At 40.5% G+C, this 248,676-nt stretch overlaps 9 protein-coding genes across 34 annotated transcripts; 5 read left to right on the forward strand and 4 right to left on the reverse strand.

Moving 5' to 3' along the window:
* Positions 1–1,557: 1,557 nt before the first annotated feature.
* prlh2r (prolactin releasing hormone 2 receptor) lies at positions 1,558–2,682 on the reverse strand. The gene has a single exon (XM_066695045.1). It carries the CDS (start codon positions 2,680–2,682, stop codon positions 1,558–1,560), a length of 1,125 nt encoding a protein of 374 aa, XP_066551142.1.
* Positions 2,683–15,155: 12,473 nt separating this feature from the next.
* ccdc32 (coiled-coil domain containing 32) lies at positions 15,156–18,175 on the reverse strand. Its single transcript, XM_066694459.1, has 4 exons — positions 18,062–18,175; positions 17,404–17,651; positions 17,120–17,276; positions 15,156–16,889 (listed from the first exon to the last, which is right to left on the reverse strand). The coding sequence occupies exons 2-4, from the start codon at positions 17,639–17,641 to the stop codon at positions 16,700–16,702; spliced, it is 585 nt and encodes a 194-aa protein (XP_066550556.1). The 5' UTR covers positions 17,642–17,651; positions 18,062–18,175; the 3' UTR covers positions 15,156–16,699.
* A 181-nt stretch (positions 18,176–18,356) lies between these two features.
* On the forward strand, positions 18,357–22,600 carry pcmtl (l-isoaspartyl protein carboxyl methyltransferase, like). 4 transcript variants are annotated; one of them, XM_066694199.1, is made up of 9 exons: positions 18,357–18,424; positions 19,176–19,311; positions 19,475–19,579; positions 19,984–20,015; positions 20,741–20,845; positions 20,952–21,072; positions 21,300–21,385; positions 21,472–21,641; positions 22,099–22,600. In XM_066694199.1, exons 2-9 carry the CDS (start codon positions 19,194–19,196, stop codon positions 22,124–22,126), a joined length of 765 nt encoding a protein of 254 aa, XP_066550296.1. In that variant the 5' UTR covers positions 18,357–18,424; positions 19,176–19,193; the 3' UTR covers positions 22,127–22,600. The 4 variants fall into 4 exon arrangements, with proteins under 4 accessions (XP_066550296.1, XP_066550295.1, XP_066550294.1 ...); XM_066694198.1 differs by lacking the exon at positions 18,357–18,424 and adding an exon at positions 18,431–18,690 and having other exon boundaries at positions 22,063–22,600; XM_066694197.1 differs by lacking the exon at positions 18,357–18,424 and adding an exon at positions 18,431–18,690.
* Positions 22,601–22,923: 323 nt separating this feature from the next.
* Positions 22,924–25,894, forward strand: rpusd2 (RNA pseudouridine synthase domain containing 2). The gene is made up of 3 exons (XM_066694196.1): positions 22,924–23,773; positions 24,026–24,322; positions 24,426–25,894. Exons 1-3 carry the CDS (start codon positions 22,994–22,996, stop codon positions 25,422–25,424), a joined length of 2,076 nt encoding a protein of 691 aa, XP_066550293.1. The 5' UTR covers positions 22,924–22,993; the 3' UTR covers positions 25,425–25,894.
* A 1,850-nt stretch (positions 25,895–27,744) lies between these two features.
* disp2 (dispatched RND transporter family member 2) lies at positions 27,745–49,074 on the reverse strand. Its single transcript, XM_066695046.1, has 8 exons — positions 49,028–49,074; positions 37,224–37,625; positions 36,994–37,023; positions 36,643–36,766; positions 35,579–35,739; positions 35,017–35,099; positions 34,456–34,553; positions 27,745–33,616 (listed from the first exon to the last, which is right to left on the reverse strand). The coding sequence occupies exons 1-8, from the start codon at positions 49,072–49,074 to the stop codon at positions 30,083–30,085; spliced, it is 4,479 nt and encodes a 1,492-aa protein (XP_066551143.1). The 3' UTR covers positions 27,745–30,082.
* A 7,671-nt stretch (positions 49,075–56,745) lies between these two features.
* Positions 56,746–62,690, forward strand: pkdccb (protein kinase domain containing, cytoplasmic b). Its single transcript, XM_066694576.1, has 7 exons — positions 56,746–57,327; positions 58,006–58,122; positions 58,865–59,136; positions 59,275–59,354; positions 59,568–59,675; positions 60,998–61,174; positions 61,845–62,690. The coding sequence occupies exons 1-7, from the start codon at positions 56,788–56,790 to the stop codon at positions 62,006–62,008; spliced, it is 1,458 nt and encodes a 485-aa protein (XP_066550673.1). The 5' UTR covers positions 56,746–56,787; the 3' UTR covers positions 62,009–62,690.
* A 7,591-nt stretch (positions 62,691–70,281) lies between these two features.
* eml1 (EMAP like 1) lies at positions 70,282–141,760 on the forward strand. 12 transcript variants are annotated; one of them, XM_066694923.1, is made up of 25 exons: positions 70,282–70,571; positions 108,947–109,129; positions 109,819–109,884; positions 111,693–111,822; positions 117,442–117,471; positions 119,977–120,111; positions 123,022–123,050; positions 124,444–124,470; positions 127,062–127,191; positions 128,506–128,655; positions 130,639–130,708; positions 131,462–131,572; positions 131,802–131,897; positions 132,091–132,225; positions 132,595–132,694; positions 133,105–133,259; positions 136,280–136,405; positions 136,585–136,716; positions 137,475–137,542; positions 138,036–138,124; positions 138,360–138,457; positions 138,806–138,893; positions 139,118–139,213; positions 139,378–139,508; positions 139,658–141,760. In XM_066694923.1, exons 1-25 carry the CDS (start codon positions 70,559–70,561, stop codon positions 139,781–139,783), a joined length of 2,514 nt encoding a protein of 837 aa, XP_066551020.1. In that variant the 5' UTR covers positions 70,282–70,558; the 3' UTR covers positions 139,784–141,760. The 12 variants fall into 12 exon arrangements, with proteins under 12 accessions (XP_066551020.1, XP_066551018.1, XP_066551011.1 ...); XM_066694921.1 differs by lacking the exon at positions 70,282–70,571 and adding an exon at positions 72,174–72,347; XM_066694914.1 differs by lacking the exon at positions 70,282–70,571 and adding an exon at positions 82,939–83,165.
* Positions 141,761–143,643: 1,883 nt separating this feature from the next.
* On the forward strand, positions 143,644–221,009 carry evla (Enah/Vasp-like a). Of its 12 annotated transcripts, none has more exons than XM_066694407.1 (16): positions 143,644–144,227; positions 189,702–189,800; positions 201,841–202,009; positions 202,468–202,645; positions 213,139–213,202; positions 213,826–213,890; positions 214,339–215,211; positions 216,857–217,119; positions 217,338–217,456; positions 217,862–217,922; positions 218,026–218,086; positions 218,204–218,264; positions 218,388–218,450; positions 219,187–219,253; positions 219,458–219,515; positions 220,153–221,009. In XM_066694407.1, exons 1-16 carry the CDS (start codon positions 144,223–144,225, stop codon positions 220,188–220,190), a joined length of 2,244 nt encoding a protein of 747 aa, XP_066550504.1. In that variant the 5' UTR covers positions 143,644–144,222; the 3' UTR covers positions 220,191–221,009. The 12 variants fall into 12 exon arrangements, with proteins under 12 accessions (XP_066550504.1, XP_066550509.1, XP_066550501.1 ...); XM_066694404.1 differs by lacking the exon at positions 143,644–144,227 and adding an exon at positions 160,155–160,418; XM_066694406.1 differs by lacking the exon at positions 143,644–144,227 and adding an exon at positions 160,155–160,418 and having other exon boundaries at positions 217,338–217,450; positions 217,865–217,922.
* An 8,429-nt stretch (positions 221,010–229,438) lies between these two features.
* degs2 (delta(4)-desaturase, sphingolipid 2) lies at positions 229,439–242,759 on the reverse strand. Its single transcript, XM_066694433.1, has 3 exons — positions 241,110–242,759; positions 234,635–235,377; positions 229,439–230,816 (listed from the first exon to the last, which is right to left on the reverse strand). Exons 1-3 carry the CDS (start codon positions 241,189–241,191, stop codon positions 230,673–230,675), a joined length of 969 nt encoding a protein of 322 aa, XP_066550530.1. The 5' UTR covers positions 241,192–242,759; the 3' UTR covers positions 229,439–230,672.
* Positions 242,760–248,676: the final 5,917 nt, after the last annotated feature.

A 248,676-nucleotide genomic window follows, 5' to 3' on the forward strand; every position in this document is an offset into this window, starting at 1 on the left:
TATGTTTGTATATATTTCTTCAATGCAGAAGATGTATATTTAAAGTTTACTGTGGCAGTGGAGTGTGTATGAATATAAACTATGTATTAGATGTGTGGATAGTTTTTCAGTTTCTTATAATTTAGTTGCAAAATTATTTTTTGTTCTTCTGAATGAAAACTCTGTAGTTATCTACAAAATAGCTCTCAAACAGCAGATTCTCACAATCTGTTGATATATAAAATTCATAGTGATGCCTCTCCAAACATTTGAAGCATGGTCTGCAATTCTAGTCAATACTGTCGATCTTTCGCTATGAATCGCTATGGATAAAGACATTTAATTTTTAAAACTTTTTTAAATATATATACATATTTTTTACTGCATTTGTTTTTATGTTCTCATTGGAGATCCTCTGTACAAACATCTTCATGGCCATCTAGCTGCACAATCACAGAGCCTTCTTGTACAAATGCCTTGTACCCAACAGAGCCTTGTACCCAACACGTGTGCACGTATTCACCACAAAACAAACTCTTTCCAGAATAACAGACCACTGCACCCAGGTTTAATCATGCATTTCAAGTGTCAGAAGACTAGTATCCCTCATAACTGTTTGCAAGAGGACTATTACCTGCTGTTTCTTCTCCATTTGTAATAAAGAATATATGTATATTTGTATGTGTATATGGGCGTCATCCATCATAGTTGATTGTGATTTGATCAGGTTTCTTAAACTACTGTTGTTGCTGTTCTGGGATAGAGTGTGGAGAGGCATGGGTTTAATTATTCATTTGACTGTTCGTCCTGTATTCCCATCTCTCCATCCAATTCTTTCTTCGCAACACAGCAATCTTTTTTTAAGTGGTATTGTGAAATGCACACATTATTACTAAGGCACAAATTACTTTTCACTTCTAAGCAACAATACACATCTTTGTCTTTTTTTTTTTATAACACAATTAAAATAAGCACAGCACAATTGTTAGAACACAGCATTGAGAATGGCTTTGTCAAATACTGAAATTACTCCTTATGAATTCCCTTTCAAAGTTTAACAATTAATTCGAAGGTTTTTTACACAGGCTTTATAAAATGCTGTTGAGACTTGTGTTTCCTTTCAGAAATGTCTGCTCCCCCTGTTTCCTGCAGTCTGTACCAACTGTTCTTCTTGCTGCCGAGTTAACTCAAGGTAAAGGTATTCCTTTGTACAATTTGAAGGAATAAAATTCTTCATGACTGACACTCATAATTTCAAGACTGTTTTCTTTGATTAAATCTGCTTCGGCTAGGAATGAACAATGTATCTAAAAAGGTATTAAACCAGGTGGTTTCCAAAGCTGTGCATCATAGTCCTGTTGAGATTCTCACAAAATATCATGCAAGGTATCCATACCTTTAATCCTTAAAGTGGGTCAGCAAATGTTGGTGCATGTCTTTAAGGATCGGTCAATAATCCCATTTAGACAAGACAGTTATTTAGTCCCATCTATGTAATTTCTTAACACTTCCTTTAAAAGTGCAATAATTCCTTTAAAAGTGTAAACCGCATTATTGATTTAGGCATGGGTGGGGCTGTTAGTGGAATGAGAAGCGTCCCTCCAGTGACAGCTTGTCTGTGATGACCATGGGGATGTCTGCCAATGTGGAGCAGGTGTGGAGCCGCGGGATGCGATGGGACATGTTGATGCTGCTGCCCCCAGTATGCTGCTGCTGAGGGTAGAAATATCTCCACAGGTAGACCCGGAACTTGTCGTGCAGGGAGGCATAGATGAAAGGGTTGAAGCACGCTGAGCTCATGGCCACCAGATGGCAGGAGACCTGGATCACATTGATGTAACTCTTACTCAGGATGGCAAAGTCTACATCCAGGTCTCTGATCAGATTGACCACCTGCAGCGGGAGCCAGGAGAAAGCAAAACAGAGCACTGACACCAACAGGAGACGGAAAGTCTTGTGCTTCTTGCGTGCCCACTTCTCGCGGTTTGAGGAGGCTACGGCCACGGCCCCCGGCATGGTCCGTTTGCGCAGGTGGCAGGAAATGGCACAGTATGAGATTGAGACTGCAGAGAGGGGCGTAAAATAGGACAGCAGGAGTAAGAAACAAGAGTAGATGAACCTCTCCTTTTCCTGGTCTTTCCAGAACTCTTCACAGATGGCCATGTTGTGGCCAGTGGCTCTCAGATCCAGGTAACTGATGTGGAGAGACGTGGGTGTGGAGAGGGCCAGTGAGCCAAGCCAAATCGTGCCTACCAAATAAATGCAGCAACGCCGGCCGATCCTCCTGCGGATGGGGTATGCCACCACCACGTAGCGGTCCACCGCAATGGCAGTGAGGGACAGCACGGCTACAAAGACAGTGGTGGACTGCATTAGGGTGACGAAGTGGCACATGAAGCTGCCGAAGAGCCAGCCGTGCAGCTCGAAGGCATAGGAGGCAGTGAGCGGGACACAAAATAGGCACATCACCAGGTCGGCCAGCGCCAGGTTTCCGATGAGGAAATTGGTGGTGCTGTGCAGTTTCTTGTTGGCGGCAATGAGGAGGATGAGGAGGAGGTTCCCACAGCAGGCCACCAGCACCAGCAGCGCATACAGTGGGATGAAGAGGGGCTTCAGGTTCAACAGGAGGTCTAAGCCAGCAAAGGATGATGGGGAAAGAGACGTGTTGTCCTGAGAGTCGTTCAGAAATGCCACCAGGTCCATCATGGCAGCCCCCGTACGTACAGCTCACAGGGAAAGACTGACAGGTGATAGTTGCCTAAAATAGAGCGGAAAAAAAAACAAGGGGAGAAAAACATTTGATTTTAACAGGAAGCAAACGATCATTATTTCATTTGCTTCACATAGAAAGGCCTTTTTTATTTGTTTTAATATTTGTGGCATTTTCTTGCTTGTGCTTTCTTGATTACACAGGCTTTGGTTGAGATGTCGATCCAGCCACTGAAGAATGTATTCAAATCCTTAAATTCTTCTCTGGGTGCATCTTGGTTTTTAACCTCTTTCTGTGCAGTAAATGTTTATCTCACATAAAAGCATGCTTGTGCGTTAAATTAAATTTAGATAATGCAACAGAATTTCTTTCCTAACATGATATTACTGTAAGGTTTTGAGAATTGGCAAGAATTCCTGCCTATTTTCATAATTTACAATACATTACAATGTCATGCAGACAGAAACATGAAACCAATTATATGATCTGCAATTTGATCTTACAAGTGTTAATTAATGATTAAACATCCACAACAGACTAGGCAGTAATTGCTTCCTGAGTTGTCTAGTCAGAGCTTTGAAAATAAATTAAAGTTGTGGGCAAATTCACTCACAATCACAAAAGAATGAAAAAGAGACCATCTGAACAAATAGGATGATGCTTTACTTATTTAATAAGCAGCATAAACCTTTCAGAGTTAGATAGTCTAATAGGTTTTTGCGGATATTAAGCTATGATTACATTAAGATTTCTTTGAGACTACTGCCATGTGCAGATACAAAGTGAATATATTTATTCATAAAGAGATTTAGCTGCCTTCTCCGGGGATTACATTTCTGGGATTCATATCTTATCAGACATCAGGAAATAGTGAGGAGATATGTATGTACAGAAAATGTTGTATAATAGGGGCCTGTAATGGAACCAAAGTTCCTGTCATCTTAGATCTAACATGCAGAATTACCTTCTTATTACATACAACCCTTCTCAAGTTCGTATTTAGAAGTCTGCTTTCGTAGCCTGGTTGTATGAAGAAATGGCAAGAAAATCTCCAGGGAGACTTCTGAAATGACTTTGGTAGCCCAGTTTATATGCATTGGCCATCCTGAGGATTCATCCTGGTGCCATGTTTGCAAGTAATGACATGTGAAGTCCAGAGTGTTCAGAATTTAAATGTGCTGACATTTTCAGACTGACACAATGCTCTGTGGAGAATAATAAGTATTGTGACTCATAATTAAATTTGTATTGAACATGAAAATCCATTATGTACCTGGAAATACACTCGCCATCAAGTTTTAACTGCTAGACTCCTCACGTGTAGTGTACCACTTTGATGAGTTTGTTTCATTCACATAACTTTAAAATTCAACTTTTTTTCTGTAATTATAGAGCCTGACAAATATGCAGCTCTTTAGTTGCCATCTGATGTTTTTAATGGATTGCTTGTCTTATGCTTTAGGTTACGATGCTGGAGAAACACATGCTATTGGGTAGTGCACCACTACCTAGATGCAATATTTTTTTGTTTGCTGTTGCTACGGATTGAAGCCAATATGTTTCCTTCCTGTAGAGTTTATTTATTTTTCATTAGGAGTATTTCAAGGCTTCCTGCCTGCACTTTGGCATTCACAAAAGAATCAAAATGTTTTTGTCCAATAGCTCACATTATGTGTCCTATTTCTTTCTGTAATATGTACAAGCGCATTCCCCTGTGCGCAAGAGTTTTAAAAAGGTGGATTTTATTTTTCCTTCTAAAATGCAGATTTGTATTGTTTTTAAAGGTTACACAATCATCATTCAAAAAGTAACAGACACTGCACAATCTGTTCACATGTCTTATTTATTTCTTGGCAGACGCCCTTATCTATGTCTTGGAGAATAACACGGCAGACAAAAAAAATATGAATGCGGACACCGAACAAGAACAAGTGTACAATGTGAGTGTATGGACAAAGAAATACATTAACATTTTTGGGGTTATTAAAGGTTTTTGAAAATAATTCTACTACTACACACCTTTAACTATCACTGATCACATGAAAGCATTCTCAGTTAAATTAAAAAGATGATAGACATTACAGCTTCTCTGAGAAATGTTGAAATGTAAATGCAATCACATTTCCAGGAGGGCATTGTTCAATATACTGTTTCAATTCCCACTGTAATTGAAGAATACATACAATCCAGATTGGTCTATGACACCATAGACGCAACATATCATAGGAAAATTGTCCCAATAAAGACAGAGTTCTAGATATAAGTGTTTCCTATTTTGAACATAAATTGGTTGCACTAGCAATAGTCATCTACAACCAAAGCCTCAAAATTACTGGAAGACTTCACAGACAAAGAGCGCAAATCTCCATCCCATGTGTAATATTGACACTAAAGTTTTCACCTGTAGTAACTGGTTACTGCTGAAGAAGAAATTATATATTTTGACAAATGTCTGAGTGTGAAACCACTGACACTGAAATCCACATCTTGTAATAGCCTTTTTAATTGTAATAAGGGGCTGTCACCTGAACTTGGGCTGCATAATGAAAGCTGTTGATGTGCCATTGCTTTATAGAAACAATTACAGTTTTCGTAGATAATATATGATTATGCAAAAGAGTTTGTATCTAGACTTATGTAAATTTGCCAAAATGTCATGCCCACAGAATTTAATTCATTTCGGGAGCCAGGAAACTACTATTCTCTTCCTACAGCCACTGGTCATTATCATGAGAAAACACAAAAGGAACAAGAGCAAATCTTAAACTTAATACTGACCCAGACACCACAAAGCTGGACTTCAATGATTCTACAGTACTGTTGTAATGGTATTGTCCACCAGAAGTAAACTATAAATACCATGTCAAGTGTGCTTATTAATGATACAAAATCACAATTGCCTACTATTTAAATAATTATAATAGTTCTTATAGCATAGATTTATCATTAAATATTCAAACAAATGTATTGTAATATTTGATCATTTCCCCCTTTTTAAAAATATGAGTAGACTTTACTTTTAGAGAGAGCTATTTGCCTACATAATGTATGTACATCAACATATTAATTGAAATAGCAAGGATGTGATAAAGTTAAAACAGATAGAATGATTATTTAATAATTCAGGGTCGAAGATCCAGATTTATGTCCAATAAAAGCTGAGGCCATGACCAGAACGGAGGTATGCTGCTGTCAATGTAGTTTTTGACCCTCTTGAGTTAAAAAAAAAAAACTATGAGCTATGTTCTTGAAAATTAATTTGGGGTAATAATGACTACAGGGCCACGAATGTTGCTTTTATTGAGATTTTACCTTTTTTGTTATAGAGTATGTTTTAAATTAATCGTTCATTAAATTGTATAGTGTTAGATGTTTTTAAAATGGTACTTGCCCATACTAGAAAGAGAAGGCAAAAGAAAAAACAATGAGCCAGAAGCTCCACAGAAAAAGAAAAGAAAATCAGGGTTTTGGTGTTGTTTTGCAGGGCATTGTGGGAATCTCAATATAAATACTATATAAATGTTAGATGTTAATTGTGTACTTGAAGAGCCACCTTTAACGTATGTACAACATTCATTTATATTTCGGTTTCAACTGGACTGGATTTCTAATTTCTCTATAAGGAAATAGCTATTTACCTACCACGAATGGTGCCTAGAGTTGTGGTGATGCTTTCAGTGAGCATCTATGAAATACTGTAACTCCACACCCATCCTTTGAATTGATCGTAAAGCTCAGCAATGAGTGACAACCAATACATTACATTGTTCCTTTGATTTTGTTAATGAAGGACTGAGATCAATAGGGAGAGGTGTGAGTCACATTCAAAATACTGTTCCTGTGAGCTCTGAATGACGACATCCATAACCACACTGTGAACGCACATCACTGAAATACTCCTTATGGCACAGAGTCATGGCTGTTGAGTTGGCTCTTACCGTGTGCAGCTGTGATGGTTCTTTATCGAAAGCACTTTTTTTTCTTTACAGTTAAACTCCTAAAACTATTAATATGCGATGTCCTCACCCACAGTTAGTAAATAACATATTGAATGGAATAGAATAGAATATTCTATTAGGTGGGCAAATATTTTTTTCTACCTGATTTTGCTGTATTCATTGCAGCAGATCAAAACATTGGTGCCAATTAGCAGTTAGGAACTATATTGCCTTGCGCTGCTAATTAACTGGTCTTGAGAAAAATAAATAAAAATGTGCTCTTTATTTAAGATTGAACACACTTTTGATATACAGATGTGCTCAAATTTATTGGTACCCTTACAGCTCATTGAAATAATGCTTAATTCCTCCTGAAAAGTGATTAAATTAAAAGCTATTGCATCACGTATACTTGCATGCCTTTGGTATGTCATAGAATAAAGCAAAGAAGCTGTGAAAAGAGATGAATTATTGCTCATTCTACAAAGATATTCTAAAATGGCCTGGACACATTTTTTGGTACATAATTGGTTTATAGTGCTATTCCAAACTAATGAGTTTCTTTATTATTCTTTATTATTTTTATTTCTTGGCAGATGCCCTTATCCACGGCGATTTACAACATAAGTGCAATTAGTATCACACATGTCTCCAATCTTGTAATCAGTCATTCAGCCTTTTTAAATGGAGGAAGTAGTCACTGTGCCGTTTGGTATCATTGTGTGCACCATACTGAACATGGACCAGAGAAAGCAAAGCAGAGAGTCCTCTGAGGACATCAGAAAGAAAATAATAGACAAGCATGGTAAAGGTAAAGGCTACAAGACCATCTCCAAAGCAGCTTGATGTTCCTGTGACAACTGTTATTAAGCAAATATGTGCAAATATTATTAAGAAGTTCAAGGTCCATGGAACTGTAGCCAACCTCCCTGGGTGCGGCCGCAAGAGGAAAATTGACCCCAGATTGAGCAGAAGGATAGTGCGAATGGCAGAAAGAGAACCAAGGATAACTGCCAAAGAGATACAAGCTGAACTCCAAGGTGAAGGTACGTCAGTTTCTGACCGCACCATCCGTCGCTTTTTGAGCAAAAGTGGCCTCCATGGAAGAAGGAGAAAGAAGGAGGAAGAAGGAGTCCCAGTAGGAAAAACAAAAAAGCCAGACTGGAATTTGCTAAAATGCATATTGACAAGCCACAATCCTTCTGGGAGAATGTCCTTTGGACAGATGAGTCAAAACTGGAGCTTTTTGGCAAGTCAGCTCTATGTTCGCAAATGAAACAATGAAGCTTTCAAAGAAAAGAACACCATACCTACAGTGAAACATGGAGGAGGCTCGGTTATGTTTTGGGTCTGCTGTGCTGCACCTGGCACAGGGTGCCTTGAATCTGTGCAGGGCACAATTAAATCTCAAGACTATCAAGGCACTCTGGAGCGAAATGTACTGCGCAGTGTCTCAGTCTCATGTCATGGGTCCTCCAACAGGATAATGAGCCAAAACACACAGCTAAAAGCACCCAAGAATGGATAAGAACAAAACATTGGACTGTTCTGAAGTGGCCTTCTATGAGTCCTGATCTGAATCCTATCAAACATCTATGGAAAGAGCTGAAACTTGCAGTCTGGAGAAGGCACCCATCAAACCTGAGACCGCTGGAGCAGTTTGCTCAGGAAGAGTGGGCCAAAATACCTGTTAACAGGTGCAGACGTCTCACTGAGAGCTACAGAAAATGTTTGATTGCAGTGATTGCAACAAAACATTAGGTTGAGGGTCCCATCATTTTAGTCCATGCCATTTTCATTTGTTTTATTTACAATATGATGTTGGAAAACAAAATCAAATTAAATATGGAATAAACAATGGTGGATGCCAATTACTTTTGTCAGTATCAAGTTATTTCAGAGGAAATTGTGCATTCTTCGTTTTTTGTAGAGATACCAACACATTTGAGCATGTCTGTATCTTATACTTAGGGGAAATAAAGCTACAGTCCATGCAGGCAGTTGAGACAGAAACACAGACATCTGTTAAAGCTATGTATGTTAGTGTCCATTGAAGCTGTAAGAAATAAATGTCCTTGAACATTACTTTAAAGTTCATTACCACTACATCCACCTGCCCTGCTATGTTTGTTTTATATTTAGATGCTGCTTTTATGTAGGTCAGTTGGCTAACTGGTGAATAATAATTATGCTCTAAACACCATTAAGGAATAATTGGAACATCTTTCCATTTCTTAGGGAAATGTGGGGCAGAGCTTTCAGAGCATCTGCATTGATCAATTATGTTTAGACCTGAGACTGCACTGAATACACATGGCTCCAATGGTACTGATTCTGTATTTGCCAGTCCTGTCACTGTAGTTTTGATAAAACATTATGAAATGTCCCCAGGGCGTCACCTTTACCTCTCTTGTCCTGTAGACAGCAGAAACTGCCAGTCTGACATTTCAAATATATTTGTATCTCTACATACAGCTCTGGAAAAAATAAAGAGACCACTTAACATTGATTTCTGAACTTGGAGTGGTCTCTTCATTTTTTCCAGAGCTGTATATCCATAGATGTGCATATTTCTCTTACTTGAGCATACCAGTTACATTTACTATGGGAGCAATGAAACTAAGTGTAGTTAAAATGTGTCTGTCTTCTGGGATAAAGGGGGGAAAACCATAAAAGATCAGAAAGTGGACGAACAAGAAAAGACATTCTAGATTCCCTTGGGGGATTCCAGAGATATTGGTCATGATTTGTCATTCTAGTTGCTCCTGCTGAAAAGACCAGAGAAGGAGCGGTCGCCCTGCCTTTCATTCATATGTCAAATGATCCCGCTACTGATCCCCTTCCTGGGTTAAAAATATCAAACAGCAGGAGCATAACTTTCCACACACCTACTCTGCTTCCTGCTTGCTTTCACAGCCAATGATCAAACTTAAAAAAGAACAGGCATTGCATAAACGGACTAATTCAGCCATGTGTGTTTGTGTGTGTATGTGTTTCTGTCTGTCTGTCTGGTGCATGCATCTGCATGTCTGCCTTTCCCTCCATTGCTTTGATTAAAGCCTACTCCCTTCAGAAAGATATGGATAATATCTAAAAATGTCCAGAAACTTGCTTTCTAAAGCAGGAAAATGTATTCTTGGGCACTTGAGGGGTAGTAGCTCACTGATCAAAGGAAATAATCAATATGCTTTTTTGAAGGATATCACTGATTGTATCTGTATGAAATAGTATGATGTATGGGTTCAAGGGGAACAATACGGCAATGTGCCCTGTCTTGTTGTCTTTGCTTATTATGGTATTGCCACTGAGGAAGAAAGTCTTTCCTCAACAGTTATTGTCAATTCATAATATTGTCCAGTCAGGTCTCATGTAATGCCTGGCTATATGCATTAGTCAGTATGTGATCAATCTATTCTCCATTGGAGAATTTAATACCTAAGTCATGTTATATCTTCTGAGCTCTTGTGTTTCTGTTTTTATTCATATTTTGGCAAAGAATTTAAGGAAAGAATATTCCAGGTTCACAAAAACACACAAAAAACATCCCTTGCTGGACTTCAGTGTGTCTGAACAATAGGGACTCTGTTTTGTAGAACAACCAGCCTTTATAGGCAACATCTTATAGCTCATTTAGGCTGGTTATGTTTGAAGAACAACATCTGGGAAGTATCCAATATATTTCTGAAGAACGTAATCAACAAAACAGTATCAAAATTATAATTTGTAATATATATATATATATATATATATATATATATATATATTAATTAAAGCATAATGCAAAAGGTGGCACAGATTTGTATACTAACCCATCCCGTTTAAGTCTCCAAAAACATAAATTAGAATACATGTTTTGTGAATAGGCTAAAGATTTGTTTTACACTAAAACATGAAAATTGTTTGCTTATTAACCACTGAACCCCCAACAAACATTACATGTTAACTTACAGCAGGACATGAATTTCGCATGAGTTGATATGTCATGAACACAATAACCTCCTTTCATCATTCTACCTCTGGAGGTTTCCTTTAATCTTCTAGGTATGGTCTGCTTTACTACAGCCATAGTTTTACCATAATTGCATTACTGATGTTTTGCTTGTCACAGTCTTTACCTGTTGCACAGTTGTGAATATTATCTCTTTCTTTTTGTTAAATTTAAGTTATTTGCATCTATCATTTTCCCTAGGCAAGCTATAGGCAACAGGTTTGAGTTAATTTGGGTTTACAGTATTCATCTATAAAACAACTAAACCCAATAAAAATCAAAAATGTATAAATTATTAAGTACTTGACAACGTATGGTCTATTAACGCTCCGGTCAAACTAGAGTCGGTGTCGATGACTGTACAATTGTATATTCTTGAATACATAGATAGACAGTTAATCTCAAATTATTCACATTACATTTGTCATGTTAAGAAAAGAAAAAAACACCGCCAATAATACATTTAATGGTATAAATAACTGGAAAAAGTTTTACCTCAAATATGTGTGTGATTGTCTTCAGTCCGTGGATATAACACAATAGAGCAAAACGTTTGTAGAAGCAGAGAGGAACCTCAACGCAATGCTCTTATTCACTTACTCTCACTAGTCCATAACCTGTTGCTATAACTTCCTTCCAACACATATATAAACTAAAAACATAAACTTTGAAAATATAAAATAAAAAGAAAGGTCAGATTGCTGTCCTGGTAGTCCATGAAAGATGCTGACCCCTCGCTAGCTTCAGCGCTTGATCTGGGCTGGAGGAGCTGTCTGCCAGAGGAGTGCTGAACTGAGATCTGAAGAGAGGGACTCTGGCGACGAGATCATAGATGCAGCCAATTCATCTTCTGCGTGTAGAAGAAATAAGACCCCACAATGGATCAAGTAATAAGACATCTGATAGATAATTACCAGTGCATCAAATTAGTAATTTGCCTGGAAACGGAGTCTTCTTGCTGAGTCGATACTTTCTTCCCTTCGGTTGGTATTACTTGCTGTATTTTTCAATCACCACTGGAGATCAAATATACTAGTGGACTCCACTGAGAGTGCCTGGGCAGATACCCGGGCTGGAGGGAAAGGGGGCTCAGTGTGTGGCATCGATTAGCTTCAGTGTTTTGGTATGTGTTGTCCATGTATTAGTCAATCACAAGCCAAACCCCCAAGAGTCTGCTCAAACCGTTGTGTAGTTGGGGAAACCAGAAAACAGACCAGATGAACCCAATCCCAGTGAATAATTGCCTATATACTGTCATGTAATGTGTTTAATAGGGAAAGAAAGACGAGTCATTTCTATTTCTCATTAAAGCTTCCTTTAATTAACCCGCAGCATTTGGAAACCTTAGACAAATTAGAAATGTGGATGCTATCTCGAAAGGAGCAGTAAACTAGTGCAGTGAGCAAAAAATTGTTTAAATGATGATCACGACATGCTGCTAAAGATGTCCTAGAACAAACGATTGTTCTTTCCACATATTTATTTGACTAATTAAGGCATTAGTCTCATTATTACCGAGGTTACTATCAAAATGGATATCAGAATATAAAATGATACCACTGGTGTATTAATAGCTTGAAAACAACCCTGGTACTTTTCACCCACGGACCTTCTACAAATGAAAGCTATTTTAGTGAAAGGGCCATGTTTTGTGTCGTGTAATTATGTCTTCCAGTTTTTACTTACCTTTTCCCATTATACTCTAAATAAAGACTCGATGATGCTTCGGTTAGCCTAATAAACCCGATCTTTGATATTAAACTGATCACAGCAAGACGTCTCACCGGTGCAGTGTATTCATTTGAATGAATCCCAAATCCGAAACATGGGTGGTTTATTTTTAAAACGTTTTAAACCAAATGCATTCCACAGCAAATCTTTAGAAAATATAATCTTATGTATGGCTTTTCAAGGAGTGCCAGATATTGTTGCACATTTTAAGTGAATGGATATCTCCAAATCCTTTAATGGGGCTAAATTAAAACCGGAGCTGTTCCGAATGGAGCTGTTATGTGGTGTTGAAAATATACAATGCAACTATACTATTATCAATAATTATGAACGTTTAATTTTAATTATTTGAATGGAAAATAACATATTAAGGCTGCTTTTGGAAAGTGGAACACTTCCCCATGTTGACTGAATCATGATTTGATAGTGCTGTGTGGAGGCAGTGTTGTTGCTGGAACAACATAACACAGATACTAGAGGTTAGTGTTAAGTCCAGCTTATTCCAGGATATCAGCCATATAGCAGGTTGTGCAGTGGTCAACACCCACATAGGTCTCTGTACATTGACTGATTTGACATGGGGGCAATTGATCAGCGACCAGAAAGGCTAATGGCATGCTCCTATACACTCTTAAGCCTTGTCGATCAATTGTATTTAAAAAAAAAAAAAGATTAATGAATAGCCTTAATAATGAGGCTGTTATCATTACACCCTGAATTCGTGTCTTTTGGTCTTCTATCCATCAGGGCTCTCAGTTTACTTAATCAGATTCCTTTAATGGTCTAATAATTGCTTCGTTAGAACCTTGTATTTTTCAGCTCTTATACTTCACAAATGGCAGCCTACATATTAATGCTTACAAGTACCTTAAAATCTAAAAACGAAAACTACAAAGGTCTAATCAAGAAAATTATTAGTTCAGTTATGTATTTCAGGGCTAGTCTTGAGAGAGACAGCTAAGATTTATATATATATATATATATATATATATATATATATATATATATATATATATAATATGTATTTCATTATTTCTGAACAATAGACACTTAGGCTACATTAATACAACTGACATTATACGTAGGTAGAAGGTACTTTTTATATTTCTGAAGCTGTTTCATTATTTAACAGAAAATTAAGACATTTTAAGAGAATTTTCTTTTCTCTGACATTCACTTGTTGTCCTGCATGAGCATTAGAACATGTTTTTCTTCATCCATTAACTGACTGATCGATGGAGCAATTATTTTTGCAGGGTTCTATGAGAACTGTCATGCTACTGAAGTTAAATATAAAAAAATAGCCCAATCTTTGATTTCATCTCTTGCCGGAGTGCAAAAAAAAATAATAGGGAATGCAGGTATTTTCACAGTAAACTTTTTCTATGCCAGTGAAGTGACCATAAAAATACCCCAATTTAAAATAATAATCATTGTATTACAAAGAGGCTCTTGAAAAAGTTTTGCGATACAAGTTCTATAGGTAACCAAGCAATTATTTGGTCCAGCTAAGTCATACAGCACTCAGACAAGATTAAAACCTGAAGAAAGTGGCTCACAGTAGCAGGGCCATACTATGCAGCAATTTCACATCATACACATGCTTGCTGTGAACTACTGTGAAAGTGAATCATAGCCACATTATCGTACTGAATGATTAAATACATGCAATAAATCAATGTATTGCAGAGTGGCAGTGCCCTAGCAAAACGAGTTCATAGATGTCTGAGCTTGGGTACACAATGAATTGCTATGATTGATAGGTAGACAATTATTCCATAGTGAACAGACTTTCAGCCTTAAGACATCTTTGTTTTTGTTTATTAGTTCTGGGTTTATTTATGATTGAAATAAAAGGTTATTATTGAATTCTAAGAGATTATGCTATCAGTTTCAAATTAGATTACTCTGATTAGTGCAGTAAATGTCAGTGCTTCAAGTTGCAGTGATCCATGAAATCCATGTTCAACTCAAAATGCAGCAGTTTTCATAAAGTTATTGTTTAACTACCTTTACACGGTATATTCAACTCAAATTAAATAAACATTACTGAACAACTGTCTGGTAGCCAAACATTACAGTTGAGTGCAGCTATTATCTCATACTGTGCAGTTTTTCGAATGATCAGACAATGTCAGAAACTGAAAATAAGAGTGAATATGTAAAGGCAGGCAGTGAATACAGTGATGGATCAGGTTTAAGAATTGGGTAACAAAAGCTAACATGTTGTGTGGGTAAAATGGAGATGAAGAATTTAGGTAGCCTTTGGTGCCATTGTATATTTTTAGGATTTCCTCAAATGTTTTAATTTCTTTACAATATGAACTCTCCCACTGCTCAATCTAACATATTCCTGCAGTCACTTACACATAGAGGTTATTCTGAACATCCACTGAACATCGTATGTATAAATCTGATTAATGCATTTGAAGTTTCAGCGTCATTTCAGAGGGATAACCTTAAATTCAAACTGCAGCTACTACCTGGCAGATGCATTTTACACGGGGGGACGGGGGGGGGGGGACGACAATCACGTGGAAGCACTTATGCTTCTTCTACAGTTTGTAAAGTGCTGGAATTATGTATAATTGTTTTGGACTTCCTATACCATATGGAAGCAAGGCTGCATTTTCATCTTTACTTGTCTGTACTTAAAGATGGTAACTGCAACTTTGAGAGAAACACGTTAAGAGATAGTGATCCCTAATGCTGGTATAATAATAAAATAAATAAAAGATCATCTTGGGAGGCTTCAGTTAAGTATGGCCGCCACCTGGTGGCAACATTAAAAGAGTCAGTTGGGTTGTGCTGTGATGTAACGATTTATTGTTCAATAGGCCCTTCAAAACATTATATGGTAAAACAGCACGCAAACATGAACAGACAATATTGCACAGAGGGAGCAACTGAATGTGCTTACCTATGTCTTAGGAACATGTTGAACATTTCACATCATGTAGAGAATGATATGTGAGAAGCTGGCTAACCCAGCAGTGAAAACCGCCCTCCGTGACTGCACTTTATAACAAGGGACACACTTCACTGAGCCCAAAACACAAAACTTCACATTGAGATGTTTTTCATTTTTTCTAAGTATAGATATAACAACATACAAAAATTTCAAACAATGACGAAGGCCCAGATTCAGACCATACTTTGACCTACCTACAAATCATAAATCACAAATCCAGTAGCAGGTGGGTTTCCATAGGGGAGAAATTCAGAGGTTCAGTCCGACAAAAACATCTTGACAGGTATCAGGTTAGCAATTCACAATTGGTATGTGGGTTATGTTTGTTTTATTATCCAGTCCTTAATTTGCATAACAAATGCATGTTCTTGTTAAGCATAATAAAGCAAAAATAATGTAAAAAACAACTTAATATTTGTGTATATTGACCCTACTTAAGGACTTAGTGTACTTGTATATTCATGTCATTTCAAAATGTTAAAGAAAGTGCTATGGCTTATTCAATATATATATATATATATATATATATATATATATATATATATATATATATATATATATATATATATATATATATATATATTTAAAATGTCTGTGTTCCATCTTCTCTAGGCTAGAGGTATTATACATTATTTTGGTTGGACATAAAACGTGTAAATTAATCATATGTAGCATACACTCACTATTAAGGTCAGATTTAAAAGTTTCATAAAGGGAAAAACTGGCCATTAAAGTCCCAAGAAATATTGTACTGATTTTGGCCACAATCCAGAGCTCTGTGGTTGTCATGAGTCAGCTGTGTCTAAGCCACAGTAAATCATGGACAGACTAGTACACTGTACAGTACACCTGCAGTGACATTCCTGTTTTATGGGGCAGCCTCTCAGTGCCCTACAGCGAGTACACTCTCCGTGAAGCACTGTTCCTATACTCACCGGCTTCATCAGAGACTGTGCTGCTCGCTATTAACTGTGCAGTAGAGAAAGCATTCTCAGTGTACGCAGATGGATGCAGTACTAAAATATAGTTCTTGCAAAGGGTAAAACAAACAACCATTTATAATAAACTGACTCTGAAGGGGTTCTATTCTATGTTATACTGGCACAGAAATTGAATCCACTACAGCAGAAGACCTGCCACTACCAGTGACTTCCTGAAAAGGAGTTCATATATCAGACTTCATAATCATAGATGTGTGATCTAACAGATAACAGATAAACCTGATCCTGAAAAATAATAAAAGGTAACTGAATGGTTATGTCTGAATGTTTTCTGATCACCTCCTGTTTAAAAAGTGTGGAGAGAATGCTGCTTAGGGTGGCCATGCTTGGCCCGTGCATAGTAACACCGATCAGTGGGACGGCAGTCCTGTAGAAACATGTCTATTTCTCAGGCGCCTGGCTCTCCTCATCCTCATCCTGCTCCTCTCCATCCGCTCCACTCTGCCCGCCCTCTGCTCCCTCTGGTCCTGGCGTTTCGCGGTGAGTGTCGGGGTGCAGGAGGTACTGCAGCTCCTCTGCGTTGATGGCCACCTTCTCTGGCTGCAACCAGCGCTTCAGCTGCTCCAGGGCACTGTGAGCACAGGGTAGACCATTGCTTACCAGACTGGGACTCCACAGCCTGCCCAAATCAGTCTTTATATAACACTTCCCCATCAGTATTGCTTTAGCTAAATGTGTAATGCTGTTAATAAATAATGTGTCCTGTAAATTAATATTTTGCACAACATCAGGGAACAGGGACAATGTGAGCAGGTGTCGTCACTGATTAACAGCTCAGGCATGCTTTGACGTTTCGCTCACTTCTGGTCAATGTCGCTCCCCTCCTGGAAGAGATCCGACCCCTGAGCATCATGCAGGAACCTATCCCAGCATTCCTTTTTCGCCTGAGAGAGGGTGCGCAGCATGTCCCGTGACGTCACTTCCTGTGAATGCCCCTTGATTCTGCGCAGGCGATTTTCTGCAAAGACAGAGAGACCTTAACCATAAATATAATAATCAATGAACATTGTTTTTCATATACAGAAGGCCATTTTTACAATTTCTCTAGACAAGGGGATTGCTGGGTACAAGACTGTCACACTTACCCAGGCTAGCAATGTACACCTCAGAGTCTTCCATGGGGGCCCAAGGACTGATGGGCGCAGATGAGGGTATCCCATTAGTGCCGTTTTGATTAGTGCTGTCTTGCAGAGGGGGCTCGAATGAATCCGTGAACTCTGCCCTTTGCTGACCTTCGACCTCGCTGTCGGGAAGCGCGGAGCAGATCTCCGACCACAGCTCGCCGCTAGAGCGCGTCTGGTGGCTTTCGAAATTTTCAATCATCCCTTCAGCTCTGTGGTCCAAATGAATAAATACATACAGGTCAACCTCCGTTTGTCAAATCATGTTTTTGCCTTTGTTATAGCATTTCACGTTTTTGCATTTGGATCGATTAAGAGGCTTCAGTTAGAGTAACCCAGCATTCTCATTTAATTCGGTTCATATATAAAAAAAATACTTAAAGGATAAATATAATCCCTGCCAATGACGTATTCTACAATGTGTAGCTACACGTAAATAACAGTGACGTATTTAACAGCGCACCTATGTCTGGAGTAGCACGCAATCATTCAATAACAAAAAAAGCAGCATGGAAAGATCCCACTGACTGGATTAAAACAGGTCAGAAACATGCAGTCATGCTATGGGAGAAATATAAAACCGACTACAGCCTGCTTTAGATTATATTAAAGTACATCTTACCCCCCAATAGACTTTCCAGATTAAACAATTCAAAAAGCCCGATTTCTAAAACAATGCAAGCATTTTGATTCTCTCGTGATGCGGTATTTAATCCACTTCCTGTTGTGCCCCACACCGTGACGAAAATTGACATCCCTACCAACCAATAGCACGGGAAGGTTCAATGTTTCTGCAATATGATTGGAAGATGTAGCTGTCAGTTAAGTGAAACGTCCTGTGACTGGAGTGCTTGACATGAGAACGGCGTGTTATTGGTCACAGTGGTTTGTTTGATTACGCCCTTCTTCCGCCTCTTCCACCAGACCCAGTGCCGTAAAGTAACGCAAATTGCCGGAAGAGTACAGACCGAGTTGAGCAGTGAAGGTAAGTTGCTCGGACCTCAGCGATGCCGGGCGGGCGTGCGGTCGCAGCAGATCGATATCGGGTGGTCTTCAAAGTCTAAACATGTGTTCATAATGACACTGTAGCATTTTATTGTGAGGTTTTCATTGCAAAACGACCTATGTATTATAATTGCATTACGATGTTCTCATTACATATGTAACTTTTGTGTTGTTTATTTAGGAATCTGTTTTAAAGGGGCCGAAGACATGTGTTCCTCCTGTGTGTGTGTTACTCTTCAACGTGGAGTAATTGAACAATGATTGGTCTTTAACTTTTGTTTTTTAATTGCGTTAATACACGTTAATTTGTGATCTGCTTATTTACAAAACGTCGTGTGATATATGTATTGTCATAAGTAATGTTTTTCATTCTCTCTTTGGGGTCTGTAACAGTATACCCCAATTTCATTATCCATTTAATCTCCCATTCGGCAGACTTGCTATTAATAAGTGTACATCCAAGTGCAACTCATAAGTAGTGTAGGCTACATGTATATGATATGTATTGTACTTTAACGTGAATAAAATATCCTTATAATTAACTTAGAAAAGTGATTATATTTAGATTTGAATATAGGGCATTCATAGATTAAACAACAAAGTAGAGTCCACATTGTCTTTAATGTCCCTGGGGTCATACTCAGGTCACTGCCAAGTGCTGGGAAGTACATGAATGCATCCTTTACATATGCTGACCTTTGTTCAATTGTGTTTTTGGTTGTTACTGGAAGGCTGACTCTTCATGGGAGATGAGACCAGTGATCCGATTGGCTGCAGTGGCTTTGCCTATGGGCGTGCTGCTCTCCAGGACCATGGCGTGGATGTCCAGTGGCAGAACACATGCAGAGCTCGTGACCCGTCTCCGGGGTACAGAGGCTATTAATGACACTGTATTGAGCGGAAGCCAGGGTTAAATAATGTAAAAAGGTTATATAAAGGTTACTTATTTAAGTGTAATGATTGTGAATATTTTTTTTTTGTCCCGTTATTTGTTTTTCTGGTTATACATTTGTCCCTGTTTTTCCTTAAGATCATGGAGTCATTAAGTCTGATCGTGTGTTTGAAGCCATGCTTGCCACCGATCGTGGGCTCTACACCAAGGACTTTCCCTATGTTGATGCTCCACAGTCCATAGGTATCCTCTAAGTAAAGCTTAACCACTGCTGATTTTCACACTGTACACTGTCACACTGTTGGTTTAAACTATCTTGATATTTGACAGTTCCCTACACAAAGCATGCTAAGGTACACTAATCAATCAGAGAGACTGTGCCAACTATTATATTCAAAGACCTAGGGCGTCTGGGCAATGTGAAAGTGCTTTATAGATGGTAGCTGTTGATAATCAAACTATAACTGAATTACCTACTTGTAAGGTTGATTCCTGCTCTGCTCGTCTTTGATATGTAAGAAATAGTAATTTGTTGGGTTAGTAATTAATCATAAACTTTCAGATCTCTTTTGAAATTCACTGCTGTTTGCAAATGTGTTGTTACCCCTTTTGCTAGATCTGATTATATTTTACCTTTGTTCCTTCAGGGTACAAGGCTACCATCAGTGCCCCACACATGGTGAGTCAAGGATCTTGACAATGTATTGGTCTTCAGGTGAAACCTACGAATATACTGTGTGTATACTGTTCATTTGAGGCATGCTAAGAAGGAGAATAACACTGACAGCAAAGAATAAAACCCCAAATTAGGTGGCCACTTTAGACATCCACTCTCCATCCACATATTCTTAAAATGTGTGATTTTCAATGTAAAGCATTATCTTTCAGTTAATAAAGATTGTATGCACCGTAAAAGCACATTTAATAACTTCAGATGTTCCATGTCCCAAGGCTGGTGGTTTACACAGTTTCTCCAAGTAAAGCAGCTAGGTTCCTAGAAAAATGCCCTGAAGGGTTCTTAAATTGTAACTTTGGTGTAAACTTGTAATTCAAAAGATCCTGTAGAAAGATATAGTCTCAAAACAAAACATCTTCTTTTGACCTTTCAAATCTCTTTTAGTTGAATTTACTATTGATAATGAGAACAAATATTGTATTCAGTTGTGTAATGTAGAAAAGAATGCCTTAGTCAGGACATACATGTTTTAGATTATTTCTGTGGGAGGCTATTGAAGTCCGATGTTAAAACGTTTCTTTATGTGGAATGAAAGGCATTTTGTATTTTCAGTTTCTTAAAAAAAAAAATGGAGTCTGTCTTGATGAAAATCTCCCCTAATTCGATGCAATGTAACTGCTGCTGTGTGTGTGTGTGTGTGTGTGTGTGTGTGTGTGTGTGTTGTTCAGCATGCCCACGCCTTGGAGGTGCTGAGCGACAAGCTGACCGAAGGAGCCACTGCCTTGGACGTGGGCTCTGGGAGCGGCTATCTCACCGCTTGCTTCGCCAGGATGGTAGGTCCAAAGAGGCCCTCTGCTCTGGGAAAGAGCTTATCGTTTCTGAACTGTGACCTATGGAAATGGCTGAAGATACTAATGCAGCCCGTTTAATTTCTTGCAGGTGGGTTCCTCGGGGAGAGTGGTGGGTGTGGAACACATTGCCGAGCTGGTGGAGGAGTCCATCCGGAATATCCGTCTGGATGACCCTGAGCTGCTCACCTCGGGACGTGTCAAACTCCTTGGTAAGAGCAGGTCTTTGTGGGAGTACACTTGGAGGGTCTTTATAGCTGTTTGATTTCCAATGATTTTATATAAAAGAGCCTATAATCAGTACTAAAACACTGATGTCTAGGTTTCTACAGTGAGAAAAACACTATCCTGATATTCCAAAATAAACCTAAATCAAATATGTATTCAGATTTTATTAGTCACCCAATATCTATCAGTCCATGTATTTATTTTTCCGCAGAGGGAGATGGCCGGCTTGGTTTCCCAGAGGGAGCCCCCTACGATGCCATCCATGTGGGGGCGGCAGCACCTACACTTCCAAAAGCAGTAAGGATTTGGCTGGGGATCCTGTGACCAATATACTGTACAATCTGGGGCTTTCCTTGAATCGTCCTCTGGATGTCCTTTGGCAGCTGCTGGCCCAGCTGAAGCCAGGCGGGAGGCTGGTCTTGCCTGTGGGCCCCGAGGGAGGCGGCCAGGTGCTGGAGCAGTACGACAGACAGAGCGACGGCACCTTCACCAGGAAGGCACTCATGGGTGTCGTGTATGTGCCCCTCACTGACCAGGACCGCCAGTGGCCCAGGTACGGCAGGGTGTGGAGAAAGCAGAGGCAATGGCTCTGTAAACCTGGTGTTCCTTCTGTGCTGTCTGTTTCACGGATGTATTGTGTGGGTCTATATCCTGAGTCCAGCTATATACCTTGTTCTGCAATAGGTCTCCCTTCAGTAGTCTTTAACCTGATGCTTTTTAAATAGGTCTCCTCCGATGTGTTGCCCACACCACCTTAAGGGAGAGAAGCACTTCTACAAAAATGTAATCATGTAGTGTACAGACACTGCCTTATGCTCAGTGTAGAGAAAAAAATAACATGAGAACTGATCTGTACTTCATAACGGTTAAGAGTGGAGTATAGTGTATGCTGGCCTGTAGTTACTGGTCAGTCTTCCATTTCGTGCTGTGTGCGTTTCTCCGGCAGGTGATTAACGGCGTGTTTCTCTCCCCAGAGGTGAGCTCTGATAGCCGTGTCCTTGCCCCTGCAGGAGGTGGCGTTGGTGCTGCAGCTCTTGAGGCTCGGCGACAGCAGAGGGAGCCACTCAACCCCCAGAGTGCACTGCTTTCCACCTCCTTTACTACAGCAGGTTACACAGAAGAATTTAATACCAGTTGCATTGCGTTTCTGAAATGTACTTGGCATTAACTGTAGTGGCAAGTAGTAATGCTTTATTTTGTAGCTTATTTCTGATAAGATTCTTTCTTATCCCTGCAATGTAGGGATGGGCATAAATAAGTCCACTCTGGTATTTATTGTATTCCTAAAAGATGATGTATATCATGTTAATAATTCATTTACACACACACACAAAAAAAGCTAAGACTAAGAGACCCCATTTAAAAAAAAAAGTGAGAGGTTTTATTTTGTAACAGGCGGTTTAATTAAATTTACTTAGAGCGAGTTTTGGTTTGTAATTTTAAATGTCTACTAACTGTAAATAAAATTGTAATATATTTGACATGAATTGTAATTAAAAATATTATTATTAAGTACTTGTGTTTTTTTTTTTCTGGAATATATGCATGCACTGTGTATCTTGTCCCAATATAAATCTCACCCCAGGATTCTTCCGAATTATATTTTTTAAATGTACTTGATTTCAAAGATTACTCCAGACTGTTAGCTTCCTGTAGCCTAACAGTAATCAAGTAAGTGTACTAAATTAACCATTTTGATAAAGTGGAAAATATATATATTTGCTGTAGAGGTTAATGTTGTTTAGTACGACAGATGACCATAATCTCTCTGAGTGAGATTCTTCCTTCGATCGTCTGTTTCCCATGGTCTATTCGCCTTGGTGCACGATGACGTAATAAAGCTGCGACCGGTTATCAAGTAGGACCTGGAACGTCGCTCGCAGAATAACCATACACGTGAAATTCATGTCGAGGGTTGTCTTAAGATCCGCAAACAAGCAGCGGCTGTTCGTGTTGAACATAAAGTGGTCAGAACTAAACGCGAAGAGCTCGGGGTACAGTAGAGACCCAGATCATGAAATTGACGAAAATCAACATAACAATATAAGTAAGATTCCATTCCAGAAAGCCGGCAGGATTCCACTATTTTATTCTACAAAAGTGACCGAACCAGCCACTACCAGAGCTATCTGGTATCAGGAGAAAATAAAATGTGCTTTTCTTACCCGCTCCCAAGCCACAAATAAACCGAGCCGCTTCTTCCATCACATGAATTCGGGCCGATTCGGGCAAATGGAGACAAATGAATCCGAAGCGAAGCAGGAAAGCGTGAGTGCCGCGGTCGAGCCGAGCGACAGGGAGATCCCTGCAAAACGGAAAAGTGACGAGATCGACGAACCGGGGCTCGGCCGCCGCGGAAAGAAGCGCAGAGGCCGAGGGCTAAAGAAGCTTCCCCCGGGGGAGAGGTACGTCCCTCCACCGCAGAAACGAAACCCCCAGGTCAGCTTCGGCCAAGAGCATTTCGACGAGACGAGTTACTACTTCGAGGGAGGTCTCCGCAAGGTGCACCCGTACTACTTCGACTTCAAGACTTACTGCAAGGGGCGGTGGGTCGGGAAGAGCCTGCTGGAGGTGTTCCGCTCCGAGTTCCGGGCCGAGCCGCTGGAGTACTATGAGAAGGCTGCGCAGAAAGGACGGATCCGACTGAACGAGAAGCCGGTTGACAGCCTCAGTGTGATTCTTAAGGTGAGTGTTGTGGGGGATATAATTGTTGAGTGGTAATTTTAAATATACGTGGTGTATGTATGATAAACATGGTCAGGTTCCAATCTACCTTCATAAAGGATAAAGGAGGGGGTAAGGCTCCTGTGTCTTTAAGTAAATATGTTATGTTTGTATTCCTTTATTAAAATCCATTCAGTTATTAAAATAAATGTTATAATGCATGAATGGAATTATGGTATAGCATGATGTTGCCCAAACTCATCTCTCCTGCAGAACAATGACTTTATGAGGAACAGGATCCACCGCCACGAGCCACCGGTGAGCGCCCGCCCCCTGGAGATCCTGGCGGACGATGGGGAGCTGGTGGTGGTGGACAAGCCGGCCTCCCTGCCCGTTCACCCCTGCGGCCGCTTCCGGCACAACACGGTGATCTTCATCTTGGGCAAGGAGCACGGCCTGAGCGGCCTGCACACCGTGCACCGGCTGGACCGCCTCACCTCCGGGGTGCTGCTCTTCGCCCGCACGCTGGCGGCCTCGCAGAAGCTGGACCAGCTGGTGCGTGACAGGCAGGTGAGATGGGAGAGAGTGCTTTCGCTAGAGTTGTTGTGTGCGATTCCTGCAGCAGTCGACGCAGGGCAAGTGTTGGGCTCATGTTTGTTGCCCTGTCTTTCAGCTGGAGAAGGAGTATGTGTGCCGTGTGCAGGGCGAGTTCCCCGAGGGTGAGATTGTGTGCGAGGAGCCCATTCTGGTGGTGTCCTACAAGGTGGGGGTGTGCAGGGTGGACCAGCGAGGTAAGCCCTGCCGCACGGTGTTCCACAGGCTCAGCTCGGACGGCTGCTCCAGCGTGGTGCGCTGCCTGCCCCTCACCGGCCGCACCCACCAGATCCGCGTCCACTTGCAGTTCCTGGGTCACCCCATCCTCAACGACCCTATCTATTGCGCTGCAGCCTGGGGGCCGGAGAGAGGCAAGGGAGGCGTCACTGGTTTGGATGACGAGCAGCTTCTCAAGGCTCTTGTGGAGGAACACCAGGCCAAGGAGAGCCTGCACCTCCTGGACATCACTGAGGTAGACCTCCCTGACCACAGTCTGCTTCAGAACAAAGATGTAGGTGGGTGTGGGATGGCTGGAGGTAAACCAGATCTTTCGGTGTCTCAAAAGCAGGCTGATACATGTGTTGGAAAGAGTGATGCTGTAGGTGTCTCTGATATCACTGAAGTAAATGTGGCAGCTTCTAATTTAAACAAGGTTGACTGTTGTATGCTGGACCAGCAACACATGTTTTTAAAAAGTAATGACACCGAGAGTGCTTGCAAAACAGATGGCAAGTCTGGACGTGATTCAGGCACTAATGGGGTTCCTCCAGGACACGCTCTGGACCGTACCACTGTGGAAGGGAAGTGTAATGAAATGCAAGGTGATCTCACAAAGAACCTGGACTCCGGCGGGGAACTTCCAGTGCAGACCGAATCGGAAGAGGCTGGCACTAAGTCGGACTGTCCCAGTGTGACTGTGGTGAGAGATCCTTTATGTGGGGAGTGTAAGATTGTTCGGAAGGACCCCACGGAGAAGGATTTGGTAATGTACCTGCATGCACTGAGGTATAAAGGACCTGACTTTGAATACTCCACTCGCCTGCCTGACTGGGCCAAGGAGGACTGGCAGGAAGCCTAAAGAGCCCTCCTTACTTTAAAGAGGTCTGTAAGTGGGTCCCCAAGCTTAGATTTTCTGGTTGAAGAAGTATATATCATCCAACCGTTTTTTGTTTCTTTTTCTTACCCTTTGCTATGACATATGTCTAATATTTCCTTTGGAAATCCCATTAAAATTAGCATTATGGGTGATCATCAGGTACATTGCCAGCTGTATGAAAGTACCTTCAATGTACTTAACAATGTTCAGGTGTTTTATAATTGGTTTTATTTTAAAAGCAGGCCTTTGTGCAGCACAGATTATATCAACAGAATTTAAAAAATACAGTTTTTACATTGATTGCTTTAAATACACCAATTGTTTCCTTAATAAGTTCATTGAAATGTATTACATTTGTCTGGGTTGTCTTGTGCTCATGGGAGTTTACTTTTCCATGTGTGATGCCACTGTTTCTGGGCATCTGTATCAAATAAATAATTGAAAGGAAATAATTTTACTCTCGCTGTATTCATCCATCAAAGTGTTTATATGTAAAGACTTTAAAGCTGAAGCCGTGAAATGTGTACCAAACATTGATTTCAGAGTCATGGAAAGCCACTAAGAAACTCAATTAATTCTGCAAGAAAATACATTTTATTTTGACAGTTCATTAGAAGCATTACCATATCAAAAAATAATAAACATAAAAAAAAAAAAAATCTTTCATAAACTCACAACATATAAGAAGTTCAGGCAATCATTTTGCGTTTACTTCCGTAAAGTATGTAAAACTAAAGATTTACAAAAATAAGAATAACTTATATTCAAATAGTATTATATACGGCAGATAGGGACAACCTGAAGAATACACCAAGAAATACATTATCCAATTTGCAACGGCCTTCAAAAGGCTTCAGATGTAACCTGGACTTTACATTACATATTTCTAAGGCAGCGTTCAGTTTTCAGTTTGTTTTATTTCAGGCAGATCACAATACAGTCATTCGAGGCTTAAAGAAGGAGAATTTGTCATTTTAGTTAGCTGACAAACTCACGTCTAGTGCAATAAATCATGACTTTGAAATAAGTACTTGGTACTGTACAAGGGATTGGCAGAATGAAAATGTCATTGTTTTGAATACAGTTCAAGCCATTGCAGAAACACAGGAACACATAAATACTTATTTGGTATTTTTTCTATTTGATTAAAAATAAATAAACTGATTATATGGTGTCTAGTAGCAGGAATATAGAATATTTCAATATATGTCTCAGTGTCCTGCAAAGCAGTCACATTAAAGTAAAAAAGTTGCAGTGATTGATACAGGCTAATGCAGCAAACGCATACCGTGAAGTTATACATGATGTGTAGCCAGCAAACCCAGTGTGATTAATTGCAAACAACATCACTGAGGCAAACCTCCTGTCCGGTCTGTTAATGTATTAGTGGTGGTGTGTTTAAGTTCTATATATTGAATGGCTTAAACTACCATACACTTATCTTGTGTCAATTTGGAAGATAATAAACAAACCAATCATATATTTGAAGCATACTGTATATGATTGAAGTGCAGTCTGTTCAGTAGACGCTTCACCCCAAAATTATTCTGAAATGATTATATGCTCAGAGTGCACAGAACTTGTTTGGACATTGTATTAGTTTTACATACATGTATGGCAATGGTGGCTCAGGGACAGACTGAGGTAGCATCCTTGTACGTATTCTATTCGAAGGCAGTGGAACATTAGGAATTTTCTGAACTACTTTTTGTAATTGAATATTAACATTTTCTACCTATATTATATTTGCTTTTGGCAATATATTTTAATACCTAATAAATATTTATGAAAGTAATTATTTAAATATATATTTAAATCTCAATGTTCATTTCATTATACATTATATTGTAGCCTCTATCACTTTTGACTGTGATTTGTTTGTTATTTGCACCAAGATAAACGAATGTTTATTCACTGAACTGTCATCCATAGAAATGGGTGAGGGAATTCTGGCAAGCTTAAGTTGAACAGTTAAAAAAGGGGACCAGCTACAAACAAGCTTCTTAATACACGTGCATCCAGTTAGAAACGGAGGATTAAGACTGAGGATGCACTTTGGCACATGCGCATAATTTGGCACCTGTACATAGATATACATATTACAACAACATGGAAACAGATTTATTAAAAACTCTTCTGTATGTATTGTACGGTTAATATTCTTACTGGGCAAATTCCTTCAGCACCAGCATTTTTATTAAAAGAAACCACAAATGATTATTAGGTTATGTATATACGTGTGTGTATGTAAATATATATATATATATATATATATATATATATATATATATAAATACTTTTTGTTAATTCAGTTAAATGTTAAACATCCATGTGCTGTTGTCTTTATTTTCCTATAAAACGAGTATAAAGACATGGCCAGATGGTGGCAGACTTTGAACACTAGAGCTCTTGTTTAAAATTTCCTGGAAGTGTGAGTTGTGGATGTTTGATATTTAATCTAGAGAATATGTGCTCAACATTTTCTCAGTGCTCTCAATGTCCTGTTTGAACAGAAAAAGCCTGTGATAAATATTGCCTTCCAGTTATTTTCAAAAGAACAGCATCTGTCTGAACCCGATCGTAGTTCTAATTTAGACCTTTTACACCGGTGACAGAATTCTTTCAAACATGGAATGTGTCTCTAACAAGTCTAGAAAAGTAACTGAAAATTATATTTCTATTGCCACATTGTTTGTAAGTTATTGCTTTAGAGTATTCTGTTTTTCTAATTAATTTCAGAAAGCCAGGCATTGCAAAATATTGTTTTTGGGTTGGTTTAAGTCCAAGTTCCTCAATCTGGTGTGTGTTTGTTTCCAGTGGCCCACAGAGGGGTTATTAATTTACAGGAAGAGAGCAGCAGCATAATCTGTACAGCCATTCTCATTGCAAACCCCTTAAGCTAACATAAATGTAAGCAGGAATATTATGTTTAAACATAACATTTTGTAGCTCTTTTGGCTATAATGCTTACTTGGGATTTGACAAGCTTTTCTCATGTATTCAACACAGCTGTTTAATTAAAAAAGAAACCCCTTAAATTAGAATGATTGCCCAAGTTGTTGTTATTTTATAGATTTCTTTTGAACTTATTTTTGGTTCAAATTATTTGACTACATTTATTTTGTGGCCTGCAGAGAGATCACCCAACATTTATGATGCATTAACATGTTGAGAACCACTCAGTGAAACTATGTCTGATTTACCAGTGAATATGTTTTGGAAAGTATAAAGCACAAGGAGTTATAAAAGTTGTTGGGGAGTCCCTATGTACATCAAGTACAATGTCTGTCAAACGCATGCTGATCTTGAACATGCATACTATGCATTTGTCATCTGTATTTGCAGTGATCTTCAGTTTTGTCGACACTGATAAAACACATGTATGAACACTGTTTGATTCAAGTGGTCACATGACTGCTTTCCTTAAATCATAGCTGGATTTGCGGTAGGCTAGTGTGGCCTCCTGACTGCCTTACTTTTAAATACATTTTTCTCATTCTTCAGTGAGAGTGTAGGATCTCAGTTCGGGCCCGGTTCTGCCTTTAATGTTCTTTTTTTTTTTTTGTCTAAATCTTAATGTTAATGTTAGAAAAACAACCAAATTAAGTAAGAATTAGGCTTCTCTCAACACATGCTAAAATATCGAACTATAAACTCCAGATTCTACGTTCTCTACATTTTCAAATACAATTGCAGAAACTGACATAGTTTTAAAAAGCCTTTCAATCCCAAAGGGCTGTGCATCTTAAAGATCCATTGAATCCAAATGCTGGTTGTAGGATTGAGAATACTGTTACCGATGTGTTGAATGTTTCTAGTAGTTTCCTCCAGTTTCTGTACAGGGTGATGTCGCTGCTAGAGCAATATCGCCAGTGCAGACACCTGAAGGACACATCTTGGGAGTAGCTATTGAGCAGCCCTTTCCTCTTGGTTTTCAGTAAAGCGCTGTGTGGTTTAATAAGTTACCAAGACCAGGAGGGCTGACACTTTCACAGGCACTGGGGTGTATAGGGTGCGTCTCATCAGAGTACTCTTTGTCCCTTCAAAGTGTCTGTAGCAGCTCTGGAATACACTGTACATTTTGGGGGATGTGCCTGAAAATGTTTAACAGGCCTCAGAAAATGATTTCATTACAGCACGGACCCAACAGGCACCCACATATTTCTATGGCTGCGTATGAGGACCACCAAATTGTTTTCGAGAATCGAAATGTTAAACGTAAGAAGCCTGTATCGGAGCCTTGTGTTGGTAGCCTAGAACAGCTGTTACCAGTAAATAGTAAGCAGTATGTACAATGTGTTTTTTATTTAATGTTGCGACTCCAAATTCTAACAGCTCCCAGTATAATTTTAAAGTGGAATCAGATCAAATATAAAACAAGTAATTTGAATTAAATTGCACAAACTAATGTGACTAGACTGATGTACAGCTAATTGCAATTTTTATACATTTTAGGGAATATAAAGATGGGAAAAGCTCCCTAATCCCTAATCATTTTGATTTAGGAGTCAGTTGCTCTTGCTCAGTTTGGGGCTGTGGGCAATCTGAAGTGTAACAGTGAATAAAAATAACTTGTATATACTGAACACAGCACACTGACTCTGTAAATGCTTTGTATGGGAGCAATGCGTCTGTCCTCATCAGCTGGCATCTCCTGCCCGTCCTTCCCTCTTGATCCACACATCGGGCAGGTCTGGTTTGCTGTTGGGCAAGATCACAGGTAGCTCCCCCTGGCTTGTCCTTCCCCTTCCAGACCCTGGGGAGGCAGTCTCAAACACAGTCTCCTTCAGGGAGAGACGCAATGTGTCCCTCTTGCCGTTGAGGTGTCCCGGTTGGGGTTCCACTTCAGCCTCTGCAGAGGGCTGTGGGGTGGCAGGTCCGGGCTCAACTTCACTTAAGCAAGTCTCATTAGAGTCCTCCAGCCCCTCAAAAGAGCTCTGAGACTGGGACGACAGGAGGCGTCGGTGGGGATGGCGTTCAAAAGGACTGCTGCTAGCCCCTTCCATGGAGAGTGACCTCCTGTGGTCTCCATCTGGAGGTTGGCTGCTGATGATGATGTCTTCCATGCTGGAGGAGGAGGACAGGGAGACGTTCCAGTGCTTCATGCCTCCTGTCTGGCCCCTGCACCGTCTGCACAGGAGCCGCTCCTGGGTTATTTCACTGGGGGGGACCACAACAGGACGTAGGGTGTTCTCCTTGTAGGGGGATGAGGTCTGCAGTGCTGGGGGAGGGACGCAGGTTTTCAGGTGCCTGCTGGTTAATTCCTCATCGTCGTCCTCCGTGTCCATCCGTTCCAAATCCCTCCGGGGGCTCAGGCTGCGGAATTGTATCTCCTCCGATAGTACCGAGGGTCTGTTGGAGAGCTTGCTGGTACAGGTGCTGTTTTCAAAGCTGTCACTCAGTTGGCAGGCAAGTGGTTGCAACTCATACTGTTCAGACTCCCTACCACCACCGCTTTGTCTTTGCCTCTGGCGTTGCTGGCTCGGACAGAGGTGACCTCCTCCTTCCCCTCCTTTTCCAAAACTCCTCCTGACTCTGGACCTTCCCCCACAGCCAAAAGCCCCATTGGCAGCAGAATTGGAAGATCCTGGCCCAGCAGCGGAACAGGGCGAGAGCAAGTTTCCAGCCTCTTGACTTTCCTTATTGTTTTCCCCTGCAGTTGTGCAAGGCCAAGAGATCTGCCCGCAGTTCTTCTGTGGCCCAAAGAAGCAGCAGAGGGACTGGAAGAAGAAAGTTGCGAATCCACAAGCCACACACTTCACCAGCAGCAGGAAGATGCCAAGCTTACGAAATAACAATGCAGTGGCAGGTAGCATGATGACACCTATACAGAAATATACCCCAGCCCCTATGGCTGCAGGACAGCCCATTCTCTTCAGGGAGTGCGCTACTCTTCCAAGCCGGTCAGAGTGTGGCGAGAGGCTGTAGGAAACGCAGTAGTTAGCTGCAAAGTCTACAGAAAGCCCTGCTGCAGCCGAGATAAAAAGTGCCTCCAACCCACTCAACTGCCACTCTAGGAGGACCAGAAAGCCGACTGTAACAAAAACACTGCCCCCAACTGCAGCAGCTGCGTAAATGCTCAGGAGAATGTTCCAGGTTGTTAGAAGAAGCAGGGCAAATACAAGGGCCACTGAAAACCCTATCACTACTAGTGTCTCGGAGCTTAGACACTGCTGCAAGTCGTAGAGTGCCAACTGGCTCACAAACCAGCCTTTGCGCAGGCCTGGGGGCGCGCCAGACATTTCTTTGAGAAACCATTCCTCGATTTCCTGATAGAAATTGGAAGCTTGACTGTAGTTATAACTATAGAAGTGGGTGGTCGTGAACTCAAAAATGAGAGCTGTAGGTCGGCCCTCTGGATCAAACCGTGGCCCTCCAGTTTCAAAGAGAGAGCCTGCTGCTTGTTTCTCGGCTACCATCATTCCCAGACAATGTTCAAAAACATCTGGAAGGTAAGGAAAAGGAATGTCATTGCAGCAAAGACTGTAAGCATCCTCACTTTCAGAGCACCGCCGGATAGACACCCAGCGTAAGAGCTGCTCCACAAAGCACACACTGTCTCCTTGCTCCTCCTCAGAGGCTGTCGCTATGGGGGAATAAAAGCTCTGGTTCTGGATTCTCAAGCAAAGTTCTCTCAACCACGATTGAGCTTCTGGGCTGCTCATGTTAAATTCTGGATCCATCACTAAGGAACCATTGCTTTTGGGATTCAAGTGATCTCCATTGTCTGTTGGGAGCACCCCCCACACCAACATAATTGTCATTGGTTTCTCCTCCCCACTCTTCAAACGCTCAAACATGAATTGGTGGCGGTACTCTGCATCGTATCGTTCGAAGGGATGACTGGAGCGAAACAGCTGGGCCGCCTTACTCTCTGAAGATGGGAGTTTCATGCCAGGATCAATGCATGTTATATACGTTCCTCCAGCTGCCAGCACTGCAAACCAGCAAACCCAAATATAACGGAACTTGACCACTCCACATGGCAGGATCTTTATGAAGAGTAAATCAGAGGTCTCGGTCAGTCCACGCCTTAACCCCCTTAACTTCCGTACCAGTGAGAAAAGACACCGCTTGCGTGAGCTGGTATCCCAGAATCCCCCTGGGCTTAGGGCACAGCACGTTTTTCCAGCTGGAGCCGCAGCAGCAGCAGCCACAGCGTAGCGCTCGCGTAAGATGAGGGAGCAGGGCAACCATATAAGGGAGGAGAGTGAGCTGATCAGGGTGGCAGTTCCCAGGTACACTGCAAAGCATCGTACTGCTGTGATGCTGCTCATGTATCCTGAGAAAAACGCAGCACTTGAGGTCAGGCCTGATACCAATATTAGGTATCCTACTTCCTGAAGTGCCCTGTTCACCCTTCTCTCCAGTGATGCTGGGGGCTTCTGGGACAACTGGAGGCTCCAGAGGTCAGTGAATATAAAAGCCTGGTTGGCACAACTGCCCAAGAGGATCATCACTGCTGTGAGATTGAGGAAAGGGAAAAACGTGAGTCGGAAAGCTACTTTGTAAAAGAAATAGGAGGACATTAAGGAGCCCAGGACTGCTGCTAGAGACATCGCTGACAGGAAAAGTGAGCGAAGATAGAAGGCCATAGTGAGAAATAATGTGACTACTGCTAGGACAGGGTATACAGAGTCCCGGGCCAGGTAGTATTGGAAAAGTTTCTGTTTGATGCCCAAGTCCATGCCAGTGATGGTCGTGATACCATTTGTCAAATCACGGCCTTCTAGATTATCTAGGTATATATTCATCATGGGATCACCCTTCTTCACGGGTAGAAACAGGAGACTGTACTTGAGTGAGGGGACCTTATACCCTATAGTCTGAGGTCCAAGGAAATCTTTATCTACCAGGAAATGCAGTATCTGATAAATGGCTCTGGAGTGTTTGCATTGGAGTGGCACGGACGAACAACGGCCAAGTTTCCCCTTCTCGGCACACGCTGGGGCCAGGCTTCCATCGTGGTAGTAGGGGGCACACTGGCGGAGCAGATGCAGGCTTTCAAGCACCTGACCTTCAGTCAGACCGAGGCAGGAAGTGGCGTTGCTCAGCATGGCCAGGTAGTTGCCCAGGGACCAGCTCGGGCAGCATTCCCGTCGTTCCGATTCCCCCACCCCATCTCCCCTGCCTTGTTGTTTACACAGGTCTTGGAATTGAGCATGAGAGCGAATCTGCAAGGAGAGAGAGAATGCAGTTATGGTTAAACATCAAGGCCTTCTGCTATTTGAAAAATCATTTGCAAGATTTGTCGCCATTTTGACACCTCATTTCCTCTTCTGTGGAAAAATGATGTCCCTTTTCAATCTAAACCACTGGTCCTTATATAAAGGTATGCTGTCTCTGAAGTATAAACTTTTTTCTTAAGCACGTTTCTGCTCAGGGGAGTTGTGCTGAAATTAGATATCAATATTAGTAGAGTATTGGCAGCTTGTCTGCTGCTGAAGTGAGCTTGTCACACTACCGCCTGTGCCACTATCTTATTATGCAGAGTAGTTTTTAATTTGGTACCTATTACAGACAGAACCAAAATTATAGCTCATTTGCATTATAAACAGAATGAGTGACAATAATAACTAAAACAAAATCTGCAAAAAAAGTCTAGGGATAGACATTATAATCTGGCACATGGGTGTGTGCGCCAAGTTTCTGCATAATGGGGGTTACTGCACTGAACTATATTCATATATCAACACACTTCCCAGAATGTGCACAGTAATTAATGCTAATCTGAAGACAGTTTTATCAATGTTTTTCAGTCTTCGGAATGTCTGAATGTGGATCTATCCAGCTGTGATAGATTTACCCAAATGTTGAAGACATATTTCACTTTGAAGATGCTTGCCTTGAACAGTTTACAATATATATCTGTCTATAATAATAAATGATAACTGTAATTTCAGATGTCAACAAAATCACCAGCTCCTAGTGGGCCTGGGACTGTAACCGTAGCAGATGGTACAGTGACTAATAATGTTGTTCTGAAGAGAAAGAGAGAGACTGGTTGTCTTACCCTTGCTTGCTCCATCTCACACATGGAGTGAATGGCCTGCAAACTCCACAGACTGGCTGAGTTTCCAGAGCGAAATACCAGTCGTGCGTAGTTTTCTCCTGCAGTGCACCAGAGAGGAAAAGGTACACCAATCACACAGAAAAGCAGTTTCGGACCTAGTAATAGACAATATTGTTTGGAGCAATGCACACCTTGGTATTAGCCACTAATACCTGAGGACCCTTCTAGCCTCAATATGGGACATATGCAAGAGTTAGACTGTCCCTAATTGCAATCTTAAGGCAACTATGATTACAAATGTATACAAAGCCTCTCTATGCATGGCTTTAAAACCTGATTGAAATTCTGCTGATAATGTAATGCTTTGTTGTGCAGATGGATGATTTAAGGTTATTCCAAATCCCCAACGAGAAAGACTGGGACATATCTAAATTAGAAGTTAAGCTGTTATTTTCATTCAAATGCCCAATGAGGGGTGAGATTCCATACAATGTTACACCGTGTCAGTCTCCTTCAGGGAGTGTGTGTGAGTTGGGTCTGCACGACCCATGTGGCTCTCACCTGGTGAGTCACAGAAGAAGGTATCTTGGACGAAATCCCAGTTCAGCATCCTCCTCTGCCGCGGGCTGGGCTGATCACTACTCCTGCCAGGGCCACCTGCACCCTCCTCGCCGTACCTTCACACAAGGAACATCGCCAGCGTCACTCAAACCTGCCCTCGCTGACAATCTCACATTACTCACTGGACCCACTACCAGCACTGTCAGTACTATTAAGAGTATCTAGGATAGTATCATATCTCATCTTAATTTAACAATGATGGGAAGACGTTTGTGGTTTGTGTCACTTTTTTCACATTCTAAATCATTCCACTTCAAAATTAGGGAAGTGTTCCACACCCTACTATACAGCCAAAAAGGGACAACAGCTGGCTGAGCTCTCTCTTTTGACACGCATAATATTACCATAACAGCAACCAAATCAAACAAAGGTTGTTATAAGTGCCTGACAATGAAAGGGCTTTGCAAGGGATTCACGTTTGAAGATAGTGTCTTTTTATTTTTAATTAAAAGTGACTTAATCCTTTGAGTAAATAGGAGTGTATTAGTGCCCCACAGGTAACAGAATGGGCTGAGTGTGCTGGCCGGCTCGGTACCTGGGAGGAGACTGCTGGGTGAGTTTCTGTGGGAAAAGAGACATGGCTTTCTCCGGGCCTGTGTTCTCCTGTAGTATCTTCCAGGCTGACAGTCGCCTGCCAATATCTGTCCCACGTGGCTCCAACCCCTGTAGTGCACACCAAGGTAATCTGACTCACTCACTGCAGCCACTGCCATCTCCCAGCAATTTACTGCAATAAATCTTGACGTTTGCTTTTTACTGTTTTTGGAAAAGGCCGTATAATGCACTAGATGCTATTTAAGTAAAATGGGACAGTAGGCTTTCCAGAAGACTTCCACTGCTGTTGAAAGATCTCCTCTCTTTCCTGTTGCTTTTAAAACTAATCTTAAAACACCAGGGAGCTTTAAACTTTGGTGGAAATTAAGTTTTTAGTATGCTGAGGGAGAAGGTGGTACTCAACAGTAGATGGACATCTTGGGTCATCACCACTTGGCAAGCACTTATCTTCTCTATGGCCTGATGATATTAGCAAATAGCATACAAATTCCAGACAGACATTTTTCTCGTGGCAATTGGCATGATTACAAAGATATTTACAAGCTTTAACAATTAACCCTGGAAAGCCAGAAGGTTAGCAGTAGCTTGTGGACAGCCACTCCTCGCCTCTGGGAATTGTCATTATCGTCAATAAGAAATCAATATGTCCTGTGACTTTCCCCCTATATTTAGTTTGTTTAGTTTGTTTGTTATTACAATTGTAACAGTTTTGACACTGTATTTAATATTCCATTTCCATATATATATATTTTAAAAGCAGGCCAATATCTGATTTGTGAGTTAATAATTGCATGGAAATGGGGCACTTACACTGAAGAGCTGGCAGGGCTTTGTAAATAAGGCTGTGATTACTGTTAAATTGCTGAAGTTTAAGTCATTTTTAGTAATGATTTTTTAATAAAGTAATGAGAGACAGGAAATGCAGAAGAGCAATAGAAGATCAAGGCTAACAAAGGAGAAGACATGCTTGGCTGAAGGAAAGCAGAAAGGAAAGAAAAGCAAGGTACTCACTGAGAGGGGGTTGGAGAAGTCTGGCAAGGGACCAATCAAAATCCCAGCTAATGAACAACCCAGGAAGACAACTGCACAGGTGACGAGCACTGCCATTGGACAGTCGGCAATCAACTGGGAGTAACTGGCAACCAATCACACAGGGTAAGAGACTTATCTCCATACATTTTCTAATATTAGACACAGATATATTATGTCTATACTAATTATTTATAACTATGGCTTTGATTGCTTATTAGAAACTATAACGCTAATCTCTAAATATGTTTTAAGAGTTTGCTCTAAATTATACATTGCTCTAAACTAAATGCATCATGTTTTTCCCACCATCTCCTTTCTGACATCACTGACCTTTTGGGGATCCTGTAGTCCCTTTCATGTCTAAAACAGCAACAAAAAAAAGATACATTTTCTTTTAGAATTTAAACAATAATAATAGATTTTCTGTCATGAGTAAAATGATCATATCACAAACATAATCCGAGCGTACCCTCCTGAGACAGGTAAGGCACAATGTGTGTAATTAGAAACCAGTAAAGCATTCAAATGGAGTTAAAAAAAAAACAACGACAAGGTTGTACCTGACAGTCACGACGTGGTGTTGCAGTGGTTGGTGGTTCCCGGCGTCATGTGATCCCTGCAGCCAATGGCAGTGCACGGTGTCCCGACAGGAGGGCATATGGGAAGGGCTGCAACTGTGAGCGGTCTTTACAGTGGCTGAGGAGCAGTCTGGGCGGGGGCTGGCTTGGGCTGGGTGGCGCTCAGGACAGGGACTGCTGGGGACTGGCTGCCGATGCCCACAGTATCGGCATCTCTTGAGGAGCGGTGACTGATGGGAGCAGCCTTGAGACACCTGGTGGTACAGCTCAGGAGGGGAAGCCTTCCCGGGGCTGCTGGGGTGATCCCCTTCCGTCTGGATAAGAGTTAGCTGTGGCTCCCTTTCCGGAGTCTCTGGAGGGCACAGTGCCACCTCAGGGATCTCGCTGCAGAGCACAGGCAATGCATAAGTACACTGATACTAGGAATGATGGCTGTATGCAACAGGATCATGTAGGGCTGGTGTCTGGTGCGAAACTTAAAACCACAAAACAGTGCTCTTCATTTCCTACACTTTTAAATGCAGTGTGTATCATTGGAGAAAGTTAAAAATAGGTGCTGCTTTAAGCTTTCTGTCTTAATTAAGAACAGTATAGAAAAGCAGAGTTAAAATGCAGGGCATGGATATAATGCAGTTGAAGGTTTACCCAGGGTAGCTTGAAGGCAGAATCATGATATCACGATAACCAGTAAAGAGATATTGTGCCTGACACAGAAGCAGACAATAATGCAATAAGCTCTAAATAATGAATTAACATGATTTATTTCTGACAGTCATTTGACAGAATTGCATATGAAAACCATTTTGAAGCAGTGATAGAGAATAATACCTGATTACACATTTATTTAGAGAACAAAAATCATGATAAAATATGTAATCTACACAATAAAAACAAAGCCTGCTGAAAAGCCTTCATCTGAAACTAAATGACAGTCAGCCACAAAGGCTCCATGAAACACAGATTTTCCAAGTGACTCATCTATTAATAAACCCTACAGCTGGGGCACAGGATGTCGACTCTAACTTGGAGAGCATGTGTTCGTTTCCAAGCCGTACCTCTACTGACTGGAGCAAAGATTGTCATTGCGAGCTGGGTTGAATTGAAATGTAATTTGCTATTACAAACTGGTGGGTACAAATGGTTAAACTAAATATTGATCATGCAAAAGTGTAAAATAAAAAAAATCATGAAGTGAAATGGCCAGAAAGGAGAAAGGAAATAGTGACATCTTTCCTCCCTGTTGCAATCCAAAAGCATGGGTTAAATCACTATTATAATGCTTGCAATTAATGGTGACAGTTTATATGAGGACATTTCCAGGTGTTCAGCTGATTATCATCTAAAACTAACACAGTTTTTACAAAAGAAGCACATTATTTTAACAAAGTTAAGAATCTGACCCAAACCTCAAAAATGTCCCTTGTTATAGCAGGACTGAAAACTGGGAATGTTAAAACAGTACCGGTATTAAGTAAATTCTCAGCTACATTTCTCCATCTGCAATGAAAATGTTCAGCTTGAATTGTCTTTTCTGAGATTGGATTCTTCCATCTGCTTTGCTAATGGGGTTGCAGTTGGCCCATAGAGGGGATCACTGAGACCAGCAACAGCCTGTGCCATTTGCATACTTGTCTCCTAGGAGATGGTACCAAAATAAAATATTGGACAAAATGTATTCCAAACAACACTAAGCTCAAGGGCTGTATTTGCATTCACCACATTGGGGGGTGAACTGCTAATTAATTAGTGCTCTGCTGTTATATTTCTTCAAAGGCAACTGCTACCCAGTACAGATGTTTTTTCCATCGAAAAACTGAGATGTACCAATCCTCATCACCATAATCGTCTTTTTATTAATAGAGAGATGCACTGAAATGCCTAAAGCTAATCATATCAGCATCTTGTTTAGATAACAGGAGCATTATATCAACATAATCTACCCCATTTTATGGCAGTAGATATTTGATACCCAAATAGCAACCAGATAGAATTCTATAGGTACAATCAATCACAAAATAAACAAGGAAACAGACGCCTTAAGACGTTTGGAAATATGTAAATATCAGACCAGAAAAATGTGTCTGCCAAGCACTTCCTGATGCTAGCATTGGCTTTGATTCTAAGGGGATTACTTTTGCCATTTCAAGTTTGACAAACCTGGGTTGAAGGTGTTCAAACCTGTAAGTGTTAAACACCTTCATTACAGTTTGTGGTGCTGTAGTTTAGAATGGGCTTAAAGGCTCGTTTTCTAGCAGTGTGGCTGTTGGCAGGATCTTTAGTCAGCTTGCACAATGTCCTCAGCCTCTCACTTGTCACTGCCTGTGAAGAGACGCATATTCTGTACTGTCCAATTAACAAATGCCAGGTTTCCATTGCCGCATTGTGGTGTTTTGCAAGCTGTGCAGACAGCATGTACAGTCTCTCTGTGTTAACAGCAGGTGTTGGAATTGCAGCTCTGCAATGTGTTCTTTTGCTGAGGGACATTTCTTATTTATTGACAGAGTGGAATAGCTTAGTAGAGAAATGCACTATGGCAGCAAATTTCAACATGTAGGACAAATTAATTATTGAAGAGACCCCCTTAAAATGTGTCCAATAAAGTCTGATGTATTAACTAAATACTAAACCATCAGGAAACAATTAAGCAGCAATGTAGGAAAATAAGTGCGTATTTATTATTTAACACTACAGTGCTCAAAAGAGACATACAAAAAGGTAAACAAAACCTAATTCTTTGTTGAGCCTAAAGGTGCACAGGTCCCTCTCTACACTAATAAGCATGGGAAGATAGTCCACTAGGGGCGCTGAGGTGCCACCCCACCATAGCAGAACACGAGAAACAAATAAAACGCATAAAAACACCATTTAATGTATTTTATGTATTTTAGGTGTTTTTTATTGTTGTCCTGTGTTGTGTTGCCAGAATGCCGAAGGCAAATTTCCATTTTATGTAAATTTAATGGACAAAAAAGTTTTCTAATCTAATCTAAGTGCTAAATTCTGACATTTGTTCACGTTCTTAGTTGTTGTTATCCACAGCAAATGTGGATTTTATGGAAGGGAAAAAAGTATTTATGCCAAATCACTGGTTATCCTTAAATTATGCCTCTTCTCCTGCTTCCGGGATGTAGTGCTCATGTATAGTTACGATTTAGGGTGGAATTGTAGCCTAGATTTGAGCTGCTCCTATTACTTCCAATTTAGGCGGCGCATTTAACGCCCTAAAGCAGTTACAACCTAGACACACTAGATGGCAGTATACAAAATATTGTTAAATGTATATTGATATAAACCTCCATGTAACCCCAGCAGGGCATTGCAGTATCAGCTAGAGAAGGGACAAGGATGGCGAGAGACAAACAAACAAAAGTAGACAAATACCCCTGACCATGAATCTGACCCTGATTGTGTCTGTGTTCCTCCTAGGCTTGCCTCCTGCCTTCCCAACAACAGGAAGCAGATTGCTTCCCGGTTTTATAGAGGCAGGGAGCCAGTCACGGTGGGAACAGCAAGTCAGCTGTTCCGCCAATAACCATGTCCTCAGCACACCACCCAGCGCGCCATCACACATGTAATTAGTCTACATTCCTTCTAACTGATAGAGAAAGAGATGTATAGGGATAGATTGCTATGATTTGTTGTTATTGTGCAATTTAGATCTGCAGGCTTTTTTATATAATCCCTGAAGTGTTCCAAAATATCGATTTTTAAGTTTGTGCTTGGCACATTTGGCGCTTGTGTTTTTCCACTGTTTCTGGTAAGTGCTTCTATATTCACAGAGTCTCTCAGAAGCTGTGTGGCTAATTCTACTTTCTTGTCAGGTTCCCACATAAAGGGCTTCGACAAGATTTTGCAATAAGTACACAGAAAGGAGAAAGGCTTGGGGGGGGAAATGTATTGAAAGTTATGGTTCCTCCAGTTTAGTCCTTCCAGGATATTAAGCCCATATATTTTCTGGTTTCACAAAATCACACCAGGAAGACCATGTTCCCACGTGACTGTTATTATATACATTGTTAGATCTGTTGTTTTACTGTGATTTCTCCTATCCCCCCCTTTTACACATAACTAGGACTTCACTGCATCATGTCTGCACTTTTGACCTCTTTAACTAGGATGTATGCTTTGTGTTTTGTATTTACTGTACAGCTGCACTTTTGTAATTCTTAAATTGTACTTTGTATTAATGCTTGAATAGATTTTTGCATTGAATTTTATTATTGCACTTTTGTAATGCTTGTGAAACTGTAAATCGCCTGCCAATAAACAAACAAACAAACAAATGTAAATGAATAGCCCATAGGGAAGGTGGGAGCATAGCATACCACCTGTTCCACTAGTTGTGAAATACAAATAAACATTTCTGTAAATATGCAGTTATATTAATTAGACTTCCAGGTGACTAAAAAAACCAAGATGCATTAGATCAACTTAAATATTAAATAAATGCTTTCCTAAAAGGTCCCAAAATGAAGGCACGTAAGTGCCGAAGCATCCACATTCTAATAAGTTCTGTTTTAGGGGGATTGCATTTTGAGTGTGCGGTTTTCCTTTTTGAAGTGAATTGTATCTGCTGACCTACACCTCATCCATACTACTGGTGTGTGTACTTCTTTTTGTATTGTCCAAAATGATCTGCTTGCAATGCTGTAACCCTGTCAATATGCCTCGAATAGAAGATAGTGCAGTAAATCATGGGCTTTGAGAATTTATGAGGTACTTGTCCTTTCTTTTCCTCTTTTCTTAACCACCTCTGAAATTTGCAGTACCTTTAAACCAACAATCATGCTCCTTAAGAGGTTCTTGATACCCATAATCACCTGTTCACTGGAATTAGTGTTAATTGTTGTAGTACGTGTTTCAATAGCTCTGAATGCTCTTCTTCCTCTGATTAGCTATCAAGCTGGCTGCAAATCCTGAGCAGAGAGGTTAAGAGGCAGGCGTTCCTGCGTCAGAGGGAGACCCAGCAGAGACAGAAGGCTGGAGACAGCGTTACGAAAAAAAAAACACCTATTTGCTTCCCTGTGAGTTTATCTAACCAAGTTTGTCAGAGCATTTGTGCTCTGTTGCTTACATCTACGTCAAATGATCTGACCTTGAAGAAACAGTAAGGACAACAAAATGAGTGAATTCTGACTTCTTATGGAATAGCAAAGTACACGTTAAGAACCAGGGTTGAAATGCATTTGTTGCATGAAACAACCATTATTGATGAGACCAGAAACCTAAATAAACCTCCTGTCTAATTGCATTGTACAACTCTTCTCAGTCACCTATCAGTTCTGTCGTTTCGTCCCAAAAATATTGCACATCTTTGAACTCACATGCTTGGGCATATTAAATCTGAGATTCAGAAAAGAAGACACTGTAGCTTGGCATTATGCATAATCCCTACATTTTGTGAAGGTTATTCTCTGTAATTTAAGACAGCTGCTAAACCATTTTAGTCATGCCAGCGCTGTGGTTTCTGGACCATGGCAGAATGTGTACAGTACATTATTCAGCAGTGTCATGAGTAGAACTTGTCATGACAGGGAATTAAACATAGACGGCACAATTCTGGTAGGATTGGACAGGGTTTTATTAAGTTCCCTTTTTCCCCTACACTTTATACATTAGTCCTGTCACTGTGATGCTTTGTGACTGGTTTAAGAAAGAATATATATACAGATATTAGACATAATAAAAAGACAGTTGAATGTCTCTCTTGAAACTGCCTGGGTCTGAACTGAGCTTCCAACTTTTAATAGGCTTTTGTAATTACTGTTACCACAAGAAGGAAGAGAAAAACAAAAACAAATGTTTATTATTATTATTATTATTATTATTATTATTATTATTATTATTATTATAGGTACAAATGGAGAATAATGCTTCCTGTATTTATGTCTTTGTTTGGAGAAACAGAACAGAAGTTTCTCCTCTCTCTGAAGTGAATATAAATATGTATTTATTTTTCAACTTGGGGAAACCAAGCTTGGTCTTGTAAATCTGGATTTAATGAGTTGATGCAATTACAGCACAAGCAGTGGGTTGCGGGTCTGAAATGTACAGGGAGTATATCTTCCAATGCAGTAGTAATGCTCAGTGGGCATTTGCAACACTGTGATTATGTTTAAGGCCATACAAAATGTCAATATTACTTTATTTTATTTGGTTTCTTGCTGGGGTTGGTTCTTGTAATGGAGGGCACATTTCACACTCTCCACGAATGAAATATTGATTGTTACTGGCTTGTGTCAGGTGTAAAATGAATAGACAGCTGTAAAAGAGAGGTAGGGAAGGGAACAGTGTGCAGATTTCTATGGTCAGGCAATTTGTTGGTCTCCTATGCTGCTATTCCTGAGAGACACCAGTAAGGCCATTGAACCAACGGATGGATGTGGTTCAGGACGTATCATCACCTCTCCCCCTAAAGGCACACAGTCAGCCCCTACGCCAGCATGGATAGACAGATGCGTCTCAGCAGTCTGTATTAGCAGGTCTTACAGTGCGCCTTCCGTCTTCCTGCGCACACCGCACACAGATGGGAGGAACATATCCGTCCCAAACTTTTCAAGGCTCCCTGGGTTCTTGCTGTTGCCGAAAGCTGTAGACAGTGTTCTTATGATCACCCACCCCCAGGCCTTTTCTGTATTAATCATGGTAATTTGTTGCCTTTAAGAAAACAGACAATGTGGGGGAGGTTTTAGGAGCTCTTGGCAGCTTAGACCTCAGATCAGAGCCCACATACAGTATGTGTAGAAGACAACTGTGCTTGAGTGCCAGCTCCCCGACTCTCACACGGGTCTCCTACCATCGGAGTGCTGCAATGGCTGTGTAGAGCACATTTAGATGAAAAGGCACTATATAAATTCAAGATTGTTTGATTAACTGGTGGGAAGTCTAATTGAAATCTTGCTGTCTGCCAATGTTAAAGCTCACCCTACAAAACCTACTAAGAGTGTTGCTTAAGCAAAGCCCCAATTGAACAACTTTCTTTGTTGTTGTTTTTTGTTTTTTTCTATAACTAATCAATCAATATTCTTAGGTTGATTCTTAAGTATTAAATATTAAAATAGTTTCTGTTGTGTTCTGGCCCCTTCACAGTCAATACCATTCTGATGCACAGCACTAATATGAAGCCCTCAGACCATGAAACGAATTCCACACTGTGTTGATCTCTGTTAGTGTTTAAGACCCCCAATACAAAATACATGCTTTCCCTGATCTACCCTCTCTTCTGTGTGACTCTTATATTTCGTAACTGTGGTCATAAGTGTTTAAGAGAGGGTGCAAACACCACTGTAGATTACCTTTGTCAACATTTTGTCATAGATAGACGGGTTATAAACCTTTGATCAGAAAGCTTTGATAAATGCTACTTGGAAACGACACCTTTGTGTGGCAGACCTTTGAAAAGATTTTTCCCTCCATGTTGAGAGTTCTCGAGCGGTCAGAAACTTGATTTTAAATCCCTAACCTGTCTTTCCCTCTACCTTACTGAAAATGCAGATGCACGCAGTCCTGGCAAACAAATCCACTTAACTGCTGCTGTTTTTCTGTAAATCCCTAGTACACAGGCAACGAGAGCCTTGGTTTACAGAAGGGATACTACAGCCATACACAGAGATACTCAGTATCCTGATAGTGTTCTGTGTGATAATGTCATAATATGTGTCCTCCACATTATTCCATAGTTTTCACTCGATCTCCCTCATTGTATGGGGGTGTGCTCCAAATCTCAGATAAACACAATGAATAAAGAGGTAGAGGCCAGTCCTTTGCATTATACAGTATTTACAGTATGTGTTGCACTTCAGTGCAGCTGATCACAACTAACAATATAGCCATGTCCATTGTGCTGCAGTATGAAATATTAATAAAGATACTGCATAAGAAGCTAGCTATTTAGAAATGGTTGTTGTGATGGAAACATTTTTGTTTCTGTCCTGGATAATGCATTCATAGTGAAAAAAGTGTTGGGGGGCGGGAGTAACTGTAGTGTTATAAATTACTTGAGGGGAAAAAAATCGAATAAAATGAGTGTAACTAAATGTTTTGAAAAAGCTTTAAATACAAACATTTGATTGCTTAAAACAAGCGATTGAGGTGGTGATTTTGTATTCGGATCCAGTGAGAGGTGTGTTTCAGTTATGTGTTTCTACAGCCATGGTGTATTGATGCGGAGTATAATCTGTTTAGAAAAGCACAGTTCTCATGTTTTTTTTATTTATTCCATTCTATTTAACTGCTTCCCATTGAGCTTTTAATCTATGTAGTCCTTTTTCATTTTCACCACTTTGAAAAGTGTTATATGTATGGCAACACTATAACTGCTTTCTTCTGCATTATTCATGATTTCCTTTTTATCCTAAATATGCTTTCTTTTCAGGAATATAGTGGCAGCATTCTGCTTTTGAACATACATATATATATATATATATATATATATATATATATGGTGCGGGTAATTGGCCAAATAAAACCGATATTATATATATCTGCTCCGTTCACATTGCAAAGTTCTTAATTAACAGCTTGTGAGACAACACTGCATCTCACTAACAAGTCAATGCATTAGGGTTTGGATGCAAAAGCACCGAAACACAAAAGCAAGTCTATAATTTAAGACTATCCTTGAATAGCAATTTCAGAGGTTATGGATTTTATTTTCATTGAAGCAGAGACACTGAAGATCTCAGTATACAGCAGTTCTCAACATCGCCAACTGCTAAGTCGAAGTCGGAGCGTATGCACACATGAAACACTTCCTCTCAGCTGATGGCAAAGTATGGGAAGTTATTATCCACTGTAGCAAACTGAAGCAGGAATTAACAGATTGTGAAGAGCACTAGTGAGATAACAACAATGAAGCATTTGCACACTTCCTGTAAAAATATTATTCAGACCAGGCAACGTATTTATGTATTTAGTCTCCATATAATTACAAACCAGTGTTGGCAGTTCAAGTGATTTCTGCATTTGCTTGAACTAAGGCTACTGTGTGCTTAGCCCTAAGAAGTCCAATTACTAGCAAAACAACTTTGAACAAAATTGACAGTGGAACAATGAATGTTTGGAGGCAGTGTGGTCCACTGGTCAGAGCTGAGGGACTGGGAGACACAGTGGAATAGTGTTACAGCTGAGATGCTGGGAGGCAATTTGATTTTGTACTCTTCAGGGATTTTTAGATATAGGAGCCATTTCATTATACATTTGCGTTATGCATCTACAAGTCCCAGGTTCTCGTGATCCAAAACAAAATCAAAATAATGCAGAGGCTGGTGGGAGGATAATCTGGTTCTACACACAGCTTCACTTAAGCTCGAACTGGGAAGAACACGCCATGTACATTTCATAATAAAGAACTTTTTATCGTAAAATCAGAGCACATTCATTTACAGTGGCATTGTATGAGACTTATCTTGGGCTGTACACACATACAACACTGGGTGACTTAAAGTACTGAGAATTGTGCTTCCCTTGGGGAGAAAAATTACAGGGCTAGTGGTAATGCTTTAACTGAGGTAACTGGGAGGAAGGTATTGCATTAGCTGTGGCAGAGTGAATGGGACAGCAGTCTTAGTCAATGGATAGAGCTGAGGAAATAGTAGGCAATGAGGTGTAGAGCAAAAAACAATATTTGTAGAAGAGCAAAACAATGCTATAAAATATCCACTGATCACACTGCTACATAGATTTAAAGCCCAATGGGAAGCAGTTAAAAAATATGTTTACATATAATAAAGTATCAGCAAAACAGTATATTTTGAGATTGTAGAATGCTAAAAGCAGTTAAGAAGTGAAATCCCCTGTGTTTTGGATGACCTCAGATTTCTGATGATGTGCAGTGCACTGACATTTTCAGAGCTAGTCAAAAAAAAAAAAATGTTTCACTCCTGCTGGCATATTGTTTAAGAAACAAAGGACATTTCATTGCCTCAAGTCTTTATACAACACTGCAATATCATTTCAATTACAAGGAAATTCTAGAAATTTTAGAAAAAAACTAAAAAACTGCTTTGTCTTTGATGTCTTGTATGAGTCCATTAGACTGAACGTGAAAAAACAAATGAGTCATATGCCATCTCCTGTCTATTCCTCTGACTGGGCACACCACTGACCAGTCACCTGGGATGTACATCTGGATTTACAGGAGCATTTGTCGTAATTTATTGGTAAGCAAATAGAATTTTGTTCAAACAAACAATCAATAAGTTCCCCTTTTTAAAAATGTACTGTGATTTGAGTTGTGGGCATGATTTAAGTTTTGGGGTTTCAGCAGCATTTCTAGAACTAAAGCAGTAACACTACAGTCTCACACTTCTATCTCTGACATACTCCAAATTCAGCTGATCACCATCTGTAGTATAAATAGCTGCCTAAAGAAGGACCCTTCCATCTCCCCTCTGCTTGGCACGGTGTACAGTGCCCTGCGTGACAACAAGTTTTTTGAAAGACACCTTGCGATACAGCATTGTAACAGTGCCACAGCAATGTTTCAGGGATTATCCTGTGGTTTCTGTCAACAGCAGGCAGTAGCCCTCATCCTCTCCCACTACAGATTCTGCTGGTTTTAGTTTAACGCATGAATTGCTCCAACCTAACAAATTAAACATGCAACACCAGCTTTGCCAAACTTGAGGAAACACTTGTTAAAAAAAAAAGACATATCCCAGAGGCCTGCAGCCCTCCACAAAGCAGGGCTTCTACCACTGGGTGCATGGGTCCTACAAAAAAGTCCTATCAGGTTTTTAGACAGAAAAACGTAAAGCACATTATGTTACTCAATCTATCATTCATTTCCATTATTATTTGAGACACACACAATAGAGAAAGCTGGTGAATTCATAAAAGGAGCATTTCAATTTCTGATTGCTGGAGCTGAAAGGTTAGAGACATCAGCTGTATTCATTAAACGAATGGATAAACGGCGGTGTAACAAAGAGCAAAACAGACACTCGCACACATTGTTGCAATTTACGTTGTTTTATCTCCTGCCGCTGGTAATGAAATGTCAGTATTATGAATTCTTGTCATTGGTCTCCTATGCACAATGGGCTTTTTGGTCCCGGACATAACACTGACAGGTAGATGGGTGCCTTTCATGCATTTCCTTCAGTCAGAAGTACAGCACTGACACATCGCTGTCCAAACGCAATATCTCTTACTTCCAGGCATACACATCCTTTCATCCTCATTACCCTTGCCTATTAGGAAATATGGATACTTAATAATAATTATCATTGCGTCTTATTAGGGATGGATCATGTGCAGTCTCCTTCTTACTTTTAACTGATCGTTTACGAAATATCGCCAGAGCTGTCCTGATGGCGCTGCAATATGGATTAAGAACAAAGATAATCATTGTACAAACAAATTATGTACAGATAAGGCAGTTCGCATTGAGATGTATTGATCTGATCACGTACAGGCATTGCACTGGACTGGGAAGTGTAAGGCAGTGAGTGTTGTTTCAAACCCTGAAATAGCTGAAACCCGATATTGATAGTATTCAATTTATAATATGCAAAGGCGATAGTGTTGAGATGAATAAATACAATAAAAAAAAAATGATTTGAAAAGCAATTGTAAAACAAACCAGCAGGCAGATCAAATAGAAGACTGAATACAATGCAATACAATGCCAGCAACAACAGCAAGGGCAAGGAAAACAATGCATCCAAATCAGATCAAACACAGCAGGAATGACTTAATAACTCATCATAATAAAGAGCAGTTTTCTGGTTTAGATGTGAACAATCAAGTCCCCTCCAGTGCCTGTGTGAAAGCACAATCCTTACCTCAGCGAGGTTTCCTGCTCAGGTCCCTCAGCAGGACTCGAGTCCATTATTCCAACGTGAGCTTTTTCTCCAGAAAGCGAGCACGCATCCATAGCAGTGTCCCCCCCTGTGAAACAGCCGCCAGTGAAAAGGCAATCGCAGGCGGAATCGAGAGCATAAAGAGTTGGATTTGAAAACTTCGGGCTGATGTTTTCTGGATGGCTTTCTTTAAAGCAGCCCTTGCCAAACGGACTGGTTGCGCCGAGCCGGTGGATGTGCTCAGTCGGCGCCGGCGCGGTGGAGCGGCCCGGGGCTGGAGCGGGCGCTGTCCGCGCAGGGAGGTGCTGCTCCCAGCCACTGAGCACACAGGAGCCTGGGTTAGCATCAGAGCCAATGCTGTTCAGTGATTTGATTATTCTTATTACATTAATTCCACTATACTTATTCACCGGTTATGTATTATAACCGTTTTTGAACACTGATCCAGCTTTGAGCAACCTGTGAAGATGTATTTATGAACAAACTCCTTGGTTACTTGTATCAATGATTGTGGGTTGTGGCACCCTTTGTATCTGTTTGTATTTATATTTGTGATTTATGATGGCCATGCTGATGGTGATGTGATCTGAGTAATGATAACTTGAATTTCTCCCCTAAGGAGATGGCACGAAACCTGGGTGTCATCTGTGATCTAAATCTATCCTTTGAATCGCACGTTCAGAATGTGTCGAGATCTTCCTTCCTCCAGCTTAGAGACATTGCTAGACTGAGACAATTCCTCTCCTTACAGGACACTGAGAAATTGATGCACGCGTTTGTTACATCTAGACTGGATTACTGTAATGCCATTCTGTCAGGTGGCACAAACAGAGCTATTCCTGCACTTCAGTTCGTCCAAAATGCTGCTGCAAGAATCCTAACAAAAACAAACACAAATGAACACATCACTCCAGTATTGGCTTCTCTTCACTGGCTGCCCGTGCGCTGTAATAGATTTTAAAGTTCTTTTACTAACATTTAAAGCTCTTAAGGGACTGGCACCTCCATGCTTAAACGATCTCCTTATATACTCCAAGTCGGCCATTGAGATCACAGGAAGCCGGTTACTTAGTGGTCCCTAAAATACACAAGAAAACCGCAGGTGGTAGAGCATTCAGTTATAGGGCCCTGAAACTGTGGAACGATCTACAAGCCAATGTAAGAGATGCCCCCTCTGTCTTAGCCTTTAAATCATGGCTGAAGACTCATCAGTTTAGTCTTTTAGTTTAGTTTAGTTTAGTTTTTCTAGCCCATAGTGCCGCCGTTGTGCCTTAGACGTGCAATGCATAACTGTCTTTGGAAATGTCCTGCATTGCATGACCAGTATCTGAGCACAACTGTCTTCTTGTCTTCCAGCAACAGCCCCCTCTGAAGGTCCGATGAGGCACCTCGCCCCCCACCATGGAAGTCTGATGAGGCATAACCCTCCTCCCGGGCACCCCACCACGGAGGGCCAACGGGGCATCCACACCCAAAGGCTGTTGATGGTCCCACCCCCGATGGCCGGTGAGAGGCCTCCTCCAGAGGGAAGAGCACAGCCAGCAGCACCGATCAAGAACTTTCTGATCTCCTTGCTGCTGTAACAACTATACTGCCTGGAGGGAAGATAACCATTAGGCCTAGGCCCTAAGTCGTGGACCCCCAGAGATTCATTTTCTCCTATATGCCATCCATAGGAGTGTTTTTGTTTTTCTCTCCTCCATGCCTAAATGGTTTGTTTATTTAAATGTTCACTTACTTTATTTTAGATCATGTAAACTGTTTACAGGTCTATATTTATTTTACTTTGTTTGTTTGGTTGTCTTGTCAGGTGTTTTAATGCTTTTTGTGTTTTTTGTATTGCTTACTGTCTGCAAAACAAATTACCCTTTTGGGACATTAAAGATTTTAGATTGGATTGGAGGTGCACAAACAGTTTATGTAGTTTGATCCTTACTAGCTCCAATAGGGAGTGATAGTTTGAAATAATTTGTGGGAGCCACTGAGTGACAAAAAATTAAAATGTTTGCTAACCCATAATTAACAGACATTACTTTGAGAAAGTTAGATCAATTCTGTATAGAAATTGGGTCTGAGATAGAGGTAGGGTTAGAGTCCCCAGCACACTTAGGCTTTTGTTAATTGAATTGGGTGTAGATTTATATGGGCCTAGCTTGATATTTTGGTGTTGGCTAGGGTTGGGGTACTGGCTGTTGTTTAGCCTCAAAATGGGACAGCTAACCTACTGCTCTAATACAATAGCTTACACTGAAATGTCTCACCTGTCCTCACTACAATGTAGTATCACAGTTCAGAATACAAATTCTGTATATTATTTAGGTGTGCCATATCTAAATACCCTTAAGAAATGTTACATTGAAGAAAAGATTCTCATAAATTAAATTAAATTAAAAGTCAAAGTCTGAAAATGTGTTGATGCAAATGTTTAATTAGGGATGCAGATGAAGATAGGGATGGTCTTACAGATTGGGGATATGTTATAGCATAATTTACAATTGGAAGTTGGCCATGGGGTGTCTTAGGCCGGGGTCAGCATTACAGCTATTATTATGATAAAATGGAGGATTAAAAAGTAGATCTGGACTAAGACCTGGGCTAGGGTGAACTTCAAGCCTTGATCCATATCTCCAAATGACAGTTTCATTCTTCTTCCTGCATGCAGTTCAGAAACCAGTCCAGTTTGCCCCACCTCCAAATAAGCAGGGCACAGGCAATACTGATGACAACTGCAATATTTTTGAAGCCTCAGTCCATTCATTATCTCTGTGCCTTTCCATGTTATGTTGTGTCCCTTTTTCCTTTATGATCCACCCCAGTCCCCTCCCCAATAGAGCTTCATTCTCCCAACACACTTGTAACCTTGGACAATTTAAAGCTCTTCAAATTGATTAAAGCTGCACACCTTACTGTGAAGCTCTGAAGAATTAATTTAGATGAAAGGGAGAGTGATAGGGAGTATTAAAGTTTGATGCTTGATATTTAGCAGGTCTCCATGGAGATGCGATGTTGTGCAGGGTACCCTGAATAAATGCTTATGAGATGTCTAGTGTCCATACAGCACTTGAATTGGAATCAAAGTTCTGATAGTTTACAGACAGGTACTATAGAATTCAGGCCAATGGTATATCCTTGTGTAGTCTTATAGCATTTCTTTTTTGTCTGATATATTAGGATTGTTTTTTACTGTCACGGGTTTATATAAATAGTGTTGCTGGGTGGTTTCTAAAAGGGTTGTCATATCTGCATAATTGTATTGGTCAATGGTCAGTTGCTCTCCACTGTAGTGACCTGCTCAGCTGGGGTCAATGGTGAGTCTAAGCTCATTAGAGGACTACCAAAGATAAAAAGTCCAAACCATTATCCACCATGTTCTAGGTCAAACAAGATATAGCTTTCCAAAACCATGTGTTTAAACTATGTACATGATAACCAGGTTTCTAGATTATGGAATTAAATAATATATTTGTATTAATGACCCCTTATGTTAGGGGAAAAAATAACAAAATATCAAACTTTGCCAGTGATGGGGATGAAACTGAACAATTATTACTTGTTTTGCTCCGGAAACCCAAGGCAGTGTTGTTTCAGTGTAATGTAAATACTTACTCTCAAGCTGGCGAGGGTGAACACACACAGCTTATTCGTTGAAAGAAGATAAGAGATGGGAGAAAATTAAACAAATACAGTAAAATTATACTGGAAAAAATAAATTTACTTTGAATGAATTAACCTTTGTCATTGGCTGCTTTTTGAGCTCTTCCAGTAGACTTACCACTGTTATTTCTGACCTTTAACAAGCCAGTAACCCCAGATGTACAACTTGCATTTACCTCTCTTCTTATTGGAGACTAATTTAGCCTTTGAAACACTTTTCCAGTAAGGGCTTTGCTCCTCCAAAACACAGTTTTACAAGAAACTAAGCAATATTAAGGACCTCTTCTATATATTGTTCTTGTTTGTCTTTAGTGTGGTGAAAAATGTAGTCTCTTGTCATATCTAATTTATTTAATGTGCAGAGGTTTCCTGCTTTTCATATATTCTATATACATTTTTGTGCAGTTTTTCCTTTGAAGTAGAACAGGAAAGCCAGATTGGTTTGTGATGGCTGAGTAAAGCTGAGGGCACCTTAATTTCAAAAAGTCTGCCCATGAGTATGTGTCAGCATGACTTCAGCTGCATCTCCTCTTGACTCATTGGTTTAGATTATGCTCAATCTGGACTGATGCAAGTGAGACACTTGGAAATGTGTCCATCTTTCTGTAGGTCTCAAGATCATTGAAGGGTTTGGTCTCAAGAATGGAGATGTGCAAGTTCTCCAACCCCCAACCTAAAATCTGCCCACCCTTTCCATTTTTTCCTACATGTATTCTCAAAATACAAATTTAATTTCCAAAGAAAATCCCATTCCTCTTCCTCTTGCGATACCTTTCAAGAGATTTGCCTTTGGTTCTCAAAGTCCCTGGCCATCTATCCTGAGATTTCCCTTCGCCCTCTGTATGCCGGCCTCCCTGGCGCTGAGGATTTGCCTTTAATAGTGGCAATAGTAGGCATCTCAGTACCTGATCAATGCAATGCATTCATATACACCATCATGTGTTGACGCATACAAGGATTAGTATTCCAACTAAGGGAGTTTTAATCTTTTTCACCAGCTGGGATGCTTGCCGTAGATTTGTTGGTTCTAGAGTGGTTGTCATTTAACTCTCTGTGATGCACTGATGATGATACTGTCTTTCATTTTAGCCTCTCCCTACTAATCCCTCTGCTGTCTGTGACTTGGACTGCAGGATAATGCTGCCTGCTGGATTAAGAGTTCAGGTTCAGACCAATACGCATTGTCATTCAGTAGATTATTCCAGCTAAAGTGGTGAGGCGTGCTTAACTGGTTTATTTATGGCCCAGTTGTTGCTCAGGGATTGGGTTGAAGACTGTTCGTGGTGGAGATGCACAGAGGAAGTTAACCCAGAGGCAGCATGCCAACTCTCATTCAGCATGAGCGACAGGGAGACATCAGGGTCTGGGGAGACAGCTATGCGATGCGGGAGTGGAGATGATGAAATTGACTTGCAGGCCTCGGAAGCCCCGTTTACATGTTGCGTGATCATTTCCATGGTTAATGATGCTGGCTTCAAGGACATCTATACAAAATGCTGTAATTGTATTGATTGGTGGAGGTAGCTAGAGGAACAGTCGATGATACTCAATGCAAAAATGATGTTGGAGCTTTTGTTCCCCATACAGGTTGCAGGATGGGATTCAGAGAGTTGTTTTCTTTAAAGATAGACAGCAATTGCTGCCATAGAATTTCTACTCTAAATCAAGTAGTTTTTCTCCATTTTAATTTTCCATTTCCAACTACAATGCTAATACCTTCCTCGATCACTTGTTGTCTTGATTTTCTGGCCCACATTTGGATGTTGGCACGAGTTTTCGCATCAGAAATGCCGCCTTTATATGTATTTATTTTGGCATGAACAACGAGGCAGAAAAAACAGCAGACAGTGGATAATATCTTGTGCTTCATAACAGAATGCTGATATTTCACAATGTGAGAATGATTTTCTTCTGCAGGATTGCTTTATTTATTTATATATATAATGCCACATGGTCATTTGAAGCAGAGAATACATAATCAGCTTTATATGAAGAAATGCAGTCTCCTAGTGGTCTGACTGCCTCCTCCTCAGTTGTACAGTCTCCATGGACTTGCTTTCACAGGAGGAGGAGCCTGGGGTTTTACACAGACACTGTTCCTACCCTGCGAGCCACTAGACATCGCATCTTAGAGTCACATTAATTATTGTAATTTATTTAGAGTACAATGGACTAATGCTACACACATGCTCCTTGTAGGTGGACAGCTCCATTATCATTTATCATTTGAGAGCGTGGGAGTCATATCTCTGTGTGTGCATCCACATCCCATATAAAATGTTCAAATCTAATATTGATAAGGGAAATATTTAAATTCTGGTAATTGTCTTTTCATTATTTTATGATTACATTTAGTTTCTTCTTTTGGGGGGGGGGATAATTGTTTCCCAAGGGCTGTATTATTGCAGGCAGTCTGCTTATGCTGTGTTTATAGTGAGACTTCAAGATTACAGTATGTGTGTGTGTCTGGGGGGTGTGCTTATATGAGTCTGGTGTCAGCTCCCTGATATTGAGCAGCTCAGACAGGTGACCCAGGCAGTTGGGTGCCATTGCAGAATTACGCATCAGGCTGCAATTTAAAGGGGAGCAAAGGGCTGGCAGGACATCACGTAGAATGCCGAGATATCTATATGGGTTTTGCTATTATTCATTCTGAACATTGCTGCCACCTGTAGGGATGTTTCTGTATTGCTTTTGTCTTAAATCGAAACGTTTAATCTACACAAAAACATTTTAGTCCTCTGTTTGACCTCCTAGGCAAATGTCTTATATTTGATCCAGATGCTGCAAATGCTAGCATAGTCACAGTGGAGGAGGAGCAGTTATTATACTCTAGTGGAAACAAGACTGTGGCTGAGGCAGACAGACACAGACCATTTCTTCTTTTATACTTTTTTCTCCCCCCTTCTGTGTTTTAGAGTTTGTTTGCTTTGATGGCCGCAGACTAAAGACAGCTTATGCATTACAACTTCATGCCTGCACTGCAGCATTTCTGAAACAAAATGGTCAGAAATGGAAGCTGGGTTTGTCTGGTGGACTAAAATGTATTCCTTGCATCCGAATATTTCAGGGTGGCAGTCACATGCTGCTGTCTCCGACAGTCCCAGGGGAGGACATGGGGAGGACATAATGAGGCCTGAGCAGTGAAAACAACTTAACTAGTCTGGATAATTAGCACAGGGCAGGCTGAACCCCATTTCTCATCAAAACGCATACCATCCCTGATTTCACTAATGTGGGCTTCTGGGTGCACGCCAGGTGCAAAACCTCTACCAGCACACCATAGTAAAAACCGATTATATTAACTGGAATAGCAACAGGAATTGCATGTTTCCTTTTAAACTGCGGTTTGATTTGTATAATGGGTCTTGCATAAAGTGGCCATTAGAGGGGGGTATTTCTCTTTGCTCAGTGCATTTTTATAATTATTGTGCGTTTTATATATATTTACCACTTTGAACTAAAATGTTATACATTCATGAAATACAGATTCAACTATACATTTTACATTCTTGAGACCACCACTACTTAACGATTCGTTTTTCAACAACTGAATAAAAACTATTCCAGAAATAAAGTTATGATTGAAGCACATTATCATTGTTCTTTTATTGTATATATATATATATATATATATATATATGTTTGAATATTTGACGTTAGATTACAAACGGTGGGGCCTGAGTATTTTGATTACCGTCCTAAAAATAGCAGTGAATTAAAAAACAAAAAAAGTCACTTTCAAGTCAACTGCTCACGAGTCGCAGGCAAATTGCCAGCAGTGTGTGCCAAGAAGCTAATTTAAATGTTTATTGCGCAGATGTTTAGCAGCTCGATTGTCGTGTACTTGTAGCGCACATTTGCGCCGTTCTGCACAAATCTGCGCTACAAGAACACGCCCATTACCCCGCCCCCTGCGCTGATGTATGTGGGCGACTGGGAGGAGTCAGAGATAATTAGGCCGAGGCCACGCCTCCAACGGGGCGTGGTTTAGCACTCCAATGCCAAGCACTGAGCCCTGCAGTTACGCACAGCCTACACGGCAGCTGGCGAGCAGGACGGACAGCTTGCTCTTCCCTGCCAGCGAGATGCACAGCCTGAGCATCCCGGTCTGCACTGCAGCGCTCTTCACCTTCTTCTTCATTGCATCCAAGTTCGTCCCCCCCCGCCGGCACTTGCAGGTAGAGGACCGAGCTCTGGTCAGTGGACCGCTAGACCCCCTTGCTGCCTCCAAACGAAATGCCTTAAGAAAGGAGATCAAGGAAAGGCGCAGGGAGCTTTTGCCTTCCTACACTGCGAAACTGTCCCACCAAGACCCGAGTGCCTACCTGGAGAATGACGTCAACCTCGCAGCAGCAGGGACAGACCTGGACCTTATGGGCTGCAAGCATCTCCGTCACGTTCAAAACTTACAGTTCCTCGGGTCGGGCTACACCAAGGCGGTTTTGAAGGGAGCTTTGCCCCGAGGATTGCTTATTGCTCTGAAATCGGTGAACCACCAAGGGACTGACATGAGGAGGTGTGTGGAGGACTTTGGAGACGTGGAAGGGTGCAGTGAGCTGGTGTCCTACAAACTGATCAAGGAAATAATGCTGTTACAAAGACTGCAGCACCCCAACATCATTAAGGTAGGTTTGCATCCCAATCCGAACTAGAACATGATTGCACTAGATTGCAGCATTGGTTGCTTTCCAAGTAGTTTTAAAGCAGCCTGAGCACGAATGCTTGCGTGTGTATATATACAGAGAGAGTTCAGTTTCAAAGTTGCCTTTTTATTTTTCCACATGCGTTTGCGAGCAAAGTCCCCCCTTTGCATGATTTAATCACCGCCATCCTTGCCAGATCTCTTCTGTTCACTGTAACCATTAACAAGCCAAACAACAAGGAGCAGCCGGGGTCTGTCAGACAGACCTTACTCCTGTCTTAATCCGATCAGGAAGACAACAAATCACATTATCCCATTTCAACAATAGCTATCTAAAGACAGCCCCGGTAAAACTATTGAATTAATAAAATAAATAAAGATGATTGAATATAATATTTCACATTCACACCAATCTAAACATACCTTGAAATAATATGAACATCTAGTCTTGGTGTGGAAATGAATAATTGAGCTTTCACACTGGTTTCAGAGCATTTAATGTTTTGTCCTCTAGTTCCTTCTGTCTCTTTGTATGTGCTTGTGTGACTGCCTGTTGCAATGTGAGGAATTCGGCCACTGTGATTTCTTCGTCTACTGACACAATGGACAGCCAGCTGCAGTGCCAGGTGGAAGTAGACCCTTATTGCCTTTCTCCCCGCAGCTCCATGGCCACTGTCAGGGCAATAAGTGGGGCAGCGGCATCACCGCAGCGCTGGAGCTGGGCTCTCCACTCCAGATGATCCAGCTTCTGCAGAGCCCCTGGGAGGAGCGCTTTCGGGTAAGAAAACACCCTCCCCCTCTTGGGGTGTTAATCAGAACCCCACTGTCCTGCTGGGAAGACCTCTGGGAAGCACCGGGCATTCATAGCCTGGAGAGGATTAGCCAACCCCCCCTTAGCCTCCTGATTTCCCATTCCCACAGGCACTGATTACACAGATGTCCTTCAAGAAGCTTAGTGAGCTGGGATGGAGAATCCCCCGAGTCTTGAACGCACACTGCCCATGTGAGTCCACAGGGTAGCCAAGAAATAGGAAAGCCACGTCCAGATACGCGTTGGTGCTTGTATGTGTGTGTGTGTGTTATTGCGAGCTGCACCTCGAGACTCTTAATGGAGAACGTACTAAATATAAGTTCATTTTTGGCCACTTTTCAAATCCCTTCCAGATAAGTAATTGACCCGGGAAAGAATGTGTTTCTTTAACCCTCAATATGTGAATTGAAGCGTTACATCACAAAAAAGGACATGCAAACAGTTTGGCAGGCGATCTCGGTCTTCAAAGTGGAGTAAAACTGTTTGTGGCAGTGTTTAGTGTTTAGTTTTGTTTAGTATCTGCTGCATATTTGTCTGAGTCAGTGTTTGAGAAGATACGGGGGGGGGGGGGGTCGGGTAAAGTGTTATAGAACTGTGTGACAATGGGATTTTTGTGCCTTGACATAAATGCATCGTTTTTCACTCAGCTAAGTGGCGGTCAGTAAATGTCCCTCCTGATGGAGTGCTCTGACGGCTTCTCTGGTTTCAGATGTGCCTGAGCCTGGTGAGGCTTCTCCATTACCTGTCTGTCTCCCCCCTGGGCTCGGTGGCTCTGCTGGATTTCCAGCCGCGGCAGTTCGTCACTGTGGCCGGGGAGCTGAAGCTGACCGACCTGGACGACGCCACGGCGGGGGATCAGGACTGCAGCACAGACACCGACTGCACCCTGACCTTCCCACAGAACAACTTCACGGTCCCCTGCACCAAGGGCGGGACCTGTCAGGGTCTCAACGAGAAGAGGAACCTTTACAATGCATACAGGTATTTTCTGCTTTTTATTAGTTATTATTTATTTGCTATAAAGGAATCATATAAAGGAGACAGCTCTTGTTTTGTCCTAGCTTTATCTATGCCCATTGTCCCTACATTTAAATTAGTGCTTTTCCTTTTCTGATCCAGGTATTTTTTCACTTATCTGCTGCCCCATCGAGCTCCGCCCACCCTTCAGCCTCTTGTGGATAAAATCATGAATTCAACAAGTAAGAAGGAACTTCGTCTCCTTGTCTCACCCCTTTTGTTTCACCTTAAGGATCTCGCAGGGGCAAAAATCAGTCTGAGCTTGGGAGAAAATGGTTTTGCACATTAGATTAGACTAGTCTTAAACTGGAGGGGAGAAATAAGGTTTCAGGAAGTCATCTGCCAATCGTCTGAGATTTTGTACTGATCTACTTCTCTGGCGTTGTGTCCCACAGGAGGGCTGAGCAGTGGGATAAACGAGATTCTGGAAGCATTTGAAGAAATCTTACAGTTATACATGTCTGGACAATACCTGAAGAACCTGTCACCATCTTTACTCAGAGGTAAACCTTGGTGAAATATCTTGGTAAAATGTACATTTCATGTTGTGTTAAACGTAATTAGAGCTGTGTATTTCAGCAGTTGTTTCTTCCTTTTTGGACTGGATCAGTAAAGAGACACTTTATTTGAGCACTACATACATTTTGGACAGCCATAACACCTCCTGAGCTGAATATTTTAAATGACTTGTTTCTTTATCAAATTTAGCCAAGTCAAATTCATTGGCAACCTATTCCTAACCTCTCCAAACGGGTCCATCTGTGCTCCTGCTCTGCAAAGACTAGACTGCTCTTTGAACTCCACCCAGCAGTCATAGAGGGGAAAAAATAAGTCTGGCTTTATCCCTGCGGTTGTCAGATGATATTTTCTTGCATTAGCTGCCGTCAAGACATGTTAGATGTTAAAAGCCGCACACAGCTACACCAGAGCCCCGGCCAGAGCTGCTTTTGAAGAAGAATATGTTTCTTCCTCCTCCAGTCGACCCAGTATACCTCAAAACGGCTTCATTTCAAAGGCGATGACGATCAGATTGAACATGTGCTTGCGTTACTGCACAAGGCATCACCGTTCACATTTTCGAACAAGGAGCTCTTCAGTTCACACCTCTGTGAAGCAGATGTGCCGGGCTTGGGGGGAATTGAAGCCGTCACTTTTTTTTTTTTTACGTCTGTCTTCTAGCAAAACACTTCAGGAGATGGATGTTGAAAAGGCAGTGACGAGGTTTCCGTTGCTTTCCATGCCATGCAGAATTTATGACTGACCGTTTTGAAGCTCTGGGTTGATCGTTTTGGCATTCGCTCGCAGGAATGCAAAGTCGTACCTGTCTGGATTTCAAGTAGCAGCCAGCAAGTAATAATTAGTGGAATATTAATGTCAGGACATGAGCAGGAGCAGTGAGAGTCCTGTGGGTGAAGAAAGATGGTTATGTGAAAGCGTGTGTGTGCGTGTTTTTTTTTTTCTTCCAAGAAATAGTTTAATAAAAGCACTGTGTGAGGGTGAAAGTCAAATAAGAAACAGTCACAGTTTGGTAGACAGCCCTCGTTTCTCACTCTGAAACAGCTCACTGTTTGCAGAAAATTGCTTTGGTTGGAGCGTTTGTTTTCCATTAGTATTCCCCAGCACATTCCCACCAAACACTTAGGCCGAGCGCGTGCCAATGTGTAACGCAACACTCTCCGCAGCTATTTTGACCATTACCAAGAGGATGTCTGTTAGGTCCGATTTCTTTTGACGTTTGGGTTCGGTATTTATCGGGCCATTAATGTTTTGCAGATGAATTTTGCTACAGAGAGCTCTTTGAAACACAGGTTTTGTCATCTTCCAGATTATACTGCCGTGAAAGGGATGAGGGTGGCGGGCAGCGTCGACTACCGATGCTGGCCGTCGTACAACCAGCAGGGCTGCGTCCTGTCTGTGCACAGTGCCAGGGAGGCAGCGCACATCTGCAGCTCCCACGCGCAGTGTACCAGCTTCACGATCAGCAGCCAGAGGACCTGGGCAGGTGAGGACCTGGGTGGGGAAGGATGGAGGGGTCTTTATAACTCTGTGAGTAGAGATCACAGCAGTCTGTAGGCGAAACTGCGCAGAAGCTCGGATCCACGCACATGTTTTAGTTTCGCGGCCTCCTCTATACAGTAAATCTGACTCAAATAAATTAGGTGTTCACTTCTTGTGAAGTATAATTTCACATTTTTCACATTCTTGGTCCACTTATCAGTTTAAAGCACAAGCACTCTCATATACAGTTTTAACTCTCTGATTCTTCTTGCTTTCACATAATTGAACTTAATCTTTTAATTTTGGTCTTGGGCACTAATGATGTAATTTGATAAAGGTCTTTCCTGAGCTGTAAATCTCTTTTGCATTTGAAGCTTACTTTTTTAAGTGTGAAGGAACTCTTTAGTACTGCCAGGCATTTTCATAGTAACAATGACTGCATTTATAATCATAATCAGTCAGCCACCCCCGACAAAAAGAACAATTATTAACTGTTTCAAGTCACTGCAAATCATTTTTAAAAAGTGTCTGATAACTCGAGAATATCTTCAATCTCCAAAGACCTTAATGGGATGTTTAACCTTTGAACAGATTTAAAGTCACAGCATAGAGTTAATTGCATTTGTGCATCTAAGTGTATAACTGTGATTGCATTTTTCCCCCCTTGTCTGCAGGGCGGTTCCTAGCATCATTCAGAAGTGGTTTTCGAGATCTGATACCAGATGTTAATTCTGCTCTGTATGTGAAGAGGGGTGGTAGCTCCAGGGCAGCAGCGCAAAGAAAAGAGAGGGGATCAGAGGTGGGGGGAGCTGGGGCTGGAATGTCTGAAGTAAATTAATATGATATATTTATAAGATTTTGCACTGCAGTTGTTTGATCTTCCTGCCAATCTCTTTGTTGCCAAGAATCGTTAAGGGATTTCCCTTGAGGTATAATTAACAAAAACCTGCCTACTAATTTTTCATTTTATTTTTTTATTTTGTTTTGGTTATATTTATGATAAAGTGTTTGGAACTTCTAGTTGTAGATTTTAAGGATCAAACGGAGAATTGTAGGACAGTAAAAAAAAAATGAACACAAATACACTTTGATGTTGGTAAGATCAGACGTTTTGCAGCTCTGTGCTGGATTTATAAAATATAAAAGGAATCTACTTCAATGACTATTATTTATAAAGCAAATAATTACTGGAACCACACCATTTATCTAAGATAAGTTCAAACACTCATATATGAGTTGTGTGGTTAAATTCTCTTGCTTAATGTAAAAAACAAATGCAACAAAACCCTAAATGATGTTCTCTTCGAAACTAAGGGCTGCTGATGTAATTACATGCCGAGTTAGGTGTGTTATATTGATCTGATTCTGCATCATTTACATAATCACACCTTGTGGGTGTTAATGAACTTTCTTGTTCATTCTTGTACCTTCTTTCAAGGAAAGAAACTCTATTTATTGAACTGGGACAGTAACCAATTGATGAGATGTTTTGTAAAAAAAATAAATATTATTTTATGAAATGTGTTTTTGTGGTGAATTTATATAACATGGGACATTTTTTGTTTGAAGTGTAATTTTAGCAAAACCTGATTTACAGGTTTTCAATGCCGTGAATATTAATTATTTTATTTATTGATTTATTAAATCGCAAAACAATGTGTAATGTAATGTAGGCAGATGTGCTGCTCTACCCAATTGTTTGATCTAGTAGGCACCTAAATCACCCTTTTAACTCTTAGTTTCTCAGTTTAAAGCAGCCGTTCACCTTACGGACAACATGAGGTACAATCTGTACTATTTCAATCTTACTTTATTCCCTGTTTGTTGTTGAAATATCTAGGCATCACTTGTCACACCATAAGAATCGAATCCAATCAGAGTTTATTTCATTCTTTTTTTTCTTTTTTTTCTTACTTTTGTCTACCAAAATTTGTGTGGTTTCAAAAGGGCAAAACCCACCCATACTGTGCCACACAAAGTTTAGACAAAAACAGGAATGCATGCAAATTATCACCTGTAGGGTCATTATAGCTTAATTATTACATATAAATGCTCCTTAAATTGAAAGCTTTTCTTATGGAAAAGGGAATACTTGCATAATGTCAGAAAACAGTCAGAACAATTAAAGTAAATCTCTTTTTAACACACGAATGGCAGGCCATCTGCCTTATAAGGACATGCCATTCAGTGGATGTATTTGGGAGATCCAGTGATAAGCCAGGCTCAGGGGTTGTCATGGCTGGGCTGGGGGGCTATTGTTCCTCAGTGGGCCCCCAGTGTCTGTATCAGGGCTTCTGATAAGACCGTTTTCATGTCAACAAATGGGCTGGTGACACAACTGGGCCACGAGACTACAGATAATGGGGAAGAGGATTCTGAGTGGGATGAACAGGTAATGTGAGTTTTTCTGGTGTGTACCAATGTGGTCAAAGACTGGTGTGTGTGGAGATTAACCGGGTTATTAAGTATTTAATCTCCGCCATCTGAAGTGTATCATTTTAATATTTCTAAAACGTTGTTATAATCAAGAACTGGTGAAGGCCAGTACAACATTTTTCAATGAGAACTTTACTCAGTCTTTCCTACGAAGTGCTGCAGGGGCTACATTACTTCTTATGGTTTCTTTCTGCTTTTTATTTCTGCTTCTCCCTGGGCAGAGGGCGTTGACACTTTTTTTTCCCCCCCAGCCCACTCTCAGCACTTCATTTCTCAAGTCTGATGAAAACTGCTAAGGGCTTGCTTAGAACAGGGAAGAAGGAACAGGGGCTACCATATCATATTCCTGACTTGAATTAAAACATAAATCTTACTAGAAACCGTTAAAACCGTGTTTTGAATCCTTTTAAGTTTTAAGGCATTGAAATTCAATCCCTCCAGAAAGATTGCGCGGGCCCTGGCAGAGGCATGTTAATAAGTCCCCTGATTTTGTTTGCTGTGTGTTTTGCATGCTGGATTATGTCTTCCGCAGCCACAGGCTGCAAAATGTATTATTCATTGTCTTTGGGTTGCTTCAGCGTGGCTTTGTTTAGAAAGTCAAATTTGTTTTCTGATAAATGGGTGATAAAGTGTGAAATGTGATTAGGGTACTGCATCTGCAAGCAGGAGCCACAGTAGAAAACTTCAACTCAGACATGCACTGGGGAGAATGAAATATCTGTAAAGTGGGGAGATGTTTATTGGGGGTTGAAGTAGGAAGATTAAGCTAATTAGTATTTGCTGTAGAACACCGCCATTAATGTTGCTTTTGCACACCAGGTCTGTACCTTCCTGCTCTCGGCTTGTTGGTGTAACATGTAGGACTAACCCAGGACTAAACTTTCAACTTGCTGCACTTGAGGATGATCACTGTCTGGAATTTGGCTGGACGTTAATGCAGAATAATTATTCAATCCACCTCACTTTTACACGCTCTGAATTCTACTAAATCATCAGGCAGGTAGGATTGTGTGAAATTAGCCTTTGACTACAATTTTATTTTTCTGAAAGGCCTAATGTCATGTTGGAATATCACACTAAAAATCTGAATGAAAAATATGCGCAAATTTCAATATGATACTTAATAGAGTGGCACTTTATAGGCAGTGGGTTTTGTGGGAATGGTTAACTGTTGTTGTGGTCATATTTGTGACGTTTCAAAGTCAGATGCTGTATTGTTTTCTCTTTGTCCAGTCAGACACGAGCCACATGCAGTGAGCAGTCTCGGCCAACAGATGAGAAATTCTCTTATTCCACTTTAAAAGCCTAAATGGGTTTGACAGGCTCCTCCAGCAGGAACATGGCTCTCACTGTGTATTTCAAAGAGCTGCCTTCAGCCCAGCTGAGCTTGTGTTTAATAGTCCAGTGGTCACATCATTTAAGGCAATGTGCCGAGGTGGGGGTGGGTGTTGCACAATAATCAAAGGATATTCCTTTTGTTTCAGGCATCTGGTTTGAAGCACCAATGGGTTTTGAAACACGCCAACCCTTTCTCAGCCCCCACAGTCTGAAAGCCAGAAGAAACTGTTGGATTAATGGTGCTAATGACAGTCGAAATCCATTGAACCATGAAAGAGCCATGCGTGCTGGGTCGCTGTGGCCCACAGCTCCACAACCTGGGAGCACACGGATCTGCTTTCCCTTTGAAGAGCCTCCATCCATCAGACAGCACAGAGGCCTGCCTGGGACAGCCCTGAGGCCATCCGCGCACATCGGCTGCAGTCACGGCTGCCGTTTTTTCTTTTTTTTTTCCAGCCCTGGTCAGAGCTCCTGTAAATGAACAGGAGCTGTCTTCCCCCCGGGACCCAGGGGCTGCTGAGGGGGCAGACAGGGCCTGAGGGAGGAGGGCGGGGGGGGCATCTGTGATGTGGGGTCTCGGTGCTCCATGGAGACCCGGGTAGTTCCGGCCAAACTGGGAAGAAAAATAAGCTGTCTTTCGTTACAGCACTGTTATGTCTTCAATTAACCTCACTGATCCTTTTGAGTCATTTCTCAGAAAGCCAACCTTTGCATGGCTGTTCCCATATACATATTTTGTATAAAAGTATACAGTAACTAATAGGTGGGATTACGTTTTTACAATGGTAGGATGTATTTCTTAAATTTGTTCTCCTCCCAATACAAATGTTATGGGACAGTAAGCGATGCCCAGCATGTTTACAATGCAGTTCCTGCGCAGAGAGCATGTTTTATCATAAATGTGTTTTTCTTCCTCACTGAAATCAGCACAGATTGATAGTGACATGTTGACATGAACACTTCTCTCATTAAACTCCATTTGCATGCTTTAACAAGGACCAATTGAATTAGATTTCCTTGCTACAGTCAATTAAAATTTGCTAGCTTGTTTTCTGTGTTCAGAGCAGATTAGCTGATGATGAAAACAGACTGAACGCATCCTATTGTGGGTAGTTTATGTGCCTGTTATTGGCAGTGCTTTCAAAACTCTCAGCAAGGCCAGACTTTTATTTTTTTTCTGGAATCAACAATCTGTGAGATCCAAGACAAGCCTGAAACAACAACAAACAGTCAGAGGGAGAATGAAAGCGTGATAGAACTATAATTGAATGTCTCTCATTTCATAGACACTGGGATTTTAATTTAATTAAATATGTAAACTCCGTGAGCATGGCAAATAAACACTCAGACCTTAGATACTGAATGGATTATGTTTAATACAGGTGTAAGTAAAGAAACAGAAGCAAGACCAAAAACAAACAAACGAGCTGTTAAATTACAAAAAGGTCAAGGCTCACTTAATTCATTTCAATCTTGCCCCCTCAAAAAAACAAAAAAAACTTGCTTTAACTTTCAAGAACTTGTAGAAAACATCAGACCATATTTAAATACCCTTTTAAATGTTTGTAAAGATTGCATACTACCTTGCCAAGCTGGGTGTTTAATGGCTTTATAACAGTCATTAAGTGAAAGAGTTGTGAAGCATTGCGTTGAGCCATAAGTTACTAATTAGTGTAATGCCTCGAAGATCATAAAACAGTTAAGGAATCGTGTCGAGGGCTGTAAATGGTGGCGCCATTAGGAGTTAATTGGAAAATGTGCCCCTAGATCATTAACAGACTACCAACAAATCACTATTAGAATTTTAATTAAATGTGAACATCACTCACAACCCATTAATGAGTTATTAGGTTGCCTCCTAACACCCCTGCCAAACACCCTGGCTAAACTATATATCTTGGACTGTACTTTAGCAAAGTTATTTTAACCTTTTGGAAGACAGCCCATCAAAGAACCATTAGCTTAAAAGTACGTAGACTGCATGCTATACAAGTTAACTTTTAGTTTTTGCCTGGACTACTAATGTTGAATTTTAAATGGAAGACACTTTCAAAGTTTATTTTTCTCACTTATAATAGTTTCACTACAAAAAAGTAGCTGTCAAATAATTGTAGCTGGAGTAAGAATGACTAAGGCAGGGCTTTTGCTTTTTTCATTTCCCAAAGACTCTGTGGTGATCCCATGTTGAGAGAGAGTTTCTATGAAAATGCACCACAGAGCTCTTTAGCAAACAGGGTCTCGACATCAAAGCCGGTGGAGCTGGCGAGAGCTGGGCTCGGCCTGGAGAGTCAGCAGTCTGCCACGGAGAGGCCCTGGGCTGGCCTGTGATGCCTGGGGTCACCATTTACACACACACTGGGGGACGGCCTCTAGCTGGGTCGAATTCATCCTGCACTCCAGAGTTTATCAAGCCTGGTCCTAGAGTGGCCTTGTATTTACATTCAACCGCACTCTCACTTACAGGACCAAACGCTCAATTAAAACGAATAATTGGATTAATTAAAATCATGTAATTGCTGGTGGAGGTTTCAGTGTACCAGTACCTGTCAATTTTATTAAGTAACTTTAAACTTTTTTTCTTTTTAATTGCTTGATGTCAAGACTTGGAACACAGTCAGTATATGTCTCTGCACATTTTCCTAATGGTTTTAAGAAAGCAGACAAACGGTCTCCTAAACATAAAAGGAGGCACGGTTTAAAAAAAGAAAAGAAAAAAAAAGGCTTTCAGAACTGACTTCACAGAAGATTAAAGAAACTGAAGATGAATAAACCTTTTAGAAACAGGCTTGTGATCAAAACTTTATTAACGCGTTCCTGGTCTCTGAACACAGAGTCAGAGACGAGAAACGCTCTCAGGTTTGACTGGTGGCCATTTTCTCTCAGAGCCTCCGCTGAAATGAACGACTTTTTTCAAGCGGCTGCGCGTGATTAAAGATGTGCATGCTTTTGATGAAATTCTGATCAATTTCTTTCATTTTTAAAGTTTCCCCCCGCCCCCCTTTGTTATTACATTTCAAAACAGTTTCTTGCTGCTCGCAGGCAGCTGATGTTAATCACTTCTCTCAGCGCTGACATGAAAGAGACTGTGTGTGTGCTGAGTCAGGCCATCTGAATCCCAGCCTCGAACTCCATCCATCTTAATAAGTTTAACCATAAACTACCCAGAGAGGCTGTGTTGGGCTGTGGGAAGTGTCTGTTCTCAGTACAGCAGTGTATTTAATCCAGAGGTCCTTGAATGTGGCCTTCCTTTTCCTCAAAACCCTTTAATATTACTTAAAATAATAGATCCCAATCCCCTTTTCTGTCAGCAGTGTTCTTGAGGAATAACATTACAGTGAAAGAATGGTTAATTCAGAGTTGTACTGGGAGCTGTGAAATAAATGTTCAAACTTGGAGCAGAGGAGGTAAGGGAGAAATAAACATTGACAGGGTGAAAAGTTCACGATAGGTTGCCGTTGCTTTGTTTGTTCTGTTTTGTTTTGTTTGTCACTCAACTCCGAAGGTAATCGCAATGTGGCCGTTGTGACCGATGTGATGAAATGGGATCAGACAGCGGGTGAGTCCTGAGGTGAACGCATCAGCATGTCTGTGTCTGTCAGCACAGCCCTCACTGTGCCGCGTGGCTTCCCTCCTTGGCAGGGCTCGGGTTTAGCAGCTCCCCCCACATTTTCATGACTGTCATATTTCAGCTGACGTCTGAGGTTCCTCTGCAGCTACAACAACAGCATGGCTTATGTTAGGAAAGGGTCCTCTTTAAATACGTGTTTTTACAAAAACAACACAGGAAGACAAGAAAGAATGAAATATCCCGTTCTTCTGCAGCAGCTGAATCTACCATTTACTTCTTATTTTAAGTTTCTACTGTGCTATTGTGCTTTCCATGATTTAAAATGGTTAGCCCTCATTATATACAGTGCTGAACCATTTTCCTTCTGCTTTTCTGAGCTTTGCTTGGCTTGACAAAAGTTCATTTTGAGGAATATAAGAATTTACGACCGGCTTACAGAGTGTAGGTGTGTAGCGTGGATTCAGCACTGGAGCCATGTTTGAAATCTTGTCAGGAATCTGTAGGGGATTGTGTGGTTTCCCCAGTATATAACAAGACTGTTTCATGAAGACATGGCTATATCATATTGTGGATGTTGCCTTTCAAAGACCCTCTGAAAATAAATGTCTCAATAAGATTTCTGGACTGATAACCGTCTGGCAACCATTATTTTGAGTCCCTGAGCCCAGGTCTCCCCTGAAGGCACGGCTGCTTAGCTGCTTAACCTTTGAGGTTATGACGACTGTGTTAAAGTGCAACGATAATACAGATATGTTCTCATATTGGCAGAGTTGTGTTCGTGGGCTCCTGCAGGATTTCCATGAGCATTGAAGTGTCTCAGCATGCTGTGCCTTCTGTCAGTGGGTCTGCGGGAGGAAATTAAGTCATTGCAATGTAGGAGCATCTTTCACTGCCCCCACCTACCCTGCCCTCACAGCCCTGCAGAGCGCAGTGTGGGAGCCTGCTGGGGGTGTTAGCCTTCTGAATGGAAGAACCTGCTATTTAGCATCATTAATGACAATTAAACCCCATTGCCTTCTATTACACATTTACATTCTGAAACCATTTGCATGAATCTAATAAGAGGTGAAATCTACAATGCCTGATGATTATTGGTGTTAAACAGGTTACACAGCCCCCCAGCACGTACACTGGTTTATAGGTGATAAAAATAGTTGAAAATCAGGTTCTGGTCCACTTTACTATTGTTTCGAGCTGACTGATTCCCAGAAAAGCAGTTTTACAACAGAAAAGGGCAGTTCTTGTGACCACCTGAGGCAAGAGCAATACCATTAACATAAAGAGCAGCAGGGGTACATTGAGACTGTTAGCTCTCAGATCCTGGGCTAATGCTGGCTGAATGGATTCCAGCCATGTCCCTAATTAGATCGACTTTGACAGCCAGAGGTAGTAATGCTAAAGAGAATGTGATGAATTATACTGAAATCTGAAACAGGGACATGTGCTATTTGTTTCCAGTGTCTGAAGAGACTAAGGATGTGCTTTAAGGTATATATCAAAGTATGCTTGCTGATGATAGCAAATGCATTGACATTGCTAATAATGAATCAAATAATATTATATGCATTTGTTTTGCATTATGTAATTAATGCAACTGACGAGTATTTATGTATTTATTAGTTTATTTATTTGCAATGTACGTTATTAAATACGTATCTGTTAAAGCGTCTGGAGTTCAGTCGGTCCTCAGGTTCAGATATTATACGAATAAAAATTGTACTTTGTGTCTAAACGGATGACGTCAGACTGGAGGCCATTTACCCGCGCAGGTCAGAAAGCTGTAGTTGTGTCCAAGTTCCGCAGCAACGCGTTTTGTTTACTAGTTATCTTGTGGTTTTTACAAGGTTTTTTGTATATATTTAAGTGCAGATTGTTGAAGAAAACGGTTCGCAAAAGTTATATTTTGTATTTAGTTGCATCGATAAAAAAGCTATATGTCTTTAAGAAGCGGCGGTTACGCACGGCAAGCTTTCCGTTCATAGACAACAAATCACTCTTTCTGGAGCGAGAGCAGTTGAAATGCAAAAGTCGCAGTTCTCATGAATAATGCAACGAACAGGTAAGAAAAATACATAAAATGCGAGTTGATTTTTCCAGCTCTAGAGGGCGTCATTACGCACGGAGCAATTTCACAGCCGACTCCCCACAGGCCTGTGACGCGGCCTGCTGTGCGCTGCGCTGGCACTCATACACACGCATTGGCTCTGATTCAGCGAGGATTATGTGTCCAAAAATGGGCATTTTTCCCTAAATTATATATTTATGTCTCTCACAACAAATGCAAAATATATTTGTAAAGCCCATGTTTGTAAATCACAAGCTTCTGCAACAAGCCTGATCCATCCATCCATCCATCCATACAAAGAGGCTCAGTGTGCCTGTATTTGAAGTCTACATTTGAAATAGCTTGGGCAATAGTTCAGTTTCAGGTCTCTAAAAGAGAGTATGTTTTCTATTTGTATTATGGGAATATCCCAAACACTGGTCCTGTCATCTTGCTGCAGCTCCGTATTTGGTTAGGATGCAGCAGAAGCGATGGTCTCTCACAGCCACACAGAGAAGACCGATACCATGGACTTTAAATCCTGAAAGCAGCGCAGTGCACACAGACTATATTATTCTTTATATATAAAACAGATGCACTGCTTGGAACACGTGTCTTGTTCGTTTTCACATGACAGCTTGGATGGTTTATATTCCCGTGTAGCTCATGGCATTTCTCTGTTGCTCGTGAACGTTTAATCCCAAGGAGAAGTAATTAGCAGGAATAGCTTTGTCACATGACAATAAAAGAAAAATATTTGGAAGGGATTTAGTTCAGAGAGGCAGAGCTCTCAGTAATGCTGAAAACGACCTTAATTAAATTGGAAACAAATCCTTAGGAGGATTAAACTGAAATTAAAGTCTTGCCAAAAAAGTAGGAAGATAATTTTAGCCGATACTGGAGACAGCCTGGAGGAGTACTGGCATGGTTTAAATGTCCTTGTATCCAGAAACCAAGGAGGTGCCGAGAGTTCCTTCTCAAGGCAATCTACGGATATTCATTTTTGCAGTACTAGCTTCCCAGGAAGGTGTTTTTTGTGAGAAACCCACCCCTGTGCACCATGTTTTTTCCCATCTGCATGATTTCAGGAAGGATGGGAACATATTTTGAAAACATGAGTTTAAAAGTCAGTTTGACATCTGTAGAGGAAAAAGAGAATTCAAATATTCAAAATACAATTTTTCATGTTGTCATATCCCATGTCACGTTTGTAGAGTATTGTAACCAAATGACATCATGGAAGCACTCATAAACAATACGCACATGGCTTTGCCAGGGAGGTCAGTAGGACTGTCACTTAAGTGCTTCAGTGTGATGTGTTCTACTAAAAACAGGCCGGGTTGCAACTGCCCTTTGTTTCAAGGTGGAGACGCATCTGATATCTCCCAGGGTCCTAAAGCTCCTGCTGCAGTATCAGTTTCAGTAGACAGCCCCTGGCAGGAAGGAAAGCCTCTCATTATTAATGGAGCAGCAGTCCGATGAGCCAGAGTGACCCAGCGTGGGGTGGGAGGGAAGCAAACAAATTTATCCGCCAATAGAGGCTTGGCCTGCTGCCGTTGAAATGCATTCTTTGCATCCCATAATCAAAAGTGGACTGGACCGAGGAATCGGTGTAACTCCGTGGGTGGGTTCAGGCATAGCTGCATGTGTTTAGAATTTGAATCGCAACACTTTTTAATTTTAAAGAAGACGACTTTGTGGGCTCAGCTGTTTCTTCAACAAGCTGAAAAGTCTTATTTTTATATATCCCCCTTTCCTAAACGATGTCAGACTGTGAGGGACTGGTGATGGGTAAGTGCCAAATACTTGTACTGATTCATCCTGTATTATTCTGTGCTGTCCTGGACTGCCCATCCTGTCACTCGGTGGGTAGAAAGATAATATCATTTGTTTGCAGTTATATAAGATTTTGTTGTTGTTCAGTTTTGATTACAGTGTTAGTAACATGTTATACAGTCAGAGACATGGATTTAAAATGTTCTAAATATAAAATTCTCCACAAGGGCACACATCTAAAGCCTGGTCTTACTTTCAACTACAGGATATATGTGGAGGAGGTACATTAAAACACTTTATACTCCACAGTGGAAGGCACTGGCTGCTTTCTGTTTTTTTTTTTGTTTGTTTGGATTTGAAGATGTGAAATCTGTCATTTGATTGCAGTAATGCAGGGATAGTGATAGAAAAGGGATTGCGAGGAGCAGGTCTGTGACTGAAGCTTTGGGATCCGTAACTGGCAGTGTCGAGGGCTAGTGGCATTTGCTGACTCTTACTGAAGAAAAGAGACAATCAGCTATAAATAACTTTGCAGCCTGTGGGACTGACCCATCATCACTCACTGAGCCAAATGGTTCTTTCTCTCCTGACTCTTGTGAGGGTATGTGGGCACTGATTTGCAGGAGATGTCAATTTATGTATTGCACTGCAGGGGCTGCCACCTGTAAACGCTGGCAGGCACGATCCTTTGCACATTGCGTTCATTCTGCTCAGTGTCCTTTCCCCCAGCCCTGATCTAACAAGTTTTCCTCCTAGGCATTTCACACAAGCTGAACAGAGGATAGCCCCACAGTGCTTTAGCTAAGTCCTCTCATCCTGGATGCAAGAAGAGTGGTGCAGTAGAGTTACAGACCCTTTCTCCCCTACACTGTGCCCAGCTCTGTCTTTCGTCACTTTTTTAGTTTAATCTGAAAAAAAACAAAAAAAAACATTGCGGTAACTTTCAGGAAAGAGTCAGGAAATGATTGTCACTATCCAGATGTCCTTTTGTGAAAAACAAAAAAATCCCATTTGTATTTGTTTTTTGGTGCCATGCAACAGAAAAAGACGTGCTTCGAAACAATAACTTAAAAAAACACTGATAATCACACTCAACCTTTACATTTGCTGGATTCACCTTCAAAGCCCTTATTCAGTACAGGAGAGGCACTGTGAGTTATACGCAGTGCACCAGGCTGCATCACTGATTGCAGACAGGTTACTATGCTGTTTGGACGGCATCCAAGCAGCCTTGGTATTCTTGCAAGCTCTGGTGTGATGTAATTCTGCTATACTCTAGTGTGTAGGATCTGTATGTAGTTTTACGCATTTCTTTGTGACGCTAATTCCAACTACTTATTTGTTACAATTTTCCTCTCCCACCATACTTCCAAAATGAAGACTCGGAACACTTTATCTGTGAATACTTTGTCAGCACTTTTTACACAATATATTGCTGAATGTGTTTATAGTAGTATGCAGGTATTAGTATCAGTGATAGTTTGTAGGTTAGTCTAAGCAGTAGTAATATTTGGGTTTTGGGACCACAATGCATCAGTGATAGTGTAGCGGTAGCATAATAGTTTAGTGTCCATGATAATGTGTAAGTTAGTAAGAGTATATGCATGTCAGAAGCAGTGATACTACAGTATGAAGTATAAGGATAAAACCCTGAGGCATAATCATACTTTTATTATTTTCATACTTTCTAATGCTCTGAAACTGAAGCTGATGGGTCTTCAGTATAAAATATTTAGTGTCTGAGGATTGGTGAGCTCTGTTCAGTATGCTGTGAAAGCCCAGAGCAGGTCTTGAATACTAGAGATGCTACTGAAACAGCAGGAACTTGGAGACATACATGCTTTGACTTTAATAGTGGTAACGACGAGCGAGAGAAAACTGGTCCAGGGATTAACAATTGGCCATGACTCAGCAGCACAGTCAGCAAGAACAGAAGGTCGATGTGCAACTAATTTATGCTGTAATTCTCGTACCTAATGTATTTTAGATCGATGTATTCAGCATTGTGGTTGGCAGTGCGCTCTGCTCTTGCCCAGAGTGCGTGAGTTCTCTGTCTCCCTTCATCTTTATTAAACTGATTCTGTAAAAGCAACGCAATGAGAAGTCTTAAACTCATAATCCCTGCAAGTAGTCCAGCTACCTCAACCCAGTGCAACAGTGCACACAGTGGCATTTAGCACTGGTGTCTTTGTTCTACTGTGGCAGTTTTCTGAAACATGTGATTCCTGGGAATATATTATTTTCCAATGTTCGAAAACCTGCAAGCAATTTGAAATCTTCATATCCCTGCATTTTACAGTTTCAATTGAGCTGTACAACCATCCTCTTCAAACAATCCCACACCTGCTTGTACTTTGCAATCTTTCAGAAGGGGTAGTAATTCTGTCATCTACAGGAACTCACCATATTTCTGTGTATACTTTATTCACCACTGCGGTCTCCATTTTTGAAACGGCTCATTGGTAAAATACAGGCAGTGTAAAAATAAGTATCCTTTCCAGGAACTGCCCCGATCAGGTAACCCCGGTTGTCATTCATAACTTTGGACGCCCAGTCAGAAAACTGGGAGAAGAACCAAGAGAAGTGAGAATAGATCTTGTTTCTATAAGGCTAGTATCTACTTCCCAGCTGTGCAGGATTTATGAAACGTTCAGTCTTTCAGTGGAGCACACGATGATATATCATTAGCCACACTTCTGGCAGCTCAGCCCTGTCCTCCACACAGCCCTGGCATGAACTATATGGGCTCTGAGTCACTGGCAAAGGATACACAGGTCTGAGAGTTTCTGTTGGCACAGAGATAACAGTTGAACATAAATAGCAGTGGGAGAGACTAATACACTGCAATACAAAATGTTCCAGCTTAACATTACTTACCTACCACTGCAATGGATAGGAGAACTCCAGTCGCTCTTTAATCTACTGCTACTGCCTTGTACACCTAAATTAATTATTGGGTATAATTTGCTGCCTGTATCCATATCAAACTTGCTGGTTGATCCCATTGGCAGCTGTTTCGCCTTTACAATCTACAGAGGTGATTCATTTAATAAATGCTGCTCTGTGACTGCTTCACAGAGATGTGTACAACCATCAGAAACCCACTCATGGTGCTGTAATGGGGTCTCCAATAGTTTTATAGTTACTGTGGATGAAGAGCTGTTTATTTTTTTATTGTCATTTAAAAATACTTAGAACAGCTAAGTTGCAGACAAGAGTCTAATGTAGTCTGAGTAGTTCCTGTAAGTCGAAGGCAGTTTTGTCGTGTTTCTGAAGATGTGTGGGTGCAACTATTACGTCACAACTTGGAAAGTGACCATCAACAAACAATGACAGTGCGAGATAGATGTTTTCAAGAACAGCAATATGTGTCCTACAGATTTTCAGATTTTGTGGTTTGCTTTCACTCAAATATGTTGTCCAATTTTGGAAGGATTATTTTGCCACGAATAAAGCTTTTGTTTTTTTGGAGTTTTTGGTTATGTTTGCTTTTCCTCTTTGTGAGCCACTTAAATGTTTAAGGATGTTAAACTGCCTAAGATTAGTCTGACAGATTCCACACTCTGATAAAATCCCCCAGCTACGTCTGTTGATATAATGCAGGCCATTTGTTAGATGGCTGTACTTCTGTTAGCTTTAAAGCACTGATGAAAGAAGAATCATGTCAGTAATAGATCTTCGCCATATCGAATTGTTTTACTAAAATGCCAGTTGTCCTTTGCTGATGGAGGCCGGTTGTGTGATTTACACCCGAGTCGTGGCAGTGAGCTATGACACGCCTGGAGGGAACTCTGGAGAATGTGAGGAGATAAACCGTGCATGGCTGGCTGGCCCGTCACTGTCTTATTACAATACATTGCTGACTGGAGGAGCTCTCTGCTTTGTGGAGGTGGAGGCTGAGACCTTCACACTGCTTTCTAAACATGTGAGCCTTCAGTTCAGTTCAGTTCAAAAGAATCCACTCTGTGCTCTTTGTAGCTATATATGCATGTATTCATGTAAGAGTCTGTGTGTGTGTGTGTGTGTGTGTGTGCTTGTATGTGTAGCATGAAACTGATAACAGATGGTAAGGCAGTGTAAAATAAAGATGACAACATTGTTCATTTACATCAGCTCTTTGACATTCTGACTTCTGTTTAAAGCAAAGTAATATAACAGGAGGAAGCATGTAGAAGATCTGTGTTATGTGAGAGCTGTCTCCTTTATATTAAAAACACACCTAATTTAAGCTTTTATTAAAGCTTACATCAGCAATGGAACTAAAAGCCATCATGTAAAAACAGTGGCTCTGGACAATATGTAACATTTCTGTCCACTAGGTGTCAGTGTGGCCCCCTGCATTTGCGATTAGCTTTATTCTTCTGCCAATCCTGTTTTGGACCACATTAGAAAGGCATTTGCTGATTATGCAGGAGATATTGGTCTGCAATATATTAAACCTTTAAAGCGACTCCACTGAATCTGAAATTCCTTTTGAATGTATCATGTTTATCAATAAATCCACCTATCGTATTTTAATTAGGCCTGCCTTATCATTGTGAGCACGCTCTCAGATGGCTCGGCAGTGAATCACATTACAACTGTGTGATACAATTTCAAGAAAATAGTTTAAAATTATTGTAATCGAATGGCAAGCTGTTTTTTCAGATTCTGCTGCAATATCTATATCATTGTATGTCTTCTGGTTTATAGAAGAACATTAACATTATGTTTTAATGCACTTCATTTGAATATATCAATAGCAGCACTTAACTGCTTGTACATGAGTGTGGTAAGAAGTGTGCTCCGTGATTGCTCTATCAGAAGATGAAGGAGGAAGGTGCTGTATGTCACATGTGAACTTTCCGCCAAGACACTGCGCTCAGTAACACAGGGAGAGGCTTAGCCAATCAAGCAGGACTGTCTCAGTGTTCAGTGCTTCCACCAGGACAATCTCTCATGTACATTAACTCCATGCATATGTAGGCTTCAAACGACTGGCCCAAGACTTACCAACTCCCCCTTAAAAAACAAACAAACAAACAGACCGTGTACCTATTACAGTATCTTCAGTTGCTTTGTTTCCCTCTCAAATGAACCCGAACCGAGAGCAGAAGGGCAAACTGTGGGTCTTGGTGAAATTAAATGGAAATGGCAGCTGTTTTTAGCTCTTATTAACAGTGCAAATCTCTTTCCAGCAAGTGCCATGCATCAGTGAAGCACGGGTTAATTAACATGCTGATGCCACACAGGCATGCTCATTACTGTTTGGCACAATGCATTCAATCAGCAGCGAGTCAGCTCTCAGCATCCACCAGGCCCTGCTCATTACTGGGATGCACTGGAGCGGCGCCCTCTTACTACAGGGAAGTGTCGCTGTGCCGGAGGTGTCCTCTGCTTCCAGTGCGCTGCCGCCCTGGTGAAGACAAAGGGTTTGAGTTCAGCGCTTCACACCACCACCTGTTGGTACCTCATCTCGGCATGTTATTATTATTATTATTTTTATTTCTTGGCAGACGCCCTTATCCAGGGTGACTTACAACATAAATGCAAAACAAAGTGCAAAAATACAGTTCAATAAAGGCATCAATCATTACAAATTCAATATACATAAAACATAGCAATTCAAAGTATAATACATTGTACAACTTCTAATTTACAATTTACACAGGCAAGTACAGTAAGTGAGGTCCTACATCCTGGACGGTAAAAGCTAAGTGCTGTCAAGATGTAGGGTTGGAGCCATTCCAGATCCATCACCACTTCCCACAACTTCCAATCTATGCAGAGACTTTCGGCTCATAGATGCCTCCGGTGCATTTCCGCATGTTGGAGTGGTTCTGTTGCTCTGGCAGTTTGTCATTTTTGTAGATGTACTGAACACAGTAAATCTATCACCCCACCCTCTGTTAAAGGGACTCCCTTTGTGTCTAAAGACCTGGGTGATATGAGGCCTTCATTCCAGCTGCACCTTATATTCTCTCTCTCTCTCTCTCTCTCTCTCTCTCTATATATATATATATATATATATATATATATATATATATATATATATATATATATATATATATATATATGAACAAAGTGTACTAATAATAAATGCAGATCTTCAGTTCCTTATGTGAAAAAACGCACTGTCCAATGTTCAACAATATATAAAAAAAACAGTTGTGCTGATATGAAGAGCTGCAATAAAGACTGGTGAGCTGAAGGTGTGTTTACACAAGACTCGGGAAGCCGTTGCTGGAGGTCGAGCCTCAGTGTATCTGAGAGAGTGCAGTTCAAAGGTCACGAAGGAGCTGCGGTATTGCATTGCTTTGATCAATAACCTAAACCGTAATATTTTAAGAACAATCGGAAAATCACCAAAGGGACAATCGAAGGATCTAAATTAATGAAAGGGCTGGGGCAATTTTACAGGAAGTAAAGATTTACTTTAGCTTTGCACAGCTTCTGTGAAGTTTGTCAGAGTAAAGAAATTATGTTAAAAAGGCATGGATGTGTACACTGTATGCCAGATGTGTTAATTGTTTCTGTTTGCTTCGGTTAGTAGGCTGCCTCTGTTTTACCCAGCCCATAATAGATTATGTAAAAATGAATTTCTAAAGGCAAATAACTCACAGACTTGTTTTATTATTCTGGTCAGAGGATACAGATGTCAGGGTTCAGTTAAGTAAAAAGGTTTCATTTTCCTAAACATAATGGCCACCATGGATGTTTTTTTATATAACGTAATAAATCAGACTCTGTTAATTTGTAACTCGAGTGATTACCAAGCCACTGAGACCAAACACAGCTGGGCTGCAGGGTCAGCTTGTACTCCTAATTGAAGACAAGAAGAGAGTTTATGAACTTCACATGTCAGCTGAACAGGAGACATAGAGGGTATACTATTGAATCTGTACCTCACAAACATACAAGCAGAACTGTAACATTTCATTATAAGATGGTAAAACTATGAGGGTTTCAAAGACTTACTATTGCTAAGTGATACATAATGGAAACATGCAATTTCAGACCTTGTAGGACACACAGAGGGCAAATTGCAGGCCACTTAAATTATATTCACTGGGCCAATACAAACTGATGTGGCCTTTAGGGGGTCAAAGCATGTTGAGTGAGTCATGTAGTTGCAGTCGTGCTGATCTGACCTTTGCTCTTCTAGGGAAGGAGACTGGTTGGGGGCTGGTTTACCTTTAAACCATACATAGACCCCTTGTGATGAAAAATAATAATGTTAGATTAGGCCTGATATATCTCTATTGTTGGAATAAGGGTGATTTTATCTTTAAACAAAACAACAACAATACTGGATCAACAGTGTACCCAGCAAGATACAGACCAAGCTGGGTTGAACTGAAGGGAGAAGTGTTACACACTAATTTTGGAAAGTATTCTCGGATGTAGCAGCGCTCCCAGGACACACATGTGACACGTGAAAAGGGACAGGGCTTGTGTCTGCTGCTCTGCATAATGGAGACAAATTGGTCCAGTGATGAGAATTGACAAGCCCACAGAGGAGTCCTCCACATCCATTCTGAATCTACAGGAAATAAACTGAGGGTAGCAGATTTTTTATCGTGATCCAGGGCTCGACCAAATGTGTGATTCGCGGGTGCGTCAAAGTTTTGATTTGGTCTAGCCCTGGGTTTTCATGTTTGTGGCAGGGGAATGGGAATGGGCAGCTCACATTCAGAACTGGAGGGGGTTCTGATCCAGGTGAGGTGTCTGTGAGTATTTCTGTGTCGTGGAGTGCAGTGATGAAAGCTTTTCATCTCAAAGTGGCAGGAGCTCGTTTCATAATTAATATGGCAGCTGAGCGGATTATAAAGATGCTTAGACAAGCTCTAGTCTCGGGTTCAATTCTCTGCATGCTGTGTTAATTATAGAGTCAACGTTCTCTCAAGCACTTGGGTTTTGTAGTTGGACTGGCAGGAAGAGAAGCAGATATCATGCTTCAACTTAAAGTTACCTAAATATAGACTATATTCAGTTGAAACTGCCTACTGTATGGGGTGTATTGTGTGTGTGTGGGCTACAGTGAAGTTAGTGTGTATCTGGCCAATGCGAACACACAGAGGTATTTTGTTGATCTGAGTCTGACCGTACAGAGACTCTCTGACAGACTGGAATTATGATCATTTCCAGGATTCACATTGTAGACACAGTACAGTATATAGTCCTGATGTCCCCTCCTCTCTGTGAACATTTTATATTATTATTCTTATTTTATATATATATATATATATATATATATATATATATATAAAATAAGAATAATAATATACATGTATATAATTTGCGGATGTTAAGGGAATTCAGCGATGTCATTTTCATTCTCTTCTCTTGAAGGGTGTCATAAAAAACACCAGCTGGGCTCATTAAAGCTTTAATAAGATTGGTGGTGAATTACAAAGTCACTGTGTAATTATGGGAGTGAATTTGAAGACGTCTGTCTTTGAAACGTGGACTGTAAATCACATTGTTATTTTGGACAGTACTAAATTAACTGAACTGCCCTTTGCTTACATTTTACTCTCCGACTACTAGGACTTGAGTATTTAAATTTGTACAGTCTTTAAATTCATCTAATCATAATCATTTATGTGTCTGAAACACCTGACTCTTGGAATTAGAGAGATTATATTAGTGCCCAGGATCATTAGTTCCATTTTGTCTTTTAAAAGTAATGATCTTGTAATAGACCCCGAGTAATGGGAAGAATGAGTACTCTTCATCATAGAACTGACATTATAATTAACCCTTACCGTTAAGTAGGTCTGATATTAGATGGTGCTTTAAATATGCTTAAGTTTGTAAAGAATGCAAATTTAGGCAGATATTACGCTTTGTTTTACTTTTCTTTTGGTTTTAACGCTTTAACAATGTTTACAATCTACCCCATTCTGAGCATATCAAGCGACACAACATGGCGTTCTGTTCACACATGGACTGTCTCCTCTTGTGTCTGCCTCGCTGGGTTTAAAAGAGATTGGAGACCTTTGATAACAGTATTACTGTAGATCTGTACAGCTTCAGAAATACGTTTCTGTGGTTTACTAGCCACACACTAAAAACAAATCATCATCATACATACATAAATACATTATTTGTAGGAAAGAGAAACTGTGCTGTTTTATAAAATGGGAAGCAGCATGGTATTCAACACAGTGATGAGAACGAGTAGACATCATAACTATAGGAATAGTGGAGGTAAACTCCTCCTTAAAGTCTTATAGTCTTTAACTAATGCACGTTGATCACCCATCCCTGGGTCTGCTGTCTGGGCTGAGGAATGTGCTTAAGAGGGAGGGGGAGGGGATACAGGGCTTTTGCCCCCAGATCAGCACTGTGGGGCATTACTAAAAGCATCAGCTGCTGCTTGGAGAAGACCCTGCTCCAGGTCACAAAGAATCTGCAGAGACATCCAAAAAAGCTTTTTGCAGTGCATTTAGGCTGGGAAATGGGAGGCACTGCTTTGCAAAGAAAAGGGTTATGGTGGTCTGGAAGAAACTACCCAGTCATGTAATTGAAACACTTTACAGTTTCCTGAAAAAACAAACCAGCTGAAATTCTGGGACTGATTAGCCAGTACACCTTAAACAATCAAAATGAACTCATCAGTTCTCATACCTTCTCATCTACAAAATACAAAATCATGATTGATGACATCAGTTTCTTAAGTGGGACCATGTAAAAACATAATGTACTTAGAAACACTCTTTATTACTTTTCAAAGAACATTTTGCTTCGTGGGATTACCTGTAAGGATCTGCAAGGTGGAAATGATCTTCCATTGCAGATAGTTAACACAGACTATGTTTGAGACAGATTGGCCTTCACTGACTTTAACCAGCACAGAGCGGCATTAGGAGACAGTTAGTATATTTGTATTCTTCCCCTGAACGATATGTACCAATATTCTCCTCACATAGCCTAAATCCAATAAACTCTTATTAAACAGAAAAGACAGATTATCTGCAGTGGTTCCTTCATCCCCTGCTGCATTTTCTCTTGGAGTAATTAATATTCTCATGAGCTAATTCCCTTACTGATTATCTGATTTCATTAGGGTTTGGACTGCCCAGGTCCATGATTTCTTCTAAATCATTGTTTTTGATGAAAGAGACAGAAATGAAGAAAGACTGATAATTGAAGACTGAAAAAAAAAAATGTTTTTCTTAGTGTTTGAAGTCCTGCAAAAAAGGGTGTCCACAATTTAAGAATTAATAACACAATTAAAATAGGTGGAAGCAGTAAGATTGAATTATGTGTGATTGATATATTTTGTATATCAGAAATCCAAGATTTTGTAGTTCCTATGTATAAATAGATGGGTTATATATCCAAAGAACATAAAAAAACATTTGTATACCTTTTAAATGCCAGTTACAAGCTGATGCAATGTGTTTTTTATTAAGCTTTTTTTTGGTTGTTTTTTTAGTTTTTTTGTGAGTCTCCCATGTGGACACCTTCACAATAACCTTACTCTCAAAGAAGCCATGAGGTTAAATAAAGTGTTGCATGAAATTTGAAGCTGGTCAAGTAATCAAAGCTTGAGATGGCTTACAGTCCCTAATCTTGTTCTTAATGACATCACAGAGATCTGCACACTTGAGAGCAGGAAGGTTCCTGAGTGTAGTAGAGTCTGTTGACTGGCTGCTAACTGTGGGTGGCACTTTAATCTGGGGGGGAAACGGGAAGTCTGGGCACCACACATGCAAACTTCCATGGACATGGAGAATGGTGTGGAGTTGATGCTGTTCAGCACCCCAGGAATGACCATGACGTCCATCCCAGAGGAGCCAGTGGTCTGTGATCACCTCACCACCTCCGAGGCCTGCTCCGTTGTTGGTCAGTGCTGTAGAAACCGTCCCGCTGTGCTCTGCTCCGGGCAGGAGAGCGGTCTGATTGATGGCTCATGCGGATGTGATGTTATTGCACAGCTAGCTGGTGTAGGCTGCGGGGTCTGAGTTTGCTAGAGGCTTGGGCTGTGAAGTGCGTAGATATTCTCTCACTCGGGGACATTGTGTTGATGCAGATTTGTTATATTCAGAAACAAAGCTATCTAAGCCTTAGTTTTCTGTATGGTAAACTGTCATTTTTTTCTCACTGATTAGTGCTTTAAATAATGCTAAACTGTTACATTTGTTGGTATATTTATTGGTTTATTGCAAAATACAGGAATGCAGGGTTTGTCAGCATTATATGCAATGCTGATATTGAATGAAGGGGAATGGGGGCAATGCTGATGCTGGCATGTGGAAGTTTTGTTATGAATTCCAACATAAACAAAGACAGGTACATATTATATTTTCAGCAGCTGGTCACAATAACAATTCAGGCAGACAACACAGAGAGCACCAGGTCCTGTTCTCATGCGTGCCACTCTAATATCAGCTCTAATTGCCTGGACTAATTAAGGTCTAGGGTTATGCACGTCTGGCATGGAAGATGGAAAGCTTACTTGCCTGAGCTGCTTTAAAGTACAAGAGAGCCAATTTGAATGAATTCCAATATTTATCATTAGTGAACATATATACTGTATATAGATATAAGGTGTTTTTCTTGCCTATATAAAACGAAAATGTTTTAAAGGATATTGGCCAAAGAAATCAATAAAATACAAATCAAAAGTGTGTTTAATAGGGCAGGAAATATATTCTGCTCATGCCTGAAATAACTAATACATTTTCTGTGTAATCTCTTCTCGTGTTCTCATTTAACCTAGGGCCCACCCTTTAGATATCCTCAGGTGTACAGTGTTGAACTGGCTTTGTAACATGAGTGAGTGAAGTTTGTGAGCTAATGTACCATCTCTGGCTGTTCACTGTTCATTGGGATTCAGAGACCCTTGCCTTCATTCTTATGCATAAAGTGTGTTTTTACACCTTGACATTTTTACTATCGCTATGGCAGCTCATTGGGGTCCCCCTCCCCCACCAGATTACTCTTTAGGCATCCTAGCCTGCCTGTGAAGGGGACCCTGGCAACACAGGGGTCGCTGGTTCAGATGATTGATGACATACCCCTGTGTGCTGATTTGCAACGGCTGGTCATGTTCCACGGTTTACCAAACATATTTTCCTCTTGCGTTAATATACGGTTTCAGACAGAAAAATAACCATTTTCCTCTACTCTTCTAAAAATAGACAATCAAGCACAGTGGATGGAAAAATTTGAATCGCCATTTCATAGAAGGTTTTTTAATATCTGGTGTGTTAACAAGCTCTTCATGACTGATACGCCTTCTTCAAATGAATTTTCTCTCTATTGAATTGCTTTCTTTCTGAAATGGAATCACACGTTGCATTCTCCTGCAAAAAACCCAACTGCCTCTGTTTCTCTGGGTGGAATGTGCACTATACATGCATTTATGTGTCTGTGTGTGTATGTGATGATGTAATGGCTGGGTATATCCTTGTTAATACTGGATATATCCTTGTTAATACCCTTTTCAGTCGCAGGATTAGGTGCTATTTTAATCCCAAGGACAGATTCCACTTTCTAGGTGGCATATCATCCCGAAGGTACAAAGAGTGCTGTCAAGAGGAGAACCCTGAGCTGTAGAGATGCAAACTCAGGCAAGTCTCTCACTCTCTGCAGACAGACACGTGAAAGGAAAGACTGCTCTGCTGTTGCCAGCTGAGAGTTGAGCTTTAAGCTTCAGGGCTTTGATTGTAGGGATTTTAATCTTCTGTTCTCAATAAAACATTATCCTGCTTTCTGCATAATTTTTGTTTCACTTTTGAATATCTTATATGAGTTATCAGCAAAAAAAACAATCTGAATTCTGTTGGAGATTTCTGAGAATTTACTGGATTTAAAAAAAATCTGTAAAAAATAAATAAATAAATTATATATATATATATATATATATATATATATATATAGTAGAAAGGACAGAATGTATTCATTTTATTTTTTCTTATTGGTTCCATTGTAGGGATTTAAAATAACAGAACTATGTATGTCATGCCACAACAATAACTCGGACTTGGCATTGAATGACAGCCTCAAACAGACACCGTTCGGTCATGTGACTGAACCCCAGGGTTCATTCTTCGCACTGAAACACAGTGTTATATTCTGTGTTTTGGCTCTGTTTGTGTCATATTGAATGTGTTAATACTATTAAAGCAATTGCATGAGTTTATGACCGCTTTAGTATGAAGCTCCATTCTCTTCACTTTTTGCTGCTGATCTTACAAAAACAAAATAATGTTGTGATTGTGAAAACCATTTGTAATCTCCGAAATCTAGTGGAACCCGAGAGAAATCTGAAATTAAGAAATTCAATGTTTGCAAAGAGCGACGTGCTGATGATATGCCTGTTGCATTTCCCAGACCGAGATCCTACTGTTCTTATTTTTGGTTGTGTTATTTTTGCCTTCCAATATCCATAGTGACAAATATTCTACGGGCTCTGAGATTTTATGGACGACAGTGGTTGCTATGTTACACGCAAAACAAACATTGTTTCTTGAGAGCAAGATTAACCATGCTGCAGAACCAGAGAGCTCAGATCAGGATTTCATTGTCTAAATATAGGAACGTGAATTATTTCACACAGAAACCCATCATGCTTTTTTTTAACAAGTCTTTCATTTTCATTATCTTTTCGGTCCAGCCCAGTTGTCCATTGCGTCATACTAGCATTCCTGTACAATGCGATGTTTCGAAATGCAGATAAATGCCATCATGGTATGTGATTGTGAAAGGTCTAGGAAATGTCCTTGTGCTGGGTGGAGCAATAGGAGGCAGTCTTTCACAGCTCAAACATACATAATAGAACACTGACTTTAAAACTGTTGTAGGAGGTGATTTGAAACAAACCCCTCTCTGATTGAGCATTGTACAATTTCATCTTAAGCCCAGAACAGGGAGTCTTACCTTCATACTGTAGGCACGTTCAAGTCCAGGACACTGATATCGCCGCTGGGTCCCACACTGTTAAATTGCTGTACAGATTATGTGTTTCTGGTCCTGTGTCAGCTGTGTCCTGTTGCTGGCCTTAAAGGTTACCCCTTTAATACAACAATTCTTTTAACAAATATAAAACCAACTTTTCAAAACCTGGCTACTGATTATATTCCATTTAGCATTGAACGTTTTGCCAGATTTCTATGGCTTGGCCTTCATTCATGGAGGGAAAACCCGGTATAGCTGTGTGGATATTAATTGATATATGAAGGTACACTAAGCTCTTTGCTAGGATACAAACTGCAGAGTCTCTACACAGAGCTGTGGGTGATTCAGATCTGAATAGATGTTATGAGTCCTGGTGGCAACCTGTCATTCATGGCTGTGTTATTTTTTTCTCTTCTATAGATCTGATTATTATCAAGTAGGAGGGTGATGACCCTTTGTCGGGAGCATTATTGCTTTCTCAATCCCATTACTGCTGCTTAGATGAGATGAAAATAGATTTTAAAGGAGCGTTGCTGTAGGAAGCACTGAAAAACACAGTGTCTGGCTGGGTGGATGATGAATCAGATGGCGTCATAGACCCTTTCACTGGGACCGTAGAGTTCACCAGCTGCTGATGTTGTGTAGAGACCATTTAGGCTGGTGTATTGATAGAACAGGAAAATAAATCTAGTCTGTATCATTTATAAAACAACTTCACATTTGAATTGTATCTCTCGTTGAGTGGGTTGTTTTTAATTCTGGGAGAGGCTGAAAATCGCACTCCTACACTGTGCCATGGAAAAAAATAATATTATGAGCCCAACATTTTCTTCTGGCTTCTTTGTACATGAAGCACAATTGTATATGATTTTCTTAATATATAGATATTCCCTGTTTCACTGCAAACAGAGCATGAGTGAAAGTAAAATATAAAAAAAATCCAGTTTTCCAGTTTGCTGTCTTGCTCATGAGTCTTGCAGGTGAGTGAAAATCATACAGGACCAAGTGTGTTGTATTGCCTGCCTTTTTTCACCTGAGCACTAAGTCACCATAAGGGCCTGTCAAGGGGTGTTGGCAGGGTGATTAGAAAAGTGGCTGGTATTGAAATACTAATCTGCTTGTTTCGCAACACAGCAGTTATACCTATGTTTAGTATTGGGTCGTATACTTTACCACACTCGGCTCACTGTTTTGTGATGGTTTTCCTTGTGTTTGCTTGGTGGTGGCCTGGGAGAGTGAGTCTTGGGACAGACTCCCAACCACCACTCGAGGGATCCACTGTCTTACTGCTGGGCAAATAGCACTTTACAATTCACCTGAGAGCTGCCGACTCGACACTGAGAAAGGCTGCTTAATATTCCAGAATTTTTAATATAGTGTGACACAATTTCCTACAATCTCTCAAATAATATTAATATTTTTGTCTGCACACCAGTATTAGATGACTGTACTGTATTCTTTTAGCACGGTCTCAGTGACCATACTGATCCATCAAATGGTGGAAAAGAAAACATGATAGTAAAACCTGAAAGCAGATGTAGCATTAACAGCAGCTAATTCATGAGGGACCATTCATGCCCTTTTCATATTGGCAGAAGAAAGACTTCTAGCAATTTATTCCGAACAAGTTCCTCTGCATAAAGCCCTTAAGAAGCCAGGATAAGCCCACAGTGTAAAAAGAGTTACAGTGCTTCTTGGTATTAACCTCTTGACTTTACGGATTATGTGGTCTCTATCCCCTCTATGCTATTAGGTTCTGTTTGTATGGCAGCCCCCTCTGGAGCATAGCACCCACAAAAGATGCTCAATTTTTCAATATATCTATTGTGAAGGCACAATTGTTGTGATTGAGTTACATTTGCTCAAGGAAGTCTATACAACTGAAGTATAAAGACATAAGACACAGTCAATATCTTTAATCCATTCTGTCACTAAAGTATACATTTTGAGTGACATATGTCAATAATAACTTGCCGTAAAGCAGGGTATCCACACAGTGTTTTCTCTTCTATTGGTTGTTTTTAAGGTGAAATATTTGTAGTTGGTCATGTGCATGCAGTTACCAACTGAGTGTTACAACCATTATTTGCAACAGAATGGGGGGATGTATCAGTACAGATACAGAACCAAATTAAATTGTTCCAAAGCGTTTCCCATGCCATAACCCACCCTGACATGGCCCATTCCAGCAAGCTGTGTGGCTGAGATGAGCGACAAGTCCCCACCGGGCCCAGTATGGGGTCCATGATAGTGTCTGGACTGTGTGTACAGACAACTTCATTAATATATTATGAAGTTTACACCACATGTTGTCTCTGACTGTCACTTGCTCTACAAAGAGCCTCCATACTGAGACTCCCCAGGGCTCCCACAGGCCAAGAGGAACAACCTGAATTAGTGAATTAATTAGAGAGGGCCTGGTGGATGCAGGCCTCATGGAGCTATCCAAAGAGCATCAGACTGTACTACGCTGCCAACAGGAAACACGCAGAATGATGTCTCTTTCTCTGGATCTGCTTTACTTTTTTTGTTATCTGCAAAGAAAGAGCTGTGTTTGAAAAGTAAATATAGGGCACGCAGTTATCATTATGCATATTTCCAACCGTGCTGCGACTATGAATAATTGAAAGTGGTTTTTCCCTGGTGGCTTCTTCTGTAGACTCAGTGCCAGAATTAAGAGCCTGATTTTCTTTCTCCTCTCCCCATTCCTTGATGATTCATTGAAAGAGCTGTCTGCTTAAATACAGATAAGGCTACAAAAAATAATTGTTTTCTCAAAGAGTCAGATTGATTTATTTAAATTTAACTTTATAGGGGAACAAAATATGATGTCACTTTTTTTTATTATTTATAAAAACAAAACAACTACAGCCCAATACAGCCCCACTTCCATGTCAGTTCTCTGGGACTGCCTCTAATGACTCACAGGGATTTCTGGCTGGAAAACAGTGTTGGAGACTATTCTGCAATAAAAGTCCCCATCTTTATCTCCTCTCTCCCTGACGGTATCTGTTTCCTTTAATCTCCCACTGTTCTCTTGTCAGACACACTTTCACTCTCAGATTTTCACCATTTCTACTCCTTTGCAGCTGTTCTTCCTTACCTTACCTTGGTCTGTTCATCTGCTCTCTCTTCTGTCTTGATTTTATTTGAAACTTTTTTCTCTCCTTCCTTCTGCTGTCCCACTTCTTCATTTGCATAACACACATACACATTCACAAATACATATAAATAACATACAGGAATAACGAGATGCGTATATATATATAATATGACCTGTTAACGGAGCACTTCCTTTGAGTCCGTTCTGACCTCTAGCTCTAGCATTTCAACCATGGCAACCAGTTTTATTATTATAGATCAGTCTGCTGTGAGAGATAGTGTATTACAATTGAGTATATAACCATCTAATGCAAAGAAGCAGTGGAAAGAAAGAGCAGTTGTTCAAACATTTGCATTTCACATATCAGTATCTATTTGTGGAGGTTATGTCACATGCATCCTGCTAAATTATATGCATCTTTAATAAGGTTTTCATTCCAATGCTATAACTCACTGGCCTCTGACTGGGGGGTTGTATTGTGAAAGGAATTCAGCCCTGAGTTATTACTGGTCCAAATTTACTGTCAGGCCGGAACTGGAGAAGGCTGTTTGGCAGCTCTTCAGAGTGTCTGAGGCTTTACACACACACACACACACACACACACACACACACACACACACACACACACACTCTCTCTCTCTGAGCCAGCCCTCTTTTTTTCAGCTCAAGCCTTCCAAAGCTGTTTCCCTGTTGTACAGCAGAGCAGGACACGGTTTAGCGCCGTACACAGCTGCAGAAAGGGAAACAAGCCAGGATAAAAAGCAGGGGAAGGGGGTGAAAAGCAATACAAGAAAAAAAAAAGAAGAAAAAAACTTCTCCCCCACTCCTCTTCTCCGGCACCAGCGTCACTCCATTCAGAAAGACAGGGCTGTTCACACGGCCGAGCCGAAGTGGAGGGGTTGCCATGGTAACCGACTCCGGCAGGCCGACCCGAGGAAGCTGGATGCTGAACGAGCTGCGGTGGCTCAGCTGAAGTAACGGAGACAGGGCGACAGGAGGGCCAGGATGGAGGACGGGTTTTCCAGCTACAGCAGCCTGTATGACACTTCTTCGCTGCTGCAGTTTTGCAACGGTAAAGGTCCCTTTTTTGTCCTTTTCTTTCGGCGCTTCTTCCCCCGGCGTGGCAGAAGTGTGCGCTCCGGTGCGAACTGAGGAGTTGCAGCCGAGGCGGGCTGGACTCAGCGCCGCTCCCAGATGTGCGGGAGTTTTGGTGGGGGTTTGAGCAAAACGAAACTTTCTTTCTCCGGTTGCTCTTATGGAGTTGCGAGAGAGCTGTTTTGAGGGGGGTTTGTTTAGGCGACACGGATAAAAGGCAAGTTTGTTGGTGTCGGTTTGTGTTTTGAAAAATGTCTTACTTGGCTGTGATTGTGGATGACGAAATACAGTTTAATTGCAACCCTATGGGAGGACGAGGATTTCAATGCAGCCTGTTTAAAGGGGGGACATTTTTCAGGCTTTGAACCTTTTAATTAGGAGCCATCTGTTGTTTTCAGGAGCTTCAATAATAGATGAGATTGATATTAGGTTGCTGCTTTATTTTCCCTCTGTCGACCTGTGTTATCTTGTGTCAGTGCTGTTTGTTTTCTATAGGATACATGTATTACATAAAGAAAATATAAGATTTTAATCACAGAGACCATTTTTTTTACATTTTATAAGGGTGAGTGGGGGTAGTAGCTGGTACTGGAAACATAATACTGCCACTGCCACCTTTGTACTAACAGTTTGACCTGGCATAAAGAATTCAGATATTATTAAAACTATATTTTGAATTAATTAATTTTCTGATATTAGTAATGTTTTGTTTACTATAGGCATTTATTTTAGTGGCTGCACATCCCTACATGTTAATATAAATTAGCTATATAGGATTTAATTCCGACTATTAATTCATGTTAAACTGTCTGGCCCTGTGGACTCTAAATGTATTTTCAGTCAAGCTTCCCGGACTTAAACTGTTAGGCAAGGATCAGTAAATGTGTTAAGACAATGAGAAAATGGGGTTGGTGTGGAGATATTCACTGATGGGTTGTTAACCTGTGTCACAGTGCAATGAATATAAAGGAGATTCAGTAAAAACATTACTGCTATTTCAGCTGTAGTACTGTAAAAGGCTAGCATACTATTACTATTCTGTAGAAATGTGTGGCATCTTACCTGGCATACCTGAAAAACAGGTGTGTGAACAGGTGTGAACTCCTACGTATGTAACTGAGATTTATGCCTCTGTCGTAACCACAGTTTGTTTTAGTCATAAATCGTTTTATATGAAGGATTTAAGTGACTATCTTAAAACCTATTTCAAAAGTGACTTTTTTATACTGCAATTCTGTCTAAAGCATTCTAAGCTGACAGAGGTCTATAATGGAGGATAGAGAACTGATGCTGATGGTGAATCTACTACTTCTACTACAGCCACTACTACATGAGTTTGCTGATGATTTTCTTAGTACTGGTATTAATTAGTAATGGCAATAGCATGAATTGTGTTTTGCATTATTCATTGACCTTGAGCTGCCCGGCTTTCTATTCACAAGTAAACAAAGCTTATTGAAGATCTTTGTTCAGCAATTGGAATTGAACAACAACATGTAGCTGCCTCACAGATCTTAAAAGTGTCTTAAAAACATGAAGTTCACATTATGACTTAGTGCTGTGTTTGCCCAGGTGTTCAGTGCTGTGGTTTATGTGCCCCATTTGAAGGCGTGCTGGACTGTTAAAGCCTGTTCACCTCTCTCTACTTCATCTCTGTGCCTTCACAGAGGTGTGGGGCTTGGCACAGAGGCATGGGCGCAAGTGTGAAAGCTTGGTTTGTTTTTCCTAAAGCGATGCCAGTTTAAGCTCAGCATCCCCTTTGCACAGTCACAGGATGGACTGGGTTATTAAGTGAGTGCAGATTAAAGTTATATGATTTCGTACCCTCGATCAGAGCATTGCTGACCCCAAACCAGGATTTTACTTTGGTGTGAAATTAATGGAACTGGGTCATGTGCACGATGTGAATCGTATGTACAGTTTTGTTTGCTACCTTAAAGATTTTTCCTGTTAATTTTCAGTAGCACACTTCATTTGTTATTTTTATTAAATAGATGGTGATATATGCAAACAAACCTGAATGGAAGTGCTGTTAGGAGGTAGACCACATGGTCATGATATCCATTGCAGGCAGGCTATTGAACGTACAGTGCTTTAATTGTTGTTGTTAAGTGTTTTTGGGTGTGCTTGCAAAACTGGCCAATTGATGACCGTTTATAAGCCTCTGTCCCAAGTCCCTGATTCCCCAGAATGGGAGGGGAGGGTAATCTTTCCCTGGCAGGAACAGAGATCTATACCTGTTAGGCCTATATTAGCCTATATAGTCTACAAATACAGCTCTGGGTGAAAGTGTCAACCCTTTCCTTCAAACACCACAGTCTTTCATGTTCTGTAGGAGCTTTATAAATAGGACATGCTTGGTCATGAAGCTGATAGTTGTTTGTGATCTGGAGAAGCATTGAATTGTTCCAGCCCTATAATTAATGATGATGATTTTTTAAATCATTTGAAAAATGCAGTTCTAAACCCCCTTAAAGTACAGAACAGCATCCATCTTATTCTTGAAATGCTTCTACAATGTTTATTTTCCCTGTGAGTTTTTTTATTTTATTCTAATGCTGGGAGAATGAGTCGGTTAACTGGAAATACACAGTTAATACTCATGTGCTAGGCTCCCATGAGCAAAACATATCAATCTTCAGATCGAGAAGAACAATTGCCCCAGGACAGAAAAGAGAACAACTGCATGAGAAAATACTATGGTAGCTCTGACAGAAACACTACAGTTGGCTGATTAACCCAACTAAATGCTTTTCTTGGTCATTACTTTAATGTGCTATAGAAGTACCAGAGATATTTTACAATTGAGTAAGTGGGTTTTCCCCGCCTTGATTGGCTGTTAAAAACCAATGGTGTAGAATACACTGAGCATTCAGTCAGTTGCAACACAATATAATTAACTCAGTTCATGAGTCATTTCTTGTTAAATCTTGGCATTTCTTAATTACAGAGAGTGAAGAAATGAAATTACTTTTGCAACACAGACAAATATTCAGTTGTAGGATTTATGTACTGCTTATTGCTTTTTTATGTTTCTGTTTTTGTTTGTTGTGAATTTCTGGTATATTTTTTTGAAGTACAAATGAAATACAACGAGTTCTTACCCAGATAGAATAAGTAGGCAACATTTAAATTAAACGCATCAATTCATCTTTCTCTTCTAAAGCCACCCTGAGTAGTGCAGGTTGAGAAAGGTTTTTTTGCAGTTTTCATTACCCCCGAACTCTGTCAATTGGAGAACCATTGACTGCAAGAAGGTAGAGAAGAAATTCCGAATAGCAATTTTTTTAACATTAGAACAGAGATCTTGTTCAAAGGCTGAAATGCATTAGCTCAATTCAGGAGGCTTTAAAACTGGAACCAGCCTGTTTCAGGAGAGCTTTAAAAATGCCATCTGTAGCTCAGTGCTCAATGGCCAGTGTAGGCACCTGAGACTTTCCTCTCCCTTTGCATGGTGATGTAAGCGATTCTTTATGATTATGTTTCTTCTTGCTCTCATAGCAGTGGGATTGGAGCTTCCTCAACTCAACTTTCTTTATTTTCTTTAGAAACTCTACAGCCGCAGGTGCTCTTTTCCTGTGTGTAACTCCTGTGTGTGATTGGACATTCATGCACTGAGTTCCCTCTCAGCCCACCTGACTACACTCATGAGTTGACTGGTAGCAGAGGCCTGCAGGCCAGAAAGCCACTAACATCACATGGTGGGATTGTTTTCTTAGTCTGCTGGAAAGATTAAGATTAACCCTCCGCTCATGTTATGGCTCGAACAAAACATTTGTGGCCGCACATCCATGCCAGTTGGTAGACAAGGCTTCGAGTGCCCACTTCAATACAAGGGAGTGTGTGAAATTGTTCCAAGTCTTTGTTTAAGGGGTCAGTCACCATTGCTTTCACACTGTTAAGTGGTACAAAATTGAGCTGACATGCCACAAAGCTATGTCTTCCATAATTGTGTGGACAGAAAAACAACTAGGTAAATGACACAACACATTGTTTGGGCTACATCCTGTATTTATTTTCTTCATAGAACCTCTGTAATCTCTAATACAAGCATATAAAGACGTACAGTAGAATTATAATCAGAAATGTGAAAAAAACAAGAAAACTAACAAAAGAACTGAGGATAAAAAATAAACATGTTGGAATATCCTTTTGTGCTTTCAGTAGCTCATACCGTCTGTTGAAGTGTTGAATGGTGTTGTGTTTCAGATTCCTGCGCTCTATATTGTTTTTAATCCGGCAGCCTTGAAAGATCTTGCTTGTAAACCGGTTTTATTTGTTGTGTGTTATCACATTGACCCTTAATCTGCTTTTTGTTAAGGACATTTGGGAAAGAGCCTTGCCCTAATTTATGCCTTCTTAGGAAAGGAGATGAAACCTATTTGTCTTATACATAAGTGATGATCAAAAGCAATACACTTGAAATAACATAATTATACTGATGGTATGACAATGCCTCTTGGAAGATTCACCAGTAATGCTGCTTACATAACAGCCAGAACTACATTACTGCTTCTTAGGGGTATGTTTCTGAATTAAAAAGCAATAAATACACAGACATTCTGTCCTGGGCACTAGGTGGAGACTTGTCTCAGAGGCCGGCCAGTCCCGGGCTGACTCTCCCATCCCCAGCCTCAGAATCAGTCTTCTGTCCTGCCTCTTTGCGTCGCAGGCACCAGGTTCCCCTCAGCTGGTGATAAATTGCACCGAGTCTTGCATTGGTTGCGCTCTGTAAGCTGTCTTTGTTTGCTGCCAGGCCTGATTGGTGATAATACAGCGTTACAGGAGGATGTTGCCAGGGGATTTGCCAGGTTCACAGCACTAGCTACCATGTGCTTGTTATTACAATATCTATTTTTAATTGCAGATAGTCTACTGTGATTCAGGATTGCACAGAGCATGGTTTTGCATCACTACAATATAAACATAAAAAACCCTTTAGTGACTATGACTAATTATTATTATTATTATTATCAATAGTATTAGTAGTACAAGTATAATACGGGGAACACTAAAGATTCCCAGTTATCATGCTTTGAAACTGATCTTGATTTGGCACAACAGTGAGAGGGGAATTAAGATCTAGTGAAACACAATGGGAACATCACCTGTAGTGGACTGACACAGCTCAACACTTAGGAAGGCGAAAGTGCTTCTCGCTGAAGGACCCCATAATCCAATAGCCCCGTGCCCAGCCCAGGGTCTCTGTGTGCGTACTTACAGCTCCAGTCACAGCGTGCGATGGATGGGAAGACCTCCTGCCGTTCACTCCACACATCTGTCTTATTGGGGCTGACCCTGAGCACCCTGGCAGCCAGACTAATCACTTGTTACAGGAAGATCTATAGTGTCCTAGACCCTGGCCAAAGACACACGTGCACATGCCGGAGACAGCCATTGAAAAACACAAGACACGGTTGAATGCAGTCGAATGGTGGAGACGTAGAGGAATGACCTTCTCAAAGATAGGATGTGCCATGGAAATAGCTCTTAAAAGAAGCATGATAAAAATAAAGGCTAAAATGTGACAAAGACTTATCAATAATGCATGTAAACGCAGCCTGCTGGGTTCATAGCCAGAGCATTGCCTCACCCCTATACTGCTAGGTGAGGGGTCAAACTGGTCCACAACGGAGATGGACTGATTTATAGGAGGTCATGTCCTTTTTACCTTCACAACTGAGCTCAAATACAGGAAAGGAGAGATGAATGTACAGCACCGGTATCAAGCCACAATGTGCTGTGTCTCTTATTTTTAACCTGAAACAATACTATATTTATTTTAAAAGCGCTCTGTGTTTTTCCTGTATACAAGTAGGCTCCATGTACTCTTGGACAGTTTCCCCCTTTCCCCACAGCACTACAGGGCCCAGGCGTGGCTATAAGGGGTCATCGGTAGGACAGGGTACACAGTGCTTCTCTAACCGATGCGTCCACTTCCCCTGACCCGAGACCTCTGTAGCCGCAGGATGTGTGCTCTTCACACGGCGCCTGTCTGATGCCGTGCTTCAAGATGACAGCTGGAATTTCGCACAGGACAGTTAGCATGAAATTGATGGGATGTTCTCCTTGCAGTAGCTGTGTAAAATATGCCCCCTCGCCTCCAAAACAAAAGTGATGGAGGAAAATGTAATCTGTGTGCTTATAGCATGAATTACAGCTTACATTGTCTGTCTTGGCTATGTTCAGCAAGCGGGTTATGTGTATCACGTGTATTTGAATTACTACTATACAATAAACTGAGAGGCAATCACTCGCCTTTTCTCAAGCAATCAAAATTTTAACTGTCAACCCCAGGCTGGGGAAACCTGTCAGGCAGGTTGTCTCTTACTATAATTGAATGTATTGATTGAGCACGTTGAATAATTCGCTAATGCTTTAGTGCAATGTGTCTATGTAAGACCAGTGTAGTAAGTATGTCACTTAGTGTTAAACATTTCAACAATATTAGGTGGAAAAAAAGCATCTGTGAAGCAAAAAGCCCTACTGAGATGCAGCTGTATGTTGGAGAGCATTAATGATACTGAATAGTTGGAGGCCCATTCCTACGGGAAAGTACAAATTAGCACAGGGCAGCGATACTCTCAGAGAAGGTCAGTGCAAGAAGCATGAAAGGCAGAGATCTAGGATGAGCTGCAAGGGCCCACTGGCTGAGCTGAGTGCTTTGCAAAGAATTATATAAACAGGGTGTAGTTCTTCCATTTGAGCCTAATTATGGGAGAACCAAGTAAAGTGACGCTTCAAATGTGGGCTGTCTAACAGTAACCCGGTTACTATGGAGCCTGCAGAAGTAGTGAACTGCGTGCTGTACTGTCGGCAGAGGAAGACGAGCACTAATTATAGGCATGAAACGTTAACTGGAGCTAATGTGCTCTGCAGTGACTCATGGTGCTGCTTGTTGCTAGCCAGGGCAAAGAAGCCCAGCCGTAAACTGGACATGCTAGTGTTAATTGGGGAAGCTGATGGATCTTTGCACAGCTCCTTGGGCCTTCCAGAGGCATTAAAGAATTTATTTAACAGGGTGGACATATACAGAGTATCCTTACGTAGCCTCCAGTCCTAATTTAAGAACAGCGCCTATTGATGCATGAAAGAGATGCAATATTAAAAATTTAGTGTTCGCTGCTCCATGAAAGCCCTGTTGTGAGAGTGCCGAGGGGGGATAAAGTAGCTGAACAATTTGCTGAATATTAATCTTTTTTTTTTAGAGGTTATCTGAAAATCACAGAACTTTAAAAATCCTTGGTGAATGAGATTTAAATGCAGGGGCCTTGCAAAAGTATTCAGACCCTCTCATGGTTTTCACTTTTTGTTGCTTTAAAGCTTGCAGTCAGTGTATAAAATAACTTATATACACAACCTGCCCCACACATTCAAAGCAAAAACTGAAAGAACAAAGTAAATTTATAATTAATACAAAATAAAAATGTGAAAGTCATGATTAACCCTGAAGGCAAAAGTATTCAAACCCTGTGGTGCGACGAACCTAAATTCATTCAAGTGCACAAAATTACCTTAACAAGCCACACAATTAGTTGAATGGCCTCTGTCTGTGTGCAATAATAGTGGTTCTCATGATTTCAGAATTAAAACACCTGTCTCTGTGAGGTGCCTTGGTCAGGTCAATCATGAAGACCAAGGAGATTAAAAAACAAGTCAGGGATAAAATCATTGAAAAGCACAGGTCAAGAGAAGGGTACAACAAATATGGAAGTCTCTGAACACCCCTGTGAATTGTCTACTCAATCAGTAAGAAGTACTACCACCCAGACACTGCCTACATCAGGCTGACCCTGCAAAGTGCGCAGCCGGGCAAGGAGAAAACTGGTGAGGGATGCCACTATGAGACCAATTACAACTCTGAAAGTGCAACAGAGATCAACACAGCACATCTACCAGTCAACACCATCCCTACAGTCAAGCATGGTGGTGGCAGCATCATGCTATGGTGATGCTTTTTCTCAGCAGGAAATTTAAAGCTTGTTATGATTGAAGGAAAAATTGATGAAAAATCACCTTTCAACAGGACAATAATGCAAAGGACAAGGCCAAAGCTACAGTGGAGTAGCTAAAGAATAAGAAAATGAATGCCCTTGAGTAACCTAGTCAAAATCCTGACTTGAATCCAACTGAGAATCTGTGGAAAGACTTGCAAACTGCTGTCCTTAAGTGATCCCCAAGCAACTTCAATAATTGCATAATTTATCAGGATCAAAAATAAACAAAAAAGCAATGCTATTTGTAGGAGTTATTCAGTAAGAAATGTAGATAGGGAAAATCAGTTTGAAATTGCAAATTGAAGATCCTTGTGAGGGTTTTCATAATTTCCTTGTGCCTTTTCAGTGTGCTCTGTTCAGGTGTTTCTTGGTACTGGTGGACAAGACCTTCGATAATATACATTTAGGTAGTTTCTCCAAGTATTGTGATGTATGTTCCAGGCATGTCAGTACAGTGACATAATGGTAAGCACATGTTTAATAGATAGGCTATATGAACAAATACAATCAAAATGACTTTAGATTGTTGTTGTTTCAGCAGGTTTTATCGTTTGAACAGTACCTCCACTAGGAGGTTTGATAATCTTGACAGCCCTTAATCTACATCAAAGTATCCTGCAAAACTCTGCTTCTTCTCTGGTTTGTACAGCCACCACAATCCCCTGAGAGCAGAATCTCATTTTCAGTTGGCAGAAAGATTGAGTCTTATAATTATATCAGCGTGAAATGCTGTGGAAATATAGTGGCCATCATCAACGTGGCCAGAGTGAAACCTATCATAGGAGATAATGTAAAAATGAAACCAGAGGAAACTATCTGAGAGCAGAATATGATCTGAATAGAGCGGTGAGGTAGAGGGGAAATTAAAACGCAAACAAAACAAGCTAGTTTTGTCTCAGCAGTAAGAATACATGAGTCACTGTGAATATGTGATTCTGAAGTACAAACTTGAAAGAATAATACTAGAAAGGTGAAAGTTTCTGACATTCCTGACTCTTTTCTTGTCTTTTATACTATAACAAGGAATTTGTTTGCTGCTTGTTCAGTTTTCTCACATAAAAGGACAATTGGATGTGAATAGTTTAGAATGTGGCCTCTATTTGCTATGGAAACCTCAGCAGCCCCAGCCCGCCCAACACTGTTTAAGAAGTTGTTGATGTTTGATATCATGACCTGGAACATTCACAGTAAGCTAATTGCTTGTTGCATTCAGTACCATTTGGTTCTTGGAATAGCTGAATGGTTCCTTTTAATATGAAGAATACACAAAAACCAAACCTCCCCACTTCTGTTGCCCATCCTTCTGTTCCAAGCTGTTTGCAGTGGACACACAATGCAGTGCTTGTGGTGCAAGAAGGCAGAGCCTTGTAAAACAAAAACATGCTTTGTGCAAATCCAGCGAGGCAATGCATTAACAAGATATCTGTAGAGAAAAGGCTATGTTCACTCTTCTCCCCCTAAAATACAAAAAAAATAAAAAATAGCTGTAATATAAAATGAGAGAGACCTATGTTTCTTTTGTTTGTGTCACGGTACAAACTGTACGCTAGATCCAAAACAGTGATGCCTCTTCTCCTACCAACCTTGGATGCCATTTTAGAGTCCATTCCAGTTATTTCTTATATAGTCAGTGGTATAAATCTGTCAAATTTATTCTAGGAAACAGTTCTCTTCTTCTTCTTCCACTTGGCTTCATCTTTCATGCTGTATCAGGTCTGTTTTATTATCCTCCTTTAATTTCTAGGAATGTGTATTTTAATTGTGGTTCTGTCCCTGGTTGGTGTTTAAACAGAGATGGCAGAGTTGTTCTGTCTGATTTAGTCATATGTTTCTCATGTGTAGCCTTCACATCTTTGTCTGTGTATCTGCATATCTGCGTATCAGTTGTACTGGTGTGCCTGCTTGCATTCTCTGGAAGAAGGGCTCTCAAAACCACATGGTTCAAGAACGGTAGAGATTAGATTTGATTAGAGCACAGGGATTTTGCAGTGTTCCCTTCTACAGGCTATTATTAATTATAACATTTAAAGATCGGTGTTGAACTGAGTATATCCGAAATCATATTGATTAGGGTTAGCACAAAAAACCCTTTTAATAGCTGGGTGCTTTCCATTTCCCCATATATGGTCACTTGAATCTCTCCTATTATCCCTCTTCCTTGTCCTTGTTCTGTGTCAAAAATGATTTTCATTTAGTTCTTCCTGCTTAAATATTTAGGTTCATTTGATTAATGTTATTCAGGGAGTAAGTGGTAGAGCAATAAACTTGTCTTCCTGATTTTATTTTTTATTTATTATGGTTTTTAAAGATGCATTTTACACACATTGTAAATATATAGCCTATATTAATTTATTTCCTAGGCAAAATTGTTAGAAGGGTAACCACGAGCAGAATTGCAGTTGGTGATTTTTTCTTAGTTTTTCAACCTCTGTAATTTATACACCTGCAATGCAAACATGAAGAAACATATAAAGAATCCTGCCCTATTATTGAGCCCATAGCATCCCTATAATAACAACTTGACTGTCTGTGCCCCCTCCCCACTCATGTTGTTATGTTTTGTCAATAAAGCGAAACACCTGAATTTAAAAGAGTCCTAATCCCTCTGTGAGGCCCCTTGGTTCAAGATAACCGTTGTGCTGAAAGAAATCTTCTCAATATCCCACTAATCCTCGCCGTGCGACGTGCTGATTTCTGTTCTGAATCAGGCTTTGATGATAAATAGCATTGCCTTCTGTATCTCATCCCCTTTACTGCTGTGCCACTTTATATTGCCAGGGCCCGGCAACGGTTCTGTGGGCAGGGTGCTGTGGGCACTGCCTGCCTGTCTCGGCTCTGGTGGGGACTAGGGGATTAACACTCAAACAATAGTCATTACATTTATATAGTGCTTTTCATTCACTTAGGCTTATCACAAGGCTTTACAAAGCCAGTCAATGACAGAAAGAGGCATTGACCATAGACGACTAATGCTGTTTCCATTGTGCACTTGGCGGCATCTCACGTGTCCAGGGAAGGGGCGGCTTACATGCTAATATTATTCCACAGCCTGTCCTGAGTTTGCCAGGCTACAAACGGAGGTCCTGTTCTTGTGGAAGAGGGTCACACTGGCTTGTTAGACGCACAAGCTCTGTTTTTTACCCAATTATCCTACAACGGAAGTGCTGAGACACTCCATTCTGATTCCTGGCATTGGCCGTGTCCTTTGAAGTGTGCTACATGGTGTAGGTTTTTGAGCATACACATGTTTTTTGTTTGAATGCATAGCTGCCGTTTAAAACCAACCTGTAAGGGATTGTCTTTCGCTGAGCTCATTATTTCCCAGTGAACCATGCAACCCACATGTTGTGCTAATCAGGCTTGTTAGCCTCCTGTGAAAGTTGATACTGTAGTGTAAAAAGAGGCATGTGAAACATGTTTTAAGCACCATGGGCTCTTGCGAACATGTACCACTAGTGTATTGAGTGGTTTTAGATAGCAGGCCCTGGATGAACTCTCAGAGGAAATGACATGCATTGAGAGATGCCCTGTCTTTCAGTGAGACAGTGTTAACCTGGTGTGGGTCCCTGTGGAGGCAGTTCTGGTCACTGTGTCATCTTTTCATGTACGTGCTCTTCAGGTCGATGCTGCCTGTCCTCATCTATTTATAGGAACTAAAACCTTCTGAACCAGAAGCCAGCCTTTTTCTAAAAGTCCCTGTAATCTGCTAGTTCATTAGCTAATAAGCTTCTTTCAGGCATCCCACCTCTTTGTGACAGCTGGGATTAAATTGGATTCCCTTCATTTTTTTCAGACGATAACGGGACTGGAGTCCCAGGTTCTTAATCAACTGAGACTTGTGTCAACAAGCTCTTAAGCATTCCCCACAAGACACAGTGCTCCTGTGCCCTTTGACCTTCATTATTCAATCAGGAGACATGTGTATAGGAATGGCAAGGGCGCGTGGGTAATGTTTTTGTGGGAGAGGCTTAGTGAAGTGTTCTGTGCCTGAATTGACTGATAAAGCATGCCTTTTTATTGATTCTTCTGAAAATCTTCATAGACGTGGACCTTGCTCGGCATGGGCCCCATTAGAGAGGTATTTGTCTTAGTATTTCTGTGTTGTTTTTTTTACAGATGTCCTGCACAGTGAGGTTTCATTAGAGGGGCATTCTTTAATGCTGCCTGACAGTTGAAGCACCTTTAGGATACTTCAGCAGTACAATTTAAAGCTGTTCTAACTTTCCTCTACAAACACACAATAATTATGTCAATAGTTATTCAAGCCACAAGGTTATTTACTAATGTACAAACAGGAGGCACAGTACTTCACGAGCTTGCACTGTTTCAGGATCTGTTATTTTAAATCAGACTGTATTGTATTGTATTGTATTGTGTTTTATATCAATTCAGTGTGGTTTGATGCAGTTTACTGTCATGACATTAGTTATTCATCTACTGGAGATCCCGTTCAAAGTGTTGTTAGATTCCCATAAATTCATGCACAGATTGCCTATTTAAATTTTTGGTCCCCTTCCTAACGTTATTGGTCAGAAATGAATGTTTGTATCGACAGCGAGTGATCAGGTGGCTTAGCTGGGGAAATTTCCATCAAAATTACATTCTTAATAAATCTGTCCCAATTCAGATTGTCAGAAGCCCTTCCTTTAGCTTGAGCCCAATCTCATTTTAAAAGCTTACAGCCAAGTCCTCGGATTTCAAGAGGGGTGATGAGATCCTATTTGACAGGCAGCCGAGTCTTGTGTGTATTGGCGTCGGAGTGTTTTCTAGGGTCCTTTTTCCAGTGGGTTTGATGTGCACGTGAGTGATTGACAGAGAAGAGAGCCACTCACACTCAACCCCATTGCATTACCAAAGAGCCCAGGCTTTATGGCTAAAGGTGCATTAACCACGATTCTTAGAATTCAATAAAGCAATCTGCTTCAACCATATATCAGAGAGAGGAGGGGGAGATTGAGAGAGCAAGAGAGACAGAGTAGGCAGAGTTGAAGAAAGTGATGGATTTGCTAGTTCATAAGTAAGGACTGGTCCTAGACAGCAAAGGCACACATGAGGGAATAAGGTAACATTGCATGAGGCACGGAGACAGCAGAGAAACTAAATAAAACCGAAAAAGAGGGAGATGGCGAGACAGAGGGGCTGAAACAGAGAAGTGAGATTTAAAGATTGTATAGACATGGAGGCAGAGGGAGAAAGAGATGGCTGAAGATAAAATAAAAAAATAAAAAACCCACATGCAAACCAAGTTGCGCTTTAGAATGAGATCGAAGATAAGACACTGGGTAATGTTTGTCAGCCATGAATATAGGCCTCCTCTATTTGTGCTTCATAGCTTAAACGAGATGTGTGTTGCTCCTGTTGCATAAAATGAAAAATAAATACAATTCAGTCAAGCCATTCTTATGTGATAAACAAATCTGATTAAAACAAAGAACAGGAGGGTCTGGTAAAACCCATGGCTCTGGTTTCATCAAGTGTCTAACAGTAATTGTGTGTAATCTTAATTTTCATAGATATATAAAGTAGGCTATTCTGTAATTATTCCTTAATGAGTGATTGTTAAGAATAATCTCCTTGTGGTAGCGTTAAGCTAATTTCACATCTCAATTCACAGTAAAGCGCATAGCAAACTGGTCGTTTGTTTCACAAATGTCCCTTTGCAAATGTTTTAATCTCGATATAACAGCAATCCGTATAGGTCATCATGACTGACTCCTGGTTCTTAAGTTTTACACAAACCGTAAGTCGCAAGGAGAATTACAGGTAATCAAATCATGGAAATACCTTCAGCGTCTGACTTAATTCATGATCAATCACTTGTCAGTTTACTCTGCACTCATTAATTATTCAGTCAAAGTTAATATCCTGAGGCAGTGTATAGATAATTCAAACCTGGGATCATTAATGAAACTGAGCATAGGTTTTTATGGGTGAAGAAATATCTGAGCTTGGCCCAGTTCTCTTCTGTCTGAGCATACCAAACAGATACAGTTTGCAGGTTACTTTTCTTAACACAACATACATTTAATTGTATGACAAATATTTGTTTTTAATCAATTTTCAAGAGGGAACATAAGAACATTGATATTCTGTGTTACTTGGACTATTTTTGTTCACCTTTCATTTTAAGAACAAGTTGAATATTGATTGATTTATAGTATTCTTATTATACCACAAATAAGACACTTATCTCATTCCTTCTGTCCTTTTTAAAGTTGCTGTTCTGTTTATTTGCTCAGAAAGAGAGAGAGAAAATGTGATTGACATGATTTGAAGATGAGCTGGTGTGAAGCCATCTGACAAGTGGAGGTAGCCCAGCGAGAGGATGAAGCTGGTTGTTAATATAAACTCCAGAGGCATAAATAGTACTAACTACCTTCCCTGGTAGACCCTTGTGATATATTGCACATTATTTTAGCAAGAACCGGAGAGCATACAGTATTTAATATCAAACAAACCCAATGAATCAGTCCTCTTGTATCTTCCATGACAAACAGTAATTTTGGACTGGGTAATGTAATACACCAGTTAATGATGGAAACCCGACAGCAGAAGGGCATTGGGGCATTTAGTCTTTTCCTTTTGCCATTCCCCTCTCCATAAAGTGCATAGGTGTCTAAATCAGAGTAAGCTCTAAGCTTGCTTATTACAGATGTGATTTCATAGAATGGCACGTTGCTCCTGGGCCTGCGCTACATTATTAATGCACTTCTCTTACTGTTAACAAGCCAGGTCTCACTTGTTAAAAGGATTAGTGTGGCAGATATAAACAATTACATGAAGTTCATTACATTAATGATGAAAGAATGGCTGTATAGTATTGATCTGGACTGTGTCATGCACTCCCAAGTCCTGCTTCTGTTGCTTTTCACCCCTACACCATACCAGTAATGCTGATGGAAAAAAGGCCATGTCTATGGCAATACAGACCTACCAGGCCAGAACTTCACACCAGGGGAGTCAGACCTTTCAACCTATAATTCAACTGCCACATTGGTGTTAATTGGTTAGTGCAATATACTGAAAAACATTGCATCTCATTATGTTACATGCAAACTGTCAGCCTCGCTGTAATCCTGCTCTTGATGGATTTAGTTCCTCAACTGGTAACATTTTGCCTCGAGTGTTTCTCATTTAATAATGGCAATTACTATTTTATTACATAGACATTATTTACTTTGGCTGTTACTCCTAATCTGTAATTGGTCTAGGATTTGTACACTCAGGTGTTTTCAGATTTTGAAGGACAGGCGTGCTGTCCTGGTATGCTATTAGATCAATGTTTCTTATTACAGTAGATTTCTTTATCAATAACTAATTATATCCATATCCCATGCTAGTTTGAGAGGAATGTAATTTGCTTGCACTCCTTTTCTGTCTTTGGACTGCTGTCTGCTAAATGGATGTGAAATAGCCTGTCTTTGGGCTATTGGAATTATAGTGGAAAAAACATGATGCCAGGTTTCCTGTTCAGGAGCTGAAAACTCTTTATTATTCTTAGTTCAATTCCAGTGCACGTGTTTATTATGCTCTGAATTCGTTTTTTGAGTAAACACTGTGAACACCAGTGGCTGTTTTTTGTGCACTGGTTCCTGCAACATAAAAATAGTCAAAACATTGTCTTTTGATAAGTCTTTTGTGTTCTGAAGAAGCCATTTGTTCTCCAGCAAACCATTTTGTGGAAAGAGTCAGAGTGTTTCTCAGTGATATCATATATTTAGCAAGAAAAGGCTTGGTACTGCATATGAATTTTCTGCTTAGATAGCTGTGCAAATTAAAAAGGTTAGCCTAAGTTGTTAATGCAATCCCTGCACACTCGCGCTCTTTATTTTTTTTCCCTTCTGTAAAACTCTGGTATTTTCAAAAGCCGGCAACAAAGCGGCTGCCCTGGAATATAAGTCTAATTTGTGCACAAAACCAGGCAGTGAAATATAGAGTGGTTACTGTGGCTGTTTCTCAAAGGTGAGTTGATGTATCAAGCTGTCCCCTGGGATGGGTTTCTGGAAGGTGGGAATATCCTCTTCTGTTGGAGATAAATCACCAGAGGGACCCCATTGTGGCGCTGAGATCCATTACACCCAAAGGGGAGGAGCTCTGCAGTGCCAGTGGAATAATCCCAGTGGACGCTCAACACACGCCACGTAGCTGACCCGTTCTCAATCGCAGGCCCAACACAGCCCGAGACATGGCCCAGCCTGCGCCGACTAAGCCACCTTCACCTCCAATTGGCTTCATGATTTATCTCCCCAGTCGCCATGGTGCTCCCTGTCTGAAGGTGTGCTGGCTATCATGTTGTATCTACAAGGAGAAAATTCTGTAACATTAAGAAGATTATCTAAAATGGGACATTAATCACATGGGAACTTTAATGGCTCTGATCATTACAGACTACATGCACTACATGCAGGCTGAATGTAAAGTGGGCAGGAGGAGGAACTGTGGCAGTCAGGGGCGAGAATCCCGATGGCAGACTGTGTGTAGCGGTTAATGAGTTTTGTTTTGTTTTTTCATACAGAGGTTTCCATCCCCGGTGAATTTGTGTATTTTATGTTAGCTCCCGGGGAGTTGAGGTTAATGTGCTAGTTCTGCAAAAAAAAAAAAAAAATGTGGAGCTGGGGATGATTCACATACTATGTTTTCCATTGGCTACAATCCGACATACGTTATATAGCCAATAAATCACATCAGCAGCACGGACTCCTGCCCAGATTGCTAGTTTTGTTTTTGCTTGTAGGAGATGTGCACATTTTAATGGAGGCCGTTTTCACATTCACATCTCTGGAAGCTCCAGGTGTTTTTATTGCCACTGCTATGAAACTCATAACTGCCTATAATTTATGATTCAAAAAAATAAATCCAGTACCAGGGGATATTTAATTCTGCTAGTAGAGACACCAGTTTATCAACTTTTTTTCACAGCTGCCATTATCAGCTTCCATAATGGTGAGAAATGAATTTGCACACAGCTTTACAAAGCATGCATGGGGAAGTGATATTGTAGATGTTTTGTAGAGCTAACCTATTTAACAATTTAAATAAGTAGGTGATACCATTGTCTCATTCCCTTTGCTACAGGGGGAACATCTGATGTCATCTGTGAATCCCTCTAATGTAGCTTTACCCTGTTTAATTTTGCGCTTAACCTTTTTCTTTTTCAATAGAGGTTAATGATGTTTGGAGCTTAATACCTGTAATATAGCGAGGTAAACATTTGTGCTGTCCTCAGCCTACATATGGAATCAGCACTTGAGTTGTTTAAATATTTATCACACATTATGGCTTCAGCCTTTGCAGCATACCCTTAATACTGATGTGTATCTCCTTAAGGTGTGTCCCTAAACACGTGAGCTTAATACACCACCTATTTCAAACAGTACACACTTAATCTGTCACAGTAAAAACGGAAAACATTATTCTAATTATCCCATCTATCGCTAGTGTCCTGCTGCTGCATTATTCATTCTGATGTTCCCCGCTGCCTCTTGAGAAATTGAACACTGCCTTCCATTAATTTTTCATTAGAATGACTTAAAAGCAGCTTCAGTCATCTGCAGGTTTTTCTCATTCAGTCACTCAAGGGGGGAGAATAAGGTGATGCATCATCCAGAGCTCCCAGCACTCAATATTTCTTTATGTAGAAGTTAACGGGGCTATACAACTAGCAAGCATAACATACAGATCTCTTATATTGTGATGTAGGTAAATATGGATGGCAAACAATACTTGTTGGGTCTTCCACTGTTGGTGCAGTTGTCTGTGTTGACTGTAGTGGCAGGGGCTGAGTCTCAGGGGCTCAGTAACTGGGTTCCCTGTTTGTTCCTCTAGGAGACCTCCTGAGAGGCTGACGGCTCCTCAACACAACCCCGCCGCTCTCCCCTGACAAACATTACACTCTCCCATTGCTGTCACAATAGACAGGGAGCAGGATACCAGGGCTGTAAAATACATTTTCCTTCACTGTAAACAAGGCAACCATAGTATGTCTTTATTTGCTAGCCTTGCTAATACAATCATGAGCTGACTTCCAGGTAACATATTGTTGTAATATTGTTTTGTGTTATTTTTCCTAAACTCATGTCACTAAAACACGAACTAGGATTTCCACTGAGGGTAGTTGTTTACACCCTGATCTATCACACAGACCCAAATGCAAGAAACTGCACCGCTGTTCTTTGAGTTTCCATTTGGTTGGTACATTAGCTGTTAGAGGAGTGCCTTGTTTTTGAAGGATGCTCTAATGGCAACATTGTACGTTTGCCAAAGCATTTACATTAAGGGTGCAGGTGCTACAGAAGAGTACAGAAAGCAACACACATCATAAATAATGCACAAACACACTCTTGCTTTACAGAAAAAATGAAAACTTCCCTTTTGAACTGGCAACATGGTTATTTACATTTTGTCTCTCATTGAGTGACATGGTTTCATGTATTTAGTTGCAATGCCAGCTGTTGTCTCTATGTTCCCCTTCTGTCTCCATGGTGCTCTGTTTGGAGGACTAACTGGAGTCTCCCTCTGTGTCTGTGTAGATGACAGTGCCTCGGCTGCCAGCAGTATGGAGGTTACTGACCGCATCGCCTCCCTGGAGCAGCGTGTGCAGCTGCAGGAGGATGAGATCCAGCTGCTGAAGTCTGCGCTGGCTGATGTCGTCAGGCGGCTCAACATATCCGAGGAGCAGCAGGCCATGATGAACCGAAAGGGACCCACCAAAGGTAATCCCCGCTGCGGCTGCGCAGACCATTCTCATGGGCTCCTGCCCTGGGGTTATGGCGAGCCACCGTATGCTGGCCAATTTAAATTTAGGATTTCGGGAATCTTCCACCTTTATAACCTCAAACAATTATTCAGATTTATGTTTTCCCTTATCCGTACAAATGTTTTCTTGAAAAAGAAATAATAAAAATGCGTAGGCCTTCGTTTAAGCTCTCTGATAATTTAAATGTGAAATATATACCAAATATAGTATAGTGACGAGTATTATGTCCCCCTTCCAAACAGTTCAGTGTCCAACCATTCCAGCTTCAGTCAGGCAATTTGTATTTCGCCTTGCTCTTGGGTCATCAAAATTGAAATGAAATCGCAGTTTAATAAAGGCTGTGATGGTGTGACAGTCTGATGTGATGCTGATGTGACTCAGGGACCTCGCAGCTGATGCTTCAAGAGAGTTATTCTGCACGGGCTCCTCTCAGCGAATCTCAGACAGGATATCAGCCTAAACCTCTTTCTTTTTCTTCTAAGAATGAGATGTTCTACATTTCCCAATTCCATGCCATTCTATTCTGATTTAGTTGTCTCTCTCTTTTCCCGCCTTTCAGTTTTTCTTTCTCTCTCTATGATATTTCCTTTTTTCCTTCTTCACACTTTCATCCGCTCTCCTCTCTCTAACTCTGGGTCTCTTTAGACCAGACTGCTGTGAAAAAATCCCCTCCTTCAGAGAGTGATAGATCAGGCAGTGCTGGCAAGCCAGGTAAGCAGCATCTCACAGTCCTGCCTGTTGCCCTGTCACTGCACAGCTTGGAGGTCTGTCTTTGCATCGTGCACCTGCTAATAATTAAACTAATAACAGTCAATAACATCCCTGACACTCCTGTTGTGAAGCGCAAAGGAGGCATGCAGAGGACGATGGGGTATAACTTGTTACGGTGATATGCTATTGAGGTTTCATATTTAGGCACAGCACCAGTATTGATCAAACGTTTGACTGGAACATCTTGCTTGCTTGACTCCCCCCCCTACATCCCCAAAGCAGGTGTTCATAAACCTGGTATATCTTTTAATCCATTGACGTGACATGACATTTTGTTATTTGTTGACTAAGGAAACTTGCAGCCAGAAACACAGCTACATGGCAACCTTACAAGGATCTATCAAGAGTTGGGGATTGTACAGTAGCTTAACAACAGTTTATAACACCATGTAATCCAACTGCAGAGAAGCAAAAACTTTAGAATTTTAGTATGTGGAGTCAGGCATCAAAATGGAGAATTTGAAAGACTGGTATTGTCCAGCTCACTGAATTCTTATGAAATCACAAAGAGATGTTCCTGCTGACTTTAATTAACGAATGCATGTTACTGTGACTGATTGTGACTCTAGAAGGGAACGCACGAATGGACAGACGTTCTTGTTCACACCACCTAGTCTATTCTCAGCCACTCTGTCCCACAGCCACGCTGGTAGTCACATGCTGGTAACCAGATAAAAATGACTCTTCCCCTACGCTGCAGTCTGGGGCTGGCATTTCTGCCTCATACATTCTACTTTGCCTCTTGGCAGCTTCTCCTAAGACACACTGTGAGTCAAATATGTGAGTTACTCTGTGCCAGTTCATCAGTACATGGGTACAGCTTGATCTCTCTGTAAAATATAGCAACTGGCAAGTCCCTGTCACTGTTCCGATTAAAGACAGCCCATGTGTTGTGATCTGTTGTCAATAAATAACCAATTTGACACTGCCTGGTACTGCTTTCTTTACTTCCCTTTGCATACTGCCCGTCACAATGGTAACCTTCTGCACACTTATGCTGCATGAGAACTAGAATGTTTTGAGACACCAGGCCAAGGGGAAAAAAACAAAAAAAGCTTCACGGAATTAAATATTTATCGGGCTATGTTCCCTGGGTGCAACGAGAAGACGAGTTTTAGTTTTCCAGCTCTTAGTATGCTGCAGCTGTACGAGTACCGATGAGTTCTGTGTTTTCTTCTGACAGTAAGACCTACCAAAAAGGAACACAGAGGGATCAATTACCGGGGCTGTTGTAATGTGGGATGTGTGTGTAGTTTTTCTCGATGTATTAGAGGTGAGAACTGAGAGTGGGAGACTGAAGGCTTGAGCCTCCTGCTCACCTACCCTGAGGCCCATGGGCTGGAGGTAATGTGACCAGGATCTGTTAGTTTTCTGTTTATATGAATAATCCTACAGCAGGTGCACTGTGGGCTGGTGTTTCTTAGGAAACAAACATACTGAGGGCTGTGCGTGTGGGTAATAAAGGAAAACATCTAGGGGTCATGGTGGGTTAATCCATTTCATCTCTAAACCGTTTACACTTCCCATCACTTAAACAGCGTCACATGCGTTACTCTATCTGGACTCACTTCAATCTCAGTTCATTATGAGAAGTCCTAAATTAATTGCAGAATTTAAAATAAAAAGAGGAATGATTATTGAGGTGATGGCAGTATAACCTATTGATTGCAAAGCACTCGCTCCTGATTACTGTTATTTGGCTGTGATATTTTTTTAATCTTATTTCCTGTCTTCTTTGTGTCTTGCAGCCAGACCCCTAATGCAGGCCTTGCCCTTGAGGCCAACAGTGAACAATGGCACCGTACTACCAAAGAAAACCAGCACACTGCCGTCCCCCTCGGGCACCAGGAAGGACACCTCATCACCAGCAACCAAGAGGTAGGCGCACTCTGGAGAGACGGGCTGCTGGGATGGTGTAGCGAGATGTAAAGAGAAACTGCTATGCTGAAACATCTATAGCAGCAGCAGCAATGTGAAACTACCCAAGGAAAATGCATCAAACCTACTACAGGAAGGTCACTTGTTGGGGGTATAGATTAGATCAGTCTCTGCAACCTTCCCAGCTTCACGTCTCCCTCTTCTGTCATTCAGTTTATATTCAGCTGTATACAGTGGCCAGCAAAGGTCTTTACTGACACGGGTCTGAAAATCGCCGCTCCAGCATCTCATGAAACCTGCATCTCCAGCTGATTAATAGATGATCTAATAGACCACAGTTGTCTCCGCAGGGGTTCATTGTAGAGAAGTGCCTGAGCTTTTGTCATGCTTCTGTCGATCGCTCGCAGCCATCGTGTTGCAACACAGGTTGTGATTTTACCCGAGGGATGTGGGAACATGCTTCAGCCATTTGAGGCCTGCTCTCACATTCTGTAATGTGACCAGGCACTGTTCACTAAAATGCAGTCTTGTTGCATACCACAGAATTCAGTTCACCTGTGCTTTTATCTGCACAATTTGTGAATATGCATCGATCAGCCATAACATTATGACCACTGACAGGTGAAGTAAATTACACTGATAATCTCGTTATTATGGCACCTGTCAGTGTGGGTGGGATATATTAGGCAGCAAGTGAACATTTTGTCCTCAAAGTTGATGTGTTAGAAGCAGGAAAAATGGGCAAGCGTAAGGATCAGAGCGACTTTGACAAGGGCCAAATTGTGATGGCTAGACGACTGGGTCAGAGCATCTCCAAAACTGCAGCTCTTGTGGGGTGTTCCTGGTCTCAGTGGTCAGTACCTATCAAAAGTGGTCCAAGGAAGGAAAAGCGGTGAACCAGTGACAGGGTTTTGGGCGGCCAAGGCTCATTGATGCACGTGGGGAGCAAAGGCTGGCCCGATCCAACAGACGAGCTACTGTAGCTCAAATTGCTGAAAAAGTGAATGCTGGTTCTGATAGAAAGGTTCAAGGTGTTGACTTGGCCTCCAAATTCCCCAGATCTCAATCCAATCAAGCATCTGTGGGATGTGCTGGACAAACAAGTCCGATCCTTGGAGGCCCCACCTCGCAACTTACAGGATCTGCTGCTAACGTCTTGGTGCCAGATACCACAGCACACCTTCAGAGGTCTAGTGGAGTCCATGCCTCGACGGGTCAGGGCTGTTTTGGGACCTACACAATATTAGGGTGGTCATAATGTTATGGCTGATCGGTGTATATAGTTTTGCTTCACAAATAGCCCAGAACAAGTGAAGTTCTGTGCATCAGAGAGCTGGATGAAAAACTGTTGTAGTAAGTTTCTGGTATTATACTATATTCATAGGAAACAATATTGAAATCGTTTAACAGGACAGAGGTTCACACTTCACTGGACTGGATGTGTTACTGGATCAAACACACTGTGATCCTTCAAGAGTCATTAAGGTTGTGTTAGGATCACAATTACACTAGGGAGCTCTGAGGGGCCTGTTGTTATTCTAGAACTCTCATGTTCTGTAGAACGCAAGAGTAGCTTTTCTTTTTGTAACGAAAGTATCAGCTTTTACCATGTCCAAATGTGGACAGATGTCAGAACACGTGTTACCAGACTGTTTTAATGTTTTATACGTTTTCTGGCAACTGATAAAATGACTAGCAGATGATGTATTTCTTAAACTTTTCCCCTTAGTCTCGTAGCAAAATTTTCCATGTTATTTTTTTCCCTGCTTGTATTTTCAAAAAGAAATGGAGTTTCAAAATGTCACCTGCTGGTAGCTGTAGACAAAGTGTGTGTGGAAAGTTTCACTGTGTTTCATCATCCTGCTAGGCAGTTGTTTCGGAGCTTTGATCATCTTAGACACACGGCAGATTTTGTGCAGATACATTCACGTCACTATGGATATATCTCAGTGCAGGGGATATTTTTTGTAAACGCACTTAATTAATTTGGTATGGCAGGATTATGTAATTGTAATTTAAGATGCTCATTATTTTATTTGGCTGAAAATGTGACAATTACAGTGTTTAATGTAAGGCATGACAGCAGCGTCCACCTCTTTGACAGAAAACACTTTGCAATCCATATTCTGAGCGGCTGTGCCTGGCTGTGGCGGGGAGTCTGGCAGGAGCTTGGGCAATGTTGTTTCCAAGGAGTTAATGAAGCTTTCATTTCAATTTCTTGTTACAAGACAAAAGGATTTATGAACATGATATGTGTCATTCCACCAAATGGACAAAATCTGTGGTTCTCAACCAAGATTTGTGGTAATTCTTATGAAATAGTTTCAGGGCAGACTATCAAAAGTCCTTTTCCAGATCTAGCTAGTAAGCTATTTATTGATTGATTGATTGATTTTCCAGTCCTTTCAGTGTGTTTGTATGTTTTGAGAATATGGTGTATGTTTTCATGTAATAAATGTTTTGCATATTAGAATAAGTGTGCAAAGTGTAAACTTAAGGGATAAACATGGTCAGCTAAAGCCCACATACCATCCTTTGTTTTTATCAATCTATTGTCCCTATTCTGCATTAATGGCGTGTCCTAAAGTAAGATGATAAATCGGACAATATCTACAATAAGTTACTGAAACAGTGCTGTAATTAGACCCTCGAAAGAAGCCGTTCATGGTTGCGAGATTCAATGGATCACAAATTACTTTCTAGATAGTTGACTACACAAGCAATTCCAGTTCCCCACAGAACCCTTTCCTACTTGTGGAAATTTTCATTAGAAATGTAATCAGGAATCCTCGTCATACATTATTTTAACGACCCTGCTCCTAGAGGAGGCTGGTAATTTTATGTGTCACATTTTGAACCCCAACACACTTTCACTGGGTCATAGTCAGCAAAAGATTAATGGTGGCCGAAGTACTGTTCTTAGAGCCGTATGCAGCTGCTGATAATACTGACTAATTGGTGCTGGCAGTCCTCCTGGTGAAGGACTTACTTTCACATAATAGCTATACTCCCCGCTGATTCCAAAACATATATGTTGTTTGATCGGATTTCAACACCTATGATGAAAACACAAACATACTATATGTGTGGGTCATTATTTGCATACTACACATCATAAAATATATATTTTTCTATTTGATTAAAGCATTATTTATTAGTGTTAATTGTGTGCTGTCCAAGCATATGGTGTCAATGGCTATGATTAGGTGTGGTGTTGCGTATTAGAGCTTTTTGATCTATCTCTGACTTCACACAGTGCTACCGTATTCATCTCCTCAATTCCTGATTTCCCATGCCTTGTATTTAAATGACTCTACTGTCCGTGAACAAAATAAATAAATGGGAATGGTCAAGGTGCTTTTAAGGGTCCTTTGTTTTGGGATGACTCCATTAATTCCAGTCAGAAAACCTGTCTAATTCTCCAGGTCTGTGTAATCCAGGAACTCCAGATGCTCAGTTTTACTATAATCAGCTCCAGCTGGTGGAATAAAGAAATAGATTACATGCTCTCTTTTTTTTACAACCTGGTTTATTTATTCTCTTTGTTTGAAAGTAAAAATGACATTTTACAAGACTAATAAACAAAGGGAGAGCCCCCAATATTGGGCCGCCATCCTGCTCCTCAGCTGTCAGAGTCACAGTTTTGATGAAGTGACTCTCAGAGAACGTCAGCCACACACAAGAAAACCAGCAAGCTGTGCTCCCAATTGGGATAGCAATCAATTTCCCCTTTCTTCTGTCAGCTGTGAAATAATATGCCATTCGGTTCAATCAGAAGCTGTAGTTTTACGATCAGCATTTTGTATGTGGTTTTTAGTCTTTGTTTGTTTGTATGGGATGGAGCAGTGCTTCTTCTTTTTGTATCGTCTTCCAGATGTCATTAACAATGGCCAGATGTAAACTGGATGTAATGGACTAGTTACTTAGGTCACTGGGGTAATATTGAGACTTAGTTCTGCAATATATATTATGATCATTGATGCATTAATGTAGGGCAAAGATAGGCTGGTTTAGATAGGCTCATGTATTAAACAATTTCATGCTGTAATGCTGGCTGTTTATTCAGGGTGTCCCTTAGAGACCTGGCTGGGTGCATCACGTCATCCTGACATGCTCTTCCACCCCCTGACTACAGTTACTCACGGGGGCGTCCTTTCTATCAGCTGACCAGACTCAGCTCAGTCTTTACTTCCCACATCACCAAGCACGTTCCTGTTGGCATCTTTTCTTTAAAAAGAAAGAAAAACCCATCTGAACTAATACATCATTTGTCTTATCCATCTGCCTATCGTACCTATCATCGCATCTAGTTATAATTTAATTTAATTCTCACTAATTCTGGGGTATACATGATTGTGTGGTGTGTATCCTAACAGGGTGGATTAAAGCCATTTACGTAGTGTTCTGGAATGGGTCTTGTATCTCAGCCGCCCCCTCCTGTTCCCAGTTCAAATCCATGACTAATCCAGAGGAGCCTGAGATAACCACTATAGCTTTTGATTGCTCCAGAACATAATCCACAGCAGCTGGAGAGCATGGCAAAATCTGCTGTGCGTCTGCAAAGAGTCACAATGAGCTCCTCGGAGAGCTGGCCGAACCATACGTTTCAGTCTTCATGTTTTAAATCCCCGAACTTTGCATATGGCTCGGAGACTGGATCAAGTGAGTTCTTAGCCACCATACAGTAATGCCTGTCAGAAGTCCACAGCCACCTGTGTGCCTCTCGGCAGTTCCGTGCAGGTAATTTGCTATAATTTCTCACTTAATTTGGACTTGTTAGTTATCCAATAAAACAAAACAAACAAACAAACAAAGCAGTCCTGCTTCAGCTGGGATTTGCAAATGAAAGAAATTAGAAAAATAAGACCATGCAGATGATTTGTGGTTTAATCCCGAATACTTACATTCCATGAGTCTTATTGATGGTATGTCTTCACAAATTAAGCATTAAGAGCTAATCACTTGCACTGGAAAAAAATAGCTATTGTGGTCAGAAATATATTGTAGTAAAAATACCAAACCTAGATATTTTACAATTTTATTCCATGCTTTATGTGTTTGATTGGCCAAAAACAATTCAGTCAGATGATGTGTTTTATGGAACGCATTCTTCCATTCTTGGAAGAGGGTGGGTTGTTGCTTCCTGAATCAGTAATCCGCATACAGAGTTTCCCAGCCAGGTCTAGATGACACTGGATTTGTATCTTGCTCTGCATCAGCTCCACATTCTGTTTATTCTTCAGCACCTTCATCAGCACATTTCAATTTCATTATAATTACCTGTATGTGCCAGAAAATAAACTAAGAATACAGAATGTTAGCATGAGACTGGGTAACTGGGATGTTTCATGTTTGATACATATGTCTGAATGCTTGTGGGCCCAGTTGAACAGCAAAAATAATTGGAATTAAAGTAACATTCATGATGACGCAAATTTCTAGGATTAACACCAACCATTAATTGTAGCAATGTAATGCACAATGTAGGATTAATTTTACTTGTCTCTCCTGTCCTGTGTGTGTGTTTTGTTTTGTATTATTCACTCATTGGACTCCTTTTCTTGCTCTCCATTATGCATGTCTTGTTTCCTGGATGTATTCATTTGGCAATCTGTCCAGCTCATCCAAGCTCTTCCGAATGGCTCCAAGGTGAGGGTATCGGTCTGCTGCTGGCTCCCCAATGTGACCTTCACATTTGTTTCCCTCGTTTTCACAAGAGACTTGTAAATCAGAGTTCCCATGTTTTCATATGTCATATATCACGTGCCCTGCACCCAGCCCAGGACTTCTTACCTGCTCTCAGCACTGAGGTGCCAACATCTAGAGCGAGGTTCCTTCAGGCATTGTGCTTCTTAATCCAATCTCTCTTGTGCAGCTTCAAACACATATCAACCAAAAACTGCTGTGCCCTCGGTTAAATCATTGTGGTCCATTTAGATGTTTAATCCAGCTTTTTGGATTCAAAACATTCAAATAGGCCTATTTGATTTTAATATTTAAATTCAAAGAGTCTTAGCAAATAATTTGTTTGCTCTGAACCCAAACTAAGGAATTCTTATGGCTCTTAGGCTGCATTGGAAACTGCTACTGTATCCACAGTGTTATGCAATAAAACATGTGAACACTGCAAACAAATGATTGAGAAATGCAGTTATCTTTACTCTACAAAGGTGAACTTGTAAAGATGTCTGTAATCTATAACTTTGAAATAGTAATTTAGTTATATGTGAATGTGACCCTGTGTACTAAAAAGTGTTTTTGTGTTTTGTGATTTAACTTTAGAATGATCTCTCTCTCTCCTGTTACTAGTTAGACATCAGCCCACCAATGTAAAACCCAGTATTTTCCATTCTGTCTGTTAGGCCTGTAACTAATTTTGTGTTTTCTAGGATGTTATTTTCTGTGATGTGTTTGTAGTTTCTGAGGCTGTTTTAAAACAGTGCTAGCAATATCATTAAAGGAGCTCTTCTGTTTTATACTTCTTTGTGTTGTTGTTTGTCATCCTTCGGAGTTCCTAATATAGATCAATTTTTTAATGTCCTACCTGTTTTATAAGTAACATTTATAACTATAACTATAAGTGTATAGAAATACTGTAACATTTTTGTTTTATTCATTGCCCTGAAAAAGACTGAACTATATTTATTTTGCCAACTCTTTCTAGTATGACAGTAACACAAAAGCTACCACGCAGACAAAGCTGAGATCGCTGGAAACACAGCCTTCCTTCTCCGCTTATCTGCTTAACCATCCGTAGAGAAGGGCCTGGCTCTGGGAAGGGCCTGTGTTTCGACTGTGTCGGTTCTGCTGCCAACTCTCAGAAGCACAGGTCACCCAGCAGTCAGGGGCCATAGCCATGCTGCAATAGCATGCCAGTGAGGGCCGTGCAGGCCAGTGAGTTTAATGGCCCACTAATGCTTCATAAATTCAGGCTATGACAGCACTATGGCTCAGATACCTTTATTAACAATCCCCTTCACAAATACAACACATGGGACTCTGTCTCTACTGGGATTACATCAGCAGGCATCCATTGGATTGAATGGACATTAACTTTCATGGCTTGGATTAAATTAGAGCCCGTTCTGCATTCAAATGCTGACAGGGCCGTTTTATTGTCAGAACCCTGGCTCTCATATAGGAGGCCAGCCGGCCCAATTGTCTATACCTTTTTTTTGTTTGTCAGGAGAGCAACAACACCAACAGCAATACAGGAGAAAAAATTATTCAGTTCAATGTCTATTTCCTGTTGATCTTATGAAAGATTTATTTTTCAAAGTTAAAGCAAATCTATTTTTGTTCTGAGCTTTTGTCGCGGGGGGGAAGTGTGCGATAAATGTTATCTCTGCATGTCCATTTCCTGTCAAAGACAAATGTTTATTCTTTGGGAATGTGTCAGTTAGGGTTGTTGCACATAGTTAATTTGAATTTTGAAGGAAGTGGCAAAATGAATGAAGGGAATGAAATGAGATGAAAGGTATGAAACACCATGCAGATAAAGCCTTTTGACAATAAAGACCGTTTTGAAGGGCAGGGGAGCTGCGAGCTGTTGCTGGGGCTACACATAAGCTTGAGGAAGAAAGCCATAGCGATTTCTCTTTTAAGGAAAAAACGATTCGGAAAATGTGTCAGAGCACAGAAAGCCCAATGTACAATGAAATGTTGAAATCTGTATTTTTAACATATGTTCATGAAAAGAGAGGATATATTATTGATGGTTCTCTTTACAGAAGGTTTGAAATTATTTTGATTGATAGTTAATTGGAAGCAGAATTTTTTCCCCCTTTTTCCCAAGGTTTAAAAGAGATAGAGATAAGTTTTCAAGTCACCGCAGATATATAAATGAATATAAATTAAATGATAATACACTAATGCGTGGTGTTCCTCACAGCTCTGGTCTTCCTCCAGTGTTATTTGTCTTCATACAATGAATACCACAGTTCATTGATGACACAGATAAAGCTTAATTAGCCTGGGTAATTTGCCCTCAAAACCGAGACTATGTCCAGGTATCTGTTTTTGGTTCCTCATTCTTATAGACAAAGTGTTCTGAAATGGTAGAATATATTTTCAGAAATGGAAGTATCAAGGAGACAACCCTCCATAAAAATTGCTTCCAATTGGCCTAAATCCGTTTCTCTCTGTTTCTTTCAGTACTGTGAAGAGAACGAGCTCGACGGAGCGTGTGGGAACTCTGAGCCGCAGGGAGAGCACCGGAGAGTCCAAGAACAACCGCACCCGAACAGGCTCCACTGGCAGCAACTCCAGCGGCAAGAAGAACAGCGACAGGTACTGAGGGAGGGAAGGAGGACAGGAAGGAAAAGGAGAGCATTAGGTATGAAGGGAGCTCAGCTACAAGGTTACTAATATATACACTCACCTAAAGGATTATTAGGAACACCTGTTCAATTTTTCATTAATGCAATTATCTAACCAACCAATCACATGGCAGTTGCTTCAATGCATTTAGGGGTGTGGTCCTGGTCAAGACAATCTCCTGAACTCCAAACTGAATGTCTGAATGGGAAAGAAAGGTGATTTAAGCAATTTTGAGCGTGGCATGGTTGTTGGTGCCAGACGGGCTGGTCTGAGTATTTCACAATCTGCTCAGTTACTGGGATTTTCACGCACAACCATTTCTAGGGTTTACAAAGAATAGTGTGAAAAGGGAAAAACATCCAGTATGCGGCAGTCCTGTGGGCGAAAATGCCTTGTTGATGCTAGAGGTCAGAGGAGAATGGGCCGACTGATTCAAGCTGATAGAAGAGCAACTCTGACTGAAATAACCACTCGTTACAACCGAGGTATGCAGCAAAGCATTTGTGAAGCCACAACACGTACAACCTTGAGGCGGATGGGCTACAACAGCAGAAGACCCCACCGGGTACCACTCATCTCCACTACAAATAGGAAAAAGAGGCTACAATTTGCACAAGCTCACCAAAATTGGACAGTTGAAGACTGGAAAAATGTTGCCTGGTCTGATGAGTCTCGATTTCTGTTGAGACATTCAGATGGTAGAGTCAGAATTTGGCGTAAACAGAATGAGAACATGGATCCATCATGCCTTGTTACCACTGTGCAGGCTGGTGGTGGTGGTGTAATGGTGTGGGGGATGTTTTCTTGGCACACTTTAGGCCCCTTAGTGCCAATTGGGCATCGTTTAAATGCCACGGCCTACCTGAGCATTGTTTCAACCATGTCCATCCCTTTATGACCACCATGTACCCATCCTCTGATGGCTACTTCCAGCAGGATAATGCACCATGTCACAAAGGTCGAATCATTTCAAATTGGTTTCTTGAACATGACAATGAGTTCTAAACTGTACTAAACTGGCCCCCACAGTCACCAGATCTCAACCCAATAGAGCATCTTTGGGATGTGGTGGAACGGGAGCTTCGTGCCCTGGATGTGCATCCCACAAATCTCCATGAACTGCAAGATGCTATCCTATCAATATGGGCCAACATTTCTAAAGAATGCTTTCAGCACCTTGTTGAATCAATGCCACGTAGACTTAAGGCAGTTCTGAAGGCGAAAGGGGGTCAAACACAGTATTAGTATGGTGTTCCTAATAATCCTTTAGGTGAGTGTATATTATATATAGTGAGGGGAAAAAGTATTTGATCCCTTGCTGATTTTGTACGTTTGCCCACTGACAAAGAAATGATCAGTCTATAATTTTAATGGTAGGTGTATTTTAACAGTGAGAGACAGAATAACAACAAAAAAATAAGTATTTGACCCCTTCGACTTAGTACGTGGTGGCAAAACCCTTGTTGGCAATCACAGAGGTCAGACGTTTCTTGTAGTTGGCCACCAGGTTTGCACACATCTCAGGAGGGATTTTGTCCCACTCCTCTTTGCAGATCCTCTCCAAGTCATTAAGGTTTCGAGGCTGACGTTTGGCAACTCGAACCTTCAGCTCCCTCCACAGATTTTCTATGGGATTAAGGTCTGGAGACTGGCTAGGCCACTCCAAGACCTTAATGTGCTTCTTCTTGAGCCACTCCTTTGTTGCCTTGGCTGTGTGTTTTGGGTCATTGTCATGCTGGAATACCCGTCCACGACCCATTTTCAATGCCCTGGCTGAGGGAAGGAGGTTCTCACCCAAGATTTGACGGTACATGACCCCGTCCATCGTCCCTTTGATGCAGTGCAGTTGTCCTGTCCCCTTAGCAGAAAAACACCCCCAAACCACAATTGTTTTCTTGGTGAATATGGTCCCAGCTGCCTTGAGATCATTAAAAAGATCCTCCCGTGTAGTTCTGGGCTGATTCCTCACCGTTCTCATGATCATTGAAACTCCACGAGGTGAGATCTTGCATGGAGCCCCAGACCGAGGGAGACTGACAGTTATTTTGTGTTTCTTCCATTTGCGAATAATCGCACCAACTGTTGTCACCTTCTCACCAAGCTGCTTGGCGATGGTCTTGTAGCCCATTCCAGCCTTGTGTAGGTCTACAATCTTGTCCCTGACATCCTTGGACAGCTCTTTGGTCTTGGCCATGGTGGAGAGTTTGGAATCTGATTGATTGATTGCTTCTGTGGACAGGTGTCTTTTATACAGGTAACGAGCTGAGATTAGGCGCACTCCCTTTAAGAGAGTGCTCCTAATCTCAGCTCGTTACCTGTATAAAAGACACCTGGGAGCCAGAAATCTTGTTGATTGATAGGGGATCAAATACTTATTTCCCTCATTAACATGCAAATCAATTTATAACTTTTTTGAAATGCGTTTTTCTGGATTTTTTTGTTGTTATTCTGTCTCTCACTGTTAAAATACACCTATCATTAAAATTATAGACTGATCATTTCTTTGTCAGTGGGCAAACGTACAAAATCAGCAGGGGATCAAATACTTTTTTCCCTCACTGTATATATATATATATATATATATATATATATATATATATATATATATATATATATAATATTTGGGTGAGGTGATGCTGGTAACTAAGGTAAACCTCTGTTTAATTCCCTGCAGATGTTGTCCTGAAGCTGGGTGTCCACACAGAATAATGCAGATGTTTAACTGAATCATTAAACTAGAAATACCAATGAAAAATATGCTTTTTCGGATAAAAGAGAAAGGCAGATTCTGTTAGGACATTGTTTTGATAGTTAAAGGAACTTGAATGGTGTCACACACTTGTCCTCACTCTCTCTCTCTTGGTTCTTCTCTCCTCACAGTAAACTGAAGGATCCCGTATTCAGTGCAGGTAAGGTGGCTGTGTTTTAATGTGTAGTAATGGCTCATTTGTCGTGGTGGCTGGTTTCACTACGGAGAGCAAAACACTCAATTTGCTACACTGCTCATTGGTTCTGGAGCTGTTTTTTTTTTTGTGGGCCATCTGTTTTCACGCTGTTTATCTTCACTGGGAAGAGATATAAAGAGTCTGTTGCCAATAATTTAATGTTTATGCAAGAATTCATCAAAAGCAGCATCCATTAGGAGGCATTTAATGTTATTGATTAGTGATTAAATAAAAATGTGTTTAATTGGAAAGCATGCGGTGGTTAGCTGTGGGCCATATGTGCGGTGTTCCAGAGGAATCTGTTGACTCAACTGTGTTTTTACTGGTTTTTGTCACGTTCTTAGTTTGATGTAGCTGATCGGTTTCTGCGGACCGAGTTTGGCTGCAGCATTTCTACACTTATCAGTGGAAACAGAAATAAACCAGTAAGATCAATTTCCACAATGGTAGGCCTCTCTTCAAGTCGTTTCCTGAAATTATATATCTTATTTCCCCAATTGAGGAATACGATTTTTTTTTTGTTTAAACTCCTTATTTTACTGCAATAAGACAGTTGATTGGAAATACTCTCAGGGTAGTTAAACAGAGAAGATGTTTCAAACAGCTGTATCAATGGTTCAGTCTGTTCAGGGATGAGTCAATATTCACCAGTATGTCAACGTAATGACATTCTAGGTGGTGTGGAATTGTGCCCAAAAACATAAAAGAGAATATAATCATAATTCACGTGAAAGTGGTTCATAAATTCAGAATGCAATGACACTTATTTGCGCTGTTAATATATGCAACAAAAATACACCCTCACATTCTGGAAAGACATTTTTTTTTTTACCATTATCTTTATCCTCCCCCTCCATTCTGTCTTTAATCATGCATTGCTGTCTTGTTGAAAGGAGCGAAAGGAAGGCAGTGAAACAGGAGATCTAAGCTCGCCTTGATATTCTGGCTGCAGATGGCTGGCGTTGCAGAATTTTAGGCAGGGGAACAAAGAGCTGAATAATGTAGGGAGTGGAGAATGGAAGTGTAATGGGCCCATTGTTCGGGATGCTCCGAGATGCCCAGCACAATCCCTGTAAGACAGTACAGTCAAAAGGGGGCTTGGTATGACCACAGCACCACTTATTGCATGTAATTGAAACTTGATGGAACATCACAGCTTATGAATGGAGTCCCAGAGTCGTTCAGGAGGTAAATTCAGGGTATTATCCGAGTCACAGGAGATTTTGAAGAGTAAATGGTCCTCTAATTGCACAGTCCTTCAGTGGGGTGTAGTAGGACCAGCTGGTAGGTGAACCTGTCTGTGTTCCTCCTACACATCTTTACAACGTCCTTCTGTCTCTGTCTCTGTAACCCCAAGGGATGCGACGTGTGACTCACTGCAAAGGTAGGTCTCGTTTCTCCACCCACCTGGCTCCTGTTGCCAAGGCGACTGGCCTTTGCTTTGGTGGCAAAAAGCACTTCCCCTCACACCTGACAGCCCTAACCTCACCACCCAGCATAGGGTGCTGTACGCCACTGAGATCAGTGTCATCTCAAGGACATTCTGTAATCATTCATTTCTAATGTAATAGGCCCCCTTCAAAGTTTGTATATGTATTTTTTATAAGACAGATTGTATTGATTTGGAGAAATCGATAGTTATGTACTTAGACCAAAATAGCTTTCCACAATGGTACAGTCATATTTTCCTTGAGTGAGGTTAGGGTTTGAAGCAGGGGGGAGCACTGACTCATTAGCCCGCCCTGCCTCCCTGACTTGTGTGAGTCACGTGTGTGAAGCACAGAACTCTGATCAGCACATACTCACGTGTGTGAAAGTAACCCCCCACCCCCCCACCCCCGCGATAGACTAATATATGGTTATCGCTAACGCACACTAGCACTGTAGTTTCCCTGTTTTTGGTTGCTGTTGTAGAAATAACTTGTAACCCTAGTTGCATATTGCTTTTACCTAGAATTATGGTCCCCCCAACATGAGCTCCTTTCTGTTTAGTTCTCAGTATGATCCCAACAAAGCTTTCACATTTCCTTGCTGTTGCTCAGCACTCTTCCACAAGCTGCATTGCTTCACCAGATAGAGAAACATCTACAGATCCTGCTGCTCTAGTGCTATTCATGTATGTCTGACTGAATAGATCAAAAGGCCTCTCTTTACAGGAGAAAAATAGACTCCTATTTTTAGCTTTTAAGCATAGTCTTATTCCCCTCTGACTTTGGGAAATGTTGCTCATGTTGTTTCTCTAAGTTGGATAAAAAATCGTTTTGGTCCAGACACTTGTTTTCAATGAGTTTTCACTTTGCATTATGCAGGGCTTCCCTACCCTGACAGGCAGCCACTAGCCTGAATTAGTTATGGTGCCATAAGTGAAGAGGCAAGCAAAAAAATGCAGGATTAAATTGTTCTAATCCACTGTAGACTCTGGGGTCACTGGGCAGGCTGACTGGTCTGTCAGAGACTTTTTACTGAGATTGCCTTGATTGGTCAGCAGGCTTTTCCAGCACCATATAGTTTTCCAAAAGCCTGGACCAGGGACTAGGTTAACACAAGGATAAGTGAACACTGGCCTGTCTCTTCTGCTATTCCCACCATGTTCAGGTCACATCATTTAAGCACTGCCCAGTTCTGCAAACTTGTTTTGATTGAAGTTTGTTTTCAGAACAGAATTGAAGTATGAATTCAGAGCCTTGATAGGTATCTCTCATGCTGTCTAACAGTAATAAGTCTAGCATTCCTTTGAGCATGATGTGCCTCATGTGGATGACTAGATAGCATTGTTGTCAGGTCATTTCAGTGCTGCAGTGTTAACAACATACACAGATAATGTAGAAAAAACGATTTTCTTGTCAAAGATTGATCCCCTTGTGTTTGTGATAGATAGACTGCCCTGTGGTTTTGTCAGCTGTAATCCATTCATAGCCTAGTTTTTAAAATAAAGCAGAAGAGTACATAAGAAGAGAGCATAGATTATTTTGTTTTTAGGGTGGACTTTTATCATATTTGTCCATAACTGCTACATATCACTTCTGCCCTCCCTCCTCCACATCCCTGTCCCTCTCCAACCTTACCACTTTACCTAGTAACCGTGCAGATATTTCTGAACCACCCGTCAAAAAGGATTGGAACTTCTGAGGCCCAGACCCCGATCAAGCGGGAGTTGACAACCCAGACTGGTCCTGTCACCCCTGATTCTGGGAGCCCATGTGAAAAACCCGCTTTCAAATCTGGAGTTCGAAGCAGCCCATCTTTCACACTGCCCTTCCCAAAGAGTCCCAGCCAGAACCTGTTCGAAATGTCACGCTCGCCCAGCTTTAAAAGCCCACTCAAATCTCCCAGCCAGTACTTCCAGATTTGTTATTAGCTTGTAATAGTTTCTAATTTAAAAAAATATCTATCCATCTCTACCTCTCTCTCTCTCTCTATCTATATATATATATAAACATACATTAGTAAACAAAAAATATTGTTTTATTGGATTAATGTGACTCTTAATTACTCTAACAATGTAAATGCTTTTGTAAACATTTTTTTTCCTGTCCTTCTTTTTGTTTGTTTGCTTTTGATTTACCTCCTTGTAAAGCTTCTCTGTCTCCTGCTGTTCCAATTGCTCTACTGTTTGTTTTTTCCTGTGTGTTTTTTTTTGGCTCAAACATCTTAAGCATCTGGCATTTTTATCCTTGCTTGTATCTCCAGTCTGTACTCTTTCAGTAGCATGATTCACTTTTTAACGCTGTCAAGTTAGCTAACAAGACAAACTGCTTCCTAATCACTGTGCTCTGTCAGTAGTTGCATGTTTCAAAACTGTATTTTGAACAGTTAATAAAATGAATTAAAAGTCTCCATTCCTGTGTGTGCTGAACCATCATTTATTTTTTTCTTGTTCATTTTCCATTATTTAAATCTCTTCCTCATCTCCCTTTATTTGCACCCTGAGTAAAAGAGCAGGACTGTGTTTTGAAACTCCTTGTCCTTTTTTAGAGGAGGGATATGTGAAAATGTATTTGAGAGGCCGCCCCGTTACCATGTACATGCCTAAAGATCAAGTGGAGACCTACAGTTTGGATGCGAAATCAGATCTGCCAACCAAGAAGCTCAAACTGGACTGGGTGTATCCTTTTTTCACTGATGTTCTTGCTTTGTTTAAGAATGATTGATCTGAGACAAGACTTTCTATCGTTTGTTATCTATGATTTATTCAGTTATGTCTCACTTTAATGTAAAAAAAAAGATTTGCAACCAAAAGAAAGAAACAAATGCTTATGAAACCTGTGTTTTAGCCAAAACGTAGGAGTGATTGATGCTGTGAGTAGTGAATACCACACAACAGATTAGCCATGCATTCATTTTGTGGTTGGTATTATTTCAAACTTTCCATTGCAGCCCAAAAATATCTACAAGCTCTTCAATTCGCCCAAAGATCTCGAATTATGGGTGCAGACAATCCTTTGATGTCTCTGGACCACTGTGGACACACAGTTGTCTGAAAAATATCTGTTTGAAAATGCCAGTGGGGCATAAGAATTGTGTACTGCGCTCCAGCTGAGATTGGTTAAAGCAAACCTCACAGTATGTCAGGGACGTTTTGTCAAACAGAAACATTACTTATTTTCTTCTTTGAGCAAAAGTGTCACACGCTCATCCAGCTCACAATAAGAAACTGTATTTGAATTTCCAATGCCCAGTTGCAATCTCGCTCTCTGCAAGTGTGTACAAGCTAGTGTCAAGAACAATGTCTGCTGTCCCTTTATGTAGACTTAAATTTGTGTTTTTTCATGCCAATGTTGCACTTAACCACACATACTTTTTTACATTAATCTAATAGTTCTTTATTTCATTCTTCTCTATTTACAAGAACACCATAATTACCTTGTACAAAAGAAACAATGTGAATAAATCTGCTGCCCCACAAAAGCAATACTTTTTCTCATGTTCCCAGCCACTGACCTCAAACACTACACGGAGAGTAGCCCTGAGAAAAATAACACTTATTGGCAAAAGTAGAAAGATTACATTTTCTTCCTCCTCTTCAGCTACGCTTAGCTCTTCACCCCTTTCCAAGATATTGCACTCAAGGACTTTTTTATTATTATTTTATTGATTTAGTTTGTTGCTTTTTTTTACTGCATGTGTAGCTGGGTCCATGAAATGTTTAGGATTATTCTATATTAGCATTTTCGTTCTTAATTATTAATTGTAAAACATCAAAAACCAACTGGAAGGGAAAGCTTTATAGGAAAGCTGTTCATTGTTGTCTTGGTTGTGAGGGGGTCATACTGATTGCTTCTAATCTTAAAATTAGTAGGTTGTATTTGCTTGAAGTAAAACAAATAGAGAACAATGCTGTTCAGCCCATAACACCTACCAGTGTGCAGCAGCACTACCTTAAGACAGTCAGTGGTTCTGCTTCTTGACAAAGATCCAGTTATGGATACAGAGGCCGAGACTGCCGTTCCAACCTGTACCTGCTTCCCACCGGGGAGACGGTTTATTTCATCGCCTCAGTGGTAGTGCTGTACAACGTGGAGGAGCAGCTCCAGAGACACTACACTGGACACACGGATGACGTCAAGTGGTAAGAGCTGGGGGAAGGCATGCATCTTTGTCAGTCTTTATTGTAGGCCCTGTGCTGGGTCCCACTGACTCATTTACTCATTGTTTTGTTTACAATAGCCCTTTAGAGTTTCTGGGAAGCACAATATGTTTTGATGTATTTATTAATTTAGTTTGTTGTTAATGTCGACTAGCGTTTGGGGATTTACAAGTTGTGTAATCCCTGGGTCTTATTGTCACAGAGAGCCAGTCACGGACTAAATAATAGTATTATTTTTTAAGAACACACTCTTATTGCTTAGACAGAATGTGACAAAGGCCTCCTGAAATTTATTGCTTTAGGTATCTATAAGGTTCATAGGCAGAAAAGATTATACAATTTAAAGCCAAAAGTTGGGGATGACCCATCATATAGTTTTCCCAATGTACTGATTAAACACCAGCTCTGGAAAGCTCAAGGCTTTACTGACTATGAATGAAATAAGAGCATATTGCAGCTGGTGAGGAGAAAAGGTAATGTCAGAGTGCCCTCTCTCCCTGCTCTCAGCATGCTCTTACTATTCAATGGTGTGTGTTGCTAAATTGGGCGTTTTATAAATGTCAGTAACAACAATATCAGTTTAGAGTATAGCAAGATTCCAGAGCACACATTCCAGTCACTCTGTGTAGCTATTATTCATTTAAGTGAGTCAGTCATTTGTAAAGCAATTGTCATTATGATGGCATGAGGCTATATCTGGCAGGCTATATTTCACACGGGTTGTCGGTGTCAAGCACAGTCTTGAGCATGTTTGTCCTTCAAGTAATAACACCTGTAGCGTTGCATGCACGCTCTCACGCTGTGCAAAGCTACTGATACAAAGAAACCTCTAGTTACAAGATCTTGTAGGTCTTTAACAAATGCAGAAGCACTTCCGCTCCAAATACATCCCGCCCTTTTCTTTCATAATGCTACAAACGTCTGGCTTGTTGGCAGATAGCCAGCACTGAGTTTGCAGGTTAGCTGTATTATCAATATTAATATAGGCTTGTTTACATGGGAAATAGCACTGTGGACAATGTGCCTTTGTTATCATACATACACGAAACATTTTGCATTTGCAGGCATTCCTGCACTATGTAAATATTTCCTTTTTGACAATGCAAATCCTCCTCTCCATCTGCATTCATCTCTACTCTCCAGAGGAATTTATTATAAATGAAGTTCACATTTCACTTTGTACGGAACTTATGTCTTTTCTAATCCCTGACACTCGATTTGTAATATTAGTCATAGTATTAGCTATGATTTGCTTTCAGTGACTAAATGCTTACATTTTAACTAAATTAAGGTGATTGTATTCTGCCATTATTGTTGTGGTCCTGAGAATTAGTGATTGATCATTATTGGAAACAGAAACACATTCAAAATTGTAACATCAGTCACAGACAGTAAGAATAATACATAAGACTGAAATTATGTAAAGGGAGTAAGGCATAATGTCATTACAGTTACACATTTTTAAATACTGTTAGAAATAATACGTATAGTTTGTCATCGCAGTTAAATCACCACAGAGGAATTTGGATTTGCCGCACATGTCTGTAAATCAAGGCGTAACGGAAAGTTCCTCTGCTTCCTTCAAAAGCCTTTGTTTTTGGCTGTCTCTTATGTTTTCAATAATATGTATAGTGGTGTGGCGCTGTGCTGTGTAGTTATGGCCCGGGGCAGTCTGTGTGTGTCTGGAAGACAGTGTCTCCTGCTGGCCAGTCCTGACTTCATCATCGCCATTCACGACAGGCTTGTAAACTATTGTGTGTTAATTACAGCTCATTACCTCAACATTTCATTTAATCAATACCTATTAATTATAAAATTGCCTTCAAGGGATTTTTGCGCTTTAGACTTGGGGAAGGAAGCATTTCCCTCACATCAACATGTCCAGCTGAACTTCTGTCCCCTTATTGATTTGTAATGTTTATTTATATTTTCCCTCTTGTTTTTTGTACTCCTCTCTGTCTGCAGCCTAGCAGTCCATCCAGACAAAATCACCATAGCAACAGGACAGGTCGCAGGCACATCCACCGATGGCAGAGTAAGTTACCATTTACTCACAGCATGAGAGAAACACACCCAGCCTTTGAGAACTCATCCCAGCGGAGCCCGAGCCCGGCCTCTCCCCCCTGCATGATCAGACACCATGTTTCTCACCCCGGGCTGCGCTGGTTTCTCTCACCTCCGGAGATCAGTGCTGTGGTCTGTCAGGAAGGCAGCCGAAGCAGTTAATGAAACCAAAATGAATGGCCACCTGCTGTGGCTGCTGCAGGGCCTCAGCGTGCTTTCTGAAATAGAAAAAAAGTATGAGAATTTCTTTTTCAGGCTGTTTTTATTATTTGAGTGGATCGCAGCATAGAATTTTAATGAATAGATGGGATTTCAAAACTTCCATGTTCTAGTCCAGGCATCTGTTATCTTTCACTCCCCCTCTATCAGAGGCTCTGTGGGTCCCCCATGGGGCTTCCTGCAGCTGCACTATCGCTCTATAAAACCTTCCAGATGTCAAGCTAGGACCTTAAGCAATATTTTCATTAAGTCCCAGCATTAAATATGCAAATCAAGACTATGCTGCCAAGTGGCGACCAGTTTAGAGGTCAGGACAGGTGCACTGCTGCCTGGACACCTGCACCAGCTTGGAGAAGAAACTCTTACTGTGGAATTGTCTCTCCTCTATCACAAGCTTCAATTTGCATTTTCAGTCAAACCGATGGCCCTGAGGCTTGGTGCCCAGGCCGGTCAGTGTGCAGAGTGTGTCCAGGCAGTGGCAGTAAGAGCCTCTCTCTCTTGGCAGCAGCTGCCACCTCACGTGCGGGTCTGGGACTCGGTGAGCCTGAACACACTGCACATCATTGGGACTGGCTTCTTCGACCGTGCGCTGGCCTGCATTGCCTTCTCCAAATCGGTGAGTGTGCCATCATCAAGCTGACAAGTGACCGTGACTACAGACTATATGTTTTTTTCTTTCCAGATATAAGCATATTGTGGGTCCTGCACTGGGATGGTAGATGGCATTTTTCAACTTACTACACAATTTGTCTTTCGTTCACGTGTTGTTTCTAAGAACTCTTAGAGCAGGCCTTGTAGCAGCAGTGACTTCCTGCCTGTCTAACTTCCTGTCCGTCTGTGTGCAGAACGGAGGCGGTACACTGTGTGTGGTGGATGACTCCAACGATCACGTCCTCTCTGTGTGGGACTGGCAGAGAGAGGAGAGGCTTGCAGATGTCAAGGTACTGGAGAGCAAAACAAGAAACAATGAGCAGCATTGGTGATCAATTAGACCTGTGGGATTATGTTGTTAGGTTTACATAGAAATAATATGAGTGGTTTTGTTTTCTGATGGTATTTTACTCGGGTGCTGGATATGCTGAAAGGTGCTTTCTTAGCTGACATCACATTCTTCATTCATATTTTCTTCTCCAGTGTTCCAATGAAGCCGTATTCACAGCAGATTTCCACCCCACTGACACCAACATCATCGTCACCTGTGGAAAGTCTCACCTTTACTTCTGGACTTTAGAAGGGGGCTCCTTAGTGAAGAAGCAAGGACTGTTTGAGGTAAAATCTCTGGACCCAAATCAAGAATGTGATGTAACTACAGAATTTGCCAAACTGCAACACATTACATTTCCAGTTAAACTTTAGATAGATGCCAAACATCTGGTATTTAAGTGAGGTAATATTCTGGGATATTCAGAAGGTTTATCTTCAGAATTTCGATTTACCATAATACTATATCTTTTCTTTCTGTCAGTTTGTATCATGACAATTACTTTAGTTAAAACCTCAGACATAACCCAGAGAGTGTATCCTCTTAAGTATTAGCCTGCATGTGAAATCTGTGAGTGCTCTTTTATGTGTGTCTCTGTGTTTGAATATGTGCTCATTCTTAAAAAATCAATCTGGAAATATTTATGTTTCTTGCAGAAACAAGAGAAGCCCAAGTTTGTCTTGTGTGTGACTTTTTCAGAAAATGGTGACACAATAACTGGAGACTCCAGTGGCAATATCCTGGTCTGGGGAAAAGGTAAACAAATACAAATGCCACACATCACTCTTTATATTCAGAACATTTAACATGTCTGAAGCCAATAAGGCATTCATATTTAAGAACCATCTATTGCTCTTGCCCATTAAATCTCAGTGCAATGTTCTTATTTGTTGTTTCTGTGCCTGTAAATAACTCCACATAATGGCATTACAGGATGATTGAAATGGTGCAGCTGGGTTGAAAGTGAATCATAAAGATATTTCAAAGTAAACATAAAAGAAGAATATATTGCCAATGCAAGTGCTCATGTGTAGCAGATGATATAAGCATTAACCTGCAGGAAAGTGACACTGTCTGCCTCACAGCAGGCTCACAGTGTCTCTTGTGATGTCTTTTCTAGTGTATGTGTTTCAGCACTTCCTGTTTTAATCTCTGATGTTCTGCAGGCACTAATCGGATTAGCTATGCCATCCAAGGGGCACATGAAGGAGGCATTTTTGCACTTTGTATGTTGCGCAACGGCACTTTAGTGTCGGGCGGAGGAAAGGACCGCAAGCTCATCTCCTGGGATGGGAACTACCAGAAGATACAGGCTGTGGAGGTGAGGGCACAGGCGCCAACACAACGCCAGGAGACACTACCTGACAAACACACTCAGACTTGTTTACTTTACTTTAGTTTTGTTGCCATTTCTCAATCCACTTATCCTGGCGAGGGTCACAGCTGAATCTGAAGACTGAAACATTTTACTTCTCAAAAAGGCTTCTAATGAGCTCAACAAAATGGCTTAACAAGAGACAGGATAAGTATTGAAAACTAGCCACATGTCAATAATGTTCCTGAAACAGTATTTAATCAGATCTTCTGGAGTGGCAATGTCCAGTTCACAGGACTTTATATTTTTTATGTTTTGTATTAATACAAATGTCCAAAAGAGCTATTCACAACTTGTGGACATTAGCTATGAATGTTAAATGAACGTCATTATGTTAACAGGCTTCACATGTTCCTCCAGTTACCTCATTATTAGTTATCTGACAGTGTATTTCATCTTATGAGTCCTTGGCTTGTTCCTCAATAAGTCACAGAAACAGTACTAGCTACGTGATTTTAAATGAGCATTGCTTTTGACCAGAGTTTTATAAATAAGGGGGCATTCCATCTATTTCTATGCTAGATTGTTTCTATCAATGTCCTTAAGTACTCATTAAAGACACAAATATAATACATCAGATACTGTAGATCAGGGGTCCCCAATTATTTTTCACCGTGGGCCAGTTTGAAATGATTACATGACCAACGGACCAGATAAAAATATCACCCCTGGAGTTCGTGCTCCATATTCAGAGGAGATTAAAGTGAAAAACAATACAATTTGTGTGAGCAGCAATCAAGCTGGGTTCATTATTCGTCCGGAATCCAAGGTTACACAGAGCTTTGTCACTAATTGTCTTTCACACACGTTACAACAGACTTACATAATGTATTACATAAATGGAAAGTCATTATGAGAACAGAAGCGAACAAACACTATACCTGCTTCTTAACGACAACACTATCCGCCATGCTACCTCCAACTCCTCTCTCTATAAACTGACTGTGCTAATAGTACTGTACAGAAGAGAGGGCAGACAAGGTAAAGCAGTGTGTCACAGTTATAATGCTTATACTAATATAAGTGCACATAGAAAGACATGTACTTTGCTATACACAGCACACTGTATATGGGTTAATTGCTGATTTTAACAACACTGTGCTGACTTTAATAACACTGCGCTGGCTTGAACAACACTGACACTCTACTGCGCTGACTTAACAACACTGCTGACAAACCTCTTTAATATTAAAGTGTTTCTACTGCCTTTTCCTGATTTTAATATATAATATGTAGGGGTCTACTTTACATAAATTTTAAATAGTGCTATATGATATGCTTCACTAAATTATACATTTTATTACTTCTAATCATAATAAGATCTGCCAGACACTTCTCTCAAAATAGTTATTTATGATGACAGTGTTTCTCCTAGAAAATCACATTGGCCCGGCGCTTATTTTCTGATTTTCTGTGCATGTTTGTGGGAGTGTGTGTGTTTTCTCATAGGGTACGTCCAGTCCATTTGCAGATATGGCCTTTAACGGCCACGGTTACTTTTGATATTATGCATGTATGCCTAAATTCAATGACTGTACCCTTTATGCTGCTTTGACCATGGAATTATTCCTTCTTCATCTGCCCATTTATCTATTTCGACCTGCATAATTTCTGTTAAATGCTTAAGATTTTTATTACCTGATTGCCACGTCTGTCTTGGCAAACTGTCAACCAGAATGTTTGTTTGCTTCCCGAGCCTCGTTTTCAAACTAAGATGGCGCTGGTGTGAATAAAGTCTAATAAAATCTGGTAATACTGTAATTATAATAATACTGAACTTAATGAGAAATTGTGGAATATAAACTGTGACTGACTGCATGTTCAGTGCTTTTTTCGTGAGGGTTTGTCATTATAAAAATGTGGGTCGCCTGAAAAACATAGAAAACCACTGTACTAATGTAATACAATAAAAATAACTTTTAGTTTGTAAGAAATGCACCTATATTGGGAAAGTATTTGAAGAATGTCAGCCTCTCTCAGATGGCTCAGACTAACGGTTAACGACGGGGCTGTGCTGGGTAATTGGGTAGGGCAGGGCAGGGCTGGGCGCATCTGTCGTATTGTCACACAGTGTACTGTAGGAGGTGTGAGGAGAAGCTCTAACGCTGTGCATCTTGACTGCAGCCCAGAGTTTCAGTCCCAGCTGGTGCAAATTACTGAAAGCAAATACTTGTGGCAAGGCCAGCGGGTCACACATGGTATGGTATTAAATATAAACACGTTCCTCCAGGAATCATATATTCCCTCTCACTTTTCTGGGGAGAAATATTGAGGTTTATACATAATGTAAAGTGTATATACAGGGTGTGTATCAAACAGCACAGCTGAAAGTAGAGCTACCACTCCTGTTTGCTGCACTGGTTATTGCTGAGGAACCTGCTATCCAACGCTGCTCAAGATGTTGAATTGGGCATCAGCCTGTCTGAACAAGACCTGAACTAGTACTCTCTGCTATGAGCTATAGCCTTGTGATCTGCATGTGCAATAGGTAACTCCTGCAGCTCTTAAAGGTATCTTTATGTTAGCAGCTGCCCAAGACCTGGATTAAAATGTTAAATGTATAAATTTAAGCAAATACATATGCATTCAGATACATATGGTAACCAAGTTGGGTGGGAAGCCAGAAGATTCTTCAGCTGCCTATTCCTGGACTGGATCCACCTGGGTTGTTCAGCCAAATGCAATGCCAGGTACAAATGGGTCACATGTACGGGAGTGATCACAGTCAGACGTCATGTCATGCTGCAGTGTGACAACGATGGTCCTGCATGTTCCTATGCAGATCCTGAGCAAAACATATAGGAGTATCATACTTCTACTGTCAGGTTAATGCACTACATATTTTTAGCATTCATCTTCAGCGTGCCCCATTTGTTTTGGAAGAAGCTGACTCCGCACTTTTAAATGTGACAATTCTCAGGTGAAATCTATTGTGAGATCTAAGCGGTGTGATTATCTCTCCACAGATTCCCGAGTCATATGGACCTGTGCGCACCGTGGCAGAGAGCAAGGGAGACTGCGTGCTGATTGGCACCACCAGAAACTATGTCCTGCAAGGCACTTTACTCGGGAATTTCATACCAATCACCCAGGTACGAGCACCGGAGAGCAATACCTAACCAGACTGAGAAAGAATAAACTGTACAGTAAAGGTTATTTTCAGTTTCCCGCTTTATAGCAATATGGAAAGAATGAGTGTGTAGGTCAGGATAATGGATGGAATGAGGGGGGTGATTATTTGGTGTCTGTGCTCACAATGCACATGTTTCAGGGTCACACGGATGAGCTGTGGGGCCTGGCAGTGCACCCTCGGAAACCACACTTCCTGACTTGCGGCCACGACAAGCATATCAGCCTCTGGGACTCCTCCACTCACCAGCCCATCTGGAGCAAGACCATGGAGGTACGGTCAGCCTCTCCGTCACACCCTGTCAGCCTCTTTACCAAAAAGACCCCCGTTCCCCCATGTCCTCTCTCACCACTGCACTAACAACACAGTGTTGTTATATCCCCTGCTGCAGTCACAAGAGAAAAACAGTAAAATTTTCCTCGTTTTAAAAAGGCACGCCATCGAGAGGAGAAACACGCAGTCACACACTATATTTTTAAAATACCAAACGCACTTGTAAACGAAAAGCGCCCCTCTGGGAAGTGTATTAAATCTTTATTAGCGCAACATCTAGATGACTAAAGCACATACAGCTGCTGACATTTTTTATTTTTTATTTATTTCTTAGCAGACGCCCTTGTCCAGGGCGAAATAAGAAATTAATAAGGTTTGGCAATGTGGCTTCATTGTGTTATAAAAACTAATTATTGTAAAACGAAACATCTAACCATGTTATGTTCGAGCAGAAGTCAGTACTGCACTGAAATTAGCAGAATAATTAGGTATCGAGGAGGCCTAATTTTCTTTACGGTTTAATAATTATATTAATTGAATGGCACTCCTATAATTAAAGAGGTTTGTCAGCATTCAGTGTAATATCAGTTCAAATTGCAACATAATTGCACTAAATTAACATTTATATCATTACATAAACTCACTGACACCTGGCAAGGGATTGTGTATTGTGTATATCTTAGACTCCTCGGCTCCTCTAGCTGCTCTGTCTGGCACATGAGTGTAAATGTCTCCCTCTTTCCTCCTGATCTGTCCAGGACGCAGCCCAGTCGGCTGGTTTCCATCCATCTGGAACTGTTGTCGCTATCGGAACACAGACTGGCAGGTAAGACTATCAAAGTAAAAGGGCCATAAAGGCGGAAGTAAACGAGGTACAAGACAGCTATGAAGGGTGAATAAATGATAGTAAAGAGGCAGAAATATTACTGGGACCAGGAAATTGTTGTAAACGTTCATCATAACCGAGAGACAGTACACCCAAAGTGGTTTTAATCCTGTTAACTATTCTTAAACATAAATATGAATTGAACAGCTTAAATACAGTTTTGGTCACCTTGTTACGAGAAGGTTAAGGGCGGAAATGACCGGAAGCAAATCAAAAAGCTACAAGCAACCAAACAATCTAATCTTCTGAAGACTCTATTTGCACTGTCTGGCTCTCTGTAGGATTTCTCTTGAGCCTCTCTCTGGTTTGGCCTGCTGGTGTGTTTTGTAGAGCATTGGTGACACCTGCTGGCCACCGAAAAACATAACATTGCAAACATGGCAGGAATGTTTTTGTCTGACACTGCCTTCGATCTCCACCCTCTCTTGCACAGATGGCTGGTTCTGGACACCGAATCCAAGGACCTGGTCACTGTTCACACGGATGGGAATGAGCAGCTGTCAGTTATGCGCTATTCACCGGGTGAGCAGCAGCTCATTTGATTCTGTTGTATCATTTACAAGAGTATCATTTACACCACCATGTCTTAATTATAGTCATTAAAATCTAGCAATCACTGTCATGTATGGACATGTAAAAGGTCTGTTGTCTGTAGTTGCCTTGACTAAAATTAATGTAGGTTCTCACTCAGGATGGAACGCATATTTTTTCCACTGTTGGGCAGTTTTTTACTCTGTTTTACTTTCACTCTTTTCAGATGGCACTCTCTTGGCAATCGGATCACATGACAATTACATTTACATCTATGGAGTTGTTGACAATGGCAGGAAGTACAGCAGAGTGGGAAAGTGCTCAGTAAGTATCTTAAATGTTTTGGATAATCAGAAGTAGAAAGAACCTTATAGTTTCCTCACATCTAGTTTTCTTGTGTACAGATTGCAAAGGTGTTTGAATGGAAAAGCTTTTAGCTATATATTTGCATGCCTTAAGTATCCCAGCAGGCTAATGCAGTTAAATCTACAGCAGTGATTTGAATTTGTCCAGAAATGGGTTCCTCTTCACTTGTACAGGAGGTGAAAGGATCTCTTCAATGCACAGTGAGATGCACTGTGGAAATCCATTGACACACAGGCTTTTTACAGAGGTCTGAAATCAAAACTGCCATGTGTCAAACCTGTCATCCTTTCCACTGTTTCCCCTCAGGGTCACTCAAGCTTCATCACTCATCTGGACTGGTCTGTGGACTCCCAGTACCTAATGTCCAATTCAGGAGACTATGAAATACTGTACTGTAAGTAATATTCAGGTTTGTGGATTAAAGAAAAAATAAATAAATATACATTTCCATCCATTCTAAGCAAAATAAATCTTTGATGGAGTGGAATAGTTCTTTAATTTACTATAATATATTCATATTTTGTAGTGACAATATGCAATAACTTAGCTTTTGTTTAGAAACACAGGTAAGCTGTATTGTGAGTCCTTTACTGACTGAAAACTCTTGTCCGTCCACAGGGATTCCCTCTGCCTGCAAACAGGTGGTCAGTGTGGAGACAACAAGGGACATCGAGTGGGCCACATGCACCTGCACTCTGGGCTTCCATGTCTTCGGTAAGCTGTACAAGAGAGTTTTATTATTAATCATCTTTCTTTTTTCTTCAAAATGCTAATCAGATTGTCAAAGTGGTCCTTTTGTGCATGGGAGGGGAGTGTTAACACCATTTACTTGTGACGGGAGTGGATGTTATTAGAGTCAACCTGTGCTGTTTTCCCAGGGCTGTGGCCAGAGGGCTCAGACGGAACGGATATCAATGCGGTGTGCAGATCGCATGAAAAGAGGCTCCTCGTCACCGGAGATGATTTTGGAAAAGTCCATCTCTTCTCATATCCCTGCTCACAGTTCAGGGTAAGCACTCGCTCAGAGTCAGTCAGCTACCACGGGCAGGGAGGCAGGGGAGGGATGCCCTGAGGTCCAGCCCTTCTACAGTGTTTGTATCTTTGAGAGGGTTTGTACACAAGAAGTGACCTTTGACTGATTTGTCTCTCCCCTTCAAGGCTCCAAGTCACATCTATGGTGGACACAGCAGTCATGTGACCAATGTGAACTTCCTGTTTGATGACAGTTACCTCATTTCCACCGGGGGGAAGGACATGAGCATCATGCAGTGGCGAGTCGTGTAAACGACGCCGGGGGGACGGAGCTCCCACTCCACAGAGGGGGGGCCGCCCATCCCAGAAGGCTGTGCTGCACATGGAGCTACAGAGGCATACGCAAAGGGACAACAACAGCAAAAAAAAGACAGGCTGGCTGACACGTCGGAATCGGTTTTCTTTTCTTCTTTTTCTTCTTTTTTTTTCGTTCACAGCTCAGGAAACAAACAAAGAAAAGATTTTATTTAAAATGTACACGGCAGTGCTCCTCTTGTAACAGTATGCTCTAAACCACAGGCATTGAACCATCTCGGAACGACAGACCGGCACGACCTTCCCTTTCTTTTTTCTGCTAGTTCTCAGAGAAGGTCGAGCTCACAGACTTCTACCGCTTAGGTATTTATGTCAGCAGATCTAAAGATCAGAAACTGTCTGGCTTAAGTCCAGCTACTGTGTTTCTCCTGTCACACTAATGCCTTTTAGAGACTGTAAATATGTGTTTTTTTAACGTCACTGGTTGTGCTGTGTGCAGCTGTGAGGTCAGCGCAGTTCCTTCTTATTGACAAGCTACACCTGCAGCCTTGGTAAAGTGCTGACTAGGCTCCTGCCGCCTGCTAAACTGCACTGCCCCACCTCGACCAAGTCAACTGTGCTCTCTCTGTCACAACTGCCCCACTCAAACCCTAACCCTCACTCACCCCTGCCTTTTTTATTTTTTACTTAAGTCTTACAACTACAGCACAACAGTTTGCTATTCAACCTTTCACTCCAAAACAGAAAAATATCTGGCATCGGTGCATGTGGCTTTCACTGTCTGTAGTAGAACATGTTTAGATTTCATCCGAACAACCAGCGATCATCTCTTCAAAACATCGAGGTCAGACATTCTCACAGTATTTGAACACGGAGGGCTTTTTTAAAATATAGACCTTTGAATAAAAAATAGAAACACACACACACATATACTGTTACAAATTGCAAGCACATAAGTATACAAATATATATTACAGTAAACCAAACAGAGTAGTTATACTGTACATAACTCATCCCATCCCATTATGAATTGTTTCTGAAGATAAAAAATGCATTTAGACTCACGCTTATTAATAAAATTGACAATTTATCCTTAAAAAAACGAAGCTGTTTATTTAAACCAGGGTTAAACGTTATTTATTGGATGCTCTCTTCAGCCCGTGGTTCCTCTTGATCCAAAGGTTTCTGGGCTCCTGTGAGGTAAGCCTGGAGGTTCACATCCCTGCAAACTGTGGATTGTGGACATAGGGCATTGTCAAGTGTCCCAGGACTACCAAGGCGTGGCTGATGAACTTCGGTACAGTCTGGAATGTATTGGCAAAGAAGAGCCGCTCCGAAACAGCCCTTGTGTGACATTCATAAACACTATTCTTCATGAGCGAGCAGATTCAAGCATATTTTCGGCAGGAACATACTAACGACATAGGGTCCATGTTCGACCACGACCAAACACCGTTGTCACTTTACGGTTTGGGTTTTCTCTGACTCATCATTAGCGAGTGTCACCATCAATAATCAACTATCATGAACAGGGATTTAATCAACAACCATGGAACCATATTCAGAGCTACATAAAGGCAGCAGGGGATCTCTTTGAATAAAACCAGATCTGTGGACACGACCAGAAACCATTTACTTTTGGAAAACATTCAAAGAAAACGTCAGCTGCATTGTTGGTCGTTTTACATAAAAGAACATCATTGTTGCACTATTCACCCACAGAGGTACAACGATTTAACCATGACGGCACCACTTAGAAATGTGCACATTTTGTGGAGTGGTATGGCATAGAAAATAAACGACAAAAGGAAAACTAAACTGTTGATTGTTGAGGATAAACTAAAGATTACGATGTATTGTTTACAATGGGGAATGTATGTAGAAATATGGTAAACATGGTAGCTTCCATTATAACACTAATCTAACTTTCATTTGTGATTGACAGTAAATATCTATTAAATTCATTCAATCATGTATGGCTGTCGTGCTCATGGTGTGAAACCCAATATGTGAACACCCTTCTGTCTCTGTCTCGCCAACTCACATGTCAAGGGATTGCCGCAGGTCTGAGCCAAATTCCACATCGAAATCCTGTAGGTTGGGGGTGTGTAACAATCAATTAGTTTCCCTTTTTCAGCAAATGCTATATTTTGCTGCTAGGCTATTGACTCTTTGGTTCATAAATAAAAACACAAGAAACAGGATGAGTCTAGGGGCTTTTTATCAGCAACGCACACATATTGCACAGTTCAGCCCAGGTCAAGAGCAGGAAGTGGGTCACCAGCCCCTCTCAGCCGAAGCAGCAGAAATACAGCCCTGGTGCCGTCGTCACATTTGACAGGTAGTAAGTTTGACACCTTTGAATGTGCGGGAAAGTGGAAAAGGATCAAGATAGGATATGAAGAAAGTGTCAGTATTCTGTTTGCAAGGTGTATTGCACTCACAAGACAACTTTCCCAAAGAGATGACAACTGCTGCTTTTAGTGCAGTTGTGTGCAGATGTGCAATGCCAATTCCAGCTTTATCTGTCAAAGACTTGCATGTTTGCAAGCATTGAAAAACAGTGTTATTTATATATATTTCCAGAGTCAGTCCATGTCTTGATTGTTCTCTGAAGGACTGAATAGCTGTAGAAACCAGTTCACTATCATCTTAGCAATGCTATTTACTTATAAATATCCAGGGTGTTTATACATCTGGAAGCACTTCACTGTGTTTTTCAGGAACAGCCTGGGAAATCGGTAAACGCTTATTGTAAACAAACCTAACACTCTGCGTTTCTCACATCGCACCACTACAAAATGTACCTTCAGCTGTAAAAGGCTTCAAAACAAAGTAATCTGATTATATTTTATTTACAAGGCCAAAGAGTGAACTGTAATGAAGTTTGTTGAATTAATAAACACAAGTTGCCAGTTGCTAAATTGTGTACTTCAAACAAACAACACTGCTATTGTGATTACATGCAGCTGTCATATGATCTAAAAATAAGACACAGGGAAATCAAGGGCTGAATACTTTTTTTTCCTCTTCAGATGGATGTAGTTAGCACACTTGTGTGCACAGCAAATGCACACCTGGTCACCCCTCACACTGGAGATTCGTCCCAAATGAAGGTTCAAGGCTCTGTTTCAATACCAACACAAACACATGCCTTTGAAATGTAGTAATTCTTTCTATTTTATTAGCCAGCACTCTGGATCCATAAAGACTTCGCCTGTTATTAAATGCAGGGGATCAAGAGACTAGACTTATCCTCTACAGATCCACCTCTCCGAGATGAGCGGCACTCTCCCCGACTCTTCCGAGTGCTTTTCCAGAGATGGCTTTGCACAACACCGTCACATGAGCAGAGCGCGCTGTGGGCCGTGCTGACAAGTGTGCTGTTTATGGCCCTTCTGCTCTACGTGGGGCGGAGAGCAGGAAGCAACAGGAAAGGAGAAACCCCAAGGTTATGCCACTATTTCTCCTTGGGGTGTGTGTGTTTTTGTAGGCTTCTTTTTGTCAGGTGGATAGTGGCAAGGTCTGAGGGTCAAATGGAGAAACGGTGTCCTGAAGACTAATTGTTTGCTGAAAACACATATGGCCCATTAGTGCTAGTCTTAGACGGCCATACCTTAAATAGTCTAAGATTAGTGCTAATCAGCCAGAATCACACATATACAGTATAGAATGACATCAAATCTAGAATACAGTATTTTGCAAATACTATTTTGATAATGTATTTTATATGATGCATTGAACCAGACAATATTAAAATAAAGTATATACATTTTATACAGGATTCTGTCAGTGCCTAGACTGATAGTACTAAGGAAATCCCATGCAAAACTCCAGGATGGTCAATCCTGCAGGATTCAAAGGTACACTGGAGGATACATGCACATTTCTGGAGCGCCACTGTGTTGTTATTGTGGTGTGTGTACAGTTTCAAGGGACGAGCAGAGAGGAAACAGGGGAGCTCCCCTCTGCGTGGTTTTATTTCGCTGGAGTGGGAAGCGTCCGTCAGCAGTGGGCAGCAGAGCCCCGGCTGCTCTGCGCCGCGTCTCCATTCATCTCTCCTTCCCAGACACCACGGGGGGAAGAAGGAAAGATGGCAACTCTGGAGCAGCTGTCAACCACGATGACCCGTCTCTCCAGAAAGGCAACAGCCAGCAGCGGGCAAACATGGGACTAAGTAAACCGGCAAGCAGCGACACAGAGAGAGGAATGCAAACGGGCTCAAGAGCCGAGAGGAAATCTGGGGGATCCCGCAGCCTTTGACTGGCGCTGCGCAGCATCAGCAGCAGACCGAGCCACTGCATTCCCCGACAGACAGACGATATCGGTGTATCAGCATTGAAAGAATAATAATTGTTTCCCCTACCCTTGCCGAGCCTGAGAGACACAAAGACTGCATATCGATTATTGCTGCTTTTCCCCAAACAAAGAGGAAAATGAGGTAAGCAGAGGGGCTGTGGGGGCTGCATTAAATCCAGGCCAATTTCATAGGTTATTTTACAGACTGCACGCCAGACTGACTGTGTGCTCCCCATCCCATCTGAGGGGATTAGTATACAGTGTGCCTGGCTCCTAATTGCGGGGGCTGTTTGTGTAGTAGTGCTGGTGTGAGAATATGCTGAAAGTGCAGAATAAATCGGGTTGGGGTCATACCAGTCCATTCTGAGGTGGAGCTGCACAGTTTAACACATGCTGTTTATGTTTTTTCTCCTTCAGACATCAGCTGGTAAGTGGTGAAAGCTGGTTTTGCACTGAAGCAGAAGGGGTTCATGTATTGGTTGGTGGCAGATCTCCCCAGTGCTGGCTCTGGATTGTCCTGCTCCTTCTCTGGCGAGGGGAGGCGTTTCGTGGTGGCACTGAGCAAGTGGTCCTCAGTGTTAGTAAATTCAGATGTGTAACACATGAGTAAAGAGCTGTGTGGGACCTGGCCCATCCCCACTTCAATACTGCTGTGTGGTGACTGTGATTGCGGTCGGGGAAGAAAAAGCAACGCTTGTTTGGCATAGATATAAATTCCTACAAAGAATATAACAGTCTGGGTTTGAATTTGCCTTCGTTGGAAAACCCAGGAAACTTGAGTCAATGTCTGTTTGTAATCGGTTAGCTTTTGCAGAGAATTGCAAGACAGTATAGCAAACCATAATAGTGCAAGTTAAATAAATGTCCCTTCATCACAAATTGGCACAGCCTAATTGTAATTTGACTAGATTCTTTTTTCTTTTTTTGCAAGCAGTAGAAGTTCTATGTTTAGCCTCTAATCAACTCATCAATGTATTATTATTATTTCTGAAACAGTAGCTTTGCATAAAGTGTAATTAGCATGGGCCAATATGAAGATTATTGCACACACTGTCTGTGAAGGTGAAGGTCATCGACTGAACAGACACCAGGAGAGTGAAGGGCCATTGAACATCACCCCTCCAGAGAGCGTCATTTTCCTCTGCTGTCCTCAGCTGCCACCAATGACACACTTTAACAGTGGAGGCTAAAAGCACAGTTATTCCCAGCTAGGAATGACACGCAGGGAAACATCTAATGAAATGTGTGTTAACTTAAATTTGGGAACATAAAACAGAAGGCATTGTTGAAATGAAATAGGTTTTAAATATACATCCTTTGTCACACACAGGCCAAATGTCCTTCCTCCTGTATTTGTGTATCAGTGTGTGTGTGTGTGTGTGTGTGGACCTTATTTCAACCCGTTACCTCCTGAACCAGCTGTTGTTACAGAACCCTTGTTTGGTTTGGGGTTTTTCTGCCTGAACTGATGTCGGAGCCAAACTATTTTATCTCTCCACGCGAAATTAAACATTTCTCAGCAGTGTATACGGCTTGGATACAGGGTAGCTAAATATAACCACATTGTGTTTAAACAGACCAAAAATGAAATGAGGTCTGATAAACATGTCATGGATCTCATCACATACCAGTGAAGCAACGCAGACTGTTTTCTTTAAACACATCTCCACAGAGGCGTTTCACAGCTGTCTTAATTGTGCAAAATGCTGGCATTGTACACACATCCTTAGAGTTTGTACTGTCTTCTCCACAAATTCGTGTTTTTCCCGTAATTTAAAGATAGTATTGATTGACCAATGCGTGCCAAAATATGAGTCATGCTGTGCACCATCATTTACTCTCAAATTAACGGCTGCCAGCGCACCAGTGTGTTTTACCTTTTGAATTTTGACATCCTGCCTAGTACTTCAGAGTCTGGGATTTGTCTTCATGCCCATTTTAGGAATATATCAAAAAATATTCTTAGAAGATTTAACTTCAAGACATCTCAACATGCTTCACAAATCTTCCTCAAGGGATCCTGCCCTAATGCTCTGAAGCTTTCATCTGTGGAAGAGGCAAGCACATCAAAATCCTAGGGTTTCAAAATGATGTTACATTTTTAAAGATGTCCTTTCGGTGGAACGTGACCATAGATTTAGCCCTTTGTTGGTACTCTCTCTGGCTTTGTTACACTGTGTTTTATATGGCAGCAAATGCAGTTCTGTGTTTTCATCCTCTTTGCAAGTCTCTCCGGAGGACAAGCTCTTATTTTGCCAGGTTGAGGCTAACTGACTTTGGCAGTAGGGCAGTCTTTCTGCATAAACTGTATTTCCCAAGGTTAGGAGCACATTGTATAGAGCGCAGACAGAAGAAGGCGTGTGGCCATTCTTGGCGGTTCGGAAGGAAAACTCGCTTCTGCATACCAAATAATTTTATAGTGGCTTGAAAACATATGGTATTGTTTTCCCGAGCCAAAAGGAAGAGAGATCATTGTGAATGTAGATACCTTTAAATGACTAGCCGAAGGTGGTTTTGTGTTATGTTGCACTGGTTTTAGAAGGCCTAAACTGTGGGTAATAGCAATAAAATAGCAATCTAACTGTTATAAATATAAAATTATACTTTAGTGTTATGAGCTGCATGGAAATTGTTGCAACAGTCCTTGGGGGTTCAACAGAGGACTATTAATATTTTTATTTTATTATTAAAACCAAGTGTAGTCCACAGTCAGCAATCTTAAGTTTAATATCCACTCTGTTATGTGGATTGATGGAGTAGATGTTTTGAAGTATCCCTGTATACCACTCCCTCAGACTTGACTCTGTAAAAAGGAATGTGTCATTTTTTGGAGTTGAATGGCACTGGGCTTCACAACCAATTTAAAGACAAGTCATTTTTTTATTAGATGCCCTTTCAGGTAGGCCCAGCAGAGAGAGTTGTATTTATTTCATCCTGGAACACAACCCCCCAGTGTGTTTCCATAGTTACCCATAATGACACTTTTTGCTGGGTTGCCTGGCTGACCTCTGATGGCACTTAATGGGTGAATCCTTTTTTGCTATTTGCACTGATCAAAAGGTCTGTATTGTGTCAGGGTAATCTTGGGCGACTCTCAAACACTGATCAGGGCACCGCTGCAGTATCTTAAATATTCACAGTATTGCTGTACAGAAATAACAGCTTTCCAGAGAGACACAGTAGAATCAGTGAATGAGCAAACATGGAGAACGATGACAGGCATGGTCTTGTTCATCGGCGATTGTATTTCTGGTAGCATCTGAGCAGTCATATCTCCATAGAATCAAGGTTGTGTTTGTCTCAGTGCAGGTATGTCCAGTGGCTTGTCTCTCCATTTCAGGGCTTTCCAAACTTTTACTCACTCTGACCCCATTTAATATTTGGCACATCAAAATGCAGCACGAACCTAAATATTGCATCACAATTTACAATATATATAAGCGATAATGCAGGAATTACTGCTTGATTTCATTTGTATACGTAGCAAGTAGCATATACACTCACCTAAAGGATTATTAGGAACACCATACTAATACTGTATTTGACCCCCTTTCGCCTTCAGAACTGCCTTAATTCTACGTGGCATTGATTCAACAAGGTGCTGAAAGCATTCTTTAGAAATGTTGGCCCATATTGATAGGATAGCATCTTGCAGTTCATGGAGATTTGTGGGATGCACATCCAGGGCACGAAGCTCCTGTTCCATCACATCCCAAAGATGCTCTATTGGGTTGAGATCTGGTGACTGTGGGGGCCAGTTTAGTACAGTGAACTCACTGTCATGTTCAAGAAACCAATTTGAAATGATTCGACCTTTGTGACATGGTGCATTATCCTGCTGGAAGTAGCCATCAGAGGATGGGAACATGGTGGTCATAAAGGGATGGACATGGTCAGAAACAATGCTCAGGTAGGCCGTGGCATTTAAACGATGCCCAATTGGCACTAAGGGGCCTAAAGTGTGCCAAGAAAACATCCCCCACACCATTACACCACCACCAGCAGCCTGCACAGTGGTAACAAGGCATGATGGATCCATGTTCTCATTCTGTTTACGCCAAATTCTGACTCTACCATCTGAATGTCTCAACAGAAATCGAGACTCATCAGACCAGGCAACATTTTTCCAGTCTTCAACTGTCCAATTTTGGTGAGCTTGTGCAAATTGTAGCCTCTTTTTCCTATTTGTAGTGGAGATGAGTGGTACCCGGTGGGGTCTTCTGCTGTTGTAGCCCATCCGCCTCAAGGTTGTACGTGTTGTGGCTTCACAAATGCTTTGCTGCATACCTCGGTTGTAACGAGTGCTTATTTCAGTCAAAGTTGCTCTTCTATCAGCTTGAATCAGTCGGCCCATTCTCCTCTGACCTCTAGCATCAACAAGGCATTTTCGCCCACAGGACTGCCGCATACTGGATGTTTTTCCCTTTTCACACCATTCTTTGTAAACCCTAGAAATGGTTGTGCGTGAAAATCCCAGTAACTGAGCAGATTGTGAAATACTGCCCGGCCCGTCTGGCACCAACAACCATGCCACGCTCAAAATTGCTTAAATCACCTTTCTTTCCCATTCAGACATTCAGTTTGGAGTTCAGGAGATTGTCTTGACCAGGACCACACCCCTAAATGCATTGAAGCAACTGCCATGTGATTGGTTGGTTAGATAATTGCATTAATGAGAAATTGAACAGGTGTTCCTAATAATCCTTTAGGTGAGTGTATATTTGTTTTTTACATTCTGCCGCATGCTGAGGCTTGAAGGCTTACAGTGGGTTTTTTTTCAAATGCTTGAGCATTTTCTGCCGAACAGGAAGAATAGTTGCTGATAGTGCTTTATTATGTGTGTTTTCATAGATATTGTGGTGTGAGCCTTCCTCAGGCCTACTTTCAGAATAAAAGTTAAGAGAAAATTGTCCAGTTACAGAATTGCGGAAAACAGATGACTGAAAGTTTTACAGAATGTTTATTTATTAAGAATATGTTGTTGGTGTTGTTTTGTGTTTTTATCATTTAAAAGTATAACCCTTTCTTTAAAATGGGTCAGATTCACAGAACAACACCACTAAGCAACTAAGTTAATTATTATAGAAGCATATTTGCATCTGATACAGACTTATTTTTCCATGTTTCATAACGGAAACTAAAATTAGTCCCCAGTGTTCAAGTTTCAGGACATTTGCCCAAAAATGGAATGCAAATTCTCAGGTCCCGGGCCCGGTGAGGCCAACAATACGCCCGGCCATCTCTCTGTTGTTGTTCACCAGACTTTGTGTTCATTCCATGTGCTGTACTTTGTCTTTATATTCTTGGTCATATTACAACAGGATAGTGTCATTGCCAGTTTTCGAAAGAACAGTTAAGTTTAAAAAACAGGTTTCTCTGTATGTTTCACTGTCCACAGTGTAGGGAAAGCTCCTCTGTGTAGAAAGAAGCACTATGGATTTTACGTCATCAATTTGTAATCTGTGTGACTGACAACTGAGAGGTCAGACGGGATGCAGGACCTAGTGGGTAGCTGAATATAAATCCTCCCATGAAATCTTGTTTAACATGCAATAAGGACAAAAGGAGGAAATTGAACACAAAAAAAGTTTTTTTACATAGCACTATAAAGTAATTGTAATGGGAGAGCACTGGGAAGTGTAATGGGTTGGCTGTATCAACCTGTACCCTTCTGGGATGGATGGATGGATGTTTCACAGTACTGGGAAATCCCCTTGGATTTGACCAAGCGCCTGTCTGCAGTTATCTTGGGATTATCCTTAATAGATGGGTTTTGGTTGATCTGTGGGGGGATTCCCTGTGGCTATGAAATATATTTTATATCCTGCTGTGGCGCGGTATTGAGTTATCCAACAGAGCAGTCCTCCTAGTATCAAATGGAGTCCCTCTACTCTCTCACTTTACCCCTCATTGCGAGCAAAGGAAATAATTGAAGGCTACAGTCATTGCTCAAGACTAGACCCTTATGTCTTGGTGTCTGTAAAATGGGAGGCATGAGTCATGGGGTATTGGCCTCAGACATCCTCCACTGCAGTCTGTCCACTGCTCCGAGTGGAGATGTGTGCGGCTGGTCTCGGACTGCACGTCTCTGAGCCAGTGGGCATTAGCTGCTTGATTTAACCCACTGAAGCACTTTGCAGGAATGGGAATGGGGTCAATTACATTAACTAAGGGCAACAACAGAATTACCCAATTTATATAATAAAACTAAGGCGCTCATAGGAAGATAGATAGTGTTGCGATTGCGGCGTTTCATGTGGAATATTAAACTGGTCCGGCTTTGTGTTTGTGGAATGGGTTTGTTGCTAAGAGATGTCTTGAATGCAGACTACATACAGCTCCTGTGTGTGAGCTATAGTGCCTTCTGACATGTTAATTAAATTCACTCTGTGGTGCTAAATCAGTCAGGACGGGTATATTTTATTGATCATACGCACTTGGGATTTATAGTAGCCTTTTACTGGTTTGGATTCTACGTGACCTGCATTACAGCTGTGCCAACTATGATTCATATTTAGGAAATGAAGAGTTCTCTGTTATTGCTGTCTGCGATGCGCTGTGATACTGGTGATCCATTAGGGTGAAGTGAGATGAATGCTGTGATGAAGATCAATGCAGTGCATTAGACAGAATTGCTAGATCGTACTGTAGTTGTTAGTGGCTATGTGTCTTGAGTGGAAGGATGCTCCTGTTGAAAGAGTTTTAAGGTCACCTCATACCTGAACTGGAAACACAGAGGTTGCAATTTGCACCTTATACTGTATTTTCTTGTTGGTACTTATGGATGTATTATTCTTAAAGGTTTTCCAACCTGGCATGATTTTCCATTGCTCTTTACCATTGCAAGTCTGTTCAGACACTCTGAAATGATATCATATACTACCAATAGAGTTGGCTGTTATGTACACTAAAATAAATCTCTATTAATCTCCAGAAACTGACATCAGCATTTAATGCAGTGTGTATAAGTCACTTTAAGTTTTCTTCTTGTAAGAAATAAAAATACAGCTGTAAAATAAAACAGCTGTATTGAATGATGGATCTATAAGTTAATGCAGTAAGAAGTTCTGTAGTTCCCTTCATCACATGCTTCATCGCCTCATGGGCTCACAGTCTTTGATCCAATTCATATTTTTATTGTTTAGTAATAGACAGTCAAGTGTCAAGTGTTTTTTTTTTTTTTTTTTTTCCAGTTTGATTGCAATAATCTGAACTCTATAGCCACTTTTTAATGGAAGCAGTAAATAGTCAATCATGACATCACATCCCTAGTTATGATCCTGGCTCAGGGCTATACTGTTCTGCTCCCAGCATGCCTTGCACAGCTGTCTGTACAAGTACAGCACACAGTACAACGAATGCTTTTCAGGGCACGCTCCCTCCTAGTAAAAACACATTTTAAGCCTTCCCAAGACTGGACTGAACCTAAAACACATATTGAGGAGGGTTGGTGAAGCTCAACTGCAAAGCAGAGTGTGAAAACATGAGAAGGTGCAGGATGTAGTTCAAATTCTGTTGAGGTGTGGAATCTTGTGTGTTAACCCCCATATTAAAACCACATCTCTGCCAATGTGTTACAGTGAGGGAAAAAAGTATTTGATCCCCTGCTGATTTTGTACGTTTGCCCACTGACAAAGAAATGATCAGTCTATAATTTTAATGGTAGGTGTATTTTAACAGTGAGGGACAGAATAACAACAAAAAAATCCAGAAAAACACATTTCAAAAAAGTTATAAATTGATTTGCATGTTAATGAGGGAAATAAGTATTTGACCCCTTCGACTTAGTACTTGGTGGCAAAACCCTTGTTGGCAATCACAGAGGTCAGACGTTTCTTGTAGTTGGTGACCAGGTTTGCACACATCTCAGGAGGGATTTTGTCCCACTCCTCTTTGCAGATCCTCTCCAAGTCATTAAGGTTTTGAGGCTGACGTTTGGCAACTCGAACCTTCAGCTCCCTCCACAGATTTTCTATGGGATTAAGGTCTGGAGACTGGCTAGGCCACTCCAGGACCTTAATGTGCTTCTTCTTGAGCCACTCCTTTGTTGCCTTGGCTGTGTGTTTTGGGTCATTGTCATGCTGGAATACCCGTCCACGACCCATTTTCAATGCCCTGGCTGAGGGAAGGAGGTTCTCACCCAAGATTTGACGGTACATGGCTCCGTCCATCGTCCCTTTGATGCGGTGCAGTTGTCCTGTCCCCTTAGCAGAAAAACACCCCCAAAGCATAATGTTTCCACCTCCATGTTTGACGGTGGGGATGGTGTTCTTGGGGTCATTCCTCCTCCTCCAAACACGGCGAGTTGAGTTGATGCCAAAGAGCTCGATTTTGGTCTCATCTGACCACAACACTTTCACCCAGTTCTCCTCTGAATCATTCAGATGTTCATTGACAAACTTCAGACAGGCCTGTACATGTGCTTTCTTGAGCAGGGGGACCTTGCGGGCGCTCCAGGATTTCAGTCCTTCACGGCATAGTGTGTTACCAATTGTTTTCTTGGTGACTATGGTCCCAGCTGCCTTGAGATCATTAACAAGACCCTCCCGTGTAGTTCTGGGCTGATTCCTCACCGTTCTCATGATCATTGAAACTCCACGAGGTGAGATCTTGCATGGAGCCCCAGACCGAGGGACACTGACAGTTACTTTGTGTTTCTTCCATTTGCGAATAATCGCACCAACTGTTGTCACCTTCTCACCAAGCTGCTTGGCGATGGTCTTGTAGCCCATTCCAGCCTTGTGTAGGTCTACAATCTTGTCCCTGACATCCTTGGACAGCTCTTTGGTCTTGGCCATGGTGGAGAGTTTGGAATCTGATTGATTGATTGCTTCTGTGGACAGGTGTCTTTTATACAGGTAATGAGCTGAGATTAGGAGCACTCCCTTTAAGAGAGTGCTCCTAATCTCAGCTCGTTACCTGTATAAAAGACACCTGGGAGCCAGAAATCTTGCTGATTGATAGGGGATCAAATACTTATTTCCCTCATTAACATGCAAATCAATTTAAAACTTTTTTGAAATGCGTTTTTCTGGATTTGTTTGTTGTTATTCTGTCTCTCACTGTTAAAATACACCTACCATTAAAATTATAGACTGATCCTTTCTTTGTCAGTGGGCAAACATACAGAATCAGCAGGGGATCAAATACTTTTTCCCTCACTGTATCTGATTTGTATTTAAGTGTTGTATATCTTTAATATCCTATCATTTATTTATCACCCTTGGCCATTGTAATCTATGCAGCCTACCCAAGGGCTAGTTTACAGCACTCTATGTAAAGTTTTTTCCCTTCGTTATTAACCATATGCTTTTGGGGTATTTCTAAAGACAGAGCAGTGTGATACTGAGGTGCGAATTCTCTGATTCTTGGCAGGAAACAGGACTGAGGTTTTTTCAAGCTGGTAACCCACACTGTGTGTTTCTGGGAGATGTCAGAGGGTGGAGAATATATTTTGTGCTTGCCGGTGTGTCCCTGTTCATACAGGAGTTTCAGCAGTTTACGTGTCTTTACTTTAATAAAACATGCAAAATAACCTCAATATTTTTCCTTTTCTGAACAAAACTCCCTCAAACATCATGTCATTCTGTAAGTATGCATACATATAGGTATTTATTCATTCATAAGATTCCCTCTGGATCCTGCAGTTTTGGCTCCCTGTACTGCAAACATCACTCTCGTCCTGCATGGAGACAGAACAGGCCTGAGTCTCACACTGGCTGCATAAGTGTACTTCTGTAACCATATTAGGACAGCAAGGTTTCTAAACTGTCTTCAAAATGTAATTTTAACAAGGATAACATTATAAGTCCCAAATGTAAACTCTTCTTGTAGAATAAGCACTTTTGGAAAAAATCTGTTGAGTTTATTGAGGCCAAACTGTGAAGCAGCTTAAATCTTTGCCCTTATTGAGCCCATAACCACAGTTCTCAAAGTGTTTTAGTCACCATGGTGATCCTTTCTATGTTTGGGTTTTAACATTTATTTTAGTTGCCTACAGGTGACCACGCTGTGTAATTAATCTTCTCCTGCACAATCTTTATTATTATTATTATTATTATTATTATTATTATTATTATTATTATTATTATTATTATATACACCGATCAGCCATAACATTATGACCACTGACAGGTGAAGTGAATAACACTGATAATCTCGTTATCATGGCACCTGTCAGTGGGTGAACATTTTGTGAACATTTTGTCCTCAAAGTTGATGTGTTAGAAGCAGGAAAAATGGGCAAGCGTAAGGATCAGAGCGACTTTGACAAGGGCCAAATTGTGATGGCTAGACGACTGGGTCAGAACATCTCCAAAACTGCAGCTCTTGTGGGGTGTTCCCGGTCTCAGTGGTCAGTACCTATCAAAAGTGGTCCAAGGAAGGAAAAGCGGTGAACCGGCGACAGGGTCATAGGCGGCCAAGGCTCACTGATGCACGTGGGGAGCGAAGGCGGGCCCTTGTGGTCCGATCCAACAGATGAGCTACTGTAGCTCAAATTGCTGAAAAAGTTAATGCTGGTTCTGATAGAAAAGTGTCAGAACACACAGTGCATCGCAGTTTGTTGCATATGGGGCTGCGTAGCCGCAGACCAGTCAGGGTGCCCATGCTGACCCCTGTCCACTGCCGAAAGCACCTACAATGGGCACGTGAGCATCAGAACTGGACCACGGAGCAATGGAAGAAGGTGGCCTGGTCTGATGAATCACGAGTCCAAGGTGTTGAATTGGCCTCCAAATTCCCCAGATCTCAATCCAATCGAGCATCTGTGGGATGTGCTGGACAAACAAGTCCGATCCATGGAGGCCCCACCTCGCAACTTACAGGACTTAAAGGATCTGCTGCTAACGTCTTGGTGCCAGATACCACAGCACACCTTCAGAGGTCTAGTGGAGTCCATGCCTTGATGAGTCAGGGCTGTTTTGACGGCAAAAGGGGGACCTACACAATATTAGGCAGGTGGTCATAATGTTATGGCAGATCGGTGTATCTTAATTTGTTTTAATATGTATACAGTGGTTTAATATCTGTTTGTCTTGACCAATGCATTTCTGACAATGGAAGTAGATTGTCAAGTGTTTCTCAAGAAACGACACCTGATTGTATTGATGTTATTGTAGTTATGGTGAGAAGTGTGGCTACTTTTAATTTTGTCTTAAAAACAAAGTGCTTACGTTCAACTTTTGCCCATTTCTCTTCTGTATGCTTATCCAAAATGCTTATTGCACTGGGCTGAGCTATTTGCAGGTATTATATGATGAGAACTATGAGAACTATGCCTGTCCTTGTTTTGTATATTTGTAAACACCCCAACAAATACCCGCCGATTTGGTAGCTCATAATTTATCAGTCACAGAATCTCATCCATCAAACTTCGGGTTGCTTTTCTACTGATCTGCTATTGAGTGTAGATTTGTATGGGCCTAGCTGGTTGGAGTTCAGGCTCCTTTGAGGGGCATATAGTCTACTGATCTATTACAATGTGTTATGGCCTCTCATCACAGTTAAATTGAATTTTGAAGACTTGCATATTTAAGTGACTAAAAAAATTATGGAAGATCTGAAAATAGAAATTTGCCCAAAGATAGATTTTCAGAAACTCTGAGGCACACCTGTTCATGCCTGATTATACACAATGTGCCACAGCTCACTGGTTAGAAAATGCTGCTGTAGACATCTGGATTTGTGTCTGTGAATGAGCACTGTGGCCAATGTCACTTTCTCTGCAAATACACCGGTAAGCAGACCTCCTTGGTTTTGCCTTTTAAATGCACAAATATCCATAGATAGAAAAAAAGAACTATAGTTTTACAGTGCTTTATATTTGTTAAGCTGATATCATTTACCACAAACAGCTAAATATGTCATGTTTTCTTTACGTTGCAGAAAGGCTATAATAAGCGTTTTTTGGAAAGGGGACACAACCATTTCAATCATTTTCGAATAATCCAATACAGGAAAAGTGTTGAATCATTTTGTTTGTGTTTTGTTGTATGTTGAGCAGACCTCCAGGCAGTGAAGCCATATGCCAGCACATTTCCACCTACACTGGCGCTGCTATTTTTATGAACTGTACAAAATGTTTCTAATTTTATGTAACTAATAACTAGTTCAGTGCTTCAAGTTGGCATGTCAACAACTGGCAGTTTAGACCATGAGGTTACTGCCTAACAAGGGTCTACACAAGTATGCATTGACTGCGTGGATCCAGATGGAGTATCGGGTTCGTTCTCATCCCCAGCCCAGCACTATAATTAAGCTGTCTTATTGGAAAAGATTCTCAATACAAGGCTGGTTTAAGCGATATATTAACGTGCCACCTTTGGTAACAATAAAACAAACAGTTGCATGTAAGGACTTCTGTAAAACAACACTTATAAATAAATTTTCAAGTAAATAAGACTTACATAAACCTGGAATAATGACAATGCTCAAATACATTTGCTAAATAACTATTGATATTTGTATTTGTGTGTATGTGTATGTAGCCTATACATGTTTATTTTGGTTAGTTTGTGTGACCTCTGTAGCTTCTGCTTTTCCTTGCTCTCTGGAACATTGTGAGTTTCTCTCTCCTGGTAATGAGTGCGTATGTGTGCCCCGCCATGACAGCTGCGTCTGTGAAGTACTATTGTCATCCTACTCTGGATTTGTATCTTACCCCTGGGATATGAAGTGTTCATATTAAATACCAGGAAAGATGACATTTTAATTAAAATCTCTAACTTCTTGAATGAATGCACGTATTAGAAGGTACGGAGGTTTTCTTACACTGTCATTCCGTAATAAAGAATGTGATTAAATATTGTTAAGCTACCATGGTGCACTGCAGTGTATTACCAGCTTCAGAAATTTCTGCCATTCATGGAATTTGGAATAAGGCACGTTTCCATATTTTATTAGTGAATTCTTCTGTAAAGCTGTGACAGATGTGGAGTGTTAAAAAATGCTCTGGTTCTTCAGCAGAGAAGAGACCTAATTTATTCAATGGTTCTTTTAGCTCCTCGTGGGTGTGACCTGTGGTCCCTGAAACTATTCCCTTACACCAAGCCAAAAGGAAGACTTAAATCGTACTCAGTACAAGGTGACTGGCCTCACTGAAGGAAATGGGAGACATCCAAACTGCGAGGGAGTGTGTTCAAGAGATCTTAAGGAAATGTCATTGATTCACAGAGCACATTGGTCCCATGTGGAAGAATTGAAATAGATTTTAAAATAGTATAAAATAGTATAATCTATCTATCTGTCAACCTGGGCTAGTTTTTTTGTGTTTATGTATGAACTGCAAATCAGATCACTTCAATCCATGCCAGTCATATACACTGAATGGGTGTCCTACTTTATAAACTGTTTATATGGTGATTCATATGTTCCAAAGGTAGAACCATGTTCAGGAATGTGCTGAGTGATTCATTTATCTGCGAGCAGTTTAGATAGAAAATGTGGGTTGGCAGAAGATGTCTTTACATAACAGGAGGGGGAGTCATTTCCAAATCAAGTTATTTATCTTTCTTGGTACAAATTGTTTGGTTCTAAGGGACATAAGTGATCATAATGTTTGTGTGTTCTTGTCGGCTGGTAAGTTTCTCCTGAGAAGGATGACTTTATTTTTCAGTGCCTTTGATTAAGCAGAGATACAGGTCCTCCATCAGTACCGAATAAGTGGCAGTTAAGGATATTAGACTTTGGGCTAGACCAGATCAAAATGTCGACCTACCTTCAAATCGCAAAATACAAATCTATTCCCTATCGCAGTTTAATATATTGTTAGAAACCACATTATACTATTGATGCATAAAAGTTCCATAGGGTACAAGTTTGTAATTTGCGATTTGCAGGTAGGTCAACGTTTTGATTTGGTCTAGCCCTTAATGAGATTAAAATAATGTTAGATCTGAAAACGAATATTATTATTCACACGGTAACACTTAATAACCATACCGAGAAAAAATGACAAAAGATCACTGTTGTTTGTAATAAGACTTGGTCGCATGATTGGGGAAGGATTAGAGAAACTTAAACACAAGTATGAGTGTTGTAATTTGCAGTCGATAACGCCTTTACCAAGACTGAGCGAGCAAGAGCAAGAAATTGTATCAAAGTTTCCATCAGATTAAAGGTGTGATGCCTCTTGACACTACGTCCCACACCTACAAGATGCTTTACAAAATAAACATGCTTTAGTGCATTACTTACCAACTATGCTCTTCCCTACAGTTTACATAAAAAGCAAATAAAGAAACAGACCAAAAATAATGCCCTCTCCTCTCACTATTAGATCTCCAATCTGTCACTCTCACCTACTCTGAACTTTACCCGCAACTCCAAAGTTCAAGAGCTTGATAGCTCAGCCAGTCCTGGGACCTGACTAATTATAAACTTGTATAGCTCACTTGGCTAAACCCTTGGAAGCTCCTTTGCTGGGATGAGAATGGTTTTTGGTTCTGTGACCTCGCTGCATGAAAGCAGCTTATTGATCTATGTTTGAAATAGTCCAGATGAAATCCAATTGCAGGAGAAGTCCACTTGCAAAACACCTCAGCTGCTGCAGGTTCTGGGGGCTGTGGATAAATAAATCTAAAATCTCCGATGGTGACAGGTGTAGGAACCATAACCCCGTAACCCCTTAAATCTTCTGTGTGTATGTGTCTCTCGTTGAAACACTGTACAGTTCGGCAGGGTCTTGATATGTTATTTAATCTCCTGGAATGTTGGAGATCCACTGTCATCAAGTAGAGCCCATGGTACGCTGTAGCTGGCAGAGTCCCATTAAACCATTTAGCCACACTTAAATCTGCTTTTAAGAGTAATCAGGACCAGTCTCACTTCACTTTTCGCAGTATTCCTGGAGACAGAATTAATTCAATTCTATTTGGTCCAATACTGCAAGAACTAACAAAGACAAAGGTTAACCAGTGATTAAAATCCCAAAGAAGCTCCTTATATAATTGCTATTAACAGTAGAGAAAAGCTTCAGTACATTCTCCAGTGTGCTGGATTTTGTTTGGAAGTCATTGTTGTCGTGATAATAGTAGTACCTTTCTCTCCATAACAGTTTTCCTGCCACCTTCCAGAGCGAGGTCTATTCTGCTGGGTGCTCCTCTTTCTATTACACACTCTGCGCTTTTCACTAATGCTTTCTCAATTGAATGACTCAAAGTGATTTTTCAACATACAATGAAACCGATAACCAAGCATTATTAAGAAAATGAACATGACTTGGCATGCGTAGAGTGTCAACCGACCCACAGCTGTGATTGGCTCCTGTGCAGCAAACCTTGAAGATGATTGGACGGTGGAGGGAGTGAACATAACATCAGCAAGGCTGCTGTTCAAAAGGCTCTCCTGCAGCCCACAATGCACCTGTCACCACGCTTGTGTGATCAACATAAGATAATACTATTATTATTATTTATTATTATCATTTAGCAGATGCTTGTATTTTTAACTTGCGTACATGTAATATATACACAACAGTATGCAGGATTACATCAGTGCAAAACAGGTAATGAAGAGAAGCTTTATATTACAAAATCGTAGCTGGTTCTCAGTAAAAGGAGTTAAATGCAACAAATTAGGAAACATTGCAGAGTCTGAACAGTAAACCTGAGGCGCAGGATGAGCAACACAACCAATGTCAATATTGGTTGTGAATTTGAAGCTGTAACCCTCACCCACACCTTAAAAAAGAAACATCTAAATCATCCCATGCCATAGGGATTATTTTAGCATCATCTAATCTGCATCTCATCCCGTCCTAGTTAACCACAGTAGAAACGTCACCCGAACCTTAGCAGCAATCAAAGTTGGCTGGAAAAATGAAACCCAAACTCTCACCCTCGCCTGGATGGCAGCCCTTTTTTCCTGACGCTTTTTCTGTGTGCTGTGTATGGTAATGAGGATAATAAGCAGGCCTGTGTTTGTGAATGATATTATAGCAGTGTAGCTGGCTGCCTGCGCCGTGGTGGGCTATGCTGTGCTGTACCGAGGCTCTCCAATCCTTTGAGTGGATGAGCAGTTCAGTGCGTTAATGAGACTGGGCTGCTGTGATCACATGGTCACAGGGCTGCCTCTTCTCTCCGCGCTACTCCGGCTGCCTGCACACAGCCTGCTCCGCCAAGCTGCAGGACTGCAGGCCGGTATTACCTTATTCCACGGTGCTGGAGCTCTGGTAGAAATGTGCAGTATGCATCCTTTTCATTCACTGACAGCCTGAGCTTAAACCTCCTGCAGTTATTTTCATTAACTTCCTAATTTACAAAGGATTGCATTTTTTCTTCTTGCTTTTTTTGATAACAAGCAGCCAGACCATGTATTCATTTGATGAATTTGGGTAAGAATATTGCTTTTTTGCTCTCGTTGTTCAAGAATGATGGCATTATTGATCGATTGATGGATTTCTGTGTTTTGCAGTAGCTTCTCTTGGTGTTGTGCAGTGCAGTAAATAGCTGTGTCTGTAAGAGAGAAACCTGTCTGCAGAGGTAGTTGTGTTTTTAGTGTAGAGATTTGTGGATCCTTTGGTTTTTTCCAGTCTGCATGATTATTATTGTTTCTGTTATTTTGTTTGCCTTTTTTCTGCAGCAGCAGACAGACGGCCCAGTTTGCATGTTTTTGGTGAGCGTTTTCACAGGCTTTTCAACAGGGACTAATAGAATAGATTATTTTAATAGTAAAGCATTCTCCAGAGCACTGTGCTCATTGTAGCCTGGTATTAGCATGATACAATTCTGTGATTAGCTGTCTACACTTGGCTGTGGCACTCGATCAATTAACTGTGTAAGCTTGAATTGCTAATTTAAACAGTGTTACAAATGTGTATATTTGGGGATATAGCATACAATACTGTATATCACACATTGTAGACTTTGCCGTGGATTGTAAAATAACAAAGGCAGAAAGGGATGGAACCATTTTTAAGGTTTCATCGGAAGAAAAAACAAAAAAAGACATGCTGTTTGGCTTTGTGAATTGAAATGAATGATGGAGGGAGGGGGCTGGTACATATTGCCTGTTTTTGAATCCTGGCACTTGGGTTAATGTAATGATGTTTAAATTGAAAAAAGCTCATCCTATATAATCCCTCATCTAACCTGGTATCGAAGATAAAATTGCAAAGACACGTATTATACTGAAGCACATGAACAGGCAGGCTGGCTGCTTCTCTCCCTCGCCGTGCTGGAGCTCAGTGGCTGACATTGTGAATGCAGGGAGTTCGAGGCGGGGGGTGGGGGGCTGGGAGAGAGAACCTGATGGTTGTGAGCATCTCCTGCTCAGACCCGGCGATGTGATGTTTCTGAGCACAACATGCCATCACTCGTTTCATTCAAACCCATATCAGCCTGCGATTTTCATCCCCCAAACTCCCCCCCCTAGCATCGAGGGAGTGCCTGATGGGGGATTTAAAGGCCATTATTGGTCGTCTCGGATGTTTCTTTCTCCACAGTCTCAAGGGCTGCCAGTCCCTGACCTTGGAAAGCATCTCTAAACCTGTAGAGAGATCAGCTTAGAGACAGCTGTCGGCAGCCTTTACTCTCTCTGTCTGTCTCTCTCTCTTCTCTCTTCCCTTTTCCTGTAGACTTGGAGGGTGTGTTTTTAGACTGGTTTCCACCTTGGCCAGCTGGCCAGTGTCCTGCTTTTGTACATTGAACGCCCTGCTAATATGCTTCATTATGAGCATCTTATTCATAAATGGAAGTGTTCCCCTTTAAGGATTAGGATGCGCTCCACAATGAAGCCTGCTGTACAGTGCTGTGGATTGCAGTGGGGGAGGGGCTGTTGCCATGTGTCTCAAACCTTCTCCTCCGCTGGCTGCGCTCAGGCTTTATCTTTTACCTGGACCGGTGTTTTTTTTTTTTTGATGCTTTAGAAGGTTGAAACAAGTACACCACGTAGAAAATAGTTTTAAATATATACATTTGTGGGGTCTTCAGCTGTGTTCTTTGCATTTGTATTCTAAAGGTCTCTTATTTTATTATCAAGTACAACTCCCATCTATACAGGTTACAGTATTTAGGTTTGAATGGTTGGAATGCAGAAAAGGAATTCATTTGAGGTTTACCATTATCCTCGACCGTGATTGTTCAGTCATGTTCTTCTGGCATTGTCTCAGTTTCTTGGTAGCAGTTTCCTGTAGGTGATGAGGGAGAGCCACGCTTTGCAGTCGAAAAGTACTTTCTGATGCTAAAATCCACACAAAATCTACTGCCTGGCTGAGATGTTCCAGAACGCAATGGGTTAAAGGCCTCATGCTTTAATTCATTGTGAATTAGGCCCAATATTTCCTCTCTGAACCCAATGTGCACTTCAGGGCCATAGCACTGTGATGGACCAACGGGTAGACAGCAAGAACACTCTCGATTAATCCAATTTGGAGATTTGCTTCAGAGGGCTGTCTGTGGTGGATTACTTTACTGTAGACAATAATTTCACCGACTCCTATGAGAAGGTACTTCTGTACTGTGTGTCTTCTTATTGTCACCTAAGTGGCTTAGGTGTGATAAGTACTACCAGGGGAAAGCAAATACATAGATGGCACATCCGGTGCCACAGTTAGCCATTCAACACTGCATAAAACCCTCTCGAAAGAGTCAGAAGACCATGCTCGCTCAAACGCAGCCTCCAGCAATAGCACAAATTTAAACACTCCCTCCATGCATGATTAAAGCTGCAGGATGCATTTGCACAAATGATTTTTGTTGCGTTGGGTCATCCTTTAAAGACCTCCCCCTCTGCACCTCCCGATAGTTATACAGTATGAAGATATGGACACAATGCTGGGCTTCTCATTATTAAAACAATAATAATCATTGTTACTAAATAGGAAGGTCAAATTTAGGCACTGTATATGTCAGGCCTTAGCCTCCAGAAGTCCCTGTTGATGGGGCCTGAACAAAGAAACCATCCCTGAAACAGTGGAAGAAGTAAAGGAGCTGAACCAAAGTATGGCTCCACAAACCATATTTACTTTACTATTTGTGCATAGATTACACTGAGCAGATTGAAAAATAAATCGTTAATGAGATGGACATTGCGTTTGATTTAGATCACTATCCCAGCGGGCTTGATTACTGAGGTGATCGGGTCGGGGGGACGCAGTGGAGTTGGGAGTGAGAGCTGCAGTGGCATGGCTGGGGTCCAAGGACCCATCGTGATAGAGGTGCTAACATCCCCTTGAACCCATCACCTCTTCTGCTGTTGAGGTTCTGGGTAGACAAAACATAATCTGGCCTGAGCACCGCCAGGAATAAGCAGGCCATCTGTGGGCACTGTGCAGCTTTGATTTTCATATACAGGCATGCCACATGCCCCATCTGTGATGCATATTAAAACCCTTTCTCATCAGGCCATAAAATAGGCTTTCAATAATTTCATTTTTTGAGCTTCAGTATCTCCTTCTAGGGAGAGGAGTTCAGACATCAACTGCACCACACGCTAATGAAAAACGGCAGAGATTAGTGCCTCTTTCCACCCTTTTAGAGTTGTCATTTAGTTTTCTTTTTTTTTTTTCGTCTCAGTGCGTAATTCTCATAGGAATTCTGGAAATAGGTTTCTGTGTCTTCAGTGATGCCGTTGTGAGGACTCCGAGGAGGGGTTGCGTGGACGGTTGAGGTCTGGTTTGTGCTGTCATGGTGAAAGAACAAAGGCGAATACTTTGGTTTGAGTCCCAGTAAGAGGGAGGGGAAAAAAGCCTATTTCAAAGGACACATTCCTCTGGTATCTCACGCCAGAATGGATATTAAACTCCAGTCACACGGCAGGTATTACCTATCCCAGGTATACTGTGAATCCGGACTGGCTCACTTCACCGACTACAAAATCAAGTAAGTGAACAGAGGCAGTACTGCCTTGTGTGCTTCCCATTCTTTCTGGAGTTGAATATAATTCTGTCAGTAGATTTATTAAAATAGAAAACTACATTGCAATTAATTAATACCTGCATATCTCCAACTCGTTTTTGTGTTCTACTTGTATTCACAATGGGACTCATTTACAGACTGTGGTGGAAAAGAAGGTGGAAAAGTGCCTATTGATGGTACCCTCTCTTTCTGTGTCTGTCACCTGCACTAATTACTTGTGCTTTTTTATTATACTATCATGACTATAATTATCTCTGCTGTTGATATACCAAAACAAAGCTGTGTAACAACCCAAACTGAACCACTGGCATTCAGTGTGGGTCATTGTTGCCGATTTTCGCTATCTCTGTAATCTCGTGCAACACAGATTTTGTTAAACAGTACGATTAGAGAAGATTTAAAATCCATGTAACATTTCGGTAATCAGCTTTTTGTGAAGTGGTGGATAAATCACAGCTTCTGATATGCAGTGTGGGAGATCTGTTTATGAGTTTATAGGCCTCCTGTCTTTTTAAATGACATGAAGTATGTATGTATTTATTTTGCAAAAGGAAAACTTCATTGGTAGCAATAGCTTAGTGATAGCAGTTGGAAATTCACATTACTTTTTTCTTGGTGTGAGGGTGCGATTGGAATGAGAAAGGCAGCAATGTGGAGCAGTAAACATGACTGAAACCAAGGTCAGTTATCTGTACATGTTTCAGAATCTGTGATTTCCTACAGCTGTTTATTTATTTGTTTGTTTATTTATATCTGGACTATGTGTGCAAATCAGAAAACTGAAAGTGTTTCTTCAACGTCCTTCTTGTACCAGTAGGTCTCCAGTAAACACCACTGACATGGCAGTGTCATGGCACTGCAAGACTGAAAATGCAGATAGATTATTCGAAAAAAAAAAAAAATCATTTATTTTTCATAATCGAATAAAGCATCCTGCATTTCTCATCTTCAAAGTCAGCTATATCCCCTGACCAGCAGGGAATAATTCATGTAGTCTTCATCATGGAGAAAAGCACCCTTGAATATTAAATTCCATTTGAATTTGTTGATAGTCTTGCACACAACATCAACTTCCAACATCTGGCAAACCAAACCTAAGAAACAAATGAATGTTTTAGGCAACATCTAAGATGATGTCTGACGATGCGAGCTGCCTGCCTCAAGTGGAATTTCTCTTTTGGATTGGTCTGTATCGGTGTGTTCTCCTTTTAAGTGTTTCTTTCTTATGATAAATAACCACAGCTGTCACACCAAGATGAAGGAACTGCCTTGTTTGTCTTTTCTAGTGATCTTATGTCCTGCTAAACTTTGGTTAACATCCCTGCTGTCCCAGGGGTGCAGTTGTCCTTAGTTATACTGGCGGCACTGGAAACAGTATTAGAAGATTACTGCATTTGGCTGCAAGCACTGGACTTAAGTAATTATGAATGTTAAGGCATGTTTTGAATCCCACTGGCACTTGGCACATTAATTTTTCTTATGTGTAAGCCCAGATTTTGATAGCTTGCGATAGTGTGACAATCAGCGTTTCATTTATATCCTTTTTTTTTGCTGTTCCTTTGTTTTTGTTTTTATTTCTCAGTGCATACCACTACAGCAAGCACTCAGAAAACACGGGTGTGATGACACAAATCATTTTTTCCCTTTACAATGGTGATGGTGTCTTTATATGGGTGATGGAAGATGAGCCTTAGTGTTTATATTAAAGTGGATAGCATCATCTGGAAATGACTGAGCTAGAAATAGACGCAGACTCAGGCAGTGCATTCAATAATGAGGTTATCAGTGCAGAGAGGGGGGGGGGGGGGGCTGGGGCGGCTGGAGGTGTGCAGAGAGCTGTTTTGCCTGCATGAGTCATTGCACTAGGGAGGGAGAGTGAGGGGAATAGTGATGCGGAAAGTATTCGGACACGAGACTCTGCCACAGATCCTGGAATTGTGCACAGCTGCACAGAACTCTCCCAGAATGCCCCTGGCTGTGAGATGGCATTATAGAAATACAGTAGCAATGCTAAATGGGAAGACACAGTGTTGTGTGTTTCAGATGGCACTCCAGCCTTCCTGCTACTATGTACCAGCTGACCATAGCGAACAGTTAATTTATTCCCAACAGTAATTACCACGGCTCACAAAAGCAAATCACATTTAGAAAAAAATGTAACATTCCAATTAAGTAGTTAGCAGCACTTTGATATCTCCATTTCCTTATTAAATAAAATTAGATTGAGATTAAGGGTATATTGGTGAACACACATCAAAGAGATTGTTGTCAAATGTTGGGTTTAAGTGGGATTTTACGCAGGGCTTTAAAATAGGTTCCGTGGCTCTTATGTTATTTGTTTAAGGGTAAAGAGCCCAAATCAATCAACATTTTGTAAATAGTTATTTTCCTTATTGACCAAAGTACAGCCTACTAAATAGTTAGATTAGTGTAAAGGAAAACTGACATTCATTTTTCATCATAGTGGGAAGTTTTAGCATCCTGGAATGAGTACATGATTTGGCTTTATGCAGATAATACAATTAAGTCTGTATATAGTAGGCTGTAATACAGAAAGAGGTATGGGTGCTGTCCATTTACTACAAAGACAAATCAGGCAGTGATCCAACACATGACAGCTGATTGAGCAGTAGAAGACAGTAGGGGTCACTTAAGAGACGGAGTAAAACGGCATTGTAAAATAGAGAGACAATGCAATGTGCAATGCAATACTGCTGCTTATTTAGCAAAAATACTTCTTATGATTATTTGTGTACAATGTATATCACCTTCTTGTAAGTGTATTCCTTGAATTAGAGTGTCTGCAAGATGCATGTATACATGATGCAAGAGTTTGTGAATGTCACCATTGTTTGACATGTGCTGGGCTCTGGGATCACAGTGGGGCAGTGAGACCTGCAATATGGTTACAGTTCATTGGGATTACATTGAAGTGTTTTTTGGCCAGTTAAGATGTAAAGCTTGCACTAGAATTATATATTGGGTTAAGACTAGGGTTAGACTTTGGTTCCGGCCAAAGTTACATTTGGATTTCTGTACAGTATGCTGCCACTCATTGGGTTTATGGTTTCTGCTTTTAACTGAGATGGATGGAGATGCGGATTAGGCATAGCTTCACATTGTGGTGCTGGCTATGGTTGAGGATCTGACTGGCATTGGGCTACAAATGAGAGAATATGACACTATAATAACAGTAATCTAACTATAACCTCATCTTAATTGGTATCCTTATCAAATAAATTACACTGAATGTAGTGAGAAGTAAATGCAACCCTAATACAATGCCTCAGTCTAAAAGTTTGTACATATTGATATATAATATAAAAGACCACACAGGCTAGAGGTTAGGCTTTAATGCTGGATTTAAGGATGGTCTTAAATTATGGTTAAGGTTAATTAGGTATCCAGGTAAAGATAACAATGGTCTTTTGATTTGTAATGGATTTACATTTTTAAAAATGGAGTGCCTGGAGTCAGAATAAATGTCAGTTTGATTGTATTGTAGTGAATGTAATCATACTTCTGTTCAAGTCAATGCAAAACCATATTCATTATCATATACATTATATAAATTCTCTGCTGTTTATAGCCCCACAATGTGCTCTAGTAGGTGTGCTTTCACAAATGATTTGGACTGTGGAATAGGGTAGGAGTTCAGATTCAATCAGGCATTGAGCCCACTTACTGAAGAAACTCACAGAGATTGGGTACTTGGTGGAATTCTTCTAGATTTAGAATCATAATTTCTAACATATTTGAAATGTATTCAGTTTTGTGTGCATTTTAAAGACCTTATGACTGATCGTCTGATGTCTGATGTCAATGTTGCTCAGTAAATTATTTGCTAGATTGAACTGATATGCTCATGCTAAAAGCACGGAAATTAGTATGTTTAGCTCTCTCTGTGCAGTGAAATCACACTGTTCTATTCCTGTAATCATTAATGAAAAGAAAGCAAGAGATGGAGGAAACTAAAAACTAAAAAATTATCATACAATGCAAATAAAACTGACTTTACTGCAGGTATGTATGTCTGAATGGGGAAGAGATGGCCTCATAGCTTCTGAATTAATCCATAACCCAAGTTGGACACCCATTCCTCGCGATTCTACCTAGTAGAAGAAAATTGTACACAATCAAGGCGAGGGGGGGGCGTCCCTGTAACTCCCAGAAACAAAGGCATGTGCATTGAGCCTTCACGATATAGCCCCCCATTGAACAACTACCGCAAATCCCCACTAGTGTGATAAAAATGCTGCTTTATCCTATGCTTTCCCGGCCCCCCAGAAGCTGGCATTCACTTACTTCAGCCTTACTTCTCGCAGCTTCCAGGTGTGCAAACAGCATGCTAGCCCACGGGCTCCACGCCCACAGAAGACACTATTCACTTGCTTTAGCCTTATTCTCTCAGTTCTAGTGTAACAGTGCTGCATTTGTCACCTTTCATTTGATCCCATGGAGAGGCAAATGGATAGGCTACTTTTTAGAGATGTGATGTCTTGAAGGAGCCTTTATTTATACATGTATGTATATGTAATGTATTTAAGACAACGTAATAGAATGAGCACAGGTTCATGCAGCCTGCATTGCACTCTGTATGGAAGCTATGCGCCTCCTCCAGAAGCCGCAATACACTTGCTTCAACCTTATTTCTCTCAGCTCCCAGGGGCCGCACACTGCATGTTTTAACCCTCCTGCTCCAGAACCCTCCAGAAGCCCATATTGCTTTAGCCTTACTTATCTCATTTTCGTCTCTTACAACCTCCATTTCCATTTTATGTGATCCTATTGAGGGGAAAATTTAAATAGGCTGCATCTTAAACATGTTGTGTTTTGAAGGTTCCTTTATGTAGCCTATATGTGTATATATTTATTTTAATAACCAAGACCATGCAATGACAGGGTCGTGCAGAGACGGAAACGTGGGGGGTGGGGGGGGTGTTAGACTATAGTGTGGGGCTGTGGATGAATATGTCGGGCGCACACAGTCACTGTGCTATGTCCTCCCACCCCCCCACATCCTCAGCTTGACAACTCGGTTAAACAAACACCGTGGGACAATAATATGTGAACTAATGCAAAGTAGTGTAGTGTAGTAATGTAGTTAATTATCCTTTTTTTTGCAAATTTTACATATCACTGTCCCATGGTGTTTGTTTTTGTAACCGAGTTGTCAAGCTGAGGATGTAGGGGGGTGGGAGGATATATCACAGAGAGTGTGTGTGTGTGTCGGGGGGGGGGGGGAGAGGGATGTGGGTTATGGGGGTAGGTGGACGAATCAGCGGCAGCTTTACAACAGACTCTGGAAGGGACCCAATCGCAATGAGGGCATATATATATATATATATACAGTGAGGGAAAAAAGTATTTGATCCCCTGCTGATTTTGTACGTTTGCCCACTGACAAACAAATGATCAGTCTATAATTTTAATGGTAGGTGTATTTTAACAGTGAGAGACAGAATAACAACAACAAAAAATCCAGAAAATCGCATTTCAAAAAAGTTATAAATTGATTTGCATGTTAATGAGGGAAATAAGTATTTGACCCCTTCGACTTAGTACTTGGTGGCAAAACCCTTGTTGGCAATCACAGAGGTCAGACGTTTCTTGTAGTTGGCCACCAGGTTTGCACACATCTCAGGAGGGATTTTGTCCCACTCCTCTTTGCAGATCCTCTCCAAGTTATTAAGGTTTCAAGGCTGACGTTTGGCAACTCGAACCTTCAGCTCCCTCCACAGATTTTCTATGGGATTAAGGTCTGGAGACTGGCTAGGCCACTCCAGGACCTTAATGTGCTTCTTGAGACACTCCTTTGTTGCCTTGGCTGTGTGTTTTGGGTCATTGTCATGCTGGAATACCCATCCACGACCCATTTTCAGTGCCCTGGCTGAGGGAAGGAGGTTCTCACCCAAGATTTGACGGTACATGGCCCCATCCATCGTCCCTTTGATGCGGTGCAGTTGTCCTGTCCCCTTAGCAGAAAAACACCCCCAAAGCATAATGTTTCCACCTTCATGTTTGACGGTGGGGATGGTGTTCTTGGGGTCATTCCTCCTCCTCCAAACACGGCGAGTTGAGTTGATGCCAAAGAGCTCGATTTTGGTCTCATCTGACCACAACACTTTCACCCAGTTCTCCTCTGAATCATTCAGATGTTCATTGGCAAACTTCAGACGGGCCTGTACATGTGCTTTCTTGAGCAGGGAGACCTTGCGGGCACTGCAGGATTTCAGTCCTTCACGGCATAGTGTGTTACCAATTGTTTTCTTGGTGACTATGGTCCCAGCTGCCTAGAGATCATTAACAAGACCCTCCCGTGTAGTTCTGGGCTGATTCCTCACCGTTCTCATGATCATTGAAACTCCACGAGGTGAGATCTTGCATGGAGCCCCAGACCGAGGGAGACTGACAGTTATTTTGTGTTTCTTCCATTTGCGAATAATCGCACCAACTGTTGTCACCTTCTCACCAAGCTGCTTGGCGATGGTTTTGTAGCCCATTCCAGCCCATGTAGGTCTACAATCTTGTCCCTGACATCCTTGGACAGCTCTTTGGTCTTGGCCGTGTTGGAGAGTTTGGAATCTGATTGATTGATTGCTTCTGTGGACAGGTGTCTTTTTCTACAGGTAACGAGCTGAGATTAGGAGCTCTCCCTTTAAGAGGGTGCTCCTAATCTCAGCTCGTTACCTGTATAAAAGACACCTGGGAGCCAGAAATCTTGCTAATTGATAGGGGATCAAATACTTATTTCCCTCATTAACATGCAAAAGTAGTTTATAACTTTTTTGAAATGCGTTTTTCTGGATTTTTTTGTTGTTATTCTGTCTCTCACTGTTAAAATACACCTATCATTAAAATTATAGACTGATCATTTCTTTGTCATTGGGCAAACGTACGATCAAATACTTTTTTCCCTCACTGTATACACTCACCTAAAGGATTATTAGGAACACCTGTTCAATTTCTCATTAATGCAATTATCTAACCAACCAATCACATGGCAGTTGCTTCAATGCATTTAGGGGGGTGGTCCTGGTCAAGACAATCTCCTGAACTCCAAACTGAATGTCTGAATGGGAAAGAAAGGTGATTTAAGCAATTTTGAGCGTGGCATGGTTGTTGGTGCCAGACGGGCCGGTCTGAGTATTTCACAATCTGCTCAGTTACTGGGATTTACACGCACAACCATTTCTAGGGTTTACAAAGAATGGTGTGAAAAGGGAAAAACATCCAGTATGCGGCAGTCCTGTGGGCGAAAATGCCTTGTTGATGCTAGAGGTCAGAGGAGAATGGGCCGACTGATTCAAGCTGATAGAAGAGCAACTTTGACTGAAATAACCACTCGTTACAACCGAGGTATGCAGCAAAGCATTTGTGAAGCCACAACACGTACAACCTTGAGGCGGATGGGCTACAACAGCAGAAGACCCCACCGGGTACCACTCATCTCCACTACAAATAGGAAAAAGAGGCTACAATTTGCACAAGCTCACCAAAATTGGACAGTTGAAGACTGGAAAAATGTTGCCTGGTCTGATGAGTCTCGATTTCTGTTGAGACATTCAGATGGTAGAGTCAGAATTTGGCGTAAACAGAATGAGAACATGGATCCATCGTGCCTTGTTACCACTGTGCAGGCTGGTGGTGGTGGTGTAATGGTGTGGGGGATGTTTTCTTGGCACACTTTAGGCCCCTTAGTGCCAATTGGGCATCGTTTAAATGCCACGGCCTACCTGAGCATTGTTTCTGACCATATCCATCCCTTTATGACCACCATGTACCCATCCTCTGATGGCTACTTCCAGCAGGATAATGCACCATGTCACAAAGGTCGAATCATTTCAAATTGGTTTCTTGAACATGACAATGAGTTCTAAACTGTACTAAACTGGCCCCCACAGTCACCAGATCTCAACCCAATAGAGCATCTTTGGGATGTGGTGGAACAGGAGCTTCCTGCCCTGGATGTGGATCCCACGAATCTCCATCAACTGCAAGATGCTATCCTATCAATATGGGCCAACATTTCTAAAGAATGCTTTCAGCACCTTGTTGAATCAATGCCACATAGAATTAAGGCAGTTCTGAAGGCGAAAGGGGGTCAAACACAGTATTAGTATGGTGTTCCTAATAATCCTTTAGGTGAGTGTATATGCTTTGTAGTAATTTAAATGGTAGCCCATATTTCTGACCATTTCACAAAGATAGAACACCTCCGAAAGTTATTTTTAAAATACCAATAATTGCACGAATGCACAATTAAAACATTAAAATCAGCCAATAATTAAATTCGTTAGATTAACCCTTTACACCGTAGTAGAGCAAGGATTGGGTGGGTTGGACCCACTTAGAAAATGCCAGTGTGGAAATAGGTTTAAGGTTTAAGGTTGACAGATAGCCATTTGTGTTTTCTAAATCCAGGCCTGTAAACATTCCAAGTAAAATAAAATAAAAATGTCCCATTCTGCAATTAAATCATGAATGGTAACTTCAACTTTAATGGTTCTTCAAATTTCAGTCATTGGGGCTCTGTGGAGAAAAACCCTTGGCTGCAGCTAATGACTCAACACCCCTGACCTAGTTCTGACAGGAGGTAGCTTCCGGGAGCAGCAGTATGGAGCAAATGTTAAAGCTGTGGTCAGTCCAGTCTTGAGCTAGATCGAAAAGGTGGAAAATAACAGTATCTTAACTTTTTTCCCCAAGAGGAAATTTGTCCATCAAATCCATCCAATGAGAATGTAGTGCCTGGAGTTTGAATAGCACGCTTTGTTGTGGCTGAACTAACATGCTCTGTGACAGACACTTATTCAGTCTATTAATGCAGTGCTATAATGAAAGCAAAGCACTACACGAGCTGCTCCTGCCCAGCGGAAGTGTTTTTCTTCAGCTAAGAACATAAGAACATTAATTCAGAAGCAAGAAAAGGCCGTTGGGGCCAACAGGCTTGCTGTCCCTTTGTGGCTAATCTCCAGTTTATCCAACATACAGTATAGTGCATGTCTTCAAAAGATGGGGAAAGGGGGATTGAAAATAAGTATTGTGTGGAAGGTGAGTTGTGACAGGTAAATTAAACAGCTGAAGGTGGAATATGCAATGCCCAGAGAATGACGTATCAAGCATAATTAATGGATTAAGATTTACCATTTAATTTCCCTAAACCTTATTATTATTTCAGGTTAAACCTTCTCGAGGGACTTAACTGTATGCATTAGAAGAGGCTGTATATGCATGCAAATCCATATTTCGATAAGCAAAGGAATTCCAGAAAATCACCATATGTCACTGTAACGTTTTTTTTTTATAGGGATACATGTAAGTGTTAATTTCTTAAGCTACAGTGGGCTGGAATGCTTTTTCAAGCCCATCTCCTGCTGAAGTAGTGATGATTGTGTTTAGCACACATCACTCTAAAACCCTGATACATATTTTCTAATCAGAGAAAATACCACCAGTCGTATTCAAATCCTACCGTACATCATAGAGAAAATTACCCCACCGAGCTGTAATTGTATCTTGCACTTACAGGTGCAGGAGAAATTAAAAATGAGCTGTATTCAAGGACTATGCTAGAACATACTGTCTCACTAGATCATAATTTAAAACTAGTAGAGCAAACATTAGTCCCGCTAGCAACCTCCGCGTCAGTCTGCGGTTCTCTTATGTGTTAACGTTTCCAAATTGGAGACCAATCTTTCCAGTAATTATTGCTTGTAAAATGTACCAATGAAAGCCCAGAAGAACACTTCACTATTTGTGGTAAGACAGCTGGACACTTTTGCAGCTGCAGCCTATTCCTGATGTGCTTCGTGAGGTTTTGCACAGGGGTTCCCTTGATGCCCCCTCCTTGAAATCTCAGCTCCTTTTCTCTCTCTTTCATTTTTTGTGTACCCTGATCCCCCTGTAAAGGGCCCATCTGCCTGTGTGAGCGTAGGTTGAAAACCAATTTAAAGATTCCCACCAGGGTCTTATGGTATGCTTGCTTGGCAATGTTACTTTCTCTCCTCAGAGATTATAGCCTTGCACGGTAGCTAAATCCTGGTTAATTTTGGCCGGAAACTGGACTGAGTTAACGATCTCTCTGCAAGCCTCCTGTAATCCCATATCCAAGGGTGCTGGTGTCAGCTGGAATGTTGTTCTCCAGGAGATGATTTGCTTCACCAAAAATGATTACTGGTCTGGAGGAAACAAAATATCTTGATTGGTATAATCCACTGTCATTCATTGCTGCACTCTCTTTAATAGCAGGGATCCTGGTTTTAAAGCTTGGCTTCTTTGTGGAATGTAGATTTCTGTCTTTCATTATTCTAAAATTAACTTGGTGGTTATCATGAGTCTTCATCAGTCTTCTATTTTCCAAGTTCCTTTTATTATTGCATTTAGAGATTTATTTTGCATAAGATAAATTAACTGAAATGAGAGGTCTATTAATTTTGACATGGCATATCAATGTGCATACAGAAAAAAAATCCTTGAACCAGATAGCTGTAATCGTTTTGGGTAACTCAGACAGTCCAAGAAGTTCAGTATGTCTGGTTAATACAGTCAGGCACTCTCCAAAATGAGATTGTTTGTGCTGTGTTCTGCAGGAATCTGTACAATAGAGAGCTTTATAGGCCCAATTTGCAGATGGTTTTTAATTTTATAATTTCAGCACTGAAAATCTGGCTATTGTATTTGTACAATTAGAGCTTTAATTGACTGCGTGAAGAAAATGTTTAAGAAGTTCTCGTAGAATTCTGCTACAGAAAAATGTCCTGAATGTACTGGAAAATTTGACTCTACAAATGATCTTTCCCTTCCAATTGAACAGTTCGATTAACACACTCATAACTTGATTGCTCTAATTTAAGAGAACAAACATGGAATAAACCAATTGAGTCCCGTTTTCCAATTCCTTGCTTCTGCGGCTCCTATAAGCCATGTTCCTCTTAACAGAAAAAAGCACAGCTAATGGATTCAAAGACCCTCTCGTCCTCTAGCATATTGTACAGCAATATACACTCAGTACATATTGCTCTATGGTTGTCAGGGTGACAAGGAGATTCGTCAAAAGGTACACTGTGGTGTTTGCCCGTCTTATATGAAAATGAGTTTTTCTAATTTAAAAAATAAATGTGTTTGGTTTGATCATTTCTGGCAAGTAATGAAATTGTTATTAATGCTTCAGTATCTTCTGCCTGATGTGCATGACTGAGAAGTAAGTGGAATGTAAGTGCCCATAACACAGATATATTGTATGATCTAATTTAAATCCCTTTACTGAGTTGTACTAGTGTCAATCAATGTCCCAAAGCCGTCATAAGTAAGTGAACCACACTGCGTCTGGGACTTTTAATAGATGCTGATAGCATTGCATTGTAAAGTTTACTACACAACCAAAATGGCCATGATTTGTAGAGGAAAGTAAATTACAAGAATAAACTTAACATGATTAGAAAAATCTCTTTAAGTGGCCAAGATGCACAGAGCCAGTTGTTTATGCACTTGGGACATGACAGAGTAGGAGCTGCTATGAATAGAGTTTTATGTTCAGTTTCAGTTTCAGTACAGCATTAAAAAACTAATTACAGTATCATGAGAGATGAACCACATGCTCTTGCTGCAGTGTTTTTTTTAAAGGGGGCTGGCTTAATTTGGTAGGGGATGCAAAATATTCAGGCTTTTATATAATTTCTCCTGTTGCAGAAAGCATGGGCTGCATATGCAGGCTGTGGGTTAATGCAAATGTCTGCTGTTGTTTTGGCAGAATGCACCTCTTTGGGGGATTTTGTAGACTATACTACAATCCCTATGCACAGTGTTTATTAGTCACAACTTATTCTAGATATCTGCTTGGTTGTTTTTTTCATGTGGCTTCCCTGGTGCAGGAAAGTGTGGAGACAGTGCGTAGGCTGCAAGAAATAAATGATCTGGGGAGCTGTGTTGGAGCCGGCAGCACAAAAAAAGCGATTGTGCAAATGGTGATTTACCATCTCCTCCCTGTAATGAAGACACAGCTTTCCTGTGATATGCTGATCATTTACGAACTCCCCTCTCCACACCCACACACACACACGCACACACACACACACGCACACACACACACACGCACACACACGCATCACACACGCACACACACACCACTCCACACTGTGCTGTCATCTGCTGCATGCCAAACACACAGGCACGAGCGGTTCTCTACCAGGATGTATGCAATGTGCTTGAGGTTTTTTTTCACAAGCCTTCCCCTCTTCATAAATCCGTGCATCAGGGGAGGCCTCTGCAGCAATAGCTCACAGCAGCACAAAACCTTGCAGTATGCACAAACTGTTTGCTTAGCCTGTGTGTGAGGCTGTACTGCGTCTGACTCTGTTTCACATTTCACATTGGACTTGTTGTGATAAGCAAAAGCCATTGTGCTGGAGTCGCTAGACAATCTGCAGATAATTTATTATACTTAAAAAAATATGTAGTTATAAATAACATACTAATTTGCTGTGTATGTTAAGAGTTGCACAGGCTAATCTTCTCTCATTTATCATTCCCAACCAAGGTTTTGTTTATTAAAGGAATGTTTATTATTACATTCCGCAGAACATACTATAGATTTTGTTACATTATGCATAATGTAGAGTTTACTGAAGAAGAAGCGAATGTTGCAGATCCCTACGATTTATTTTAGTAGTTCTCTTTTCCGAACTCTGCTTCTGAAAAAAGACATCTCACCAAGCCGTATGTGTAATATATTTATTAGGGTGATACTCGACTGACTCCCAGTACACAGACTGGCGGCTTCAAGGCTCCAGAGGATTACATTCGCTTTGACTTTGATCAGAAGAAACAGGCACCGTTGTGTTTCTCTTGGCCATGCTGCAAGTCAGTAGAACAATGGGACTGTGTGCCAAGCCATTTCTGGATGTTGTAGTCTTGTGGCAAGGCGTTAACAGATTTACAATAGAAAGTGATTCCCAGGCTGTCTACAGCGAGAGACCCATCTCTGTCAGAGCGATGACTCATATAGCAGTTGATGGTTACCCACTGTCAAAAAACACTGTGTCCTGCTAATCAGACACAATATTTTCCTCTTTGTGTCTTCAGTGTGCAGGACAACTCTTTGAAAGACATCCTGCAACATCATGTGCTGACCAAATAAACGTGATAGTCTACAGTATTTAGTGTACATTGAGAAGCAGTGTATTTTTGAAATGTTTTTTGTATTTTCTCCTCTGTTGGATTGACATTTCTGTGGAGCAACTTCCTGTGAGTCAAGAGCCCAGCCTCCAGACCTCCTTCACAGAGCGATGGCTCTCCAACAGAGCACATGATCGCAGACAGATACTTGGAACGCTTCCACCCCAGTCTCTGTTGTTGTATTTCTGTGTATGCTGATGAGATTCATAGATTTGTATTTGGTGTTTATGCTCAGAAATATCTTCAGCAAATAAGACAAGACCAACTGTTGTTCTGTGGAGCTCCAAGCTTCATTATTTGTGAGAAGTGAGAAGAATAATGTATTCAGCAAAGCTTATATACATTTTTGTTATCACAACATATACAAGAGAAACAATATTAAGCTTCTTATTAACCATAATATGCCTTTATTAAACTTTCTGCATTGAACAAGGTGGTAATTCATACATTAAAGTACTAGCTTTCTCCCCGGCAACAAGAGACAGACAGACACTTCTTATCAGTCTTGGCTTCATTGTGATATTTGTCTTAGGTCTTCGTGACTGTGAGCACAAAGATATTTTGCAGTGTACTCTGGTTTCCTGTGTATGTGGTTATGAAGACAGATAAAACCCTGATATTTTGATTATATTACTATAATTTTGCCTTAACGTTACACTGAGTAGGGAACATAATGTTTTATAGTTTTATAGTGTCACCATGTTGGGATTCTCGGCAGTGCTCCCGACACACCCCCACCCCCCGTTTCAGTCCCTAAGGATTTATCAATGATATCAAGGGCTGGGTGCTAAGCTGTCTGATAACCACGCAGTTCACATAACCGGTTAAAAATAAATCTCGGTTGCAGCTGTCCACTTATAATTCTGCTCTTTTCAGGCACATTTCTTTACATTTATATTGTTTTAATTTAAGGATGCCCTTTTAATGCAAATGTAAAGTGGAAGACCAAATCTTCTTAAAGTCTGTTGCTTATTATATCTGAAAGCTCATTCAATTTTTTTTCAGCATTATTTTCTAGGCCAAGTGGATATTCCACTCCAGTTGTCATGCCAACAGATTAACATTATCTTGTGGGGCTGACTCAGTGGAGTGCGTTCTTACGTCCTTAGCAATGGAACCACTTCCAGGTCTCTGCACAAACACGGGCCTTGTTGAAGACATACAGAGCATGGTGGCACCTTAGGGGACTATTATACAATACTAGATCTATATTAATCACTGCACCACCAAGCCTCATACCAAAAACAAATGCACTGGAAATCACTTGATGCCCATGAAATATTTGCACATTCAGACCAATCCAGGATTGTCTTTTATCAGATACGTGCTAATTAAGTACACTGTATGCCTTATCTTTGCCTAATTGAGTTGAGTAACTGAAATCCAAGGCATCATGGTTAAACATCTGAGCTGCACCAAAGGTGTCACTGTCTAATTGACCTTTCTGGAGTGGAGCACCATCCACCTGGCTAAGGACAAGCCGTGATTTTTCCTCTTGGTTCTTACACACAGAGTCCGCATTAAAACACACTGCTCTTGTGCGCTTTGCCAGCCGCTTCCTCGACAGGAAGTTGGGCCTGGAAGCGCCAAGCTCTTGCACAGTCTAACTCTCACATGATGAACCATTGCAGATAAGTGGACGCCAAAGAGGATTATTGACTCCTTCCCAGCTGAGAACGCTCACTCTGCATTAGATCGAGAAATTATCTTGAACGGTGTTTCAGTTTGCTTTGGCTCAGCTAGGTTCAGAGCTGTCCATATCTCAGGAGAGGGGACACATTACTTACTTAGCCAAGCTCTGTACGCTAGGTGTTTCTAAAAAGAGAATCACGTACTTGTAGAAAAAAATACTTAATTTGTGGCTAAAACATACATGTACCCTATCTATTGGCATGAACATGTTCAGCAAGCATCAACAATTGTAGTGTCAAAATTCCACAAATCAGAAATCCACTAATCAATGGTTAAAAAATGTATGAGATGCACACTTCATTGGATCAGTCAAATCAAAATATTTGTATCCGTATTTGAAAAAGAAGTTGAATGAAGCTTAGAGCACGGATATAGGTAGTGCTTTTTGTCTTTATGTTGTGTTTGTTGTAGTATAAATAAGAAAAAGTTATGGGCAATACAAAGAGATCTCCCACAGGAGAAATCTGCCTTTGGAAACAATGTCTGTTTGTCTGACTGAATAACACTCTGTAATGTTTGTCAAGTATCATTCGCAGGGATATAATCCTCTTTCTGACATTATCCAACATTAATTCGCTGTACATGCTGCATTACGGTGATTTGCTATGATTATGCAGTAGTTCAACTTCACTGAAGCACATCTTTGTGAAGGACATGCTCAGAAAGACTTTTTTTCCAATGGCTGGCTCACTTGACATGGGTACTCCTCTCTTTTTTACCAGTGTAATAATGAATGTCTTAGTCATGGAGGTTATACGAATTAATGGTCCATTCAGTGGCTCCACACAGACAATAAGAACATGATTCAATGGCAGAGCTTCTCTTCTAATTAAAGATATAAAAATCAAATTGAGGTGTATAAGAGGTTACTCCTTTGGTGCCATAAAATGTGTTATCATCTCAAAGGCAAAGAAAAAGTGAGTAGATAATTGAATAAGGCAGTGCAATCTGTCTAGATTGTTTAACTACATTTTTCCCTCACATGGAGTTGGTTAATCAAAATCTTTTATCATGGACTTAAGGACTATGTATTTATATACACTCTTTCCACTGACATTTAATCTCATGTCTAGCTGCAGCACAGCATTTAAATAACAAACAGGTCAGCTTCGAATTGGCTTTCCACGTTTCTGCTTTCTTTTATGAATTTGTTTTATTGTGTCTGACTCTTAATGTCAGACACGGGGCATGGTCTTCAAAGGACTGCATGGATGTACTTTGCTATAGTAAAGCAATGGCTCTTTGTTGATGCATCTTTTCAATAGCAAGAACGTGGCATCAGCCTCACCTTCTTGGAGACTTTCTCGGTTGACTTTTCTCAGATTTGTAACCATTAATCTATCATATTCTTTGTTATATGACCCATGTGATGAATCCATCTGCCATCATTGAACAGGCCCAGCCATGTAGACCAGTCCGTTTTAATTCTGTATAGCTGGCCTGGGATTGGCAAATCATTTTTAGGTTATCCATGGGATATTTGTTTGGGAGGGAATTTCAGAACACTAAGTGATTCAGAAGTTTCATGTCCATTAGGCATTGTATTACACCAAGGAGCCTCAAATAGGCAGGCAATTGTATTCATATGATCTTCTTGAAAAATGTCTGACTCAGATGTTTTTTTGGAAAGAGGCTTGTTTGCGAGGCTTTTGGTGGAGGAAAAATAAGAAAGTTTCCTATTTTGTTTGGCAGCAGTTATAGTTCTCAGCAGTTCTGACTGCCCACAATAAACGGATTGCAAGGATGCCAAAGCCAGATACGACACAAGAGAAATAAGCAGTTGTAAAAGGTTAGTACCTTCAGCCTTGGGGCAGCTCTACAATGAAAGTCAGCTGGACAAGATAAATATGGCTTCTCTCCCATTTTAGACTGATGCCTTCCCATACCTCATATAGTGGCACACACACCTGGACTTTCAAATATGAGTAGGCTAATTATATAATTAAATCATAATACAAGACATCAGATGTCATTTATTAATTGCACTTAAACTCTATTATCCGTTTTAATTTAGTTTAGAATTGAGGCAACTTTTCCAAGACATTTTAAATATGGTTGCTAATATCATATCTAATGCATTCTCATTACTCTCTCTCCTGCCCTCAGTTATGTAGTGTAAAGTCATGGCCTGTTTTATTTTCCATATTGAAATTCATAATACAATTACAGGAGCAGACAACCCCAATTCAAATCACTCACTGCTGTCCAATAAAGTAGAAATAGCCCTTCCCAAATATACACCCCCAGTGTCCGATTCCTAACAGCCCACCACCTCCCCTGTCGCCGGCTCTGCAGCAGCTCCTTGGCTCAATCCCATAAGCGGGGGGGGGGGGGGGGGGGTTGGACAGCTGCCAGACCATCGTTCCCTCGGTCAACTACTCACACCAGTTCACAATAGTGGCTGTAAACTACCGAAACATCTTAATCATGAAAAACTGGAACTCCCAGACCAATGTTGTTATTAAAAACACTGCTGTCTGCAGATGACCCTTCATTTTTGATCCAAATTGTCAACACGAATGAAAACTAGTTCTCATTCATATCTGTAGATACGTCTGTCTGATGACTTTGTTTAAAAAATAAAATAATGTTTTCTCCAGCATTACCTATTCCAATCAAATATGTGTTATTCTTGGAGCTTCCTCTACATTTGCAGATTCTCCCTGTGGTCTCTTTCTGTACAGTTCAAGTGGAGACGTGCACAATAACGAAAAACTGCTGATTCACAGTGTCTTGTTCTTTTTGGTTTCTCAGCTCATTTGCACAGACAGACTGCTGTGCAGATGTGGGCACTGTCCCCAGCACTCACCTTAACGGTCAACCACAGTGTCAGAGAGTGTTAAATATAAACGGACATAGTAAGAGTGACAAGAGGGTGCTAATCTAAGACAAAGGTTTAGCAAGAAAATATATATGAATATTGGCCAGCTTCCCACTGATCCTTATCATAAAAGTTGGGGTTTTGGAATTAGACTGTAGTGTTTGACGTTTTGAACATTTTGAGATTTTTGTTTATAGATTATTTTTAAATTTTCCAATATAATGGTTTCTAAGTCATGAAAGAAAGTTGTGGACACAGATTGTGTTGAGAAACAACTATTGTCTGCCATCCACACACAAAATAAATGCATAATGTGAGAAGCAGTCAGCCCTGAAAGGCAGTGTTTGTGGTTTGGTGTTTGTTGTCACAGCAGTTACTTGTTGAACCCACTGGTTCAGTATGTAAAGCAGGGGATGAGAGAGGAAACCATTAAAGTTTTGTGTTGTGTAATTCTCCAAGGTGGGCACTGGCCAGCTGCAGGGAGGGGAGCCCCTGTTTCCAGTCGAGAAAGCAGGCCGCATCTAGTGCTCAACATGGCCCGTGCCTGTCTCATGGCCCACTTCCCGTTACTGAGCACTGAGCTGGGCAACCCTTGTGTGATTAATTCAGCATCACACATGTACATGTTTCATTTAACACATGTGACTTCAGCACATTCTGGAATAATCGGAATCGGTTGAATGTTCTCAACTGTGCTGAGTTAAATGCCAGCTTTACAGTCTTAACTCTTTACACTTTATGATGTCTACAGTGTACTATTCTCGTTGAAGGATAAAACAGAAGTGGCCTCATGTTTTGCCATTTTTTCAGTTTTTGAGCATTCACCACAGCAGAACATTTTAGCCGCATTTTATTTTAATAGATTTCACACTCCTTTTTCCTTAACATAACAACAGTAGAATACCAGGCTGTATTATTTTAACAAGTTGAAAATTTTCTTCTGGTGCAGATTGTACTGTCTGGCAGTACTGAAATGTGCATTTTGCAGGGCAGGCAGTGACATATTGGCAGGTGTCAGAGCTGGAATGTCACAATGGGAAGTCGATTTCTAGGGTGATGAAAGCTGCCATGTGCTCGTTTTTTTATAAAAGGGTGGAAATGAGAAGTTCCGGGTTTTCAGCTCATGCCAGGTGAAATATTTTCAGAAACTATGTGAAAGGATAATTTTGTTACAGTACATGCTGGGTGAGTAATTGTGGCAACTGGCGACCTTATCAATAATTAGCACCTTGCCGGAAAGTGGGGTTTTATATGTTGTTTATGTACTACAGCGCAGCCAAATTTTAAATTAAACTGGAACCTTCGGATGAGACGTAAAACCGAGGTCTTGACTCTCTGTGATCACTAAAAATCCCAGGGCATTTCTCGAAAAGAGTAGGGATATTACCCTGGTGTCCTGGCCAAATTTCCACCTATGGCCCTTATCTATTCCCCAAAATAAATGGCATTAATCTCTTGCTGTCCACCTCCCCACTGAGAAGCTGATGTGTGGTGAATGGACTGTAGCACTATGGCTACTGTCACAGGTGGGTGCTATGCATTAGTGGTGGTGGAGGTGGGACCCCCTAACATGTAAAGTGCATTGAGTGTCTTAGATAGAAAAGTGCTATATAAGTGTAAGGATTATTATAATTATTATGAACCAACATTCAATAGAACAAACGTGATGACGACTTCAGTTAGCTCCTCCCCCTGGCCTGGTTCAGGGTCGGCTCGACAAAATTGCCAGTGGGTAACATGCTGCAGTGCGCCAGACTGGTTCCTTCCCGGGTCAGGTGTGCCAGTGGAAAAGGGTAAAATGGTGACATGGAATAACACAGGCTGGTTCTGATGACAGCACTGGCCTCCATGTGGCTACCCAGCAAGGTCTGTTTTCTCTGCTCCACAGGGGCCTGTCTTTTCCATTTTCAGTGGATAAGAAAATAAAAGTAATGAAGCACGGTAGTTGCAATAACAGCAGCCCGACATGAGTCAGACTCTGAATCCTTTGATTTCCCCAGTGCAGGAAAATAAAGAATAAGAAAAATCAAAGCTGCTGATCAGCCGTTGGCACAATCTTTCTTTGGCAGCAATTTCACAACATCTTTTTTTATTTTATTAACATAAACAGCTGAAGGTAGGAAAGTAGCAGGAAAGCAACTCATTCTGTTTCAAATTTGGCAGAAGGATTTGTCATCTCTGCATTGGACACCAGAGACCCTCAGAAAGACTCATCCTGATTTACTAGTGCTGAATGAATGATAAAATAAATTGTGAACACATAACAAGACAGCCTTGAAATTAAAATGGTTAGTCATGGTTAAATCATAGAATATTGGAGGAATGGTAACTGATAAATTGCCTGTGTTGGTATATTTTAGAGATATGGTGCAATACAAAGTCAATATTTTGTTAAAGTAGCAGTAGCTTTTGTGTATTTGTATTAATCGATAAAACATCCCCAACATCCTTTAGCTTCTTCGGATCTGATTTCAGTTCAGAGAAAATGCAGAGGGCTGACCTGCATAATGTTACAAAGAATTAACATTTTTAACAAGAGATTTGTGTTTTTTAATTATAATTTTTTAGACAAATTGAGGTCAGATCACAGCATTTCAAGAAAAAAAAACAGTATTAAAAGACTGCACTGCGCATCAATGCAACGCAAGCCTGGAAGCGGCGGTTACAGTAGACTCTCTGCGGGCTTCTGCACAATTGTCTTTTTTATGATGCGGAAGGCAGGAGGAAATGTATTGGAACCAGTGTGAACTAACCCCAGGGATGGCAGAATGGAAAGGCATAATGATTGATGTTTAATTAAGTCTGCTGCTCTGATGGGAATTCTTCGGTGGTGCCAGCTCAGCTAAGGCCTCTGCTTCCAAAAGCGGTCCTGTCTCCCATCCCGGGGGGGGGGGGCTGTGTGGTCTTTATCTTCTGGTGTTTACACCGGGGCTGTCGGGGTGAGACTGGGGGTCTGTCGGTCTCACAGGTGCTCTGATGACACGTCAGGGGCTTGCCAGCATCCTTAAGGGTCACATGCCTCTCCAGAGTCAATATGAGTCCCTAGATATTCCTCTCTGCTGCTGATTGGCCATCTGGTATTGGCTCTGCATTCACTTAATTAGTGTTGTACTGCATTCACCTTTCACTTAGCGTGCACCTTGACAGTTGTCTTGTATGGTGGAGATAAAATGTCGGTATTTAAAGATAGTCTAGGTTACAAATATGTTAATTAATTCTGAACAAATCCCTCTGTGGGGAATTTTTAAATAATTTGACTGAATCAAAAATCAACTATTATTAATGTTTTATGCTTGAATTATCAACTTGTATAACATCAGTAGTACATAATTGTCTAATAAGAGGATTATTGTTCAACAAAGCTTTAACCAAAGTTTATTTATACATAAGTGTGACTAGACACTAATTACACCACATTTTTAATGCCTAAGAGTTCAAGTATGCCATGTCATCTTTTTCTCTTTTATGTAATGCATATAATGTGGTTAAGTGGTTTAAAAAAATACGTTATCAATCAGAACTCTAGAACAGGTTTACTATGCACACTGAACTGCATAGTAATGTCAGTTGTATTGTAGTTGTTTGAAGCACATTGTTCAACAGTTATTTAGATAGCTTATGCGTTAGATTTGTGTGTCATAGTCGTTTGCTGATACCCACACAGGGACTCTGTCACTTCCTATTGTCAGGCCCTTTTTTTCTTGTCACAAACAAAAAATGATTACACATACAACACACAGGTGTTGTTTTATCATTATTACAAGGTGGATAGTAAACAGAACCTGCAAACAGGGGCAGGATAAATATCAACACTTTACATTAAGTCATGTCAGTTGATGCCACAGTGGTATTTTGTACTGTAAATGAATCCATTTTGAATCCAATATTCGTGGGATGCATCCATTTTGTTTTCATCAACAAAAATACATTTGTATTATCTTTGAGATTTAACCTATGTATAGCCCACAATATCTTGTCTATTGGTCACAGTGCTGCAGGGGTCAGACGTATGTCAGCACTTATATTGTCACTACACTGTGGTGAAACACAAATCTGCGTAATAAGGAGCCTGAAGATAGAATCGCACCAGAGTTTCCCTCAGAATGGGGAGTTTTCTTTGCTTGTATGTATGTGTTGTTTTTTGTTGGGGGGGGGGGTATTATCTTAATCAGTTTTTGGTCACAACAGGTCAACATTTTCTTTGGTTCCCTTTTATGGGCTTGTCCCACAGAATTACTGACTTTGTCATATGTTGCTTTACTTAAACATTTACCTGAACATTTAAGAGAAATGGCACAGTGTGCTGTTTGTACTGTATTTACATGCACTTGCAGTTAATTTCAGTGCTGTTATGCTGAAATGCTAGCAATTATGTTGCTGAATATTTAACTTTCTCATTTTTATGTTTTCTGCATACATTACGCACGGTACATTGCCAGTGAAGCCCAGAGAAGACCAGGAAGGCATTCAAAGCTTTCAGAAATTCCAGATTTTAAAATAACAAAAATATTTCCATTTTGTTACCTCAAACCAAATGGAAGTATGGATTGCACATATTCCAGAACAAGTGTGTTTCTGATAGCATTAAAATGAGTGTGGTACATTCCCAAACTTTTCCAAATAAATAAAAACATAATAACAAAAGCCTGACCAGTGAAATCACTCAGATTAGCTTAGAGCATGGCATTCATTGTGCCCCCTATTAAAGGACAGAGAAAGGCAGTCTGTTCCTGTATGTTCCAGTGAACTTGCCGGTCAACACATTCAGGCTGGTAACAAAAGAATTGCTGCCGTGCCCCGTGTCATCCCTGCGCTGCTCCACAGGGTCAGAGAGTCAGATCAGATGTTAGGGCCAACCGAATTCAGCCACTTCCTGTAGAATTATGTTAATTAACATCCAGAGAAGAGGCTGAAAATCTTCATCTTTCAAATCCCTCGATCCAATTAATTTAAAATTCGCTATGTATTAAACATCAAATATGATTATAACGCAGCAAGGTCAAGCCCGAAATGCAATCCCCTGCCATAAAGCACTCAGCTAATAGAATGATCCTGGGAGCAGGAGATAGACTATGTTTTTGATCACATGTGTTGTGTTTTTGGTTGTGTACATGTGAGTGAATGTGTCTTCATTTACACAGTATATTTTCTGCTTTTTGCCAAAACCCTCCTCTATCAAATGACTTGCCTGAAGTGTTGAAAGGTGCCCCCTGTGTTTTTACTTTATAGGTTTTTTGCTGGGTAGATTTAACATTAGACTTCTATTGTTTTTTCGAAGATCCAGGTATCTTTAATGAGATAATTTGTTCTTGTTTTTGCTTCCTAGTCACATTTATGGCACAGTTTCAATACTCAATGCCAGTGTATGCAGGGAAAAATACTGTTTTTATTTTGTCCCAAGGTGTTAGTTTGACCCTTTACTAAACTGACCATGGCAGTTCATAACAGACTTCCTGCTTAGCTTTTGTTATTATACACTCCTCCATTTGCCTTCCTCTGAAACCTTCCCTCCGAGCTTGGGCGCCATCAGTCAACATCAGCACCTATGCAGTGATCAGTACTAAAGAGTCCCCAAACTCTTATTTCAGTTCCATTGGAAGCACCGTTTTGAGAAGACGGCATTGCTGGTGGAAGGGCAACTGGTTTGGGTGAATCCCCAGCTCTTTCTGGATAGACTGATCCTTTTCCTTTGCTCCTGGGCTGAGCCGTATGTCCCCTCTTCAGCCTTCTGCTGTGTAGATGAAAACCTCCCAATTTTCCACACACCCCAGCCCTGAGTGCCTGCTCCTTTAGGGCCTTCTCAACTTTTACATTTACATTAATATCAGGCTGAATAAATTATACATGAAAGAAGAAGCAGGCAGCACAATACGTGGCATGGTTTGCCGGGCTGCGTACGCTATGATCTTTAGAATAAATGACAGATTGCCTTCTGGCAACACCCAAACTGCTTTGTACATTGAAAATGTCAAGATCACTAGCAGTCTAATTAGCACACTGGGCCAGTCAATCCTATATTTTGCTGGCTGTAGCAGCGTTATGCAGTCTGGAGAACTGATTCTCGTGATTATATGTACCTGTGTTACTCATGAAGTCATGTTTGTTTGTTTAACTAGTGATATCAATATATTCTGTGGCTGATGTCAGGGAACTGTCACAAAGTTAAGTTTAATATAGCAGTGCAAAAGTATTAGTATTATGTAGTATTATGTAAGTATCATAGTATTACCTTATCATTGCTAGTGTATATCATGGATGAAAATTGAACCTATACTGCTTGATGTGCAATCTGTAGTCTAGATATATGTTAACTTTGCTTATGTATTTTGTTGCGATATCACTTGGTTTGACGGTTTGTGCACCATGACCCAGAACCAGGAAGATTGTTCTGAGCTGTGCTTTATGGTCCATCAAAAGCAAATGAACTAAAGGGGCAGCACCTGGAGTGTCGTCACTTGTTAAAATGTGTTGTGTTTGTCTGTTTGACGGGAGATTGGTGTGGAGCTGGGTCACCGTAACCAGAAGCTGTGTGCAAACACTTCTGGACAGATTCATAAATAATACACAGCAAGCCAAAGTACATTATTTAACTTGTTTTTGCATGCTTAATTTGTATTTCCCAATGCCATGTTTGTCAAACAAAACAAAAAGCAGCACATAAATACATCTTACTTGAACAGGTGCATTGATTATTTCATGATTTTATTATTGATATGTATGTATTTAATTTACCTATGCATGTAATGTTGCATTTCCTGTTTCCCAAATAAGCCCACATAATAGCTGACTGAGTTTAATTTCCCATTAAGCCCTCTCACAGAGCCCCATACCACAGTCCAAAAAATATTTTGTTTATCATTCTAATATTAAAATGACACAAATGGACACAGGATATAAAATGTGCCTTTTTAAAGAGTTTCAAGCAGTCATGTATCGCAGAATGCACGGCTCCTTCTCTCCACATATTTTAATACCCTGCGAGGTGTGTTTTAAAGCATTGGCTTTATTATTAATGACTCTGACATATAAAGTGTTCTTTCATTTTTAAAGGGCCCAGTGTAGCATGTGAACGAGACTGACAGGATCGACCTGAATTTAAACTGCTGTTGAGCAGCACAAGCAGGTGCCCTATCCTAAAATAGCACCTGTATGATCTTCCTCACAATAAAGCAGAGAATCAGAAAAGCCTGTCAGAAGTCGGAGGAATTCATCTTTCACATCCCCTTGGTTCGTTTTGAAACAATCCCTGATGTGGATTGCAGCATTCGAAAGCAGACGGCGGCAAAATCATTCACAAATAGTGAAAAGTAACTGAATATATTCTGCACGGTTAAGATTTCTAATCTAAGACAGCTGCACATTTCATATTATTTTAATATCTGAGATTTAATGCATTATATATTATTATTATTATTATTATTATTATTATTATTATTATTATTATTATTATTATTATTATTATTATTATAAGAAATGCCATACACTACAGTTTTGAAGATATTTATTTTCACCTATAACATATTATTGGAGTTCTCACATAATAAAACATGTCCTTGGGTTCTTACATTGTATATTCTGTGCAATATTGTATGTGTTATTGTTTGTGTGTGTATTTTACACCAGTTAAGAGCTTCATGTCTGTTTTATATCAAAAGGAGGAACTTCTGCTTTCAGCTTTGTCAGTAGTTGGATAAAAATAGCCTGTACTTGTGAACACATGACAGAGAGTTGGCCCCACGGAGGACGGCACTTCATCTGTGGCACTAGCTTGTTCACACTCAGTTTCTATCATTTCACTGATTCCCGGCAAAGCTACATTCCTACAGATGAGAGAACATGGTAGATATAATGATATTTTCAAGTGCCTCTTTTTAAACTGAACACAGATTGTGGCCATTGATGTGATTTGTAATAATATTCCAAAGAGACATAAAGTTGACCGTTCTAAGCATGAATGAAATGAAAGTTGCATTGTTTCTGCTCATTATTTAGGGGTTTTAAGCCCCAGCAATTGGACATGGCCCCCTCTCTCATGCTCTGTGCTCACAGCTGTTACCTGTCTGGGTCTTTGCAGGCGACACTCTCACACACAACCGTCCACTGGCATGGGTGCCGTCCCTGGGGATGGGGAAACAAACTGGGCCGAGTGGATCTACTGTGGGGGCCCGGGCAGGTTTGTATTGCCAAACGGAGTGGAGCATGACTTTTTGGTCATTCTCGCTCCAAATGGCTACATATTGAATTGCCTGTGATCGTTTTGGCTCTGATTTGATCTGAATGTATGTTTTCTAACTGCGTTAAATGACACGGCTCTGGCTGCTGTTGAGCTTGGAGGCACATACCTAATTTCAGTTCAGTGCTGCACAGCGAGCGGGCAGATGGGACCGCTTTGTTTTTCTCATTAATGAGAGAGCTTCCCTTTCACATCCAACTCTCACTTTCATGTAACACCTCAGCTGTCTTGCTATAAAGACCAGTTCATGGTGTATTTTTATGACAAGAAACTGCTTAAACAAAGGCAGTATTCTCCAACACAATGATATGTTACCTATAGCCAATGCTTGGTGGCGGTGTCCGACAGTGTCAGTATTTCAAGCTGATGCCAGTGTGTATAATGTAAAATGTTAATATGCAGGACACATTTGTAAATATAGCTTTTTTGTTTTGCTGTAAAATTCTCAATTGAACTAGAAATGGAAACAAAATATGCTTCCTCGGGGCCAGAATCTGTTAACTATTACACCACACATATATCAGAATTCAGTGGCAGTGCACCTGTATTTTCAGCTGGGCCCCGGGCCCCAGAGAGCTCCCTGCTGCACATTCTGTACCTCTGTTTACATCAGCATCAGATTAAGACAGAGGGATTATATAGCATTGCATGAATGTCTTAATGAGTTTGGTAATTTGTAAGGAAGTCTTAACAAGCTGTCAAAAATCTTTGCCACCTTGGCAGCCTGTGACAAAATTTTCTGTGATGCTTTTGAGAAACTGTAACCACAGAGTCATAATGCCAGTTTTGTGCTTTCTTTCATTCAAATCAACTCCATTCACCAGTTAACATCCACTGTCAATGCATGTGATTAATGTAGGCTCTCCATAACTGGAAATGAATAACTTCATTTTGTAATGTTTTTAGTTTACAATAACACTAACTGCATTGTCAGTGCCTGGGATTAATATTGCATTGTTTTCATGGAAACTCTAGCTCTGAATTATAGGAATCTATCTGTCTGTGCTTTCCATTAGCTAAGGCAAACCACAAATATGTTCTAAGATTTAAAAAATAATAATTGTAGATATGTGTACGAAGTTGTCCAGAATTTTGAGTCCATATGATTGATGATTGCTGTATATATGCAGACAGAATCATCTTAAGGCTTGATTGCTTTTTTAGAGATAGTTATGTGATTGTGATCGTCACACTTAAATCAGCCCAGTGCACACAAATAGCCTGTAGGATTCAGAGGCTTTGATGCACACAAGTGCATGCAGTGTAGCATGAAGCAGTCATGTGGGTTGGCATTCATTCTCAGAGCAGAAATTTAGTTTTCTGTCAGCAGTAATTAGCTACTCTGAATATCACTATAAGTAACTGTTGCAATCCAGAGGCTACAGGCTTTCAGATATCCTGATTTTTACAGACAGCAGCACATACTGGTGTTGAGTTCTGCAGTCTCTGGATAATGTCAGGACATCCACATACATCTTCGGCTCGGCTAATACGCCGCAGGGAAAACATTTCTCAACCGGACAGCCGTATATTCCTGCCGATTGAGCCTTTATGAGATACCTTGCCAATGTTTATGAATGGGCCTGCGAATGTGTTCGTTTCCAAACACAAGAGCTCCCACCTCAGTCTGATGTTTTAAAGATTCCTGCCGTTACGTTGCGCCAGCGTCAGAACCGTCTGTTGACTCCTCTGGGCAACAGAAGCCCTTCGATAACTGTCCTGCCAGCAATTTGACTGATGCTCTGTTTGGAAAAACAATTTAAAGCAATCAATAATGGAATGTAAATATATAATGAGTTTACTGCCTCCTGGGTTGAAGTAATATTTACTGAAAGATCCTGTCCTGTAGAGATAAGACTGAAATTGATAGTGTTTCTGTGTAAGTGTTCAAACTGTGGTGTATAACATGTTTGCTAAGTGTCTAATTTCTTTTCCATTAAAAACATAAGGGTTTACAAATAACATTGATTAAATCTCATACAATCCACTAGTCCACAGAATATAAAATTAAACTTACGGATGGCATGTGTGGTCAACCATTATTATTTGCATAATTAAGTTAATCCGTTTTACAAACATATTAATATTTTGTACAATATTAATAGTATGGTTATAACATTAACACAGGATGGTTTCTGTTTCTTGAAGTGTTCCTTGTGCAGAGTTCTGATCAGTAACATGCCAAACATGTTGGATTTATGATACTTCAATTACTTTTTTCAATGCTCCATCATGTCTGAAACTGAACCTTCAAGGCTACTGGCCCATTCTTTATCTTTCAACATCCGTATCTGTGGCATTGTGACTCATACCCAGATCTGAGGCCACCTTTTAAATTCAGTTATTGGGTTAACAGAAACCTGCACTGTTTTTAGACTGCGGAAGAAGAAAAATAGTGCTATTTGTTTTACTATCGCATAGTCACTAGTACGGTCGGCAGGACCAACTCTTCACTGAGCCACTCTGTCTAAGTGGGTGTTGTGCGATTAGATCCTATATAAGCAAATCCATATTAGTGTAAATAACTGTGAAGGTGTTGACTGGATTCCATTTATTTGCTGAAGGGGTTAAGCCTCAGCCCTCAGCCTGTATTGAGAATAACACACGATATTTATAGAGATCTATTTACAGAGATGTACACATACTCAATATCAGATGACCAGCATCAAAATGAGCCGAGGGTTTCTGATGAGAGAAAACTATATGACCTTTAATTTTGACTTGCTCTTGTTGCTTTGTTGACAGTGATGTTTAATTATATATGGTACCTTGTTCTCCTTCTTCTGTATCTATAATATTAAAATCAGTCAGAGTAAAAGTCAAGTAAAAGTTGCCATAGCAGTATATGTAATAAAAAGGGTGAACATTGACTAGTAGTAGTAGGAGGAGGAGGACGAGGATTTGGAATTGTTAATATAAAGAAATTATAGCAACTGATTCATGGTCTTTCTGGTACGACATAAAATTGACCAAATTAAAGAAGTGAAAAGAATCTGAGCAGATAATCTGTGCATCCTCTCCAGTCGAGAGCCTTTCAAGGGAAATGAAACCTAGAGCACTCTGCCGGATTACCGAAGGCAAGCTCGGTGCTTGCCAAACATGCCAACCACGGAAAATTATTTGAAAATGCGGGCGCTCTATGCTGCCTGAAAGGGCAGCGATTGTGAGGATTGAGCTCCTCCTCAGAGGAACATTTGCTCAATAAATGAATGGAGAGGCTTAGATGTATCTTATGCTGCTTAAGAACTCAGCTTTACATAATACCTAATGCACGGTGCTCAGTTTGTAAGAACAGGATTATAAGAGAAGTGAATTGTAGGGTAGTGTGCTATAACATGTAACGTGTGGGAGGTAGTTGTTTCCACAACTTTCAAAACATATTTCTGTAGCATATATATATGTAGCATTTTATCAAGCTGTATATTTTTGTATTCATTACAGTGTAGCATGTCAACATATGTGCATCATAATGCAGAACGGCTAGTATTAATTTTCGTATTGTGGCAAAACGAAGCTATGATATTGTTCTGCACAGAGACCTCATTGAAGTCAGAAACCATAGAAAGATTTAGCCTATTTAATGAACCAGTAGTTTCGAGTGAAAGCCTCACAGTTTCCTGTTCTTCTTTATGCTTCCTGTTAGCTTTGAGTACAGTTTTTGATCTTCGTCAAAATGAATTAGGATAGCCTTCGACCGACCCGTCCACTTCAGCACCGCTACCTAACTGCCCATTGCATGAAACTGTTTTGTGTCATCCTGAGCAGGGATTATGTCTGGGTGAGTCATTTCTACTATCTGCTTTAAAAATAAACCAATTTATTTATTTTTATTACTATTAATAACAAATTAAAAATAAATTATATTCATAAGATTTTTTTTTTTTTTGGATTTCCAAAGTTTTCATAACATTTTTCTCAATTAAGAATAAACTAAATCTGCTGCAGTCTTGGAAAGTACAGTAAGTTATATTTATTTTAATTAAATACATTCTGAGAATAACTTTTCTGTTTGTTGTGGTATGAAACATGCAGTATGGAAAATTATTCTATTTTTAGACCTTGTTCATATTGTGGTAAGATGTGTCGTTTATATGTTTGGTTTTATGTATTTATATTTACACTACAGCTGCACGAAGCTCTTTAATTCTATGAAGCTTTGCACTTCTTATAGGGTTAACAATTGGACAATCATGGAACTTTTTTGCACTATTACACAATTCGCTGAACTATTTTTGAAAAAATAAAATCATTGTGGTGCTATGTTTTTGTAAAGAGACAAATAACAATATGGTATAGATATTTTAACATTACTGTGCAGTCAGGTAATGCACATTAAAGACCCACAAACCAGATTAAGAGATAAACCAAAGCAGGACCTGAAGGGTCTTGTGGTGTGGAAGCCTGACTGCCTGTGTTTGGGTAGTATGTTAAAAGTCAGTTAGATCCTTCAGCTGCAACTATCATCTCTATCTCATAGAAATACTGTACAAGTTTTCTCTTAAGTGATTACCACCCCTCAAAAAACATAAAATGACGCACTAGCTCACAACAAACATTTGCAAGAAACAAAACATCTGTGATGCAGCCAGGTATGTTGCATTAATCTCATCCATTTAGGCCAGTATGTAGACAAGTGTGACTGTGTTTAGACCAGTCTCACCCTTATGTATGTATCCAGTTTTTGGATTATTCAGATAATCTCTCCTTTTTTTAATATAAAACCTCAAACTTGTAATAGGCATCACATGGGGCTATTATCTATGGAGGTGCTGGATGAAGTGATTGTGAAATGCGGGGGCACCAGTGGAGGCAATTTGTAAGTGAATAATGGTATGAAGACATGATTTTGCTAAGGACTACCCCAGTATTTTAGCACAGTTTAATTGCGGCTTAATTTTAAAAATGTCTGACATAGCCCTGGCGAGAGGTTTTCAGAAAACAAGCCTTTAACTTATACTGACTTTACAGCGGCGTGAGGAAAAAACACTCGGGATAAGAAAAATACGAAAAAGTAGTTTGACTGAGGTTGCTGTGCTCCAAAAATCCTTTTTTCCATCGGGAATATAGCAAAGGTTGGCGGGAAGGGCAGGCTTTGGCATTTGAAAGCTAGGGCTGACTCACAGCAACAGTGGGGAGTGAGTATGCCAACCCAGGGCCTTCTCTGTTAACTCATAGCTTGACAATAATTGCTTTGGAATAATTATTTGAATACAAGGCTGTATCAATACCAGTCACCCTTCTCGTTCTTTTATTTTTCCTCTTTTTAAATTGCCAGTAATGCTGCTCTCATTGATAATACTGGGGGCATACAAGTGCCTGGTAAGACCCAAAGGTCACTTTTGCACGGCAAGCTGCACAAACCCTCACCCACTTCAATTCCAACAGTGCATGGCCAAGTGCACAACCTCCCATTTCAGGAAAATCATGCTCACTGTAGGCCATGACAACCTCCAAGACTAGAACCAGTCACTACCAGTCCTTAAATGTCTTTAAGGACGTGTTTCTAAAAGCTGTTTATATAAAACATTCCAGTGCTAATAAAACTGTAATTCTTGGATTTAGAGAGGGATCGTCAACGTCAACCCCAGTCCCTGAGATCTCCCGATTTCCATTCCAATCCAATGCTCTCCACGAGCTAAATGCACAAGGCCAATGAGTGGGCCAAGTAAGTGCTTGTTCAAAAAAAGTATCTACAACTGCTAAGATCATAAAGTAGTGTCACATTTAAAAGGGAGCTTTCCTCTACTATTTCACTCATTCCTAAATGTCATTCACTCTAGTAGACTTCACAGCTGGATGTGCTCCACTTCTTTCATCTTCTCTTTAAGTAAAATAACACAGTACCTACCACCACACTGGGAGAGTCTGGTAGTCTCTGTTAATGTGGGTGCAACAAAACCAATATAATGTTATAACAAAACAACAGAGTTCTATAACCCTGACAAACTGCCTGCTGCACCAGAAAATCTATAAGACACAAATTCAGAGAAATTAAGAAAAATGTTCTACATTGGTTTTCACACCCTTCTTTATTTTTACATGAAAATAAAACACAGTTTGTTTATCACTCAATTCTTCGTGATTGCAACCCATCAGAATAAAGTCAGCGTGAGCGCATCCAAACGAGGATATTTCAGTGCTATGATGTCGACACACCTGGTTAAAATTTGAAGAGGAATGTAATTAATTTTTCAGCCTGACTGATGAAATACCGTATGCAACAGTGAAGTTATTATATCTAGATAGTTTTCTACATGACCTCTCTGTCCTTCCTACAGTGTTACATCTTCAGGCTTTGTGATAAAATTAAACCGCATCCTGTTAATTTATGGCTGTAAAGACAGCTGTTTCCCTGGGTTTAAACTCATTCACTGATAGCGTTATTAACAAATGCATTATGACCTGTATCTCATTTCATACGTGAATCTCTATCACTCTCTGCTAACATATTCATTTTAATATATTTTTTTATAATTTTACCTGTCTACATGAATATGACACTCACTATTAATGATGCATACTCTTTACTCATCATTTGTTTTTTAATCGTGGCCAACAATAACCCGTATTCATGTAAAACAAAGCTCAAATCCAAGGAATTGAAAGTAACTAAAAATAAAATACCACAAAGAACAGGTTTTTAGTGAAGGAAACCTTTTGCGGGTGTTAAAGGTAATTAACATTACAGCAGATAATTTGCGATGTTATCATCATTTCTTTATTTTCTTATTAACCAACAAGGAGTAATCCATTCGCTGAGCAGGTATGTACTGTGCTTCCTTTGTATGGACTCCACATAGTGCTTAATATGACTCCTGGAAATACCCCAGAAAACTATAAAATCAGTACAAAATCAAGTGACAGGAAGTTGTATAATCTTAATCATTACCAACTGTATCAAAGTAAAACTTTTTTTTTTTTTTTGCTTAGCTTAGGTTGTGTTCTTATGTTAGCAAAGGTGTTAAGTGTTTTCACTTGTGGTTTTCAGAATCTGAACCAATATACAGTATCTTGCATTCAATGACAAGCATTTTCTGAGAAATCATGAATTTCAGTTACTCAACCACACAATACATTAACACCCCATTACGAGGTAGCAGCCGGCGCAGCTTCTATCCTCCTTTTATGCGGGAAGCTTCAGCAGCTAGATTAAACGTCATCAGATTTTGCATGTTGTTGTGGTTGGGTCAAGGCACCTAAAATTTATACAATATACATGTCATTTGCAGGGTTTAACATTAGAGTAAATCTAATGGAATTAAGAAAAGCCATTCCAAAATCTGTAATTATTGTAATTTATTCATAAGGTTTTACTGTATGCAAAATATATGTGGCCTCCTCTCTCAAAAACCATACTTTTTGACTTAGTGGTGAAGCATGTTTTCCATTCTAGCAATTTGTTCATGCATACATCCTAATATTAGAAGGCTGCAAAATAACAGTTGAAAACTTGTTTTGTTGTTGTTGTGTCTGATTTCATGTTCACTGAAAGTTAATATGGAGAATTAGGCCACATATGTATTTAATAGTGATTTCTATAAGTTAAATTTAATACAATTTCAGAAACCTTTCCAGAAGTACTTTAGGAAAGTGATAAAACATACTTCTGCAAACCTTGTTACAGCTTGCTCTGTAATTATTACATTAAATTAAGTCCCCATCAGTTCAATATTATTATATTACTTAGTGCAGTGGTTCCCAAACTGGGGTCCACGGACCCCCCAGGGATAAGCAAGGAGGTGCTAGGGCAAAATCTTGAGAAAGATTGTCACACAGTGCAATGCCCTGGAATAAATGCATGGAAATGGGCATGGCTTGCAGAACATTGCAGGTGATATAGATCTCTTTTTCAAAATCACATTAAGATGTTAAGATGCATTCTGCGACTGTGTTCAGTGTATATGAACAACTGTCACAGTGGATAACGCAGGATAGTGTTTCTGAAGGGGGCTGCCCCTGAGGAATATATATACAGATGTGCTCAAATTTGTTGGTACCCTTACAGCTCATTGAAATAATGCTTCATTCCCCCTGAAAAGTGATGAAATTAAAATCTATTGCATCATGTATACTTGCATGCCTTTGGTATGTCATAGAATAAAGCAAAGAAGCTATGAAAAGAGATTAATTATTGCTCATTCTACAAAGATATTCTAAAATGGCCTGGACACATTTTTTTGGTACCCCTTAGAAAAGATAATACATAATTAGATTATAGTGATATTCCAAACGAATTAGTTTCTTTAATTAGTATCACATGTCTCCAATCTTGTAATCAGTCATTCAGCCTATTTTAATGGAGGAAAGTAGTCACTCTGCCGTTTGGTATCATTGTGTCTACCACATTGAACATGGACCAGAGAAAGCAAAGCAAAGCAAAGCAAAGCAAGAGTCCTCTGAGGAGATCTGAAATAAAATATTAGACAAGTATGGTAAAGAAAAGAACCAAGGATAACTACCAAAGAGATGCAAGCTGAACTCCAAGGTGAAGGTACGTCAGTTTCTGATCGTACCATCCGTCGCTTTTTGAGCGAAAGTGGCCTGCATGGAAGAAGACCCAGGAGGACTCCACTTTTGAAAGAAAAACATAAAAAAGCCAGACTTCAATTTGCTAAAATGCATATTGACAAGCCACAATCCTTCTGGGAGAAAGTCCTTTGGACAGATGAGTCAAAACTGGAGCTTTTTTGCAAGTCACATCAGCTCTATGTTTGCAGACAAAACAATGAAGCTTTCAAAGAAAAGAACACCATACCTACAGTGAAACATGGAACAGGCTCAGTTATGTTTTGTGGCTGCTTTGCTACGCCTGGCACAGGGTGCCTTGAATCTGTGCAGGGCACAATTAAATCTCAAGACTATCAAGGCATTCTGGTGTGAAATTTACTGCCCAGTGTCAGAAAGCTCTGTCTCAGTCGCAGGTCATGGGTCCTCCAACAGGATAATGAGCCAAAACACACAGTTAAAGCACCCAAGAATGGATAAGAACAAAACATTGGACTGTTCTGAAGTGGCCTTCTATGAGTCCTGATCTGAATCCTATCGAACATCTATGGAAAGAGCTGAAACTTGCAGTCTGGAGAAGGCACCCATCAAACCTGAGACCGCTGGAGCAGTTTGCTCAGGAAGAGTGGGCCAAAATACCTGTTAACAGGTGCAGATGTCTCATTGAGAGCTACAGAAAATGTTTGATTGCAGTGATTGCCTCCAAAGGTTGTGCAACAAAATATTAGGTTGAGGGTCCCATCATTTTTGTCCATGCCATTTTCATTTGTTTTATTATTTACAAGATTACGTTGAAAAACAAAATTAAAAGCAAAGTCTGATTTCTATTAAATATGGAATAAACAATGGTGGATGCCAATTACTTTTGTCAGTTTCAAGTTATTTCAGAGGAAATTGTGCATTCTTTGTTTTTTGTGGAGGGTTACCAACAAATTTGAGTATGTCTGCATTTGTGTGTTTGTGTGTGTGTATATATAATATTAAACTGCCTACCTCCCGCCCTGAATATTGCTGATCAATTATCTTTTTCTACAGACGTGTATAATTCCCATTGCATTCTCAAAATGATTACTTTGCCATTGCTGTGCTGTGAAACATAAACAGACTCACTGCAGACATACTGGCAGCTTTTTTATTTTGTGCATAACAGAGCAAGATGTGAGCATTGCAGAACAACGCTCAGATTCACATTTCACTCATCAGCTTTAGATAATGATGACGCTGAGCCTGGTCTCCTGCTTATCTGCTAATCATTTAAAACAACGTACAGTGACGTCAGCCTCGAAACCTTAATGACTTGGAGAGGATCTGCAAAGAGGAGTGGGACAAAATCCCTCCTGAGATGTGTGCAAACCTGGTGGCCAACTACAAGAAACGTCTCACCTCTGTGATTGCCAACAAGGGTTTTGCCACCAAGTACTAAGTCGAAGGGGTCAAATACTTATTTCCTTCATTAACATGCAAATCAATTTATAACTTTTTTGAAATGCGTTTTTCTGGATTTTTTTGTTGTTATTCTGTCTCTCACTGTTAAAATACACCTACCATTAAAATTATAGACTGGTCATTTCTTTGTCAGTGGGCAAACGTACAAAATCAGCAGGGAATCAAATACTTTTTTCCCTCAATGTATATCTTTGAATAAACGAGCAAAACCGTTTTGAGTGAAATGAGAGAGGTTTAGGAAGCTTTGTGCAAGAAGATTCAAGTAACGAATTCTGTATACCCTTTATCCCTGGGTCTTGCAACTGTATGAGTGTCCAGTCAGCTGGTGTTTTTTTTATATTTATTTACTTTGAATTTTTGAAATAGTTTTCAGTATACAGTATGAAATCCTTAAAGGTTTAATTCTTTCTTTCTATTGATGTGTAAAAATATAATCCACTTTGTTTCAGAATGACTCAAGTCTCTAATTAAAGCATGTGTTCAGCATTTGCTCTATTCTTGTATGGTTTTCTCATATTTCTGATTCTTTCTGTGTTCACACTTCCTTCTTCTCATTCAGTCATGTCTTGTTTACATCGCCCCCTTATTTAATGGTCAGAGTGCATTCTATTGTATGGTAAAAATAACATCCCACATACACTCACACACACACGTTAGATATCAGAAAGGTGTTGTTCAGACTGCAAAAATTTAGCTCACCCCAATATTAAATATCATAGCAGAGAGCTGAGTCTTCTTTCTTCCCAAATAATGGACTCTGGCAGGTTCCCACACTGCTCTGAGCACAGAGTCTAGTTTCTCCAAACGGCCTGTTTTGCTATGGACTTCAGCATGCATGCACACTGTACTGTGACACCTTAGAAAGGGCCCAATCGACACAGCTGTAGGGGCATGTTTTAAGCCACATTCATCACAAAAATCTGAACTTCTAGCAGTCCTGCCAGTCAATGCCTTTCTGTTTTTATTTGTGTTCCTCAAGAGGTTCAAATATTGTTTATCTAACAGCTTACAGAAACATGCTTAGTTTAGAAAGGAGGTGAACTGACTCTTCAAAAAGAAAAAATGATGCAGTCACACACCACATAACTACAGCCGGGCTGTGTGCACATCAAACACAAAGCCTGCTGGGAGTTCAGAGACAGCCCTGCAGAACAGAGTCTTTGCGTCACGGCAAATGTTTAAATCCGAACACTAACATTTAAGTATATGCTATAATGATCCTTTGTGAAGTGGCAGCCTTTTTTTGTGAGACCTAAACTTAGACTGCCTCTTCCATGTATCCAAACTCATGACATTTGTTTTCTTTTTGTGTTCTCCGATGTGCTGTTTCTGTGTACTGCCAGTTTTTAATTGCCATGTGCTGTTAGGCAAAGGAGGCAGATGCCCAGACAAAGCAGTGCTGACAGAACTCTCTTGGAATAACCACCAGACTCAAGTCAAGTAGAGGGGGCAGCTGCATAGGTTATAATAGTAATTACTCAGTGATTGTATATGACGAAGAGAACAGGAGCTGATTAAGGCAACCTTGTTTTTGTTTTTTATCCATGTGATACATGACTGTTAATCATGAATGATGAGCACAACCATGTCAACAGTGTAGAGTCAGATTAACGGTTACAAACAGCATTTACTCACTACAACAGGAATATAGTTTGTATATATATATTGTTAATTTGTAATTTACCTCAAAGGTAACTCATGTTTTACTCTCCGCACTGTGTATTTGATCATTCACAAATACAATATTCCATAAGCTTACTCAGAAATGTTTCAGAACAGGCCTACAGTGCAAATATGTATCTGACTAACGACTAATTTGTATACAAAGTGAGTCTTTTCTGTGTGTCAGGCGTGTTTAACAGGGTTAATATAGTAGCTAAACCTGGAGTTCTGCTTTGGTTTTCATGATTGTTAAATGTAAATTCTGAGTGAATTTGTAATCTTTATTTTAATCTACCACAAGCCCAATCATTATAGTCACAGCAAACATAATAATTGGTGTCTGTTTGTCCTGTGCTTATCCCTGCAGTGAACAGAGTATCTGCCAGGCTCGGGCCTCTGTGATGGTCTATGATGATACCAGCAAGAAATGGGTGCCAATCAAGCCTGGCCAGCAGGGCTTCAGCCGAATCAACATCTACCACAACACTGCCAACAACACCTTCCGTGTGGTGGGCGTCAAACTCCAGGACCAGCAGGTACTAAGAGAGCCAGGCTGTGGCCACCGTCTCCCACAGCTGCACTTTCCAACAGAGCTATGGCACCCTAAGTTAGTCCATACATGCCACTAGAGTGAAATGAACCTTATCGGTGTTTGGCACAACCTGTATTTCATTTTCCCATTAATTGATAGTTAATTGTGTTACATAATTAAGGCCTGGTTATACTAGATAACTGCCTTGGAACTGATAATAAGGTTTAGTGCTACACTATCCCTGCACAAGGATGTTTAACACATTGAAGAGGACAATAATTAATAATGACAATAATTAACGGTGGTTAAGGCAAAAGCAGTAGAAAAATGACTTAATCAATGGTAAAATACAGCTTATTGCAGTGATACACTGGAAAAGTCCAAAACGGAAACTGATATTCAGGTCCATGCGATGTGTCCTAAAGCTGTGGTTCTCTGATACCTTCTGCCTTGTGTTTGCAGGTGGTCATTAATTATTCAATAGTGAAGGGACTGAAGTACAACCAGGCCACCCCCACCTTCCACCAGTGGCGTGATGCCAGGCAGGTGTACGGGCTGAACTTTGCCAGCAAGGAGGAGGCCACCACCTTCTCCAACGCCATGCTCTTCGCTCTCAATGTGCTGAGCTCCCAGGACGCGGGTGAGTTGCCCCCACGGCCTCTCCCATAGCTGGAGCTCGTAGCTGGGGCGTCTGGCTGACCCCCTCCGTTTTCTTTCCTGCTCGGGAAACCCATTCAGTTGCATTCCTGTTTCATTTAACTTAGCATTCAGTTATGATATGAGAGGACAACATGAAGACACAAGTATGATGTTTTTAATTTAGGTTAGTTTAGTTTAATTTGCTCATTATAATTGATCACTTTACATAATTAAATAACTGTATAATTAACTTTTTTGGAAGGATTATTGTGGACTTACTATTACTGAATACTCTTGTGTCTGTGTTCCTTAATAGTTCAATAGAATATGAAAAAAAGTTTCTATATTGCTTTGTCAGGTAGATTTGATGAAAAAGAAATCTGACAGTCCAATCTTATTCACCAGAAGAAAAAAAATCCATTACTTCCATTCTGTAATGGGAATTAAAAATAAGTTTTATTACAAGGCACTCACTTTCTACCAAGGCTATCAAATCAAGGGCTTCCAGAAGAAAGTGATTCATGGTATATTTGAAACCAGCGTTCTTTATGTTGTTTCAGATCCGGTTAACCTAACTCAAGGCTAAATTTTAAACTTTAACTCCCTCTGCTGGTTAACACCAAACGTGTCTGAGAATTTCGTAAAGCACTGTTTCACACCCTGTTTGAGACCTGCTTCACATTACATTTTGTATGGCACTTTAAAACAAAACTTACATTCAGTGAGAAATGTGAGTTTATCGTGATGTTCAGAAATGTGTGATTCTAATCTGATGTGACTCAATGGGCAATAATGAAAAGCTTCTCTTACTGCAGTGGACTTTCACAGTTCACAAACAAATATTTTGTATAGTATTTGTTAGCTTAGGCTAATTAATTGTCATAAGGTCAGAGTTGTTTACTGACTTTACTGAATTGAGTGTAGATTTGTATTTTTTCAACTTGGCATTTTTGTGTTGGTTAGAGCTGGGATTCAGGCTGTTTGGCTTTACAATTGATCAGGTAACCTACTGATGTAATATGCTGTGGTATAGGTCATGGCCTCTCCTGAGGACACTGCAATGAGTTCAGCATAAAAATTCTACCTTTTGATTATACATTTATGGAACAACAGCACATTGATGAAACACAACAGTAAAGCACAAATATCTAGACCTGCACCCTGCATATTGACATTATTCTTAGAGGGCATAACTATGTTATAACAAAAGTTGTAAGGAATTACAGATTGAACTTGCACGTGAGTCATAAATACAAGATGCTTCATGTGCTGCTTATTTGTTTTATTGACATATTATTCAGGACAGCTTACTGTTTTAGCATGTTCACATTTAAAATGGTCCACGAATTGTGCACTGCGTGTTGACGTCTTATCATGAGGCATTTCTTCAGGCTGCTTGCAGTTGTGCTCACAGACATTGTTAGTTGTTTGAAGGTGATTACTGAGCACGGATCTCAACCCACACAATGCAGGGCAGTCTGGCCATCACAACAGTCCACACACTGCCTCATAGCTGATGCATGAGTGCTGCTCTGGGGATATTACTTATTAAAGGAGGCCTGTGTTTTTCTATTATATGAAGAATCTTAGTTCATGTGAGACAGTGAGGAGTGCTCCCTTGGGATTACTCTCGCAGTGCAGTCTCTGGCTGTTGAACTGAAAAGGCAGGACGGCAGAACAAAGACAGCTCCTGTCTGTGTAAGTGACAGTAGTAGAAAGCGTAATGGGAATCTGCCTCTCAATTTTCTCATCAGGTTCTTAAATGTAAATTCTCCTGTACCTCTTGTTCTTCTTAGCTTTGTGTGACTGGGAAAAAATCAGATGAATTGCTAACTATATATAAAAAAATGAAGATGTGAATTTTCAGTTTTGGTGCATAAATTTGTGTTTAAGTGCCATATTCTTGCATGTTTTTCTTGGAAGCATCTCCCTGGATTGGTAGACTGGTACCTTTAATCAGAACATCATCTCCATGAATTCATCCTCATTGCTGCTATTGTATTGACAATTTGTAGAACATTAAAAAAAAAAAAAAATCACAAAAAGAATTTGTTGTCTGGCTATTTACCATCAAATTACTTACAAAGACAATGCAACTAGAAATCCATGAAGCCAAGCAGCTTCCAGAACATCTCACAGGAGCCACAAAGATGGAGTCTCACTGGAATCCAGGAGAAGACACAGACTCAGTAATTCTCACTCACCTTTCATAATACAGTGAGAAAAGAGACACACTGCAGTGACACCATTGATGAAGACAAAGTACAAGAGATGACAACAGCAAGGCAAGGAGCAGCACAGTGAAGCAGTTTGCACAGCTGATACCCCCCTAGTGTACTAATGTTCAAGCCTGGGGAACTCCGCAACCAGCAAAATCCCGAAACTGAATTCACCATTAGAGACTGTTTCTGTCTGGTCCCGATCCACTCTGACACGGCAAGCGACACATGGCCTGACTGGTTCTAGGGTAGCCACCCCTGAGCTGCCCCTTCTCCCATTTCATGTGACCCTCATGGCAGTCTGCCCTGATACTTATAAGGTCTGGGGGGGTCTGGTGTCAGCCCGTTCCATCGCTCTGGCTCTCATTGGTTGCTGCTTAGAGTGGGTCTTCTTTTTCTTTTTCTTTTTTTTAACTTCTCCTCTGGTTTTAAAGCCAGGGGGTGGCAGTGGCGGCTGATCTACGTGATTCTCCTTTGCCTGTGTGAAGTTGCTCGGCCTCTGAGTGCACGAACTGCATACTCCTGCTCTCTGTCACCTGATGTGGGCCTCGGCTGCGGACTCTAGGGAGTCCTCACTCACAAATGCTGGGAGAAAAGGCCCCGCTCACCTGCCACTGTCCCTCGCTCCAGCTGAAGGAGTTGCCGTATTGGTCGTGTGGAAATAAGTTCATCATATGCTGAATAAGTGCCAGAAAAAGAAGAAGCAGCAAAAACAGAGTATGCCTGGCCAAGAGCTCCCACCAGGAAAATCCAGGATAGTCTGTTCGGCTGTCATCAAGCTTAGTAAGTATTACAGACAAATATACATTCTCTGGCAGTTAAAAGCAAACCTGTTATTTTACTATTTAGTAAGGATACATACACTATTTTAATACCAAAGCTATTTTCCTGTCTTGGCATGTATTACTAGGTGTGTGTGATGGAGGGCAGTAGTACTTCATGAGTGTTGTTTTCTGGAATTGCTGTTTATATTGGCAGGGAGAGGGCAGTATTTATGTTTACAGATGGTAAGACTATTCAGGCAATGGGAATGATATTGTATGCAGTGTTTGTCAACCCAGGCTCCCAGATTATAGACACATTAATGTAACTGGCAGCATTTGCTCGAGAGGAGCAGGAAATCAGAAAACAACAGGCCCCAGGAGGGGCCCCTGCCACCGACTCGGTGAGGATCGAGCCCCAGAGTTGGAGCACAATGACCTTTCCACAGCCAGGATGAGGCCCTGAGACATCCACACAGAAGAAGCTGCCGTTCCTTAACTCTGAAATGAGTATGTCACCAGAAGAAACAATGCCTGGCAACCGATAGGACAATCAGAGACAATCAACATCATTTTGAAAAACTTAGTTGGACCTCATGGGAAAGGCTCCCACTTTCACTCTGCTATGACTTCCTCAGACGTCATTGGTTTGAAGATAGACACTGGATAGTTTTGTGCAAGTGGGGTAGCAATAATCTTTATCCATCCATACTTTTGGTAGTTGGTTATTGAAACCTTGGTGCTGTTGCTTTCTCCACCTGATGCAAAAGCAACTGAGTATTTTGATTTGCTCAAAGCTCTGCCTCCAAGTCATTACAAGAAACATATAGCATGTCTTTGCACCTGTACAGGACTGTTTGTATTGGATATCTCACACAACCAGGACTGCTGTGCTGTATTAATGGTAACCTTCTTCTGTAGTATCTCAGTTCAGGTGTTATTTGTGTGTAAAAGGCAGTATTTTAGTAGGACAGAGATATGGAAGAACTGCAGAGATATTAATTAGAGTCAGTAAATGTAACACATCACAGACCAGGTAGCACACACACAAAAAAATGCCAACCCATTGACCCAGTGAGGATTTTATAAAAAGCTCTGTATGGATTTAATAAGGCAGAGCCGACACTGGATACATACACAGTGAAATAATGTTTCTTCTTGATTCATTAGGAATTGGGCAGCCTGGGGATTTGCATGTAGGAAATAGTGTCTGACTTACATCTAGAGATAAGAAGACAGTGATGTTCAAGGGTGATGGAAGGGTTTGAGATCCCAGATTCTGTTGGGATAAAGCTGAAGTTATTGGTTTGAAAGAACCCCCATCCCTCCCTCTGCATCTCTTTTCTTCCTTATCTCTCACTTTCTTTCCTGCTATGCTGTATCTCTCTGTGCGCTGCATGTACCACACACTGACAGCCTTTGGGAAAAATATGAATGGAATGGGTTTTGCGGCTTTCTTCCTGATTGAGACGCATTTCTGTGAGGTAGCAGCAGAAGTGCAGTGAAAACTTGTTTCTGCTTTGAACCCCTCACAATGACCAGATGATGTGTCAGTTCCCACCGGATTAAATGCAGTAGAACAGCTTGTTTAGCTTAAATTGAACACATCTCACTGCAAATCTTTATGTCAGCCAGCTGAATGGTATGTCAAATATATAGTAGCAAGAAACATTTCAAATGTTACTTCTGTAAACATTTGTGCTGCTTTAGATTGTTTTTATGAAAAAGAAACACAACAAAAATAACACTTAAGAGGTGGTATATGATTACAGCTGGCTCAAAAGGTTATTGGCTGGTATTTTGATAGGAAATAAGTGATCTCCCTGATGGCACTTTTAATAGCTTACTTAGAATAGTGCTCTGCATTTGTGCTCAGCATTTTGTTTTCCTAAAGGGAATACTGGGTTGCTATCTATAGAGGTTCAGTACGAGAATGAAACTTGCAAACTTCTCTCTCTTGTGGATTTGCTAATAACAACAACAGGAGCAGACACACACATTGGAAGATACACTGTGTATGTGATTTGAAGACCTTAGCCATTTTTCTTTAGGTGTTTCCATAATCCCACTACACTTATTGCATCTGTAGATACATGTGCAGGAAACATAGTATCCTCCTGGCAGAAATTTACAGTTTTCTATATTCTGAGGTGGGGGGAGGGGGGGTTGGGATCCAACTTTATTAAATAAAATATATGAAAGAATAAAGGGCCTGAGACTTGTCATGAATAATGTAAAGTTCTTTGCTTTGGGATGATCCAATCGATATGAGGTATTACTTTATTGCCATCTGCCAAATTATCATTTTTTCCTCTCTGTTCCAAAATCTATTTCATCCTTACAGTAAAAGGTAATATGTAATGGAATATCATATATCATCTTAGAAAAATAATATCACTGGCCCACTACAGGCCCCACTTTTGCTCTTGTTCTTAAAGTCAGGCCCTCTGTGAATTTTATGAGCAAAATGTGTCAAAACTGCAGAAACTCGTAGGATTTTAACAAGCTCTGGCCTCAGCCGACTCTAGTACAGTGAGCTCAATTAACCTTGGGTGCTTTGTCAGCACCCAGTCTGCGGAATATTGAAGTGAAGAATCCCCCATTGTCCGCCCGACATAAAGGTAGCTTTCTTTGTCTTCAGTCCAAGCAGGAGCACATCCACATTATCAAAGGTCACCAGCTGGAGATACTCAGAGTTGCCTCCAGATACTACCAAAAACGGAATGTAATGTATTTGTGGAGACCTCTTCAATAAATAACTAAATTACTTAATTTATCAATAATATAACCACCGGCGAGACCACTTTGCTCTTATGTCTGCTCCACCTAGAGGGTTTGAACTGCCAAGCTCTTGTCCTGAAAGACTTAAAATATGGGAAAACGTATAGGAGTTCTCAGAGGATCTTCACCCTGATTCGTCAGACCAGTGTGTCTGCAACAGGGAGAATGGAGGTATCCGGCCGGCCCAGGGTGCATAGAGAGGAGAAGGCCCCTCTGTTCAAAAGTCTGTAATGAAATATTTAAGGTGTGCTGAACACTTCCCTGCTGGTGTGGCAGTATTAGTTACAGGCTGGGGGAACCTGATCCGTGCTGCCAGGCCAGCTACGGGCGAGCGCCGCAGGTGTGCCGAGGTGTGTGTGAGGCCGAGAGCAGGGCCGAGCCTCACTATGGTCAGCAGGGAATGGGTCTGCCAGTGCTTCTGCCTCTGCCACTGCAGCCGCTTCTTCTTCTGCAGAATGTCCTGTAGGTAACCGCACTCTCTTTGTCTTTGTTTGGGTTTCACAATGTTGTATTGCTTCCTTTAATCTGTTAAAGCAGACTTGTCAATGTAGGAGTTTGTGATCAGTTAAGACTGAGTAGGTTTGTTGTTTTTTTTGTTTGGCTTTTCGTAATCAGGGTTTGACTTAGAATTAGAAAGTAGATAAGATAATAAAGAACTACACTGTTGTTATCAGATATTTAATACTGTATTATTATATAGATAAATAATTTATAATTTGAATACATTTTACAGAACAAAAAATGATGCTATCAAATGACATATGGCTGTTTGAGGTGATCTGAAGATACCAATAAAGACCAAACCGAGATTAGGAGACAGTTTTATCTTGGAATCATCATCGTGGTGTATTTATTGAGCTATTTGCCCTGGTGCTGCATCGCAAGTGTGTTCAGCTATCTGAGCATTACAGCCTTTTTGTTTCAGTGCCTTTCGTTTGATATATGAATAGTATTGGACTGTGGTGAAGTCTTCATCGCTGCCATTTAAATCAATGTGAATTGTAGCTTGCTTTCTCGGTTCAGGCTAGCTTACTGTCAATACATGTAAGCACACCGGAGGAGTTCAACCGAACCTTGGCAGTGGTATTATTCATTACATAATGGCACGAGGCTGTGGATGAATTAAAGATGGAGGAGCACTGCACTCACATTGTCTTGGCTGATAAGTGTTCTTAAGTTGCATCACTTTGTGTGGTTTGTTTCTTAAGTAATAGGAGCTATTGAAAGCATCCCTGTGATTGTGTAGGCCCGGCTAAGATGCTAGGTTAGTTGAGGAAGCGGATGGGGCCAGAAATAGTAAAAAAAAATCCAGAGAGTGAGGTTTTTTCTTGTTCTATTCTTTTTTTTTGAAGTGTCACAAAAGTGATGTTTTTTCATAAAAAGTCATCATGGCAGTACACACTCTTTCAGGACGTCTATTATTATCTGGATGTGTCAGCTTAAAAAACAAACAAAAACACAATGTCTTGGCAGAAGACTGAGATGGTTCACCACACAGACAGTGCGAGGCAAAGGCATGCACTATGTTTATTCTGGGACAAAGAGCTACCGGCCCAATTGCACTGGGGTTTCCTGTTCAAGAGCATGTGGTTTTGTAGTCATGAAGTGTATTAGAAAAAGAGATGCTCTGGGGCTGCAGCACAGACGTTTGCTGCCTTTATTTTTATTTTTCAAAGCCACTGTCTTGCTGAATTCCTCCCTTCTCTGCACCTGCAAAGAAACAATTTTTAAAATAAAATAAAAAACAGTTTGTTAACGGGGTAAAGGTATCAGAGTATGTGATGAAAGGGCCATTGTATCATTGGACAGCAGCCTCCTGTAGTTTGAGATAATTAGAAAGCCGTCTGCATAAAGTGCCTTTTACCCAGCCAGTATACATGAACAGTATACCTTTGCCACCTGAGGGAAGTGGTTTTAGCAGCTACTGAAGTGCCTGTGACCACTGGATGCCTCAGTTATGGTCCGATGGGGCCTCAAATCTCAATGCGATCTCAAACATTTCTGTTGTTTATAGCAGTCCATGTCCTGATATACAGTGTGCAAACTGAGGATAATCTGGAGCCACATACTTGGGAAATGCTTTCATAGTTAATAGTGTCCTCCATGGAATTGCAGTGTTTGTGGACAGTACTGCAAAAGTACTGTAAAATTACAAAAAGCGAAAAGTGGCACATGATTTGCCGCCCATCAACTGAAGCTATAATTGCTAGTAAAATTTCTGTTGCATTTTGCCAGCAAGAGAGGAGAAAGACCAGTCAGATATGTCACATTCTCTATATTCATTAAATCAAAAAGACCCAAATGATTTTTGTTTGCCTATTTTTGTAATCTTTGTAATTGTTGTTAGTTTTCTTTCTATTTTCAGAAGTGTTTGTAGAGATACAGAGGAAACGCTGTAATCGATTAATAAGAATGTTTTGGCAGACGTACCAGAGAGATGTGTGGGGGAAGATTTTGATGAAAACATAAGCTTTACTTCAAAATGTTACAGCCTCTCAGCTGTTACTTTCAGAGGACTCTTCCTGTCTCCACTAAACGTGTTATTCTGGCAGCTCTTTGTAATTGGAGTGTAATGAGTCTCCAGAGAGACAGGTCTTCATTGGGAATGTGATACGCAGTTCCCTGGCCTATGAAGGAAGGTTCCAGGCTGGGTCCGGCTGGATTCCAGTGCACCGTGTACCTCAAGCATAGTAGTTAGGAAGCTGGATTAGGATTCAAATGAGGTGGGAAAATGTTTAAGAAACAAATTGAAAAATGCAATTTCTAATAAAGTTAAGTGCTTTCCCTAGAATCTTGTCAATTTTACTGTATAATAAGTTTAGACTCCAGGAACACCTGTTACAGAAGTCACTGCCCTTTCACCTCTATAGTAACTTCAGATGAAGAAGAATGCTTCCAACTTTTATAGTGTCAACAGGGTAAAAATATGTTTTGTTTCCTATACAATATATGGTGATTCGAAATCTTTCTCAGAGGTGTTTTGAGCGATTCTGTGAATTTAAACAGGGACATTTATATCTTTATGTGCTGTATGCTATGTGTGTGTTCAATAAAAAAATGTAATTGCTTTCAATTTTCTAAAATGTTATTAAAAGTGATGCAATAAGAAACATTTTTTTCTTGACAGATGAAACTGTGAATAGTGTGAATCTATTATTATTATTATTATTGCTACAGATTATATTGCTAAACGTTCGCAGCTATGGTTGATTTAGCGGATTATTATTGCAGTCTTTGAACAGAAGCATTTTCCCACTGAAGTACACTTGTCAGTTCAGAAAGGCTTGCTGTGCCTCAGTGTGTTATCACAGTTCCAATGAATGGAGTGCCATTCAGATAGGAAAATAATACTAAATTTTGTTACATTCTCCAAAGGCATGATAATCACTTCAAACCTTCCCCAAATAAAAAGACAAAGCAATCACAGATAGATGATTGCATTAGGCATGAGGAACACAAGGTGGAAGGCAGCCAAAATTGCAGCATATACAGTTTCCTGGAGGAGACCCAGTTTTCCCTGTCTGATAGAGGTAACTTGAACTTGATTTACAGAAGAATAAGCGGGGAAATGAGGAGCAGGTTAATGTGTGCACCTATTGAGTGATGGGCCTGCACGCATTGGCGGCGCTCAGAGGGACGGCTGGCGTCACGTGGCAGGGAGCACGCTGGTTTCCACGGAGTGTCATGTGAGAATAGGGAACCTTGTGCTGTAACTAGAGAGCCATGTTTATAAGCAGAAGCTTCTCCCCAAGAATCCGCAAGAGCCGGCTGTTCCAAGAAGAAAGCTCTCAAAACAGACCCTCATTTATTACAATCTTCGACTTTTGTAGGAGAATGTTGTATTAATGTACACTACTGGAAGCACACACACACATACAGGCATTTATATTTATTTGTCTTTAATGTGATATATTCTCTCTCTCATTCTATTTATATATATTTACTCATTTATGTATGTATATACTGAACACCATAGTAAACAATCATTTTATTCATTTTTATCTGCAACCTGTTTGTTTATTTTAGGCTTGTTATGAATATAGACAGGAAGTACAAGTTTGTATGTACGATTGTTTTCATTTTTGACGTATATATGTGTGTGTGTGTCTGTGGGTGTGTATGTGTACATTGTTGTTATCGCTCTTTAGCAGTCCTGAGCTCAATTGATGTACTGCTATCTCTAACTCTCTGCCTCCTTTGCCACGGAAACCCTAGTCTGGGCCTGTGTTTATGTCTGACTGTAGAGGGAAACAGCCCTCAGACACTGAACTGAGGGTTAGAATGAAAACCATTTATGATTTTTATGGGCTGGGTTATGACTCGGACAGACTGGCTTTAGCTTGTTTGATTTTCTCACATCCTGCATCTCAGTGTTAGTGTCAGGGAAACTTTAGAGTCCGTGCTGCTGGCTGGAGTCAGGAATCAGACCAGGAAGGGTTTTTGACAATTCGGTCCCCCACTCTAGTCTGTAGCAATGTATTACATGGTGTTGGACTGTAGACTTCAATGGCCAAAGAGGTGAGCTACCAAAAATGATAATTAAATCAATTTAAAAAACACTCTAAAGGACATTTCAGATTTTGAACTGGAGGACTGCTTATTTCCACAAAGAATGGCTATGATGAGGTTCAATTTCCTTATTTGTATAAATCAAAATAAATAAAAAATAAAATAATGTAAAGATCATATCACTGGTCATATTTACCAGGCTGTCTCTCTTCTTCCTCCCCCAGGCCCAACCGTCCAGCGCCAGGTCCCGAACGGGCCCTCAGCGGACGACATGGAGGTGCAGAGAAGGTAAGGCTGCCATTCAATCACAGAAGACTGTTAAATGAATCCAGGTAAAACTATAATCTGCTGTTCTCTTGAATTACAGACAGACAGAGAAATATATGTTTTAGGACGAAAAATAATATAATGCAGACAGGTCTGAACCACAGAGAAGTAGGTGCTATGATAGACTTGATCTGAAATATTCTTCCTCAGGGACACAGTCTTTGAAAGCTAAAAATGGCAACAAATGTCCATGCTTGAAGGATGTTTTCTTTTCTTTGTTTAGACCCAAGAGGATTAGAAATGTTGCAGCTACCATTCCTGAAGCCATGTCTGCATGTTGTTTATGTGGATGCTATATTTAATAGACTGCTAGAAGATAAGAAACTTATTTCCTCTGCTAGCAAACACTTCCTCCTAGTGGTGTCAAAAGACATTACAGCACAGCAGGCTGCGTGGCAGAAGATTGCCAGTGTGTACTTCTTCTCATTTGCACTGCAGAGGCCAGAGGCTTACTCAAAACCTGGTTCTGTTGTCTTACGGGTGTGTTTGCTGGACTTCAGATTGTGTGGCTTTGGATTGGGACCCTTTGCTGGTGTTCAGTAGGGAAGCCGACTGATCCAGCTTTTCTATGTGTGTCTCTGCAGGCAGATGATGGAGCAGCAGCAGCTCCAGGCGCAGATAGAGAGGGATCGAAGGGCATCCACCTCAGGTAAGCACCCAACGCCTGGGAGGCCAGAACAGGAGGCCAGCCACAGGGCGAGCGCACTGGAGAGAAAGACTGTCTGCCACTTCACAATGAGTTTGCCCACCTTCCAGCACCTCTTGTAGGAATGCTGGTTAAAATGGCTCATGCTGTGGCACTAGCCCAAAATCCTCAGCAATTACATACATAAATTGCTTCTGTGGCACCCTTAGACATCTTACCTGGACCACTTTGAGAGGTGATGTAATAGGGGGAGGGATTACCCTGTGTCTGAATTCTGTCCCTCTTTCTTTTCTTTTTTCCACCTGTGTTTATTCGTAAAAAATACACTTTGTTTACAGTATGTGCATGTTTTGCTCCATATCAGTTTTTCTGACTTATTTTTTTTCCTTTTCTTTTCTCATTCTCATTCTTTCTTTTTCTTTGTTGACTGTTTCTCTGTGTCTCTTTTTAGTTTCCACCCTTCAGATCAAAGTGTCCTCCTCCCCCTCTCAGTCTCACTCCCCCCCTCCTGAGTACAGTCACTGTCGAGCTGGGGCCGTGCCGCCCCCGTCCTATGCCAAGGTCACCTCCTCCCCCTCCTCTACCTCCTCCTCCCGGGATGGAGAGGGGGGCAGCGTCTCCTTCCAGACAGACAGCACGTGTGACTCCCCTCAGAAGAAAGTCCCTGTAGCCTCCCAGCTCTCCACCTCCCTTGCCTCTGCTTTCTCCCCAGTGCAGCCCGGGGTCGGCACCCTCCCCCGAAACATCCGACAGATCCCGCTTTCCCCCCCGCTGCCCTCCTCACATGCTCCTGTGCTGCCCCCCAAGCCCGGAGCCTGGCCCTCCCCAAACATGTTCTCTCCTCTGTCCCCCTCGCCCCCAGTGGTGATGACTCTGGCCCCCATGAAGCAGGTCTGCCCCCAGCCTGTGCTCCCAGTTGCCCTTCCTCTTCTTTCCCTTCATAACGGGCGGGTCAAAGGTCACACTGATCTTTCAGCCCACCAGCAGGGGGTGGAGCCTTCCAACGGCCACCTGGAGGATTATTTCAGCCACCAGCAGCAGCCACTCTACCCACCCAGCTCCGCCTCCCACCCCGCCCTCTTCAAAAACCAAGATGGCTTATTCGCTCCCTGTTGCGAGCCAGTTCCCCTGCCTGCCCTGATTGGCCATCCCATTCACAGTCCCGCTCACCACCCGCAGTTCTCCTCTGTTATGCTGCAACAGCAGCTGTACCAGGCCAACCCCCTTTTCGTCTCTTTACCCCCCTCTTACACTGCTCTATCCGAGGGGGCCCCGCCCAAGAAGACCCCCCCTCCTCCTTCTCAGGCTGCTGTGCCCCACTCCAGTAAGTACCTCCGAGCCCCCCGGGCAGGGCAGGGCTGTGGCTGGCAGTCTTCCTCTTTATGTGGTGTTCTGATGGCCAGACGCCAGGCCTCCCAGGTCGCTCCTCACACACACCGGGCCCCCGAGTGCACAGTTCAGCACGAGCCCAGTCTACATTGACAGCTCAGAAGTCAAAGCATTGTTGAGAAAGTTGGTTATAGATGTATTTAATAGGAGTTTAGCTTAGAATTATATGAATAGCTATTATTGTACTCTAATGGAGGAATAACAGAGGGAAATTGAGTGTAGTGAACAACAAAAAACAACAACAGTGCAGCACTGTTGTCTGGGCAGTGCTTCTGAAGTCCAGTTTTTTGGCAAACTTTGGTTAGTCTACAGCGAATGTATGTTTATCATGAAATATGGTGTGTTCAAATGTTGTACTGCTGAACAGACAGATGTACAGTTATTTAAAAAAATATATGTTCTCAGTTCCACAGACTTCTGTGGCTGAAATATGGCATCTATGTCATTCTTCTCTTTAACCCAGAATTAATCTCCAATCTCTGTTAATTACTATTAATAACATTGTACAATATAGATGACAAATTATGTAAAACTGACTGAAAGTAAGATTCTCATGTCACTGAGACTTCACCGAGAGCCATTCTGAGGAAATCAGTCTGTACCATAGCCATGTGTCCCTGCCCCTCCCGCCCCCCCATCCCCACTGCAAAAAGTACAAGAATCTGCCAGGTGTGCCAGATTAGGTGCTGTTTCTTGCGCTGTATAACAGCTTTCCTATTAATCCATCTTTGTCTGTCCAGCTGTCCTGCATCGGTGTGCCTGCTCACCATTCGTACACTGTCTCAGTCCACAGTCTGTGCTGAGATAGCTGGTGTGTACTGAGTGTGCATGCACACCTTCATAAAGTTTATATTTTCTGGTTGAAATACTGCCTGGGTGTGGAAAGCTTGTTGTGTGAGGGAAGTTCTTATGGTGTGATTTGTATTTCATATGTATTTCAGCCTGCATCTTCACATATTCAGAAGTGTGAACAGCCTGATCGGCAGCATTGTACAGGTTCAGGTTACATATCAAACAATGGTATCATAACCAAAAGATTTTCATATATGCATATAACTGTCCAAGTCCAATTGACTGTTATCAAAAGAATATACAGGGCTTCCAGTGTGTGTTACACAGAATGCATGAGTAAAACCCTACGGTTGCTGTCATGGCAGCCCATTCATTCTAATTTGAGTCCCTTGCATCCCGGTGCAGTGTTCACTGTGCAGTCCTGGCGCTATCCCAGCAGGCCCTCTGATCACGGACGGTGGAGGTTATGTAGTGTATTCTATCCACTTGATACAGGGAATCGGGGATCTGATAGCTTGATGGTATTTGGGTAGAATATAACTTTAAATTCACTTTAAAATTGGTCAGCGTGCATGAATGTAGTGCATGAGAGCATACGAATGTCTTACCGCATCGGTCTGCTCAGAGCTCATGGAGTTCAGTCATGTCCAGCCCTCTCTAAGGAATGACAGTTGTTTGGACTGCACTGCTGTTTCATTGTTAAGCTGGGGGGGCAACACGTGTTTTCATTCTCCACTTTTCTGTTGTGCCGTGTGTGTGACGGTGCACCTGTCTCTGTCTCCACACAGGTCCGCCCATCCCTCCGGGACACCCCTCTGCGTTCTCCGTGGCCCCCCCGGCTCCAGCTTCGGTTCCGGCTCCAGCCCCGGTCTCAGTCGGGGGCCCCCCTCCCCCGCCGCCTCCTCCTGGACCCCCTCCCCCCTCTACCGGGGCCCCCCCGCCCCCCCCTCCGCTGCCGGCTGGTGGAGGGCCGGGGGGGCCGGGCGAGGAGAGCCCAGGGGCGGGGCTGGCAGCGGCATTGGCTGGAGCCAAACTGCGTAAAGTGCAACGGGTGAGTGCCCAGTTAGCCCTTGACTGCAGCCACAGATAATGCCCTGGGCAAAGTCTGCCATTTCTTTTGAGGGCCCTTGTAGAACGTTGTTGGGTTTAAAGAGCTCAGGTGGCATACGAGCCTAGGGTTTGGACCTCTCTATCGAATTGCAGTTGCTCTCTAGCTGCCCAGTTCCCTGGCTGACATAGTAGTGATGCCCTCTTGTTTTGTACCCTCAGTCTGAAGAAGGGTCGGGGGGCACCAGCCCTAGCGGTGCAGCAAAGAATGATGCCAACCGGACGAGTGGTGGAGGGGGGCTGATGCAGGAAATGAATGCCCTGCTCGCACGAAGGTTAGAGTAAGACAACAGGGAGCTTTATTATTCCTCTTACCGCCGTTTCTAACACACTGTCACTTCCCAAAATGAAGAGCCTTGAGAAAACAAGACTACAATTTTTTACAGTTTTGTGTGTTGGGGGGGTGGGGGGAATTAGCAGTGGCTATAGTGGATTCATGTCAAAAGGCAAGGAGTTAGATTGCTTACACACCAGTTACATTGTTTAACAGTGCATTTATATTCTACTGAAGAAGAGAAAACAACCATTTTTTAAAACCATTTATGCAATATTCAGTAAGTTTTGACTTTGGGACGTAGCCCATAATGCTTTGCTGCACCACAGGTTCTTCAATTATGGCCATTCCCCCATTGCCTATTAATAGGTATATGTATATGTATTTATTTCAAACTTTATTTTCTCGACAGAAGGAAAGCAGCAACACAGACAGAAAAATCTGGTGACAAGAAGGAAGAAGAAAGCCAGAATGTGAGTCAGACACCTAGTCCTGCCTATTCTGAGGAAGTTGTTTTACAAAATCGTCATCATTATTATTATTATTACTATTATTAACAATGTGTCTGTTTTGCAGGAGGATAACAGCCTGTCTCCGTCTCCTGTGACCCGTGGTCCCGGACAGCAGAACTCCACAGGTGAGTGCAGCTGTGACAGTTGTTCACTCGGCTCACTGCAGCTGGATGCCCTGCATGTCTCCTCATAGACCTACTGACCCCCAGGTTTGACTGGAGCTTCATTTTTACCCCTGACAGATCCTCTGAAGAAGCCATGGGATCGGGCCAATTCTGCGGACAAGTCTTCATTGGTATCAAGGTGAGCTTCACAGGCCATGCCACTGACCCCTCACTCCTCACATGCACAGCACGGTACAGACTGGGGGGGGGGTGGGGGGCAATGTCATATCTTTTACTGATCATTTCATTCCCATTGATATAGAAGTACCGCAGTGCCGAAGAGTCCTGAAGTTAAGAGCAGCTCACAGTCTCCATTAAGCACTAGGTATCTCTCCTGTATTTTCCATTCAGGCCAGCTGTCCTCCAGCATCTTCTGCTGCCGCCGCCACTGCTTTCATCTCCATGTGCAGCTCTGTGAGGCCGCAGCCTCGATCTCCTGCAAAACAAAGCAACGCAGGCTGCACCAAGTCCATACAGCAGCTCACGCACTGTGCTTGCTGCTTCCGGCTTCGTGTTTATTTGCAGCAGTTTCGGTCCAGATATTCTGGGAAATAGAAAGCGAAAAGAGAAAAAAGGCCATTTGTGATTTGGAGAAGCATTAATAGAGGAAGAAGAGTTTTGTTTAGCTCCTTTTGCCACATTGGATGTATGCTGTCATTCATGTCTCAGATTTTCACCAAGGTGTGTGCAGACTGCTGCTTCCAGTTCAGGTGTCCAGAGTCTGATTTGTGCTTCAGGTCTGCACTGAGAAGGGCACAGGGTAGACAGGCATCTAAGCACTTCTACAGAAGAAAGTCCAGGTGAAATAGATTTGTAGTCAGTTCAAAGAAGGGATTATTTACTGATCAAGGTAATCATTTCAATGCCTATTATTCACACAAAGAGAGTGGATGGTAATCTATCTATTCACGTTTAGTAATTAATCAGCCACAGTTTCCTACTGCAGTGAGTAGTATGGTTAGGATGGACTGGTGCCCTTCTCACAGGTGGGGGGCTCTCAGAGCTGTGCTGCCGAGCGATGGTGGACAGTGATGTCATTTCTGTCTCGTTTTGTCCTTCAGGGTGAAACCAGTCGGCAGCAGCAACGACATGCCCACAGACGCCTTAGATTTTGACAGAATGAAGCAGGTAAGGACAGTCAGCTGCACATGCAAATACACACAGAAACACAGGATTGGTAATCGACCGCTAATGCAACAACAACACTAGGGCAGTAAATGTTTTGTTATTATCAGACAGATGTTAGATACTCTCCCACAGACCTCTGCACGGTGAAACAAATGTTGGAAAATCAAATAGATGACAAATGGGTGTATTTCTTCTTCATAACAGGAGATACTGGAGGAGGTTGTACGTGAATTGCACAAAGTGAAGGATGAGATAATTGATGGTAAGTGTGGTTTTTCTATTCTGGACAGTTTACCGTGCAATAATATTACATGCAGGTGCTAAAATTTGCGTTGGAGTCGTCTTTTTTTATCCTGCTGTCCTGACAAACAACAGGCAGAAGAGTGTGACAGAAGATACATGTGTTCCTCAAATTTAAAGGGATTTTATTTGCAGAAATCTGAGCAGCGATGTTTTTAAAAGACAATAATATTACTGAATACATTTGGAAAACCAAAATAAGCAGAAATTAATGTTGACCATTTATCCCAGTACACTGAACCAAGCCAGGGGTAAAAACTGAACAGAATTCGGTTCATCTTTCTGAGCTGTACTCCTGCCACAGAAATATCCTTTAATGAGGAACAAACAAATCTGTATTTGTTGCCAAATCTAGTGTATAAACACTGTCATCAGTTGAGAATAGCTAAACATAGTCAACTCAAGCACCAAAATGTGAATATTATAGAATAAATGTCTGCTATCAAAATAAATTACAGATTGATAGATTATGTTAATAACAAATTGCTGGTGTTTTATCTATATATCTCATTGCAGTTCAGTTGTATCTCTTCATTGTAGAAATAATTACTTTAAAATACCCTTAAAACCCTGTTTGTTTGTTTTTCCTTGTTTTCCAGCCATTAGACAAGAACTTAGTAGAATTAGTACAACATAATATCTCTGACAGTGTGTAAGACAGTAGGACGTGTGAAGGGTTCTGAGGGAAGGAGAGCGAGAGAAGTGGAGGAAGAGAGGAAGAGAGGAGCCACAAGGAAAGGAAGAGAAGAAGAGACCAGAAGACACTCGCACTGATTTGTCTGTATTCAGATTTTTTTTTCTCTGTACATTTAGACTCAACCCAGTTTGCAGCTTGCTGCTTTCAGTCTGCATAATGTTAAGTCTTAAATAAGTTTAAAAGAAATTGAAGTTAAGAACTTGTTTTCTAGATTTTTTTTGTTTTACTTTTTGTTTATTAGCACTATTATTATTATTATTACATTATAATATATTATTTTTCAAACAAACGTTGCACACCATTGTATGTCAGCCTTTTATATTTTATATATATTTTTTTTTCTTTGGTTGTTGAAAATACAATTCTAAGCACATACACGGTTTGCTTTATAGTTACATGACCTCAGCATAATTATTTTTATTTTAAAGAGTTTTTTATCCTTTGCCAACACAGATGTATGAAATCACTGGAAAAATAAAAACCGAAAAAAAAAGTTTGAACCTGAGCTAGTTGTGGAAGAATAGATACAGTTGCTCTTTGAATATTGCAACCTTATAAACGATACATCAATACACCAGAGTATTTGTGATCATGTTGTTAATAAAATGTTTATTGGCTGCAAGGATTTGGTGAAGTATTGTTCGTTTTATTTCCCTTTTTGACCAAGTGCTTCCTGGTTTTAAAAAAAAGAAAAAAGACAAAAAAAGAAAAGAAAATCCACTGAGTTTTAAATCCATTTAAATAAAACTGTGAACAATGTTTTTGGTGTTTGAAGTGATCTTTTTCTGAGTGATAAGGCCTGAATTTGAGTGCTTTGTTTTCATTTCACGTCTCTCTTCTATTTACCAGCATCTAGCATTCACCTGTAGGACAGGATATTACTTGACAGTCAAATTCAAGTTTTCGTATGTGTTTTTTCATAGCATAGCTGCACATTCGATGTCACTCTCTCTGTTGGGAAACGTAGTCTTTCCTTAACAACATAAAATAAATTGCACATGTATATCTCTCAATTTCCTTGCTTTCATTAGGTTTGCTATTCATGCACAATGGTGTGGTGTGTGGGTTGCAAAGTAAATATTTAACCTGGAGGTGTAAACCTTTCAAACCAGAAGAGATTAAGCGACTGGAGACTAAAGATTTAGAAGACGTTGGACTTTAGCAACCAATGCACCCACATTTGTTTAATATAGTAGATTATATAGGCATCCATTTCATCTGCTGTGTTTATTTAATTGGTAGATATGTAATATGTAGCGCCTACAGGGCAGACTTTACAAATGTTAGGTTACAAATTATTATTAAATTGTAATAACCTAAACTGGTTATACTTGTTCTAATGCATATTATAAGTTAAATTATGTTTCTAGTAAATCTGAATACAGTATATTGGATCAGGAATATATTCATTTTGAAGCATTTCTTTCTGCCAAGCTGATCATTCTTTATGTTCATATACAAAATATTCAGGCAGGCAGTCATGCATGTTGTGCTTCTCTGTGACTCAGTGTCAGGAGTTTCATTCTATAACCTGGCAGTGCTAACCTGGCAGTGCCTGGGTTCGAATCCTGGCGGAGTGTGTTTCATCCATGAATCTGTTTTTTTGTGCTGTGTCTTGATGCCAGTAGATATAATAGATCTTCGAGAAAATTCATTTTAAGTCTCTTGTGGCTCAGCATGTAGGCAGCTGGTCTCAAAGCTGACAGGTCCCGGGTTTGAGTCTTTGTGCTGCACATTTCTTGTGCATTATTTTATTGCTAGAGGGGGCAGTGTGAGGTATAATTATATTATGTATTTAATTAGGAAATTATGAGTTATTGACAATAATAACAAAAGAGATGTCTTTAATTTGTTTTAATCTCCTTATTTCTTAATTAATTTTGCTATTTTATTTCCTTATAATAATTTATATCTGATGTTTTTATTACTATTCATGTATTCTTTTATATAGTTGCATAAATTGTTAGTTTGTTCTTAGACATGATAATCCTCTAAAATTACCGAGCACTGCTTTTTCTTTTTTTTTTTTACTGTTCATTTAAGGCTGGATCAGTTAAGAGATTTCTCTAAAACAGCCGATTTTTTGTCACGGTAAAGCATTAGAATCAAAGAAAAACGCACACGACGCTCAGGACTGCCACCCGGTGGACAAATGTGTGAATTACTCAAAATAAAATACATATTTAAAACGTAGATTTAATTTTGATGGTTTATTCATCAATTTAGTTGTGTGGGTATTCAGTTTGTTTTAGGTCATTCACAGGCTTTAAAGAAACATCTTTAAACGTTATAATTTATATGATAACTTATTTTGTGTTGGGACAGGTAATAACAAAGCATTTATTTAAATGGTCTTTAATGTAATTCACACATTTGTCCACCGGGTGGCAGTCCTGAGCGTCGTGTGCGTTTTTCTTTGATTCTAATGCTTTACCGTGACAAAAAATCGGCTGTTTTAGAGAAATCTCTTAACTGATCCAGCCTTAAATGAACAGTAAAAAAAAAAAAGAAAAAGCAGTGCTCGGTAATTTTAGAGGATTATCATGTCTAAGAACAAACTAACAATGTATGCAACTATATAAAAGAATACATGAATAGTAATAAAAACACCAGATATAAATTATTATAAGGAAATAAAATTACAAAATTAATTAAGAAATAAGGAGATTAAAACCAATTAAAAACATCTCTTTACTTCTGTTATTATTGTCTATAAATCATAATTAAATACAAAAGATAATTATGTCAAGCTTACACTGCTCCCTGAACCTAAAGCAGGGTAACTAGTACATGACTGAGAGAGTTTCATAGGACAGGTGCTCCACCAGGATTTGAAACCTGGGCCCCACTGGGATGGAGAGCAGGATTTCTTGCAGTGAGCCACGAAGTACTCTTCCAACTTATATGAATATCATGTACATCAACCTCACACTGTCCTCTCCAGCTCTAAAACAGCAGATAGATAATGAGATGATAAGCAGATGCAACACCTGGATTCAAACCCAAGGCCTGCCATCTTCTGGCAAACACTGCATACATTGAGCCACAAAGACATCTACTATGAATGCCTCAATGATCTGGTATGTCAACCTCACACTCCCCCCTCTAGCAATAAAACAATGCAGAAGCAAGAGATTTCCAGGAGACGGGGGCTCCAGCACAGACACAAACTCAGGACTTGCCAGCTTTGAGACCAGCACCCTACATGGTGAGCCACAAAGGACTTCCGAAGCAGTTCTTTGAACATCTGCTATATCCGCCACACAGTGCCCCCTCTGGCACCAAAACACAACAGAAATTGAAGAAAGACACTGCTCGAGGATTTGAACCCAGGACCTGGTCATGCACAGAGCAACACACAATGGAGTGAGCCACGCAGAACTGCCTGCTCATTTGTCCACATATGTGATATAACCACCTTACACGCCCTCATACGGTCCATGTCTGAATGTCATTTAGCATGTCATGTGTGTAAATAAGGAAACCTGGTATATACCTGTTCATATAGTTAAATGATTAACATGATTAAAACTGTTTTATTGAATGTTCTCAAAGCCCAACTGATATTTCCTCTTGATACACAAGACATCCAAGTGATTTAATCACAGACTCTCGGTCTCGCCAGTAAAATACATGTATTGTGAGCATGTGTTCTTTTTTAAGAAGTGCAAGCATGACTTGTTATTATTATTATATTATTATCTTTGATGTCATTCATAATTGTAGACATTCAATTGTGAAGTATCAATACATTATGTATTTAATGGATAAGTTAGTAATTGCCCATAGTAATTCAAAGGCTCTAAATTACAGAGCACTGCTGTTTGCCTTCAAACCTGTTAATTTAAGGGCTGGATACTTCAGAGATTTCTCTAAAACAGCCGATTTTTTGTCACGGTAAAGCATTAGAATCAAAGAAAAACGCACACGACGCTCAGGACTGCCACCCGGTGGACAAATGTGTGAATTACTCAAAATAAAATACATATTTAAAACGTAGATTTAATTTTGATGGTTTATTCATCAATTTAGTTGTGTGGGTATTCAGTTTGTTTTAGGTCATTCACAGGCTTTAAAGAAACATCTTTAAACGTTATAATTTATATGATAACTTATTTTGTGTTGGGACAGGTAATAACAAAGCATTTATTTAAATGGTCTTTAATGTAATTCACACATTTGTCCACCGGGTGGCAGTCCTGAGCGTCGTGTGCGTTTTTCTTTGATTCTAATGCTTTACCGTGACAAAAAATCGGCTGTTTTAGAGAAATCTCTTAACTGATCCAGCCTTAAATGAACAGTAAAAAAAAAAAAGAAAAAGCAGTGCTCGGTAATTTTAGAGGATTATCATGTCTAAGAACAAACTAACAATGTATGCAACTATATAAAAGAATACATGAATAGTAATAAAAACACCAGATATAAATTATTATAAGGAAATAAAATTGCAAAATTAATTAAGAAATAAGGAGATTAAAACCAATTAAAAACATCTCTTTACTTCTGTTATTATTGTCTATAAATCATAATTAAATACAAAAGATAATTATGTCAAGCTTACACTGCTCCCTGAACCTAAAGCAGGGTAACTAGTACATGACTGAGAGAGTTTCATAGGACAGGTGCTCCACCAGGATTTGAAACCTGGGCCCCACTGGGATGGAGAGCAGGATTTCTTGCAGTGAGCCACGAAGTACTCTTCCAACTTATATGAATATCATGTACATCAACCTCACACTGTCCTCTCCAGCTCTAAAACAGCAGATAGATAATGAGATGATAAGCAGATGCAACACCTGGATTCAAACCCAAGGCCTGCCATCTTCTGGCAAACACTGCATACATTGAGCCACAAAGACATCTACTATGAATGCCTCAATGATCTGGTATGTCAACCTCACACTCCCCCCTCTAGCAATAAAACAATGCAGAAGCAAGAGATTTCCAGGAGACGGGGGCTCCAGCACAGACACAAACTCAGGACTTGCCAGCTTTGAGACCAGCACCCTACATGGTGAGCCACAAAGGACTTCCGAAGCAGTTCTTTGAACATCTGCTATATCCGCCACACAGTGCCCCCTCTGGCACCAAAACACAACAGAAATTGAAGAAAGACACTGCTCGAGGATTTGAACCCAGGACCTGGTCATGCACAGAGCAACACACAATGGAGTGAGCCACGCAGAACTGCCTGCTCATTTGTCCACATATGTGATATAACCACCTTACACGCCCTCATACGGTCCATGTCTGAATGTCATTTAGCATGTCATGTGTGTAAATAAGGAAACCTGGTATATACCTGTTCATATAGTTAAATGATTAACATGATTAAAACTGTTTTATTGAATGTTCTCAAAGCCCAACTGATATTTCCTCTTGATACACAAGACATCCAAGTGATTTAATCACAGACTCTCGGTCTCGCCAGTAAAATACATGTATTGTGAGCATGTGTTCTTTTTTAAGAAGTGCAAGCATGACTTGTTATTATTATTATATTATTATCTTTGATGTCATTCATAATTGTAGACATTCAATTGTGAAGTATCAATACATTATGTATTTAATGGATAAGTTAGTAATTGCCCATAGTAATTCAAAGGCTCTAAATTACAGAGCACTGCTGTTTGCCTTCAAACCTGTTAATTTAAGGGCTGGATACTTCAGAGATTTCTCTAAAACAGCCGATTTTTTGTCACGGTAAAGCATTAGAATCAAAGAAAAACGCACACGACGCTCAGGACTGCCACCCGGTGGACAAATGTGTGAATTACTCAAAATAAAATACATATTTAAAACGTAGATTTAATTTTGATGGTTTATTCATCAATTTAGTTGTGTGGGTATTCAGTTTGTTTTAGGTCATTCACAGGCTTTAAAGAAACATCTTTAAACGTTATAATTTATATGATAACTTATTTTGTGTTGGGACAGGTAATAACAAAGCATTTATTTAAATGGTCTTTAATGTAATTCACACATTTGTCCACCGGGTGGCAGTCCTGAGCGTCGTGTGCGTTTTTCTTTGATTCTAATGCTTTACCGTGACAAAAAATCGGCTGTTTTAGAGAAATCTCTTAACTGATCCAGCCTTAAATGAACAGTAAAAAAAAAAAAGAAAAAGCAGTGCTCGGTAATTTTAGAGGATTATCATGTCTAAGAACAAACTAACAATGTATGCAACTATATAAAAGAATACATGAATAGTAATAAAAACACCAGATATAAATTATTATAAGGAAATAAAATTGCAAAATTAATTAAGAAATAAGGAGATTAAAACCAATTAAAAACATCTCTTTACTTCTGTTATTATTGTCTATAAATCATAATTAAATACAAAAGATAATTATGTCAAGCTTACACTGCCCCCTGAACCTAAAGCAGGGTAACTAGTACATGACTGAGAGAGTTTCATAGGACAGGTGCTCCACCAGGATTTGAAACCTGGGCCCCACTGGGATGGAGAGCAGGATTTCTTGCAGTGAGCCACGAAGTACTCTTCCAACTTATATGAATATCATGTACATCAACCTCACACTGTCCTCTCCAGCTCTAAAACAGCAGATAGATAATGAGATGATAAGCAGATGCAACACCTGGATTCAAACCCAGGTCCTGCCATCTTCTGGCAAACACTGCATACATTGAGCCACAAAGACATCTACTATGAATGCCTCAATGATCTGGTATGTCAACCTCACACTCCCCCCTCTAGCAATAAAACAATGCAGAAGCAAGAGATTTCCAGGAGACGGGGGCTCCAGCACAGACACAAACTCAGGACTTGCCAGCTTTGAGACCAGCACCCTACATGGTGAGCCACAAAGGACTTCCGAAGCAGTTCTTTGAACATCTGCTATATCCGCCACACAGTGCCCCCTCTGGCACCAAAACACAACAGAAATTGAAGAAAGACACTGCTCGAGGATTTGAACCCAGGACCTGGTCATGCACAGAGCAACACACAATGGAGTGAGCCACGCAGAACTGCCTGCTCATTTGTCCACATATGTGATATAACCACCTTACACGCCCTCATACGGTCCATGTCTGAATGTCATTTAGCATGTCATGTGTGTAAATAAGGAAACCTGGTATATACCTGTTCATATAGTTAAATGATTAACATGATTAAAACTGTTTTATTGAATGTTCTCAAAGCCCAACTGATATTTCCTCTTGATACACAAGACATCCAAGTGATTTAATCACAGACTCTCGGTCTCGCCAGTAAAATACATGTATTGTGAGCATGTGTTCTTTTTTAAGAAGTGCAAGCATGACTTGTTATTATTATTATATTATTATCTTTGATGTCATTCATAATTGTAGACATTCAATTGTGAAGTATCAATACATTATGTATTTAATGGATAAGTTAGTAATTGCCCATAGTAATTCAAAGGCTCTAAATTACAGAGCACTGCTGTTTGCCTTCAAACCTGTTAATTTAAGGGCTGGATACTTCAGAGATTTCTCTAAAACAGCCGATTTTTTGTCACGGTAAAGCATTAGAATCAAAGAAAAACGCACACGACGCTCAGGACTGCCACCCGGTGGACAAATGTGTGAATTACTCAAAATAAAATACATATTTAAAACGTAGATTTAATTTTGATGGTTTATTCATCAATTTAGTTGTGTGGGTATTCAGTTTGTTTTAGGTCATTCACAGGCTTTAAAGAAACATCTTTAAACGTTATAATTTATATGATAACTTATTTTGTGTTGGGACAGGTAATAACAAAGCATTTATTTAAATGGTCTTTAATGTAATTCACACATTTGTCCACCGGGTGGCAGTCCTGAGCGTCGTGTGCGTTTTTCTTTGATTCTAATGCTTTACCGTGACAAAAAATCGGCTGTTTTAGAGAAATCTCTTAACTGATCCAGCCTTAAATGAACAGTAAAAAAAAAAAAGAAAAAGCAGTGCTCGGTAATTTTAGAGGATTATCATGTCTAAGAACAAACTAACAATGTATGCAACTATATAAAAGAATACATGAATAGTAATAAAAACACCAGATATAAATTATTATAAGGAAATAAAATTGCAAAATTAATTAAGAAATAAGGAGATTAAAACCAATTAAAAACATCTCTTTACTTCTGTTATTATTGTCTATAAATCATAATTAAATACAAAAGATAATTATGTCAAGCTTACACTGCCCCCTGAACCTAAAGCAGGGTAACTAGTACATGACTGAGAGAGTTTCATAGGACAGGTGCTCCACCAGGATTTGAAACCTGGGCCCCACTGGGATGGAGAGCAGGATTTCTTGCAGTGAGCCACGAAGTACTCTTCCAACTTATATGAATATCATGTACATCAACCTCACACTGTCCTCTCCAGCTCTAAAACAGCAGATAGATAATGAGATGATAAGCAGATGCAACACCTGGATTCAAACCCAGGTCCTGCCATCTTCTGGCAAACACTGCATACATTGAGCCACAAAGACATCTACTGTGAATGCCTCAATGATCTGGTATATCAACCTCACACTCCCCCCTCTAGCAATAAAACAATGCAGAAGCAAGAGATTTCCAGGAGACAGGGGCTCCAGCACAGACACAAACTCAGGACTTGCCAGCTTTGAGACCAGCACCCTACATGGTGAGCCACAAAGGACTTCCGAAGCAGTTCTTTGAACATCTGCTATATCCGCCACACAGTGCCCCCTCTGGCACCAAAACACAAAGGAAATTGAAGAAAGACACTGCTCAAGGATTTGAACCCAGGACCTGGCCATCCACAGAGCAACACACAATGGAGTGAGCCACGCAGAACTGCCTGCTGATTTGTCCACTTATGTGATATAACCACCTTACACGCCCTCATACGGTCCATGTCTGAATGTCATTTAGCATGTCATGTGTGTAAATAAGGAAACCTGGTATATACCTGTTCATATAGTTAAATGATTAACATGATTAAAACTGTTTTATTGAATGTTCTCAAAGCCCAACTGTCTCATTACTTACTCCCCCTTTAAATTACCTCTTGATACACAAGACATCCTTGTGATTTAATCACAGACTCTCGGTCTCGCCAGTAAAATACATGTATTGTGAGCATGTGTTCAAGCATGACTTATGCAGTGAAGCCATTGTGTAAGATTTAATGTAAATCAGCCAAAGTCAAAAAAAGGCATACAAGTTGTATTATTATTTAGAAAGATATATTTATAATGTAAATATCAAAATGTACAACTGATATAAAACATAACATTTAGAAACCGCTTGTTAACATAAAAATACAAGATTTATTGTATCAATATTTCAGTTCTGGTAGAATTTTCAGAACAAACACATCAATAGAAATAAAACAGTGAAAACAGAATGACATCACAGCACACACAAAGGTTATGTAAATTCAGATTTTCTTGTAGCTCACATTTTAATTCCTGTGCACAAAACAACTGTCGATTTTATGAAAGTAAGCAAACCTTAGCTTAAAATAACTTGGAGGCATGAAAGTGCTGTATTAGGAATGCAAAGCACAGCATATAACACAAGGGCAAGGGCATATGTACAAACTGAGGATATGAAATCAATATAAATGAAAGTGAATGTTCAATACCACATATGCACATCCAGGAGTTTTTTTCTCTGTTGAAACCACTCACTGTAAATCACTACAAACAGAAACATCGGCTGCAACTGCAATCGTGATTTACATAATCAAGAAAATACATTTGAATGCCTGTCCTGCAAAACACACAACATATTTGTATGTATTCAAGGACATAAGTTCAGTTTTTACTTTGTGCTGCTGTTACCACAACTCAACAAGTTGTAGGTTTTCCCTAGAAAAACAGAAAAGTGGAAGAAGTGACCATTTTTGTTGTTGTCTGGTTTGGGTTTTGTTGTCTCAAAACATTTTTTTTACAAATAGATGTTAGCAGTTTGGCTCTTTATCTTATTTAGCTAATATTTGTATGTTCAAATAATCTGCTTAATTGATCCTGGGGACTATTTCAACAGCATGAACAGTTCAGACTTTTGCATTGGAAGCAGTCCTTGACCGACCTTTTTATGACATGCCAAAAATTTCTTCAAAAATCAATTTTCAAAATGCAAGTGATTAGAGAGAGCAGGAAACTCCTGCGGGATGTTCGACACGTATGGTCCACCCAAATAGTTTTGTTGACCAGATTTTTTCCCCCAGTTTTGTACCACAGTCAAATCCGTGTCCTCTTAATGAAAGAAAAGATGAACAACAACAGGGGACTTCATAGAGGAAAGAGCTTTTCTTGTACAGATGCAATATATGAATTCCTCCAAAAAAACATACAGCATACTTCAGACGTAACAGACGGTAGAATCATTTATGTTCTTAATACACAAATTTAAGACAACTCAACTCAAAACATTCAAAATAATTATGAAGGCGTGGTGTGTTGTGCGTGGTCAACCCTCTTTGGCCAGCTTGTACTGCCTCTTTATTCTGGCGTATGGCCCGATGCTGTCATCAAACACAAAGTCCCACAGCACGCGTATCCAGGAGGTGTGCTGGGGCAGCGTGTCGTAGAACTCAGCTGCGATCTTCTTCACCTGATAAAGACAGACAACAACAGGGGGCACTCAATTAGCACCTTACAAGATCCTGTCGGACTACTTCGGTGTGACAGAGTCAGCGAAGGCACAGACACGGTGCCTCACACTTTCTGAGTTGCCAGGACTACACCACAACATTGTCACTCTCTTGATAATGATCATTAACAGGAAAAGCCGTGGTAGTTTTGGTTGCATTCAAGATATATGGAGGCATAGTGGTGCTGCTTTCCTTTGTTAGTGTTGTAACACTTGTAGGTAGGATGGGGAAAGGATTATTTTTCCACATGATAACAGGATCAATAATGAAATCTTTGTTTATCCCTAGCTTAAAATAATGACACTACCTTGATTTAGTTTTTCTGGTTCAGAAGGCAACAGTGCCATCTTTTGGTTGAACAACATATTTTATACATGAGGTGGGCAGTTGAGGAACAGTCAACACAAAGCAAGCTCAGGGTTACTGACCTACAGACACCACCGTGACTTCTAAGGGGAGACGTGAGCACCTGTCTACCTAAACCTGAGTGCGTTTAGTTCTTTTTGTGTGTGAACTGCTGGAATACATCAGACTACGAATCAATTACTACTGCTGTCTTAGACACGGCTTTTATCAATCCAGTCCTAAAACGTTATCAGTGATACACCCTTGGAGGGAAATGAGACAAGTAGTGATTTAATGTGCCATGCAAACCTAAACTGAGCTAGTTTGCTTTTGTTGATTTGTCTTAGAATAATTAGTTGAATCAGTAATCAGCAGCCACTGTATTGTCCATGTATCCCATACATGCTGTAGATTTAGGCACAGATTTTACTTTTGTGTTTGTTGCTTTGTTTGTTTTTTTTTGTTTTGGAAATGGTACATCACCTCATGCGGTGACTGAGGCGTTGAATACATGTTATGTACAATAGGAGCCTGCGTCAAGTGGCACACTTTAGATCTGTTAGTAACAGGCAGCTCTACTCTGTGGTGTTCCTGACAACTAACTGTCAAAAAAGCAGATAAATAAATGCAAAGCCCTTATTATGTAAACTAGTTTTCACCTAAGCCTCTTAATTGCTAAGGAAACTGAATCAATATGATATTCAGGTTTCAATGTGCGTCTCAGATGTTTGCATAAGGATCAGCACATTGTACTCATGTGAAAGGAGCCAACTTAAGGTGTCTTTCATTCAAAAGATTATTTGTGCATTTCGCCCTCTCTTGTAGATAGGTTAAATATTAAACACCAGATTGTGCAGTAGCAATTTTTTTTGACTAAACCAGTGTTTGGTTTTTATTTTTATTTTGTTTTCAGTGCCAAACTAGAACAATTAAGATTCCAAGGTCCAGATTTCAAAACCATGTTTCAACTTAAATGTATAAGAGGAACACTGAAAAGAGGAAAAGCAATTTCTTAATTTGTGTTAGAATTCTTGTTAGAAACCCTTATATCAAAATTGGATATATTTCAGGTGATCTAATATTGTTCTTCTCTTTGTGTACATAACTGTGAGGATCATTTACAAATCTTATACCTCATCAAACTTTTTTTAAACCCACTGGAAAAAAAAAAAATCTTTAGTAAGTATTATTTTATCATACTAATTCCCACCTAAATTATGGCTGCATTTGAACCTAATCATGGCCTTAATAGAAACTTCTGTATTATGCCTTTCTCAACATTTTTATACTTACAATTTCCTTTGACAAGACTCTGCCCTGAGTATATATAGATGGGAGAATATTGACTAACTGTAACCAAAAGTAACCTTTGTTTTTCATAACGGCTCTCTTCCCACATCGAATTATTGCAGAATAATTGTCAGTTTTCCCAAAATGCAATTTCACTACCCATACGTTTTTCTACATTGGCCCAGAAGTTCAAAACACACCAAAACATTTAGAATTCCAAAAATAAATAAATTTAGGACATGAAAAAAGATTGAGATCACAAAACATTTGGAGAACATACAAAAAATTGAGAAAACACAAAGAAATGTTGTGAAAAAACAGAATGTGTTTCACAGCAGAAATGAGATAAGAACAACAGTCAGACCCTGTGAGCATGCTGCTGCAGACCTTTCCCTTTTCGATACGTTTCAGTATGATATTTTACTGTACGGGTATGGTACGAAATTATGGTATTGTTTTCCACAGTTTAAATTACTAAAAACATGTCATACCATAGCGTACTGCCACCCTTGCTTCTCAGTGATCTCATTTCCACTGAGAAAAACTATTTGTATTTTGTTGTCAATTGTTAGGTGTGTGTGTGTGTGTGTGTGTGTTTTCCACTTCTGGGCCACCGTATTTTACTGAACCCTTATTTAGACTTTTTCTGGGGATCATTTTAATTTGTAGAAGGTAATATGGACCAGATTCATGAATGCTTAAACAAGTCAAATAAGGAAATTAATTGGTGTTTGCTCCTTTGTGATTGCAGCTCTTATCTTTCTGTGTGTGTGTGTGTGTGTGTGTGTGTGTGTGTGTGTGTGTGTGTGTGTGTGTGCCAAAATACAGTCATTGTTGGCAGTAACCATGGAGTTGGTTCAGGATAAGGTTAAAGGGTTCGTATAAATCTTTCAATATAATCTTAAATGCAATTTCAGAATACACAAATTATTAATATAATTATATATAATTGTTTTCCAATTATTTGCACTTTTGAGGTTGATTTTATTTGATGTATAAATATAATGTCAATTACGTTCCAAAATGTATAACAGCCATAATCTTAGCTAAGTTTTGAGAGAGGTCTCGGTTTGTGCAAAGATAAATGTAATGTAAAGCCTATGTAGTAACTATTTTAACATGCCAGTATTTTAATATAAATACATTATGCATGAATTGCTATTTTCTAAAATGTATGCATCGTACTTGTTTATTTCAAATTTAAAATGAATACATACATTTAAACAAATAAATAAAAGTACATTTATATATACACTACCATTCAAAAGTTTGGAGTCACTTACAAATGTCCTTGTTTTCGAAAGAAAAGCAGATTTTTTGTGCATTAAAATAACATCAAATTGATCAGAAATACAGTGTAGACATTGTTAATGTTGTAAATGACTATTGTAGCTGGAAATAGCTGATCTGTAATGGAATATCTACATAGGGGTACAGAGGCCCATTATCAGCAACCATCAGTCCTGTATTGCAATGGCACGTTGTGTTTGTTAATCCAAGTTTATCATTTTAAAAGGCTAACTGATCATTAGAAAACCATTTTGCTGTTTGCACAGCTGAAAACTGTTGTGCTGATTAAAGAAGAAATACAACTGGCCTTCTTTAGTTTTCCTTAGATGACTAGTTGAGTATCTGGAGCATCAGCAATTGTGGGTTCGATTACAGGCTCAAAATGTCCACATAAAACAAAGAACTTTCTTCTGGAACTCGTCAGTCTATTCTTGTTCTGAGAAATGAAGGCTATTCCATGCAAGAAATTGCCAAGAAACTGAACACCGCTGTGTACTACTCCCTTCACAGAACAGCACAAACTGGCTCTAACCAGAATAGAAAGAGGAGTGGGAGGCCCCAGTACACAACTGAGCAAGATGACAAATACATTAGAGTGTCTAGTTTGAGAAACAGACGCCTCACAGGTCCTCGACTGGCAGCTTCATTAAATAGTACCCGCAAAACACCAGTCTCAACATCAACAGTGAAGAGGCGACTCCAGGTAGCATAGAAAAAGTCTCAGACTGGCCAATAAAAAGACAAAAGACAAGGACATTTCTAAGTGACCCCAAACTTTTGAATGGTAGTGTATATGTATGTATGCATGTATGTATGTGTATTTTTCGTGCAGGCTCATGTTAGATCATATTACCAGTGGTAGTTTACTGCCAGGGATGCTGGGGAAATCGTGGTGCTCCATGTGGTATCCCACATTGAAGGTGATCAAGTTGAGGGGTCCATAGTAGGAGTATGTTTCGTGTCCTTTGAGAAACATGTAGTGTTCTGCAATAAAATGCCCCGAGATGGGGTGAAAGCCCAAACACAGTATGGAGCCGGCCCACAGGTACACCACTGGCTTCAGACCCCACAGGTAGTAGATGACAAAGTCAACAGAAAACTGCACCATCGCATTGAGCATCTCCATCCTGGAGACAGGCTTGGGGTTGACATAGAGGGGCCTCAGTGCGTAGAAGAAAGGCTGGAGGAAGAGCCAAACTATTTTGCGCAGTGGTGTGCAGAAGAACCAGCCCTCCAGGTCTGTAGGAATGTCCACGTCCAGCCCGTCTCCACCCAGGTATCTGTGGTGGTCAATGTGGTACTTTTTGAAGGAGGCAGAGTAGGGCAAGCCAATCGGCAAGTTGGCAAATATGGCAAACCAGCGGTTCCACCGGGCCTGCTTGTTGCCAAAGGCCACGTTGTGAGAGATGTCATGGATGGCCAGTGTTAAGGAGTGGTTGATGCACCCCCCGAACGCATAGGCCCAGAACACGATCCATTTCCAAGGGAGCTCGCTCACCAGGTAACATGCCAGCAGCTGTACGAAGACCATCCCTGAAACTATCCATTTCAAGTGAGGGTCTGGACCCATGAGAGACTTGATCTCTGGATATCTAGCTGGAGAAACAAAAGAAAAAGAATAGGCTAATCAATAAAAATATTAAAGCTCTTAACTTCCTTGATTAATACATTAAAATAATTATGTAGAGATGTGACTGACCCATGGTTTTACAATTGATCTGCTGGCAGGCTATGAAGAATGCATTCACATTCCTGAAAAGATCTAAAACCAGTTCACCTGGTATATATGAGCACAGACTATTATCTGTTTTTTAGATGGGAGATAACTCATAATAATAATGTCATATTCATATCTATGTTTTCAATAGTCAAAGTTTAATTACAATAATTGTTCTGACTTCTTAATCTAGTTTTCCTTCCATTTTCTAAAAGGAGCAACAAACAAACCTATTATTCTGTGCGGCAGTCTTATGGCTGTAATGCAGCAATTACGTTAAATGAAGCAAAGTACTGTTCTCTCCCTCCTGGGGTGAAAGCCGGTTCTACAGTAGCAGTTTAATTGGAGGTGGCTTTGTTTGGCTGTTGGGAGTTTTCTGTGAAAGCATGGCAGGTGTTAGGTGAAAAAAAGATGGTGGAGTCGGGGGAATTCTTCAACAGCACTTCATAATGTAAAACAAGCATTCCAAATGTAAAAAGGAATGAGAAATATATTTAAAATATATATATGTATACTTTTAAAATGTATTTTAAATTGTATTTTCCCTTATGAAACCAATCAGTGATAATGTCATAACAACCTTACACTTTACATGAATGTCTAGTATGGACACAAAGCAATCCATGTTTACTTTAGACATGCTGCAGCAACTCATTTGCTTAAAAAAATTATGAAAAACAGGAATGTAATTTGGTTACACACTGCTTTTAAGCCTTCATGGCTTAAATGTTTGTTTCTTGACACAGGACACCCAATATACAATATTCTGTATGTAAATACTGCAAAATCAGGAGAACAAGTAATTCCCTTGTAATTTGTACTTGAAATATAAGTACATACAAAACCTTCAAAATATTGTACACACTTAACAATGTTGTGCGAAGCAAACACAGATTAAATGGATTTGCATTTTATTTAAGCAATAATCCCAGCCTTAAATTGATAAGGCCCTGAGAGAGAATCCCAGACATTTACAGGGTCTCAAAAATTGACATATGTGGAAAGTGAGACAACTATATATATTTATATAAAAATAAAAAAACAAAAAAAACTCTTAATGAGCAATATGGATTTAACTACATTATTCACCAACATTATTGCAAATTAAGGGGACTTTGGACTAAAACTGGATATTTATTAAAACAGTTGCCTCCAAAAAATTGTGCATATATTTTTAAAATGTGTACACACACACACATTGCCATCAAATTGGTCTTCACATTTCCCATGTGGTGATATCTACAACAAGTGGTTGGTTGAGTGATTGTAAAATGTTCCTCAGAGCTGGCCAACTACAGCTAGTATGCCACATGGGTGTTATTTATGGCTGCATGTCATGTAGGGTTTCTTTTAGCTTATTTGCATGGAACCTCAATGCAAATATTGTAACACTTCAAAGTGTATACATTTCACCAACCAGTAGTTCACAATCGAGATTTTTTTTTTTTTTTCTGATGTTCTGATGACTTGAAATTAAGTTACAAACAATAAATAAATCACTAATAATCATGTTATTTTCAGTGCTTTACGATTTTCTTTACAAAACCACAGGCCTAAACTTTAAGATGAAGGGACGTAAATGATTTAGTGTAGTGTAACAGTGTTTATTAAATACATTAGTTGTCACAAATTGGATGCAAGTTTTCTACTGTTTGCAATAATAATACAAAAGAAGTACCATGGACCTTTGTTTGCAGAAGACATCACAATTCAGCTTAAGTTAATTTAATCAGGAATAATAAAATAATGGTATCTTTATTCTGATTACTTTTTAATTGCCATTTGAAAGGATTCATTGTTTAAATTTGGAATTATTTCTGCAATATATGTTAGTTCTTGTTCTGTCATGAAGCAAATAACTGGTATCTAGACTTTATTGCTGCTGTAAACAGTCATGACTGCAATGTGACTTCAGTTGCCTTGATTAATCAGTAGCCAAATGCCATAAGTGGTGTGCACCGAGCTACACTTGTAATTGTTAGTTCCATTCAAAATGTTAACACAATTTTATCAACCTGCAAGAATCAGTTGACAAATAAAATATATAAAACCGTAACCATTATAGGAGGACTGTTGGAAAACTGACTTTTCCTTCTCCCCTTGCAAATGTAGCTTCATTCATTAAAGAAAGAAGCAAGGTCTCTCTTTACCAGTTCAAGATAGTAACAAAGCTTGCTTGATTGTTTTCATATATTTTTATTATTAAGAAAAAAACTGCTTTTCCATCTGTGCTATTTAGGTTATATATTTCAACTTTACACTGCATCCCAAATACAGCATACGTATAACTGCATGAGAAGACAAGACTAATTGGGGATCTCCACATCTATCAAGTAACCTCTGTTAATGTCATTGCACATCACAAAGCAGCACAACTGCTGAGATCTTGGCTGCAAATGAAGTTCTCTTGTGCAGTCATGTATGCTGTATGCTGCAGGTATGCTGGTTTCAAGCAGCACCACTCTTCCAGTATCTTTATAGCAGTGTAATAATAAGAAAGATATTAATTATTTAACTCGGTGTAAAATGAACCTTCAAAACAAGTGCTTTGTCTCTGAATTTTAGGCAATGTCTCAAATGATGAATGGAAAAGAACAGGAGGTAAAACCTCATTAGCACACAGCTTGTGAACGGAGTCTACCTTCTTCCTAATGTGTAAAATGTCATGCAGAGTCTCATCCTCTGCAGACCGCTGCTATAATACACAGGGCTTATGAAAAGACAGAAACACATGCATTAATAACTGGGTAAGGTGTCGAGTGGAATATCTTTGGAAGAAAAGAAAGAGAAATAAAGTTAAGTGTATTGTTCTGAGAGTGATGAGAAAATATGCACTCAGAAAAAGAATACATTTAGCATCCTAATGTGGTCAGAATAATGTAGTATACCTGAAAACACAAGTGCAGCAGAGTTCTACACTGGATATTTCGACAGACTATTTACACATGCATCTTAACTAGACACGCAGGATTTATTTTTAACTCTACAATATGCCCTAATGTTAGTTTACTAAATACATGCTGAATTATCTTAATTTTACTCTGACCTTTAACTCATTCCTCTATCACCTCCTCTATCTATGTATTTCTTATTTTTACATGTATTATCTGTATTATATTCCAAATGTCCATTTAACTACTAAAACTAGACTTTTTGAGAATATTGACTAAGGATATACTGACCTCTAAAGGTGTGATTGTATGCTTTATAAATGTGCCTGGCAGTTTTTTGTTGCCAGGCATGCCCTATTTACATTGGACAATAGCAGTAAAGTGACAGGTGCAGCTGACAATCAATGTCAACATAAACTGTTGCTAGTTGGCAACGAAGGGATTAAAGGTTGGTCATGAAATGGCCCCTATTTCTTTTATAATTAATATTTACTTATTCAGCATTACATTAATGTTCACTACACCACATTTGAAATAAACACGAGTGCTAATCTTTTGATCGTCAACAGTTAACATAGTGAACTTGAAATATTTGAACCGACAGCTCTGCTAGAGTTTAAATCTCCAAGCATACTCATAGCTAGTCCTGAACCATTAATTGGTATGTTCCTAAGGTGGAAGTCAAACTGATTAATTGAGTCCCCTGAGCTTCCAAATCCCTGCCCTGGACACAAGACCAATTTAAAGTGAGGGGCCATTATCAGCTCTTTTCTGATCTATGCTAGTAAATGTAATTATAAGTTAATTACAAACCTTTCTTGCATTATTTTGTGAAGAAATTCAGAAGTCAGAAAATGGGACGCAAAGATTACAGATACAGAAAGGCCCTCGAACGACATTACCCAGAATGTTTGTTTTTTAATATTTCAGCATCAGTCTTTCAATGAGTTTGATTGGTCTCATTCTTGGAAACTCATCATTTTCCAGCCAGCATTTGGGAAGCCTCTCTCACGCTACACTTTTGTTTTCCTTTTTGAATAATTAATTAAAATCATTCTCATAACATTGCTCATATAATGAAGGAAAACTTTAGTTCACCCTGTTAACATTTGAGGAAATGGTTTTCATAAGGAACTCAAGATGCATCAGACAGTATATGTCCCCCCCCCCCCTTTTTGTCAATGTATTTTTAGATCAATAGGGACAAAACACAGGTATTCCTCTAACATAAATGTAACGACTACATTGTTTACATAACTACATTCATAGTGTCTGATGCGAAAATGGTGCATCCTTTATATACAAATAAGCTGTAGGACATTAGAAATTATTCATGAAATATATTTAATTAATCTTTACTGCATGAATAAAGTCGGTTGTCCAATTGTATTGTCATAATACAAAAGGCCATAGTATTATTGTGAGGGTATAATTGATGTGCATGGCAACAGCTACAGCTTCCACAGAGTTACGTGACAGTAATTTGTTCACAAAAGGTACAACTTGGCATCCTACCAGGAACAAAAATCTTAGACCTACTACGCCATTCCCACAGTCATCAGCTCTACTGTGACAGAGTCATGTATAGAGTTATCGCAGTATCAATGGACACACCTTTGTTAGAGCGGCAGTATGACGGCATCTCATTCGAAAACTGTTCTTCGACGTGTGGAAGTTCGAAAGTGTTGTTCGGCGATGCTTTTTATCCCGGCTGTCTGGCATGGTTTAACACATACTAACATAAATTCACATTTAAATTATTAGTGTTTGGTAAGAAAAAAAAAGGCTCTGCCTAACTTTCAAAACTTCAGCATTGCATTATGCAAACGCCGAAATGGGTGCAAGTGCACATGTCGCCTGACCCTAGTGTGTGAAACGCGTTTTAAAGCATTTTCTTGAGATGGTTGTGGGATAACCCACTCCAATACGCTGGCTGGGTGCCAGAATTAACATTGTAATGTGCAAGCCTATATAACGCCTTATAAGATAACCCAAGAGGCGAAAACCTTATCTGAACAACATTTAAACCTAAAACGGTCATCATTTTCAGACTCGTGTTGCAATGATAAATTACTAGTACATTTCTTAATACGGATGTATGTCGTAGAAATCTGATTAAGAAATTAAATGCACGAAAATACATACCGATATGTTTTACTATAGACTATAAAACTATATAAAAATGATTATGAATTTCTGTTGTAACGCTCCAATTTTTGCATATTTCTGGTACATAATTATGATTATGTCATGGAGGAACCACTGCCAAATGCCAATCTATGCTGAAATCAAACACTTAATTCCAGATTGGTCGCAGTCTAAAATAGATAGATCTAAAACTAACCCGAAGAAGGAAATGCTTCTCCACATTGGTTGCATGTAAAACCAGAATCAAGGTGGAAGTGTATTTTACTCCATCCATCGCTTCACACTAATTATACCACTATCAAAATTTACTTTAGCATTATTTTAACCGTTTACCAAGAGAATTGTACAAATGCTCAAATGTGGGTCTGTCATTTTATCTGCGTTTACTATGCTATTCGTGTTATACAGTTTCACTATGTTCGGACTATTATGTCAATGAAGAAGCTTGTCATCTATGCCACCCTTTCTATGCAGAAGCAGCAACTGTATTCATTCTGATCGTGTGAAGCAGTGGCATTAAATTGTAAACTTTATAGTGAAGAGAGATTGAGCAAAGTAATGCCTTACGCTACCCAGGATCTCTTTTCTTCTGGAGGTGTGCGGTTGGTCGGTGTAGACCCACTCGAAGTCCCCTCTGGCAGCTCGGCTCCCCATGGCTGCTGCTCGGTCCTGCGGCTCACACGCTGCGGCTCAGGCGCTCCTCTCTCGCCCGGCACAGGCACTCCCCTCCGCGCAGGTAAGGGTGACTGAAGGCTCCTCCCTGGAGATATCCCAGCGCTGTGCCAAGCGTGTGAACCTCAAACACCCACACCGAGCACCACACTGAAGATAGGCCTCTTCCCTCAAGATATAGATCCACATATACATTCATAAATCGTTAGTAAATAATTAATACAGAATCTGGAAAGTATGATGTGGGCAGCTGCTCAGTATAGACTCGGTGGGGTTAATGGGGAAATCAATCAGTAAGGATGGGTGGTGGATGCAATGTCGGTTATCTGAAATGAAGCAACACTTCCCCACCCAGACAGCACCCACAGGCACCGACGTGTTGGCGGATGACTGGGGTCTGCCAGGGCCAAAGACAGTGCTGGGCCGAGGCTGATACGACTTAATGTTTCGCAATTAAAACAATAAATCGAATTAAATTAGGATAAAAGATCTATGAGAGCTATGACGCCGGCAGTTGATGGCGGGCCAATCTAACCTATAATGGCGGGCCTACGTGTGTGATATCTGGGGATTATGGGTCATGACCATAACGTGCAAATACTGGAAGTGTGAACTTTATTTGTTTATTTGTTAAACAACTATTTATGCCACTTAAAGCCAGTCGTTACTAAAACACTAATGGGTTAAACTAAAGCTCAATAAATGATAATTAGGCAAACTATAATAACATGAAGACAGGAAATATGTAATACAATTAACGATACACATAACTTTACTAGTGTTATGGAAATGTTGTGTAATAAATTAGGCATAAACATAATTAACTACTTTATGTGCGCATAAGAGGCATGGCCTAAAAAATCCCAACTGAATAACCGCCGTCCATCTTCAATACGTTTTGGAACAAAATTATAAACGTCCTAAATTCTTCAGATGCCACGCCGGCTTTATCGCGGCTATTTAATGAATAATTCAGCTAGAAGTTGGTTTACACTGACCCCAAGTGGAAAGCATTTGTAAATCCTTCTTACCTCCTCAAAACAGCACTAGGAGTCAGCACCGCACTTAATACTGGTCTTTAAACGATGATACTGGCATCTGAGGAGCGACTAGAGACGGGCCATCGCTCTGTGAAGCGCCTGCCAGGACAGCGAAGTCAACAAAGCATCACGAAGCACACCATGGCCTCCAAAACCATACAGAGCGGTTATTATCCATATACATTATTAAACCCCGGTTTCTGTAATTAATTATGAAACATACTCTGGATATTCAGTTAAAAGACTTTAGGAGTATATTGGTTATTTTTGGGAGTTCAGTTAGTTACTGCCCATATTCCTGCATGTTCTCTCTCTCCTATCATGTTTCAGCAGGAGTGAGTTCAGGGGATTGGCAAGATAAGGTCAAATCCTGAAATTGTTTCATTTATATTTATATATATATATACATACATACATACATACATACATACATACACACACACACACAGTTAGGTCCATACATATTTGGACAGTGACAATTGTCATCATTTTGGCTCTGTACGCCACCACAATGGATTTGAAAGGAAACAATCAAGATGTGCTTTAAGTGTAGACTTGCATTTTTAATTTGAGGGTAGTTACATCCAAATTAGGTGAACGGTGTAGGAATTACACCCATTTTTATAGATGGCCCCTCCAAATTTAGGGGCTCAAAAGTATTTGGACAGACTAACATAATAATTAATTAAATTGTGAGTTTCAATACTTGGTTGCAAATCCTTTGCAGTCAATGTCTGCCTGAAGTTTGGAACCCATAGACATCACCAGATGCTGGGTTTCTTCCCTGGTGATGCTCTGCCAGGCATGTACGGCAGTGGTCTTTAGTTCCTGCTTGTTCTTGGGTCGTTTTGCCTTCAGTTATGCTATAGAAATCAAAACAAACCTAAAAACATTAGGTGTGGCCAATTAAATATTTGGTACATTCATAAAAATAAAGAACGCACTGGTGAGCTCAGGAACACCAAAAGGCCCAGAAGACCACAGGAAACAGCTGTGGTGGATGACAGAAGAGTTCGTTCCCTGGTGAAGAAAACCCCCTTCACAACAGTTGGCCAGATCAAGAACACCCTCCAGGAGGTAGGCGTATCTGTGTCAAAGTCAACAGTCAAGAGAAGACTTCACCAGAGTAAATACGGAGGGTTTACCACAAGATGGAAACAGGAAACAGGAAGACCAGATTAGAGTTTGATTAGATTTTGCCAAAAAACCTCTAAAGAACCCTGTACAGTTCTGGAACAACATCCTATGGACAGATGAGACAAAGATTAACTTGTACCAGAATGATGGGAAGAGAAGAGTATGGAGAAGGGAAGGAACTGCTCATGATCCGAAGCATCCCACCTCATCTGTGAAGCATGTTATGGCATGGGCAGGTATGGCTGCCAAGTGAACTGGTTCCCTTGTATTTATTGATGATGTGACTGCTGACAAAAGCAGCAGGATGAATTCTGAAGTGTTTAGGGCTATATTATCTGTTCAGATTCATCCAAATGCTTCACAGTGCAGAAGCATACTGCGAAAGCAACCCAAGACTTTAAGGCGAAGAAGTGGAATGTTCTGCAATGGCCAAGTCAATCACCTGACCTGAATCCATTTGAGCAGCATTTCACTTGCTGAAGGCAAAACACCCCAAGAACAAGCAGGAACTAAAGACAGCTGCAGTGCAGGCCTGGCAGAGCATCACCAAGGAAGAAACACAGCATCTGGTGATGTCTATGGGTTCCAGACTTCAGGTAGTCATTGACTGCAAAGGATTTACAACCAAGTATTGAAACTCACAATTTAATTCATGATTATGTTAGTTTGTCCAAATACTTTTGAGCCCCTAAAACTCTGGGGACCACCTGTAAAAATCGGTGTAATTACTAAACCTTTCACCTAATTTGGATGTAACTACCCTCAAACTAAAGATGAAAGTTTACACTTAAAGCACATATTGAATGTTTCCTTTTAAATCCATCGTGGTGGCATACAGAACCAAAATGATGACAATTGTGTCACTGTGTGTGTGTGTGTGTGTGTGTATATATATATATATACACACACACACACACACACACACACATACATATATGTACATACAGCTCTGGAAAAAAAATAAGAGACCACTCCAAGTTCAGAAATCAATGTTAAGTGGTCTCTTAATAATAAAATATACAGCTCTGGAAAAAATATTTATTTCTTAGGTTACAAAATAAAAGTGCAATACAAAAGTACAAAAATACAGTGCAATTCAAAGCATAATACATTTTACAAATTCCAATTTACACAAGTGTATACAATATATGAGATCTTAAATCCTGGATTGTAAAAGCTGAGTGCAGACAAGATGTTAGGGCACAGTCAAGGGCAAAGGGAAAGAAAGCATAGGGGAAAATCTAAATAACAATACGAGTACTAGTAACACAAGGCAAGTAGTATGATAAAACGTTGTAAAGTGCTATCTTACAGGAGAGTAAATGACTAAATTACAAGTACTGTCTGAAAGATGTGTTTTGAGTAAGCACATATATATGTGTGTGTGTGCATATATATATATATATACACACACACAGTGAGGGGAAAAAAGTATTTGATCCCCTGCTGATTTCGTACATTTGCCCACTGACAAACAAATGATCAGTCTATAATTTTAATGGTAGGTGTATTTTAACAGTGAGAGACAGAATAACAACAACAAAATCCAGAAAAACGCATTTCAAAAAAGTTATAAATTGATTTGCATGTTAATGAGAGAAATAAGTATTTGACAACTTCAACTTAGTACTTGGTGGCAAAACCCTTGTTGGCAATCACAGAGGTCAGACGCTTCTTGTAGTTGGCCACCAGGTTTGCACACATCTCAGGAGGGATTTTGTCCCACTCCTCTTTGCAGATCCTTTCCAAGTCATTAAGGTTTCGAAGCTGACGTTTGGCAACTCGAACCTTCAGCTCCCTCCACATATTTTCTATGGGATTAAGGTCTGGACACTGGCTAGGCCACTCCAGGACCTTAATGTGCTTCTTCTTGAGCCACTCCTTTGTTGCCTTGGCTGTGTGTTTTGGGTCATTGTCATGCTGGAATACCCATCCACGACCCATTTTCAATGCCCTGGCTGAGGGAAGGAGGTTCTCACCCAAGATTTGACGGTACATGGCCCCATCCATCGTCCCTTTGATGCGGTGCAGTTGTCCTGTCCCCTTAGCAGAAAAACACCCCATGTTTGACGGTGGGGATGGTGTTCCTGGGGTCATAGGCAGCATTCCTCCTCCTCCAAACACGGCGAGTTGAGTTGATGCCAAAGAGCTCGATTTTGGTCTCATCTGACCACAACACTTTCACCCAGTTCTCCTCTGAATCATTCAGGTGTACAGGCCCGTCTGAAGTTTGCCAATGAACATGTGCTTTCTTGAGCAGGGGGACCTTGCGGATGCTGCAGGATTTCAGTCCTTCACGGCGTAGTGCGTTACCAATTGTTTTCTTGGCGACTATGGTCCCAGCTGCCTTGAGATCATTAACAAGATCCTCCCGTGTAGTTCTGGGCTGATTCCTCACTGTTCTCAAGATCATTGAAACTCCACGAGGTGAGATCTTCCATGGAGCCCCAGACCGAGGGAGACTGACAGTTATTTTGTGTTTCTTCCATTTGCGAATAATCACACCAACTGTTGTCACCTTCTCACCAAGCTGCTTGGCGATGGTCTTGTAGACCTACACAAGGCTGGAATGGGCTACAATCTTGTCCCTGACATCCTTGGACAGCTCTTTGGTCTTGGCCATGGTGGAGAGTTTGGAATCTGATTGATTGCTTCTGTGGACAGGTGTCTTTTATACAGGTAACGAGCTGAGATTAGGAGCACTCCCTTTAAGAGAGTGCTCCTAATCTCAGCTCGTTACCTGTATAAAAGACACCTGGGAGCCAGAAATCTTGCCGATTGATAGGGGATCAAATACTTATTTCCCTCATTAACATGCAAATCAATGTATAACTTTTTTGAAATGCGTTTTTCTGGATTTTTTTGTTGTTATTCTGTCTCTCACTGTTAAAATACACCTACCATTAAAATTATAGACTGATCATTTCTTTGTCAGTGGGCAAACATACAAAATCAGCAGGGGATCAAATATACACACACAGACATATATATCACACACACACACACACATATATATATATATATACACATATATATATATACACACACACACACACATATATATACATATATATATATACACACACACACACACATATATATACATATATATATATATATATATATACACACACACACACACACACACACATATATATACATATATATATATATATATACACACACACACACACACATATATATACAGATATATATATAGATATATATATATAGACAGGTGACAAAAATTAAAGGAAAAACCTGAATAAATGAGTGGAGGAACATGCCTCCAAACAGGTGTACTGCACGATACAATTAAGCAATTAACATCCTATCATGCTCTGTGGCATGTATACAAATGCTGAGCAGGCCCAGCTGACCTCAATTTTGGATCAAGATGGCAAGAGGAAAGGATCTAAGTGACTTTGAAAGAGGGTTCATTATTGGGGCACGAATAGCAGGAGCTTCAGTCACAAAGACTGCTCAACTGACTAGTGTTTCAATAGGAAATAAATCTACATTTAGATCTATGGGAAAGACATCAGTAAACAGGGTTGGAGATTGTGGTGGAAAGCACACATTCGATGACCGTGATGCTCATGCATTACTGCAATATGTAAGGAAACACAGAAGAGCAACTCTTTCCCAGGTGACTGAGAATGTCAATGCAGGACGTGATCAGACTGTCAGCAAGTACAGTCCATTGAGAACTACACAGAGAGGGATATTATAGTAGGGCTGGAGTGCATAAACCCCTCATTACAAAGAGAAATGCACATTTGAGAGTTCAGTGGTGCAGAAACCATAGACACTGGTCTACAGAGATGTGGAAAAAGTGATATGATCAGATGAGTCATCCTTCACCATATTCTTGACAAGTGGGCGAGTGCATGTGTGGGACACCAAGAGAACGGGACAAGCCTGACTACTTGACCCCTACAGTGAGGGGGGTCCAGAGGCTCTGTTATGCTGAGGAGGGCATTTCCCTGGCATGGGTTCGGTCCCCTTGTCCCCTTAGAGTGAAGGGTCATTTGAATGCCTATAACAGATTTTGGTCCAATGTGTTAGACAGCACTCTTCACCACCTTCATCAAAACTCCAAATTCTTCTTTTAGAAGAATTGTGTTCATCCCTCCAGTAGAGTTCAGAGAAGAAATAGAACTACGGCACAAGGCCAAGGCGCATTGAAGCTGTTCTTGCGGCTCGTGGTTGCCCAACACTGGTGTAAGGTGTCTTACTGAAACACTTTACGTTGCTTTTTGCTTTAATTTGTCACCTGTCTGTACATCTACATTCACACACACATATATATTATATATACATACACATGCATTTGTATATATGTGTGTGTATGTGTATATATGTATATAAAATTGTACACATACACACGTGCATATATGTATATGAAAGATATACATGTGTATACACATACACACAAAAATATATCTATATACACACACACATATACACACACCATACAATGGGTGGTCACACCACATATGGATTTGATTTAGATTTTTCTTCTGTTCACTTACTTTGCATTTAGTTAATTGATACATATAATCTATTAACATGTCTATTTTTGAAAGCATTCTTACTTTACAGCATTTTTTCACACCTGCCTAAAACTTTTGCACAGTACTGTATATATACATATACACACACACACATTTATATACATATGTATGTATACATACATACATACATACATACACACTGTCAAAAGAACCATAAACTTTCACATTACTATGTGCCAGCTTTACTGTACTGGATAATATTTATCTATTTGAATGCGATACCTTTGAAATGTGCATCACTATCCACTTCCCTTTAAATAAAGATGGAAGAACTAGTTACGTTACTGAGTTTATATTTTATACACAATAATGTGCAGTTTCATGAACTGCTGTCAAATTGGTTCTAACGTAAGTTTGCAAGGAATGTACAAGAAAACTCAATACATCAAATTATACTTCCAAAAACAGGAATATCGACCTCCATACATTTTGATACTTACCTTGCATTTCCACAAAGCTTATCAATTTAATTTGAAATAAATTACTTTCATCTTACCTTTGATTGACAGAGAATTACATTCCCAAGTGAATATTTTGTTAGAATACTACACTTCATCTTACCGTTAGTACTTTTCTAATTCCAACAAGAAAATAAGTCATATTTTAAACCAATATGTAATATATTTACTAAAAAAAAAACATATTCTCTTAAGCGTCTCTACATCTTGTCCCAACACAGGATTCGGTGCCCGTGTCTCGTAGTAGAGCCCACA

This window comes from Amia ocellicauda, chromosome 21 (genome assembly GCF_036373705.1).
Source record: "Amia ocellicauda isolate fAmiCal2 chromosome 21, fAmiCal2.hap1, whole genome shotgun sequence".
NCBI lineage: Eukaryota > Metazoa > Chordata > Actinopteri > Amiiformes > Amiidae > Amia > Amia ocellicauda.

Bases quoted from the DNA above. Each gene is read 5' to 3' on its own strand.
- prlh2r (XM_066695045.1), bottom strand. From the start codon at position 2,682: ATGGACCTGGTGGCATTTCTGAACGACTCTCAGGACAACACGTCTCTT.
- ccdc32 (XM_066694459.1), bottom strand. From the start codon at position 17,641: ATGATTGAAAATTTCGAAAGCCACCAGACGCGCTCTAGCGGCGAGCTG. The intron at 17,277-17,403 runs GTAAGTGTGACA...CTGTCTTTGCAG, and splicing joins GGTGTACATTGCTAGCCTGG to AAAATCGCCTGCGCAGAATC. The intron at 16,890-17,119 runs GTGAGCGAAACG...CTGTGCTCACAG, and splicing joins GGGAGCGACATTGACCAGAA to TGCCCTGGAGCAGCTGAAGC.
- pcmtl (XM_066694197.1), top strand. From the start codon at position 18,652: ATGTGTTCCTCCTGTGTGTGTGTTACTCTTCAACGTGGA. The intron at 20,016-20,740 runs GTGAGTCAAGGA...TGTGTTGTTCAG, and splicing joins CCATCAGTGCCCCACACATG to CATGCCCACGCCTTGGAGGT. The intron at 20,846-20,951 runs GTAGGTCCAAAG...AATTTCTTGCAG, and splicing joins CCGCTTGCTTCGCCAGGATG to GTGGGTTCCTCGGGGAGAGT.
- rpusd2 (XM_066694196.1), top strand. From the start codon at position 22,994: ATGTCGAGGGTTGTCTTAAGATCCGCAAACAAGCAGCGGCTGTTCGTG. The intron at 23,774-24,025 runs GTGAGTGTTGTG...TCTCTCCTGCAG, and splicing joins GCCTCAGTGTGATTCTTAAG to AACAATGACTTTATGAGGAA. The intron at 24,323-24,425 runs GTGAGATGGGAG...CCTGTCTTTCAG, and splicing joins AGCTGGTGCGTGACAGGCAG to CTGGAGAAGGAGTATGTGTG.
- disp2 (XM_066695046.1), bottom strand. From the start codon at position 49,074: ATGGACTCGAGTCCTGCTGAGGGACCTGAGCAGGAAACCTCGCTGAG. The intron at 36,767-36,993 runs GTCAGTGATGTC...ATTGGTTGCCAG, and splicing joins GACTACAGGATCCCCAAAAG to TTACTCCCAGTTGATTGCCG. The intron at 35,100-35,578 runs GTTACCTGTGGG...TGGCCCTGGCAG, and splicing joins CAGCACACTCAGCCCATTCT to GAGTAGTGATCAGCCCAGCC.
- pkdccb (XM_066694576.1), top strand. From the start codon at position 56,788: ATGCACAGCCTGAGCATCCCGGTCTGCACTGCAGCGCTCTTCACCTTC. The intron at 57,328-58,005 runs GTAGGTTTGCAT...TTCTCCCCGCAG, and splicing joins AGCACCCCAACATCATTAAG to CTCCATGGCCACTGTCAGGG. The intron at 59,676-60,997 runs GTAAACCTTGGT...GTCATCTTCCAG, and splicing joins GTCACCATCTTTACTCAGAG to ATTATACTGCCGTGAAAGGG.
- eml1 (XM_066694914.1), top strand. From the start codon at position 83,030: ATGCAAACTTCCATGGACATGGAGAATGGTGTGGAGTTGATGCTGTTC. The intron at 109,885-111,692 runs GTAAGCAGCATC...TGTGTCTTGCAG, and splicing joins AGGCAGTGCTGGCAAGCCAG to CCAGACCCCTAATGCAGGCC. The intron at 139,509-139,657 runs GTAAGCACTCGC...CTCCCCTTCAAG, and splicing joins ATCCCTGCTCACAGTTCAGG to GCTCCAAGTCACATCTATGG.
- evla (XM_066694404.1), top strand. From the start codon at position 160,396: ATGTATTCATTTGATGAATTTGG. The intron at 202,646-213,138 runs GTGAGTTGCCCC...TTCCTCCCCCAG, and splicing joins GCTGAGCTCCCAGGACGCGG to GCCCAACCGTCCAGCGCCAG. The intron at 213,203-213,825 runs GTAAGGCTGCCA...GTGTCTCTGCAG, and splicing joins GACATGGAGGTGCAGAGAAG to GCAGATGATGGAGCAGCAGC.
- degs2 (XM_066694433.1), bottom strand. From the start codon at position 241,191: ATGGGGAGCCGAGCTGCCAGAGGGGACTTCGAGTGGGTCTACACCGAC. The intron at 235,378-241,109 runs GTAGCGTAAGGC...TTGTTTCTCCAG, and splicing joins CAGAAGAAAAGAGATCCTGG to CTAGATATCCAGAGATCAAG. The intron at 230,817-234,634 runs GTAATATGATCT...TGTCTTTATCAG, and splicing joins CTGGCAGTAAACTACCACTG to GTGAAGAAGATCGCAGCTGA.